The sequence below is a fragment of the Hyperolius riggenbachi genome, chromosome 1, assembly GCF_040937935.1.
Source record: "Hyperolius riggenbachi isolate aHypRig1 chromosome 1, aHypRig1.pri, whole genome shotgun sequence".
NCBI lineage: Eukaryota > Metazoa > Chordata > Amphibia > Anura > Hyperoliidae > Hyperolius > Hyperolius riggenbachi.
Genome location: NC_090646.1, coordinates 659,756,047 through 660,029,058, shown reverse-complemented (window position 1 = coordinate 660,029,058; position 273,012 = coordinate 659,756,047). Strand labels below are relative to the sequence as shown.

Below are 273,012 nucleotides of genomic sequence, written 5' to 3'. Positions count from 1 at the left end.
ATCACCGTCGAGTCTGCGCTACTGCACAGGCACAAGTCGCCTGCGCAGTAGAGCGGAACCGACTGAGATCGGGTATTTACGTCTACTTCGGAGCCGAAAGCCCGAAAAGCGCCCCCGCTGGAGCCTGGAAAGGTAAATATTGAACAAGCTGTCGGATCTGTCGGGCCGCTGTTCGGAGGGCTGCAGCGAGACCCCCTTGGGACAGAGGACGGCGTGGGAAGCCTCATTGGGACCCTGAGGCATCTCCCTCCCAAGGTGAGTACCCCCAGGGGAACTTTTTGATGTTACAGGTTTTCTTTAAGATTGGCTCTGGAAACCAGTTCCAGTCACTGGCTGCTCATAGGCAGGAAGTGGGGATATGTGAGGACTGGGACATCACAGATGCAAAGTAAAGGCAAGTAACTGGCCATGCTTCAGAGAAGATACAAATCCATACGTTGTATACAGCATAAGGCACACCTCAGGAGCAGCCAATCAGCTCCTTCCTACGTCCCTGCAATCTGTCATAGCAACAGCAGAGGCGGCAGCTGATTGGCTGGGGAGACGCTGCCCTCATGTCAGATTCCGCGCTGCGGGGAGAGCTGTGATTGGCTGCCGGGCCCGCCGCACTTTACTCACCGCCTCAGGAGGGAGTCGCGCTGCTCCCGGGCCCCTCCGTCCCCCCGGCGGCCTCTCACGTCGCCCAGCTCCACCGAGATGTCATCACCGCACTGCCGCTCCGCGCGTCACTTCCGCCGCAGAGGGAAACGGGCGGAGACAGCGCGCGTCGCGGCCAATGGGAAGGCAGGCATTGGGCGTGGCGGAGGAGCAAGCAGTATGAGGAGAGGCGTGGCGATGAAGCGAGCAGCATAGAGAGGGGGCGTGGCGGAGAGGGGTGCGGGCGTGACAGAAGAGCTAGTATCGTTTAGAGAGGCGTGGCGGAGCAGCAAACAGTACAGGAAGGGGGCGTGACTGAGAGGTTGGGCGTGGCGGAGGAGCGAGCAGCATAGAGAGAGGGCGTGGAAAAAGGGGAGTGGGCGGAGTTCCGCGTCTCTATGGTGCAGGTTGTGGAGGGAAGCCTCACGGTGACGCCTGGGAAAAAAATGGGCGCCGCCATGCTGGAGGTGGCAGGGTGACCGGAAGTGGGGCGCCCCCGGTGAGTGTGAGGAAGGGGGACGTGTGTGAATAGCGGGCAGCGGAGGGCAGAGAGGGTGGCTGTAGGCAGGGAGGCCGGATGTGAGTGATGACCAGGGAGGATGGCAGGAGGGGTGATAGACCATAGGGGTGGTGAGGGAGGGAGCTGCCATGTTGGAGGTGGCAAGAGCAGCCGGAAGTAGAGATGGGAAGTTCGGATCTTTTCAATGATCCGGATGATTCGAATCGGATCATTGAAGAGATCCGGATCTTTGATCCGAATCTCGGATCATTTTACTACAGGAAGCATTCGGGGGTGAAATGAACAGCAGGACAGGTCTGTGGGCAGGAGAAGGGGAGGGAGTGGACACACAGAGAAGGGGAGAAGATGGACAGAGGGCAGGGAGTGGACAGAGAAGGGAGGAGGGACGAGCAGAAATGTTTGCACGTAATACCCACATGCTGCAGTCATATGCTTTACATATATTTCACCTATATGTTCATCTGTACACTTTGAAAGAAAATGTCGCACAGTGAAAGAAAGCATTCCCAGAAGATAAGTGCAGCTGTTTAGTGCTGAGTGCAGGAGGATTATATTGCCTTTCAATCACACTGTCTGCAAAGTTACTGAGCTGTGCTGAGCCAAAAGCTTCCAATGTGATCACTGTGCAGCACTACAGAACAGCCAGCCTATAATGGGCAGCACATTGCAGCCAGTATGTGTGCTCTACACATATCTGGCAGTGGCACCCATGTCCCCTCTCTCTCTCATCTACCTGTCTCCCTGCAAGGCTGCCTCCCTTCTAACAGAGCGATCCATCTCTGCTCTGCTTCCAGGACCCCGCTGCCCGCTGAGAGGGGGCGTGTCGCTCCTGGCCCCGCCCCTTTTGCGATCCGAATCGTTCATTTTGATGATTCGGATGATCGACTCATAAAATAGATTCGGATCAAAGATCCGAATCGTTCATGATCCGGACAACACTAGCCGGAAGTGAAGTCCAGGTGAGCGAGGGGGACAGGGGTGTCAGTGGCAGAGCTGGTGTCAGGCGCCCTCCCCAAGGCCCCAGCCAGGGGCAGATAGGGGAATAGAGTGCTGCTGTAACACATCAGCTCCATTCCCTCTGCCATGCTGGATCCTGATTGGTTGCCTCAGGAGCTTGGGGGATGGTAATGTGTGCCATGCTAGTAGCTACAGAGACTATGTACAAATATGCTAACCCTGGTTTCCATCAGAAATGGGACTGTATTGGAGAACCCAATAGTCAAAAATAGTGTATTATTATAATTTTCTTATTTATAAAATACCAACATCTTCTGCGGGGCTGTGGAGTCTAGGAGTCTGTGTCGGAGCAATTTTGGGGGCCTGAAGTCGGAGTCGGATGATTTTTGTACAGATTCCATAACCCTGATAGGGTACATGAAGTTGGAGTTGGTGGTTTCATAATCTGATGAGTCAGATGATTTTGTATTCTCTTTCCCTGAAATTAAGACATCCCCAGAAAGTAAGCCCTAGCATGAATTTCAGGCATGCTCGAAAATAAGCCCTACTCCGAAAGTAAGCCCTAGCGGCAGTAAGTGGAAAAAGTATGGCAACTTGTGTTACTGGAGCCCATGGTCTTGCAGGTGGTACCATGGCTCCATTGTGCCAATCACTGCACTCACTGCTACTCAGCAAGATTGGCCCAATAACGGGCCTGTGAGACCATCAGTTTCAGTAGAAACACAAGTTGCCATAATTCTTCCCCATAGGCTGAAGCTCGGGGACACAGTGGCATGGAGCTGGGGGAAAGAAGAGGCTGCAATGAGATACCAGAAAGACATGAGGGACAGTGGGAGACACGGCAAAGGACACAGGACAAGGGATACAGGTACAGAGAGGTACACCTGGAGGACACTAAAGGTACAAGAGCACACAGGAGGAGGAAGAGGCGGCACAGTGGAGAAGGCAGGAGGACACCGCACAGGAACTTGTGTGTTCATAGAAATATAAGACACCCCCTGAAAAGCCCTAGCACATCTTTTGGTTTTATAGAGATGAAAATAAGTAAAGATTTGATAGTTACCCGGGGATTCCTCCAGCCCCATAAGCTCGTCTGAGTCCTCCCACAGTCTGCCGTTTAGCCGTGATCTGCCCCGGTAACAGCACAATCGCGACCAGTCTGGGTCTTCTGCGCATGCGTGGGAGGTACACTTTAAAAAAAAAATAGCTGGGAGCGTAGATACATGAGAAGTTAAAAACAATTACGACATCAGGCAATACAATTACATGCATAGTTGATAAGGAGACACAGGTTAGCAGATAATGCAGTAAAACTCCAGTGCTACTTATGGCAAATCATAAGTTTAGCTCAACAGGTGTGTTTTGAGAGACTGAAGGTTTCCAGGCTCGCAGCAAGATGACTGGCTCTGGAGACCCAACAGGAAAACTCACAGGGAAATTCTGATAACGTGATTGGGTGGATAGCACCCTCTCTAATGCTGGGAATACACGGCTCGATTTTGAGCCATTTAGATGGCTCGATTGATCATTTCTGACATGTCCGATCTCCCGCACGATTGATTCCGTGCTCGGTTTTGCATAGGGAACAATGGGAAAAGATAAGAAAAACAAATGGAAGATAAGAAAATCGCCCGCATAATCGAGCGCGGAAAACGATCAGGCGTGAAATAGTGCGGCAAAATCGACTTGTGTATTCCCAACATAAGGCCCAGTGTACTACAGAAACCTCTAGCAGATCTGCAAAAAGCTAGAGGTTTTTGAAGCAGATTTCAGAGCGATTCTAGGCATGTTTTTTGGAGCGTTTGTGTAGTACATTTCAAATATTGTTACTGAACAGCTTCTGTAACAAAAACGCCTGGAAAACCGCTCTGATCTAGCATTTTTCAGAGCTGTTTTCCACTTTCCTATACTTTAACATTGAGGCAGAAACGCATCAGAAATCTCAAAAATGCTGCAGCCCCCGAGTTTGCGTTTGTGGAAAAAACGAGCCGCTCTGGTGTGCACCATCCCATTCACTTTCATTAGCCAAGCGGTTTCCCCCCTGCAAGAGTTTTAAAAAAACGCTCCAGAACCGCTCTGGTGTGCACCAGCCTTAACTGCTAGGTTTCAGATTGGCTGTAGTAAACTACGCCCACGGTATTCAGCCAATTACAACACATTCCTGCTGTAGAGGGTGCTGTGATCGGAGAACTGTTTATACAACAACCAATCAGATTAGCTGAATTTCCCCTATGCGGCTTTCTACCATGTCACCTCAACCATACTACTGCTCAGTTCTGCACTTCTCAGCACTTGTTCTGATAAATCTTTTCTGTTTGTGCGAACTAAATGACCTCCGTGGATAGAGTCATGTAAGCAGAAAATAAGCAATGCAAAAGGACAGGCTACTAACAATATTCTCCTGTCTTCCTTTCTGGTTGCCTTTTCACTCCTGCTTACAAGACTTCTCTCCATCCTCTCCCCTTCTCTGGAACTCCCTGCCTCAACACATCCGTCACTCACCCACACTTATTTTTTTTTTTTTTTTAGGTGCAACCTAAAAACTCACCTCTTCAGGCAAGCATACTCTCTCTCTTAGGACACCCTGGTAACTTACCAGCATTTTACCATCTCATACACGGGGGGAAGGGGAAGTTGGGAAAATGGCCCGGCATACAACAGGGCAGCTTCAAATGGGAAGGGCACAGAGGACAACAATGTGCTGGGCTGAGACGATCTGGCACTCCAGATCTGATAGCAACACATCAGGGCCGCTGTACACGAACTAGATTATTGTCAGGAATGGTCCAGACCGGGACCCATCTAGCCTGTACAAAGCTTTGGTTGACATCATTGTTGTTTAACGTAACCCTGAATCTTGTGAAATCCTATTACACAAATCGTATGGTGGGCTAGATTACCTGTTTAGAAGTGTCCTGACACTGCCCTTTGTCTTCAGAGTCCCTCCCATTCTTCATTTCTGGTCTTTGTAACTCCCACACCTTCCGACAGGTCCTCCGAGCGATGCACAGCTATACTGAACTGCACAGGCGTGAGTTTCAGGTCTCTTGCACACTACATGCAATTCCGATTTTTTTTATTTTTTTATTTTTTTTTTTTTTAATATTTTTTATATACGATATGATCTTTAATTCCGATTAAAAAACATAGCAGGATGCACTGCTTTTTTTTCATCTGAATCAAAAATCGGATCGTATAAAAAAATCGGAATTGCATGTAGTGTGCAAGAGGTATCAGGCTCCACCTACACCGTGAAAGATGTTGCTCATAGAGAAGTGCTGGCTTTTGCTGTGCCCTCGCACTTTGGAACTTGCGCCTGCACAGTTCACTATCGCATGGTGCTGCTTGGGGAAACTTCCTGCTTTTAGCATTTGACTGGAGGATCCCATTGAATAGGATTGGGAGAGACCCCAAAGACAACAAGCAGCGCCAGGACTCTTCTGAAAAGGTGATCTAGCCCAGCATGCATTTCACTTTATTTTGTCCCTTGGCCAGGGGTACTTTAAAATGGCCCGTGTGGTTAGGAGGGGCTCTAGGCCACAATGATTAGATTTCAAGGCATCTAGCTAGAGGGTCCACATTACTCTTCTTTAGGTCCTTTGCAGGACAAACTGTATTTACCGTATTTTTCAAAGAATAAGACGCTGTGAAATATAAGATGCACCCAGGTTTAGAAGGCAAAAACTAGGGGAAAAAAACATACTGGCCTCAATTCACTAAGATCATGCTGGAGATAAGGCAAGAGATAACTTACCTCCACACAGTGAGAGAGTTATTTTATCTCTTCATTCCTTAAGTTACCTCTCCTGTAGTTAATTTACCTCCTCTGTAGTTAATTTACCTCCTCTGTAGTTAATTTACCTCCTCTGTAGTTAATTTACCTCCTCTGTAGTTATTTTACCTCCTCTGTAGTTATTTTCACACGCAGTTAATAAACAGCCTGTCTTTAACTCTGGAGTTATTTTAAGGATTGAAGAGTTAACTTAAAGACAGAAGAGTTAACTTTAGGTTTGCCTGAGGTAAAATGTTTCCTGAATACGACATGCCTTATCACCATGGTGATAACTCTAGAAGAGTTATTAAAGACAGGAGATAAGCTTAGTGAATTGAGGCCACTGTGTACTAAACCTGGTGCGCCCATGGTCCAGGAGCATCTTGTAGATGTTCTCCCCCAATTATTGTGTCCCTTTCTGTCCCCTGTGTGTCTCCCCTCCCCCCCCCCCCCCAGGGAGTCTGCCCGCTCCACCCCCTTGTGTTTCCCTCCCGCATATAATTAGCAGAACGAGCAGCATGGCTCACCTCATCCAGTGGCAATCACAGACCTCTCCTTCACTGCGCCTCTAGTGCCGGTTTCTGCAGATGACACGATCGTAAGTCTAGAGGTGCGTACACACATGCGACTATAGTCGTTTGTAACGATCATTCCCCGATCTTTACCAACGACGATCGTTACAAAAAACGAACCACCGACTATTAAGGCAAACGACGAACGAGCCAAATCGCTACAAAAGAAAGTTCTGTCTCCGCGGATTTTAACCAACGACGATCGTTTGCAAAAGTAGAACATCGTTGGAAACGGTCGTTCGTACTAGGCTTGACATGCGCATTTCACTATTTCTCTGTGAAACTTCTCATTTTTATGCGCAGGCGCAATAGTTGCTTTACGTGATGTAACGTTCGTTCTAACGATCAGATCGTTACACACATTTTAAAACTATCTTTACTTAGGTCGTTCTTTCATCAATTAAAAGTTCGTTCGTCGTTCTCAACGAACGATCGTTGTCGCATGTGTGTACGTAGCATCGGACTCCCTGTATTTGGCATGTAGTATGCAGGGACTTATTCTCCCATTTTTGGGAGGAAAAAGCGCATCTTATATGCCAACAAATACGGTATGCGAGCAACAATATTTTTATGCTTTTATGTGGCGTAATGTCATGTTCACTAACCACAGGCGTCACTTTAGGATGTGAAGACTTGCGTTTGTTTCCACAGGTTATCGTTTTTTAGGAGCTGCATATTTAGGAAAAGGTCACAGAAGGGGCAGCACAGCTCAGGGTAAGTCCTGGCTTCTGATGGCCTTGTCTCTGGTGAGAAGAGGCCTCAGGACCGGAGGTTTGGGAACTTGGTCCTTCCGTAAAGTCATCTTCTCCAGGATATCACAGATACCAGCAGGACTGGGACAGCACAGGGTGGAAACACTGCAGACCCCCAGCGATGAGCTTAGATGTAGAACCTTCAACACTACAGGTAGGCGGATGGATTGGAACACAAAATTGCTGCAGTGTGTGTGTGTGTGTGTGTGTGTGTGTGTGTGTGTGTGTGTGTGTGTGTGTGTTATATAGCTAATCTGGACTGAGAAGCATATGGAGGCTGACATATTTAACCACTGTCTGCCCAATGACGTGAAAATAAGTCACTGCACTCTCTTCTGTACAAATGGCTGATATTGTGGTGAAACCCCTCCCACAGTGTGATGTCATGACCATGATCCTGACTGTTTCCTGTCTGTGAACCTCATTGCATTGTGGGAAATAACTTTTTCCAACTGCCAAGCAAGTGATATCTCCCTGTAAGCATTGAACTCTCAGTAACGAACATTCCGTACAGATCAGAGTACAGAACTAAAGATGTCACCACCAGTGATATATTTCAGAATGTGAACCAGGGAGAGGAAATATTTTACAATGGGCAAATAATACATAAATGAATATTGTAAACCATGAGAAAATGTATTCATTATAATATTTTCTCTACAGTTCCAATACCAGTTGCCCGGCTGTCCTGCTGATCCTTTGCCGTTTATACTTTTATCCATAAACCCTGAAAAAGTACGCAGATCAGATGTTTGACTTAAAGGGAACCTTAACTGAGAGGGATATGGATGTTTCCTTTTAAACAATACCAGTTGCCCGGCAGTCCTGCTGATCTCTTTGGCTGCAGTAGTGGCTGAATCACACACCTGAAACGAGCGTGCAGCTATTCCAGTCTGACTTCAGTCAGAGCACCTGATCTGCATGCTTGTTCAGGGGCTGCGGCTGAAAGTATTAGAGACACAGGATCAGCAGGAGAGTCAGGCAACTGGTATTATTTTAAAAGGAAAAATCCATATCCTTCTCAGTTTAGGTTCACTTTAAACAGGAGCTGAACTCTTGCACAAAACAGAAGGACAACAGAGAGAAATTCACCCTGTATGTATTTAGAGGGTTTAGCTTGTCCAATTCCCCCTTATCTGTGACAAAGCAGAACTGTAATTTGATCTTTCAGCTGTGGCAGCAGCCTGCCTTGGCAGAGCAGCTAATTTGTAAACACAGGATTTCAACCCTATGTCTGCTTCCATGAAAGCAGGAAGTAGAAACATTGCAGATTTATTGCAGGATTTGTATTCGCTGTAACTAATGTTTTTCTTTAAAGTGACACTGAAGAAAAATAAAAACTTATGAGATAATACATTGTATGTGTAGTACAGATTTTTTTGTTTTATAACATTTCATTATTCTTTCATATTTGCAATTACAACCCTCACTCTGTATTGTAAACTATGAAACAGAGCAGAGCTAATGACCCATTGAACTCCCCGGCAGTAAAACCTCATCTGAAGCTGACTCACTGTTTCTTTCATGTATAAATGCTTCAGAAAATAGGACCGTCTCTGACCCAAGTTGGGCCGGAGAGCTCAGAGAAGCTCTTTTGCATAGAAAACAACTAAAGTTTCTTCCTGTACTGGAAACCATATGAGACTCATTTCTTTGCTACTTTTCTCTTTCTTAGCTGTACTACACATACAATTCATTCTATCATAAGTTTATTTTTGCTTAAAGGGGAACTGAAGTAAGAGGTATACGGAGGCTATCATATTTATTTCCTTTTAATCAATACCAGTTGCGTGGCAGCCCTGCTGGTCCATTTCTCTGGAGTAGTATCTGAATAACACCAGAAACAAGCATGAAGCTAATCTTGTCAGATCTGACAATAATGTCAGAAACACCTTATCTGCTGCATGCTTGTTCAGGGGCTATGGCTAATAGTATTAGAGGCAGAGGATCAGCAGGGCTGCCAGGCAACTGGCATTGCTTAGATGGAAATAAATATGGCAGCCTCCATATCCCTCTCACTTCAGTTGTCCTTTAAGATTCCCTGTAAAGGTTATTATACTGTTGCTTATCTCTTAGAGCAGAAAGGAAGTTCTGAGTTCAGGTCTTTCCCGATCCACAGAGTTCTGCTGCTGTCAGCCCTGGTAAAGTACCCCACTAAGCCAGTTAGGGACTACTGCGCATGCACGACCCTGGCCACAAGCCTTCTGATTGTGCTTCCTTGGCCGCATGCGTTCTGTGCCTGCGCAGTTGTGCTTCTGTGGCTGGGAGTGCTCTGTGCCTGCGCAGTTGTGCTCCTGTGACTGGGAGTGCTCTGTGCCTGCGCAGTTGTGCTCCTGTGGCTGGGAGTGCTCTGTGCCTGCGCAGTTGTGCTCCTGTGTCTGGGAGCGCTCTGTGCCTGCGCAGTTGTGCTCCTGTGGCTGGGAGTGCTCTGTGCCTCCTCAGTTGTGCTCCTGTGTCTGGGAGCGCTCTGTGCCTGCGCAGTTGTGCTCCTGTGTCTGGGAGCGCTCTGTGCCTGCGCAGTTGTGCTCCTGTGTCTGGGAGCGCTCTGTGCCTGCGCAGTTCTGCTCCTGTGGCTGGGAGCGCTCTGTACCTGCGCAGTTGTGCTCCTGTGGCTGGGAGTGCTCTGTGCCTGCGCAGTTCTGCTCCTGTGTCTGGGAGCGCTCTGTGCCTGTGCAGTTGTGCTCCTGTGGCTGGGAGCGCACTGTGCCTCCTCAGTTGTGCTCCTGTGGCTGGGAGCGCTCTGTGCCTGCGCAGTTGTGCTCCTGTGGCTGGGAGTGCTCTGTGCCTGCGCAGTTGTGCTCCTGTGGCTGGGAGTGCTCTGTGCCTGCGCAGTTGTGCTCCTGTGTCTGGGAGCGCTCTGTGCCTGCGCAGTTCTGCTCCTGTGGCTGGGAGCGCTCTGTGCCTGCGCAGTTGTGCTCCTGTGGCTGGGAGCGCTCTGTGCCTGCGCAGTTCTGCTCCTGTGTCTGGGAGCGCTCTGTGCCTGCGCAGTTGTACTCCTGTGGCTGGGAGTGCTCTGTGCCTGCGCAGTTGTGCTCCTGTGTCTGGGAGCGCTCTGTGCCTGCGCAGTTGTGCTCCTGTGTCTGGGAGCGCTCTGTGCCTGCGCAGTTCTGCTCCTGTGGCTGGGAGCGCTCTGTACCTGCGCAGTTGTGCTCCTGTGGCTGGGAGTGCTCTGTGCCTGCGCAGTTCTGCTCCTGTGTCTGGGAGCGCTCTGTGCCTGCGCAGTTGTGCTCCTGTGGCTGGGAGTGCTCTGTGCCTCCTCAGTTGTGCTCCTGTGTCTGGGAGCGCTCTGTGCCTGCGCAGTTGTGCTCCTGTGTCTGGGAGCGCTCTGTGCCTGCGCAGTTGTGCTCCTGTGTCTGGGAGCGCTCTGTGCCTGCGCAGTTCTGCTCCTGTGGCTGGGAGCGCTCTGTACCTGCGCAGTTGTGCTCCTGTGGCTGGGAGTGCTCTGTGCCTGCGCAGTTCTGCTCCTGTGTCTGGGAGCGCTCTGTGCCTGTGCAGTTGTGCTCCTGTGGCTGGGAGCGCACTGTGCCTCCTCAGTTGTGCTCCTGTGGCTGGGAGTGCTTTGTGCCTGCGCAGTTGTGCTCCTGTGTCTGGGAGCGCTCTGTGCCTGCGCAGTTCTGCTCCTGTGGCTGGGAGCGCTCTGTGCCTGCGCAGTTGTGCTCCTGTGGCTGGGAGTGCTCTGTGCCTGTGCAGTTGTGCTCCTGTGGCTGGGAGCGCTCTGTGCCTGCGCAGTTGTGCTCCTGTGGCTGGGAGTGCTCTGTGCCTGTGCAGTTGTGCTCCTGTGGCTGGGAGCGCTCTGTGCCTGCGCAGTTGTGCTCCTGTGTCTGGGAGCGCTCTGTGCCTGCGCAGTTCTGCTCCTGTGGCTGGGAGCGCTCTGTGCCTGCGCAGTTGTGCTCCTGTGGCTGGGAGTGCTCTGTGCCTGTGCAGTTGTGCTCCTGTGGCTGGGAGCGCTCTGTGCCTGTGCAGTTGTGCTCCTGTGGCTGGGAGCGCTCTGTACCTGCGCAGTTCTGCTCCTGTGTCTGGGAGCGCTCTGTGCCTGCGCAGTTCTGCTCCTGTGTCTGGGAGCGCTCTGTGCCTGCGCAGTTGTGCTCCTGTGGCTGGGAGTGCTCTGTGCCTGCGCAGTTCTGCTCCTGTGTCTGGGAGTGCTCTGTGCCTGTGCAGTTGTGCTCCTGTGGCTGGGAGCGCTCTGTGCCTGCGCAGTTGTGCTCCTGTGGCTGGGAGTGCTCTGTGCCTGCGCAGTTGTGCTCCTGTGGCTGGGAGTGCTCTGCACCTGCGCAGTTCTGCTCCTGTGTCTGGGAGCGCTCTGTGCCTGCGCAGTTTTGCTCCTGTGGCTGGGAGCGCTCTGTGCCTGCGCAGTTGTGCTCCTGTGTCTGGGAGCGCTCTGTGCTTGCGCAGTTGTGCTCCTGTGGCTGGGAGCGCTCTGTGCCTGCGCAGTTGTGCTCCTGTGGCTGGGAGTGCTCTGTGCCTGCGCAGTTGTGCTCCTGTGGCTGGGAGTGCTCTGTGCCTGCGCAGTTGTGCTCCTGTGTCTGGGAGTGCTCTGTGCCTCCTCAGTTGTGCTCCTGTGTCTGGGAGTGCTCTGTGCCTCCTCAGTTGTGCTCCTGTGTCTGGGAGTGCTCTGTGCCTGCGCAGTTCTGCTCCTGTGGCTGGGAGTGCTCTGTGCCTGCGCAGTTGTGCTCCTGTGTCTGGGAGCGCTCTGTGCTTGCGCAGTTGTGCTCCTGTGGCTGGGAGTGCTCTGTGCCTGCGCAGTTGTGCTCCTGTGGCTGGGAGTGCTCTGTGCCTGCGCAGTTGTGCTCCTGTGTCTGGGAGCGCTCTGTGCCTGCACAGTTAGCCCGTAAAACTTGCACCTGTGCAGGTGCTGGACACTCCTGGCCAGTACTTCTTGACTGACAGTAGTCCCTGACAGTGAATGGGGCGACATCGACACAGTGGTGCAGACTGGGAGGACTCCCGAATATGTAGCAGGTATGCCTCCCCTCCAGTATAATGTGCCCCCAATATTGGGTAGACCCCCAGCCTAGGCGGTGATGTGCCTGTCCCCCCCCCCCCCCCCCCCAAAGTACAGGTAGCCAGACTCACCCCCAGTATTCCCCTCCAGTAGCCAGATGTGCCCCCAGTATTCACTATGCCCCGAGTATTCCCCCTAGTGTACGTAGCTAGACGCACCTCCAGTATTCCCCTCCAGTATAGGTAGCCAGATGTGCCCCCAGTATTCACTATGCCCCCAGTATTCCCCCTAGTGTACGTAGCCAGACGCACCTTTAGTATAGGTAGCCAGATGTGCCCCCAGTATTCCCCCTAGTGTAGGTAGCCAGACGCACCTCCAGTATTCCCCTCCAGTATACGTAGCCAGATGTGCCCCCAGTATTCCCCCTAGTGTAGGTAGTGCATGTACGAGGCTGAAAAAGGGTTGGAACCTGAGTACGGTAATAGGATTTTTCTGGACTGGACAAAAGCTGACCCTTCCCTTCTAATGTCTTTGATATCTTGTGAATTTCTTGGTCTGTGTTTCCCACACTGATTGTTTTGTGTTTAGCTGCTGCACAGTCGGAGGGTGGCGGTACTGTGGGGGAGCCGAGTGAAGACACGTAAGTCCCAGTCTCTCTCTCTCTCTGTATTTTGTATTACAGTGTGTGATTACATCAGTATAATGTCATACTAGTGACATATTGCTGACAGAGCTGTAGTGTATGATTCATGTTGTCATGTCTCTAAAGGACAAGGGGGGAAAAGGGAGGGTGGGGGGCACACTCAATAGACAATTAGAGAAAACAGGTTAGCCAACCCTGGAATAATCTCACCTGACATTCTTGCCGATTAGCCCATATGGGTTGGTCTGCTGAAGGATTTTGTCCCACTCAGAACCGGGGACCAGGTCTTTCCAGTCAAAAGGAAGAGGAGGAATATATTATAGATAAAAAGAACCCCAGCATGCAACTGAATGGCAATGGCAATTAAAGGGCCAGTGCTCCTAAAGTATGTGATAACACCAAACCATAACAGCAGAGAAAGTTTGGAATGCAAGATTAATATCTTTATCACTTAATTGTTGCTGTTGAAATTTGATTTTTATGGTGGCAATCCGGCTTTGAAGGAGCAGCACTAGCTAGCACACTTTGCCTATACTTTAAATCTGTATTGATCTGTGACCAATAGAGGCGCTGAGAATTCGGGCATGTCTGTAGATTTCATGCACATGGTGTGTCGCTTGGAAATGGGCCAATCAGCGGCACTTCCTGTCTGTTTGGATTGGCCTCATTGCCCTAACATCTGATCGGAGAGGGATCTATTGTTGCCACACCCTGCACATCCATTTTTGAAAGATTTCAGCATGAAATCCATTAAAAACCAATTACTGCCGCTCCACCAGGTGTCCACCCTGCTAATGCAGCTCTCCCTGGGGCCCCTGCAGAGTATTAGCGCAGCAAAGCGCTCTGACCCGGCGGTATGTGTGGACTCGTGCACACCGCTGGTTCATGGGGTCACTAAGGGCACCAGGTGATGACGAAAGCAGAGAGGAGGAAGTGTGGCCAGCTGGAGAGGTGAGTGTTGGAGCACTTTGCTGCGCTGATACTCTGCATAGGGCCTGGGAGAGCAGCGTTAGCAGTGATAAGTACACTACAGGAATATATTTTTATATAAAACGATTCTGGTCTGAGTATTGTAATTATTTTAATAAGGGATACATTTAACAAATCTGTATTGTGGCTAACAGTGGTCTTATAACCCACATAACTGACTCTAGGTGTTGTAATCAGGGCTGAATTTGCCATAAGGCTCTGTAGGCACGTGCCTACAGGCGCCTGATAATGGAAAGGCGGCCCACTCCTCTCCCCATGTGCCTCCCTTCTGCCTTCCCTATTAAAGGACAACTGAAGTGAGAAGAATATAGAAGCTGCCATATTTATTTCCTTTTAAATAATACCAATTGCCGGGTAGACCAGACACAAGCATGCCGCTAATCTTGTCAGATCTGACAATGTCAGAAATTCCTGATCTGCTGCATGCTTGTTCAGGGGCTATGGCTTAAAGTATTTGAGGCAGAGGATCAGCAGGATATTGGTATGGTATTGCTTAAAAAGAAATAAATATGGCAGCATCCATATCTCTCACTTCAGTTGTCCTTTAAGAGTTGTGAGTGGAGAGTAAATGGGAGGTTACTCACCTGGGTCTCAGCATTCCACAGCCCAGATCTCCCTTCATTCGGATGCACCTGTAGATACTTAATACTGAGGATAGCTCTAGATAAATAATAGTAAGGGGCACCTGTAGCTACCTATAACAGGCAAGGGAACTAAAAAAGAAGTGACAGCTGGGTCAGCCAGTACACTTGCAGTGCAGTTTGGTGGGGTTTTGTAGGTTCAAGGAGGGCGGAGTCTAAGGTACCAGGACATCTGAGCCTATAGGCTCCTGTGATGTAAATTCGGGCCTGGTTGTAATACTTTTGAGTTAAAAGTGAGTCAGAAGTTAAAGAAAAAACAAAAACAAAAAAACAGATACTTACCTATAGAGCCTTCTCATTCCTCCTACGTTCCCCGTGTTCCACTGATGTGTCGGAGGCTGCTCTCTCTGCCGTTGCGGGAGGCTTTGGCAGTCTTCAGGGGCCCAAGTGCTTGCGCCGTACAGAGTGGCCCGCCTTCGGGAGCAGCGGCAGAGAGAGCAGTCTCCAACCCAACGCAGGGACCATAGGAGGAATGGGAAGGCTGTAGGACCCAGAGCCTTCCCTCTCCTTAGGTATCTGTGTTTTTTTTTATTTAACGTCAGACTCCCTTTAAGGATACCAGAGGTGAAAATAAAAGAATGAAATAAACAATTGTATCGGTTTCCTTTTCCTAAAAATAACTTTTAATGATATTCCACAGTTTAATTTTATATTTAAATCTACTTTTTAAGTTTTAACTGTTTTATTGTTTTTGCTCAATTACACATTCATTGACGTATGCCAAAGCTAAAATCTATGAACTATTGACCCTTTTTATATCTTTCCTGCTCTCAGAAGCCATTTTTTGCTAGGAAAGTGTTTTATAGTTGGAATTTCTTATCAGTGAGGGTCACACTGTAGCACTTCCTGTCTGAGTCAGGACTGAGTCAGCCACTTACATAACTGATGTTTAACTCTTTCAGGCAGTGAAAGAAAAAAAGGAACACAGCCTAGTTATTAGTGTGCTAGGCACTGTACATATACATGTCTATCTCATCATGTCACATGTCACTTCCAGTATCCTTTAATCTTCCTATAAAAGTCCTTTATATAGTATAGGAGCTATTAGCCTGACCTCTGACCACGAAAAAATGTTGGGTGTCGTGTTGGGCAAATTTGATCAGAGTGATCAAATCTGACAAGTAAATGTCTCTGACTGTAAGGGCACCGTAAATAAATATTAGGGTTGATAATGGGTAACTAGTATCTGACTGCCTCTGTTTATCTCATGCAGGGTAGAGGTTGTGTTTATAGACCGGGAGGGCAAGCGCATCCCTGCCAGAGGGAAGGTTGGGGAGAGCGTCCTGTTCCTGGCTCATCGGTACAATATTGAACTGGAAGGTGAGTGACATTCGACTTTTAGCAGGCACAGTCTAGCTGGTTAAACAACGCCTATCAAAGAAAAAGTTTTATATATATATATATATATATGTATGTATGTATGTATGTATGTATGTATGTATGTATGTATGTATGTATGTATGTATGTATATATATATATATATATATATATATATATATATATATATATATATATATATATATAATGTTATGGCCAAAACCAGAAATCAGCCAATTCTAGAATTGGCCGACCGTTTCTAGAACTGGCCGATTTGACGTCGGCCAAAGTCCAAAATGCTGGGAATTTCTGACATTGGCCGGCCAGTGCTAGAACCGGCCAAAGTCAGTCGGCCAAAGTCCAAAAACGCAAAAATCCCAGAACATCCCGGGTCCTGTCCAGCACCATGAATGGCACTGGGAACTTCTTTCTATTTGTTACTTACAGCTGATACAAATCCTGCAATAAATCTGCAGTGTGTCTACATCCTGCTTTCTTGGGAGCAGACATATTGTTAACATCCTGTGCTTTTAAATTAGCTGCTCTGTTGTGGCAGTCAGGTGACACAGGGGAGAGGGGGATGCATGGCTGGGGGGTGCTTTGCTAGGCGCTATGCGTGGCTGGAGAGGGGGGGCTTTGCTGAGGGGGGGGCGTTTGCATGGCGGGGGGCCTTTGCTGGGCGCTTTGCATGGCGGGGGGGATTTGCTGGGCGCTTTGCATGGCGGGGGGGATTTGCTGGGCGCTTTGCATGGCGGGGGGGATTTGCTGGGCGCTTTGCATGGCGGGGGGGATTTGCTGGGCGCTTTGCATGGCTGGGGGGATTTGCTGAGCGCTTTGCATGGCGGGGGGGGGGGGGGGTTGCTGGGCGCTTTGCATGGCTGGGGGGATTTGCTGGGCGCTTTGCATGGCTGGGGGGGGGGGGGGGAGTTGCTGGGTTTTTGCATGGCTGGGGTTTGATATGCTGGACACTGTGCATTGCTGGGGTAGTTTCGCATGGCTGTTTGGGGGTTGGGGGCTTTTCTGGCTGCTTTGCATGGCGGGGGGGCTTTTCTGGCTGCTTTGCATGGCTGGGGGGAAGGATTTGCTGGTCGCTTTGCATGGCTGGGGAAGGGGGATTTGCTGGCCGTTTTGCATGGCTGGGGGGGGGGGGGGTGTATGTTGGGCGCTTTGCTGGGCACTGTGCATGCTGGGGTAGTTTTGCATGGCTGTGGGGGCTTTTCTGGCTGCTTTGCCTTGCATGACTGGGGGGGCAGCCGGCGCTATTTCCAGACCCCAGATCAGAGCGGCGGAGAGAAACAGAGCAGCGCGCACGCTACTCGCCCTGACCCATACACTTCACATGCGGAAGTGAGCAATGACGTCACTTCTGCATGGAAGTGTAAGCGTCTTGCGGGTCGCGTGTGCGGCGCTGCTCTGCCTCTCTTTACCTCTCTGGTCCGGGTCGTCCTGATGTGAGGTCTGGCTAGCGGCAGCGGGGGAGGAGAGGTGAGCGGCAGTTCGGGACTTGGCCGGCCACACTTAGCCAGAACGCGTTCTGGCCGGCCAAAGTCCGGAGGTACAGTTTATTTCTGACATTGGCCGCATCAGCTGGCCACTTCTAGATTTGACCGGCCAGAACCCGAAGTGGCCAGACTTCGGGTTCTGGCCGTAACATATATATACATTACAGACCAAAAGTTTGGACACCTTCTCATTCAAAGAGTTTTCTTTTATTTTGATGACTATGAAAATTGTAGATTCACACTGAAGGCATCCAAACTATGAATTAACGCATGTGGAAGTATAGTACATAACCAAAAGTGTGAAACAACTGAAAATATGTCATATTCTAGGTTCTTCCAAGTAGCCACCTTTTGCTGTGATTACTGCTTTGCACACTCTTGGCATTCTCTTGATGAGCTTCAAGAGGTAGTCACCTGAAATGGTTTTCACTTCACAGGTGTGCCCTGTCAGGTTTAATAAGTGGAATTTCTTGCCTTATAATTGGGTTGGGACCATCAGTTGCGTTGCGGAGAAGTCAGGTGGATACACAGCTGATAGTCCTACTGAATAGACTGTTAGAATTTGTATTATGGCAAGAAAAAAGCAGCTAAGTAAAGAAAAACGAGTGGCCATCATTACTTTAAGAAATGAAGGTCAGTCAGTCTGAAAAATTGGGAAAACTTTGAAAGTGTCCCCAAGTGCAGTCTCAAAATCCATCAAACGCTACAAAGAAACTGGCTCACATGCGGACCGCCCCAGGAAAGGAAGACCAAGAGTCACCTCTGCTGCGGAGGATAAGTTCATCCGAGTCACCAGCCTCAGAAATCGCAGGTTAACAGCAGCTCAGATTAGAGACCAGGTCAATGCCACACAGAGTTCTAGAAGCAGACATCTCTAGAACAACTGTTAAGAGGAGACTGTGTAAATCAGGCCTTCATGGTAGAATATCTGCTAGGAAACCACTGCTAAGGACAGGCAACAAGCAGAAGAGACTTGTCTGGGCTAAAGAACACAAGGAATGGACATTAGACCAGTGGAAATCTGTGCTTTGGTCTGATGAGTCCAAATTTGAGATTTTTGGTTCCAACCACCATGTCTTTGTGCGACACAGAAAAGGTGAACGGATGGTTCTCTACATGCCTGGTTCCCACCGTGAAGCATGGAGGAGGAGGTGTGATGGTGTGGGGGTGCTTTGCTGGTGACACTGTTGGGGATTTATTCAAAATTGAAGGCATACTGAACCAGCATGGCTACCACAGCATCTTGCAGCGGCATGCTATTCCATTCTGTTTGCGTTTAGTTGGACCATTTATTTTTCAACAGGACAATGACCCCAAACACACCTCCAGGCTGTGTAAGGGCTATTTGACCAGGAAGGAGAGTTATGGGGTGCTGCACCAGATGACCTGGCTTCCACAGTCACCAGACCCGAACCCAATCAACATGGTTTGGGGTAACCTGGACCGCAGAGTGAAGGCAAAAGGGCCAACAAGTGCTAAGCATCTCTGGGAACTCCTTCAAGACCATTTCAGGTGACTACCTCTTGAAGCTCATCAAGAGAATGCCAAGAGTGTGCAAAGCAGTACTCAAAGCAAAAGGTGGCTACTTTGAAGAACCTAGAATATGACATATTTTCAGTTGTTTCACACTTTTTGGTTATGTACTATACTTCCACATGTGTTCATTCATCGTTTGGATTCCTTCAGTGTGAATCTAAAATGTTCATAGTCATGAACATGACTTCATGATTTCAATTAATGTTATCATGGGAAGGAATTTGCATTCTAAAATATTCCCCTGTGCTCCTCAGAATCATTGTCACTTGTCCTATGGAAGAAGTACTTGGTCTAGTTCCACTTCCAGGTGCAAAATTACACTGAAACGAAAAAGGTTATGAATGGAAAAAGAATTCAACAACTTGGTTAATACAAATATGTTATCAGTTAGCTTTAGTGAGGTGCAAATATGCAATCAAAAGACATCAGATGAGTCTCAGTGTTTCATGTTCATTTTGTCAGTGTTTAAAGCAGACCTAAACTCTTGCACAGGAGAGAAGAACGCAGAGAACAGCCTGTCTAATTCTCCCTTCTCAGCAAGTGATGAGCTAGTGTAATTTGAGCTCCCAGTATCATTGGAGACCTGGGAGTGAGTCCTCCTGGAGAGGTGAGTATCATAGACCAGCGACTAGACTGGAGAGGTGAGAATCATGGACTGAGGAAAATAGTTTTCTTAGGCGGTTGATATCATGGTAGGACCAGGGACCAATTTAAAGGAGTGAGAGGCAGCCATATGTATCACCTTTTAACCAATACCAGTTGCTTGGCAGCCCTGCAGCTCTATCTAGCTGCAGTAGTGTCTGAATCACACCAGAAACAAGCATGCAGCTAATCAGAATCAGTTTATTCGCCGAGTACGACAGGCATCGCACCCGGAATTTTTTGTGGTACACACGGCATAGAAAAAAAAAAAAAACTTTGTTACATGTGGAAGGGGCATTTAGACAATAGACAGACAGAGATATAGAGAATGCAAGATAAAACTAATAATAACAACTATATTGTTTGAGCAGCAGCAAGATTATATAACAGGCATAACTTGATAAAGGGTGCCACTTGATTTGGGCCGCAGTGCGAGACTATCATGTTTCGCGAGGGTGGGAGCTCGAGTTCAGCAGGCGGATGGCCTGGGGGAAGAAAGTATTTAAATGTCTGGTGGTCTTGGTGGGGATGGATCTGTAGCTGCGACCCAAAGGCAGGCGGTTAAAGTAGCGACTGCCGGGGTGGGAGGGGTCGTTCCGTATTTTATTTGCTCTCGACCACAGTCTGGAGGTGTGTAGGAGGTCCAGAGGTGGAAGGGATGACCCAATGATTCTCTCTGCGGTATTTATTACTCTCTGGAGCTTGAGTCTGTCACTCGCAGTGGCGCCTGCATACCATACGACTATGGAGGAGCAAAGTATAGACTCAATGGTGGCAGTGTAAAAAGCTGTCATCAGTTCTCGCGGCATCCCAAATTTCCTCAGCTGCCTCAGGAAGAATAGCCTCTGCTGGGCCTTCTTCTGAACCTTGGTGGTGTTCTCAGACCAATTCAAGTCATTGGTGATAGTGGCACCTAGAAAGCGGACACTTGACACCCTGGAGACGTCGGTGCCTTCAATGGAGACTGGGTCGAGTGTGTGGGGGAGCCTTCTGAAATCCACTATCAGCTCAACTGTCTTTGCCGCGTTAAGTACAAGCTGGTTGTCTTTGCATCTTGTGAGACCTGACAATAATGTCAGAAACCCCTGACCTGCTGCATGCTTGTTCAAGGCCTGTACCTAAAAGCATTAGAGGCAGAGGACCAGCTGCATTGCCAGGCAACTGGTATTGTATTAAAGGAAATGGATATGGTAGCCTCCATATCCCTCTCACTTCAGTTGTCCTTTAAAGAAAACCTGTAACAACAAAAAGATCCCCTGGGGGGTACTCACCTCGGGTGGGAGAAGCCTCCGGATCCTGTCGAGGCTTCCCCCGTCCTCCTGTGTCCCACGGCGGTCTCGCTCTGGCCCTCTGAACGGCGGGGATGTAAATATTTACCTTCCCAGCTCCAGCGCAGTATCGGCTCTCCGCTCGGAGATAGGCAGAAATAGCAGATCGCTGTCGGGCAGCTCTACTGTGCAGGTGCAAGTCTCCTGCACCTGCGTAGTAGAGTGGACCCGACACAGATCGGCCATTTCTGCTCCTCTACGAGCTGAGAGCCACAACAGCGCCCCCACTGGAGCCAGGAAATGTAACTAAATGTAGCTTGCCGAGCCAGGATTGCCGGAGACTTCGGGTGAGCCAGCGCTGGATTGCCTGCAGCTACAGGAGAGGGGGAAGCCTCATTGGGACCCTGAGGCTTCCCCCTACCGAGGTGAGTACCCCCCAGGGGAACTTTTTTTTGTTACAGGTTCTCTTTAAGCATTTCTTCCTGGGGAGGATAGTATCATGAGAAGACTGGGGACTAAAGGGAGCCTGTCTGTCCCACCAGATAATTTTATTTTATTTTTTTCACCCCAGTTAAAGTGAACCTTAACTGAGCAACAACAACAAAAAGTTTCACTTATCTGGAGCTCCCACCAGCCCCCTGCAGATGTTCTGTGCCCGTGCCGGTACAAACTGATCCTCTGGCCCCTCGCAGGCAGACAGTTTCGTTTTCGGCGGCCAGATCGCCTGCGCAGCCCTGTCCGTGTGCGTCCCTCGATCGCACTCCCATCGCCGTGGATATCCTGCGCACGCGCTGTCATACTACGTATGCGCAGTACGCCCTTGGCAACGGGAGCGTGATCGAGAGGCATGTGTGACCAGCGCTATGCAGTCGCACTGGCCTGGCCAGTCGCCGGAAATGAAACTGTCTGCCTGCGGGGACCGAAGGATTGGTTTGTCCCAGCGCAGGCACAGGGTGGCTGCAGGGGGGATGGGGGGGGGGGTTGGCTGGTGGAAGCTCCAGATATGTGTAACTTTTCTTTGTTGCTCAGTTAAGCTTCACTTTAAGCTGTAATGATCCATTTCTTGATGTCTTTATAAAAATATTGTGCTGCTTTTTACACTCAGGGGCCTGCGAATCGTCCCTTGCCTGCTCCACATGCCACGTCTACGTCAGCCCTGAGTGCTTTGAGAAGCTTCCTGAGCCGGATGAGAGGTAATCCCGACATTATTCCACAAACATTATGCCATTATTGTGTGAGCAATGTGTTCTCAACAAACAACAACAACAAACACAGAACATTTATATCGCGCTTTTCTCCTGGCGGACTCAAAGCGCCAGAGCTGCAGCCACTAGGTCACGCTCTATAGGCAGTAGCAGTGTTAGGGAGACTTGCCTAAGGTCTCCTGCTGAATAGGTGCTGGCTTACTGAGCAGGCAGAGCTGGGATTCGAACCCAGGTCTCCTGTGTCAGAGGCAGAGCCCTTAACCATTACACAGCCATTACACAATCCATCAACAAGACCTCATATGCCTTTCACTGGAGAAACCAGAGCCCCTATTACTGTGTATTGTGTAAGAGAAATACATTTATAAAGAAGCACGTTATGGAGAAAGAGGCGCCCTGGTGTATGTATAAAACCATTTAAAAACAGAATAAAATAGAAAAAAGTTGAGGTGGCTTACCTCAGTGACGAAAACTTTTGTGTAAACAAAAAGTTTTATTTAGCACAGGCAATGCGTATCGCTGGTCTGAGCCCGCTTCATCAGGCCAATAAAAGTGCTTAAAATGGCAATTGACAGTCATTATACATATGTTCATTTTCTAGAAAACAGTATGGCCTCGATTCATAAAGCATTACCTCATGCGGTAATGCTGAAAACAGCAGATTTTCCCGACCACTTAGAAATGTGTCAATTCATAAAGGCTGTTACCGCATGAAAAGCTGACATTACCGACCAGGGAGATAAATTACCGACTTGGCTGTAGTTACCTCCAACACATGTCAGTAAATTGTCAGCAAATGTCAATTCATAAAGCCTGCAACAAGCGGTAAGCCTAACGGTAGTTACCGACAGCTCTGACAGCTCTGATGAATGCAAAAGTGCAGAGAGCCAAAGTCTGTTTGAGTCATCTGGAGAGAGCCAGAGAGCAGTCTGTGTGAGTCATTTGTGCAGGCAGGGTAAGTCTGTGCGAGTCATCTGTCTGAGTCATTTGTGCAGGGCAAAAGAGAGAATCGCCACACTTCTCTACTCTACCGCTCAATGGGCTGCGGTAATTTACCGACCTTCAAAGGCAGCTGGGGAAATCTAGTCTATATGCGGGCCACTGATAGTTAAGGGGACACTGTAGGGGGTCGGGGGAAAATGAGTTGAAGTTACCCGGGGCTTCTAATGGTCCCCCGCAGACATCCTGTGCCCGCGCAGCCACTCACCGATGCTCCGGCCCCGCCTCTGGTTCACTTCTGGAATTTCAGCCTTTAAAGTCTGAAAACCCCTGCGCCTGCGTTGCTGTGTCCTCGCTTCCCCTGATGTCACCAGGAGCATACTACGCAGGCCCAGACCATACTGCACAGGAGCATACTGCACAGGCCGTGCAGTATGCTCCTGGTGCCATCAGCGGGAGTGAGGACACAGCAACGCAGGCGCAGTGGTTTTCAGACTTTAAAGTCTGAAATTCCAGAAGTGAACCAGAGGCGGGGCCGGAGCATCGGTGAGTGGCTGCGCAGGTACAGGATGTCTGCGGGGGACCATTAGAAGCCCCGGGTAACTTTAACTCCTTTTCCCCCGACCCCCCCTCCCCCCTACAGTGTCCCTTTAAGGGTGCAGTGGGCCATACCTTTTGGTTTGTGGGGCCAGTGAAAAAGCCTCGGGGGGCTTGTATGTATATGTATATAATAAACACGCCAACGCATGTTGCCATTAGACAAACATGCATGGGAACACTCTTGCAAACTACAATGAGTAGAAATGATCAATGAGATGCAAATTTCGCGTTGATGCAGGATTATGCAAATTTATGCAGCTTGAAAATAGACTAATCAAATTTTAGCTCAGCAATATCTGATTGGTTCATTTCAAGCTGCATAAATTTGCATACAAAACTTGCATAATGCTGCATAAACTCAAAATAATTTGTACATCAATGACCATCCCTACTGCAAAAATGTGCAAATCTCTACTGACATGGGAGAGGAAGACACAAAAGGCAAGACCTGCTGATCAGTAACCTGGCAACCGATGTATTTACTCTCCTGCTGGGTAAATTATCAAATTTATCCCGGTGCATCTGATGATGGTTGTGTGTTAACCATTTCAGCCCGCGGGGATTTTTCACCTTCTGCATTGGAGCAATTTTCACCTCCCATTCATTCGCTAATAACTTTATCACTACTTATCACAATTTATTGATCTATATCTTGTTTTTTCCGCCACTAATTAGGCTTTCTTTGGGTGGTACATTTTGCTAAGAATAATTTTTTTATAAATGCATTTTAAGAGGATTAATAAGAAAAAAATGGAAAAAATTCATTATTTTTCAGTTTTCAGCCATTATAGCTTTAAAATAATCCACGCTACCATAATTAAAACCTATGTATTTTATTTGCCAGTTTGTCTCGGTTATGACACCATTTAAATTTTGTCCCTATCACAATGTATGGCGCCAATATTTTATTTGGAAATAAAAGTGCATTTTTTCCGTTTTGCGTCCATCACTATTTACAATCTTATAATTTAAAAAATGTTTGTAGTATACGCCCTTCAAATGCATATTTAAAAAGTTCAGACCCTTAGGTAACTATTTATCTTTTTTTTTATTATTATTTATTTATTTTCCCATTAAAAATTTTATTTGGGTAATATTTTGGTGTGGGAAATAAAGAGTTAATTTTTAATGTTATTATATGTGTACATTGTAATGTAAAAAATATGTAGATGTAGTTTTACTATTTGGCCACAAGATGGCCACCTTTGAGGGGTTTTTTTTCCCTCCTTGTGCTTCTCGCTAAGCGGAAGCACAAGGGGGATGCGGAAATTTTTGCGTGCAGAAAGACTGAAGCCTCTTGTAAGAGCGCTTCGGTTTTTCTGCTGGGGACACGGATCGGTGATTGGGAATCATGTTCCCGTTCACTGATCCCAGGGCTACCGGGGGACACCACGGGGGCACACCCGAAGCGCAGCAGAGCAGCCGCCCGGAAGTGAGCTTCACTTCCGGGCGGCAGAAATGGTTAAACAAGGTGTGTATGAGAGCGCCAGATAGCTCTTTACGTTATTGTACATAGTGCGTGCATGAAGGAGAAGGACGTTTATAGACAACACACACAAGCATTACTTGGGTCATCAGCAAGAACGGATCGAGTACAACATCGTTAGAAAGATCTATTTTTCAAACCTATGCGGCAGATTGATTATTCGGTTTGCAAAGACTTTTATCTCGTGTGTGCCTAGCTTTATTCTCGAGTTATGTACTGCTTGTTATGAGTGAAAACTTTTTATGAATCAGGCATGTGTAATGATAACTAGCTGAAAGCACCCCTGAACTGAGAGGGTTGTGGAGCCTGACACTTACCTCCTTTTAAACTATTATTGAAACTACGCAGATTTACCACATGCTTGTTTCAGGTGTGTGATTCAGACATAAGATCAGCAGGACAGCCAGGCAACTGGTATTGTTTAAAAGGAAATAAATATGGCAGCCTCCATATCACTCCCCCTTCAGGTGTCCTTTAAGGCTTCCTGTAATCTCATCAGATTGCTGCAGTAGAATTGAAGTACAGGCAGTCCCCGGTTAATGAACGAGATAGGGACTGTAACTTCGTCCTGAATCTGTTCTTAAGTCAGAACACTGTGCCATCTCTGCCCCCTGTGCCTCCAGTGTCCCCCTCTGTGTCACCTCTGCCCTCTATACCTGCTAATACAAGTTTAAAAGCCATTTTTTCTTTGAATTTTTCAAAATTGATTTTTCTTAAAAACTACAAGTCCAATTTGAAAAACGTGTCGGCGGGTCATTCATAAGTCGGGCGTTCGTAAGTCGGGGACTACCTGCACAACTGAAGTGAGAGGGATATGAAAGCTGCCATATTTATTTACCAGTTGCCTGGCGGCACTGCTGATCCTCTGGCTCATACTTTTAGCCATAGACCCTGAACAAGCATGCAGCAGATCAGGTGTTTCTGACATTATTGTGAGATCTGACAGGGTTAGCTGCATGCTTGTTTCTGGTGTTATTCAGACACTACTGCAGCCAAATAGAACAGCTGGGCTGCCAGGCAACTGGTATTGTTTAAAAGGAAATTAATATTGCAGCCTTCATTTCCCCCTCACTACAGTTATCCTTTAGGCTGGTTTCACAGTGGGACGTTACAGGCGCACGTTAGAGCAGCCTGTAACGCACCCCACCGCACAGCAATGAAAAATCAATGGGCTGTTCACAGTGCCCACGTTGCGTTACACAGTAACGCTGCGCCATTAGACAACGTACTGCATGCAGTACTTTGTAAGCGGCATAGCCGCGTTAGACTGCTTGCACATGCTCAGTAACATTGGGGAGGAGCGGAGAGCGGCCAGGCACATGGCTAATTAATATTCACTGCACTCAGTGACGTGCAGTGTTTACTTCTTGGAACGGCCGCTCTGTGCGGCGATTGGCCGGCGGGACCACGTGATGCTGCATGCGTCCAAGAGTGCGCATCACGGCATCACGGACGCCAGAGTGAGCTGCACAACGCGGCTCACTCTGACGTCCAAAGCAGGGAGCACCAGGCGTTGCGTTAGGGGCACGTTATGCGACCTTAACGTCCCCTAAAACGCAACGTCCTGGTGTGAAACCAGCCTTAAGGCATCCACTGCCTCTGGCATGTTCTTTAAAGAGGAGCTGTCAGCCATACTATCTCAGAAAAAAAGCACACATATGTAGGTAGAAAAATCCTTGCTCTTCTTACATAACTGCACTGTCCACATTTTGATTTAAGTGATTTTTCTACAGTAAAAAAAATCCTTCTTAGCATTTCCCATTTTAACTGTGGCTATTTTGAAGACAATCCTGATGTAATTTCCTCCCTTAGTCTCCTCTGCCTGATTGTGTATGCATTTCCCTGCCCTCCACTATAGAAAGTGCATTGTCTCAGCATGAGAAATATTGGCCAATCAGAGAGGAACAGAGGTGTGGGAGGGGAAAACAGGAGGGAAAGAGGCCTCAGCCAATCAGGCTGCATTAGTTAAGTATGAAGAGAAGTAAAAAGGACAACCCAGCATGCCCTGCAACTTCCTTTTTGTGTACCAAATAAGAGCCAGGTAAACTGGGGAATGATCTTTTATCAACAAGAAAAGCAATAGTGATTTTACCGTTTTGAATTGCCTGGTTAGCATCCTTCGTACTTGTTTACCAGATAAAAATAAAGAATTGATTTTTGATTTTATGCCCGACAGTTACACTTTATGCTGTCACACTGATTTCTCCTCTCTTCTTCTTCTGCAGGGAAGACGACATGCTGGACATGGCTCCCTTGTTACAGGAGAACTCTAGACTCGGATGTCAGATCATTCTCACTAAAGAACTGGAGGGGGCAGAGTTCACGCTGCCCAAAATCACCAGAAACTTTTACGTGGACGGACATGTTCCCAAACCCCACTGAGGGCCGACATAGACTTAGCCTATGCTTAATTTATAATGGAACGCACAAAGTATCGTAGGAGCTACAGCAGGGAGCCAGTCATTCCTGAAGCACTGAAGACACACAGGAGAAGCCAAAGACTGACGACGCACATAGGAAGCTTTACAGCGCACACACTGAGGAGGGATGCCCAGTCATGTGACTGACCATGTAATCCCTCCCCCCACACAGAGGAGGGATGCCCAGTCATGTGACTGACCATGTAATCCCTCCCCCCACACAGAGGAGGGATGCCCAGTCATGTGACTGACCATGTAATCCCTCCCCCCACACAGAGGAGGGATGCCCAGTCATGTGACTGACCATGTAATCCCTCCCCCCACACAGAGGAGGGATGCCCAGTCATGTGGCCAACCATGGACTCTGAGGGGCGGGAGGGAATCCTTTGAAACAATACCGGTTGCCTGGCAGCCCTGCTGGTCTATTTGGCTGCAGTAGTGTCTGAATCACACCAGAAACAAGCATGCAGCCAATCTTGTCAGATCTGACAATAATGTCAGAAACACCTGATCTGCTGCGTGCTTGTTTAGGGGCTATGGCTAAAAGTATTAGAGGCAGATGATCAGCAGGACAGCCAGGCAACTGGTATTGTTTCAAGTGAACCTTAACTGAGCTGGAAAAAAAAATGAAGTTTCACTTACCTGAGGCTTCCACCAGCCCCCTGCAAATGTCCTGTGCCCACTCAGGTATTCAACGGTCCTCCGCCGCGGCTCAGTTTCGGGCCAGCGCGGCCCTGGCCACGTTCGTCAGTATGCGTCAGGGCTGTGGAGTTGGTACAGAAATCATCTGACTCCTCCGTTTATGAAACCACCGACTCCGGGTACCCAAAATGGCTCAGACTCCTTAGTCTAATTTTTACAAAGGCTTTGGATTTGGTACAAAAATTATCCGACTCCTTACTTTATTGAAACCACTGACTCCAGGTGCCCAAAACTGCTCCACAGCCCTGGTGTGCGTACTACGTACGTACATTCAGGTTCACTTTAAAAGGAAATAAATATGGCAGCCTCCATACCACTCTCACCTCGGGTTCACTTTAAGGGTATGCATATGGGACTGTAGACTAAATTCACTGCGGTTTTTGACTGACCCATTCCAAGCTGCACACGGTTTTCCAACAAATAAAATTTCATTGACCAGCCCCACTGATAATTTCTAAGGTACTTTTATGCAGATTTATCCTTCTTAACATGGACCAAATGCAGCAGCTAATGTATTTGATCCTTTTCAGGCTGTAGAAGATGCTATAATGCAAGCACACAGCTCACTAGTAGGGAGCAGGGATAGTCACTCCCTATTAGTGCGCTGTGTGGTTGCATTATTGTCCCCTTAGCTTTCTGATCCCTGCAGAGGAAGTTCCCACCTCTTGCACCTCTCTCCCCCTGTAGAGCAATACACGACGCTCACCCAGGAGGATGTCTGTACAGTGATCAGCTTGGGGGATCGTTTTGGAACAAGTTCTAAAGGCCTGCACACATGCCTAAGGCGGACAAACCACCTGAGCTGATAGGCTTGTGTAAAATGACTGCCGACGCCCAAACCCGCGAGCGATTTGCCTGGTGGATCAACTCAACCCTGCGACAGCCAATCACATTGTCTGCGCTGCTCCCCCGCATGACATCACGCAATCACCGCTCACTCATCCCTCCGCATAGCAACAAAACGCATATCCCTCCGCATAGCAACAAAACACAGTCTGCTACATAGCTGACGTGTCTGTAAAGGCCGGCCAGCGATGTCGCCCTAAGGTGTGCTCAAACCCCCTAGCAGCCTTTTGTAAGCGCTGGTGATTTGATAAGCTCTTGCTAATGCAATGCTATGGAGGATTGTTATACAATCACATCGCTCAGGTGGGATCACACCCATAGCATTACATTAGCAAGTTTTTCACATCACAAAGCCCTCCTAGTGGGTTTCAGGCTAGAGTCACAGTGGGACGTTGCGTTTTGATGCAACGTTAATGTCACAACGCAAACTAACAACGCAACATGCCAAAAAAGTCGCAACGCAGTGTTACCATCGCATACAACATATACGGTAGAGCATACAGGCAATGAAAAGTATGCTTCCAAGTCATTACTGAGCACGTGCAAACAGTCCAACACAGCTAATAATGTGTATAACGACCCTGCATGCAGTACTTAACGTGCAGCGTTGTCACCAACACAACGTATGCACTGTGAACAGGGCATTGATTTTTCATTGCAGTGCGCTATTCTGCGTTAAATGTTTTAACGTGCGACTTTAACATCCCGCTGTGAACTTAGCCTCAGGCCTAAAGATCATTTGACAAGAGATCTGAGGTGTGTACATAGCAGTACTAACCCAATAGGCAGCAGTCACGTCTCTGGAGACAAGCAGTCATACTGTCCTTTCACTTGCAAACTACTACTGTACTGTCCCATTAGAAAAGCTTGCAAATCTTCCATGACACTCAAGAGCTTCATTACTGCCCATCTTCATATCTGTGTGTGAATGCTAAAGTCTGAGTATTATTTAAACTGATGCCTTAATTGTTGTCTGACAGAGTCTGGTATATTTCATTGAGCTTCTTGGAACGTGGTTCTCTACAATCTCCACAAATAAATTCATGTTTGGTCAGTGTTTAGTGGGGGCCACACAATCTCTGTGCTGCTTTCGTTGAAGATAGCACCCCCCACCCCACCCCCTACAATAGGCCAAAGCCATGAAACCGGTATGGTGGGGTAGTGCTGTATTTGACAATTTGTGTTTTAAAAATAATCATCCCATCCTTATAGTTTGAGATATTCACTTTTTATAAACAAGAAAACATTTGTAAAGTGCTTTTTTTCCTGTAGGGCCCAAAGCACATAAGCTTGTCTCAGATCAGATACATAGAGATGTGTACAGGGGGAATAGTTATATGATCATAAATGCCAGACTAAACAGGTGGATTTTCTGTCTTGATTTAAATGTCCAGGGTTGGAGCTGTCTTAAGTTTGGCAAGGCATTCCAAAGGGTAGGGACAGCATGACAGAAAGCTCTGGCTCCAGAGGTTTTTAGTTGGACTCTGGGGGTGGTCAAGTTATTGGATCCTTTTGATCTGAGGTTGTGGAAGGTGTGATGCAGTTGCAACAAATCCTTCAGGTATCCGGGGCCTAGGTCGTCTAGGGAATTGAATTGAGGTGCTCTGCTTGCTATAACTGAATTGCTGCTGTTTATCCCCTTCTTATTGCCTGAAGAAGTGGGCTGTGCCCGCGAAACGCGTTGCATCTTTTGGGTATTTTCAAATAAATGTGTATATCTATACATTTACAGTCCTTGGTGTCTGCTTTAACGGAGGCGAGTCCACCACTTCCTCCCAGCAATTTTTTAAAAATTTTATGTACTTTTATCCTTCTGGCACCTCTGTTCACCTACCAATATGCTGTGATGAAGGCGTGAACTAGGGTTGGAAGACCCTCTGTAGGAAAGAGGAGCTTAATTTTTGCAATATTCCTTATATATAGCTGAGATTTGATTCCTAAAGTTTAATTGCGCACAGTGTTTGAGCTAGTAAGGTCCGAGCTCCCTACCCGCACTGGTGGTGACTGACAGAGATGAGCTCCGGATGAATTCCAAATAAGTTTCATTTGGAATTTCTCCAGATAATTAGTGCAGGTGAGCGGGGGTTAACTTAACCAGGCTGCAGTCTTCTTCAGGGCTCTTCCACACCAGAGCCCTTTACTGCGTTGTAACGCAAAGGCAGTTTTTTGCGTTAACCAAGGTAAGATGAAAGTCCATAGACTTTCATTTTACCTTTCACACCCGATGCTGCGGTACGGTGCGTTGCAGTTCCGACGGACCCGGGAGCGCCGATCCGCCGGGAGCCGGCGTTTTCCGTCGGGTTCAATTAATAGCTACCACCGCTGATTGCGTCGCACCGCAGATTCCTGACGACACACCGCAGGGCATAGAACGCGTGCAGGAAACGGCTCCTGCACGCATTGATATATGAGGAGGCCTGAATCTGTTCCAAGTCATGTCACATGACTAACACGCTTCCTCCTTCAACCCGGGAGGAAGCAGTGGTAGTCACATGACCATGAATTGGAATGGATTAAAGAAGACTGCAGCCTGGGTAAGTTAAAGGGACACTTAAGTCAAACAAAAAAAATGAGTTTTACTCACCTAGGGCTTCCAATAGCCCCCCGCAGCTGTCTGGTGCCCTTGCCGTCTCCCTCCGAGCCTCCTGGCCCCGCCGGCAGCCACTTCCTGTTCCGGTGACAGGAGCTGACAGGCTGGAGACGCGAGTGATTCTTTGCGTTCCCAGACACATTAGCACCCTCTATGCTGCTATATGGTGTATATAGCAGCATAGATGGCGCTATTGTGGCCAGGAACGCGAAGAATCACTCGCATCCCCAGCCTGTCAGCTCCTGTCACCGAAACAGGAAGTGGCTGCCGGCGGGGCCAGGAGGATCGGAGGGAGACGGCGAGGGCACCGGACAGCTGCAGGGGGCTATTGGATGCCCCAGGTGAGTAAAACTCATTATTTTTTTTTTACTTAAGTGTCCCTTTAACCCCTGCTCACCTGCACTAATTATCTGGAGGAATTTCAAATGAAACCCAATCGGAATTCATCAGGAGCTCATCTCTGGTGACTGAATCTGGAGCTGCTTTGCTGCTAGGCACTGACCTTCGATGACAAGAACCTCCCTTCTGTCAGCATTTAGGTCACTCCACCACCTACAGTAGTATACAGCTGCGTGAACTTTTTACCTTTTTTAAAAAAAAAAAAAGTTAATATTTCAAACTATATAAGATAGAATGATGTTTTTTTTTTTTTTTTGCAACATAAACTGGTAGCATTGGCACCACCATACTAGCGTCACATCTGTGAACTTTTGTTTAAAGAAAAATAAGTTCCTATCAACACAAAAGCAGCACAAACCTTAATTTTTGCAGCCCAAATGTAGCACTAACCAAACATGATGGGATATTTATTTATGCTGATGGTAGGAGGGGCCAGCTACATAGAGCCATTTTATAGGCAATGGCTGCTACAGGGAAGGCAAAGTAAATGTTTATTAGGTCACATTGTTCTGTAATATGGGTGATAATAAAATGATGTAATTCAAGGTGTTCCTTCATTTCTATTGGCTCAAAGTGTGAAGAGAGCAAATAAGCGGAAAATGAGGGCTGGATAGAATTCATTATTAGGGCTGGAACCCTCTAGAGCGATTTTTTGAGCGTTTGGGGAGCCCTTTGAATAGCTAGCGCTTTCCCTAAACGCACTGCCAATGTAAATAAATGTAACAAATTCCACAGTAGCGATTGCGATTAGTAAAATCGCAAATCGCAGGACATGCAGCATTTTGAAAGCATTTGCGCTTCAATGTAATGTACTAAAGCGCTGGCAAATCGCTACACATAGCGATTTGTGTGCGATTGCAAACTGTAAATAAAATTGATACATTGAAAGGACCAATCAGAATTAAAATCGCAAATCGCTACACAATCGCTGGCAGAAAGCTTACACTTTTTAAAATCGATCCCAAAAGCGCCGGAAACCGCTCATGAAATCGCTTATTAAAAATTCCAGCGATTTGTAGTGGGTTCCAGGCCTTAAGGCTCTTAGGCCACATACACACATCAGACCATAGTCTTTTGAAAATGAAAGATCAGACCAATGTTACCCCCTTCCATGTAGTATGAGAGCCACACTCTACACAGTCTTTTCTATGGAGCTGAACTCCACATCAGACAGAAATCTTTGCAAGATGCTGCACACACAGATGCTGTACAGACACAAAAGATCAGTATCTGCAAAAGATCTGTTCCTGCCAAAAATCCATTCCTGCAAATTGCAATGATAGTCTATGAGATCTGCAGATCATCATACACACATGATTTAACTGACATTCATCTGCATATCTGGCAATCATCTGCAGATCAGATCCACCAGGATGGATTTTCAGATCTGCGGATGATTGCTTGATCTGCAGATGAATGTCAGTTAAATCATGTGTGTATGATGATCTGCAGATCTCATAGACTATCATTGCAATTTGCAGGAATGGATTTTTGGCAGGAACAGATCTTTTGTAAAAAGAAGGAACATGCGCTTCTAAAATATCAACTCCTTTTAATCAGATACTCAGATAAATCGATAAAAAATGTATCTAAAAGGATCCTATACTCATAAAAGCAATCCACAATCATACCTCCATACCATCCACACAGTCATACACAGTGCGTGACCTGCCGCATATAGCCTTCCAGCACCAGGAAAACTTTGGTTATTTTCCAAGATGCAGTTCACTTTTGTTTGAAAGAAACTCAGGTTGCAACGTTACAACGACCATAAGCATTCAGGTCCTTCAGACAAAAAGATTCAATGTGTCCATAGGAGAGTTTTATATGCTCTCCACTGTTATAATAGAACTCTAGGATTAGTCCTCCCCAGGTTGTACTGATGATCTATTTTATGCCTCTTGACTATGTACAAGATTGCTCATAACATTGATCCACTCAAGGTACCTTAAGTTAGATGATCGAGTCCTTTTCTTCTGCTACCTGCGTAGCTGGGAACTCCAAAGCTCTCTGTCTAGATTGCGGTGATACCCGGCGGCCTACGTCACTTCCTTCTGGCAATCCCAGTGGTGACGCTCGCTCTTCCGGGGTTTCCGCTTGTAGTGTCTTTGTTGTCGGTGACATCACCTTAAAGATATAGGAGCTCTTTTTCAAAGTGCAGCCGCTGATCGCTTCCACGGTTCACAGCTCTTGAATATCTTGACACACGGAAGACAGTGTCGGTATCTTCACCTCAGGCTCCTATATCTTTAAGGTGACGTCACCGACAACAAAGACACTACAAGCGGAAACCCCGGAAGAGCGAGCGTCACCACTGGGATTGCCAGAAGGAAGTGACGTAGGCCGCCGGGTATCACCGCAATCTAGACAGAGAGCTTTGGAGTTCCCAGCTACGCAGGTAGCAGAAGAAAAGGACTCGATCATCTAACTTAAGGTACCTTGAGTGGATCAATGTTATGAGCAATCTTGTACATAGCCAAGAGGCATAAAATAGATCATCAGTACAACCTTGGGAGGACTAATCCTAGAGTTCTATTTATAACAGTGGACAGCATATAAAACTCTCCTATGGACACATTGAATCTTTTTGTCTGAAGGACCTGAATGCTTATGGTCGTTGTAACGTTGCAACCTGAGTTTCTTTCAAACAAAAGTGAACTGCATCTTGGAAAATAACCAAAGTTTTCCTGGTGCTGGAAGGCTATATGCGGCAGGTCACGCACTGTGTATGACTGTGTGGATGGTATGGAGGTATGATTGTGGATTGCTTTTATGAGTATAGGATCCTTTTAGATACATTTTTATCGATTTATCTGAGTATCTGATTAAAAGTAGTTGATATTTTAGAAGCGCATGTTCCTTCTTTTTACATTTATTCAATTAAAAGGTTTGTGGAATCCCCTTTTGGAATATTGCAGCTTAGAAAACCCACTAGCGCCGCTTCCCACTTAGCCTAGGAACAGATCTTTTGCAGATATTGATCTTTTGCATGTGTACAGCATCTGTGTGTGCAGCATCTTGCAAAGACTTTTTTCTGATGGGGAGTTCAGCTCCATAGAAAAGACTGTGTAGAGTATGGCTCTCATACTACATGAAGGGTGGTAAGATTGGTCTGTGATCTTTCATTTTTCAAAGACTATAGTCTGATGTGTGTATGTGGCCTTACACACATCAGACCATTGTCTTTGGAAAATGAAAGATCAGACCAATGTTACCCCCTTCCATGTAGTATGAGAGCCATACTCTACACAGTCTATTCTATGGAGCTGAACTCCCCATCAGACAGAAATCTTTGCAAGATGCTGCACACAAAGATGCTGTAGACATTCAAAAGATCAGTATCTGCAAAAGATCTGTTCCTGCAAAAGATCTGTTCCAGAAAAATGCACATAGTCTATGAGATCTGCAGATCATCATACACACCTTGTTTAACAGACATTTATCTGCAGATCAGATCCACCAGGATGGATTTTCAGATCTGCAGATGATTGTCTGATCTGCAGATGAATGTCTGTTAAACAAGGTGTGTATGAGGATCTGCAGATCTCATAGACTATGAATGCAGTTTGCAGGAACAGATCTTTTGCAGATACTGATCTTTTGAATGTCTACAGCATCTTTGTGTGCAGCATCTTGCAAAGATTTCTGTCTGATGGGGAGTTCAGCTCCATAGAATAGACTGTGTAGGTATGGCTCTCATACTACATGGAAGGGGGTAAAATTGGTCTGTGATCTTTCATTTTCCAAAGACTTTTATCTGACGTGTGTATGCAGCATTAGGTATGGTCAATAAGATGCTAATCATTCTGAACTGATTAAAGGGACTCAGAGCTCAGCCAAAAAAGAAAGTTGTACTCACCTGGGGCTTTCTCCAGCCCAGTGCTGGTCAGGAGGTCCCACGACGGCATCCTGGCTCCTCTCCAAGTCCCCGCTCCGGAATGGTTGACTGGCCGCAGCCCGGACGACACTCGGCCGAGTGTCGGGCTGCTCCTTCCGCGTATGACGCGGCTGACGTCACTCGCCGGCCACCTCGCGTCATCACGGCGGCCGGCGTGGCAGTACGGCGCATGTGCGCTTTAAATGCGCATGCGCAGTACTGCCACGCCGGCCGCCGTGATGATGCGAGGCGGCCGGCGTGTGACGTCAGCCGCGTCATACGCGGAAGGAGCAGCCCGACACTCGGCCGAGTGTCGTCCGGGCTGCGGCCAGTCAACCATTCCGGAGCGGGGACTTGGAGAGGAGCCAGGACGCCGTCGTGGGACCTCCTGACCAGCACTGGGCTGGAGAAAGCCCCAGGTGAGTACAACTTTCTTTTTTGGCTGAGCTCTGAGTCCCTTTAAGTTTCATGAAGCTTGAGAATTGGACTAAATTCAGGCTAGGAACACACTAGGCAGTGCGGGAAACATAGCGTTTTGCTACATATGCGTTTGTGCGTCTTCTTCTGTATGCATTTTTCTTCCGTTTTGCGTGCATTAGTGGTTTGCATATAGAAATCATGTATTTTGTATGTTTTTTTATGCAAATCACAAGTCAGCAGGAAGCGGAAATACATGAAACTTGTTTAAAAAAAAAGTAAAATGCAATTCTGTCACCATTCACTTTCACTATGTGTGTTTTTAAAAAATATGCAACAAAGTAATCGACCAGCAGTGAAGATGTTATGTTTAATTCACAAAGACAGTGAATATACAACCATCACCCAGTGCCAGTATCAGGTGTAAGCAGTCTCGGACAGGCCCACCGAACCACCGATGGTCCCATCGGTGGGCCCCGGCCGTCCCGCCTCCTGGGGGCCCCAGTGCTAAAAAGGAGGGGGGCTAAGCGCAGGAAGGGGGGACATTGTGCACAGATCGGCGGGGAGGGGCGGAAGCCTCCCCCCCCCTCCCTCACCTAGGGGCCCCCCCTTCCACGCTCCCCCCCCCCCTCCAGAATTGCAGCCAGCGGCAGCACCGGGGAAGAATCACTTAACGGTATGACGGAGAGATCCGTAGCTCTGCGTGCCGCTGGCTGGTCTCTCTGTCTCCTGAACTGACTGTCCAATCACGCTCTCGCAGGAAGTACTGCGAGAGCGTGATTGGACAGTCAGTTCAGGAGACAGAGACCAGCCAGCGGCACGCAGAGCTACGGATCTCTGTCATGCTGGTAAGTGATTCTGCCCCGGTGCTGCCGCTGGCTGCAATTCTGGAGGGGGGGCCCCTAGGTGAGGGAGGGGGGTGGCTTCCGCCCCACCCCGCCGATCTTTGCCCGCTGCCAACCTGATTGCATTTTGAGGGGGGGGGGGGGGGGGGGGTATCTGCCACCAACCTGCCCACATTACGATTTTCTGGTCACTGCTGCCCACATTACGATTTTCAGGTGTCTGCTGCCCACATTACGATTTTCTGGTCACTGCTACCCACATTACGATTTTCAGGTGTCTGCTGCCCACATTACGATTTTCAGGTGTCTGCTGCCCACATTGCGATTTTCAGGTGTCTGCTGCCCACATTACGATTTTCTGGTGACTGCTGCCCACATTACGATTTTCTGGTGACTGCTGCCCACATTACGATTTTCAGGTGTCTGCTGCCCACATTACGATTTTCAGGTGTCTGCTGCCCACATTGTGATTTTCAGGTGTCTGCTGCCCACATTACGATTTTCTGGTCACTGCTGCCCACTTTTGGGGGGGGGGGGGGGTATCTGCCACCAACCTGATTGCATTTTGGGGGGGTATCTGCTGCCAACCTGATTGCATTTTGTGGGGGTATCTGCCGCCAACCTGATTGCATGTTGTGGGGGTATCTGCCGCCAACCTGATTGCATTTTGTCGGAAAATCTGCTGCGATTTGACTACTTGATGAATTATCATGAGGCATGTAACTACTTGAATATTTTATCTAAAATGTATCTGGTCGGACCTAATCTCTGTGAATAACACCGCTACTTATGTTGTGTTTGTTTGTTTTTTTAAGTCTGCCCATGACTCATCATGACTACGCCGATGTTCCAGTGCGTAGTGACACCCATTTACTTTCGCTGCGTCGCGCTGCGCGCGCCGCATGTGGACATATCCCTATTGGAGGCTGTCTTCAGAAGTGCTCACGATCTTTTCCCTACCATAAACTCATGCAAAATTTCTAGAGTACATGTGTATGTGAGCCCAAAATGGGGGGGGAGCAGGGGATCGGGGGGGGGGGGGGGGGGGGCTGAAACTTCCTTGGTGGGCCCTTAGTGTCCCAGTCCGACCCTGGGTGTAAGTATAGCTCTCAGGTATAAGTGCAGTTAATGCAAATTAATGCAGCTTGAAAATGGACAAATCGAATTTTACCTCAGCAGAATTGGATTGGTTCATTTTCAAGCTGCATAAATTTGCATAATGTTGCAGCAAACCAAAATTTGCATCTTGTTGACCATCCCTAGCCAGCACATTGGATTGGTTAATTTCCAAGCTGTATACATTTGAATAAAATCATCAACTTACAATTTGCATCTCATTCACCTATTAAAAAGTATGCTTAATCTAGGAATTAAAAAAAATCGGTTTTACTTGCCTGCAGACCGGAAGCCCCGTGAGTGACTGATGGCACAGGATGGCTGCAGGGGGCTGGTAGCTGGCGGCGGACTGGAAGCTCAGTGAGTGACTGATGGCACAGGACGGCTGCAGGGGGCTGGTAGCTGGCGGCGGACTGGAAGCTCAGTGACTGAGGGCACAGGACGGCTGCAGGGGACTGGTAGCTGGCGGTGGACTGGAAGCTCCGTGAGTGACTGAGGGCACAGGACGGCTGGAGGGGGCTGGTAGCTGGCGGCGGACTGGAAGCTCTGTGAGTGACTGATGGCACAGGACGGCTGCAGGGGGCTGGTAGCTGGCGGCGGACTGGAAGCTCAGTGAGTGAGTGAGGGCACAGGACGGCTGCAGGGGGCTGGTAGCTGGCGGCGGACTGGAAGCTCAGTGAGTGAGTGAGGGCACAGGACGGCTGCAGGGGGCTGGTAGCTGGCGGCGGACTGGAAGCTCCGTGAGTGACTGAGGGCACAGGACGGCTGCAGGGGGCTGGTAGCTGGCGGCGGACTGGAAGCTCCGTGAGTGACTGAGGGCACAGGACGGCTGCAGGGGGCTGGTAGCTGGCGGCGGACTGGAAGCTCCGTGACTGAGGGCACAGGATGGCTGCAGGGGGCTGGTAGCCAGCGGCGGACTGGAAGCTCAGTGAGTGACTGATGGCACAGGACGGCTGCAGGGGGCTGGTAGCTGGCGGCAGACTGGAAGCTCCGTGAGTGACTGATGGCACAGGACGGCTGCAGGGGGCTGGTAGCTGGCGGCGGACTGGAATCTCCGTGAGTGACTGAGGGCACAGGATGGCTGCAGGGGGCTGGTAGCTGGCGGCGGACTGGAAGCTCCGTGAGTGACTGAGGGCACAGGACGGCTGCAGGGGGCTGGTAGCTGGCGGCGGACTGGAAGCTCCGTGAGTGAGTGCCGGCTGCAGGGGGCTGGAAGCTCCGTGAGTGACTGAGGGCACAGGACGGCTGCAGGGGGCTGGTAGCTGGCGGCGGACTGGAAGCTCCGTGACTGAGGGCACAGGATGGCTGCAGGGGGCTGGTAGCCGGCGGCGAACTGGAAGCTCAGTGAGTGACTGAGGGCACAGGACGGCTGCAGGGGGCTGGTAGCTGGCGGCGGACTGGAAGCTCAGTGAGTGACTGAGGGCACAGGACGGCTGCAGGGGGCTGGTAGCTGGCGGCGGACTGGAAGCTCCGTGAGTGACTGAGGGCACAGGACGGCTGCAGGGGGCTGGTAGCTGGCGGCGGACTGGAAGCTCCGTGAGTGACTGAGGGCACAGGATGGCTGCAGGGGGCTGGTAGCTGGCGGCGGACTGGAAGCTCCGTGACTGAGGGCACAGGATGGCTGCAGGGGGCTGGTAGCCGGCGGCGGACTGGAAGCTCAGTGAGTGACTGATGGCACAGGACGGCTGCAGGGGGCTGGTAGCTGGCGGCGGACTGGAAGCTCCGTGAGTGACTGATGGCACAGGACGGCTGCAGGGGGCTGGTAGCTGGCGGCGGACTGGAAGCTCCGTGAGTGATTGAGGGCACAGGACGGCTGCAGGGGGCTGGTAGCTGGCGGCGGACTGGAAGCTCCGTGAGTGATTGAGGGCACAGGACGGCTGCAGGGGGCTGGTAGCTGGCGGCGGACTGGAAGCTCCGTGAGTGACTGATGGCACAGGATGGCTGCAGGGGGCTGGTAGCTGGCGGCGGACTGGAAGCTCAGTGAGTGACTGATGGCACAGGATGGCTGCAGGGGGCTGGTAGCTGGCGGCAGACTGGAAGCTCCGTGAGTGACTGAGGGCACAGGACGGCTGCAGGGGGCTGGTAGCTGGCGGCGGACTGGAAGCTCCGTGAGTGACTGAGGGCACAGGATGGCTGCAGGGGGCTGGTAGCTGGCGGCGGACTGGAAGCTCCGTGAGTGACTGAGGGCACAGGACGGCTGCAGGGGGCTGGTAGCTGGCGGCGGACTGGAAGCTCCGTGAGTGATTGAGGGCACAGGACGGCTGCAGGGGGCTGGTAGCTGGCGGCGGACTGGAAGCTCCGTGAGTGACTGAGGGCACAGGACGGCTGCAGGGGGCTGGTAGCTGGCGGTGGACTGGAAGCTCCGTGAGTGACTGAGGGCACAGGACGGCTGCAGGGGGCTGGTAGCTGGCGGCGGACTGGAAGCTCAGTGACTGAGGGCACAGGACGGCTGCAGGGGGCTGGTAGCTGGCGGCGGACTGGAAGCTCCGTGAGTGACTGAGCGCACAGGACGGCTGCAGGGGGCTGGTAGCTGGCGGCGGACTGGAAGCTCCGTGAGTGACTGAGGGCACAGGACGGCTGCAGGGGGCTGGTAGCCGGCGGCGGACTGGAAGCTCAGTGAGTGACTGAGGGCACAGGACGGCTGCAGGGGGCTGGTAGCCGGCGGCGGACTGGAAGCTCAGTGAGTGACTGAGGGCACAGGACGGCTGCAGGGGGCTGGTAGCCGGCGGCGGACTGGAAGCTCAGTGAGTGACTGAGGGCACAGGACGGCTGCAGGGGGCTGGTAGCCGGCGGCGGACTGGAAGCTCAGTGAGTGACTGATGGCACAGGATGGCTTCAGGGCGTCGATAGATACCCGAAGAAAGTAAAACTTTTTTTTTTTTCTTTATTACTGGCTTAAGTGTCCCAGAGATCTTTAAAGCTATAGAACCGATACCGTACTTACCCGGGGCTTCCTCCACAAACACGTCTGAGTCCCACGCCGTACTCCCACGGTCTGCCGTTCAGCCCCAGTAATTGCTACAGTTTCAGTCTTCTGCATCCAGTATCGGTTCTTTCGATTTAAAGATCTCTGGTACACTTTAAAGCAAACACAAACCAAAGCCTTCAGACCTTCCCACAGTCCTCAGCCGCTGTCTGGAACACAGGGCCACACATCTTCCGGCACTAGCATGGCCATGCCCAGTGGCGTAGCTAAAGAGCTGTGGGCCCCGATGCAAGTTTTACAATTGCCCCCCCAGTACTCTATACATAACAACTGATACGGCGCACCAAAACCTGCCAATGGCATTGGCAGTGTCAGACGTGCAAAAAGGGGATGGGGAGCAGTTTGTTAATGATTACCACTATTCAAAGTATCTATAGAAGTTATTATTAAAAACACAGGACCAATAGAGAGCTAATACTATAGTTGAGGTGGGCTCTTCGGGGCCCCTCTAGCCCAAGGGCCCCGATGCCGTGGCAACCTCTGCAACCCCTATTGCTACTCCCCTGGCCACACCTACTCTGTAGCATGGAGTAGCTCCATCTTAGGCCCAGTGCACACTGGGCGGATCCGCCGGCCGCATCCGCTTGAAAATCCACATGGCTGATGTATCTCTATGGGCTGGTGCACACCGGTGGTTTGAGGTTTTTAGCAAGCCGCAAACGTGCTTCTTGCTGCACATTTGCGGTTTGCTTAAAACCTCAAACCACCGGTGTGCACCAGCCCATAGAGATACATTAGCCATGCGGATGCTGATGCGGCCGGCGGATCGCATCAAGATCCCGGTGTGCTCTGGGACTAAACTCATCCGCACCCAAAACCACTAGCGGTTTGTGGATCTGCTGGCGGTTTTGGTGTGCACTCGGCCTTATTGTGCAGATCTGTAGATTCTGGTAGTGAAGTTTATCAGAGAGCAATCTGCAGGTCCCCTTGTATCACAGGTGCTGCTACTACCTGTATAGAAAAGTGCTGGATGTGGAGACATTCCCTTAGGACTAGTGTTGGAAGAGGAGCACAGCCCAATCAAATTTTCAACAGGGGTGGGGGGGGGGGGGAGGTCAATAAAACAGACAACGTTAATTGCCAGCTGTGCAAAGTATCACCGTTTTCTTTTTTAATAAAGACTCCTTTTTTCCACCTAAGCGAGTCTTTGGAGGTAAAAGACCTTTATTACATTTGTTTATATTGCTATAATATACTTTTGGGCGCCTCCACTGACATGCTTCTACTTGTGGTTTAACACATGATCATGACCAGCAAATCAGAACCTTACAAATCAGCTGATCAAACCCGTCACATGCATCTCTGCGAGTTCTCAGCCGGGCCATCCCTATGTGAACACACAGGCTACTTGCACACTGGTGTGTCACTCAGATCACAATGGAAGGGGAAGTTACATCATGCACTACAACGCATACAGTGAAGTAGGACTATACATAAAAATAATGCTTCACAACTGTAAACATGCAGTTTGTGCAGTACTGCGCAGCATGCCTTGCATTATTTCGATGGATTCTGCTGCAGTAACGTGATTATTGTAATGGTACATTCACATCACAGATGCCAAGCGATTAGAATATCCATTGCAACGAGGCGAGTAAAGACTGCCAGCAATACGGGGGACACCTGGCAACCCAGGGGGGGGGGGGGGGAAACCATACCTACGTGCCCACAGTAGGGATCCAGCTGCCCGACACCCCCTCCCCCCCCCCCCCAAACACGCCCTCCCGCATGTGAAATGTTTGGTCCTTAACGGAGGTAGGCGAGTAAAGACTGCCAGCAATACGGGGGACACCTGGCAACCCAGGGGGGGGGGGGGGGGAAACCATACCTACGTGCCCACAGTAGGGATCCAGCTGCCCGACACCCCCTCCCCCCCCCCCCAAACACGCCCTCCCGCATGTGAAATGTTTGGTCCTTAACGGAGGTAGGCAGCCGGTCTTGAAGGGGTTAAAAAGCAATCTTAATTTGTTAAGAAATATTGTGTCACAAAAGCATACAGAGCAGTTGTTGCATAACTGTTTATTTACATTAAATATATATATTACTACAAATATTACAAAAACCATCATTAAGAACAAAGGCATTTTTGTTTTTAATAGTCCATTTCAGCTAACAGTTAAAGGCCACATACATTTAAGGCTAATCATATTTTAGGTTAGTACAGCAAGGCCCTCAGTTGTGTCAAGTGTCTAAGAGAACAGAAAGGTCGAGGCCTCGCTCCTGACCATGGAAGAATCCAGGTCCAAGAAAGAAGACATAACTGCCTAAGAGGGATGTTTTAAGAAGCTTCCCATGTCCTCCTGGCCCCCACCATTGCCGCACAGGCCCCCCCTTGAAGATTATGTTCTCCTCTTCATGCAGGAGCGTTGCCATGCTGCACGTGAGAGTACGGTTTCACTGGTGTATGAAGAAGCGGGCGGCCACTAACATATCCGAGGACACATTGCAGGAGGACATCCGCCATAAGATAAGAGCTCTGATAAAGATGCATAGGCTACCTGCTCAGGAGGAGGACTTGGGGGAGACTGAAACCAACCTGAGAAGGTACAACACTTAACCAAAACCAACAGCTGTCCAACCCATTCCTCAGCAGGAACGGCAATATATGGACAGCGGAACAGATGAAGAGATGGAGTAGACATGGAACAGATTGATGGACTCGTGCTGCAGAGCACCACAAGGTAAGCCATTTGACTTGAAGGGATTCTATGCTCAGAAGACTTACAATTTCCAGCAGGATATAGGTTTTGCACATTGCTCTGACCAGCTTGTAATCGATACATTGGGCGCTGGAGGACATCATTATGGTTTTGGGTTAATTAGCCATTGTCTCTTCAGCTGTGGCATGGCCAGTGAGAGGATTGCCTTTGCAGGGCAGAGTATAGTACTTCTATAAAAGCACACCCCGCTTGGACCTCATATTCTGTAGGTGATGAACTCTAGACAGTCCACATTTAGGCCCAGACAGAAGGGCTGTTCGGGTCTTATAAGTTGATTCGTCTTTTCTGCTCCGGCAGCACAAACTCCATCATGTCCACCTTCGTGTTCAGTTCAGCCTCTGTTGCTTTCTACAGAATAAAAGACATTGATTAAACAGGCAAGCTCGAAATCAAAACCCACATAATGTCCTGGGGAGGGGGGGTTGTTTAAATATGTTTAGTTTTACTTGTAATGCATATAGTACAACATCAAAAAAATGCTGCATACAATGTGTCGGTTCTCACTTCTTCCTCCTTAGGGTGGCCATACACAGGTTTTCCCTGTCTATAGCCGGCAGATTCAAATCTGCTTGAAAAGCGATCTTCAGCCACAGGTGGGTTGTCCGTGGGGCAATTGTGCCGGCGTTTGATTTGGGGACAATTGACCCCATCCCTGCCTGTTTGCCGGCGTGCCTCTTCCTGAGTATGTTTGGCGTCTAGCATTTGCCACGTGACACAGGCACCTCAGCAGGAGTGAAGACACAGGAGGAGGCATGCCTGCAGGAAGGGGGGGGGGGGGGGGGGGAAGACCTGGGGGCCCATCAGATTTTCAACTTTATTTTATGCTGAAATCTATTTAAAAAAAATAAATAAATCTAAATCAAATCTGTGGGCTAATAGATTCTTCTCTGAACAAAGTCGATCAGAGAGGGATCTATCTGCTGGTTGATCAGTTGGCCACTGATTAGGGTTTAGCTTACCAGTAGGATAACAATTGTAATCTTATACCTAAGTAAAATTGCAGTGAAATTTGTCACAAAATCATAACACGTTTGCCCCAGATACTTTGTTCACTTAACCTCCCTGGCGGTAAGCCCATGCTGAGCACGGGGTAAGCCGCGCAGGAGGATTTCTCAGGCCCTGCTGGGCCGATTTGCATATTTTTTTTTTGCAACACCCAGCTAGCACTTTGCTATCTGCGTGTGCACTCCAATCGCTGCCGCTCCACGCCGATTAGCCGCCGCGCCGTTCACCCCCCCCCCCCCCCCCAGACCACGTGCGCTGTCTGGCCAATCAGTGCCAGGCAGCGCTGAGGGGTGCATCGGGACTCCCAATGACATCACGTCGGTGCCGTTAATCCCTCTAGGAAATCACGTTCTTTGAACGAGATTTCCTGATCGCAGATCGCCGGAGGTGATCGAAGCGTGTGGGGGGATGCCGCTGCACAGCGGCCATCATGTAGCGAGCCCTGGGCTCGCTACAGGATTTAAAAAAAACAAAAAAAACTGCTGCGCTGCCCCCTGGCGGTTTTTAATAGACCGCCAGGAGGGTTAAGCTATGATACACACACTTTTAATTGCCGACGCCTGCAGAGATCAGATGCCTTGGCGACAGTTTGATGCCAACCTCTGTACAGCAGTGATAATCCACAGTGCGAAGTGCAGCCCCAAGAACATATCTGACCACCTCTTGTCAGATATATTTAGAAGGGCAGTGAGACAGAGGATCAGCAGGACAGCCAGGCTATGTGCATTATTTAACTACTTCAGGACTGCTCACAGTAAACTCTGCACTGCACCTGTGGCTGCTTAAAGAGACACTGAAGCAAGAATAAATCTCGCTTCTTGTCTCATAGTCAGCAGGGACATGTGTGCCCCTGCTAAACCGCCGCTATCCCGTGGCTAAACGAGGGTCCCTGACCCCCCCGAACCCCCTATAAAGTAGGTGAAAAGTGCTGTCACAATTATTCTGAGTATTTTCTTGCTAGCTGGTGAGTTGCATACGGGCCACATGTCTACATTGACCTTCACAATCAATCACTGATCTAGGCAGCTTCTTACCAGTTCCCTCTTTGCTTCTTCTATCTTCAGCTTCACCAGAGATGGATTCTGAGGAGGGAAAATATGCAGGATGAGAATTCTAGGATCACAAGCACTTCCTGTAATAATAATAACAGGAACATTTTTAGGCCAATCAGAAGTCTTTTGAATCGCCTAGAATTACAGCAGCAGTCCAATTTCAGTTTGAAAAATTCTGCATTCTCCAACCGGTTGCATGCTTACGAGGCCTGTGATTGGCCTAAAATTACCGATTTGAAGTAAATCTGATTTCCGCAGATCTTTCTGATGCCGATCTGAAAAATCCAATTTACTGCAACTTGATAATTTCCGACCATCCCTTATTGTGTACATTACAAAACTATTTGGGGGGTGGGGCCGATTGGGGGGGGTTTAAGACATCCCACTGTGGGAGGGGTTTCACCACAATATCAGCCATGCAGACCCCGCTGATGATCTATAAGAGAAAAGGTGAAGATTTCACATGGGAAAGGGTATCAACTACTGATTGGTACAGATTGTAAAATTTGCATTAGTTCCTCTTTAAGTTATAGAACATTATAGAACACATGACGGCTGGTTCATTGGGTGCTTTTTTTTAATACAAATTCTGAATGGCCCTGTGAATTGGGCCGGCCTGGTGACTGAAGCACTCCCCCCTTCCCTAGACTCTGCAGATCTAGTGACTTACAGGAGCCAAGTCCAGGTAAGATTTCAGCTTCTCCTTTGTGGCCAAGGACTGCGCTTTCAGGTCGGTCAATGTCTGGAAAACAGATATGGAGGTAATAAGATGTAAAGAAAGAACACAGCAACCAGGGAACATACCTGATCACTGGGATTAATACACTTCATGGCTTTCAAATAATCAGAATCAGCTTAGTTCGCAAAGTACGATAGTTGTCGCATTTTGATTTATTATGGTAAACGTGCAATAGAAGCCAAGGACAGGTATAAAGACATTACAGACATTACAGGAAGGAGGATTGGGGTGGGGCTTAGAGTTCTGGAGAAGGACAGGCATACAGGAAGAAGGATTGGGGTGGGGCTTAGAGTTCTGGAGAAGGACAGGCATACAGGAAGGATTGGGGTGGGGCTTAGAGTTCTGGAGAAGGACAGGCATACAGGAAGAAGGATTGGGGTGGGGCTTAGAGTTCTGGAGAAGGACAGGCATACAGGAAGAAGGATTGGGGTGGGGCTTAGAGTTCTGGAGAAGGACAGCCTGAGGGGAGGGGATTCCTGTGCCTGGAGGTTTTGGTTGGGATGTTTCTGTGGGGAGATTCCAATAATCCAACATCTCTTTGTTTGTATACAATCTAATAATGATAAAAAGATCTTTACTTCCGATTATAAACTAAAGAGACCCTAATGCTGGGAATACACGGTGGATAGATGGTTAGATAGATAATTTCCGACATGTCCAATCTCCCGTTCAATCGTTTTGACGCTCGATTCCTGATAGAGCTGAATGGAAAAAGAAAAACGAGTGGAAGAGAATAGAGTGGGGAAAAAACCGACCCGTGTATCCCAAGCAACACACTGGTCTATGTCAGTAATAGATCCACGGCCGATTCCACCACTCTGATCGAATTGGCTAGAAATCGATGCAGCAGGAAGCATGATCAATCGGTCCGGATGGAAAATCTAGGCTGATCGGCTGCTGGCAGCAGATGGATGGCCCATAGAGTTGCATTGGATCTAATGGTGCAATAATGCATTTCAATCGATTTTCAATAGATTTCAAGTGTATGGCCACCTGTAGGCTGTGTTCCCACTTGAGCAAAGACGTGACTTTTGTTCCCATTCTCCACTCATTGTTACAATGAACAACTCCTATTTTATCACTTGTCACTCTGCAGTGCATCCGCGGGATCTGATGCAGTAAGCAGACCATACTTCTGTGCAATCTGTGATAATCCCGGGCAGGCGGATGCATTCCCCCCCTTCAGCCTATAGGGGGAGCGCATCTGCCCTGGGCTACACCCAGACATTACACTGTCTGCTCCCGTTGGCCGCACGTGGTCTGGCAGCAGGCAGGAACAGAGCCTAAACGAGAGAAGGGAGTAGTTGCTACGACTGCTGAGTGTGGGAAATCAGCAGTTTTACTTTTTTGCTCAGTAAGTCTTAAAGAAACAAACTCAGAATATTCTACATTAGTGGCAGGCACCTTGCTATATAGGACTCAACTGTGGGTCCCGGATACTGCCAAAGGGCCCCGCACCGGAGCAGATTTTACAAAGCCATAGCAAATAAAAATCAAACACCACTGGGCGAGATACAGCATTCCGATTGGTTGCTTTGAGCAGCTGATCATGGTTTGCACGAGTTCTCACTATTCTTACGCTGGTTTTGATAATTTTCTGCACTGTCCACTCAGCAAGCAATGCTTCTATCCAACAATCAGCCTTAAGCTCAACACACACCATACAATCTTGGTTGTACAGATTTACCAAATCTATGTAGTATAAGGGCCAACAGATTGAAAATAACCTGAATGATTGATTGGATAAGCTCTTATACTACATGAAAGTGGTAAGATTGAACAACCAAGATTGTATGGTGTGTGTTGAGCCTTAGGGCTGGTTCACAATGCAAGAGCTTTTTCTAAGTACTTGTGACATTAAACGCTCTTGCTTTTAATTTGATTCCACATCACAGTATAGTACTGAGTTGCTGTGCTCCTGGAGGTAGAATTTATGCCCACAACTGAAAACCACCAACAGTTGCTGTGCATGCACACTCCCTGCATACTCTTTCTTCCGCTTAGTTAGGGCCTGTATCCACTACACGCAGATTGGATGCAGAATGGATGCAGAAAAACTGACTCCACTAAACACAGTTTTTTTGATGCAGATTTTCCCATAGGCATTCATTGGAGTCAGTTTTTCTGCATCCAATCTGCGTGTAGTGGATACAGGCCCTAAATCCCTGTAATACACCCTAAAAGGTAACCTGAGAAGTTCTAAATATTTGATCCTTACCTGGGGCTTCCCAGAGTCCAGCCCCATAAGTCTCTCGCCGTCCTCCCACAGTAATTGCTTGAGCCGCATCAGTCTGGGTCTTCTGCGCATGCACAGGAGGTCCAAGCATGCACAGAAGACCCAGACTGCACCTAACTGAGGATGTTACTGGGGCTGATCGGGAGAACAGCAGGGGACTCAGATGAGCTTATGGGGCTGGAGGAAGTCCCGGGTAAGTATCAAATCTTTAGAACTTAACGTCTCTGGTACAGTTTAATGATGGCAATCGCTAGGGTTCCGGAACCCAATGCTCTCACACACACTGTACACACACACTGTACACACACACTGTACACACACACTGTACACACACACTGTACACACACACTGTACACACACACTGTACACACACACACACACACTGTACACACACACACACACACACTGTACACACACACACACACACACACACACACACACAGTACACACACACACACACACACACACACACACACTGTACACACACACACTGTACACACACACACACACACACACACACACACACACACACACACACACACACACACACACACACACACACACACACACACACACACACACACTACTGACCTCAGAGAGGGACACCAGAGAGCGGTGTGACAGCGAGTCTTCCATCCCTGCAGCAGACAGCTGATCCTGCATTACAAGGAGGAAAATAGTCTGTGAAAATGCAAATCCATTTGCTTCAACTTTACTCTGAGCTTTTAAAGGGGAACTGAAGAGAGAGGTATATGGAGGCTGTCATGTTTATTTCCTTTTAATCAATACCAGTTGCCTGGCAGCCCTGCTGGTCTATTTCTCTGCAGTAGTATCTGAGTAAAACCAGAAACAAGCATGCAGCTAGTCTTGTCAGATCAGACTTATAAGTCTGAACCACTGAAACACCTGATCTGCTGCATGCTTGTTCAGGGGCTATGGCTAATAGTATTAGAGGCAGAGGATCAGCAGGGGTGCCAGGCAACTGGTATTTTCTAAAAGGAAATAAACATGACAGCCTCCATATACCTCTCTTCAGTTCCCCTTTAAGCAAAAGAAATAACAAAACACTAACACTTTTTCTAAGTTTAAAGTGTACTTTGCTAGCTGCGTGTGCATTCCGATCGCCGCCGCTCCGAGCAAAGTCGCCGCTGATCCCCGCGCCGTGCCGCCCCCCCCCCCCCCGACCCTGTGCGCTGCCTGGCCAATCAGGACTCCCTTAGACGTCATCCCGCCCCGTCGCCATGGCGACAGGGGAAGCCCTTCAGGAAATCCAGTCAGGAAATCCCGTTCTTTGAACGGGATTTCCTGATCAAAGATCACCGGAGGCGATCGAAGCAGGCGGGGGGGATGCTGCTGTACAGCGGCTATCATGTATTTCAAAAATACATGATTTAAAAAAAATACAATTTAAAAAAAAAAAAATTTAAATAGTGCGGCGCTGCCCCCTGGCGGTAGACCGCCAGGAGGGTTAATAACAGTCAGATTCCACAGTGATGCACCCGCCAGCAGTAAAGAGGTCGCCTCCTGTGATACATTTCAGGATGTGAGATTTTACAATGGGCAAACATTGAGCAGAAAAAAGTTCACTGTAATTTTTTTTTATTTTATTTTTTTAAGGAATTTTATCCAGCGAGTTATATCCTCTTTAAATCCAAAAACATAAAGGAACTCTAAGATCTGGCAGCAATACTGTACATTAAAGTTTTACGTAACAGACATTTGTCTGCAGGATACCAGATTGCCACTCCTCCAGGGATTCTGAGCTACAGCGAATAGTGGCTAGGATAGCAATCCTACTGCTACTGATCAGTATTACAACTGCAGTCACATGCTAAAATTGTTAATTCAATAAAGCCATCGAAAAAACGAGTGCCTTGTAAAGGTGGTCATGCATCAGGCGACTTGGCGGACGATCGACCATCCGATTTAATTATAATCGAATTGGATGGGAAAAAAAAAAAAAAAACCGGTGCCGCCAACTGCATACCCAACCATTTCAGGACGAAAATTCGACCGCGCTGCAAGATGTTGAGTCGACTTGCTCGATCGGGTTCGCGGCGGGAACGGCGAGCAATTTCGCGACGACCGAGGAAACCCCTGTGACCAATTTCAGGCCATCGTGGTCAATCGGGTGCGTGACTGTAATAGTGTGCGATATCTGGACTAGCAACTGAACCCTGGACGAGCGACAGAACACCTTTGTCCAATCAGCACACATGCACGCACGCACACACACTACCTTGGCAGCTTGGATCATGCATTTATACTCCTGCGACTTGTCCTTCAGCTTCTTCATGTTCTGTGTTCGGACTTCTACTTTAGCCTTCTCCAGACTGCACTGCTCCTCCGCCTTCTTCAGATCCCTACAGCAGAGCATTAAACTTTACAAAGTGTTAACATATTACGCAGCGCTGTACAATAGATAGAGGAGACATTACAGCATCAAACAATGTCACACAGGGATATTATAGCGGCCAACAATGGTACATAAAAAAATATCAATATAAACAGCGGCCTTCATTCTCATTAACTACCTGCAAACCGCCGCAGTATAAATCTACGGCGGGCAGGGGGCGCTGCGGATCTGACCGGACGTAAATTCTACATCCCATTCACCGCCCGTCCCCGCCGCTGGATCTCCGTCGCAATGTGCTACCCTGCCGCCTCTATGATGGCAGAGCACTGTGAGCCAGGCAGGAGCAGTTTTCATTGGCTCCTGGCCCTGTCATTCCTGTAAGCCGTTCCCATTGGCTTACATGGAGTGACAGGGTCAGGAGCCAATGAAATGGCTCCTGACCAGCGACGTGTGTGTGTGTGTGTGTGTGTGTGTGTGTGTGTGTGTGTGTGTGTGTGTGTGTGTGTGTGTGTGTGTGTGTGTGTGTGTGTGTGTGTGTGTGTGTGTGTGTGTGTGTGTGTGTGTGTGTGTGTGTGTGTGTGTGTGTGTGTGTGTGTGTGTGTGTGTGTGTGTGTGTGTGTGTGTGTGTGTGTGTGTGTAAAACGCCTTGACCGATTTCAGATCCCTTCGTTTCATACACTACCTGGGATGATATGTTCTGGGGGTCTCGTGGCCCCCCCTGCACACATGGGCGGAGCTACAAACAGCAAATCAGATTTCCCCCATTCAGTTCAATGAAAAAAAATGTAAAAGGCTGCCATTCTCACAGTAATAAAGCCAGAGTCCCCACACTTGGCACAGTTGGTCACTTGGTGACCGAGGTTACACATCCAGGAAAAGTGGGCGGAGCATAAAACAGCCAATAAAATTTCAGCCATTCATTTTAAATGGGAAAATGTAAACTGCAGCCATTCTTACACTGTTAATCGCAGGGTTTTTCAAACTTTGCACACTTGGTCACTGCGTGAATGGGATTATTATTCTGGAAAGTGGGTGGAGCTTACAACAGCCAATCAAAATTCACCTACTGATTTTCAAGGGGAATATTTAAACTGCTGCCATTCTTACACTGTTAATGGCAGATGCCTCAAACTTGCTACAGTGGGTCATTGGGTGACTGGGGTCCAAATTCACTAAAGGGGCGGTGCCACAAACAGCCAATCAGATTTCCTTGGTGGATAAACTGCTTCCATTCACACATTTTTGATGCCAGGAACCTGAAAGCTCACAAACTTGCTCATTGAGTGACTGTGTGTCCAGGTTACAAAAAGTGGGCGGAGCCAAAAACAACTTTTACTGGGAAAATATAAACTGCAGCCATTCTTACACCGTTAATGGCAGGGTTCTCAAACTTTGCACAGTTGGTCACTGGGTGAATGAGATTAAGATTTTGGAAGGTGGGTGGAGCCTACAACAGCCAAGTAAAAAATAAATAAATAAATCACCTTTTGATTTTCAAAGGGAACATTTAAGCCGCTACCATTCCTATACGGTTAATAGCAGATGCCTCAAACCTGGTACAGTTGGTCACTGGGCGATTAGGGTTCAAATTCAGAAAGGGGGCGGAGCCACAAACAGCCAATCAGATTTGTTTATTTTCCAATGGGAATATACAAAGTATTGATTCCAAGGACCCCAAAGCTGATAAACTTGATGATTGAGTGACTGTATGTCAAGGTTAGAAAAAGTGTGCAGTGCCAACTGCATTTTTTTACATGGCAGGGTTCCCAAACTTGACAATTGGCCACTGGGTGACTGGGATGAATATTCAGAAATGTGGGTGGAGCCTACAACAGCCAATCAAAATAAACCTACTGATTTTCAAGGGGAATATTCGCATTGCTACCATTCTTACACTGTTAAAGGCAGAGGCCTTAAACCTGATACAGTCAGTCATTGGGTGACTGGGGTCCAAATTCAGTAAAGAGGGTGGAGCCACAAACAGCCAATCAGATTTGTTAGATGGATTTCAGCCAGCCATTCTGTTATTGGCAGGGTTCTCAAACTTGACACCGTTGGCCGCTGGGTGACTGGGACTAATATTCAGGGAAGTGGGTGGAGCCTACAACAGCCAATCAAAATGAACCTATTGATTTTCAAGAGGAATATTTACATTGCTGCCATTCATACACTCTTAATGGCAGAGGCCTCAAATCTGGTACAGTCAGTCACTGGTAGACTGGTGTTTAAATTCTGAAAAGGAGGCGGGCCACAAGCAGCCAATCATTTGTTTAATTTCAATTGTAAAATGCAACTTATTGATGCCAAAGACCCCAAAGCTCATAAACTTGGTCATTGAGCGACTGTGTGTCAATATTAGAAATAGTGGGCAGAGCCAAAAACAACTAACTTTTTACTTGGGAAAATATAAACTGCAGCTTTCTTACACTGTTAATGGCAGGGTTCCCAAACTTGACACAGTTGGTCATTGGGTGACTGGGATTAATATTCGGAAAAGTAGGTGAAGCCTACAAGAGCCAATCAAAATTCACCTATTGATTTTCCATGGGAATATTGAAACTGCAACCATTCTTACACTGTTAATAGCAGAGGCCTCAAACCTGCTACAGTCGGTCTGGGGTTCAAATTCACTAAAGGGGCAGAGCCAAAAACAGACAGATTTCTTTGCTGGATAAACTGCTTCCATTAGCACAATTTTGATGCCAGGAACCCAAAAGCTCACAAACTTGGTCATTGAGTAGTGTGTGAGGCTAAGTTCACAGTGGGACGTTAAAGTCGCACATAACACAACATTTAACACAGAATAACTCACTGCAATGAAAAATCAATGCCCCATTCACAGTACACACGTTGCATTGGTGTCGAACGCTGCACGTTAAGTAAAAATACTGCATGCTGTGCGTCATACACGTTATTAGCTGCGGACTGTTTGCACGTGCTCAGTAATGACTTGGAAGCATACTTTTCATTGCCTGTATTTTGTACTGTATGCAACGGTAACGCTGCGTTGCAACTTTTTGGGTGCGTTGCATTGTAAGTTTGCGGTGCGACTTTAATGTCGCATCAAAACGCAACGTCCCACTGAATGTAGCCTCAAGGTTACAAAAAGTGGGTGTAGTCAAAAACAGATTTTTCAGGGAAATTGTAAACTGCAGAGCCCTTCTTCACTGTTAATGGCAGGGTTCTCAAACATTGCACAGCTGGTTACTGGGTGACTAGGATTAAAGAGACTCTGAAGTGAGAATAAATCTCGCTTCAGACCTCATAGTTAGCAGGGGCATGCATGTGTGCCCCTGCTAAACCGCCGCTATCCCGCGGGCTAAACGAGGGTCCCTGACCCCCCAAATCCCCTCCGTGCAGCGGGGGATTACTTCCTGTTTGAGGCAGGGCTAACCGCCGCAGCCCTGCCCCACGCGCGTCTGTCACCGCGTATCTCTGCCTCTCCCCCGCCCCTCTCAGTCTTCCTTCGCTGAGAGGGGCGGGGGAGAGGCGGCGATGCGCCGCTGATAGACGCGACTAGAAGCAGGGCTGCAGCCGTTATCCCTGCCTCTAGGAGCAGCAAAATCTACGACCAACTTGGTCGGAGATTTTGCGGGGGGGGGGCGCGGTTGGGGGTGAAGGGACCCCCGTTTAGCCGCGGGATAGCGGCGTTTTAGCAGGGGCACAACAACTACTATGAGCTCTGAAGCGAGAATTATTCTCGCTTCAGAGTCTCTTTAATATTCAGGAAAGTGGGTGGAGCCCAAAAAAAAAAAAAAGCCAAAATTAACCTGTTGATTTTCCAGGGGAATATTAAAATAGCTGCCATTCTTGCACTGTTAATTGTACAGTTTGTCTTTGGGTCACTGGGGTTCAAACTCAGAAAAGGGGACAAAGCCACAAACAGTCAGATTTGTTTCATTTCATGGGAAAATACAAATTGATTCCAAGGACCCCAGAGCTCACAAACTTGGTCATTGAGTGACTGTGTCCAGGATACAAAAAGTGGGCGGGGCCAAAACCAAATTTCACTGGGAAAATGTAAACTGCAGCCCTTCTTACACGGTTTATGGCAGGGTTCCCCAACTTTGCCCAGATGGTCACTGGGTAATATTCAGGGAAGTGGGTGGAGCTTATAATAGCCAATCAAAATTCACCTGTTGCTTTTCAAGGGGAATATTTAAATTGCTGCCATTTTTACACGGTTAATAGCAGATGCCTCAAACCTGCTACAGTTGGTCATTGGGTGACTGGGGTTCAAATGCTAGAGAGGGGCGGAGCCACAAACAGCCTATCTGATTTGTTTAATTTCTATGGGAATATACAAATTATTGATACCCAAGGACCCCAAAGCTCACAAACTTGGTCATTGAGTGTTTGCGTGTTAGGGTTAGAAAAAGTGGGCGGAGCCAACACCAGTCAAATGCATACCCGGGCAACGCCGGGTCATCAGTGGGCGGAGACAAATACAAATTTCACTGTGAAAATGTAAACTGCAGCCATTCTTTCACTGTTGGGAGGGTTCTCAAACTCTGCACAGTTGGTCACTGGGTGACTGGGATTATTATTTAGAAAAGTGGGTGGAGCCTACAAAAGTGAATCAAACTTCACCTATCTCTTTTCAAGGGGAATATTTAATTTCTGCCATTCTTGCACTGTTAATGACACAGGCCTCAAACCTGGTACAGTTGCTCATTGGGTGACTGGGGTTCAAATTCAGAAAAAGGGGGTGGAGCCACCAGCCAATCAGATTTTTTCATTTTAATGCAAATTATTGATGCTAAAGACCGCAAAGCTCACAAACTTGGTCATTGAGTCAGACCCAGTGCACACTGAGTGGTTTTAGGTGCGATCCGCCTGTAAATACGCTTGGCTAATGTATGTCAATGGGATGGTGCAAGCCATGGGTTTGAGTTATTTGCAAACCGCAAACGTGCTGCACGTTTGCGGTTTTCTGAAGCGTTTCGTCCTCAATGTAAAGTATAGGAAAAAGGCAAACCGCTCTGAAAAACGCCAGATCAGAGCGATTTGCCAGTCGTTTTTGTTACAGAAGCTGTTCAGTAACAGCTTTTACTGTAACAATATGTGTAATCTGCTACACAAAAACGCACCCAAAACAGTTAGGTATGTTTAGAAAACCTCTCTATACATGCATAGAATCGCTCTGAAATCTGCCCCCAAAACCGCTAGCCTTTTGTGGATCTGATAGCGGTTTTGGTGTGCACTGGGCCTAATTGTGTGTTAAAATTAGAAAAAGTGGGCGGAGCCAATACCAGTTAAATACATACCCGGGCAATCAACTAGTTCTTTATAAAGACATTCCCTGAAAAAGATTTATACAATGATGGCCAGCCTCCCTGCTCACTGTAGACTTATTTAGCAGTTGGACTCAGCAACTGCCATTCACTAAGTGCTTTTAAAAATAAAGAAAACCCTGAGAACCCCCATGAGAAGATGGGCTAGTCCAAAATCTGTTGGTAATGTCAGATTTCTACTACTTACTGTAAGTGACAGCAACATAGGAGAAAAGTAATTTATGGCTTATTTTACTCTGAAAGAAATGTACCGGTACATCTTAATTGTATATGTTTACATGTATTTTAAATTTGAACATTTTCACGACAGAGGTCCTTTAAACAATACCAGTTGCCTGGCAGAGCTTCTGATCTTTCTGGTTAGTAGATCTAATTGCTAAATTACTATGTCACATACCTGAAACAAGCATGCAGCTAATCTTGTCAGATTGGTCATAGATATCGGATCTGCTTGCTAGTTCAGGGTCCTATTAGAAGCAGAAGATCAGCAGGACAGCCAGGCAATGTGCATTGTTTAAAATGAAACAAACATGTCAGCGTCCATCCATATCCCTCTCACCTCGCGATCCCTTTTGAGACATGCTTGAGCTGAACGTGGGTGTGAACCCCTGATTTGAAGGTGGGGGGTTCCATAGCATAAGACTATGTCTAATATCTGCAGTTTTCTGCTTTACCGAATGCGCTAAGGCTTTGTGAATGGGGGCCACTGTAGGGGTAAAAGGATCTCTCACTCACTGTTCCAAGGATTTCTCCATCACCAGAGCATTAGTCAGCTTCTTCCGCAGATTGATGAGCTCCAGTTCCAACTCCTGATTCCCGGCCTCTATAGTCACCAGATCAGAGCTCAGCTCATTCACCGCCGGGATGTAGCTGGGAAGACAACAGTCATTCGCTAGATCAGTAACAAGGTATAGAAGGCCAATACACAGTATGTGTACATTCATAGAGGGGTCAAATCTGCACAATAGTCACTGCTTTATTAGAGACAAGCTCTTACACAAGAGGACTATAGACCGTAATTGAGCTACCAATGATTCCGGCTTGTATTGCAACTTTATGCAACTTCACACTGGGACAAAACATTCACTTTCTACTTATATTGACTTGCTTAAAGGGGCACTACGGCGAATAATTGTAACATTTAACATTTAAAATATGTGCAAACAGACAAATGAGAAGTAGGTTTTTCCAGAGTAAAATGAGCCATAAATTACTTTTTCTCCTATGTTGCTGTCACTTACAGTAGGTAGAAGAATTCTGACAGAAGCGATAGGTTTTGGACTAGTCCATCTCTTCATAGGGGATTCTCAGCAAGGCTTTTATTCTTTATAAAGATATTACCTAAAAAGGATTTAAACAATGATGCTGGCCAGCTTCCCTGCTCGCTACACAGTTCTATGGCAGTTGGACAGAGCAACTGCCATTCACTAAGTGCGTTTGAAAATAAATCCCTGAGAATCCACCTATGAAGAGATGGACTAGTCCAAAACCTGTCGCTTCTGTCAGATTTCTACTACCTACTGTAAGTGGCAGCCACATAGGAGGAAAGTTATTTATGGCTCATTTTACTCTGGAAAAAAAAAAAACTTCTCATTTTTATATGTTTGCACATATTTTAAATTTTAAAATTTTTCGCCATAATGTCCCTTTAACCTTCTGAGTGTTTCGCTGCTCAGGAGGTTTTGCTGCCTCAGAGTCCCAGGACAAAACTATTAGATCTATTGGCTTCAAAAGATTTAGCTAGCACTAGGCTAGCTAGTACAGGTGGCCGGCACCCCCCAATCACCCCCGATCCCCCCGCTTATACATTACCCAGCCTGGCTCCAGCGATCGCTGCAGCCTCCCCGCACAGCTCTGCTCTCTGTATGGGGAGGATTGTACATGACGTCATGCACAGACCCGATCCTCCCTATAGAGAGACCGGAGCTCTGCAGGGAGGCTGCACAATCGCTGGGTAGGCTAGGTAATGTATGCGTGGCTGGATCGGGAGTGAGAGGGGGCAGTTCTGGACACCAATACTAGCTAGCCTAGGCGTAGCTAAAGCTTATTCAGCCAATAGATCTAAAATGATTCCTGGGGGACTCCTGAGGCCAGCGAGCGATATGCCCGACACAGTGTCGTGAAGAAGTTAAAGGACAACTGTAATGAGAGGGATATGGAGGCTGCCATATTTATTTCCTTTTAAACAACAGTTGCCTGGTAGGCCTGAACAATTTTAGGAAAAGATTGAATTGCACGATTTCTATCAGAAATTGGGGTTTCGATTCACCATTTTCTTCAAATCAATCTTTAGTACTGAATTTACAATGTACAGTAACGTTTACAAACATGCATTGTCATAAAATGCCATAATGTGCAGTAATAAACTGCTATGTAAGACAACGGTGACCATTCGTTTTACCACCTCTGGTAGGGGCAGATAACGAGTCAGTACAGCGACAGTGCTTCTCCTGCAGCAACAGCTCGCTGCTTCGTGCACAGGAGTCAGTGCCACGGCTCTCACCACACCCGGCGGGGGCTCACTCTCTCCTTCCGCCTACTACGTCATCAGCTGGGCCCCAGGCCAGCGCAAGAATCAGTGTGTGAGTCCTTCCTCAGCTCTCAGAGTCTGCAGGCCGGTCAGTCAAGCTACAGCCAGTTATAAAGCCTGGCCCTAGAAACACATTTTTTTGATTAATCACAGCTCCTTTGTACAGTGCCCAGTAGCAGCAGGCTAACACACAACAGCTTTGCAGATCACTACATCAAGCTGTGCCCTCATTCACACTGTGTTATGGGAGGCTGTGATTAATCCTAACAAAATTGTGCTTAGTTTCAGGCTTGATGACTAGCTGGTTGGCTGAAGCTTGACTGAAAGGCCAGTGCAAAGTCTCAGAGAGCTTAAAGGAGTGGTCCAAGCATAAAAAAAAAAAAAAAAGTTGAGAGAAATCCACTTACCTAGGGCTTCCTCCAGCCCCTGGCAGCCGTCCTGTGCCATCACGCAGCTCCAGCAGGTCCCGGTCTCCTCTTCTGCGCGCCACAGCGCGGGTCACGTGGTTTCCCCGACGTCATTAGGACGGTACTGCGACAGCGGAGGAGACCGGGACTCAGGAGCCACCAGAGCTGCGGCGAGGGCACAAGATGGCTGCCAGGGGCTGGAGTGTATGGTGGGGGGCGGAGCCTAGTACTGGCAGGGTCAGTGTGCTCTGTGCGAGACAGTGGAGCTTCGCAGAGCAATGCAAGTATGAATGCTGTGAAGCCTTATGTGATGACGCTGGGGACAGTGAACGGTGACACTGTGCCGACTCAGCCAGTGGACTGTGGTGGAGTGAGAGTCTCATCAGGTATGAGATGCGGCGGGGGGCGGCTCCAGAGTGGCTTCACCAATCACCGGATCTAATTGGTGTGACGGCAGTGGCAGGCGGAGCTAGAGAGCAGCCCAGCTCCTCCTATTCCCTGGATCTTCTCATCACGTCTGAGGGCGGCGGGGGGCGGATCCAGAGCGGCACACAACTTTGCCAATCGCTGGATCTATGTGGCATGACGGCGCAGCGGTAGGTAGAGCCGCACGGACCAGCATAGCAGGGAAAGGGAAAACCGCAGCTATTGACGATCACTAGATCGTCTTAACAGGAACTGCGGTTTCGGTTTAAAACCACAAAATCTTTCAGCCCTATTGCCTGGCTATCCCGCTGATCCTCTACCTCTAATATTTTTAGCTATAGCCCCTGAACATGCATGCAGCAGATCAGGTGTTTCTGACATTATTGTCAGATCTGACAGCATTAGCTGCATGCTTGTATCTGGTGTACTTCAGACACTGCTGACCAGAAAGATCAACAGGACTGCCAGGCAACTGGTACTGTTAAAAGTGAACCCGAGGTGAGAGGTATATGGAGGCTGCCATATTTTTTCCCTTTTCAACAATACCAGTTGCCGGGCAGCCCTGCTGATCTATTTGGCTGCAGTAGTGTCTGAATCACACCAGAAACAAGCATGCAGCTAATCCTGTCAGGTCTGACAATAATGTCAGAAACACCTGATCTGCTGCAAGCTTGTTCAGGGGCTATGTCTAAAAGTATTATAGGATCAGCGGGATAGCCAGGCAACTGGTATTGCTTAAAAGAAAATAAATATGGCAGCCTCCATTTAACTCTCACCTTGGGTTCACTTTAAAAAGGAAATAAATATGGAACCCCTCTATATACCTCTTATTACAGTTGTTCTTTAAGCCATATCCCCAATGTGCTACTAGACCCTGGTGGTCACCACATCTGGCGAGTGGCTTCTGATTGGGTGTGGTGGAGGTATAGTGTGATATGCAGGAAGAGGGGCCTTCAAACATTTGCAAAGGAGGAAAAAAAAAAAAAAAAAGACTTCATGATGTGGAACTTTTTTTTGCCATTACATATAATTTGAGGGGCGCCTGTACTGAGACTGAGTATTAAACTGCACGAAAAAGAAAACAAAACAAACAAAACAAAACAAAAAACAAAACAAAACAAAAAGCAGGAGGCACCCTGGACAGCAAGCTGACTAGGGTGCAAACAGAAACAGCTAGTGTGCACTACATGTTGTGTATTGCAGGCCTTACATTTATATTGTATATCAGTTATGTACCCATGTCCTTTTGTGCTATGGAATCTATAGAAGATAGAGCTTTACAAACGTTTATGAGTGGATACATATTTTACCTGTCCCCCCAGTGGTTTCAGAATGGGGAAGTACAGATCTTTAGATGTGTGACCAGACAAAATAAATGTAACCACGTATGTACATCAACGATTGGTATATGAATGTAGACACCAGTCTTACCTTGCCAGCGAGGAGTCCTTTATCTCCAGTGCCAGGCAGCTGTCCACCAGCTGGGTGAGGTAGGTGTTCCCCATACGAGACAGGTTGGTGTAGGACGGACCCAGGCTATCAGTGAGCACCTCCTGTAGGTAAGTGGCTGCAAGGACAGGTTAGCTTCAGATTTGCAGCATTGTAATGACACACAATTTAATACGCAGACATGAGTTTTAAAGGTTACCTGAACCAAGTAAAATTAATTAAAATAAACATGATGTACCTATGAATTAATATTACATACTTACCTTCCTTTAAGTTCCTCTCACCATTTTATCACTATTTTCCTCTAAAAACAATTCCTTCCAGTTCTCACTAGATCTTTTTCCACTAGATCAGATGCTGGCAGTTATAACTGAATGGACAATTGCTGTGCAAGGTAATGTCCATGTTTCCCTATGGCTCAAGTGGGCGACTTTACAGGTGAGTGAAGTGCTGACCCGGAAGCCGTTATGGGGTCATTGCCATTTTTAAAACAGAGGACAGAGAATTTCATCAATCACAGTGGGCAGACAGGCCACGGGAGAGGAGAGAGAGATTGAGGAGTAGACTACGCGGGAGGTAAGTATGACGGGTGTGTGTTTATTCTGACTTTTTAGATTCAGGTTTGCTTTAAAGGGCAACTGAAGCAAGGAGGTATATGGAGGCTGCCATATTTATTTCCTTTTAAGCAATACCAATTACCTGGCTATCCTGCTAATCCTCTACCTATAATACTTTTAGGGCTCGTTCCCACTATCGCGAATCTGCATGCGTCCAACGCATGCAGATCCGCACATGTAATGCAAGTGGATGGGCCTGTTTCCACTGTAGCGTTGTTGAGGTGCGTTTTTTTCAGCGGTAAAAAAACGCACAAAAGAGCCAACGATTTCGCCTGCGTCAGGAATCCGTGCGAATCGCCGCTAATGTATTTAATAGTAAAAACGCATGCGTTTGTTACATGCGTTTTTACCCGCGATTTCGCGTGCGATTTCGCACCTTTTTTAATTTTATTTTGCCCTGGCAGTGTCATGGTTAATTTCGCATGGCACCCTGCCATGCGAAATCGCATGCGAAACCGCGGGTAAAAACGCATGCGGAAACGCATCCGCATGCGTTTTTACAAGCGTCGGAATGCGGCCGAAATCGCGTCGCAACAGTGGGAACGAGCCCTGAGCTTTAGCCCCTGAACAAGCATGCAGCAGATCAGGTGTTTCTGATATTGTCAGATCTGAAAGTTTAGTTTCATGCTTGTTCCTGGCATTATTCAGACACAACTGCATCCTAATAGACCAGAGGACTGCCAGGCAACTGGTATTGTACAAAAGGAAATAAATATGGCAGCCTCCATATATTTCTCACTTCAGTTGTCCTTTAAGAAATGAAGGCCATCCTGCTCTCACCTTCAGCTTTGATCTCTGCAGTCTTCAGCTTCTGGTCTTCCAGAACAATTGTTAAATCTTTATCCCGCGCCTCGTTCCACTCCGCCAGCTGGTACAGGAGCTCCACTGTCCGCGTGTTCACCTCGTACGGAGGCAGCACCTTGTCCCCAAACATCTTCTTCAGCCATGTGTAAATCTATATAAAGAAGAAAGAATAGCACACGTGTGACAACAGCTAGTGATGTCACTTCCTGAACAGTTATCAAAGCTAGTGTCAAACAGCTCTTAGTGTAAGCAATGACCGTTCTCATAGGCCATTAAAGAGACACTGAAGCGAAGAAAAAAAAAATGATGAAATAATGAATTGGTTGTGTAGTACGGATAACTACTGGAACATTAGTAGCAATTATTATAAATATTTTTATTTTCAGCTATATAGTGTTTTTATAACATTGCATCGTTCTCTAATATTTGCAGTTTACACACTACTCAGCATTCTAAATGATTTTACAGAGCAGGCCAGTGAACTTTTGACCTGTCCTCTGCAGAGAAAAACACACTACAGTGACAGACACTTAAGATAATAAGCTTCAGAAGACAGAGCTCTCTGCGACTTTGAAAGTCGTGGAGCTCCATGGCTCTTTTGTCTAGATAACAACTGGAGTTTCTTAACTCTTCCTGTACTGGAAACAATATTAGACTTATGTCTCTGCTCCTAATGTTGTATTTCTTAGCTGTACCACACATACAAATCATATCATAATTTGTTTTTTGTGTCAGGCTCTCTTTAACGTAGAGCATTTGAACAAGACCATAACATCAACCGCCTCATACTCAACTGCCTAACTGCTCTGTCTCTTAGGGCTGGTTCACAAGGGCGTTAAACACCAGGGCTGTGGAGTCGGAGCTGGAGTCGGGGCAATTTTGGGCACCCGGAGTCGGAGTTGGAGTCGTGGTTTCAGAAACTCAGGAGTTAGAGTCGCATGATTTTTGTACAAAATCCACAGCCCGGAGTCGGAGTCGGAGTCTGAGCAATTTTGGGTACCCGGAGTCGGAGTTGGAGTCATGGTTTCAGAAACTGATGAGTCGGAGTCGGAAGATTTTTGTACCGACTCCACAGCCCTGTTAAACACGGCGGTCAATCAAGCACTGTCCAGTCAAATTAATGGAGGTGCTTTTCAAACCACCGTAAAGCTTTTCCTGTCGTACATGTAAATGGCATGCTTGATTCAGTCGTCTCATCCTGGACATTATATGTGTCCAGGGTCGTAGCAGCATTCTGGCTGCCGGGCACAAGTGCCATTCGGGTAAAATTACATGCAGCGTTTGCGTTACACCATGTGTCGCGTTTGATATGCAGCGGTATTGCCCAGCAGCTAAAATCAATCTCATGACACTTTTCCAAACAACGACTGCCATGCTCAGATGCAAATTCGTGGGGAGGCCATTTGTCCATCTCCTGTGCCAAGGACCTGCCGGTGGATGGGAGGGTCTGACAGGCAGTGAATTCACTGCCTTCGCTGTTTGTGGAAAACAGGCACGATACTGTAAACCAATCTTCATCAACCTTTTTACCCTGGAGGTACCTTGAAAATAGCTTGTGGGTCTCAAGGAACCCATGCAAACAATGTTTTGATCCCAAAGAACCCCTGCATTAATTTTGTAGGCGGTATGGTCTTTAAAAGTAGGTGAGGCTGTTTATTTCACTATTCCTCATTACACTGCCACTCATTATACGGTCTCCTAATCCTGGTGATTTTATTATTGTGCTCATTATTATTCTGACCCTCAATTTAGTGCTTCTTTTTATAGTACCCCATTATAGTGTGCTTTCTACCATACTTCCACCCATGATGGGGGAAAATGCCAAGGAACCCCTGCAGAGTACTGAAGGTACCCTCGGGCTCCAGGGTGAGCGCTGTAACAACAGTGCAGGAGACTTGGGCACAGACGGCGCCACCATAGACCATAATAGGAATTACAGCTATAGCTGCGCACAGCGAGTAACTTCAATGCCGTCAGAAGACGGGAGCTCAAGTTGCTTTTAAAACACTGTAATTCAGCCGCCAGCAATAGCTGAATTACCTCATTCCCCACCATCCACGTGGACCTGGAGGGGGAATAGTAATGAACGCCCCCGGGACTTGTGCAGCAGCAGGATAAGCCATTTATATCGGCTGTATCCTGCGCCCAAGTCTCCCGGCGGCGATTTCATATGTATGCCTCAAGGGAGCCCTGGTTGAGAAAGCCTCCTGTAAACATTGCTCTGTGTATCGTATTAGAGTGACCAGACGTCCCGGATTGCCCGGGACGCGTCCCGGATTCGGGGTCCGCTGTCCCAGGCAGCATGAGGTCCCGGGAAACGTCCTGCTTTCAGCAGCGGGACGTCCCGGCCTCGGGACTCTGGTCACTCTCCTCATGAACTGGCAGCGGCGTCTATAGACGTCATGCCAGTTCATTGCCCGCAGCCCCGCTCCAGCCTCGTCTTCCGGTGTCAGTTCCGACACCGGCAGGCGAGCAGGGCTACAGCAAGATGGCTGCCGAAGCCCTGTACTGGAGACTATTTGTGTCTCCAGTACAGGGCTTCGGGCGCCATCTTGCCGTAGCCCTGTCAGCGCGGAACTTTGCAGGAGGAAGGTGGTCCCGGGAGCAACGCGCCAGAGGCCGGAGACTTCTGCCAGGTGAGTAAATGCTTTTTCCAGGTGAAACGTTTGCCCGCACTGTGTTTTTTTTCTGGTGAAATGTTTGCCAGCATTGCGTTTACTTTCTAGTGAAATGTTTGCCCGCATTGCATTTCTTTTCTGGTGAAATGTTTGCCCGCATTGCGTTTCTTTTCTAGTGAAATGTTTGCCCGCATTGCGTTTCTTTTCTGGGGAAATGTTTGCCCGCATTGCGTTTCTTTCCAGGTGAAATGTTTGCCCGCATTGCTTTTTTTTTTCCAGGTGAAATGTTTGCCCGCATTGCGTTTCTTTTCTGGGGAAAGGTTTGCCCGCATTGCGTTTACTTTCTAGTGAAATGTTTGCCCGCATTGCATTTATTTTGTACTGACAGGTTGCACGCATCGCATTTTTATTTTGTACTGACATGTTTGCCCGCATTGCGTTTATTTTGTACTGACATGTTTGCCCGCATTGCGTTTATTTTGTACTGACATGTTTGCCCGCATTGCGTTTATTTTGTACTGACATGTTTGCCCGCATTGCGTTTATTTTGTACTGACATGTTTGCCCGCATTGCGTTTATTTTGTACTGACATGTTTGCCCGCATTGCGTTTATTTTGTACTGACATGTTTGCCCGCATTGCGTTTATTTTGTACTGACATGTTTGCCCGCATTGCGTTTATTTTGTACTGACATGTTTGCCCGCATTGCGTTTATTTTGTACTGACATGTTTGCCCGCATTGCGTTTATTTTGTACTGACATGTTTGCCCGCATTGCGTTTATTTTGTAATGACATGTTTGCCCGCATTGCGTTTATTTTGTACTGACATGTTTGTCCGCATTGCGTTTATTTTGTACTGACATGTTTGTCCGCATTGCGTTTATTTTGTACTGACATGTTGCCCGCATTGCGTTTATTTTGTACTGACATGTTGCCCGCATTGCATTTATTTTGTACTGACATGTTTCCCATTGCGTTTATTTTCTGGTGTCCGGGGTAACTGTTACTGCATTTATTATTTAATGGTCATAGATGGCTATGTTTGCTGCTTTGTGGTTACGGTATACTATTAGCATCACACAGCTTATGCACACCCATGATGCAAAGTCTCGTCTGTCCACATCATGGCGTAAACACTGCTTTCTTATGCCTCGCTGTTACATCATTACGTTAGCTCCGCCCATACAATGGCATGGCCACGCCCATTTTACACACACACACACACACACACACACACACACACACCCCGGTCTTCGTCGCTGCGCGCTCCTCAGTCCTCCCCACTTTCCGCCGCGGCGCGCCGCCCCCCTCCCAGGTTGGACCCACAAAAATCTGGTCACTCTAATTGTATGCCATGTTCCCTTCATCTCCTGCAGATTAGACCTCTCCAAGTTCATTCTAGTTATAGATTCTTTTTTGCCATCTTTTCCTCCTTATTAATAAGTAATGCTGTACACATTAGATACTATGTAAGATCTTTATTAAGGTGGCCACTAACGGTCCAATTTCTAGCGAAAAATCGTTCGAGCGATCAGAAATTCTGATCGGATTGGTTGTAAATTTCCATTGGTGGACACAATCGATTATGAACGAGTGAAAAAAATGTCATCCGAATTAATTTTCGTCGGACCAAAATTTGGATTTTCTTGTTGGTTGTGATAGATAGGAAGCAAAGATTAGTTTGTTGATGGTGTAGTGAACGATGTATTACAATATTTCACTTCCGATCAGAATTTCTAATCGCTCAAATTATTTTTTTCAATAGAAATTGGACATTTAGTGGCCAGCTTAACCTATTTTGGTTCCTGGACGTAGAAACTACGTCCAGGAACCATGCGCGCTGCCGCGCGCTCCCGGCCGCGGATTCGGTAGCCAGGGAATCAGTGTATCGGGCTATGGTGCCCGATCACTGATTCCTCTCCCCCGCTGAAAAAGCGACAGCTTCTCTCGGAAGCTGCGCCTTTTCTGGCTGTTCCCTCCCCGATGTGTCACTCTAAGCGTGTTACGCTTAGAGTGACGTCATGTAAACAAACTCATGGCCGCCATCTTGTGGCCAAAAAGTAATACTACAACTAAAAATAAAAAAAAAATGAAAATCAACACACATTTACATTACCTCCTTTACATTTACCTCCCACCCTCCCAAAACTACCCAAATAAAATGTTTACTATATAAAAAAAAAAAAAAAAACATGTAAATATTTACCTAAGGGTCTAAACTTTTTAAATATCAATGTAAAGATGAAATATTTCTATATTTTTTTTTAGGTACTTATCTGTTAGCCGGGCGCATCCTCTAGGTGGCGACAAAACTCCACCAGATTTACATCTTTCCCTACTATCCATGTCGGCCTGGAGGGGGAATAGTAATTAGCGCCACCTGCCGGATGCGCCCGGCTAACGGATAAGTACCTTTTTTTATTTTAAACTTGTAAATAGTGATAGATGCAAAATGGAAAAAATGCACCTTTATTTCCAAATAAAATATTGTCGCCATACATTGTGACAGTAAAGTGGCTCTTAGCAAAATGTACCCCCCAAAGAAAGCCTAATTGGTGGCGGAAAAAACAAGATATAGATCAGTTCATTGTGATAAGTAGTGATAAAGTTATAGGCTAATGAATGGGAGGTGAACATTTCTCACGTGAAAACGACAGAACCTGATTGGGTTAACTGAGATTCAGCTGACCACTTGTATTTCTTATGTTGCTTTTAAAATATGGGCATACCTCCCAACTTTTTAAGATGAGAAAAAGGGACACTTAACCCTCCTGGCGGTTTGGCACAATCCGCCAGGGGGCAGCAAATACGGTTTTTTTTGTTTTCTTCATGTAGCGAGACGAGGTCTCGCTACATGATAGCCGCTGCTCAGCGGCATCCCCCCAGCCCCTCTGATCGCCGCCGGCGATCGGGAGATCCCGTTCAAAGAACGGGATCTCCTGGAGGGCTTCCCCCGTCGCCATGGCGACGGGGCGGGATGACGTCACCGACGTCGTGACGTCAAAGGGGACTCCGATCCACTCCACGGCGCTGCCTGGCACTGATTGGCCAGGCAGCGCACGGGGTCTGGGGGGGGGGGCTGGCGGCTGCGGCGACGCGTATAGCGGCGGATCGGCGGCGATCGGGCACTGCACGCAGCTAGCAAAGTGCTAGCTGCATGCAGCAAAAAAAAAAAATATGCAAATCGGCCCAGCGGGGCCTGAGCGGTGCTTCCCGGCGGCATGAGCACGGGCTATGCCGCCAGGGAGGTTAAGCCATGCCCCTGCCACATCCCTGGCCACGCATACCATAAAGATTTCATAAGAAACATATGTTGTTTTATAATTCAAACCACACTGGTCCTTTCTATCCTGGTTCATTTTCCTTCATAGTAACATTTTAAAATTAGTAATATATCAATTTAAAGGTTGGGAATACAGTTTAGAGCCAAACACATTTTTAGTATATATATATATATATATATATATATATATATATATATATATATATATATATATATATATATATATATAGAAAGAGAGACCTGAGAGACCTGAAAGAGGAACAAATGAGGGTGAGAGGGACAGTCCCTCCGAAAAAGGGACAGTTGGGAGCTATGATATGGGGTGGGGGCTACATACATCAGAACAAGCCTGGGGCCCTTTCCTATTACAAAGTGAAGCAAAGCATTCTGGGCCTTATAGTTTCACCAGTGAGCACATAAGACGGACACGCCCGACATGCAGCAATGAACCACAAGTCCCAGCAGCAGACAGAGGGCGGGGAAATCACGTGATCCACCCCAAAGTTTACCTTCGTGCTCCTCTCATCCATCTCTGCCCAGCTGCTAGCGCGCGCCTCTGGTTTGTATGTCAGCTGACGCCTCTCCGCCAATCAGCGGCGGCCACAGTCACTGGGCGGAAGGAAGTCACCGGAGGCAGACTCAGCGCCTTTCTATAATTCTATAATAACTATATAATAATAATATAATGTGACAATTAATAAAAACAAACGGAAGGAACAGACACAGCACTTGTCTTGAAGAAAAATACGCGGTTTAACAGTGTACATGAGCTCTACAGGCGACGTGTCTGCAGAATTCCGGCGCGTCCGCCATTTTACCGAAGACCAAATGTAACGCGAGTGAGCGGAAACCGCCACCAACATGGACGTCCGTGCTGGGGACAACCCTGAGCAGAAAGCCACCGGTCTCTAGCAGATGGCTGGATGTAGAGGTCAAACCCACACGCTGACGCTGAGCCTCAAGGATACGTCCTCCCTTATCATTGCCATAGCAACCAGTGCCCTATAGCCTGCTATAAGCATACGGAACAGATTACTGGATAGATATGAACTATGGATGCATTATTACCCATTACTGTATATACTGCACTCTGTATAGGGGTGAAGAATATGATGGTGCCTTAATAATCTGCAATAATCTACATGTGACACTTTGGTCCGACGGTTGGTAACCACCAAGGCCAGAAATCCATAGCTCCCAAGTCCCTCTTTGGCAACCCAATCGGAGCAGTGCTTTTCAGCGCTGCTAGCTTTGGGCGCAGCCAGCGCCGCCATAGACTGTAATGGGAATCAGTCTATAGCGGCGCTCAGTGAGGAAGGTCGGCTCCGTCAGAAGACGGAGCCGAAGTTGTTTAAAAAACACAATAATTCGGCCTCCAGCAATCGCTGGAAGCCGAATTATTTCATTCCCCCACTATCCATGTCGGCCTGGAGGGGGAATAGTAATTAAAACGCCCCGGACTTGTGCAGAAGCAGGACCAGCCATTTAACAGCTGGATCCTGCGCCCAAGTCTACCAGCGCCGTATTCAAATGTACGCAACCCAATCCCCCTGTCCCTCTTTTTCCCTCATTTGTTGCTCTTTCAGAACTCCTGTACAGATCTATGTAAATATGTGTATTTTATCGAATGAAAAATATGTTTAATTGACTCTAAACCTTATCCCCATCCACTTAACAACCGCCTAACGCCGATAGGCGTCGGCAGGTCAAAGTGGTGTTTCCATGGGAGCGGCCGTTCCATGTCAGTCCACAGAGGGTGTCTCAGTGAACAGTCTGTGAGCCGCCGATCGCGGCTCGCAGGCTAAATGTAAACGCGCGGGGAAGACATCAATACGGCGCTGCTGCGCAGCAGCACCGTAAAGGAGATCGGCGATCCCCGGCCTCTGATTGGCCGGGGATCGCCGGCATCTGATAGGCTGAAGCATATCCTAAGTGGCGCAGGACGGATTTCCGTCCTGCGCAGCCCATAGAGAGGAGCAGACGGAGGGAAGGAGAGGGAGGTAGGAAAATCGCTGCGGAGGGGGGCTTTGAGGAGCCCCCCGCAAGGCCACACGGAGCGGTGGCAATCAGACCCCCCAAGCAGGACATCCCCCTAGTGTGGAAAAAAGGGGGGGAAGTCTGATCGCCCTGCCTTTTACCCGATCGGTGCTGTGGGCTGGAGAGCCCGCGCAGCACCGATCATTCAAAAATCCCGTGGCTAAATCTCGCTTCAGGTCTTATATATAGCAGGGGCACGTGTGCCCCTGCTAAAACGCCGCTATCCCGCGGCTTAACGGGGGTCCCTTCACCCCCAACCCACCCCCCGCAAATGTTGGTCGGAAAATGGTCGCTGGAGATATCCTTCCTGGAGGCAAGGGCTAACGGCTGCAGCCCTGCCTCCCAGCGCGTCTATCAGACGCGCATCGCCGCCTCTCCCCCGCCCCTCTCAGTGAAGGAAGACTGAGAGGGGCGGGGGAGAGGCGGAGATACGCGTCTGACAGACGCGCATGGGGCAGGGCTGCGGCGGTTAGCCCTGCCCCAACCAGGAAGCGCTCCCCCGCTGCACGGAGGTGGTTTGGGGGGACAGGGACCCCCGTTAAGCCGCGCTATAGCGGCGTTTTAGCAGGAGCACGCATGCCCCTGCTAGCTATGAGGTCTGAAGCGAGATCTATTCTCGCTTCAGACTCTCTTTAAGAGGTTTTTAACATCCGAGCTGAAAAGAAACTGATAAGAAAAACAATTATATCCATCCTCCTCCTAAAAATGACTTTTTTTTAAGATATACCATAGTTTTATTTTATATTTAAATCTATTTTTTTAAGTTTTTACTGTTTCATTGTCTGTGATCAATGACACTTTCATTGACGTAAGCTAGAGCTCAAATCTATGAATTATTGACCCTTATCATCTCTTTCCTGCTCTCAGAAGCTATTTACTGGTAGGAAAGTATTTTATGGCTGTAATTACTAATCAGCGAAGGTTATGCTATAGTCTGAGCCAGTCCCGACCCAGACCAAAACTGTCTCTTGCATACCTGATTTTTAACTCTTTCAGGCAGAGAAAGAACAAAAGGAACACAGCATAGTTATTTGTGTGCTTGGCACTATACATACACTTGTCTCTCTCATCATGTCAAATGTCACCTCGGGTTGTCCTTTAACCTCCTTGGCGGTAACGTTCGGGGTAAGCCGCGCAGGAGGTTTTCTCCGGCCCTGCTGGGCCGATTTGTTTAATTTTTTTTTTTTTTTGCTGCACGCAGCTAGCACTTTGCTAGCTGCGTCAGCACACCGATCGCCGCCGCCCCGCGCTTCATCACCGCAATCCGTCGCGCCGCACGCCCCCCCCCCAGACCCCTTGCGCTGCCTGGCCAATCAGTGCCAGGCAGCGCTGAGGGGTGGATCGGGACTCCCAATGACGTCCCGACGTCGGTGACGTCATCCCGCCCCGTCGCCATGGCGACGGGGGAAGCCCTCCAGGAAATCCCGTTCTTTGAATGGGATTTCCTGATCGGAGATCGCCGAAGGCAATCGAAGCGGGCGGGGGGATGCCGCTGAGTAGCGGCTATCATGTAGCGAGCCCTGGGCTCGCTACATGATATAAGATAAAAAAAAAAACTGCTGCGCTGCCTCCTGGCGGATTTTTTTATACCGCCAGGGGGGTTAAATTGATATAGTACTTATTTTCAAATGTTAATATGAAGGCTAATGGATCAGAAAAAAAAGGACCAGTGTGGTTTGAATTACAAAAAAACATATTTTTCTTAGGAAATTTTTATGGTATGCGTAACTAGGGGTGTGTTGGGGGCGTAATTAGGGGTGTGGCAGAGGAGTATGACTGCACCTGCACAGAAATCCAAAGCGGCTTGTCCACGAGTGGCTCCGTGCTACTCGTGCAGAAAGGGAAGTGCGGCTGCGCGAGAGGGTCTCAGCCTGCAGTGGTGGGCTCAAACAGGACGTAAGAAGCCTCTGGTAGATTCAGAGAAAGCTCTGGAGGATTTCCTCTTCATGGGTAAGTTACTTTTTTGGTTTCTGCATCCTGGGTAACGAGAAAACGTTCCCCTGGGGGGTACTCACCTCGAGTGGGGGAAGCCTCCGGATCCAATCACGGCTTCCCCTGTGTACCATGGCGGCGGCAAAAAAGCACCCGGAACGGCGGGGATGTAAATATTTACCTTCCCTGCTCCAGCGCAGGCGCAGTATCGGCTCTCCGCTCGGAGATAGGCGGAAATAGCTGATCTACAAGTCTCCTGCGTCTGCGCAGTACAGTGGATCCGACAGATCCGCTGTGCTGAGAGCCGCAACAGCGCCCCCGCTCTAGCCAGAGACGGTAAATATATCAAGCCATGTCAGGCTTGTCGAGCCAGGATTGCCGGAGACTTCGGGGGAACCAGCACTGGATTGCCTGCAGCTACAGGGGAGGCAGAAGCCTCATTGGGACCCTGAGGCTTCCCCCTCCCAAGGTGAGTACCCCCCGGGGGAACTTTTTTTTAGTTACAGAGTCTCTTTAAAGGGCTTCTGAGGCGAGGACATCAATCTACGTTTACTCACCTGGGCCTTCTTCCAGCCCCTAGCAGCCGATTCAGTCCCTCGCCACAGACCTGGGCCTCCTTGGTGTCCCGCTGGCCGCCCATAATGATCAGTAACCCACTGGCGGGACGTCTCTTCTGCGTGGGCAGACATGAACGCATGGGCAGGCGCAGAAGAGATGACCCATCGCCGATCATTACGGGCGGCCAGCGGGACACCGAGGAGACCCAGGTCTGCGGCGAGGGACTGAAGCGGCTGGTAGGGCCTGGAAGAAGCCCCAGGTGAGTAAACGTAGATTGTTGTCCTCGCCTCGGAAGTTCTTTAGAGAACCTGAGGCAGAATATTGAAATCCTAATAGGATCCAGGGGCATGTCATGTGCACAATGACATGCCTCTGTGTCATTCTATTGCCGCTGCCAGTCCCCCCGTGCTCTGCTGTCCCCCCTGAAAATATCGCCAGGCTAGTCACAATCTGCTTGTCGCTAACCTGCTTTGTTTATCAGGTGACAATAGCCGAGCCCAATCAGGTCCACTCTACTGCCTGCGCAGAATCATGGTAGGTAAATATTGCAGGCTGGCAGCTGTGTTTTCGGGGGAGACAGTGCTGGGTTCCCGAGGCTTAGGAGGATCTGGAAAGCCTCAATAGAATCCAGAGGCTTCCCCCTCCTGAGGCAATTACTCACCATGGCCTAGTGCACCACTAAGCAAGGGGCGGGCAGCAGACTGGCACTGCCAAACATGTTAACTGCAGACCTGGTCCATGGTCACCCTGCAGTGGTGTGCAGCACAGGCAGAGCGGGGACAAGGTCTTTCAGCACCCAAGGCTGAGACATCAAAGTGCGCCCCTCCATCCCTCACACCCCTGCTGTCACACACTGATTGAAATTAGACTAAGAGGCTCCCCAGGGCCCCCAACACCTTAATCTCTAGTTCTGGCATGAAGTCAGTGCTATGTATCCACTTTTCTTATTTCTCTCTGCTTCAAACACAGTAGGGGAATGATAGCTGAGTGAGTAGTGCGTCCCCTCCTACACTGCGCCCTGAGGCTGGAGCCTCTTTCGCCTCTGCCTCAGCCCGGCCCTGAGCACAGGATGAGGCGAGCACAGCACAGGAGTGGGGGAGCACAAGACCAGGGGAGCACATCATAGGGGTGACAGTGGGCCTTGAGTGATAAAATGTAGAAATCCATCCCTGCAGGAAACTGGTATTGTTTAAAAGGAAATAAATATGGTTTCCTTTAGTGACAGAAATGAAAATGATGATCCCTGTGTTGTGTACTTTGCAGGGAAATATAGAAGGTGTCAGCACTGAGGGGAGTGAGGAGACAGTCAGTCACAGGATAGGAGGAGGAGAATGAATGATGACAGACAAGAATGGGCGGAGCTGCACCCAGAATAGAGCTGGGTGCACGTGGTTCTATCAATTGGTGACGTCACGCCCGCTCTGACAGCTGTGCGGCCTCTCTTTGCTCTCCTGCTCGCGTGTGAATAAAGCTTGTTGTGAAAGAAGCGCTGTAGGGCGGCGCTTGTCGGTAGGCGGGAGTGACCTTCCTTCAGGAGCGCCTCGCCGGTCCGCCATCTTCTCAGTGTGCAGACAGGCGGACACGGGACAGCCGCTCAGCACCGCTCTCCTTCTCCAGCCCCGGAACCATGCTGTCAGTCCGAATCGCCGCCTCCCTGGCCCGCTGTCTGCCGCGGCAGGCCGGTCTGGTATGTCCGGGGATGTGGAGGGAGGGGGTGGGGTGTATTCCTCCTCTCATGCGTGCTGCGGCCTGCCTGTCACCCTGCGCCCCTCTCCTGCCTGCCTGGGCGGCCTGTGCGGAGACACGGGGGTGCGGGGAGGCCTCCTCTGTCCTGTGAAGGTCACTGAGAGGGGGTGAGGCTGCTGCTGTGTCCCCTGCCCGCTGACCTTCCCTGCAGGGTGACACGTCCTGCAATACTGATGTATTATACTCATCACCTGCCCTGCATTACAGGCAGTGCTTCTGATGGAAGCCTGAGCTTAACAAGCACCCCCTTATATTACCTTGCAACTATCCCATGCTGCATGTACTTTATATGCATTAACAGTGCAACTGTAGGAGCTCTACCTTACCATGAGCTTGCTGGCTACTCTGTAACAGAGCTAATGATTTCCAAGCATTCCCTGAATCATCTATACTGCATATTCAGATTTTTAGCAACCCATGCCTGATCACTTCCTAAATCACAAAATGTTATGTCCTTATATTTAAAAGTCCAAGTACTCCCTGGAGTAGGTGTACCACATGTTCAGGACCTGGGGGCTGTAATAAAATACTAATTCTTACTGGAGCTCTTACATTTACATTATGCGTAGTTTGGGGCAGTTCCTAGATGTTATGTTGTACTTGCATGCTGGAAGGCCTCAGGGCAACTCCTAATTGTGAAATAAGTTAGTAATTGTTTTCAGAACCCCTTTACTTAAATGCTGCAGAATTTGACCCAGGTTCTTGAAATTTTCATCTTTTAGTATTATGAAGTAATTACTTGCATTACTGTCCTTGTTGCACATCTTGGGGGTGGGAAGGGGCAGTTCCTTTTAAATATATTCAACTAACTTATTAGCAACTTCTCTGTCCTTGCTTTATTTTCAATACTAGGTCATGGTTAGCCGTTACCAGGACATTTGCCCTTTTCTATAATTCTGCATGTCCTGAAGACACTTCTTTTAGATACTCTTGTGATTATTTCTGAGACTACACTTTCTACAGACACTGTGACCTTCTCTACATTGTATTTCCTGGGAGTAGTTTACCTGATACACTTGGTTTATATATTAAGCTAAAGTTTAGTTGTCCACAGGACAGATTGCCCTTGTCTGCATGGGGAATGGGTTGAGGTCATCTCTATAGATTCCTACTTTTTTTTTTCTGCTAGTTGTTGCACAGAAAGTTCACATGGCATCTGTCCTTCCGTGTACAAGATATGTCCTGAGGTCACTTCCTCCCTCTTCTCTATAGGAATAGAGACCTTGTCAGGACATTGGGGCAGATTTATCTAAAACTCTGCAAGGAAAGTTCGAACAAAACTTTAAAAGTTGTGACCTTGGAACAGTTATTCACAGCAGACAATCAAAATGATTTAGATGGGTGTTCCAGTTTTTAGACACTGTTTTTGAGAAGTCTGCTCCTGTGGTCTTCCCTGCATGAAGGTAGACTATGGGTAGTTCCTCCTTTATTGAAATAGAAATATATGGTACACTCAAAACAGAATAAACTTTGACACCATTTCTTGCGTTTTTCCTTGTCCTTGTTCTGATTTATCATTATGCCAGAACTCCCTGCTCATCCTGTGAGATAGATTTGCTTCTATGGTGGAAGCTACTCAGTAAACCAGTTGTAATCCAACAAATATTTACACTTTTATCCCAGGACATTAGCACTGCTACACCTGAGCAAAGCAGTACAAAGAATAGCTACTGAATCTCATTGTGGTAGTGATTTAGCATTAGTTCTTCCCAATATTTCAGTGCCAGGGATGACTTAATTTGGCCTCAGATCATTTTTATATGGCTTCACAGCAGTTGGAGTTCACTTGGGCTAAACATGGCTAGAATTGATTACCTGACAGCTTATTAATCAGTTTGACAGATGTCAGTACATTTTCTGCAAGTTTTCACAAGGCAAACTGTTTTGTTCAACCTGTGGGTGCTCAGACTTGGTCAAGAAGAGAAATAACTGCCTGAAGCAGGGCTGTGGAGTTGGTACAAAAATCTTTTGACTCAGTTTATGAAACCACCGACTCCAGGGTACCCAAAAATGGCTCCGACTCCTTAGTCTAATACTTACCAGTGCTGTGGATTTTGTACAAAAATCATCCGATGCCTCAGTTCATAAAATCTCCGACTCCAGGTACCCAAAATTGCTCCGACTCCTCAGCCCTGGCCTGAAGTTCACATCCTAATTTCTATATATAGATAGTACAAAATCTGTCACTAGTCTAAGGGATCTACGTCTGCTTCCTGGATGTGACCACTGGGTTGTTAGACATAGTGGACACAGCTACTAACAAAATAGTTCTAGTAAAATTATGTGAGTGGCGCGGCAGTAGCCAAAAGGCCATCTTCGAGTGCCCTGGTGTGCAACTTTAGCGCCTAGTCCCCCCCCAATATCCCCTTTCTCTACAAACTAGTAGATACCACTAGATTGCCGCGCACAGAAAGTAGCTGTTGGTCAATGAAGTTTCCCACTGGGTCCCCTCAACCAGCACCCATAATCCTACTGCCCTCCTTACTTATTCTAGTGCCTGAGCTCTGCCAGTTCCTATTTAGTATTTATATGGCGCTGACCTCTTCTGCAGTGGTTTCACAAACTACATTCTTAAAGAAAATCTAACGAAAAACGTCCCCTAGGGGGTACTCACCTCGGGTGGGGGAAGCCTCCGGATCCTATTGAGGCTTCCCCTGTCCTCCTCGGTCCCACGGTGGCGGTGACAATCCTCCCGGAGCGGCGGCAATGTAAACTTACCTTTCGTGGCTCCAGCGCAGGCGCAGTATCCGCTCTTCCCACGGAGATAGGCGGAAATAGCAGATCTCCGTCGGGCCGCTCTACTGCGCATGTGCAAGTCTCCTGCGCAGTAGAGCGGACCTGACGGAGCTGGGCTGTTTCCGCCTATCTGCGTCAGAAGAGCCAAAACGGCGCCCCCCGCTGGAGCCTGGAAAGGTAAATATTGAACAGGCTGTTGGATTTGTCGGGCCGGCTTTGAAGGGCTGTGGCGAGACCCCCGTGGGACAGAGGACGACTGGGGAAGCCTCATTAGGGTCCTGAGGCTTCCCCCTCCCGAGGTGAGTACCCCCAGGGGATGTTTTTCTCATTACAGTGTCTCTTTAAGGTGGCCACTAGAGCGATCAGATAATTCTGATCGGAAGAAAAATCTTTCACTAAACCATCAACGAACCAATCTTTGCTTCCTATCAATCACAATCAACAAGAAAAACCAACTTTTTCGGACAAGTATTTTACTAATTGTTCGTAATTGATTGGCACAAGTCTGAGTCATCAACAGACATTTACAACTAATCTGATCAGAATTTCTGTTCGCTCAATTTTTCACTAGGAGTTGGACCGTTAGTGGCCACCTTTAGAGATCTCTGTAGAATAATCCCATATCGGGACACTTGCTGTGCCCTTCCTGCTTCACACATGGCTGCGCGGAGGTGGGTAGTTCCTCCTGATTCTAGTATTAGATATTGAGTATTTTTAGGCTATCCCAGATTACCTGCATGTTCTGCTCTAAAGAATATTTTATTCTATTTAAGTGGACCTGAACTCTTCCACCAAACAGAAGGAAAACCGAGAAATGCACCCTGGATGTTTTTACAGTTTAGCCTGTCTCTTGCTCCTCATCTGTTTGATCACAAGATAAGCAACAGCATAATAACGTTTATAGAAAAACATTTTAGTTACAGTGGATACAAATCCTGCAATAAATCTGCAGTGTTTCTACTTCCCGCCTTCATGGTAGCAGACATTAACATCCTGTGCTTTCCCCAGCTGATACAGGGGAGAGATCAAACCTCAAGGTCTCTCCCCTGTATCAGCTGACTGCCATGGCAGATAAGCTCATTTGAAAGTGCAGGCTGTTAACAACAATGTCTGCTTCCATGAAGGCAGTAAGTAGAAACACTGCACATTTATTGCAGGATTTGTATCAACTAAAATGTTCTTCTTTAAAGGATACCCGAAGTGACATGAGACATAGGTATGTACAGTGCCTAGCACACAAATAACTATGCAGTGTTCCTTTTTTTCTTTCTTTGCCTGAAAGAGTTAAATATCAGGTATGTAAGTGGCTGACTCAGACAGGAAGTGACTACAGTGTGAGCCTCACTGATCTGAAATTCCAACTATAAAACACTTTCCTAGCCGAAAATTGCTTCTGAGAGCAAGAAAGAGATAAAAAGGGAAATTATCAGTGAGGGTCAAACTGTAGTCACTTCCTGTCTGAGTCAGCCACTTGCATAACTGACATTTAACTCTTTCAGGCAGAGAAAGAAAAAAGGAACACAGCATAGTTATTTGTGTGCTAGGCGCTGTACATACCTATGTCTATCTCATCATGTCACTTCGGGGATCCTTTAAAGATTATGCGGTTGCCTATCTTTTAGAGCAGAGGATGTTCTGAGTTCAGGTCCATTTGAATGACCCCAGAACTCTGCCCTTCTTGCATGCTATCAGGACACTTCTATACTGGTGTGGGTCTTTCTCATATTGTATGCAGATAAGCATTATACAGTTTTCTGTGAGCAATGGGGATCCACGGCTTTTTAAGCACCTTCGACAATGGGGGAACTTTCATATTTTAAATATTTTGTATAGTAAACTCCATAGTGATCCAAGGACACCTTGCCCTTCTTTGCATGCTCTGAAGACTTTTCTGTTTATTTCCACAGTGGGGAAAACACCTTTTAAAAACTGCTTTATGCTGAAGCTTTTGTAGAATGATCATTTTTGTCAGGGCTGTGGAGTTGGAATTGGAGTTGGGAGTCGGGGCAATGTTGGGCACCCGGAGTTGGAGTCTGAGTCGTGGTTTCAGAAACTGAGTCGGAAGATTTTTGTACCGCCTCCACAGCCCTGATTTTTGTAGCAGGGGGATATTGGGATAGTGACACTTTACTAAGCATGTCATAATAGCATTACTGTTATGTCTGCAGGTTGGAACTTTGTGTTCAGTAACTGCAACTGTCACAGTGAAATAGACAAATGTGTCTCTGAATGGATCCTATTTTAACATGGGACTCAATGCAGTGTTCTCCCCAGAATTTTTTTCCAGCCGGGTGGCATAAAACAGTAGCCGGGTGGCATGAAAAAGTAGCCGGGTGGGGCGAGTTGAAAATGCAGGGCAACTGTGCTTACAGCATAGGAGGTGGTGGAGGTGAGCCGATGACAGCCGGGTGGTCACCAAATCTAGCCGGGTGGAGCACCCGGCTAAAAGAGCCTGGGGAGAACACTGCAATGGCATGTCTGTCAGTCTGTTGTGATCAGTTTTGTGAATCGGACAGATTTGGAATTTGAAACTAGGTTAAGGCTAGTGCTTGACACCATTTGGAAAATAGTGTTTCTTTTTGCCTGTACGTTCTGTAGCAGGTGTAATGTCATTAATCACATCTGAATTGAGGGATATGGAAGATGCCATATTTCCTTTTTAAACTAAACCTGTGGCGTAGCTGTTCTACTGATCCTAATACTTTTAGCTATAGACGCTGAAAAGCATGAAGATCAGATGTTAGAATGGCATGTTTCACGTGTGTGATCCAGACACTACTGCAGCCAAAGAGATCAACAGGAGGCCAGGCAACTGGTATTGTTTATAAGGAATTAAACTTGGCAGCCACCATATCCCTCTTAGTTTAGGTGTCTTTAAAGAGACTGTGTAACATCAAAAAGATCCCCTGGGGGGTACTCACCTCAGGTGGGGGAAGCCTCCGGATCCTAATGAGGCTTCCCACGCCGTCCTCTGTCCCACGGGGGTCTCGCTGTAGCCCTCTGAACAGCCGGCGACAGGCCCGACTGTAATTTCAATATTTACCTTTGCTGGCTCCAGCGGGGGCGCTGTGGCTGCTTTCCGCTCCGAACTACACGGAAATACCCGATCTCAGTCTGGTCCGCTCTACTGCGCAGGCGCCGGAAACTTGCGCCTGCGCAGTAGAGCAGACCCGACGGCGATCGGGTATTTCCGTGTAGTTCGGAGCTGACAGCCATCAGAGCGCCTGCGCAGGAGCCGGGAAGGTAAATATTACGTCACGGCTGTACGGAGGGCTGCAGCGAGACCCCGTGGGACAGAGGACGGCGTGGGAAGCCTCATTAGGATCCGGAGGCTTCCCCCACCCGAGGTGAGTACCCCCCAGGGGATCTTTTGATGTTACAGATCCTCTTTAATGGTGATCCCTGACTTCCAACAGGTCAGGGTCACTTTAGGTGTGCTTTGAGTTTTAATTTTAGATACTGCATTGCCTTTTGTATACTCTGCGTATTATTCAGTTGTATTTATACACCTGTTTATAAATCCTGGAGTAGGAATGTTTGTGCTTTATTCAACACAAAAACATGGCAGAGGGCAAAGCAACCTCCCCTTAGCTTATTAGCAAAAAAAAATCAGATTATGGTGCTGAATAAATTTGTAACAAAATCTTTGACCAACAACCACTGGTTAAAAACAATTAAAACAATGATGCATGGCTCCCAGGCTCCAGCTATCCCTAATACCAAATGTATGAATAAGCACTGCAAGTATAAAATATGCCCCCTATTGGACCAATTAAATATGGTGTCACGCCATAAACTTTGCAGACATGCAAACCAATGTGCATGTGTGCAAGCTTGTAAGCAATTGGTGTGGCACTGGTCCAGCAGACAAATTCATTAAATCAATTTGTTCGACCTGATCCCAAAATGATTCTCATTGACTCTGGTATTGCACCACAAGTATCGCAGAAAAACATCTATATGCATGTATGCTACATAAGGTACAGTGCAATATGGAGTCAATGAAACTGCGCTAATCAGTCATGGTATTTTGTGACCTTTGTCCCTTTTATCTCTACCTGTTGACTGTTTTATGCCTAAAGAACCTTTTAATTTACTAACAGGAACTTTATGTATGTTTCAGGTCTCCAAGAAAGCCCTTGGAGCAGCTTTTGTTGCCTCTAGGAATATCCATGCATCCGGGTCATGGCTTCAGAAGACTGGTAAGTGTTCCCCTGTTCTGTGCTTATCTGTGAAGGGACAGGTGGTATGTCCTCCGTGTCTCTTCCACGCATAGCAGCTCAGGGACCTCCTTACAGACATGCTTGCCAGTGACTTGTGCTCACATGCAGCCCAATGCTGCTTCAGGAGTAACCTGGGGACATATTGCATAATCCTGTCATAGTATTCCATACTACGTTACGTTGACAGTATTTTTTTTTTCCATTATGTAAAATACTGCAAAAGGTTGCTATCAAAATTAGCCAAAATATTATTATTCTGGATAGTGGGAGAGAATTAGAACTTGTCAGGGTTTTATTTCTTTGATCTCTGGAAAAGCAAAATGCACTTCCGCACACTCATGCAAATCCATTCACAAAGATCATGCAGCAATCAATGCTGTCCCTACAGCTAAATTAAAAGCTGGGATCTTCGTTACAAGAATAAAATCTCTTGCGTAGTCACATACACCGCGTAGAGGTAGCCCAGTGTCGTATGTGTCCTAACTCTGGCCCTGTAACATGCATAGCACAAACATGCACGCATTCAGCGCATCAAAACCTATCTAAGGAATAGGGGCACCTTACCGTCCTCCCTGGGACAGACAGTGCAGCTAACTAATCCTGCAAGGCAGCTGCTAGTACCTACGTATGTACTATGCGAGAACACCAGCAAGCTGTGTGTGCTAAGATCACGAATAGGGGAAGAGGGAGAGCACTAGATAAAATACAAATGCAATGAAAAAAAAAAAACACAAAATCCAGGCTCCTCACCTTGAGTCAGGACAATGTAATGGGGAGGTGCTAGAAGGGGTGTGGCAAGCAAAACCGCAAAGTCAAAATGAACTTCTGCAAAATGATCTCTCTGGTTCAGGCACCAAATCTTCCAAATGTGCACTTGAACCGTAACTTTTTAAATTTTCTTAGTGTACCAGAAATGGTACACTGGCTACTAGTTATACTTAACTGGGGCTTCCCCCAGCCCCATGAGCACCAGAGGCTTCCCTCGCCGTACTTCTCCCGTCTCCCCTTCTGGTGCTATGATTTCCAGTAATCTGGTCAGTCTTTGCCAGCCGTTGCCTTTTGCAACCCTGCCGTGATTCCGTCCTGTGGAGTGCCTTGCGCAATACTATTGGGCAGGCACAGAAAGCTCTAAGGGAGGGGAGCGCAACGAGGGGTACGTGAGCTGCCCCAAATGCACAGTATGCTGCGACTGCCCGGCTTACCTGGAGTTATAGCGGCAGCAATGGGGACCCGCAGATGGCAAGGGAAGCCCTGGTGCTCATGGGGATGGAGGAAGCTGCTGGTAAGTATAAATAAGGGCTTGGAAAGCATTTCTTGTTTGCTTCAAGATGTCCATGCAGGGGTTGAGTGCCTGGAACAGGAAGAAGTATCTGTCCAGGTCTAAGAATGGCATTGTGCCTCACTTGTAGTGAATGTTTCTGATTACTTCTATTACTTATTGTATTTATAAAGCACCAACATTTTCAGGACAGTTAATACATACACACAATGATACAAAGGATAACCGACGTAATGTAACAAGGCTATACAACATAGGACAAAGCTATACAAGGCAAACGGGATACAAAATACATGATCATGTGACTTGGGGCTGGTTAGGTAGGCTAAGTATTATAAGTACGAGGGTCTCATAGGAAAGGAGCACATGATCATGTAGAATACACTAGGAAGGGGGGGGGGGGGGGGGGGCTGCCAATGGCTTACTATCGGAGGGGAGATGGAAATACTAGGTAGGGCTGTAGAATAAGTATTCAGTATAGTTACTGTGTTGCAGGAGGTGGGTAGGCCACATTGAAGAGGTGGGTTTTGAGGGCCTGCTTAAGTATATGTTAAGAGGGGGCAAGTCTGAAGGACGGTGGCATTAAAGACTGACAGAAGCCAATCTCCCACAGGCACAGCCGAGGTATCTTCCATCCTGGAGGAGCGTATCCTTGGTGCAGACACCAGCGCCGACCTGGAAGAGACTGGCCGTGTGCTTTCCATTGGTGACGGTATTGCCCGTGTGTACGGTCTCAGAAATGTACAGGCTGAAGAGATGGTGGAATTTTCCTCAGGACTGAAGGTTTGTCTTAGTTTAGAGACATTCCTAATTTTTCTGAATGATTTATGGAGTTAAAAATGAATGTGCTCTGCTAAGTAAAGAGAGCCAATACACTACCTTAGAGGGTGGTGGTACACTGATATGCTGGAGCATGAAGTGTCCTAACATTCAGTAGCCCTGTGCATCTTCCTTATGGCTGTCTCTAACTGCCAAAGTTCAGGCAGACTCTACAGATCAACTTCCTTCCTGTAAAACCATGCCTCGTTTAAAGGGGCACTACAGCGAAAAAGTGTAAAATTTAAAATATGTGCAAACATATACAAATGAGTATATATTTTTTCCAGAGTAAAATGAGCCGTAAATTAATTTTCTCCTATAATGCTGTGACTTACAGTAGGTAGTAGAAATCTGACAGAAGTGACAGGTTTTGGACTAGTCCCTCTCTTCATAGGGAATTCTCAGCAAGGCTTTTTATTCTTTAAAAAGACATTCCTGAAAAAGGATTTAAACAATGATGCTGGCCAGCTTCCCTGCTCCCTACATAGTTTTTTGGCAGTTGGACAGAGCAACTGCCATTCACCAAGTGCTTTTGAAATTAAATATATCCCTGAGAATCCCCTATAAAGAGCTGGACTTGTCCAAAACCTGTCACTTCTGTCAGATTTTTACTACCTACTGTAAGAGACAGCAACATAGGAGAAAAGTAATTTATGGCTCATTTTACTCTGGAAAATATGTGCTACTTATTTGTATGTATGCACAGATTTAAAATTTTAGTTTTTCGCTGCAGTACCCCTTTAACTGTTTGGATCTGATTCCACATGTTGATACTGGTAGAGGGGTGACTTCTTACATGAGTGACCCTGCTTTGAAGTACCTGTAAGTCCCTCTAATCTTCAGATTTCTGAGTTGGGTCCTGGCTTCTCTACAGGACTGAAATGGCTGTTTCAATATTGCGCTACACCCAGTTCCTTCATGCCTTACAATTTGTAAGTGTGTGCAGATTGTTGGTATTTGTTAAACTACTTTTTCAAGGTAAAGTGATGGTCAGCACTGAGGTTGGCTCTAATTCTGTAAAATCTGCCTGCTGATATAGTGACGTACTAAAACTCCCCCTCCCCCACCAGGGCATGTCCTTGAATTTGGAGCCAGACAACGTTGGTGTTGTGGTGTTCGGTAACGACAAACTCATCAAGGAAGGAGACATTGTGAAGAGAACCGGTGCTATTGTGGATGTACCTGTTGGCGAGGAGCTGCTTGGACGTGTTGTGGATGCCCTGGGTAACGCCATTGATGGCAAGGTAAATTTTACTTAGCCTGTTTTGTAGATGTGCTGATGTTGTCTGGAGATAAATAGTACAGTGCTTTTCCCCCTTATAACCTGGTGTGAATCAGCCTGTAGGCGACAGGCACACTACAGTAAAATATCCCATCTTTCCCACGTGAAATGGTTTTGTGGTTATTGAAAAGTGCCTTTATCTTTTTTTCCTACAGGGTCCACTGGGAAACAAGCTGCGCAGGAGAGTGGGTCTGAAGGCCCCTGGAATCATCCCCCGTATATCTGTAAGAGAGCCCATGCAGACCGGAATCAAGGCTGTGGACAGTCTGGTGCCCATTGGCCGTGGCCAGCGTGAGCTGATCATTGGGGACAGACAGACTGGGTAAGAAAAAGGAAAATGTGGGAAGGGGATTGAAGCGGAGTCTCTGGTTACCCAAGGAAGGGCTTGCTTGGACTCTCTAAACATGCGTACCCGTACCCAATCTGAAAGGACCACTATTGCAAAAAATTGTAATTTAATTTGCACAGTTACGTTCAATTGAAAAACCTTAAACCCGATCCCCATTGGGGGCCCTTGATTACGGAGAGCGCTCTCCCACTTCGCTAAGACCGGACCACACTGCACCATGTATATACCACACCATGCACATCCTGTCAGTCTACAGCTTTCACAACCTGTGACCAACAACTTGAGTGCTTGCGTATTAGGATTGGTCGCTGTAATTAAGAGTGCAGTTCCATATGCCTCTTCACAAGTTCTTTGCTGGTTGAGTAACCACAAGAGTCCACCACCTAGGGCTTTGGAGTCTGAGCTGTTTTGGGTACCTTGAGTCATTGGTTTCCTAAACGGAGTTGGGTGATTTTTGTACAGACTCTACAGCCCTGCCACCGCCTATTTATGCAATGGGTTTGGTGGCAGGATTGTAGGATGTATCAGAGATGGCAGTGACCGAGGCCTATGCTCAGACATTAGGGAGCAAGGACTGATTAAAGCAGTATGATGCACTTGGAAAAGAATGGTGGGGATATGTTAGTAGTGTAAGACACCCTAGCTCAATTTCAGCAGCCACCCAACCCCGCCCCGTGTTTATTTCTTTTTTCTCCTCTGCATGGCTATTGCAGTTTTGGAACAGAAAATTCCTCTTCATAAGTCTCAGAAAACTGTCCCTTCTCCTGAGTCCTGTGCTTTCGCAGTTATAAAATTCTAGATCCAGTTTTTTTTTTTGTTTTTTTTGCCAGAATGTTTTTCTTTCCAGCCGAATGGCATGAAACAGTAGCCGGGTGGGGTGTGATGAGTATGCAGGGCATGTCCTTCTCTGCTTACAGCATAGGTGGAGGTGAGCCGATGACAGCTGGTTAAGCCAGGTGGGGCACTCTGCTAAAAGAGCCTGGCTAGAACGCTGGATCAATCACTTTTTTTTTTCTGTTAGGAAATGAAGTGATGGGAAATCTTTGGGGGACTGTACAGCAGTGAAATCTGCCTGTGGCTGTAATATTTACCTGTAATGAGAAAGTACTGTAGTGCTGTGCATCTCTCTGAAGTGATTTGTGAGAGTGATCTTCTCTTCCTCTGACCTGTGATCTCTATCTCAGGAAAACCTCCATTGCTATTGATACCATTATCAACCAGAAGAGGTTCAATGATGCAACAGACGAGAAGAAGAAGCTGTACTGTATCTATGTGGCCATCGGGCAGAAAAGATCCACTGTGGCCCAGCTGGTCAAGAGGCTGACTGACGCAGGTACAGTTCCCATTGTAAAGGAATTGATAACCTAGGAGCTCCTGTGGTTTGGAGCCTAAATTAATTGATCTTAAAGTCTGAAGCGAAAATGTTTTGCTATATTTACCTTTTTAATTCACTTCAGTACTCTCATTAGCGGTAAACTGCCGCAGAACTCCCAAATCCCGGGGGGGGGGAGGAATCTGGCCGGCCCTTCCTAGAAGAGGAAGAGCTACAGCTCATAGCTCTGCTTCTCAAGGCAGCACATGTTTGGGGGGGGTATGCAGCCCTCGTTTTTTGGTGGGCTGCCGCTGAGACTTCTGAAGCCAATTAAAAGGTAAATATAGCAAAAATGTTTTGCTTCAGTCTCTAAGGGCTAAAGCCTCTTCAGCTAAATGTCACATACTATATATTTGACACACATTGGATTTCTGTCTGGTCTTAAGTCCCCCTTCTTTAAATGAGCCCCCTAATCTCCATCTGCACTGTTGTCTCACTCAAACTATTATACAGAGGCTGCATTCCATTAGATGGTGCTACAGGCAGAGTCCAGCAATGGCATGTGCTACGCTTAGTAATAAGTGTGCAGTAGCAGATACAAGATTAAGTGGTTTCTGGTTTGTGTAAGGATGTGCTCCCACTTCAGCTGAGGATGTGCATTCTCTGCTCATCAGAAAAATTGAGTTCTCTCTCTCTCTCTCTCTCTCTCTCTCTCTCTCTCTCTCTCTCTCTAGTCTGAAACGGATCCATTGCTCTAAGGGCCTGTTTCCACTGCACGCAGATTGATAAGCTGGCCACACTATTTTGTGCAATCAGCGATAATCGCAGACAGTCAAAGGCATTCCCCATATAGCATATGGTGGTAACACATCTGCCCTGGTCTCCAGCCGGTTCATCGGAGTGGGTACTACATTGTCCACTCCCACTGACCACATGTGATCAGTCTACAGATGGGAGCTGAGCCTAAATATGTCCATTAATGATAAATAAAATGTATGAATGATTCTTTATTTCGATTAGAAAAAATAAAACTAAATGGCAGTTCCTATCAATGGATGAAAAAAAAATTTCTAGTTGATAGTAAATGGCCAGTTTATTGATCTGCCTGGCTAACTTGAATGATTGTATTTGATTTTTATCTTGATCATTTCCATTTGATGACTTCCAGTTGACTAAACTTATTGTACCATTTAATGGGCACCTTTTTAAAGTTCTCGTGTCTATGGCTGTGCACACTGGTTCTTTGCACTGCCTGTAGAATTGATGGAAAACTTGGACTCCTATGTAAACCTGTCAGAACTGCGAAAGGATGGCCAGACCAAAGAAACCTTAAAGGGACTCCGAGCGCCTCTCATGGGCATGCCTTTAAGCCTGACTACTTCCAACAAAGTTGTGCTATGACCCCTCTGGGGGAGCCTCTTGCAATGGCCATGTATGTCACTTCCTCTTCCTGCTTCATTCATTGATGCACTTCTCTAACTGAGAAGACAGGGGTGACCCAGAAGTTATAACATAGCCTAGATGGCAGCTGCGATTTTTAAATTGAATGAAAATTATTGTGTAGAGTGGCGATTCAGGCATCAAATGAAAGAGCACAAGCTACAGAAAGGTATGCAATCTTTAAATACTTTGCAGTACTGGTCGGAGTCTCAAAAGGCATGCCCATGAGGTGCTCGGAGTCCCTTTAAAACAATTGAAGCAAGAGGTGTATATGCAGGCTGCCATACTTATTTCCTTTCCAGCAATACTAGTTGTCTGGCTATCCTGCTGATAATTTGCCTCCCAATGCTTTTAGCCATAGATCCTGAACACTCATGCAGCATATCAGAGGTTTCTGACATTGGCCTCAATTCACTAAGCTTATCTCCTGTCTTTAATGACGTTTCTATAGTTCTCACCATGGTGATGAGGCATATAGTATTCAGGAAACATTTTAGGTCAGGCAAACCTAAAGTTAATTCTTCTGTCTTTAAGTTAACTCTTCAATCCTTAACCCTCTTATGTTAGGGTCAGAACCGACCCGTTTTCAGGTTTTGAATGTCTAAGTATCACATAAATTTGTTTATTGCATCAATATTTTTTTACTTTGTCAGGAACCTCTATTTAAACAATGTAATAGAAAAATAATCCTTTTCACTAAATTAGAAAATACTGTGGTGAAAATTATGACGTTTATGGTGTTAGGGTCAATTCTGACCCAGTTATGATATAGGATTATAGAATACTAATAAGTGCCAAAACAGAGATACTAGAGCAAAATCTGACAAGCTTGCTCCCATAAGGGATGTCTGGGAGAAATGGGTTCAGCTCCTTCCACTAATGTTTCACCCTGGGCCTTAGGTAACAGTAGATGAACTTTTGATCCCTTTCTGTGGAAATTGCCCCTTCCGGCAGTATATGCCCAGTAAGCCAGGCAAATACAGCATAAAAATCTGGGCAGCCTGTGATGCAAAAACAAGCTATGCATGGAACCTACAGGTTTACACCGGCAAACCTGAAAGTGGCATCCCTGAGAAAAAACAAGGACAACGTGTAATCCTTGATATGACTACTGGACTGCGGGGTCACAATATCACATGTGACAATTTTTTTTACCAGCTATGACCTTGGACAAGAACTTCTCAGAAGGAAACTTACCATGGTAGGCACAATAAAAAAAAAAATAAACCTGAGCTGCACACTGACATTTTGCAAGTGAAGGACAGAGCTCCACTTTCTTCAAAATTTGCTTTTACAGACACCACCACCGTTGTTTCATATTGTCCCAAAAAAAAAAAAAAATGTGATACTTATGTCCACTTTTCACAAAGATGCAGCTGTGTCATCAAGAAGTGACAAAAAAGCCCACAATTATCCTGGATTACAATAAAAACAAAGGGGGAGTGGACAACCTGGACAAGCTGACTGCTACCTATACTTGTCAGCGAATGACCAGGAGATGGCCGATGGTTGTGTTTTATAACATCCTAGATGTGTCTGCATACAATGCATTTGTGTTATGGACCCACATCCACCCAGGTTGGAACACAAAAAAGAATAACAAGCGGAGAATATTTCTCGAAGAGCTAGGAAGTTCCCTTGTCAAGGCACGCATTGAGCAAAGGAAACTGGTGTCTCTAGATCCAATCGCTGCAGCCATGATCAGACAGATGCAGAGTTCATCAAGCACTCCATCCACACCATCAACACAAAGAGAATCAGTGCCAGCATCCTCATCATCATCTAGCCTTGCCACAACATCAACCAGCACAGCCACAACTCCAGTGATGCCATCTGATTCTAAAAGAAAGAGGTGTCAGGTCTGCCCCAGCAATAAGGACAGAAAGACACACACATTATGCTTCCACTGTAAAAAATATATCTGCAAAGAACATGCTAAGTGTCAGCTTTTGCCACACATGCATCTAAAAACACCCACACAAACATGCAAGTTCTTGCACAAAGATGCTTTGAAACTAGTACTTGATTTCTATTGGTTTGCCTTGCTTGCTTGTGTGTTGTTGTTTGACCTTGCAAGTCTACATTTTGTATTACTTGCTTTTCATTGTTTATAAATGCTTTATGTTAAAAAAAAAGACTTTTGGCTATATCCATGAAGTAAATATATATGGGTCAAAATTGACCCGAACACCATCAATGTTATTATAGTTAATGTTATTAAAATAAAAATATAAATATAAAAACAATTATTTAAGAGATGTGTTCAAATACTCCTCAGTAACATTCTGGTGACATAACAACCTTTTATTTACAATATTCTATCTAGGTTTATTTTACCATTTTTTTTAAATTTGAAAATGAGAAGTATGCTATCAAAAGAAAGGTTAAAGGGGTCACACCAAAAATATTAAAACCAATCTTTTCAAGGATAAAGAAGCCTAAGGTAACCAAGAGGTAAAGAAACAAATTGGATGATAAATATTTGTTCGGAGGTATTTTATGGCTGATTTAAGACACGGGTCAAAACCGACCCGTTAACATCATGGATAGTAACAGAAAGCTAACATAAGAGGAGGGTTAAAATAACTCCAGAATTCTGAAGTTAGACAGGCTGTTAGCTGCAAATAACTACAGTGGAGGTAACTTGACGAATGAAGAGAACTCTCAAGGTGTGTACACACGCACTACTGCCAGCAACGACTGGTCCGCCGGACCCTCCTGCTGGGCGAACGACAGCATGTACACGTGCTACTGTCGGCTGAACATCCGCCCAGCGGGAGGGTCCGGCGGACCTGTCGTTGCTGGCGGTAGTGCGTGTGTCCGCACCTTTACTGTTTGGTGGTACAGTTTCTCTTGCTTTAACTCCAGCATGATCTTAGTGAATTGAGGCCATTGTCAGCATCTGACAAGATTAGCTGCATGCTTGTTTCTGGTGTGGTTGACACTACTGCAGCCAAATAAAGCAGATCTGCCAGGGAACTGGTATTGTTTAAAAGGAAATAAATATGGCAGCCTCCATATTTCTCCTCACTACAGTTGAGGGTGAACAGGTTAATGGGTTACTCCCACTTTAGTACAAAATAAAGTCCAATTTGTAACTGAATACCATTTATTCTTATTGGCTCATACATTTACAAAGGGGGGGGGGGGGGGGTAATTAAGTTTAATATAGAATATATGAAATGTGTATGCATTAAAACAATGGTATTGGGAAATGTGTAAATTTGCTTTGCTGTAGAGAAACCACCTTTAAATGCCCTTCTCCTACAGATGCCATGAAATACACCATTGTGGTGTCTGCCACCGCCTCTGATGCTGCTCCCCTGCAGTACCTGGCTCCATACTCTGGCTGCTCTATGGGAGAATACTTCAGAGACAACGGAAAGCACGCTCTGATCATCTATGACGATTTATCCAAACAGGTAGGCAAAATATCCAACCTTGTGTGAAGGGCTACTGAGGTATCGCGTAATGCTGGGGCTCCATCACTACTTCAGGAATTGTAATAGACAGTTAATGCAGCTTTGGTGATCAGCGTTATGCCATTGGAGGGGTGACCATCTTATGTTATGCTGACAGGAAGTTGGCTTTCTCAAAGCTGGTAAACTTGACGTTCTTTTTGGAGATGGCTGTTTGAAGCCTACCACTCTTATTTCTATATGCACAGTTAAAGGGACACTATGGCGAAAAATTGTAAAATTTAAAATGTTCAAACATATACAAAGAAGTCCTCTTTTTTTTTTTTTTTTTTTTTTTTTTCTTCAGAGTAAAATGATCCATAAATTACTTTTCTCCTATGTTGCTGTCACTTACAGTAGGTAGTAGAAATCTGACAAGCGACAGGTTTTGGACTAGTCCATCTCCTCATAGGGGATTCTCAGGGATTTATTTTCAAAAGCACTTGAGTGGTAGTTGCTCTGTCCAACTGCCAAAAAACTGGGTAGTGATCAGGGAAGCTGGCCAGCATCATTGTTTAAATCCCTTGAGGGAATTTTTCTATAAAGAATAAAAGCCTTGTTGAGAATCCCCTATGGAGAGATGGACTAGCCTGTCGCTTCTGTTAGATTTCTACTACCTACTGTAAGTGACTGCAACATAGGAGAAAAGTAATTTATGGCTCATTTTACTCTGGGGAAAAAAGTACTTATTTGTATGTTTGCACATATTTTAATTTTGACAATTTTTCGCCGTAGTGCCGCTTAGAGAACATTTGGATGGGTGAATTCAGGTGACCTTGCTGAAGCTGTGGTCCCTTGTACACAAGTATGAGGTGTGGATAGTCAGGATCATCTGAGTGTTTGTGACAGGCAGGAAAGGGGAAATGCTCATCACCTTGGTTACGCATACCATGTGCTGAGGACCTAGGTACCACATTATGGGTTCAGTGTCTGTACATTTGGGCAGTTGTTTAAAGTAGTGTTCCCCAACCCTATCCTCAAGGCCCACCAACAGTGCATGTTTTGTGGAAATCCACATAGGTAGGTAATCAGCTCTGCTGAGACACTAATTATCTCACCTGTGCATATTTGTGGTTTTCTGTATAACATGTACTGTTGGTGGGCCTTGAGGACAGGGTTGGGGAACTCTGGTTTAAAGAACAAGCAACACCCATGCCAACCTAGAAATATAGAAGTAAATACTAGCTCTACTTAATAGATGTATTGTGCTATTCACATAAATGATTCCTGTGAATTTTATAAAGGAAAAGCAGAAAATCCTATTCTAGGCAGTGGCCATCTTGCTAAGCTAATGCTGACATCATATCCTCCCTGACTCTTGGTTCCCGCTTCTTCCCTACTCTTGCTCATTGTGTATTAATTTGCTGCCCTCCTCCCAGTCTTCAGACACTCCCACTGAGGTGTATACTAGGAACTGCACTGTCTTTTTTTTTTTTTTTTTTTTTTTTTGTTTCTTTTCTCCTCCTTGCTTGTAAACACAAGTGAGCAGGGGATTGAATTTCAGATAAGCAGCTAGGCAGGGAAATAAATGGAAGAGGAATATATTATAGATAAAAAAAAAAAACCAGCATGCAACTGTTTGGCACTGACTACTAAAGGGCCAGTGCTCAAGTATGTGATGACTCCAAATCATAACAGCAGAATTTTATTTATTTATTTTTTTTATTTTTTTTTTGCTAGTTTTGAATGCAGGATTAGCATCTTTATCACTTAATACACTCAGCCCAGTTGCTGTTGAAATTTGATTTTTATGGTGACAATCCCGCTTTAAGTTGTCTCTTTCCTGTGCAGGCCGTGGCCTACCGTCAGATGTCTCTGCTGCTGCGTCGTCCCCCTGGCCGTGAGGCTTACCCCGGTGATGTGTTCTACCTTCACTCCCGTCTGCTGGAAAGAGCCGCCAAGATGAATGACCAGTTCGGAGGTGGATCCTTGACTGCTCTCCCCGTCATCGAGACACAGGCTGGTGATGTGTCTGCTTACATCCCGACAAATGTCATCTCCATTACTGATGGACAGGTCAGTGACCACTGCTGCTCATTCTGATGGGATGAAGCTCAAAAATAACATTAAATAAAAATGGGCTTTCTTTATTGTATTTATAAAGCGCCAACATACTGTGCAGCGCTGTACATTAATTACGTTTACAGACAATATTTAGGAGTGACATACAGCAATATGGCAATACAGGAAAACAAGAAAAACCAGTTCACGCAGCACAGTATGAGTACAAGGTAATGCTTAGTCAGTCACTGGATGGAGCAAGTCAAGTTCACTCAAACGTTCACTCAGATCCATAGGATGGTATCACCATAATGGAGGTGCATGAGGAGTACCCTGTCTGAAGGCTTACAATCTAGAGGGAGAGGTGGGGACAGGAAAGGTAGGGGACCAGAGTTCAGCTACGGGTTTAGAGCACTTGTGAGGGGGGTTGGACAGAGTGAAAAGGTGACTTTTGAGGGCCTTCTTGAAGATGTTGGAGGGGACTGCCCTAATGGGTGGAGGTAGGGAGTTCTATAGTGTTGGAGCAGCTCTTGAGAAGTCCTGGAGGTGTGCATGGGACTGGGTGATGCAGGGGGGGGGGGGGTGGTCAGGAGAAGTTCATTGAAGGAGCGGAGTGAGCGGTTAGGTGTGTACCTCTGAGTGAGATCAGAAATGTAGGTTGGACAGGTTTTGTGGACAGATTTGTAGGTCAGACACAGTATCTTGAATCTGATTCTGGACTGGATAGGAAGCCAGTGGAGGGATTCACAGAGGGGATCTGCCCTGGTGGAGCGATGGGAGGAGTGGATAATTCTGGCTGCCACATTCATGGACTGCAGCTGGGCAATTCTGGTCATAGGGAGACCAGACAAAAGGACATTGCAGTAGTCAAGGCGGGAAATTATGAGGGCATGGATGAGGAGTTTGGTGGCAGAAGTCAGGAAAGGGCGGATCTTGCAGATGTTACGGAGGTGGAAGTTGCAGGACTTTGTGAGGTTTTGGATGTGGGGAGTTTTATTACCCATAGTTACTTGCTTTTGTGCACAAGTAATTTCCTCTGTTTAAAAGTTCACAAAGTACAGTTTATCTTCTCTGAAAGCTGGCGTGCGTGTGTGTTCGTGCTGAGACAAAGCACTGAGCAATGTTTTAATAGTGGCTGATAAGGCAACATAAACAAGACAATGTAATCCCTTTCTCAGCATAGGTTGCTAAGCCTCCTGCTGAAGGTGCTGTTTAACTGAATGCTGTACTGATCCCAGTTTTGTCTTGGTTTTGCTTAGATTTTATGCTGTAATTTTTTTTTCTTGAAGAAATGCTGAATTTCATACCACTTGAATGAAGTTAATTCAAGTATGTGTACTTCTCTCTTACAGATCTTCTTGGAGACTGAGCTCTTCTACAAGGGTATCCGACCAGCCATCAACGTCGGTCTGTCTGTGTCCCGTGTAGGCTCTGCTGCCCAGACCAGAGCTATGAAGCAGGTGAAGTACATGAACTGGTTTAGTACCTGTTTGAGTAGGCCAGTGGTTCTTAGTGTTTTGGGTCAGGGTACCCTTGATGGCATTGACATTTTTTTTCAAGGCACCCCTTGACAAAAACTACCAAAATGCCATTATGACCCATATTAAGCCACATCCCTCCTCCAACTAATCAATGACTGATTCCTCCCCCAAGAAAAACACTCTCACATTAAGCAGTATTACCTTCTCCAAATCAGTGATTAGGCAGCATCTCCCACTCCAGTTAATCAGTGAGGCAGCATTACCTCCATAATTCAGCATTCGAATATGGCAGAACTGACAGGTTTTAGGCAGTCTATCTCCTCATGGGGATTCTCATGGTTTTCCTTTGTTTTCAGCAGCATTTTCGGGACAGCAGTTGTAAAGTCTAACTGACTACATGGGGTGCAAGTGAGTAGGGAAGCTGGCTGGTATCTTACTATTTTGACAGTTAAACTGCTGTTCAGGAAATGCTGTTGAAAACAACTCTTGAGAATCCCCCATGAGGAGGATCCCCCCATGATCCCCCATGATACCTGTCAGTTCTGTCAGATTTTTAACTGCCTACCTTTTTTTTTTTTTTTTTTTTTTTTTTTTTTCCCTAGTGGTCCTTTAAGGATAGTCAATCTTGTAGAGAACATAGACATTGCCCCACATGGGGGACTGCAGTTAGTAACACCCCCTTTATGGCCCATTTCCACTAGACACTAGGCCTCAACTACTTTAGGAAAAATAGAATTTCTGTCAAATCACGATATTTTGATTCGATTTACGATTTCCTTCAAATCAGGCTTTGTTCCCCTTTGTGCCTCTGTCCCCCTCTTTGTGCACCCTCTGGGTCTCTTTCTGTGCCCCATGTCCCTCAAGCTGCAGCTGTGCTTGGGCATACCTTCCAGCACGAGTCCAGCGATGCCTGTCTATCCACTTAGCCTCCTGCAGGCTCTAATGCACGGCATACTTCCTGTATGTCATGTGACACACAGGAACCAGGAAGTATGCGTGCACAAGAGTCAGCAGATGGCAAGAGAGGATGGAAAGTGAAGGTATGTCCAACACTGCTGATGCTGCGGGCTGCACACGCTGAGACATGGGGAAAGTTTGAAGTCGCTTATTCAACTTCCCTATGTGGAAATAACGTCCTCTCAGAAATTGCCACTTTGAAATTCCGAAATTCTATTTCTTTCAGGCCTACTAGACGCGTTGCAATGCGGAAACCGCTTCGCAATGCAAGGAAACTGCAACCAATTCATGTCAATGGAGTACTTTCAATTGTCTTGAATTTACTTGCGCGATGTAACGCGGATGAAATTATGGATAGCATGCTGCAGTTTCTTTGCAGTACGCATCAGTCACTATAGCCGGTGACAGGAAGCAGCATGACTCCTAGCGCTAGCTACATGATAGCCGCTGTGTAGCGGCATCCCCCCCCCCCCCCCCCCCCCTCTGATCGCCTCCGGTGTTTAGAGCAAACAGGAAATCCCGTTCAGAATGGGATTTCCAGTTTGGGCTTCCCCGTTGCCATGGCGACGATCGGGATGACGTCATGTCGTCTGGGGGAATCCCGATCCACCCCTTAGCGCAGCCTGGCGGTGGTTGGCCAGGCTGCGCTCGGGTGGGGGGGGGGGTGGTTGAATGGGCTACCTCTACGGCGCGGCGGCGATGGGCTTGTACACGCAGCTAGCAAAGTGCTAGCTGCGTGTAACAAAGTGTGCAAATTGGCACACCAGGGGCTGAGAAATCCTCCGGCAGCTTACCCCAAGCTCTGCTCGAGATTATCGCCCAGGAGGTTAAGAAAAGAGTAGGGTGAAAAGCATGCACTGAAATGCTTGAAGGAGTGTTTCTTTGTATGTGTCAGAGTGGTGCAACTAAATGTTTTGATTTTAAAGTTTGGTTTGGGTCCACATTAACAAACTGGTAGTGCAGCCGCATTGTGTATGAAAGTGCGGTTGCATCACCAGATGGCACTGCGCAAAGGATGGGAATGGATGCTGAGGCACCCCGGGGGGGGGGGGGGGGGAGGGGGGGTTTAAGGTGCACCATTGTGCTGCAGCACCCAGTTTGAGAATCCAAGGAGTAGGGGCTGTTGGCAGGTTTTGTAAATGAGACTGCTGTTGTTGCTGGTATCTCTTGTGGAGACAATTTGCACAAGTTGACAATCTTTCTCAACCTCCCCAGGTGGCCGGTACCATGAAGCTGGAGCTGGCTCAGTACCGTGAGGTCGCAGCTTTTGCCCAGTTCGGTTCTGATTTGGATGCTGCTACCCAACAGCTGTTGAACCGTGGTGTGCGTCTGACTGAGCTGCTGAAGCAAGGACAGTATGGTAAGTGTCGCTCCATGTAACTGGAGCTTTCATAGTTGTCTAGGGAATGGGTCACCTGCTCCTAGCATGGTGTACAGTAATGTCTACTTGTCTCTTACAGTACCCATGGCCATTGAGGAACAGGTAGCGGTTATTTATGCAGGTGTAAGAGGCCATCTGGACAAAATGGAACCATCAAAGATCACAAGGTTTGAGAATGCTTTCCTGACCCACGTCAAAAGCCAGCACCTGGAACTTCTAGCCACCATTAGGTAAGGGGTTTGGTCATCAAGCTTGTCTATTTCAGTAGTTGCTAACACCAATTGTGCTGTGGAAGTGTCAGGAGGATAAATCCAACAAGTGAAGGCCTATTTAGTATTTATATAGTTTTGACAACTTCCGCAGGCTGTACAGAGTAAATATTGTCTTGTCACTTAACTGTGCCACAGTTTATAACGCCTCAGAGGCGCTTTGAAGTTTTATAAACTGCAGCACTTTTGTTAGCCTGATGAAGTGGATGTGTACTCACGAAACTCAATGCATTTGCAAATTTCACCCTGTGATCTTCATATGTTCATTGTTAAAAATCTGTTAGTTCTGATACATGGACGTGTTAAAATTGAACTGGCAAAATTGGATGTATGTACATGCTCTTGGGCTGCTCAGACCAATCAAATGCAGCTGTTAATAATTTGGATTGATTTTGGTCCAAGCTGCTTATGAATTGCGTTAAGAAATTACATTTTAGTGGTTGTGTGCTACCGCACAGAGGTTATCACCCATAAACCTGGTCCAGATTGTGCATGAAGAATGTGTAATGGAGGAAGAATCCCCTCATTCCCCTGCAGAGCACCTGCACATCACTCTTACATGTACCCACAGTCACATTGCCTAGGGCCTGCTAGATGTTCCTGTCTGTACCTTCTACAAGTACTCTTACCAAGGACTAGTTTTAGGCCTCGTTCACATCTCTGCAGCGAAGATGGCCATGCGATCGCAACGCGTACGATCACACGCCATCTGCGCTGCTGATCCCATCCAGTGACAGTGAATGGGTCAGCTCTGGGCTTGTGGGCAGAATGCATGCAGCAGTACACAGGCGCATCAGCGCATCGTACTGCTGCGCAGTGCGTTTTTTGTTGTGAGCGGCAGAAGGGCTGTCTATACCCTTCTGCTGTTCTTGCATGTTATCACGTCATGCGTGCTTCCAAATGCACACGGAAGAGCGTATGATGTGAACGAGGCCTAAGTCTATGACTAAGTATTAGAGGCAGAGAATCGGGTAATAAGGATTATATACGCGTTCTCTGTCTCAAAAACACAGGCGTATACAGTCCCAACCTAGTAGCCAATAAAGTCCTCAGACTGGTTCCTCAGGTTCAACTGTAGTCCAGAATATCCGGCTCCTTAGTTCAGGACAATCATCTTAACATGTAAAGAATAAAAAAAGCTCATAGCATAATACTGCTTGCATCTGGTCACTCCCTCACCAGGATATTATCACAGTGTGTCTTTAAGGATCACCTTTCAATCACCTGTGCCAAGACACAACCCCCTATGTGCCCGCACTCACCCCAACTTTCCTCCCAAACGGGATCACATATGGGGGTACACACCAAAGAACTCCCTGTTCCAGTCAATGGCGAAGTTTCCACTGTTACTGCAACTCAAAGCACACTAATATAGTGTAAAACTGTATATTATAAAAGATAAAAAGTTGTGCACTCACAAGCATAAGGGCAAATCGGGCATGTAATGCTAACAGCGCTGGTCCCCGGGTAACCACTCTGCGGATGCCGCATCAGATTCCCCCTCTGCCCGATCAGAGCTGCACTCGCGTCACCAACGTCCACTTCCGGTCTCCTGTACTACTGCTCCGCCCCAAGCAGTAGTACAGGAGACCGGAAGTGGACGTTGGAGACGCGAGTGCAGCTCTGATCGAGCCGGATATTCTGGACTACAGTTGAACCTGAGGAACCAGTCTGAGGACTTTATTGGCTACTAGGTTGGGACTGTATACTCCTGTGTTTTTGAGACAGAGTGCGTATATAATCCTTTTAATTCATTGTACTGTATCACACTACTTTTATTACGCGAACCATCAAGTGTAAATTCTGTATCCTGAGCGCATACTTTTTTTTGAGGTAACTGGTATTGTTTAAAAGAATAAATATGGCAGCCTCCATATCTCTCTCACTTCAGTTGTTTAAAATTCCTAAGCATTGGCAGTTAAAGACTCTGAAGCGAGTCTAAATTTACTTCAACAGGCAGTCATGTTAAGCAGTATAACCCATGCTAAAACGCCATTATCCCGCAACAAAACGAGGGGTTTATACCCCCAAATCCCCTCTCCTACCTCCATGAAGCGCTTCCTGATGAGGCAGAGCTTATGGCTGCAGCTCTGCCTCCATGCACGTCAATCCCCACTGATCGCCGCCTCTCCCTGCCCCGCTCAATCTGCCTTCAGAGAGGCGGCGGTTGATGGAGGCAGAGCTGCAGCCGTAAGCTCTGCCTCCATGAGCAGCATAATCCACGACCAAGAAAGTCGTGGATTTTGAAGGAGGGATTTGGGGGTATAAACCCCTCGTTTTGCCTCAGAATGGCGGCGTTTTAGCAGCAGTTATACTGATTAACATGACTGCATGTTAAAGTAAATTTATACTCCAGTCTCTCTTTGAGAGGCATTTTGTTACATACTTTCAATCAACAAGATTGTAATATGCAAATTAGAGGAGTCGGTGGAATCCTAAACTGAGTTGGAGGATTTTTGTACCGACTCCACAGTCCTGCTAAGGACACAATTTAAATGTTGGATTAGCTGGGACAAATGGGCAAATGTGTCATCAATGGCAGATTTTATTTTTTAAACTACAATGGTTGAAAAATGAGAAATGTGTTTTTTTTCCTGCAAAATGCATATAACCTAAATCCTAGGTTCTCAACATGTGGTACGCGTACCCCAGGGGGTTCTTCTGTTGGTTCCACGGGGTACTCGAGCTTGATATACTTAAACACTTAACATCTGTCGTTTTCAGCTTATGCATCCGAGCAATGTTCACCTCCCATTCATTAGCCTATAACTTTATCACTACTTATCACAATGAACTGATCTATAGCTTGTTTTTTCCGCCACCAATTAGGCTTTCTTTGGGGGGTACATTTTGCTAAGAGCCACTTTATTGTAAATGCATTTTAACAGGAAAAATAAGAAAAAAAATGAAAAAATTCATCATTTGTCAGTTTTCGGCCATTATAGTTTTAAAATAATACATGCCTCCATAATTAAAACCCACGTATTGTTATTGCCCATTTGTCACGGTTATTTCACCATTTAAATTATGTCCCTATCACAATGTATCGCGACAATATTTTATTTGGAAATAAAAGAGCATTTTTTCCGTTTTGCATACATCACTATTTACAAGCTTATAAAAAAAAAATAGAGAGAAATATTTCATCTTTACATAGATATTTAAAAAGTTTAGACCCTTAGGTAAATATTTATGTGTTTTTTTTTTTTTTTTTTTTTTTTTTATAGTAATGTTTGTTTGTTTTTTTGTTTTTTTATTAAACATTTTATGTGGGAATTTTTGGGAGGGTGGGATATAAAAGTGTTTGGGGAAATATTGGTGTAGTGTAATCTTTTTGGGTATTTACGTATATACTCGCATATAAGCCGACCCGCATATAAGCCGACCCCCAACTTTTCCCTGAAAAAACAGGGAAAAATGATTGACCCCCATATAAGCCGGGGGTAGGAAATGCTGGCCGCCTTATTCCCTGAGTGTGTCCCAGTATAGCTAGTAAAGTGTCCAGTATGGGTAGGTAGTGCCCCAGTATAGCTAGTATAGTGCCCAGTATAGCTAGTATAGTGCCCAGTATAGCTAGTATAGTGCTCAGTATAGCTAGTATAGTGCTCAGTATAGCTAGTATAGTGCTCAGTATAGCTAGTATAGTGCTCAGTATAGCTAGTATAGTGCTCAGTATAGCTAGTATAGTGCTCAGTATAGCTAGTATAGTGCTCAGTATAGCTAGTATAGTGCTCAGTATAGCTAGTATAGTGCTCAGTATAGCTAGTATAGTGCTCAGTATAGCTAGTATAGTGCTCAGTATAGCTAGTATAGTGCTCAGTATAGCTAGTATAGTGCTCAGTATAGCTAGTAAAGTGCCCCAGTACAGCTAGTATAGTGCTCAGTATAGCTAGTAAAGTGCCCCAGTTTAGCTAGTATAGTGCTCAGTATAGTGCTCAGTATAGCTAGTATAGTGCTCAGTATAGCTAGTATAGTGCTCAGTATAGCTAGTATAGTGCTCAGTATAGCTAGTATAGTGCTCAGTATAGCTAGTATAGTGCCCCAGTTTAGCTAGTATAGTGCCCCAGTTTAGCTGTAGTGCTCAGTATAGCTAGTATAGTGCTCAGTAAAGCTAGTAAAGTGCCCCAGTGTATACTGAGTACTAGTATAGTACTCAGTATAGCTAGGATAGAGCCCCAGTTTAGCTAGTATAGTGCTCAGTATAGCTAGTATAGTGCACCAGTTTAGCTAGTATAGTGCACCAGTTTAGCTAGTATAGTGCACCAGTTTAGCTAGTATAGTGCCCCAGTTTAGCTAGTATAGTGCTCAGTATAGCGCTCAGTATAGCTAGTATAGCGCCCCAGTTTAGCTAGTATAGCGCTCAGTATAGCTAGTATAGTGCTCAGTATAGCGCTCAGTTTAGCTAGTATAGTGCCCCAGTTTTGCTAGTATAGTGCTCAGTATAGCTAGTATAGTGCTCAGTATAGCTAGTATAGTGCTCAGTATAGCTAGTATAGTGCCCCAGTTTAGCTAGTATAGCGCTCAGTATAGCGCTCAGTATAGCTAGTATAGCGCTCAGTAAAGCTAGTATAGCGCTCAGTAAAGCTAGTAAAGTGCCCCAGTTTATCCAGTACAGTCCCCGCTCCCCCCATGGCCGCCGCCGCTATTACCTGGCTGCATCTTCTATTTCAGTCTCCGTGCTTGTAAACATTCAGAGCAGCACGTCCGGCGCTGCTACTGTGACGAGCGGCGAGCCAGGAAAGAGCGGTTCCCATAGTAACAGGAAGCCGCGCTCTTTCCTGCCTCCTGCCTCGTCACAGTAGCAGCGCCGGGCGCGCTGCTCTGAATGTTTACAAGCACGGAGACTGAAATAGAAGATGCGGACAGGTAATAGCAGCGGCGGCAGCCATGGGGGGAGCGGGGGACCCGCGGACCAGCGGAGGGGGAGACCCGCGGACCACCATGACTCGCATACAAGCCGAACCCCCAACTTTTGGCCCCCTTTTTGGGGGTCAAAAATTCGGCTTGTATGCGAGTATATACGGTACTTGTAGTTTTACTTTTTGGCCACAAGATGGCAATCTCGATTTTTTTTTTTTTTTTTTTTTTTTTTTTTTTTTTTTTTTTTTTACATGTCACTCTAAGCGTACAATGTACGCTTAGAGGGACACAGCTTCAGAAAGAGCGAAGCTTCCGAGAGAAGCTGTCGCTTTTTCAGCGGTGGAGAGGAATCAATGATCGGGCTCCATAGCCCGACACATTGATTCCGTGGCTACCGACTCCGCGGCCGGGAGTGCGCGTGCGCGCGATCGGCCGCGGGAGCGCGCCTGTCCTCCACGTTTTTTATACGTCAAGGAGGACAAAGTGGTTAATCATGAATAACAAATAGTAAATGCTTGAAAATTGTTTAGAACCAATTATCATGCGAATCGGTTCATCTCGGCGCGTGGCTCTGAGAGCTGAGCGCTGAAGCTGGGCACCGTAATAGCAGCAAAACTATGATGCACGCCCCGCGTACCAGTAATTCGGGGCTACGGCAGCTGCCAGACCCCGAATTACATCTCTCTGCCAAACTGAGCAGTGCCAAAATGAAGTGCACTCTTATGTACTACGGGTAAATATTAATTTGTCAAGGGGTACTTGTGATATTTAATATACTCGGGGGTACTTGGTGCGTACAGGGTTTTAAAAGGGGTACATGTCAATAAAATGTTGAGAAACACAGACCTAAATTCTTAGCAAAAGTACTGCCCAAAGAGCCTAGTTTATCTGGCAACTAATACATAGATCATTTCAGTGTAATAAGTAGCAATAGTTATTGGTGAATGAATGGCAGCAGCGTGATGTGAAAATTGCTCTGGTTTTGAAGGGGGGGGGGGGACCGCTGGTGCTGAAGTGGTTAAAGTGAACTTGGGGTGAGAGCAATATGGAGGCTGCCATGTTTACTTTTAAACCATGCTTGGCAGCCCTGTTAAATTTTCTGGCATTAGTGTCGGAGTCAAAACCCTGGAACAAGCATATGGCTAATACAGTAAAACCTGTGTCAGCTGAGTTAGAGTACCTGATCTGCTGCATGAATGTTCAGGGCCTATGGCTAAAAGTATTGAACAAAGGATCGGCAGGACTACCGGGCAACAAGTATTGTTTAAAAAGATAAATATGGCAGCCTTAATAGCCCTCAACTTGGGTTCCCTTTTTAAAGGAATACTGGGGGAGGGTGGTATTGGGATCTGGTAGACTGTAGGGGGGGCTGGGAGAGGCCTAAGTAAATCAGCTAATCTTCCTCCAATTGGCAGCATGTTAGTAACATGATTGGGTACAAGCTACATCTTAGAAGGCCAAGTCTTTTCAGAAGGAAATGGTCAGATGTGAAGAATTGAGTTGATGCAGAATTTAAAATTCTTAGCATTTGAACGATCAAAATGATTAGCTACTGCCTTTGCGGATAGAAGTTTCTCGAACGCTGTAGCTTCAATACAACTTGCTAACCGCATGTTTACTACTTTTCTCCTCAGGGCTGATGGTAAGATCTCCGAGCAGACAGACGCCAAGCTGAAAGAAATCGTAGTGAATTTCCTGTCCTCATTTGAGTAAACTTCTCTTGCCTGTTTCCTGTCAATCTGTGGCTTTTGCTGTTCCCATTCTTACCTGGATCCAGTCTCACTAAACTTATTTTGAAGCACTTGTGCTTTTAATGTACAGAAATTTCTCAATTGGAGAGTAAAATGTTCCATGAAAACTTTACTATTGTCTCCTTGTCATTTGCTGATGGTTTTTGTAACTGAAGTCTTATGGTCTTTGATGTGGATTACAGGCCCTGTGCGAGCTATGCTGGTATATCTGTATCACACAGGGACCAGAAAGTATAAATAAAAAAAAAAAAAAAAAATTGGCCCAGAGCCTGCCATACCCAATAAGTTATAGGATGGTCAATGAGATTCTGAGCCGTTGCAGTTTTGAAATTGCTGCTGTATATGGTCTTTCTTTCCAGGATACCTTGTGGTTGTCAAATAACATGAGGGGGGGGGGGGAGATGGAGAAACTGGTCTCTTGATCTACATTTTCACCTCTGCTGTTTCGGCTATATACTGCTAAGATGGCCTGACCCCTTACCAGCCACCGTCATGACTCATAAAGGCAAATGCATTGTGGGATTTGTAGTTCCTTAATAGCTGGACTGCCAAGTTTGCCCATGCCTGCCAGTGCCATGAAGGTAATGGGTCATTGTAAAGGTGAAAGACACTACGGCCTCAATTCATCAAGCATTACCGCATTTGGTAATGCAAAAAACAGGTGATTTTTTTTCCGAGCACTTTGGGAAAAAGTCAATTCATCAAGGCTGTTACTGCATGGAAAGCTCTGATTACCGAGCAGTGAGGTCAATTACCGACTTGTGCGGTAATTACTGCAACACATGTCAGTAAATGTCAATTCATCAAGGTTACAGCATGCGGTAAAGCCCAGCATCATGTTTGATCGTTACTGGCTGCCCTGAGGTTGCTAAAACAATCTTCGAATGCCTTCTGTGTGGATATCCCAATGATTGACTGGAGCAGAGAGCCAATAGAAAACAGCCTCTGTCTCCTGCAAGTCCCACTGATCGCTTGAGAAGGCTTCTCAGGAGGGTCTAGCTTTTATACTCGCCAGGCAGCAAGCAGAGGGATACGGAACTAAATAGGCTTCCCCTGCGGCAGTTTAACCTCTTAGGTTCCTTTTTTTTTTTTTTTAATTTATTTATTTTTTTTAATATGTGGATATGCTAGTGGGGATATCACCTAAGCAGGGTAACGTCTAAAATACCGAATGTGGTATTTTAAGGCAGTAGGATTAGCCATACTATGTCCGGGGGAAAAAACACAAGTAGATAAATACTTGGTCTACTTAACACATGTATTGTACTGTCCACGTTTTGATTTCATTTAACTGTTATATAGTAAATAGAATCCTGTTCCTGGTGGGAATTATGTCTTTTGCCCAGTTTGAGGCTAAATCCTGATGTCATTTCTGCTCCTTTACTTTTTTTTTTTCCTCTTCCAATCGAGTCGCCTTGCTTGTAAACACAAGTGAGCAGGGAATTGAGTTTCAGAGAGGCCGCTAGGCAGGTAAATGGAAGAGGACTATATTGTAGATAAAAAGAACCCCCAGCATGCAACTGTTTGGCACTGACTATTAAAGGGCCAGTGCTCCTAAAGTATGTGATGACTCCAAATCAAAACAGCAGAAGTTTGAATGCGGGACTAGCATTTTTATTACTTAAACCAGTTACTGTTGAAATTTGATTTTTATGGTGACAAACCAGTTTAAGGACTTTATTTAAATTTTTAGTTTATCGAATGGCCTTTGATGAATTGAAGCCTTTGTAGATGGAAGGGGTGGCTTGTGAGAGTAGATCACCTGAGATGCGCATTGGGACACCAGACACTGGCAGCTCACCATCTCCATCAGCAAGTACTTTAACCACTTGCCGACCGCCCACTACCAATAGGTGGCGGCAAAGTGGCACCCCCAGGACCACGTAACGCAGATTGGGGGCACCTGGAGGACTAATTAGCCGGGGATTGCACGCAGGGGTGCACGCATCTGCTGGCATTGGGCTCCGCCCACCCGCGCTGTGAACCCGCCGACCATTTAGCAGCGCCAGCGGGTTGTAAACAGCCAGATCTCCCCGTACAAAGGCAGCAGTGTATGAAAGTACCCAAGCACACTGATCCTACCCCCTGATTGCCCACAGCACCCCTCAGACCACTGTTTGCACCAATTCACCCCCTAATCACGCATCAAGCACCCCCTGTCACTATCTGTCTGCTATATTTTAGATCTGGTCCTAAACTGTCCCCTGGGGGCTCCTGATCACCCCCACACACACCCTCAGATCCTCCCCAGACCCCCCCCCCTGTGTACTGTATACATCTATTCTCCCCTGAAATCACCCATCAATCGCCACCTGTCACTGCTACCGATCAGACCCTAATCTGCCCCTTGCGGGCACCCAATTACCCGCCCACACCCTCAGATCGCCCTCAGACCCCCCCCGATCACCTCCCCAGTGCATTGCTTGCACTACCCCCCCCCCCCTCTAATGACACCCATCAATCACCACCTGTCACCCCCTAGCACTCTTATCCATCAGATCAGGCCCTAATCTGCCCCTGCAGGCTTCTGATCACCTGGCCAAACTGATCACTGCTGGTCTCTACGACTTAATTGTGGCGGAGACCAACCGTGTTATTCCACACAATACGTAACCTCCAATCTAAGAAGCTACCATGCCCAGCCTTTTCGGTGGAAACCACTCTTTCCAAACGTAACATTTTTGGGGCCTTCTCCTTAACATGGGTCTAGTCAAACAGAATGTATTGTGGTCTTATTGGTCTATGCACCCAATACATCACATGCCCATGTTCTCAAATCATGACCTGGACATGGCAGCAGAGAACATTCTGCACTTCAGTGCCAATACAACCTGTGATCTCAGAGGCCACCCTGCTTATGACCGGTTCCACAAAATCCGGCCCCTCATAGACCACCTGTCATCAAAATTTGCAGATGCTTATACCCCTGAACAGTCATTTTGAGGCATTTGGTTTCCAGACTACTCACAGTTTAGGGCCCCTAAAATGCCAGGGCAGTATAGGAACCCCACAAGTGACCCCATTTTAGAAAGACACCCCAAAGTATTCCGTTAGGTGCATAAGTTCATAGATTTTTGTATTTTTTATTTTTTTTTTGGTCACAAGTTAGTGGAAAATGGCACTTTGTGAAAAAAAAAACCAATAAAAATCAATTTCCGCTAACTTGTGAAAAAAAATTAAATCTATGAACTCTCCATACTCCTAATGGAATACCTTGGGGTGTCTTCTTTCTAAAATGGGGTCACTTGTGGGGTTCCTATACTGCCCTGGCATTTTAGGGGCCCTAAACCATGAGCAGTCTAGGAACCAAATGCCTCAAAATGACCTGTAAAATCCTAAAGGTACTCATAGGACGTTGGGCCCCTTGGGGCACCTAGGCTTGAAACAGTGCCACACGTGGTATCGCCGTCCTCGGGAGAAGTAGTATGTGTTTTGGGGTATATTTGTACACATACCCATGCAGGGTGGAAGAAATATCTCTGTAAATGGACAATTGTGTGTTAAAAAAAAAACTTTTACAGTGATTTTTCCCACCCAGCATGGGTATGTGTAAAAATACACCCCAAAACACATTATACTACTGAGTACGGCGATACCACGTGTGACACTGTTTTGCAGCCTAGGTGCGCTAAGGGGCCCAAATTCCTATGAGCACCTTTAGGCTTTATAGGGGTGCTTACAATTTAGCACCCCCAAAATGCCAGGACAGTACACACCCCACAAGTGACCCCATTTTGGAAAGTAGACGCCCCAAAGTATTCAGAGATGTGCATGGTGAGTCCGTGGCAGATTGAATTTTTTTTTTTTTTTAGGTCACAAGTTAGCAGAAATGGAAACTTTTTTTTTTTCAGTGTCCTTTTCCACTAACTTGTGACAAAAAATAAAATCTTCTATGAACTCACTATGCCTCTTAGTGAATACTTTTGGATGTCTTCATTCCAAAATGGGGTAATTTGGGGGGTATTTATACTATCCTGGAATTCTAGCCCCTCATGAAACCTGACAGGTGCTCAGAAAAGTCAGAGATGCTTGAAAATGGGAAAATTCACTTTTGGCACCATAGTTTGTAAACGCTATAACTTTTACCCAAACCAATATACACTGGGTTTTTATCAGACATGTAGCACAATAAATTTGGACAAATGTATACAGAAATTTTACTTTATTTGAAAAATGTCAGCACAGAAAGTTAAAAACATTTTTTGACAATTCATGTCCTTTTTTTTGATGAATATAATAACTCAATCACAGCAGCAATCAAATAGCACAAAAAGAAAGCTGTATTAGTGACAAGAAAAGGAGGTAAAATTCATTTAGATAGTAGGTTGTATGACTGAGCAATAAACCGTTAAAGCTGCAGTGGTCTGAATGGAAAAAGTGTCTGGTCCTTAAGGGGTTTTAAGACTGCAGTCCTTAAGGGGTTAGACAATGAAGCGAAAAATGATTTGTATGTGTAGTACAGCTAAAGCATACACCATACAATTTTTTTTTTTTTGTTCTGACATTGTCCGATCAGGATTCGATTCAATTTGCCCTTGTTTTGCAATGGCAAATTGAATAAAATCTGATTGGACATATCGAATCAGACAAAAAAATTGTATGGTGTAGATACATTAGGAGCAGAGACCTAAGTAATGCTTCCAGTACAGGAAGAGTTAAGAGACTCCAGTTGTATCTATGCAAAAAAGCCATGGAGCTCTAATGCTGGGCATACACGGCTCGATTTTTGCAGCTCGATTCTTCCGCTCGATTGATTCCCTACTCTATTCTGCAGGCGATTCTCTTATCTTCCGCTTGTTTTTCTTATCTTTTACCATTGTCCTCAATGAAGAATCGAGCTGTGAAAAGGGCGGGAGATCGAACATGTTGGAAATTATCGAGCCATCCTGATGAGGATAATGCCATTTCTTGGATGACTGCAATATATACCATGAACCAACGTGTACACCAACGAATCCTGGAGGCAAATGTGAGACTATCTGTGCCACAGCTTATGCCTAGCCTAAATTGGGTCATACAACAGGACAGTGAGCCTAAACACTCCACAAATCTACAGCAGAATGATTTATAAAGTGAAGCCTCAACATGTTGTAATGGCCCAGTCAAAGTCCAGACCCCAACCCACAAGAACTGTGATAGGACCTCAACTGGAGGGTGCATCAAAGATTGCAGCGCTGTAAAAAAAAAAAGCGCCAGAGATTTCGGTGCTGCCATAAGCTGTTATGGGTATTGAGTATTGCCTAGTGAGTAATTTGGGCTCTATCAAGACTGCGCAAATTACTTAAAAATCCACTGTAAATGGGCTGCCAGCAGTAGCTGGAAGCCAAAATAAATCTTTCCCCGGTGTTCATGGCGGCCTGGAGGGGGAATAGAATTTAACGCTGCCGGGACTTCTGCAGGAGCAGGGTGAGCCATTTTTGGCAAACCTCAAACCGAGGTAAAGAATGGTCTTAAATTCTACAACCACCTGAATTTTTTTGTAACAATACATCCTCTTATGTAAAACTTTAGAATTGAGAAAGGGTGTACCATTTTTTTAAAGCATACCCGAGGTTACATGAGATAGACATGGGTATGTACACTGCCTAGCACACTAATAACTAGGTTGTGCGCTTTTTTTTTTCTTTCTCTGCCTGAAAGAGTTAAATATCAGGTATGTAAGTGGCTGACTCAGTCCTGACTCAGACAGGAAGTGATTACAGTGTGACCCTCACTGATAAAAAAATTCCCTTTATCTCTTGCTCTCAGAAGCCATTTTCTGATAGGAAAGTGTTTTATAGTTGGAATTTCTCATCAGTGAGGGTCACACTGTAGTCACTTCCTGTCTGAGTCAGGACTGAGTCAGCCACTTGCATACCTGATATTTAACTCTTTCAGACAGAGAAAGAAACAAAGGAACACAGCATAGTTATTTGCAGTCATGCGCAAATCCGACCCGGGAGACATCCGTATAGTTGCTATCCGGATATCACCCAGGAATTCTGTGCGGGGGGGGGGGGGGGTCAATCTTACCTGAATGACATCTTCATCGGGTCCGTAAGCGTCGCCTCCCACTATGCGTTCCAAGCGCCGCATTTGCCGGTCACGTAACTACAAACACTTCCTCCTTCCGGGTTGAAGGAGGAAGCGTGTGTCACGTGACCGGCGAATGCGGCGCTTGGAACGCATAGTGGGAGGCGACGCTTACGGACCAGAGGAAATCGACATTCACGTAAGAATGACCCCCCCCGCACAGAATTCCTGGGAGAAATCCGGATAGTTTCTATCTATATATCTCCCGGGTCGGATTTGAGCATGCCTGGTTATTTGTGTGCTAGCCACTTTGCATACATGTGTCTCTCATCATGTCACTTTGGGTATCTTTTAAGCAGGTGCAGGGTAAGCAGTTTATCGGCTTTATCCTGGAGCCAAATCTCCCGACAGCATATTCATAGGTATGACTCCATGCAAACTAAAGATGTGGCTTATTGCTAAAAAATCCAGTCTACCTCTTATTACATTTAAATGTTTGTTAGAGGCTTTATATTGCCCCACTTCTGCCTTCTGCAGAAAGACCAGGCAGATGATTGCTGTAATAAGCAGTAGCAGTGAGCAAACGAAAGCAGCGGGAAATATAGGACACTACTGCAAACCGTTAATACGAGAGTCCACTATAGTTCAGTAGGTTCTGGTGAATGGATGGTGTAAAGAGAGTAAATTTATACTCGCAAACCAGGGTTACCATCAGGCAACCACTGTAAATGCAAGGGAGGAGATTAGACCTGTCCCCACTCCGGATTAAGACGTCGCTCTCTGTAGATATGAAGAAAAAGGGGTAACACCCCTCCCCCAAGGGTGGATCCACCTCCTGAGGTATATTGCTATAGTATTACAATGTATCAAGTGTGACACTTTCAACTGTTTGAAGTGTTGTGTAAGGAGAACAGAGGCGCCAAAAGAATAAAATTAGATAAAATGGTTACTCTGAAGCCAATTTAAAAACCGGTTTTTACCTTTTTTATGTTAAGCATGTTTGCCTCTGTTAAAACGCTGCCATCCCGCGGCAGAACAAGGGTTTGTTACCCCCCCCAAATCCCCTGGGGCACATTGCAGGGCTCCTTCTGCATAGAGGCAGAGCTTTTGGCTGCAGCTCTGCCTCTGCACGCGTCCATCAGCGCGGATCGCCGCCTCTCCCCGCCCCTCTCAGTCTTCTTTCACTGAGGGGCGGAGGAAAGGTGGCGATCAGCGCTGATTGAAGCGCATGACTCAGAGCTACAACTGAAAGCTCTGCCTCCCTGGGCAGCAAAATCCAAGAAAGTCGTGGATTTTGCACAGGGAATTTGGGGGGTAAAAAACCCTCGTTCTGTGGTGGCGTTTTAACAGGGGCAAACATGCTTAACATAAAAGGTAAAAACGTTTTTTAAGTGGCTTCAGAGTCTCTTTAAAAGTTGCTGAGGAGGTAGTGGTGGACTTACCTCCTATAGTCACTGTGCAAATTCAATGTCAAAGAAAATGTATTGATCTACCCCAAAAACAGTGCAATGCGTTTCACAGACATAATCCTGCTTCATCAGGCAATAAAACGTGGAGCAAATAACAGCAATCAGTCACAGAGGCGCCTGGCTTTTACACGACTGATTGCTGGTGGTTGCTCCACTTTTTATTGCCTGATGAAGCATGATTATGCCTGTGAAACGCGTTGCACTGGTTTTGGAGTAGATCAATACATGTTCTTCGACATTGAATTTGCACAGTGACTGTTTGTCTACCTATAATGTAATGGTATGGGTGTGATCTCACTTGAGTGATTTGATTTTATGAAAATCCCCCATAGCATTGCATTAGCAAGAGCTTATCAAATCACTAGCGATTAGAAAAGGCTGCTAGTGGGTTTCTGGCCTAATTCTGATAAACTCTGTTCCCAGCGCAAGCAAGTGCCCAGGAGAAGCTGTGGGAATATATGTTTCAGCTAGTGGTTTTTCTACTTACAAATGATCTTCCTTCTAAAACCATGGTTGTATCACCTATATTGAGGCTTCCCCTCATCTGTACCTTCCTCTGAGCCACATGTCTGTTGTGACTCGGGGATAAACAGATATGGCCACCTCTGCTTGTGTGTTGTGCGTGTCACATTGCAGTTTTGAGAGATTTCGCAGAGAAGTGTTTGCGTGGTCAGGATCTGCAGAAAGTGAAGTGTTTCATGCAATGCAGAACTGCATCTGCCCAGGGCCGGCCCGCTCATGAGGCGGGGTGAAACTTTTGCCTCAGGCGGCAAATTTCTAGGGGCGGCATCCGCCCGTCGGAGGGTACGAGGAGCCGGCCGCCCAGCTGGAGGGGTAGCGGGCAGGACGGGGGTATTGGGCCTAGCGGCGGGGAGGGGGGTCGGACCCCCCCCTCCCTCGCCTGGGTCCCCCGTCCTCCGCTCCCCTCCAGCCTTAAATCCATCAGAAGCGCAACTCTCGTAAGAGGCAGTGGGCGGGGAAGACTCACCTCTTCCTCGCTCGATCCAGTGTGCGCTCCACTGACGTCACTTCCTGCAACGCCGCCCACTGTATTGTAAATGGACGGCGCTGCAGGAAGGGACGTCAGTGGAGCGCACGCTGGATCAAGCGAGGAAGAGGTTAGTCTTCCCCGCCCACTGCCTCTTACGAGAGTTGCGCTTCTGATGGATTTAAGGCTGGAGGGGAGCGCAGGACGGGGGACCCAGGCGAGGGAGGGGGGGGTCCGACCCCCCTCCCCGCCGCTAGGCCCAATACCCCCGCCCTGCCCGCTACCCCTCCAGCGCGGCGGTGGCGGCCCCCCCCCTCCCCCACGGGGGGGGGCGGCGGCAGCAATAATTTTTTCAAAATTTGCCTCAGGCGGCAAAAAGTCTAGGGCCGGCCCTGCATCTGCCTGTTAGAGAAGTGATTAACTACTTGACGACCGCCCCACGCCAATGGGCGTGACCGCGGCGGCTGTCCCAGAACCGCCTAACGCCAATTGGCGTCAAGTCCTGGGGCTCTAATTTACATGCGATCGCGTGCACATCTCATGCTCGGGGGGGCGGAGCTCCGCCCCCTCTTCAGTCTCTGAGCGGCTATTGCCGCTCGGGAGACAGTTAGACGGCGAGATCGCCGTCTATTTACACCGTGCAGCGCTGCGATCAGCAGCAGCGCTGCACTGGGGACAGCCGTGTGACATGTCTGTCCCCCTGGGGGACAAGAGAGCGATCGGCAGTGATAGGCTGGCTTTAGGGAGGCAGAGGAAAGGGTTTTTCTTTAAAAAAAATAAAAAAAAAATGTATTTAAAAAAAAAGACAACTGGGGGGCGATCAGACCCCACCAACAGAGAGCTCTGTTGGTGGGGGAAAAAGGGGGAGGGGGGGAATCACTCCTGTGCTGTGTTGTGCGGCCCTGCAGCTGTGCCTTAAAGCTGCAGTGGCCATTTTAGCCAAAATGTGCCTGGTCTTTAGGGGGTTTACCACTGGGGTCCTCAAGTGCTTAATGTGCATCTTCGGCCACAGGGATAGCACCCTCCTGCTTTCCTTGGGAAATCCAATAGCCTGTCATTACTTTGTATTAAAGTGAAACAAATGTTTGCCTTCTTTAAGGGGTTCTGTGGAGGAGCTCAAAAGACACAAAATCCGACACTTGGGGCTTTTATCGGCCCCCTGCAGCTGTCATGTCCTGCGCCATCCTCCTACAATCCTCCGTTCCCCGCCGCCGGTCCCGATCTAATAATCATCTAAATAGATGAATAGTGCTCACTTACCCGTGCGTCATCGGGAGGTTACTGCGCAGTCGCAGTACGAAGTTTTCTTGTACTGCGCATTAAGCTCCCGATGTCGGGTGTGGGTGTCTATGTAGACCCAAGATTAGACCGGGACCGGCTGGCTGGGAACGTAGGATCAGAGGAGGACGGTGCGGGACATGACAGCTGCAGGGGGCTGATAGAAGCGCCAGGTAAGTGTCAGATTTTGTCTTTTTAACCCCCTCCACAGAACCCCTTTAAAACAGAAGGTATTTGTGATGATTCAGGTTGTAGTGAGCTCTGAGGTGTCCCACAATGCATCACTGCTGAATATGCAAATGATCTTTTGCGGCCCCTGTAAGCTAGCCACACCTCCAGAACCGCTGGAATGCAATGATGTGTCAGCCTGTTAATTTAAGAAGACAAACTTTTGTTTTGCATAACATTTTAGTAAGAAGGCTTTCTGTCCTTAGTAGTGCCTTACACACTCCTAGGAGTTCTGGGTCACCATGAGCTTGCTGGGTAATCTGTAACTGGGTGCTTCAAGTCCTACCCCATAGAGCCACAATAATCCATGCCATGCACTGATGAGGCTCAACCAATCCGAAACAGTTTGTATGCATGTTGGATTATTGTGGCTCTCTGCAATTAATAAGCTGACACGTCATTGCATTCCAGCGGATCTGGAGGTGTGGCTAGCTTACAGGGACAACCGAGTATGATTTGCCTATTCGGCAGTGATGCATCATGGGACACATCATAAACTCACTCCAACCTGAATAATCACAAATACCTTCAAGATTAAATACCTGTATTTGTGAAAAGGTAATGATTTCTCGTGGGAAAGGGGGTATCAGCTACTGATTGGGATGAAGTTCAATTCTTGGTCACAGTTTCTCTTTAAAGGGAACCAGAGACGCTGGCCATAGAAAAAGAAAAAATATTTCATACATACCTGGGGCTTCTTCCAGCCCCATAAGCCTGGATCGCTCCCACGCCGCCATCCTCCGCTTCCTGGATCGGCCGGTACCGGGTCCCGTCACTTCCGGCGGACACGGCCAATTGTCCGCATGATCAGGGGCTCCCTCCATATCCTTACGCGTGCGGCTGCGTAGTATGCAGCCGCACGCGTAAGGGTATGTCGGGAGCCTCTGTGATGCGGACAATTGGCCACATGCTGCCGCCGACTGGCCGACACTACGGGACCTGGAACTGGCTTATACAGGAAGCGGAGGACGGCGGCGTGGGAGCGATCCGTGCGTATGGGGCTGGAGGAAGCCCCAGGTATGTATAACTTCTTTTTGCTGGCGTCTCTGGTTCCCTTTAACAGCTGAGGCTAAGCATCACTGGGAGGGCTGGGTTACATATGAATATACAGAATCAGAATAGTTTTATTTCGCCAAGCATGACTGGGTCGTGCCCGGAATTGGGTTTGGCACAATACATAGCTCCTGAGAGGTACATAGGCAAAAGGCAGGGAAAGCATCACAAATACAACAAATACAATAAGGACATGACAGTAAAAACATCCTACTCAAAAACATATTGTGCTCAAGAAAGAGGAAATATATGTACACAAATATACATTCAGCGGCCGTATGCATTCTTTCAAAACACTGCTGAAGTCTAACCAGGGTGCAGCCAGAACAAAGTCCAATCAGTTAAAAGTGATGGCAGGTTGTTTCGAAAAGCGTATTATTTTTGCAGTCCGCTACTATGCAGGTGGTAAGGCACAGATAGAGGGTGGGAGAATGTTACGGGAGTTCAGGAGGCTGACGGCCGCAGGGAAGAAAGAGTTCTTGTGTCTGGTGGTCTTGGTGGGGATGGCCCGAAGTCTCCGGCCCAATGGTAGTGGGATGAAAAAACAGTGGCCTGGGTGTAAGGGGTCACTTGCGATCTTCAGTGCCCTGGCATGCAGCCTTGTGTTAAGCAGTAGGTCAAGTGGAGGCAGAGGTCTCCCAATGATCCTCTCCGCCGAGCTGATGATCCTCTGTAGTTTGTGTCTGTCACTGGTTGTGGCTCCCGCATACCAGACCAAGATGGAGGAGCAGAGGATTGATTCAATGGTGGCGGAATAGAAACATGTTAGAATCTCCTGCGCCCATGCCGAACTTCCGCAGTTGGCGGAGGATGACCAGCCTCTGCTGGGCCTTCCGCTGGGTTGCTATGATGTTGGCCTTCCAACTGAGATCACTGGAGATGGTAGTGCCCAGAAGGCAAGCACAGGGCACTCTGGCCATCTCGGCGCCGTCAGTGTGGATGGAAGGCGGAGTGGGAGTAGACTTCCTAAAGTCAATTATTAGCTCGACAGTTTTGGCTGTGTTGAGTACCAGACTGTTCTATATGCACCAGTGGCATAGTCTCTCCACCTGTTACTGATACTCCTGGATATAGTCTCTGGTGACGAGACCAACAATGGTGGTGTCATCAGCAAATTTTATGACTTTGACAGAGTCCGCTATGGATCTACAGTTATTTGTGTAGAGGGAGAACAGCAGCGGGGACAGGACGCAGCCCTGGGGTGCCCCTGTGTTGGTTGTCATTTCTCGCGAGTAGATGTCCCCCAGCCTGACAACTTGGGATCTCTTAGCGAGAAAGTCCGTGATCCATAAGCGTAGGGTGGGGTGGACCCCAAGTGTGGCCAGCAGGCCAGGACATTCTGAAGGATGCGTGGGCATATAGTGTTAAATGCTGAGCTGAAGTCCAGTAGCAGTACTCTGGCATACGCTTCCTTCCTGTCTAGATGGTTGTAGATGTATTCCAGCAGGGGCGTAACTAGGCCCCACCGGGCCCCCCTGCAGATTTTCTGAGCGGGCCCCCCCACCCCCCCCCCCCCCCCCCCGGGGCCCGCTCGCGGCCGTTTTGTGGGTGCTGGAGGGGTGGCAGCATGAGGGGAAAGCCTTGCCCACAGTCGGCGGGGAGAGGGGTAGTTCCCCCCTCTCCCTCACCTCGGGGCTCTCCCCTCTGCGCTCCCCTCCAGCTCGTAAGTGTCTGTGGGGCTGTGGTGGGCAGCGAGCGGCGGGCAGATACATACCTGCTTCCGTGCGTTCCATCGGAGACTTCTCCCTCTTCGTGACGTCAGCCGCTAGAGGGAAAAGTCTCCGATGGAACGCACGGAAGCGGGTATGTATCTGCCCGCCGCTCGCTGCCCACCACAGCCCCACAGACACTTACGAGCTGGAGGGGAGCGCAGAGGGGAGAGCCCCGAGGTGAGGGAGAAGGGGGAACTACCCCTCTCCCCGCCGACTGTGGGCAAGGCTTTCCCCTCATGCTGCCACCCCTCCAGCACCCACAAAACGGCCCCAAGCGGGCCCCAGGGGGGGGGGCCGGGCCCCCCCGCGGGCGCAGGGGCTGCAGGGGCTATTCCTACGCCCCTGTATTCCAGACAGACGTTTAGGGCGTCGTCAGTAGACCTATTTGCCCTGTAGGCGAACTGGAGTGGTTTCAGTAGGGGCAGGGTGGATAGCTTGATGATGGATAAGACCACTCTCTTGTAACTCAATGATGACAGACGTCAGGGCCACAGGCCTGAATTTGTTGAGGTCGGAGATGCCTTGTTTCTTAGGAACAGGAATGATGGTGGACCTCTTGAAGCATGCAGGGACTCTGCCCTCTGTCAGTGACTTACTGAAGATTGCAGAGGATGGGAGCAAGTTGCCACGAACAGGTCTTGAGGCAGGCTGGAGACACACCGTCGGGGCCTGAGGTTTTCCTGGCATTTAGCTTGGGCAGGAGGCCGGGCCGGTTTAAGCAACAATGGGGCCCCAGAGCAAAATAAACCTGGGGGTGCCCCAACAGATACCCCGGAACTAAAATCGGCATTAAGGGACCTTTTTTGCAGCTGGTATAGTCAGGGTGTGAAGCCCCAATCGGTCGCAGCTCTACATTCTGGCTACCCCAGCCTGCATGGGGGACAAGGGGTTAAAAAGTTTCAGGAGGGGGGACGCCACATAATTAAAAAAAAAAAAATTCTCACACTCTAAACATACATTTTTTGGGGTGAAAATAGGAAAAAATGCCAGGGATCTTCATACAGCTATTTTGCGGCTGTATAGCGATCCCTGGCCAAAGCGCTGCGGCTGTATATGGACCCCCTGGAAACCCCATCAGGAAATTCATTGCTTTTTCTTTTGATACACGTAAAATTACACTACCGTTAGGTTTGCTACTAAAAGTGAAATTTACCGCATTTAAAAGTATACTTTTTTCCTTCAAAACTTTAAAATCGATTTTCTCAAAAACTATAAGGTCTTTTTGAAAAATTGTTTTTTCCTCTTATTCCCAATGATCTCCTTAACATATCCTGCAAATTTAGGGTTTCTAGCATTTAAGGTGGATTTGCTATTAACCGTTAAAGTCAGCGGGTTTTTTAATGTGTATTTTTTTTCCTTTGAACCTTTAAAATCGATTGTCTCAAAAACTATAAGGTCTTTTAGAAAAAAAATGTTTTCCTCTTGTAGCCACTGGGGGCCCCTACAAGCTCTGTGGCCCTGGGGCAATTGCCCCCTTTGCCTCTATGGCAACGCCGGCCCTGGCAGGAGGCGCCGAACGTCCGCCTCACCCACCTCCAGAGAGAGTGAGTCCTCACTACTTGGGTCGCTATTCGCTTGGACTGGGGAGAGGGTAGGAGGTGGTAGCCTGGTAGGTGTCCCGCGTACGTTAAAAAAGGGCGCCGGGAAAAAAGGGCGCAGGGTTTTAAACGATAATCATGAATAACGTTTAAAAAAAATTGTGCTATATTTCGTTTAAAAATAATGTTTTATAAAGTTATAAATCATTAAATAATGTGTATGAAATCGGCAATTTTAAAAACGTTAATCTTCCCTGTTTAAAAAGTGAAATTTATAATGTTTTATAAAACATTAATAAGAATTTTACTAAAGCTATACCTAACCCTACTCTCACACAGAACCCTCCCTGTACCTATCCCTAACCCCTAGACCCCCCTGTTGGTGCCTAAACCTAAGACCCCCCTGGTGGTGCCTAAACCTAAGACCCCCCTGGTGGTGCCTAAACCTAAGACCCCCCAGTGATAAGCATTAATAACGTTTTTAAAAAAATATGGTGCGGTTTTTCGTTTAAAAATGTTTAAAAAAAAAAAATAAAAAAATTATTGTACGGTTTTTCGTTTAAAAGTAATGTTTTAAAAAATATTGTACTGTTTTTCGTTTAAAAATAATGTTTAAAAAATTATAAATCATTAAATAATGGGTAATCATGAGAAGCAGTTATAAAACATTAAAAGTCTCCGGGCGCCGCTTTTAAAACGTTATTTTTCTCCGGCGCCCTTTTTTCCTGTTGGGCGCCCATTAAACGATATTTATTATGGGAGTGAATGGTGGCGCCCTTTTTGTCCACCTGCCTCATGCGCCCAAATGTCCTGCTTCCGGTGTCCCCCGGGCTCAGCTTGACTCTGGAACCTGCAGTAGAATTTGCTTAGTTCTGCTAACTCAGAGCTGGGTGATGCATGTTGCGGTGGGGGCTTGTAGTTGGTCTCATTAATATACAACAATATATAGATAAAGGACGAGTTCCTGATGCTGAAACCAGGGTAATTTATGTAAAGCTGGGTATCCCGAATAATACATTGCATTCTAATACATGTCTTTGCACAGTGCCTTATTATTCCATCTCAGCTTCTTACTGTATCCTCTGAAGATAAAGATTTTTTAGTTTGGTTGCGGTGTAATTTCTCTAGGAAGCAGCAGGGGTCGCTGTGGTCCTGCAGGTCGCTGGCTTGCACTTGTTGCAGTCAGCTCAGTACTCTGAACTGCTGGAATTTTATGCATATTTGGGGCTGGGCATCACAAAGAGGGAAGGACAATAGAGGAAGTGATGGGTTACATTATTCTTGACAGATAGTGAAGTTGCGTTTTCTGCAAGCCTGTACTGATTTCTTACTTCCCTGTTGGACGCTGCAGCAGCTGCTGGCCCCCCATTCAGCCACTATGAGAGGCATCTATTACAAGGACAGCTTCTGGGTGAGTCACTTTATGAACAGAGGTACAGTCTGGGGACTATTGGATGGGACAGATCAATGTGTACAGATGACATTACCCCAGTCACAGGCTCTTTGCTGTATCCACATCCCAGCACGTCACGCTTTTTAATGGACAGTCCTTATTTTTTAAAGGGAACCTGTAGGGAAAAAAGTGCCCAATTTGGGTACTTACCTCAATAGAGTGACTTCCACAGTCCTCCTCCACTAATGCTCAGAGGTGTATTTAGAGGGGTGCAGGCTTGGCTCATGCCATGCCTGCCCCTGTGCTGCGCCGCCATGCCTGCCCCTGTGCTGCGCCCCCATGCCTGCCCCTGTGCTGCGCTGTAATGCCTGCCCCTGTGCTGCCCTGCCATGTCTGCCCCTGTGCTGCGCCGCCATGCCTGCCCCTGTGCTGCGCTGCCATGCCTGCCCCTGTGCTGCGCTGCCATGCCTGCCCCTGTGCTGCGCTGCCATGCCTGCCCCTGTGCTGCGCCCCCATGCCTGCCCCTGTGCTGCGCTGTAATGCCTGCCCCTGTGCTGCCCTGCCATGTCTGCCCCTGTGCTGCGCCGCCATGCCTGCCCCTGTGCTGCGCCCCCATGCCTGCCCCTGTGCTGCGCTGTAATGCCTGCCCCTGTGCTGCGCCCCCATGCCTGCCCCTGTGCTGTGCTGCCATGCCTGCCCCTGGGCTGCGCCGCCATGCCTGTGCTGTGCTGCCATGCCTGCCCTTGTGCTGCGCTGCCATGCCTGCCCCTGTACTGCGCTGCCATGCCTGCCCCTGTGCTGCGCTGCCATGCCTGCCCCTGTACTGCACTGCCATGCCTGCCCCTGTACTGCGCTGCCATGCCTGCCCCTGTGCTGCGCCGCCATGCCTGCCCCTGTGCTGCGCCGCCATGCCTGCCCCTGTGCTGCGCTGCCATGCCTGCCCCTGTACTGCACTGCCATGCCTGCCCCTGTGCTGCGCCGCCATGCCTGCCCCTGTGCTGCGCCGCCATGCCTGTGCTGTGCTGCCATGCCTCTCCCTGTGCTGCGCCGCCATGCCTCTCCCTGTGCTGCGCCGCCATGCCTGCCCCTGTGCTGTGCTGCCATGCCTGCCCCTGTGCTGTGCTGCCATGCCTGCCCCTGTGCTGCGCTGCCATGCCTGCCCCTGTGCTGCGCTGCCATGCCTGCCCCTGTGCTGCGCCGCCATGCCTGTGCTGTGCTGCCATGCCTCTCCCTGTGCTGCGCCGCCATGCCTGCCCCTGTGCTGTGCTGCCATGCCTGCCCTTGTACTGCGCTGCCATGCCTGCCCCTGTACTGCGCTGCCATGCCTGCCCCTGTGCTGTGCCGCCATGCCTGCCCCTGTGCTGCGCCGCCATGCCTGCCCCTGTACTGCGCTGCCATGCCTGCCCCTGTGCTGCGCCGCCATGCCTGCCCCTGTGCTGCGCCGCCATGCCTGCCCCTGTGCTGCGCTGCCATGCCTTCTCCTGTGAGAGCCCCTGTGCTGTGAGAGATCGAGTTCCGAACCGTGCAGGCGATAATATCTGTATGTGTGTATGGACTTTAGAACATGCTCATGTGAAGCACAGCTGTTCCACAGAAATCCTAAAGGACACACATATTATATTCAGTTTGTTTAGGGCACTATCCTGACTGTAAACACTTCACTGACTTCTGGCTGATTTCAGGTTACTGAGTCACTAATTACAAAAGTCGCAGACTGGCATTACTATTCCTGGGCCAGTATTAGCATTAGCATTCATGGTGTCCTGCGCCAAAACTTTAAATTACGCCACCGCTAGGTACATAATAATGTTTTAATTAAATAAATGGATAAAACAGTAAACAATGGAAAGCATTTGGGGAGTTATAAGTCTCACATAAGCATGAATTTGTGAATTGTAAGTGTTCCACTGTGTTACCACAATGTAGATGTAGACAGAGGAGCTGACACTCTAATTCCTACCTTAGTCATTGTCTAATGTCCTACCATATTATTATTATTATGTATTTATAAAGCACTGACCGTTTCTGCAGCACATTACAGAGTACATAGTCATGTCACTGACTGTTCTCAGAGAAGCTCACAATCTAATCCTACCATAGTCCTAGCCTAATGTCCTACCATATTCCTATTATGTATTTATATAGCACTGACATCTTCTGCAGGACATTACAGAGTACATAGTCATGTCACTGACTGTCCTCTGAGGATCTCACAATTTAATCCTACCGTAGTCCTAGTCTAATGTCCTACCATATTATTATTATTATTATTATTATTATTATTATTATTATTATTATGTATTTATATAGCACTGACATCTCCTGCAGCACTTTACAGAGTACCTAGTCATGTCACTGACTGTCCTCAGAGGAGCTCACAATCTAATCCTACCATAGTCATAGTCTAATCGTCCTCCCATGTAATTATTATGTATTTATATAGCACTTACATCTTCTGCAGCACATTACAGAGTACATAGTCATGTCACTGACTGGCCTCAGATGAGCTCACAGTCTAATCCCTACCATAGTCATAGTGTAATGTCCTACCATATTATTATTATGTATTTATATAGCACTGACGTCTTCTGCAGCACATTACAGAGTACATAGTCATGTCACTGACTGTCCTCAGAGGAGCTCACACTCTAATCCTACCATAGTCATAGTCTAATGTCCTACCATATTATTATTATTATTATGTATTTATATAGCACTGACATCACCTGCAGCACTGTACAGAGCACATAGTCATGTCACTGACTGTCCTCAGAGGAGCTCACAATCTAAGCCTACCATAGTCATAGCCTAATGGCCTCGCATGTTATTATTATGTATTTATATAGCACTGACATCTTCTGCAGCACTTTACAGAGTACATAGTCATGTCACTGGCTGTCCTCAGAGGAGCTCACAATCTAATTCCTACCATAGTCATAGTCTAATGTCCTACCATATTATTATTATGTATTTATATAGCACTAACATCTTCTGCAGCACATTACAGAGTACATAGTCATGTCACTGACTGTCCTCAGAGGAGCTCACAATCTAATCCTACCATAGCCATAGTCTAATGTCCTACCATATTATTATTATGTATTTATATAGCACTGACATCTCCTGCAGCACTTTACAGAGTACATAGTCATGTCACTGACTGTCCTCAGAGGAGCTCACAATCTAATTCCTACCATAGTCATAGTCTAATGTCCTACCATATTATTATTATGTATTTATATAGCAGTGACATCTTCTGTAGCACATTACAGAGTACATAGTCATGTCACTGACTGTCCTCAGAGGAGCTCACAATCTAATTCCTACCATAGTCATAGTCTAATGTCCTACCATAGTATTATTATTATGTATTTATTTAGCACTGACATCTCCTGCAGCACATTACAGCCCCCATAACCTGAGACCTGTCTGTAGCTGAGTTACATAGTTACATAGTTATTTTGGTTGAAAAAAGACATACGTCCATCGAGTTCAACCAGTATAAAGTACAACACCAGCCTGCTCCCTCACATATCCCTGTTGATCCAGAGGAAGGCGAAAAAACCCTTACAAGGCATGGTCCAATTAGCCCCTAAAGGGAAAAATTCCTTCCCGACTCCAGATGGCAATCAGATAAAATCCCTGGATCAACATCATTAGGCATTACCTAGTAATTGTAGCCATGGATGTCTTTCAACGCAAGGAAAGCATCTAAGCCCCCTTTAAATGCAGGTATAGAGTTTGCCATAACGACTTCCTGTGGCAATGCATTCCACATCTTAATCACTCTTACTGTAAAGAACCCTTTCCTAAATAAATGGCTAAAACATTTTTCCTCCATGCGCAGATCATGTCCTCTAGTCCTTTGAGAAGGCCTAGGGACAAAAAGCTCATCCGCCAAGGTATTATATTGCCCTCTGATGTATTTATACATGTTAATTAGATCCCCTCTAAGGCGTCTTTTCTCTAGACTAAATAAACCCAGTTTATCTAACCTTTCTCGATAAGTGAGACCTTCCATCCCACACATCAATTTTGTTGCTCGTCTCTGCACCTGCTCTAAAACTGCAATATCTTTTTTGTAATGTGGTGCCCAGAACTGAATTCCATATTCCAGATGTGGCCTTACTAGAGAGTTAAACAGGGGCAATATTATGCTAGCATCTCGAGTTTTTATGTGGTATCTGCCCCTGTAGCTACGTCTCTGTGTGCTTTGCAGGGATCAGACTTGATGATAGTTTTGTCTCAGTGCACAGTTTGGTTATACCCACAACGAGCGACAGGCAAGGGAAGTGTATTATTATATTGCAGTAGCTGGTGATAGAGATCGGCAAACTTTATCTACGCTCACCTCTTCCTCTTTTTTTTCTGAACATTGTGTTTCGTGTTATCCAGTTTTCACAATCTCTGCAAACCGGAGATTCATGGTTTATTATCATCCTGTGACAATATTGTGTCACTGACTGGAGCAGTGTTAAGTTTTCTGTGTCACTTTAACAGGGATATACGGTTCTCCACATCAGCCCACCTGTAGGAATGTATATTGATGGCAGTAAGATAAGCTAAGGCACTATGGGCCTCGGTGGGAATTCCATATTAGGGCCCCTCAAGCATTCTATACATAAGTTGATATGGTGCACCAAAACCTGCCAAGGTCAGCTGCAGTGTCAGAGAGGTGTAAGCAGGGGAGGAGACAGATGCAGTGTCAGGTGTAAGCAGGGGAGGAGACAGATGCAGTGTCAGGTGTAAGCAGGGGAGGAGACAGATGCAGTGTCAAGTGTAAGCAGGGGAGGAGACAGATGCAGTGTCAAGTGTAAGCAGGGGAGGAGACAGATGCAGTGTCAAGTGTAAGCAGGGGAGGAGACAGATGCAGTGTCAGGTGTAAGCAGGGGAGCAGACAGATGCAGTGTCAGATGTAAGCAGTGAAGGGGGCAGCTGCAGTGTCAGAGAGGTGTAAGCAGAAAGGAGACAGATGCAGTGTCAGATGTAAGCAGGGGAGGGGACAGCTGCAGTGTCAGAGAGGTGTAAGCAGGGGAGGAGACAGATGCAGTGTCAGGTGTAAGCAGGGGAGGAGACAGATGCAGTGTCAAGTGTAAGCAGAGCCGGGACATGGTCCTCTAGCACCCAAGGCTGAGAAACCAAAGTGCGCCCCTCCATCCCTCCACCCCAGCCGTCACACACTGATTGCTATTACACTAAGAGGCCCCTCCCCCATCCCTCCCACCCCAGCCGTCACACACTGATTGCTATTAGACTAAGAGGCACCCCAGGACCCTCAACAACTTTATCTCTAGTTATCTGGCTTGTAGTCACTTCCATGTATCTCCTTTTCTTATTACTTTCTGCTTCAAACACAATTAGGAATGACAGCTAAATGAATTCTGCACCCCTCCTACACTGCGCCCTGAGGCTGGAGCCTCTCCAGCCTATGCCTCGGCCCGGCCCTGAGTGTAAGCAGGGAAGGGGACAGCTACAGTGTCAGAGAGGTGTAAGCAGGGAAGGGGACCGATGCAGTGTCAGGTGTAAGCAGGGGAGGGGACAGCTGCAGTGTCATAGAGGTATAAGCGGGGAGGAGACAGCTGCAGTGTCAGAGAGGTGTAAGCAGGGGAGGGGACAGATGCAGTGTTAGGTGTAAGCAGGGGAGGAGACAGATGCAATGTCAGGTGTAAGCAGGGGAGGAGACAGATACAGTGTCAGCAGGTGTAAGCAGGGAAGGGGACAGCTGCAGTGTCAGAGAGGTGTAAGCAGGGGAGGAGACAGATGCAGTGTCAGATGTAAGCAGGGGAGGGGACAGCTGCAGTGTCAGAGAGGTCTAAGCAGAGGAGGAGACAGACGCAGTGTCAGGTGTAAGCAGGGGAGGAGACAGACGCAGTGTCAGGTGTAAGCAGGGGAGGAGACAGACGCAGTGTCAGGTGTAAGCAGGGGAGGAGACAGATGCAGTGTCAGGTGTAAGCAGGGGAGGGGACAGCTGCAGTGTCAGAGAGATGTAAGCAGGGAGGAAACGGCGGCAGTGTCAGAGAGGTGTAAGCAGGGGAGGGGACAGCTGCAGTGTCAGAGAGGTGTAAGCAGGGGAGGAGACAGATGCAGTGTCAGGTGTAAGCAGGGTTTGGAACAGCTGCAGTGTCAGAGAGATGTAAGCAGGGAGGAAACGGCGGCAGTGTCAGAGAGGTGTAAGCAGGGAGGAAACGGCGGCAGTGTCAGAGAGGTGTAAGCAGGGAGGAAACGGCGGCAGTGTCAGAGAGGTGTAAGCAGTAGAGATGCTCGTTAGGATTTTGTGGAAATGCAATTTCCGCATTTCCAATCGAAAATTGCATTTCTGCATCGGAATTCAAAAATCGGTAATAAAAGTGCGGTAGGCAGATTTTCGCAGAAATTTTCGTGGACATTTCTGCCGACTTTAACATTCATTTTCTCAAAAAGTACATGGTCTTTCTGAAAGATTTTTTTTCCTCTTGTTCCCACTCTTTTGCTTAACTAACCCTGAAAATGTGGTATTTCTAGAACCTACAGGGGCTTTGCTATTAACCTCTAAAGTCTGCGGCCATTAACTGTAATGTAAAATGCAGAAAATGTGCATTACCGATATGCCGCCAACTTTAGAGGTATATAGCAAATCCCCCATAGGTGCTGGAAACACCAGATTTTCAGGGTTTGTTAAGCAGAAAAGTGGGAACAAGAGGAAAAAAAAATCAGAAAATCCATGTACTTTTTAGAAAATTAATGTTAAATTCAGCGGAAATGTAAAATGCAGAAATCCGCATTACCGATATGCGATATGCCGCTGACTTTAGAGATTAAAGGGATACTGTAGGGGGGTCGGGGGAAAATGAGTTGAAGTTACCCGGGGCTTCTAATGGTCCCCCGCAGACATCCTGTGCCCGCACAGCCACTCCCCAACGCTCCAGCCCCGCCTCCGGTTCACTTCTGGAATTTCAGACTTTAAAGTCAGAAAACCATTGCGCCTGCACGCCCGTGTCCTCGATCCCGCTGATGTCATCAGGAACGCACGGCGCAGGTACAGACCATACTGGGACTGCACAATACACTCCTGGTACCATCAGCAGGAGTGAGGACACGGCAATGCAGGCGCAGTGATTTTCTGACTTTAAAGTCTGAAATTACAGAAGTGAACCGGAGGCGGGGCCGGAGCATCGGTGAGTGGTTGCGCGGGTACAGGATGTCTGTGGGGGACCATTAGAAGCCCCGGATAACTTCAACTCATTTACCCCCGACCCCCCTACAGTGTCCCTTTAAAGGGAACCAGAGAGGATCAAAAAAGGTTTTATACATACCTGGGGCTTCCTCCAGCCCCATACGCACGGATCGCTCCCACGCCGCCGTCCTCTGCTGCCTGGTTCCGCCGGTACCGGGTCCTGTCATTGCCGTGAGTCAGCCAGTTGGCCGGCGGACGCGGCCGATTCTCCGCATCACACGGAGCTCCCTCTATACAAGTACGCATGAGGCTGCCTACTGCGCATGGGTATGGAGGGAGCCCCTGTGGTGTGGACAATTGGCCGTGTCCGCTGGAAGTGACGGGACCCGGTACCGGCGGTTCCAGGAAGCGGAGGATGGCGGCGTGGGAGCGATCCAGGCTTATGGGGCTGGAGGAAGCCCCAGGTATGTATAAAAGCTTGTTCTATTTTTACAACCCATTCCTCTCTGGTTCCCTTTAATAGCAAAGCCCCCGTAGGAGCCAGAAACACCAAATCTTTAAATATACAATAAAATCCTGGGATGACTAAAACTGTTGTTTTTAGGAGTAGGAGGATAAATACAATTGTTTATCTCATTAGTTTATTTTCACCTCGGGTTCACTTTAAAGGACAATTGAAGTGAGAAGAATATGGAGGCTGCCATATTTATTTCCTTTTAAACAATACAGGGTGCCTGGCAGTCCTGCTGATCTATTTGGCTGCGTTAGTGTCTGAATCACTCCAGGATCAAGCATGCAGGTAATCTTGTCAGATCTGATAATAATGTCAGAAACACCTGATTTGCTGCATGCTTGTTCAGGGGCTATGGCTAAAAGGCAGAGGATTGGCAGGACAGCCAGGCAACTGGTATTGCCTGAAAGGAAATATATATGGCAGCCTCCATACCCCTACTTCAGTTGTCCTTTAAGCGCGTTGCTTGCGGTAATGCACTGTTGCCCTTGTGTCGGCTCCTATACTTCTGGTGCACCGCAATAAGTGTGAAAGTCTCCATAGAGTTTCATTGCTTTGCTGCCCCTTGCTGCAGAATAGGGTAATGCGACGCAGGTCTGCCCTGCTAGTGTAAAAGGGGCCTAAAGCGTTCAGTAAAACAAGTGAGATGTTTGGTATTTTAAGACCAGCCTGGAGCTGTCGGTAACTAACAATGAGGCATTCGGTAAAATAAATAGGCAAAGCAGGCAGCAAATAGGAGGGGCCACTGTCCTATTCCTCACTTTATTGGTGCAGATGTACTGCTGGGCGGGACATTAGAAAGTAAAAAAAAAACACAATGCAGGAGCAAGGCACATTCATAGAGGTTTCCTTGTATCCCTTTAGATGTGAACATTCATAGACTGATACCGTGAATCAGAGGGACCAAAGCAGCCATGCAGTCTAAAGGGACGCCGGGGAGGCCTTGTTGTACTATTGCAGCTATCAGAAGCAGCAACTTGCAAATGAACGGCTCATAGCAGACCACTTATACCAGAAGCTCCTCAACAAGGGCTTGTCGACGGGAGCTCCGCTGCACTGCCCAGGTGCAGGACCTGCTTGCACCTGCGCAGCAGCATAGAGAGACTTGGGGTCGGGTTTTTGTGCTGAGCCCTAACACCTCTGTGCTACTGTGCAGACGCAAGAGGCTGTCCTGCACAGTGTGGCTGCACTTGTTCATAGACAGGAGCGCACCTGTACATTTCCAGAGGATCTTGGCGTCCAGCGGCAGAGGCGTATCTAGAGGGGTGCAGGCACGGCTTGCTCCCCCCCCCCCCCGTACTCCACCACAATACTTAGGGATGCTTCTCAGGCATTTGTAAAGGCTCACACACCTCTCACTACCTATACTGGGGGGCTTCTTATACAGGGAGCCAGCTCTTGCTACATATACTGGGGGGGAGAAGCCGCCAGTACTGGGGGGTGGGGTAATATACTGGGGAGGGGGGCTAATATATATACTGGGGGGGCTACTTATACAGAGAGACAGCTACCACTACATACTGTATACTGGGGAGGGGGTGCTAAAACTGGGGTACGGGGTAATATACTGGGGAGGGGGCTAATACTGGGGGATGGGGTAATATACTGGGGAGGGGGCTAATACTGGGGGACGGGGTAATATACTGGGGAGGGGGCTAATACTGGGGGACGGGGTAATATACTGGGGAGGGGGGCTAATATATATACTGGGGGGGCTACTTATACAGAGAGACAGCTACCACTACATACTGTATACTGGGGAGGGGGTGCTAAAACTGGGGTACGGGGTAATATACTGGGGAGGGGGCTAATACTGGGGAACGGGGTAATATACTGGGGAGGGGGCTAATACTGGGGGATGGGGTAATATACTGGGGAGGGGGCTAATACTGGGGGACGGGGTAATATACTGGGGAGGGGGGCTAATATATATACTGGGGGGGCTACTTATACAGAGAGACAGCTACCACTACATACTGTATACTGGGGAGGGGGTGCTAAAACTGGGGTACGGGGTAATATACTGGGGAGGGGGCTAATACTGGGGAACGGGGTAATATACTGGGGAGGGGGCTAATACTGGGGGACGGGGTAATATACTGGGGAGGGGGCTAATACTGGGGGACGGGGTAATATACTGGGGAGGGGGGCTAATATATATACTGGGGGGGCTACTTATACAGAGAGACAGCTACCACTACATACTGTATACTGGGGAGGGTGTGCTAAAACTGGGGTACGGGGTAATATACTGGGGAGGGGGCTAATACTGGGGGATGGGGTAATATACTGGGGAGGGGGGCTAATACATATACTGGAGGACACCTGTCACTACCTATACTGGGGGGAGGGGCTACTTATACAGGGAGACAGCTCTTGATACATATACTGGGGGAGGGGTTGCTAATACTGGGGGCGGGGTAATATACTGGGGAGGGGGGCTAATACATATAGTTGGGTGGACACCTGTCACTACCTATATTGGGGGGGGGGGGCAACTTATACTGGGGGACACCTCTCATTACCTATACTGAGGAGATACTTGGGGGGGGGGGGTACTTATACTGGAGGACACCTGCCAAACCTGTACTGGTGGGGGGATTGTTAGTTATACGAGGGACACCTCTCATTACCTATACTGGGGGGGCTACTTATACTGGGGAGACACCTCTAACCACGTAGGAGGGCAACCTAAACTGGGAGCTACCTATACTGGGTTAACTACCTCTGGCCACTTATACTACCAGAGGGTGCTACCACTGGTCACTTATGCTTGGGAGCTAACTCTATCGATTGTTACCGGGGAGGGGGGACTCGGGTGGACACTGGGTGGACTGGTATTATTGGAAGAAAAGAAGCTGTTATTATGCAATGTCAGTGTTAGCGGTGGGCAATGCGCTATACTGTATTGCTTTCCTTTAGACAAAGTCACATGTTTGTTTTTTTCTCCTGAGATGTAACTTTGGCCCTGAATGTTTGCACTGCAGCTGTGCATTTAGGTATTTGGCTAAGGAATTACTGCAGCCTTTTTACTTTAAGGAAATGTTATGTAACTACTAACGGCTTTCTTCTCTGGAAACTTGCCAAAAGTAACTATAATTATAGCATCCAAATGATTCCCTTTTCTTATCCCCCTGTAATTCTGGTATGTGTCATGTGACATCAGAGAGGGCCTTGGAATAATGTCATGGCTGCCGTTTAAAGGAGGGCTCCGCATTCTGCTTTAGTAGGAGAGGCCAGGCAAGAAAGCAGTTCTGACTTTGTGTGGATTTTTGTATCTATTTATTTTACATTTTACTTGTGTATGAGTGATATATGCCATAGTGCTGTACTGAAAACACTGCACCAGACCATTTAGATGGAGTTAGCCATCTTCTTCTACATTGTTGTATTTGATTGGCTGGCCATACATAGAGGCAGGGATGTTGCTAGGATCCTGAAAGATCCAGGGCACCCCTGCAGCACGGTACGCATGGGCCACTGAGAAATGGATGTGGCTATGCAACAGAACATGGGTGTGGTCATGGGTGGAGCCATGTCATGAGGCAGAGACCATGCTTCTGTGTCCCATCTGCCCACATTAGGTTCTCTTTAACAGTAATGTAAGTAAAAGCTAGGGGTGCTCACTGCATTCCGCGGAATTCCGTTTTCCGCGATTCTGGTCGGAAATTGGTGATTCCGTTCCGTCGCATCGGAACGGAATTGCTATAGCGCTAAACGGAAATTCCCTAGACCAGTGATGGCTAACCTTTCAGAGGCCGAGTGCCCAAACTGCGACCTAACATCGACTTATTTATCACCAAATGCCAATGGTGGGGTTTGGCCGAAAAATTGGAGTGGCCATGACATTGTATGGGCGGAGCTTACGTAATGACGTAACAGCGAGGCATAAGAAAGCAGTGTTTCCGCCATGATGTGGTGAAACAAGGATTCGCATCATGGGTGTGCAGAAACTGTGTGATGCTATTTATTAGTATACCCGCCGTAACCCCCAAAGCAGCAAATATAGCCAACTATGACCATTAAATAATAAATGCAGCAACAGTTACCCCAGACACCAGAAAATAAACGCAATGTGGGCAACATTTTAGCAGAACATAAACACAGTGGGTCACATTTCACCAGAAAATAAACACAGTGGGCCACATTTCACCAGAAAATAACGCAATGTGGACTACATTTCACCAGAAAATAAACGCAGTGGGCAACATTTCACCAGAAAATAACGCAATGTGGGAAACATTTTAGCAGAAAATAAACGCAGTGTGTCACATTTCACCAGAAAATAAATGCAGTGGGCCACATTTCACCAGAAAATAAACGCAGTGGGCCACATTTCACCAGAAAATAAATGCAGTGGGCCACATTTCACCAGAAAATAAATGCAATGTGGGAAACATTTTAGCAGAAAATAAACGCAGTGTGTCACATTTCACCAGAAAATAAATGCAGTGGGCCACATTTCACCAGAAAATAAATGCAGTGGGCCACATTTCACCAGAAAATAAACACAGTGGGCCACATTTCACCAGAAAATAAACGCAGTGGGCAACATTTCACCAGAAAATAAATGCAGTGGGCCACATTTCACCAGAAAATAAACGCAGTGGGCCACATTTCACCAGAAAATAAATGCAGTGGGCCATATTTCACCAGAAAATAAATGCAGTGGGCAACATTTCACCAGAAAATAAACGCAGTGGGCCACATTTCACCAGAAAATAAACACAGTGGGCAACATTTCACCAGAAAATAAATGCAGTGGGCCACATTTCACCAGAAAATAAATGCAGTGGGCCATATTTCACCAGAAAATAAATGCAGTGGGCCACATTTCACCAGAAAATAAACGCAGTGGGCCACATTTCAGCAGAAAATAACGCAATGTGGGAAACATTTCACCAGAAAATAAACGCAGTGGGCCACATTTCTCCAGAAAATAAACGCAGTGGGCCACATTTCAGCAGAAAATAACGCAATGTGGGAAACATTTCACCAGAAAATAAACGCAGTGGGCCACATTTCTCCAGAAAATAACGCAATGTGGGAAACCTTTCACCAGAAAATAAACGCAGTGGGCCACATTTCAGCAGAAAATAAACGCAATGTGGGAAACATTTCAGCAGAAAATAAACGCAGTGGGCCACATTTCTCCAGAAAATAAACGCAGTGGGCCACATTTCACCAGAAAATAAACGCAGTGGGCCACATTTCTCCAGAAAATAAATGCAATGTGGGGAACATTTTAGCAGAAAATAAATGCAGAGGGCCACATTTCACCAGAAAATAAATGCAATGTGGGAAACATTTTAGCAGAAAATAAATGCAGTGGGCCACATTTCACCAGAAAATAAACGCAGTGGGCAACATTTCACCAGAAAATAAATGCAGTGGGCCATATTTCACCAGAAAATAAATGCAGTGGGCCACATTTCAGCAGAAAATAAACGCAGTGGGCCACATTTCAGCAGAAAATAACGCAACGTGGGAAACATTTCACCAGAAAATAAACGCAGTGGGCCACATTTCTCCAGAAAATAACGCAATGTGGGAAACATTTCACCAGAAAATAAACGCAGTGGGCCACATTTCACCAGAAAATAAACGCAGTGGGCCACATTTCAGCAGAAAATAACGCAATGTGGGAAACATTTCTCCAGAAAATAAACGCAGTGGGCCACATTTCACCAGAAAATAAATGCAGTGGGCAAAATTTCACCAGAAAATAAACGCAGTGGGCCACATTTCACCAGAAAATAAATGCAGTGGGCAAAATTTCACCAGAAAGTAAATGCAGTGGGCAAAATTTCACCAGAAAATAAACGCAGTGGGCCACATTTCACCAGAAAATAAACGCAGTGGGCCACATTTCACCAGAAAATAAATGCAATGTGGGGAACATTTTAGCAGAAAATACATGCAGAGGGCCACATTTCACCAGAAAATAAATGCAATGTGGGAAACATTTTAGCAGAAAATAAATGCAGAGGGCCACATTTCACCAGAAAATAAATGCAATGTGGGAAACATTTTAGCAGAAAATAACACAGTGGGCCGCATTTCACCTGCAAAAAGAGTAATGTATTCACCTGACTGAAGTCTTCTCTCTCGGCCGGCCTCTGGCGCGCATCTCCCCCGAACGATCCTGCTGCAGTCTCCCGCGCTGACAGGCAGAGAGCAGGGCTACGGGAAGATGGCGCCCAGTACAGGGCTACGGACGCCTTCCCGTAGCCCTGCTCTGCCTGCCGGGAGACTGCGGGGCTGCGGGCTATGAACTGGCACGGCGGTGTCTAGTAGACGCTGCAGCCAGTTCATAAGCAGTGTTGGCGTGCCAGCAGATTAGGCTAACCTATGGCAGGTGGGCCATAGGCTCGCCAAAGCTGCCCTAGACTGAAGCTTATAAGTGCTAACAACAGGATTTCTGCATGAAAAATGGGACTTTCTGCACCAATTAGAGTCTTAAAGGGAAGGTTCAGGGACGCCTTGAAAAAAAAAATCCATATCCACTTACCTGGGGCTTCCTCCAGCCTGTGGCAGGCAGGAGGTGCCCTTGCCGCCGCTCCAGAGGCTCCCGGTCGTCTTCGGTGGCCGACCCGACCTGGCCAGGCCAGCTGCCAGGTCGGGCTCTTCTGCGCTCCAAGGACGGGCTCTTCTGCGTCCCACGCGGGCGCGCTGACGTCATCGGACGTCCTCCGGGCTGTACTGCGCAGGCGCAGAACTACTGCGCCTGCGCAGTACAGCCCGGCGGACGTCCGATGACGTCAGCGCGCCCGCGTTGGACGCAGAAGAGCCCGTCCTTGGAGCGCAGAAGAGCTCGACCTGGCAGCCGGCCTGGCCAGGTCGGGTCGGCCACCGAAGACGACCGGGAGCCTCTGGAGCGGCGGCGAGGGCACCTCCTGCCTGCCACAGGCTGGAGGAAGCCCCAGGTAAGTGGATATGGATTTTTATTTTTTTCAAGGCGTCCCTAAACCTTCCCTTTAAGAATAACCAACCAATCCTACGTTAGCAACCAGCTCCCTAGCTACCTATCAGCAGCTATCCCACCCATTTTGTATATAAGAGAGGTGTGCAGTCACAAAGCTTGTGGGTTTCAGTCTAGAGATGCGAAGTTCGGATCTTTTCAATGATCCGGATGATTCGAATCGGATCATTGAAAAGATCCGGATCTTTGATCCGAATCACGGATCATTTTACAAGGGAAGCATTCGGGGGTGAAATGACTAGCAGGACAGGAGAAGAGGAGGGGGGTGGACACACAGAGAAGGGGAGAAGATGGACAGAGGGCAGGGAGTGGACAGAGAAGGGAGGAGGGACGAGCAGAGAGCAGAAATGTTTGTTTGCACACAATACCCACATGCTGCAATCATATGCTTTACATATATTTCACCTATATGTTCATCTGTATACTCCCAACTCCCATTCCCCAAAGCATTCCCAGAAGTGAAGTGCAGCTGTTTAGAGCAGTGCATGAGGATCATGTTGCACTGCAATTACAGTGCCTACCCTGTCCTAGCCCAGCATGCTGCCTGTAACGTTACTGAGCTGTGCCAAAAGTTTCCAATGTGTTCACTGTGCACAACTACGGAACAGACAGCCTATAATGAGCAGCACATTTCAGCCAGTATGTGTGCTCTACACATATCTGGCAGTGGCACCGATGTCCTCTCTCTCTCTCTCTCTCATCTACCTGTGGCTGTGCAAGGCTGCCTCCCCTTCAACAGAGCGATCCATCTCTGCTCTGCTTCCAGGACCCGCTGCCCGCTGAGAGGGGGCGTGTCGCTCCTGGCCCCGTCCCCTTTGCGATCCGAATCACTCATTTTGATGATTCGGATTATTTGACTCACAAAATAGATCAAAGATCCGAATCGTTCATGATCCGGACAACACTATTTCAGTCTGGTGTTGGAAAGAGAGGAGAGACAGATCCATAGTAGTTGTTTTAACATAAAACAAAAGTCTTTTTAAACACTGTATATAAACCAAAAGTCTTTTTAAAGAGAAGCTGAAGCCAAAAAATAAATGGCTTTTTACCTTATATCCATATGTGGCATGTATGCCCCAGCTAAAACGCCCCTATCGCGCTGCATAACGAGGGGTCTTTACCCTCCAAATCCCCCCCCTGCAAAATCCACGACTTTCTTTGTTGTAGATTTTGCTGCCCCTGTCTGTTTCCGTGTGAGGCAGAGCTATGAGCTGCAGCCCTGCCTCACACGCGTCTGTCAGCGCGTATCTCCGCCTCTCCCCGCCCCTCTCAGTGAAGGAAGACGTGAGAGGGGCGGGGGAGAGGTGGCGATGCGCCGCCGATAGACGCGTGTGAGGCAGGGCTGCAGCCTATAGCCCGGCCTCACACGGAAGCGCTCCCCGGGCAGCACAGGGGGGATTTGAGGGGTAAAGACCCCTCGTTATGCAGTGCTATAGCGGCGGTTTAGCAGGGGCAAACATGCCTCATATGTATATAAGCTAAAAAGCCATTTTTGGGGGGCTTCAGATTCTCTTTAAAGACTAGACTGTGAGAGAGTGTTAGAGTGTGAGCTATATTAGTAGTAGTACTAGCTAGCTGTATTTGTGAGAGAGTGACAGTAGATTGATAGTTTGAGTGATAGATTGTAGTGTAGTGTGCTAGTAGTTGCTGCAGAGCCAGCCAGGCCGCAGGCTTAGTGTTTGACAGAGTGAGTGTGAGTTAGGGGATTGATTAGTGATTGATTAGTTGAGTGAGTGTAGTGCAAGTTTTTTTGTTTTGTTTTGTTTTCTAATTTTTAGTTTTTGTTTTCTTTATTTTGTTTTTTTTTATTTTTTTGATCGCTGCTGAATCGCTAACAAAATGCTGCAGGTAAGATCGGCGCCAATCGCGGCAGTAAGAACACTGCCATAGGATAACAAAGCACTAGCGATTTAGCGATTAGCGGGAAGCGCTTGCTAATTGTATAGTTGTGAATGGGCCCTAATAAATTTATACTCACCTGGGGCTTCCTCTAGCGCCCTTCAGGCTGTGCTAGGCACGGATCATGCAGTAACGCACTGTTGACTTTAGGTCAGGATTGCAGTGATTTGAGTACTGCCGCTGCACCGCGTTGCATCGCACTAAGTAAGAAAGTCTCCACAAACTTTCATTTACTTAGCACAACTTTACCGGAATGCTATACAGTAGTGTGAACTGGGCCTAAAGGAGTCCTGAAGTGAGGTATAAGAAGGCTACCATATTTATTTCCTTTAAACAATGCACATTGCCTGGCTGTCCTGCTGATCCTGTGCCGCTAATAGTTTTTGCCATAGACCCGGAACAAGCATGCAGATCAGGTGCTCTGACCTGAAGTGTAACTGGAATAGCCCGATATAAAAGAGGGGGGGTTGTTTGGACAAGGAGAGCCAACAGTAGTGTTACATGTAAGGGTGGGTAACGTAATGAGGAAGTAACTAGTAAATACTCACAAACCAAGGCTACCATTAGGCAACCACTGTAGATGCAGGTAGGGAGATAAAACCTGTCCCCACTCAGGTTTAAGAAGTCGCTCTCCATAGATCAGAAGAGAGAGATAACACCTCTCCACCAGGGGTGGACTCTGCTATTTTGTATAAAGAAAAAAAACAGAGGCGCCAAGAGGAGTAAATAACAGCAGCAGGTCAGGATAACGCCAGGAGCCTCTGGCCTTATCATGACCCATTGCTGTTATTTACTCCGTCTACTATTGCCTGATGAAGCAGGTTTGTGCCTGTGAAACGTGTTGCATCTTCTGTGGAGTAGATCAATACATTTTTATGATATTAAATCTCACATTTTTGTGTATTCTTAAGGGGGGATGGGGGTAAGACCACCACTTCCTCCTCAGCAATTTTTAACCACTTTTGATACTTTTATCCTCTTGGTGCCTCTGTTTTGGATTAGCCCCATGCTTGTTTCAAATGTGTGATTCAGCCACTACTGCAGCCAAAGAGATCAGCAGGACTGCCAGGTAACTGGTATTGTTTAAAAGGCAATAAATGTGGCAGCCTTCACATCCCTGTCACTTCCTGGTGAACAGCAGTCTGTCAGCCTGAGTCTCCTGTCCATAGGTATCTCACAGACTGATCGTTCTCCCGGTTTAGATGAGGCTTATAATGCTGCAACGTGGTGGCTTCTACAGGAAAGCTTGTATTGTATAAGGCAGCGGACATGGCGGGGGAGGGGGACACATACAGTTTGTTTCACACCTCTGTATGAGGTATCTCACCCACGCACCACTACAGTCAGCAGCAGAGCACAGGAAGCTGACCAGAGCCACAAAACAGACGCATTACTCGGTAATCCCACGCAATTTGTTATGAAATGAATGATCGGTGGGTTTACAGTATTATGCACAGTAAGTGAAGGAGCTGAGAGCAAGCTACACAATGATAACTAGGAGTGTAAGATACAATTCACTGACAGTATGTCAATGAGTTGTAGATCATTCTGTCCGTTGTATGCAGCATGGAAATAGAAGTGCATCGATTGCAATGCAATTCCAGTTTTGCATTAAATTTGCATGCGATCCAGAAATAGCCACCAACTCACCTCCCATCATTAAACTGCAGTTATATATAGGATGAGGCCTAGGGGATATGCTGATTGGCTGTTCCCAGCTTTAATGCTGGGAATACACAATTAGATATTTCTGCAGATTTACTGTCCGATCGATTATCCAATCGATTTTTAGATCGTTTTTCTTATCAATTTCCATTTACTTCTTTGAGAAATCATATCAAATCAGAAAAATGATCGAAAATAACATCTGACCTGTCGAAAATTATCTATCGAACCATCGATCTGCCAAAATATCTCATGGTGTATTCCCAGCATAACATCAGCTACTTTAAGGGCCACTGAACTACAGCATCTCTCACACCCAGAGTGTGTTGTATAAGTTTGGCTGCCCTGACATGGGCGGGATGAGTGCTTCCCCCTATGGAAAATATTATTTTCAGCGGTATATTTGCTGTACCTCCCATTGGGCAGGAAGAATTCTAGATGGAGGGAAGCAGCTCTCTGCTGGTCCGACGTGAACTGCACCTTCCCTGTGTTATGGGTCAGCTGTGTAATGACGTTAAATTTTAGTTGTAGCGCTCTGCGTATTTTAAAACCAAGGCTGCACAGTATATAAGGGGTTACACTCCCATCCCCTTCGAAAAACAAAAGATCAACAAAAGTAATACCTGCGCCACACTACAGTAAAATACCGAAGCTTTTAATAATAGGTTAAAAATATTAAAACATCAATAATGCCAGTAATCGACTGATAGACAGGGTAGAAACAACACTTGCATGTGATTACAGCAACAACTCTCACACCACCACACTATGTATTGAGAGATCTCTTGCGTGAGATCTCTCAATACATAGTGTGGTGGTGTGAGAGTTGTTGCTGTAATCACATGCAAGTGTTGTTTCTACCCTGTCTATCAGTCGATTACTGGCATTATTGATGTTTTAATATTTTTAACCTATTATTAAAAGCTTCGGTATTTTACTGTAGTGTGGCGCAGGTATTACTTTTGTTGATCCGCTATGTAATGAACCTACACTCTTTAAAGCTGCTTTCACAGTAAGACGTTACAGGCGCATGTTAGAGCAGTCTGTACGCAGCCCAACTCACAGCAATGAAAAATCAATGGGCTGTTCACAGTGCCCACGTTGCATATGAGTGTAACGCTGCACGGTAAATGAAAGTGCAGCATGCTGTGCGTTATACTCGTATTTGGCTGCGTTCGGATGTTTGCACATGCTCAGTAATTTTTTTTTTTTAAATGTGCCGCATGCGCCGTTTTCGTTCGATCCATATGCGTCAAAAAGTACGCATCACGGACGCATCAAGGGATGCATAACGCAATGTAACGTCCAACTTCAAAGCTAACATGCGTTGCGTTAGGGGCGTGTTATGCAAACTTAACGTCGCATCTAATGCAATGTCTTGGTGTGAAAGAGCCCTTAGGGCTCAGACACACTATAAGCACTTTTTGGCCTCCAGAGCTTTCTGAGAGCTTTTTAAAAAACGGTAAAATCGCCCGATTTAACGCATTTGCGATTTTACCGCTATTTTAATGGGAGTGTTTTTTAAAAAGCTTTCAGAAAGCTCTGCTTATTTTGTGTCTGAGCCCTTAGTGGACCAGAATGCCAGGACCAGTGCCATTGCAACAAAGCCATGGGCCCCAGTGCAAATTTTTCACTGGATCGGGATCATTCACGAGGCAATTCTAGGCACTGGCCTAGGGCCTCCAGAGGGTCTAGGGGCCCTGTGGATGCTAGTCTCCACCAAACCTTACTAAAAAAGCCAGACACCCCCCACAAGTGTATGTGTCAAACTCCCTCCCTTACCAGGGCCCGTGGTGAGTGTTGCAAGCTCACCTGTCATGCTGACACCACTCCCCGTCTCTTCCTGTGTCCGCCATCTTCTTGAATTACACCAAGAGTACCTTTACCATGTGACACTGGCACATGTAGTGATATCAGTGTCACATGGTACAGATGCTTGCGGTGACAATTCAAAAAGAAGCCAGACAGAGGAGGATGCCAGGAGTCGCGCCGGCCTGGCAGGTGAGCCTGCACCACGGGCCCCAGGAAAGGGGGGGGAGGGGGAAACATAACCTTGGGGAGACTGACTGGGGGCCCGTCGGTCGTCAGGAAATCGAACGCTGCTTCCGCCATTGTGGCTGAGATTTTCCAGCATACCTGATTATTCATTTCAGCCAGAAATCGTTCTAAGTGATCGATCGGGTAGCCATGTTGCGGCATCAATATTTGCTAGATTTGTCATAATTATGATCAAATTGGGCAGATATTAACCACTTCAGCCTACAGTGTTGTTTCACCTTATGCATCCAAGCAACTTTCACCTCCCATTTATTTGCCAATAACTTTATCACTACTTATCACAATTAAATGATCTATATCTTGTTTTTTCCACCACCATTTAGGTTTTCTTTGGGTAGTACATTTTGCTAAGAATTATTTTATTCAAAATCCATTTTAACAGGGAGATTTAGGCCCGGTTCACACTTGCGGTTTTGTAAAAACCGCACCGGATATCCGGACCGCACCGCATCCGGACCGGACCTGATCCGTACGGTTCCTATCCGGATCCGGTCCGGATCCGGTCCGTTTGCATCCGGTTTCCGTGCGGTGTGAACACGGTTGCGGTCCGGATCCGGTGTCTTAAGGAGATATACATCCTGTAAATACCTGGGGTCTGGGAGGTCAGCAGAAGGGTCTGGGGTCATTGTTGGAGACAGGTGGACGTGTGGAGACCATCCGTGGATACAGAGACTGCAGTTGGGACCATGGATCCAGGCATTTTTTACTCGTAAACCTGGGAATTCTCTCCTTCCTGTTGTTCGCCTCCTGACATATCAGACATGTTGCTGCCAAAAAGAGCTCCAGCATGAAATTGCTGCTGCCCCACTAACGCTGGGCCCATGTGGTCCCCATCCAAAATGCATAGGAAGTGGGGTAGAACGTCCGGTTTTTGTAGCCAGTGTGTTGTGCGCTCTCCGGCTCTCATTGCTTTGTATTGGCCGGATGGTGCAGTCCGGCTCCGCTCCGGATACGGCTGCCGGAGGAGCCGGACCAAAAAATAGCGCATGTTGGAACGGACGCCGGAGTCCGGATCCGGTCCGGCTCCGGTCCGGCTCCGGTCCGGCAGAACGGACGCATGTGAACGGACGCATAGGCTTTCATTGCCATGCCGTGCGTCCGTTCCGTCCGTTCTGAAAGCGGTCCGGCTCCGGCACGGCGATTCCGGACGGCCACCGCTAATGTGAACCGGGCCTAAGAAAGAAATTTAAAAAAAATTATTTTTCAGATTTTGGCCATTATAGTTTGAAATTAATACATGCTACTATAATTAAAACCCATGTATTTTATTTGCCAATTTGTCCCAGTTATTGCACTGTTTAAATGATGTCCCTATCACAATTTATGGCGCCAATATTTTATTTGGAAATAAAGGTGCATTTTTTCAATTTGCGTCCATCACTATTTACCAGCTTATAATTTAAAAAATTATAGTTATATACTCTCTTGACATGCATATTCAAAAAGTTAAGACCCTTAGGTAACTATTTATGTTGTTGTTTTTTTATTGTAATTTGTTTTATTTTGTTTAATTAAAAATTTTGTTTGGTTCATTTTTGGTGTGGGAGGTAAACAGTTAATTTTAAATGTAATATTGTGGGTTTGCTTAATAAAAAATGCATGTGGGTGTAGTTTTACTATTTGGCCGAAAGATGGCCACAGTCAAAGAGTCCTGGAAGCGAACAATCTTGCTTCCAGGAACTACAAGGAGGACGGGAAACTTTTTTTTCTGCAGAAAGACCGCGGCCTCTGATAAGAGGCCATCGGTTATTCTGCTGGGGACTTAGATCGATGAATGGGAACTATGTTACCATTCATTGATCTCTGGGCTAACGGAGGGCAGCGGGAGCGCCATGGCAGCAGCACAATCTATCTGACTTAAGTGGTTAATGCCAGAAATTGAGTAATGTATGAGCACCAGGGAAAATATCCGGAAAGGCCACAAAGGCCCGTGCCTTGGGCGGCTACAAGACTGGCAGGAAATAGGGGTTGCTACATATGCGAGAGAAGGCTTACCATACATGTACGTTACACATGGAAGAGGGGGCTGCACATGGAATGGGAGGGGCTACTGTACATGGATGTTACATATGGAAGAGGGGGCTGCACATGGAATGGGAGGGGCTGCTGTACATGGATGTTACAAATGGAAGAGGGGGCTGCACATGGAATAGGAGGAGGTGCTGTACATGGATGTTACACATGGAAGAGGGGGCTGCACATAGAATGGGAGGGGGCGGCTGTACATGGATGTTACACATGGAAGGGGGGCTGCTGTACATGGAATGGGAGGGGGTTGCTGTACATGGATGTTACACAAGGAAGAGGGGGCTGCACATGGAATGGGAGGGGCTGCTGTATATGGATGTTATACATGGAAGAGGAGGATGCACATGGGATGGGAGGGGCTGCTGTACATGGATGATGCACATGGAAGAGGGGGCTGCACATGGAATGGGAGGGGCTGCTGTACATGGATGTTACACATGGAAGAGGGGGCTGCACATGGAATGGGAGGGGCTGCTGTACATGGATGTTACACATGGAAGAGGGGGCAGCACATGGAATGGGAGGGGCTGCAGTACATGGATGTTACACATGGAAGAGGGGGCTGCACATAGAATGGGGGGGCTGCTGTACATGGATGTTACACATGGAAGAGGGGGCAGCACATGGAATGGGAGGGGCTACTGTACATGGATGTTACACATGGAAGAGGGGGCTGCACATGGAATGGGAGAGGATCTGCTGTACATGGATGGTACACATGTAAGATGGGGCTGCACATAGAATGGGAGGGGGCTGCTGTACATGGATGTTACACATGGAAGATGGGGCTGCACATGGAATGGGAGGGGCTGCTGTACATGGATGTTACACATGGAAGAGGGGGCTGCACATGGAATGGGAGGGCAGCTGCTGTACATGGATGTTACACATGGAAGAGGGGGCTGCACATGGAATGGGAGGGGCTGCTGTACATGGATGATACACATGGAAGAGGGGGCTGCACATGGAATGAGAGGGGCTGCAGTACATGGATGATACACATGGAAGAGGGGGCTGCACATGGAATGGGAGGGGGCTGCTATACATGGATGATACACATGGAAGAGGGGGCTGCACATGGAATGGGAGGGGGCTGCAGTACATGGATGTTACACATGGAAGAGGGGGCTGCACATGGAATGGGAGTGGCTGCTGTACATGGATGTTACACATGGAAGATGGGGCTGCACATGGAATGGGAGGGGCTACAGTACATGGATGATACACATGGAAGAGGGGCTGCACATGGAATGGGAGGGGGCTGCTGTACATGGATGATACACATGGAGGAGGGGGCTGCACATGGAATGGGAGGGGCTGCTGTACATGGATGTTACACATGGAAGATGGGGCTGCACATGGAATGGGAGAGGCTGCTGTGGTTGATACACATGGAAGAGGGGGCTGCACATGGAATAGGAGGGGGCTGTTGTACATGGATGTTACACATAAAAGAGGGGGCTGCACATGGAATGGGAGGGGCTGCTGCACATTGTGGAGAAGCCCCACCATACTTGGCCTATAGGCAGAAAAAGTATTTATCCGGCCTTGATGAGCACCCTTAATCCTCAGGGAATGAGAAACAGCCCCCTCTTGTGTTAGGACAGAGGGCTGCATTCCCCTCCTGATTACTTGCAGGGCCTGTGTAGCCAGATCCCTTTCCCCCAGATCACACACGGAGGCCAGTGTCTCGTGTCCTCTGCAGAGAAGCTCTGTCATTTTTTATAAGAGTTTTTATGGGTCAGGTTGTATTTTGTGAAGTCTGCGCGGTGCACTCAGCTTTCATGGTGAATTTTACAGGCTGTAATATGCTCGGGTAACAGGTCAGTGTACGAGAGGAAACACACATCCTCTATGTGTTTCTTTGTGAGAATTTTTATTTGAGGTATTGTGGAGCAACAGAGTTATATGATTCGGAGGTGGAAGGGGTTCTGTAGCTCTTGTAGGGACCAAGAACACCTAAACCAGAAGTAGAGAGAGCCCAGGAGCCCAGTGGTGCAGTATCGTTAGGTATAGGGGGAGGAAAGTATATACAATTATATACTCACAAAGGTGGGTTGCAGTTCCTGCAACCACCGTATGAGCAGTGTTTCCGTATTGAGCATGAAAAGAAACAATAACTCATCTAAGCGTATCTATTTGGTGATTTTAATAGAATCCAATAAAAACAGCATATAAAACTCATCTCATCAGGGGCCCTGATGAAACTACGGCAGTGAAACTGGTCGGGTGAGGCGGACGTGTGGCTGGACGGCGTCCTATGATTGATACGTGCTGATTTTCGCTTTGGGTCCCTGTAATAAGGGCCCAGATGTGAGTAATTCATTTAAAGTTTTTATATGCTGTTTTTATTGGATTCTATTAAAATCACCAAATAGATACGCTTAGATGAGTTATTGTTTCTTTTCATGCTCAATACGGAAACACTGCTCATAAGAATTTGAGTTGCCTTGTTTGCTTGGAGTGGAGGCCAGCTGTGAAGACACCTGCCGCTGACCTCATAATGCTTTGCTGCAGACCCTGTAACTAAGGTCTGTAGCAATCTGGTAAGCGCATCTGTTTTTATGGTGTTACTGGTGGTGGATATCCATGATTTAGCGCCGAAGTTTTATATCTAATATTGACCAAGGACGCTACACTGAAGTGTTGGACTTTTTCATATATCCCAATTTTTTATATGGTTGCGCTGATATTATTTGATTTTTTACAACCACCGTATAAGCCCACGGGGAATTCACCGTTCCCTGCTCGGTACTCCAGGTCCTGCTGGATACTGGATGGTCACTCTCCTGTAGTACGATGGAAGTCCAAAGGAGGTCTGATTGATGTGCAAATCAGAGGTAATCGCTTACCTCTCCAGAAGATACAGACACCAGTTCAACTGGAAAAATATTTATTCATTAAATCTGCAACGCGTTTCGTGGGTCATGGCCTGCTTCCTCAGGTCAGCACAAAAAAAAGCCTTGGCAGCATAAGGAGTAGAGTATATGCACCTCTACTCAGAATAGAGGTGTCAGGTTTGTCTGGCTTTTGCTATAGGTCAGACTGTATGCCCATATGACTGACCTATAACCCAGCCCTAACACCTGCGTACACTCCTGCCTAACAACAAACTACACAACCCTGCAGGTAGATGTAGCATACAACCTGGCATATAGCATTCACCAAACACAGCAAGGTAATGCAGACACAGTGTACATGAATAGTCACCTGAGGCCTATGGACTGAGGCAATCCAGACGAAAGTGTAATCACAATACAGATGCGTGGTCAGACAGAGATCAGGGCAGGCAGCATTCATGCAAGGTTCTTAAACACTCCGAGGTTTGGCAACCAGGAATCCAGTAGATGCAAGGTCAAGTATGACCCGGGTCGATAACAGAAGATCAGAAGAAGCGTAGTCAGGTTCAATCCGGGTTGGCAACAAGGTATCAGATCTGCAAGAAGCTTGGTCAAGAGACGGACAGTAATCTGCAGCAAGACAAGGCACTTGGTGTGAGCGCAATCTCAGCTACAAGCCCAGCATAGGCGATCATGGGTGAAGACTGAAGGCGCTCACCAGATACAAATACATGGACTGACCAATCAGGATTCATCGTGTCAGCTGATCAGCTGACATGCAAGAAACACATGACCATAATACCTAGGCGGAGTGCACACTAAGACGCCTCCTCCGCTTGCCGCCCTGCACTGCTCGTGAGTCAGCGGCAGGGACAGCAACCATATGTGAGTCAGCGGCAGGGCTGCCGGCGGTGGCATGCCTCATCCTTACAAGAGGTGCCTACACGCTATTCCTTATGCTTCTAAGGCATTTTTTGTATTGACCTGAAGAAGCGGGCCATGACCCGCGAAACGCGATGTCATTTTTTGGAATAAATATCTTTCCAGTTGAACTGGAGTCTGTATCTTCTGGAGAGGTAAGCGATTACCTCTCATCTACACGTTATGTTGTAACATCAATATATTTTGAGCGACTCCACCCCACCCTTCTATGATTTGGAGGTGGAAGAATCAATGCCCAGTCTTTGATCTGTGATCTGCAGAGAATGCCAGTGAGGTGAGGAACGACCCGCAGAATGGTCCCAAAGTGTCATTAGACCTACTGGAGGTCTTTTCTTGCAGTGAGTCTGACACATAGGGTGTGGTGGAGACTATTCTATCAATGTCTATCAATGAAGAACTGCTACAGATAATCTGATGTGACTGTATTGTGATAAATCGGCCAAAGCATCAATCAAGACAATATCGTGCTATTTGTGGACTAATTCATTGTCAATTGGACTGGTTTAATATTGTCCGGTGCCATATCTCTCTTGCTGGTTTATAAATGATCAGACATGTTTAGAGAGGGGAAAATTAAGTACCATGTTTTTCGGACTATAAGACGCTCCTGATCATAAGACGCACCTAGGTTTAGAGGACAAAACCGGGGGAAATAATATATACTAAACCTGGTGCATGCATGGTGAAGGGGCATCGTGTGGATTATGCCCCCTTTGTACCACATGCCCCCTTGTACCTCTTGTGTCCTCCATGTGTCCCCCTCTATGCTCCTTTGTGCCCCCCTGTGTCCTCCATTTGTCCCCTGTGTCCTCCTCATCATGGGCACAGTACAGGGAGTCCCCGACATTGCGGCGGGTTGGAGGTTCGTATTGTCAGGCGTTCACAAGCCAGGAACTCTCTGCATTTGGGCTATAAGATGCAGTGTTTTTTCCCCCCACATTTGGGGGAGAAGAGTGAGTCTTATAGTCCAAAAAATACAGTGATTTTCTTTCCTTAGAAACTCTTTGATGATCACTGTCAGTGAATTTTTCCAGATATACGCTAATCTACAGCTTTCTACAAGAAAAGGTGTTAATTTCTTATCAGATCACATAGAATTCTATACTTGGCTACCTTTACTGGGGGCACCTATACCTGGCTACCTACCTGCGCATCCTCAAAAATTTGCCTCAGGCAACAAAAAGTCTAGCACCGGCCCGGTCTACATCCATCAAGAATAAAGTACTACAACCAAAGTGGTAAAGGAAAGGGGGATAATTACTTCAGGATCTGTAGAGACAAGTGGGAACCGTAAGGGGAACTGAGCCAGGGAGACCATATTATAAGGAAGGAAGGTGTAACTAGTGAGATATTCAATTTGTTCCCCATTTGGCTCCCGCTTCAATTTTCTGTTAACCATTTGGCCCCAGTGGAATCTCTAATCGCTGACATCAATTTAGTGAGTCGTTTGTTCTCTATAGAAGTAGACTCTATTTTCATTTTCTTACTTGTATTTCTCATTTCTGAATGTTACAGAGATATTGACCTTCATATTGTTTTGTAACTTTTTTTCTCTTAGCTAATAGCAAAGCTTGTTTTGAAAGTTAAAAGTATAACAGTGTTGTCCCAACAACGGCACACAGAACCCTGCGCCTCTGTGCAGGTGGGTGTCAGGCCATGGGGAGTCATAGGCCAGGGCACCGTTAATGCTTTACTAAATATTGGTCGGTACTCGGGACAGGTCAGAGTCCAAACACAAATTCCTAAATTGGAATTCCAAATTCACAGGTTGTTAATGTAACAGCTACTGCTTATGCTTACACACCACCTCTGATGTCCACTGCTTAAAGGCCCATACACACGTCGTATATTTTCAAACGACGGGTCGTTTGGACGTCCCGTCGTTCAGTCGTTCGGACGCCAAATCGGGCGTGTGTACAGTCCGTCGTTCAGGAGAGACTGGTCTTGAGCGATTCGCCAGGAGGATCGCTCAAGACCAGTCTTATCTCCTGAACGACGGACTGTACACACGCACAATTTGGCGTCTGAATGACTGAACGAATGACTGACAGCGCTTCTGGTTGAAACATGGTCAGTTTGAGCTGGGATGCAGCAACAACACATGGGATCCCCCCCCCCCCCCCCCCCAACGCCAGCTCCCCACATTGCATAATAGTGAACTAGAGCAGTGTAATACCTGCTCCAGTGCTGCAGAGTGTCTCTTCTGTTCTTCCCAGCAGCTGCACGCTCTGATTCCACACCTCCAGCTCCCGATCACATGACAAGCATTGGTAGCCAGAGGTATGCAGCACAGAGCGTGTGGCTGCCAGGAAGATCAAAGCAGCAATGGAGCAGGAAAATATTAAACTGCTCCACTGTGCTACTCTGCAGAAGGGGGAGGAGCGCTTCTCTCCCCACAGTTGCTATAGTTATGCCCAGGCCTGGGACAAGGTCCTCCAAACCTGTGCACCTCCATCTGTTCCACTCCAGCCGTCACACACTGATTGCTACTAGACTAAAGCAGGCCATACACTGGTCAATTTTAGCCATCGATGGACGGCCGATTCAACTGTTTTGATCGAATCGGCTAGAAATCGATCCCACACCGCCATCCTCCTCTGCTCGCAGCTACGAGAACCGGCTCCACGCTGTTCCGTCAATTGGAGCCAGTCTAGCGTAGCAGAAGTGTGCCGTTTGCGTATCTCTGCAGCAGTGAATGGAGAGATACGTAGAGGGCGCACTTCTCCTGCGTAGCCCGGCTCCGATGACGTCACTGACGGGAGCTGGTTCTCGTAGATGCAGACAGCGGAGGACGGCGGCGTGGGATCGATCAGCGCGTATGGGGCTGGAGGAAGCCCCAGGTATGTATAAAAGCTTTTTCATTTTTTCAGCTAGGGAACATCTCTGATTCCCTTTAATCTCTAGTTATCTGGCTTGCAGTCACTGCCATGTATCCCCTTTTCTTATTTCTCTCTGCTTCAAACACAATAGGTGAATGATAGCTGAGCGAGTTGTGCGCCCCCCTCCTACGCTGCGCCCTGAGGCTGGAGCCTCTCGCCTCTGCCTTGGCCCGGCCCTGGTTATGCCACTTTGCCCCTTTTGATTTTTGCCCCTTATGTGATTGAGTTTGACACCCCTGCTTTAGACTGACAGAATCACAGCTGACAGGTTGTGTCAGAGTTGCGTCCTGTATGTGATTTTGCAAAACCACACAGATCTTTGTGATTAGATTATGGTTTGTATATATTAGAACAGTCAATTACCATATCTAATTAGTTACTGAAAATATATGCCTGGAGTCCTGCTGTTTTAAAGAGACACTGAAGCGAAAAAAAAATGATGATATTATGATTTGTATGTGTAGCACAGCTAAGAAATAAAACATTAAGATCAGATACATCAGTCTAATTGTTTCCAGTACAGGAAAAGTTGAGAAACTCCAGTTGTTATCTCTATGCAAAAAAGCCATTAAGCTCTCCGACTAAGTTAGTCGTGGAGAGGGCTGTTATCTGACTTTTATTATCTCAACTGTTCCTGGACTATTTACTTTTCCTCTGCTAGAGGAGAGGTCATTACTTCACAGACTGCTCTGAAAGACTCATTTTGAATGCTGAGTGTTGTGTAATCTGCACATATTATAGAATGATGCAATGTTAGAAAAAACACTATATACCTGAAAAGTATGAGAATATTTTCTTTGCTGCTAATCTTCTAGTAATTATTCATAGTAATGAACCAATTCACTATATCATATTTTTTTTTTCGCTTCAGTGTCTCTTTAAGAGTAATGCTGGGAACTCACAATGCAATTTCCTGTTTGATCGACGGGTGATCAGACAGGAAGTTGTACCGTGTGTACATGTACAAACTGCTCCCGATCGATAAAGGGATCAATTTTCCGATGATCACTTTGCAAAAACGATTCCTTTCTCGATCGAAAACGGTTTGGACATGTCAGAAATAATGCTTGCTCCTACACACTAGGAGAACACTGACAAAGGCGTTGGAGAAATGCCGGTTCTGTCTTAAAAATGTAAATCAAATCACCAGAGGTGGTGCTCACAGCAATGTCACATCTATATTACAGCTCAGATGCCTCAGATGAATCGTTCTGTTTGTATTTGTCTTTGGCATCTGAACTGTAATATAGATGTGACATTGCTGTGAGCGCCACCTCTGGTGATTTGATGTCAGATATAATGGCCCGATTTGTGTCGATGGGGCTGGAAATTGCATCATGTGTTCCCAACATTAAAAGGAGTACATAGCTCAACAACTGCAAATGGATGAAACAGATTACAGGGAATCTGAAGTGAAAATAAGGCCCGGTTCACACTTGCGTTATTTTTCGGACCACAGCCGGACCGCAAAGTCCGCAAACAGAATGGACAATTAAGGGTCCATTGTTAATCAATGGACCCGTGCGCACTTGTCCGTTCCTCCGGATCCGGATGCGGTCTGCGGTCCGGCCTGTGGTCCGGAATTTTCCAACATGCTCCAATTTTCCGGACTGGTCCTCCGTCCGCCAACAGACTGGATCCGGACAAGAAATCCAGCACAAGAGGAACTGATGAGAAACGGAAGTGCACAACACACTTCCGGATGAAAGCCGGACGTCCTACCCCACTTTCTGTGGGGTTCTCTATGGTGGTACAGGCGGCCATGTGGATGTACCCAGTGCCAGACAGCCCCCAGCCTCTCCACAGCCACCCCAGAACACAGCGGAGGACGGAAGGACCTGACCATCCAGATGCAGGGCCCGCGGGACGAGGAGGATGATGTCCGCACAGCAGGCTCTCCCCAAGAAGGACTTCAGCGCTTTTCCAGACCTTCCAGGCCCCTCTTTGAAAACAGAAATGGATCCAGGACGCATGAAGAACGGAAGAAGATCCGGATGAAAACTGAACGTGTTCTGACTGGATCCTGATGGCCTCCTGATGGTGAACGGATGTTCTCAGACCGGAACGGACCCGTGCCACTGGTAAGTATTTGATCAAAAAGCAAGTGTGAACCGGGCCTAAACGTATGATATAATGAATTGTATGTGTAGTACAGCCAATGCTGGGTACACACGATACGATTTTTCCGCTCGATTGATGGATTCGACAGATAACTCCTGTCATGTCCGATATTCCTTCTGATCAATTCTGCGCTCGATTTCTCATAGAAGTGAATGAAAAAAAGAAAAAGGAGCGGAAGATACGAGAATCGAGCGGAAAAACAATCGGGTAAACCCAGCATAAGGGATAGAACATTAGTAGAACAGATATGAGTCTGATATTGTTTCCAGTACAGGAAGAGTTAAGAAACTTCAGTTGTTATCTATGCAAAAGAGCTTCTCTGAGCTCCTCATGGACAGCACTGTCTTTTGAAGCTCTTATCTCTACTGTCTCATTGTTTCTTGTTTGTTTATGGTTTTCCTGCAGAGGAAAGTTCAAAAGGTCATTATCTCTGCGAAATCATTTAAAATGCTGAGTGTAGTTTGTAAACTGCACATATTAGAGAATGGCCTCAATTCACTAAGATCATGCTTGAGATAAGGCAAGATAAAACTTGCCATCGCACAGTGAGAGAGTTATCTTATCTCTTCTTTCCTTAACCTATTTTGGTTCCTGGACGTAGAAACTACATCCAGGAACCATGCACGCTACCGCGCGCCCCCGCGGCCGATTGCGCGCGTGCACTCCCGGCCGCGGATTCGGTAGCCAGGGAATCAATGTATCGGGCTATGGTGCCCGATCACTGATTCCTCTCCCCCGCTGAAAAAGCGACAGCTTCTCTCGGAAGCTGCGCCTTTTCTGGCAGTTCCCTCCCCGATGCGCCACTCTAAGCGTGTGTTACGCTTAGAGTGACATCATGTAAACAAACTCATGGCCGCCATCTTGTGGCCAAAAAGTAATACTACAACTGAAAATAAAAATAAAATGAACACACATTTACAATTTAAATGTATTGTTTACCCCCCACCCTCCCAAAACTACCCAAATAAAATGTTTACTATAAAAAAACAACATTACAATAAAAAAAAAAAAAAATGTAAATATTTACCTAAGGGTCTAAACTTTTAAATATCAATGTAAAGATGAAATATTCCTATATTTTTTTTATTTTAAACTTGTTAATAGTGATAGATGCAAAATGGAAAAAATGCACCTTTATTTCCAAATAAAATATTGTCGCCATACATTGTGATAGGGACATAATTTTAACAGTGTAATAACCGGGACATATGGGCAAATACATTACGTGAGTTTTAATTATGGAGGCATTTATTATTTTAAAACTATAATGGCTGAAAACTGAGAAATAATGAATTTTTCCATTTTTTTCTTATTCTTCCTGTTAAAATGCGTTTACAGTAAAGTGGCTCTTAGCAAAATGTACCCCCCAAAGAAAGCCCTAATTGGTGGCGGAAAAAACAAGATATAGATCAGTTCATTGTAATAAGTAGTGATAAAGTTATAGGCTAATGAATGGGAGGTGAACATTTCTCACGTGAAAACCACGGAACCTGAATGGGTTAATTTACCTCCTCTGTAGTTATTTTCACACGCAGTTAATTAACAGCCTGTCTTTTAACTTTAGAATTCTGGAGTTATTTTAAGGATTGAAGAGTTAACTTAAAGAGGAACTCCAGCCGAAACAAACATACTGTCATTAAGTTACATTAGTTATGTTAATTAAAATAGATAGGTAATATAATCTCTTACCCATCCTATTTTAAAAGAACAGGCAAATGTTTGATTCCATGACGGCAGCCATGTCTTTGATTGAAAGGAGGTGACAGGGAACATGAGACACAGTTCCAACTGTCCTGTGTCCTGATCACCCCTCCCAGTTGCTAGGCAACGTTAACAACAACTTAGGAAATCCCATCATGCTTTGCACAGCATCAGGGGAAAAAAAGCCCGGGCAGTTTTCTTTGATGGGTGGAGCTTAGCTAAAAATGCAGCTAAAAATTATGCTTTGGTAAGAAAAACAAAGTTCTGATGCTGTGAAACTGTTAAAGAAACACCAAGCCTTTTCAGTTCTGCTGAGTAGATTTTTAGTCCGGAGGTTCACTTTAAAGACAGAAGAGTTAACGTTAGGTTTGCCTGAGGTAAAATGTTTCCTGAATACGACATGCCTCATCACCATGGTGATAACTCTAGAAACGTTATTAAAGACAGGAGATAAGCTTAGTGAATTAAGGCCAATGTTATAAGCAAAAAGCTATATAACTGAAAATAAAAATATGAGACTCTTTTCTTTGCTACTAATCTTCTAGTAATTATTCGTACTACACATAGAATTCATAAGGTTTTTTTTTCGCTTCAATGTCACTTTAATAATCTCTTACAAAGGTGACAAGTCCTTGCCATAAACATGTATTATCGTTACCCAATATTTATAAAATGCCAGCATGTTACACAGTGCTGTACTGTAAATAAACAGTGCAGATGACAAACCCGCATACATAATAAGTAAGAACTGAGACACAGGAAAAGAGGACCTGTCCAATCCAGTTTATCATCGTACAAGTGGGGACCACAGCACAGAATACACAAGGAATTGGGTCTGGGGTTAATAAGCCATTATGGATTAGTACAGAGGGCAAGTTGGCAGTGGCGTAGCTAAGAAGCTGTGGGCCTCGGTGCAAGTTTTACAATGGGGCCCCCAAGCACTCTATACATAACAATTGATACGGTGCACCAAACCAATCAAAGACAACCACAGTGTCTGAGGTGCAAGGAGGGGATGAGGAACAGTGTGTTAATGATCACTACTATTCATTACATCTATAGAAGTGATTATTACCAGTACAGGACCAATAAAGAGCTAATAATGTAGTTGAGGGTGGACCCCTCAGGGACCCTCTGGCCTAAGGGCCCCGATGCGATTGCAACCTCTGCACTCCCTATTTCTATATCACTGCAAGTTCGGTAGACAAGTTTGAGGAGTTGGTTACTGACAGCTTGTTTGTCAAGGGAGGGAGTTCCAGAGGGTGATGGCAGCCCTATAAAAGTCTTGGAGCTGTGCACGGATCTGATTATGGGGTGCACTGAACACTATTGGTGAGATTTGCAGAGAGGAGATGCAGGCCAAGAAAAAGATAGAGATGTCCAGCTTCAGTGTTCATGATGGATTTCAGAAGAAAGAATTTTGTTCGTTGAATACCGGAGGATGTATTTTTGAGATGTTGCACTTCAATCAAGTTTACAAGCGTCATCAAACAAATTGACAGGAAGCTTCAAGCAACTCCAAAGGAGCAATACTCCAATCAATAATAGGCTTCAGTGAAGACAACAGATCGGGATTGGGCGCTGGAAGAAGAACCCGAAAGACATCAAACAACGTAAAGTTGGATTAAAGTTATACCATATTTGGTGTTGTAAGGTTTTTTTGCTTTCTCCTCCACTGGCCAATAGGTAAGGGTTCATATAAAGACCAAACTACACTGCGGAAAGACATAGGCCTCAATTCATTAAGCTTTATCAAACACTTTATCAAACGTTTGATCATTTACCTCATGAGTAAAATCTCATTTTGAATTCACTAAGGTGTTATATATTTATCGAATGTTTTATCAATAAAACGTTTAATAAATCTATAACACCTTAGTGAATTCAAAATTTGATTTTACCCATGAGGTATATTATCAAACATTCAATAAAGTGTTTGATAAAGCTTAGTGAATTGAGGCCATAGGGTGCTGGTAAACAGGGCTTATCATTACCAGCTCCTGTGCATGGACATGGGAGTCGGTACGACCTAGGAGGGGGTCCCAACATTGTGGGTTTTTTGTTATATAAATTTAGAAGATCTCGGTATACAGCACACTTACCAAGCTATGTTTACTCTTTATATCCTACTAATGTTATAAATGGGAAAGATCGGATGTTTGGATGTTTGTAACGCGATCACGCAAAAATGGCTGAATGGATTTGAATGAAATTTGGCACACAAACGTATAGGATACTTTTTATTCCCATAACCAAAAGGTTGGTGGAGACAAATACAAATTTCACTGGGAAAATGTAAACTGCAGCCATTCTGTTAATGATAGGGTTCTCAAACTTTGCACAGTTGGTCGCTGGGTGACTGGGATTAATATTCAGAAAAGTGGGTGGAGCCTATAAAAGCCAATCAAAATTCACCTATAGATTTAGAAGGGGAATATTTACATTGCTGCCATTCTTTGCACTGTTAATGGCACAAGCCGCACACCTGGTATAGTTGGTCATTGGGTGACTGGGGTTCCAATTCAGAAAAGGGGGTGGAGCCACAGCCAATCAGATTTGTTTCGTTTCAATGCAAATTATTGATGCCAAAGACCACAAAGTTCACAAATTAGGTAATTGAGTAATTGTGTGTTAGGGTTAGAAAGAGGGTGGAGCTAAAACCAGCCAAATACATACCTGGGCAACGCCGGGCCATCAGCTAGTGTATATATATATATATATAATTCTGAATAGGAGAAAAAGTGTACTTAAATGCTACTAATAAATGATAAATTAGGGCTGGTTCTCACTAGTGAGTGTTTTGAGAGTTTTTTTGATTGTGTAATGAAATCCCATGTGAGTGTTCTCACATAAGCGATGAGCTTCTTTTTCCAATCGCAAACATGGATCCTGCACCATTTTCTGGGCGATTGCGCTTCAATGCAAGGTATAGGAAAAACCGCAAAGCGCTTTAAAAGTGCTTTGAACAACGATTTTGTGAGCATTTTTCAGGCAAATGTGCTTTAAAAGGCATTCATTTCCAGGCCAAAGAGTGCACTATCTGTTTGTCTGCACACACAAAATCGCAAATAGCAAAACAAAAAAACGTATAATAAAAATCGCTTGCAAAACACTAGGCAAAGGGCCCTCTATCTGTATATAGCAGCTGGAGGTGAGTACTCACCTGCCTATGTGCGCTTCCTCTGTGGTGAGCAGAGCTGTGAAGCCGTCACTTAGCTGTAACATGTGTGCTAATTTAGATTGTGGTAACTGTTGTGCTAAAAACTGTAAGTGTGGTTATTTTAGTCTGTTATTTTTGAGCGGTTTCCAGTACAGAGATCTTGCCGTCAGCTAAATTGTTTTGTTTGTGATGGAGGCGTTGTTAGAGGGTTTTTTGGTTTTTGGTATGGACAGCCATCATGCACTTGGGCTTGTTCACACTATCAGAGTGTTTGCTGATTTTTTTTAAAGAGAAAGTGTAACCAAGAATTGAACTTCATCCCAATCAGTAGCTGATGCCCCCTTTCCCATGAAAAATCTTTTCCTTTTCACAAACGGATCATCAGGAGGCTCTGTATGGCTGATATTGTGCTGAAACCCCTCCCACAGTGTGATGTCAGGACCATGGTGCTGACTGTTTCCTCTGTGAACCTCATTGCATTGTGGGAAATGTCACCATGTGATAAATGCCAGAATGTATCAGGGAGAGGGAAGATTTTACAATGCGCAAACACTGACTAAATAATTTATACATACGGTAATTATTGTAAAAATTAAACACTTTCTTATTACATTATTTTCACTGCAGTTCCTCTTTAAGCGCTGGGGATGTTGCCAATTGCTCTAAAAGCACTTGTGTAATGATTTCATATTAGTGTGTTTACATTTGACTGTTGCGATATTTTAAAAATTGCAAACGTGCTACCTGTACCATTTTCTGAGCGTTTTGGCTCAATGGCAGGTATAGAAAAATCGCGAAGCGCTTGAAAAAGCGCTTTGTATTGTGATTTCCCCAGCACTTTGATGAATAAATACATTGTATTTATTCATTTCTGGGTCAAAAAGTTCACTTCCTGACTGACGTCAGGAAGTGAAAAATCAATCGCTCCGCAAAAGCGCTTAGAAAATTGCTTAGAAAAGTGCTTTTCTAAGCCGAAATTGCTCTGAAAGTGCTTTCATAATCACCCCATAAATCGCCAGCGCTTGCGATAGCGCTGGTCGATTTATAATGTGAACAAGGCCAAAGAGAACCTGAGGTGGGGTTTTTAAATTAAAAACAAAACCTAGGCTACCTGATTCGGGGGGCTCTGCGGATCAGGTAACTGCCATCCCTGCCACTCCATTGGCCTGCAGAGAGTTATTTTTACTTTTGTGACCTCAGACCAATGGCAGCTGGGGAAAGCCTGCAGGGAATCCCTCTCCTCCCATTACCCTCCGCAATAGAGACAATTATTGTCGCTAATTTCAGGGGGCTATAGCGCGGCGGTGGTGGTGGGGGGGGGACACAGAAGCATGTCATGAGGCAGAGAACCTGCCTCTATGTCCCATCTGCCTCCACCGCACCGCTTCAGGTTCTCATTAAAATACAACTGAAGTGAGAGGTATAAGGAGGCTGCCATAATTATTTCCTTTTAAACAATACCAGTTGCCTGGCAGCCGTGCTGATCTTTTGAGCTGCAGTAGTGTCTGAATAACCAGAAACAAGCATGCATCTCATCTTGTCAGATCTGACAATAATGTCAGAAACACCTGATCTGCTGCATGCTTGTTCAGGGGCAATGGGTAAAAGTATTAGAGGCAGAGGATCAGCGGGACAGCCGGGCAACTGGTATTTTTAAAACGTTGCAAAAAATGGCCATGCCCCTCAGGAGTGTGGGATCCTGGGGACAGTAACCCGGTAGACAGCACCAATCAGCAAGCTCCACGACTTGTGGGACGAGTGGGAAACGGATAAACGTGGAATGCTCTATGGTGCATTAACCAAGGATTAAAAAACGCACTTGCAAGATCTACATGATTAGAAAGCATGTAACCTGATTGTGGGTAATCAGGAAGCCTTTTTGTGGTTTCCTCCCTCTGAATACCGTTGCTGTGGCCAGCAGCAGAGGCGTTCAGATGCGAATAGACTATCGGGGTGGAGTGGTGGGTCGGAGTCCCGCTTTACTGTGCCTGCAGCATCAGGACACGTTTCGCCGTACCCATTCCTTCATCAGATGAAATCTGTCTGCATAGACACACTTATAATGCAACAGAAGTTCAACTCTGCAGTGCTTTTTTATCCAGTGGCATAGCAATAGGGAATGCAGAGGTTGCGACTGCACCAGGGCCCTTGGACCAGAGGGGCCTTCCCTCAACTGCAATATTAGCTTTTCAATGGTACAATTCTGGTAATGATCACTTCTAAATATGCTTTAAATAGTTGTAATCATTAACAAACTGTTCCCTTCCTCTGCTTGCACCTCTTAGGCCCAGTGCACACCAAAAACCTCTAGCAGATCCGCAAGACGGTAGCGGTTTTTGAAGCAGATTTCAGAGCGATTCTAGGCATGTTTAGAGAGGTCTTTAGAGCGTTTTTGTGTAGCAGATGTCAGATATTGTTGCAGTGAAGCTGTTACTGAACAGCTTCTGTAACAAAAACGCCTGGAAAACCGCTCTGATCTAGTGTTTTTCAGAGCGGTTTTCCACTTTCCTATACTTTACATTGAGGCAGAAATGCCTCAGAAATCTACAAAATGCTGCAGCCCCCGAGTTTGCGTTTGTGGAAAAACGAACCGCTCTGGTGTGCACCATCCCATTGAAATACATTAGCCAATCGGTTTTCAAACCGCTAGCGTTTTCAAAAACGCTCCAGAACCGTTCTGGTGTGCACCAGCCCTTATACTGTGGATGCCCTTGTCAGGTTTTGTTGTGCAATATTAATTATTATGTATAGAGTGCTTGGGGGGCTCAATGTAAAACTTGCACTGGGGCCCAAAACTCCTTAGCTCCGTCACTGGCTTTATCACTGAACACCTGCTACACGCAGGTCCTAATTCAGTTTCTAAGCCACACATTAGCAGTGGCTGTAAATCCTACACAAATCACTCCAGGATGTTCATCTATCTACTTATTTAGCTACTGAATTATTGCTAAACACATCCTATAGCATTTTTAACTTTATAGAAGGCAGCAAAATTGTTAATATAGGAGTCACAAGTCACAAAGCGCCAATGAATACTTTGCTGATTCAAACCCTTGGTCTGAAATCTTACTTCCCCCTTTGCGTAGACTTTTGGGAAACGAGGCTTCCAGTAATAGCGTCAGGGAGATGAGAGTTCTGGGAAGTCTTGAAAGCCAAACATGCAGAAAGTTTTACGTTTTTTATCAGGCTCTCACGTCTTAAAGGAATACTTAAGTCATTTAAAAAAAATGACTTTTACTCACCTGGGGCTCCCCTCAGCCCCCTGCGGCTGAACGGTGCCCTCGCCGTGTCCCTCCGATGCGGCTGGTCTCGCCGGCGGCCACTTCCGGTTTGGCCGTCACCGGCCGACAGGCTGTGAACGCGGCTGATTATCCGGGTCCCCGGACGCAATAGCATTGTAGAAGGAGCTATTGCGTCCGGGGACGCGGATAATCAGCCGCGTTCACAGCCTGTCGGCCGGTGACGGCCAAACCGGAAGTGGCCGCCGGCGAGACCAGCCGCATCGGAGGGACACGGCGAGGGCACCGTTCAGCTGCAGGGGGCTGAGGGGAGCCCCAGGTGAGTAAAAGTCATTTTTTTTAAATGACTTAAGTAGATACAATTCTTTGTGTGGTTCGATTACAATTCTATTTACAATCCGATTAAATCCGACATGTCCGATCGGGATTCGATTAGATTCAATTTGATTTGCCATTGCAAAACAATGGCAGATCAATTTGAATCGAATCGAATCCCAAACGGACATGTCGCATTTAATCGGATCGTAAATAGGATCGTAATCGAATCGCACAAAGAATTGTATTGTGTAGATGGGGCTTTCATTTTATGAATTAACCATGATGATAGATACTACTGTACTCTGTGGTCTACCAAAATGCAGACAGGCTTTTCTTCAGCCCCTCTGAGTCAGCCCCTTTCTGTCACTGCTAACTGACCTCTACTGCCCCCTCATCCACCTCTCCTCCCGCTCCTCTGATGCTGCTCCTCTCTGCCAATCCCTACTAATCTCTGCTGCCCCCTCTCCCACCTCTGCTCCACTCCTATGAGTTAGCCCCTTTCTGTCACTGCTAACTGACCTCTACTGCCCCCTCATCCACCTCTCCTCCCGCTCCTCTGATGCTGCTCCTCTCTGCCAATCCCTACTGACCTCTGCTGCCCATCTCATCCACCTCTCCTCCCGCTCCTCTGATGCTGCTCCTCTCTGCCAATCCCTACTAATCTCTGCTGCCCCCTCTCCCACCTCTGCTCCACTCCTATGAGTTAGCCCCTTTCTGTCACTGCTAACTGACCTCTACTGCCCCCTCATACACCTCTCCTCCCGCTCCTCTGATGCTGCTCCTCTCTGCCAATCCCTACTAAACTCTGCTGCCTGCCTCACCCATCTCTCCTCCTGCTCCTCTGATGCTGCTCCTCTCTGCCAATCCCTACTGATCTCTACTGCCCCCTCACCCACCTCTCCTCCCACTCCTCTGATGCTGCTCCTCTGATGCTGCTCCTCTCTGCCAATCCCTACTAAACTCTGCTGCCTGCCTCACCCATCTCTCCTCCTGCTCCTCTGATGCTGCTCCTCTCTGCCAATCCCTACTGATCTCTGCTGCCCCCTCACCCACCTCTGCTCCCACTGCTCTGAGTCAGCCCCTTTCTGTCACTCCTTACTGACCTCTACTGCCCCCTCATCCACCTCTCCTCTCGCTCCTCTGATGCTGCTCCTCTCTGCCAATCCCTACTAAACTCTGCTGCCTGCCTCACCCATCTCTCCTCCTGCTCCTCTGATGCTGCTCCTCTCTGCCAATCCCTACTGATCTCTACTGCCCCCTCACCCACCTCTCCTCCCACTCCTCTGATGCTGCTCCTCTGATGCTGCTCCTCTCTGCCAATCCCTACTAAACTCTGCTGCCTGCCTCACCCATCTCTCCTCCTGCTCCTCTGATGCTGCTCCTCTCTGCCAATCCCTACTGATCTCTGCTGCCCCCTCACCCACCTCTGCTCCCACTCCTCTGAGTCAGCCCCTTTCTGTCACTCCTTACTGACCTCTACTGCCCCCTCATCCACCTCTCCTCTCGCTCCTCTGATGCTGCTCCTCTCTGCCAATCCCTACTAAACTCTGCTGCCTGCCTCACCCATCTCTCCTCCTGCTCCTCTGATGCTGCTCCTCTCTGCCAATCCCTACTGATCTCTACTGCCCCCTCACCCACCTCTCCTCCCACTCCTCTGATGCTGCTCCTCTGATGCTGCTCCTCTCTGCCAATCCCTACTAAACTCTGCTGCCTGCCTCACCCATCTCTCCTCCTGCTCCTCTGATGCTGCTCCTCTCTGCCAATCCCTACTGATCTCTGCTGCCCCCTCACCCACCTCTGCTCCCACTCCTCTGAGTCAGCCCCTTTCTGTCACTCCTTACTGACCTCTACTGCCCCGTCATCCACCTCTCCTCTCGCTCCTCTGATGCTGCTCCTCTCTGCCAATCCCTACTAAACTCTGCTGCCTGCCTCACCCACCTCTCCTCCCGCTCCTCTGATGCTACTCCTCTCTGCCAATCCCTACTGACCTCTGCTGCCCATCTCATCCACCTCTCCTCCCTCTCCTCTGATGCTGCTCCTCTCTAACAATCCCTACTGACCTCTGCTGCCCCCTCACCCACCTCTCCTCCCACTCCTCTGATGCTTCCCCTCTCTGCCAATCCCTACTGACCTCTGCTGCCCCCCTCACCCACCTCTCCTCCCGCTCCTCTGAGTCAGCCCCTTTCTCTCACTCGTTACTGACCTCTACTGCCCCCACATCCACCTCTCCTCCCGCTCCTCTGATGCTGCTCCTCTGATGCTGCTCCTCTCTGCCAATCCCTACTGACCTCTGCTGCCTGCCTCACCCACCTCTCCTCCCGCTCCTCTGATGCTGCTCCTCTCTGTCAATCCCTACTGACCTCTGCTGCCCATCTCATCCACCTCTCCTCCCGCTCCTCTGATGCTGCTCCTCTCTGCCAATCCCTTCTGACCTCTGCTGCCCATCTCATCCACCTCTCCTCCCTCTCCTCTGATGCTGCTCCTCTCTGCCAATCCCTACTGACCTCTGCTGCCCCCTCACCCACCTCTCCTCCCACTCCTCTGATGCTTTCCCTCTCTGCCAATCCCTACTGACCTCTGCTGCCCCCTCACCCACCTCTCCTCCTGCTCCTCTGAGTCAGCCCCTTTCTGTCACTCCTTACTGACCTCTACTGCCCCCTCATCCACCTCTCCTCCCACTCCTCTGATGCTTCCCCTCTCTGCCAATCCCTACTGACCTCTGCTGCCCCCTCACCCACCTCTCCTCCCACTCATCTGAGTCAGCCCCTTTCTGTGACTCCTTACTGACCTCTACTGCCCCCTCATCCACCTCTCCTCCCGCTCCTCTGATGCTGCTCCTCTGATGCTACTCCTCTCTGCCAATCCCTACTAAACTCTGCTGCCTGCCTCACCCACCTCTCCTCTCGCTCCTCTGATGCTGCTCCTCTCTGCCAATCCCTACTGACCTCTGCTGCCCATCTCATCCACCTCTCCTCCCGCTCCTCTGATGCTGCTCCTCTCTAACAATCCCTACTGACCTCTGCTGCCCCCTCACCCACCTCTCCTCCCACTCCTCTGATGCTTCCCCTCTCTGCCAATCCCTACTAACCTCTGCTGCCCCCTCACCCACCTCTCCTCCCTCTCCTCTGATGCTTTCCCTCTCTGCCAATCCCTACTGACCTCTGCTGCCCCCTCACCCACCTCTCCTCCTGCTCCTCTGAGTCAGCCCCTTTCTGTCACTCCTTACTGACCTCTACTGCCCCCTCATCCACCTCTCCTCCCACTCCTCTGATGCTTCCCCTCTCTGCCAATCCCTACTGACCTCTGCTGCCCCCTCACCCACCTCTCCTCCCACTCATCTGAGTCAGCCCCTTTCTGTGACTCCTTACTGACCTCTACTGCCCCCTCATCCACCTCTCCTCCCGCTCCTCTGATGCTGCTCCTCTGATGCTACTCCTCTCTGCCAATCCCTACTAAACTCTGCTGCCTGCCTCACCCACCTCTCCTCTCGCTCCTCTGATGCTGCTCCTCTCTGCCAATCCCTACTGACCTCTGCTGCCCATCTCATCCACCTCTCCTCCCGCTCCTCTGATGCTGCTCCTCTCTAACAATCCCTACTGACCTCTGCTGCCCCCTCACCCACCTCTCCTCCCACTCCTCTGATGCTTCCCCTCTCTGCCAATCCCTACTAACCTCTGCTGCCCCCTCACCCACCTCTCCTCCCTCTCCTCTGATGCTTCCCCTCTCTGCCAATCCCTACTGACCTCTGCTGCCCCCTCACCCACCTTTCCTCCCACTCCTCTGAGTCAGCCCCTTTCTGTCACTCCTTACTGACCTCTACTGCCCCCTCATCCACCTCTCCTCCCGCTCCTCTGATGCTGCTCCTCTCTGCCAATCCCTACTAAACTCTGCTGCCTGCCTCACCCACCTCTCCTCCCGCTCCTCTGATGCTGCTCCTCTCTGCCAATCCCTACTGACCTTTGCTGCCCATCTCATCCACCTCTCCTCCCGCTCCTCTGATGCTGCTCCTCTCTGCCAATCCCTACTGACCTCTGCTGCCCATCTCATCCACCTCTCCTCCCTCTCCTCTGATGCTGCTCCTCTCTAACAATCTCTACTGACCTCTGCTGCCCCCTCACCCACCTCTCCTCCCACTCCTCTGATGCTTTCCCTCTCTGCCAATCCCTACTGACCTCTGCTGCCCCCTCACCCACCTCTCCTCCCACTCCTCTGATGCTGCTCCTCTCTGCCAATCCCTACTAACCACTGCTGCCCGCCTCACCCCCCTCTCCTCCCACTCCTCTGATGCTGCTCCTCTCTGCCAATCCCTACTAACCACTGCTGCCTGCCTCACCCCCCTCTCCTCCCACTCCTCTGATGCTGCTCCTCTCTGCCAATCCCTACTGACCTCTGCTGCCTGCTTCATCCACCTCTCCTCCTGCTCCTCTGCTTCTCCTCTCTCTGCCAATCCCTACTGACCTCTGATGCCCGTCTCACCCACCTCTCCTCCTGCTCCTCTGAAGCCTCCCCTCTCTGCCATTCCCTACTGACCTCTGCTGCCCCCTCACTCACCTCTCCTCCAACTCCTCTGATGCTGCTCCTCTCTGCCAATCCCTACTGACCTCTGCTGCCTGCCTCACCCACCTCTCCTCCTGCTCCTCTGCTTCTACCCTACCTGCCAATCCCTACTGACCTCTGCTGCCTGCCTCACACACCTCTCCTCCCGCTCCTCGGAAGCCTCCCCTCTCTGCCATTCCTTACTGACCTCTGCTGCCCCCTCACCCACCTCTCCGCCCGCTCCTCTGAGGCAGTCCCTCTCTGTCAACCCCTACTGACCACTGCTGCCCCCTCATCCACCTCTCCTCCCGCTTCTCTGATGCAGCCACTCTCTGCAAATACCTACTGACCTCTCCTGCCCGTCTCATCCACCTCTCCTCCCCCTCCTCGGATGCTGCTCCTCTCTGCCAATCCCTCCATTGGCTACCAATTCCCCATCTCCGGGCTAATGAGCAGCGGCACGGGAGCACGTGGGCCTGCGCAGCAGAGCAGTAGCAGCTTTTTAGACGTAATAGTAACGCCGAAAAGTAGTTAACCAACTTCATAATGGACAATGGACTGGGTTGAACAATGGACTAAATTAAACGACTGATCAAATGAATGTATGTTTGAATATCTATTAGTTGGACGAACAACTACAAGTCGTTTGTACACATGTATGGACCTTACAGTTGTTTAAACGACAGTTGGTCAATCGGATCCCCTGAGAGGATCGGGCAAACCAGCTGTTATCAGTCGATCGACTGCGTGCACACACGTCCAACTTGTCGTTCAAGCGAAAAGTCGGGCGACACATTGGTCGAAAAAGTTGGACGTGTGTACATACCTTTAGGCCAGTGTTGAGTCCTGTTTGTCTTGCATTGAACAAGTCTATTGACCTCAGTTTAATGATCATAAGATTCCTATCTTCAGGACTGTGACCTGGCTGAATGGTTTATTCACAATGGCTATCTTCCCTGTGTTCTTTTATAGTGTTTCTATGCAGGTTAATTCTTTTTTGTCATTTCTGTGGTGTTCCCCGGTGTAATCCCTGTGGTCACATTTCCGAATATATGAGGTATCAGTGAATCGGATTGCTAGGTTTACTGTTTATGGTATTTTTAAAATCCCTTTCTTTTTCCTCTTCTCTTTCTTAGTATTCTGTAGTTTCAAATCTTGTTTCTTTTAAACCTTACTGAAAAGAGGGAGTTTCCCTACATATGTGACTCAATACGTGGTGTTGTGGTTTTGAGGAATAAATTGGTGATATTAGTTTGAGTAGCGATGTATGAGGGTGCTGTGCAGTCTGACGTACACTGACAGATATTTTTTCTTTCACTTTGCTCTTGTTTTTTTGTATTATTATTATTATTTTATTATTATTATTTAGTATTTATATAGCGCCGACATATTACGCAGCGCTGTACAGTGTATATATATATCTTGTCACTAACTGTCCCTCAAAGGAGCTCACAATCTAATCCCTACCATTGCCATATGTCTATATTATGTAGTGTAAGTACTGTAGTCTAGGGCCAATTTTAGGGGGAGCCAATTGACTTAACTGTATGTTTTTGGAATGTGGGAGGAAACCGGAGTGCCCGGAGGAAACCCACGCAGACACGGAGAGAACATACAAACTCTTTGCAGATAGTGCCCTGGCTGGGATTCGAACCAGGGACCCAGCGCTGCAAGGCGAGAGAGCTAACCACTACACCACCGTGCTTGTATGACGTGCATTGGATCAATATGAGGTTCCCGTATACAATAACACAGAATTTGGGGGGCCATCTTTGTGTGCTCGTCATTTATAGGACTTTCCATTTATGTGACATACAGTCCTGATGTGTTTCGGACGGAATTGTCAGAAAATGTTGAGTAAGTCCCATGAAAGGGTTAACAAAAAAAAATGGGGACCAAATCAAAATAACAAATTTGGCTCCCTCTGCTGGCAGTCTGGCTTATTTGATAGGGTAAAATGGAAAATGGGTGGCAGAAAAGGTGCAAGCCAGGCCCCTGGATACCCACTAGGCCCTAGGCGCCTGCCTAAGTTATCTTGTGGATGATCTGGCTCTGCCAAGTCCCATCACTTAGTTCCAAGTCCCACACCTTTTCAAACAAGTTTATAATTTGCTATATCTAGAATTTAAAGCTCACTGCCTCATCCGCTAACCCAGGCATGGGTAAACTCGGCCCTCCAGCTGTTATGGAACTACAAGTCCCATAATGCATTTGCCTTTATGAGTCATGACTGAAGCTGTCAGACTCCTGCAATGCATTGTGGGACTTGTAGTTCCTTAACAGCTGGAGGTCCAAGTTTGCCCATGCCTGCTCTAACCCCTTTGTCTACTTCTCCAGCTTTTCCACCCCACTACCCTCTAGATTGTAAATTCACCAATGTCTCCACCCCACTGCCCTCTAGATTGTAAATTCACCAATGTCTCCACCCCACTGACCTCTAGATTGTAAATTCACCAATGTCTCCACCCCACTACCCTCTAGATTGTAAATTCACCAATGTCTCCACCCCACTGCCCTCTAGATTGTAAATTCACCAATGTCTCCACCCCACTGCCCTCTAGATTGTAAATTCACCAATGTCTCCACCCCACTGCCCTCTAGATTGTAAATTCACCAATGTCTCCACCCCACTACCCTCTAGATTGTAAATTCACCAATGTCTCCACCCCACTGCCCTCTAGATTGTAAATTCACCAATGTCTCCACCCCACTGCCCTCTAGATTGTAAATTCACCAATGTCTCCACCCCACTGCCCTCTAGATTGTAAATTCACCAATGTCTCCACCCCACTACCCTCTAGATTGTAAATTCACCAATGTCTCCACCCCACTACCCTCTAGATTGTAAATTCACCAATGTCTCCACCCCACTGCCCTCTAGATTGTAAATTCACCAATGTCTCCACCCCACTACCCTCTAGATTGTAAATTCACCAATGTCTCCACCCCACTGCCCTCTAGATTGTAAATTCACCAATGTCTCCACCCCACTACCCTCTAGATTGTAAATTCACCAATGTCTCCACCCCACTGCCCTCTAGATTGTAAATTCACCAATGTCTCCACCCCACTGCCCTCTAGATTGTAAGTTCACCAATGTCTCCACCCCACTACCCTCTAGATTGTAAATTCACCAATGTCTCCACCCCACTACCCTCTAGATTGTAAATTCACCAATGTCTCCACCCCACTGCCCTCTAGATTGTAAATTCACCAATGTCTCCACCCCACTACCCTCTAGATTGTAAATTCACCAATGTCTCCACCCCACTACCCTCTAGATTGTAAATTCACCAATGTCTCCACCCCACTGCCCTCTAGATTGTAAATTCACCAATGTCTCCACCCCACTGCCCTCTAGATTGTAAATTCACCAATGTCTCCACCCCACTGCCCTCTAGATTGTAAATTCACCAATGTCTCCACCCCACTGCCCTCTAGATTGTAACTTCACCAATGTCTCCACCCCACTACCCTCTAGATTGTAAATTCACCAATGTCTCCACCCCACTGCCCTCTAGATTGTAAATTCACCAATGTCTCCACCCCACTGCCCTCTAGATTGTAAATTCACCAATGTCTCCACCCCACTGCCCTCTAGATTGTAAGTTCACCAATGTCTCCACCCCACTGCCCTCTAGATTGTAAATTCACCAATGTCTCCACCCCACTGCCCTCTAGATTTTAAAGAGAACCCGAGGTGGGTTCTAAGAATGCTATCAGCACACAGAGGCTGGGTCTGCATATAATACCCAGCCTGTGTTGCTATACTACTCTCCCCCAGGCCCCCAAAGGTTAACAGCCGGCTGCGACACACTGTGTGTCGCTAACACGGCGTTTATGGGGGGCAAGTGGAGCACAGGGGGGTCTGGGTGCTGATAGCATTCTTAGAACCCACCTTGGGTTCTCTTTAAAGAGAACCTGAGCTGAAAATAAAAAGTAAAAAAATACATATACAAGTCATACTTACCTCCCGTGTAGTCTACTCCTCAATCTCTTTCTCCTCTCCTGCGTCCCATTTGTCCACTGTGATCATTGGAATTATCTGTCCTCCATTTTAAAAATGGCCATTACCCTATAACAGCTTCCTGGTTAGCACACTGTTAAACTGTAATATCACCCACTTGAGCCATAGGGAAACATGGACATTACCTTGCACATTCAGTTGTAACTAACAGCTGCTGATATATAACTGACAGCAACTGGTATATTTCAGTTCTGACAAAATTATTGTCAGAACTGGAAGGGATCACTGTAAGAAGAATATGGTGAGCTTCTGAGAGGAACTGACGGTGAGGTTAGTATGTAATATTCATTTGCAGCTACGTCATGTGTTTATTTTAAAGAGAACCCGAGGTGGGTTCTAAGAATCCAAGTAGCATACAGAGGCTGGTTCTGCATACAATGACCAGCCTCTGTTGCTATACCGTCTCCCCCAGTCTCCCCCCTGCGCTCTGCTATGCCCCCATAAATCAATCGCCGTGCTGGTGACGGCTGTTTACATGTGAAGTGTCAGTCTGCCGCTCCATCGCCTCCTCCATAGCGCTGGTCCCCGCCCGCGTCCCTTCCCTCCCCGCTGATTGGAGGGAAGGGACGCGGGCGGGGACAGGCGCTATGGAGGAGGCGGGGGAACGGCAGACTGACACTTAACATGTAAATGGCGATTGATTTATGGGGCAAAGCAGAGCGCAGGGGGGAGACTTGGGGAGGAGGTTTAGCAACAGAGGCTGGTCATTGTATGCAGAACCAGACTCTGTGTGCTAATTGGATTCTTAGAACCCACCTCGTGTTCTCTTTAAATAATTTTACTCGCTACAGGTTCCCTTTAAGCCTGCAAGGGCAGGCTCCTCTCCCTGTGTCTCCACCCCACTACCCTCTAGATTGTAAGCCTGCAAAGGCAGGCTCCTCCCCCAGTGTCTCCACCCCACTACCCCATAGATTGTAAGCCTGCAAATGCAGGCTTCTCCCCCAGTGTCTCTACTCCACTGCCCTCTAGATTGTAAGCTCACAAGGGCAGGGACCTCCCCCATTTGTTTCCTGTTTTTGTGCAATTTATGAAATGAACATCTATCAGTATTGGTGATGTTATTCAAACAACACATCAATTGTATGTATGTGTATTTGTGTCGCTGGTTGTCCTTTTTGTACAGTATGTTGAACTGCTCAGGTATCTATGCTCCCCGTTGTTGTATGCTTCACACGTTGTACAGCGCTACGGAATATGTTGGCGCTCTAAAAATAATAATGATAATGTTATTGTCTCATTAAGAGATGATACAACATGTATGCCAACAGATAAACACCGAGAGGCCAAAAAATTAGAGACACCTCTAATTGGAAAGTAAACCAGTCCAGCAGTGACGCAGAGTGACGTAACAATGCAGAGTTAGTAAGGAACGCTCAGCTTCCGACGGCATAGTTGTCAGGGGAGTTAATGTCAAAATGGGTTAGACCAGGGGTAGGGAACCTATGGCCGGGAGCCAGATGTGGCTCTTTTGATGGCTGCATCTGTCTCACATACAAATCAGTAGGGGTTTTATTCACTAAGGGCCCTTTTCCACCTGCAGTCGCTAGCGTTCACGCTGAACGCTAGCGAATGCTGAATCGCAAAACCGGCGATTCCCCGACGTTTTGCGGCCGCGATTTTGCTATGCTATGCACTGCATAGCAAAATCGCGGCAAATATCGCTCCGCCGCGCGTTCACGTTCGGGTAAAAAACGAATCGCGGTAGTGGAAATGACCTACCGCGATTCCTATGTTAAAAAGCAAACCGTAGCGATTGTAAAATCGCTAGCGGTTTGCAACTTTGCGATTCAGCCAGCGCAAACGCGCTGGTGGAAAAGGGCCCTAAGTGACACTGCTCAAGCAGCGCAGCTTAGTGTGGCAGCGCAAGTAAAATTTTGCAGCATGCACCACTAACTTACTCACACTCCCCACAAAACTAACAGCCGCTCCAGTTGTCCCAACCTGGATCCTGTCATGTCCAGTGATTTTGTAGGACGAGATCCCTGCACATTGATTGGCCCAATAGGTTGCCTGTCACTTGACAGGCAGCCTATTGGGCCAAATTGTGGGGATCTCATCCTACAAAGTGAATAAACCCCCAAGTCAGCTAGCTAATTGTACAAGCTGTTAGTCTGTATTTCTCCTGCCTGGCTCTCAGGGAAATTGCTGATGTTGCTGAAACCCAAGAGAAGCTGAAGAGGTGCCTGACACTTCCGCTGCCTGGAGGATCAACTGTATACACATCACCATGGCAACAGGGACCGAGGGACGTGAGCCCTTTGCTGTGCATGCGCACTGTCCCAGTTTGAAACATATTGTATGGCTCTCATGGAATTACATTTTAAAATATGTGGCGTTTATGGCTCCTTCAGCCAAAATGGTTCCTGACCCCTGGGTTAGACAGAAGATTTGAGTGACTTTGAACAAGGGATGATCTGTGGTACAAGAAGAGCAGGTGCTAGCATCTCTGAAATGACGACTCTTTTAGGATCTTCTCACCCAACAGCATCTCGGGTGTTTAGAGAGTGCCAGTTGAGAACAAAAACTTCCAGTGATGAGGACAATTCTGGTCGAAAAAGGCTGATGAAAGAGAGAGGAGAAAGGCCAGTAGCATACATAAGGCTTGATGCATAAAACAGTGCTAACGCGACCGTTTAACGCGCAAACAATTTGCGTTATCGCGCAAACGCGAACTTTCAGTTGAATTCAATGCAGGTGCATCACAAAGCATCTCCTAATGCTCAACAAGATGGACTGTGCAAAGGATGGGCTTTAGCAGCAGGAGACCATCAGGAGTGCCTTTGGTATCTGCGAAAAAAAATAGGAAAAGATTCCTGTTGTCAGCTCTTGTTACCACGTTCTGTTGGCGTCCAATTGGTTTGAGGAGCATCAATCAGAGTTTACCGGCTTCCATGGACATTATCACTATGTCATCACCACATATTGGTCCCTCCACCTCTGCTGTAGGCTCACACCTTCACATTCGCGGTCTTATTTGGCTCTAGTGTGCTGAATGACGTTCTAGGGAGACGCCCCTCTGCTGGAGCTCTCTCTGGGGCTCCTAATTCATTCAGTTTATGGGCGGTGAGGTAAGGCGTCTTATAGGTGGTGATGTAAGGCGTCAAGCATCACTCCAGGTGAGGCAACACATCCTATTTTAGTAACTTTGTATTGAGGGCTAACAGTGTAGGATGCCAATGGTCTTGTACTTTATCTGTTTATTATGTTTTTAAAGAGGAACCGTACTAAAAGTAACCTGATGTATTAAATTGCTTTTTTTTTATTTATTTTGTTTACTATATTCATTTATAAATGATTTAGCCAGTGTTTGCCCATTGTAAACTCTTTCCTCTCCCGGATTTACATTCTGAAATATATCACTGGTGGTGACATCTTGAGTTCTGTCAGGTGATCTTTGTGGAATGTTTGTTTAAGGAGAGTTCTAAAGCCAGTAGAAAATATATCTGGTCTCCCAGAATGCTCTTATTTATTTATTTGTTGTATTTATAAAGCGCCAACATATTACGCAGTGCTGGACAATAAATAGGGATACATACAATATTTAGGGGTGACATACAGCAAAATGACAATACCTGAATACAAGAAAGATCAGATCATGCAGCACAGTATGAGTACCAGGTAATGCTTAGTCAGTCACTGGATGGAGCATGGAGATTAGGCAAGTTAGGTTCACTCAGATGCCTAGCATGGGTGCACAGTAATGGAGGTGCCAGATCAGGTTGGACACAAAAGGTGGAGGACCCTGCCCAAAGGCTTACAATCTAAAGGGAGAGGTAGGGACACGAGAGGTAGGAGACCAGAGTTCAGATGTGGGTTTAGAGCACTTGTGAGGGGTAGTAAGCCAGAGTGAAAAGGTGAGTTTTGAGGGCTTTCTTGAAGATGTTGAAGGAGGGGGCTGCCCTAATGGGTGGAGGTAGGGAGTATCATAGTGTTGGAGCAGCTCTTGAGAAGTCCTGGAGGCGTGCATGGGACTGCTCTGGGAGGAGAATTCCGCATAGCTAAACAGCTTAGGCTAAGCATCACTGGGAGAGAGGGGTTACATACCTGTCAGGGTCACCTGGCATCCGTTAGGGTCCGCGGGTGTCAGCGGTGTCTGGCGTCTTCAGTGTCCCTTGAGTCATGCTGTCCTGAGGCTCTGGGCGGCCGTGTCACTAGCGGTGTTTTGAGATGCACGGCTGGGGGGGGGGGGTAAGCGCGTGGATCGCAGGGTTGGACTCTGTGCATGCACGGAGTTCGGCGCTCACAAAGGACATGGCGGCACACAAATTTATGGGCCAAATTAGCCGTACCCGGCTAAGATAGGCAACTCTGGAGTGCAGCCTGGTGGGCACTGGGCAGCAAAGGGGGGGGGGGGCTTTGGTGAAGAACCGTGGTCACTTAGGGCCCGTTTCCACTAGAAGCGGTGCGATGCGGCTACATAGCACGTGCATTGTGTGCGGAGCGATCCAGGTCTGCCCTCGCTTCAGTGGAACGGTCAACAGAGTCCCTCCTTTACAATGCCATTATGCAGCAATATATAGCTAGGAAGTGTTTCTGATGCTGAAACCTGGAGAATGTATCTAATTGAATGGACCTATTTCGCAAAACTGAATTTCGAGATTTTCGCTGACCAATTGGAAGTTCAACGAAAATCGTGCTAAACTGCCAGCAACGATTTTGCTTATGCCTAATGGGGGAATGACATTTTGTGTTTGGGGAAATCATGGCTGGGGTTGGTGTCAGCTTTTGGTGGCACCGATATCTCGGCTCCAGGTCGCATGTCCAGATTTATAAAGCAAGGTTTTTAAGTGCAGAAGTCTCTTCCGACACTTACAGTAAACTTGTTAGTTTAAAAAAAGCAAAAGTTATATCCTTACCTCAATAGAGAGAAGCCAATGGATCCTCCAGAGGCTTCCCACATCCCCCTCGAGACCACCGATCCAGCGCTGGGACCCTCTAGAAATTTGGGGCTGCGCTCCCGTCAGTGATTGAATGCTGCTGCTTGGTGGAAAAAGCTCACTTGGCTCCACGCTCCTGTATAGAGGCGTCTTGCATTTGCACAGTGTGGCCATGCTTGTTCACGGATTGGAGTGTGGCTGTGCGCGATCTTCACCAAGCCCTTTTTGTGTGGGCGTCCCATCGCTGGCTTAGTGGAGACGAGGGGGTGGGGGAAGCCTTTGGCTTATCCTAATACTGAGGCAAGTACCCATTTGTGGCCTTTTTTTCACTGTAAGTAGACTTTAAAGTGCACCAGAGCTCAAAAATAAAAAGATTTGATACATACCTGGGGCTTCCTCCAGCCCCATCCGCACGGATTGCTCCCACGCCACTGTCCTCCGCTGCCAGCAGCTACGAGAACCGGGTCCCCGCACTTCCGTCAGTCGGAGCCAGTCAGGCGTAAGAGTCTAGCGTAAGAAAAGTGCGCTGTTTGCCTATCTCTTCAGCGGCTCTGAGTGCCCTTAAAGAGGAGCTTTAACCAAATTCTGAACTTCATTCCAATCAGTAGCTGATACCCCCTTTCATATTTATTTATAATTTATTGTATTTATAAAGCGCCAACATGTTACGCAGCGCTGAACATTAGTTTAGGTTACAGACAACATTTAGGGGTGACATACAGCAATATGACAATACAGGAATACAAGAAAGACCAGATCACGCAGCACAGTATGAGTACAAGGTAATGCTTAGTCACTGGATGGAGCATGGAGATCACACAGCACAGTATGAGTACAAGGTAATGCTTAGTCACTGGATGGAGCATGGAGATCACACAGCACAGTATGAGTACAAGGTAATGCTTAGTCACTGGATGGGAGCATGGAGATCACACAGCACAGTATGAGTATAAGGTAATGCTTAGTCAGTCACTGGATGGAGCATGGAGATCACACAGCACAGTATGAGTACAAGGTAATGCTTAGTCACTGGATGGGAGCATGGAGATCACACAGCACAGTATGAGTACAAGGTAATGCTTAGTCACTGGATGGAGCATGGAGATCACACAGCACAGTATGAGTACAAAGTAATGCTTAGTCACTGGATGGGAGTATGGAGATCACACAGCACAGTATGAGTACAAGGTAATGCTTAGTCACTGGATGGAGCATGGAGATCACACAGCACAGTATGAGTACAAGGTAATGCTTAGTCACTGGATGGAGCATGGAGATCACACAGCACAGTATGAGTACAAGGTAATGCTTAGTCACTGGATGGAGCATGGAGATCACACAGCACAGTATGAGTATAAGGTAATGCTTGGTAACTGGAGATTAGGCAAGTTAGGTTCACTCAAATGCATAGCATGGGTGCACAGTAATGCAGGTGCATGATCAGGTAGGACACAAAAGGAGGAGGACCCTGCCCAAAGGCTTACAATCTAGAGGGAGAAGTAGGGACACGACCAGAGTTCAGCTGCGGGTTTAGAGCACTTGAGAGGGGTGGTAGGCCAGAGTGAAAAAGTGAGTTTTGAGGGCCTTCTTAAAGATGTTGAAGGAGGGGACTGCCCTAACGGGTGGAGGTAGGGAGTACCATAGTGTTGGAGCAGCTCTTGAGAAGTCCTGGAGGCGTGCATGGGACTGGTCTTGGTGATGTGGGGGGCGGTCAGGCGAAGTTCATTGGAGGAGCGGAATGAGCTAGGTGTGTACCTCTGCGTGAGATTAGAAATGTAGGTTGGGCAGGTTTTGTGTACAGATTTGTAGGTCAGACACAGTATCTTGAATCTGATTCTGGACTGGATAGGAAGCCAGTGGAGGGATTCACAGAGGGGAGCTGCCGTGGTGGAGCGATGGGAGGAGTGGATAATTCTGGCTGCCGCATTCATGATGGACAGCAGTGGGACAATTCTGGTCATAGGGAGGACAGATAGAAGGGCATTGCAGTAGTCAAGGCGGGAAAATATGAGGGCATGGATGGGGAGTTTGGTGGTGGCAGAGGTCAGGAAAGGGTGAATCTTACAGATGTTACGAAGGTGGAAGTTGCAGGACTTTGTGAGGTTTTGGATGTGGGGAGTGAAGGAGAGTGCGGAGTCCAGGGTGACACCCAGACAGCGGGCTTGAGAGGTAGGGCGAATGGTAGTGTGGTTAACAGTGACATGCACATCTGGGAGGTTCAGGATTGGCCGGGGTGGGAAGATCATAAATTCCGTTTTGTCTAGATTTAGTTTCAGGAACCTAGTGGACATCCAGGAGGAGATGGCTGATAGGCAGGAGGAGATCTTGTCCATGGTAGTGGTGGATAGGTCAGGGGTGTGGAGGTGGATCTGGATGTCATCTGCATACAGATGATAGTTAAAACTCATGGAGGAGAGATAAACTTGTGTATAGGGAGAACAGTAGGGGGCCAAGGACCAAGCCTTGGGGGACTCCCACTGAGAGGTGGTTAGGGGTGGATGAGGACTCATTGAAGAAGGTCGTGAAGGAGCGGTTGGAGAGGTAGGATGAAAGCCAGATCAGGGCGAGGTCGTGAATGCCCATGGACTGGAGGGGTAGGGGATGGTCTACTGTGTCAAAAGTTGCTGAAAGGTCAAGGAGGAGGAGAATGGAGTATTTACCTTCAGCTTTAGCTAAGGCAAGGTCATTGACCACTTTGGTGAGTGCTGTTTCGGTTGAGTGGGCAGGCCGAAATCCAGATTGCAGTGGGTCTAGCAGTGAGTTGGCATTGAGGTACTGGGTCAGGCGTTTGTGAACCAGACGCTCAAGGAGTTTTGAGGCAAAGGGGAGGAGGGAGATAGGGCGGTATTTGGAGGGCAGTGAGGGATCGAGGGAGGGTTTCTTGAGCAGGGGTAGTACAGTGGCCTGCTTGAAGTCTGAGGGGAAGGTGCCTGTGGATAGGGAGAGGTTAAACAGGGTAGTGAGGACTGGGGCCAATTCCATGAAGTTCGGCTGGAGTAAATCAGAAGGGATGGGGTCAAGGGGGGAGGTAGTGGTATGGTAAGTCTGCAGTAGGTGGTTGACTTTCTCAATGGTAGTAGGAGTGAAGGAGGTGAGGGGAGGATAGGGTGAAGGAGGAGCTGGATGGGAGGGGGTGGGAGGTGAAGATTGAAAATTGGATATTTCCTGATGGATGGAGACTATTTTGTTGGTGAAGTGGGTGGCTAAATCTGTCGCAGAGAGAGAGGAAACAGAGAGTGGGTTTAAAGAGTGCCCAAATTTAAAAGAATACTCTTACCTGGGGCTTCTTCCAGCTCACCGTAGGCGTCGAGGTCTCCCGGCGTCCACCTGGCTCCTCTCCTTCAGCCTCCGCCGGCCCCCCTTTATCGGTGTCACGTGGCGACATCCGGCCTGGTGTCGGCCGGCTCTTCCTGGTTAATTACGCAATGCGTCATCACGCCGGCCGCTTCGCGTAATCACGGCGGCCGGCGTGACAGGTCTGCGCATGCACACCAGGCCCGGGTGTCGCCAGATGACGCCGGTAACGGGGGTCTGGCGGAGGCTGAAGGAGAGGAGCCGGGAGGACACCGTGGGACCTCGCCGCCTACGCTGAGCTGGAAGAAGCCCCATGTAAGTGTATTCTTTTCAATTCGGGCACTCCTTGGAGTCCCTTTAAGCAGGGAGCTGAAAGTGGCAAAAAGATGCCGGGGGTTGGAAGCTTGTGCTCCGATGAGCTTGTTAAAGTATTCCTGCTTTGCATGAGCAAGGACAGTGTGGAACTGCTGCAGGTTAGTCTCGTACTGTAGGAAATCCTGGTTAAGTCAAGTTTTCCTCCATTTCCGTTCAGTGGTGCGTGTTACCCTCTGGAGGTTGTGAGTATGGGTGGTGCGCCAGGGCTTGGTCCAAGAGACCTCTTCACCTTTTCTCCCATAGATCATCAGGGGTGTCTGTATGGCTAATATTGTGAGGAAACCCCTCCCACAGTGTGATGTCATGACCATGGTCCTGACAGTTTCCTGTCTGTGAACCTTGTTGCATTGTGGGAAATAACAGCATTTTTCAACTGCCAAGCAAGCAGTATCTCCTCCCTCTGTGCATAGAATTCTCAGTCACGAACATTCCGTACAGTTCACCCGGCAAAACTAAAGATGTCACCACCAGGATATACATTTCAGGACGTAAACAGGGACAGTAAAGATTTTACAACAGGCAAACTCTGACTAAATAATATATAAATGAATATTGTAAACGATAAGCAATTTTATTCATGATGTTATTTTCACTACAGGTGCTCTTTAAGGTAACACTCTGGGCCTCTGCTTACTAGGTGAACAGCCGTTATATTACGTTGTGTCCTCAGAGTTGGGCACAACTCTGAGGGAAGTGTTCTGTATTTTTTAAAAATATATAGAGAAGGCCAGGAAATGTTATCTTAATCATGAGGAAGTTAGAGAAAAACATTTGATTTGATCTCGTATAATCTAGTTGTCGCTGGTCCAAAGGTGAATTGTGGTGTCTGTGGAGGCGGAGCCACCGGAATCCCCTGCAATCTCAGCAAATTCCTGGAGTGCTCTGCAGGACAAGTTCTGTGACCTCCAGGAACACCTTGCAGCTGGATCGCCAGACTGGTTTAACTTGTACCCCCGCTCCTGTTGCTACTTTGTTTTAGATCTTCTGAAACACTTTTCCCTGATAGTACGATCATCTTTAGGCCTCTTGCACACCATGGACTTGATTCACTAAACCGTGATAACTCAAATACCACACCTTATCAAAGTTATCACACCTTATCAAAGATATCACATCTTATCAAATATATCACACCTTATCAAAGATATCACACCTTATCAAAGATATCACATCTTATGAAAGATATCACACCTTATCAAAGATATCACACCTTATCAAATATATCACATCTTATCAAAGATATCACACCTTATCAAAGAAATCACACCTTATGAAAGATATCACACCTTATGAAAGATATCACACCTTATCAAACATATCACACCTTATCAAAGATATCACATCTTATCAAAGATATCACACCTTATCAAACATATCACACCTTATCAAAGATATCACATCTTATCAAAGATATCACACCTTATCAAAGATATCACATCTTATCAAAGATATCACTCCTTATCAAAGATATCACACCTTATCAAACATATCACACCTTATCAAAGATATCACACCTTATCAAAGTTAACACGCCTTATCAGAGTAGCATAGCGAGCGCTACAAACTTAGGCCGGCTAATTTACAGTGGCACTCATCCTGCCCTTAGCCCCTGCGGGTTCGTAGCGCTCACTATGATATCTTTTCATAAAGTGTGATATCTTTTCATAAGGTGCAATATCTTTGATAAGGTGTGATATTTTAGTTAGTTAAAGGAAGTGTTTCTGATGCTGAAACCAGGAAAACTACTGTAAAAGTGGGTATCCTGAATAATTTACTGAATTCTACTATAGTCACTACAGGGCCTCTTTAAGCTGGCCATACACAGGTCAGCAATGCCTCATCCAGCAGGTGACCGATCGCTCCCTGATCAGAAATCAGTTGGACCCCAGTGATTGATGCACTGCCTTGTCATTAGATATGTGATCTGGAATATTGATGTCCTGGCAGAGGCAGTGAGCAGAGCTCCCAACTGTCCCTCTTCACTCTTTGGAAACCCAATCCCTCTGTCCCCCTGTCCCTCTGTCCTCCTGTCCCCTTGTCCCTCTGTCCCACTATCCCCCTGTCCCTCTGTCCCCCTGTCCCCCTGTCCCACTATCTCCCTGTTCCTCTGTCCCTCTGTCCCCCTGTCCCACTATCCCCCTGTTCCTCTGTCCCTCTGTCCCCCTGTCCCACTATCCCCCTGTCCCTCTGTCCCCCTATCGCCCTGTCCCTCTGTCCCCCTGTCCCACTATCCCCCTGTCCCTCTGTCCCACTTTCCTCCTGTCCCTCTGTCCCCCTGTCCTTCTGTCCCCCTGTCCCTCTGTCCCACTATCCCCCTGTCCCTCTGTCCCACTTTCCTCCGTATTTATCCCTCTCTCATGACTGATGTACAGATCTGTGTAACTATATGTATTTTTCTACTGTAACACATGTTTAACTTTATTCCCATCCTAGTTATATTTCTTATTTTCAAATGTTAATATGAACGAAAATGGACCAGTGTGGTTTGTATTATAAAACAACATATTTTTCTGATGAAATAGTTATGGTAGGCGCAGGGCCGGTTCTAGACTTTTTGCCGCCTGAGGCAAACTTGTGAGGATGCCGCCGCCCCCCCCCCCCCCCCCCCCCCCAGTTACTTTGACCCCAGTATCTCTGGAGGGGGAAGCAGCCAGGAAGGGGGAGCAGTGGGCACAGCGGCGGGGAGGGGGGTCAGACCCCACATTCCCTCACCTGGGGCTCCCCCGCCCGCGCCTTCCCTCCAGCTATATGCCGGGGATTACTGTCCGTCAGTAAGAGAGGAGCAAAGGCAATTACTCACCTTCTTCCAGTCCAGGCTGCGTTCCACCACCGCACCACTTCCTGCAACTCCGCCCACTGACAGTAATCCCGGGGAAATAGCTGGAGGTGAAGCCTGGACGGGGGAGCCCCAGGTGAGGGAGGGGGGACTCTGACCCCCCTCCCCGCCGCTCCCTCGTCCTGGCTGCTACATCCTCCAGCTCTGCGCCCTCCCCACCCACGGCCAGGCAGGTGCTGCCCCCCACTTCTGCCGCCTGAGGAACCTGCCTCACCCTGCCTTATGGGCGGCCCGGCCCTGGGTATGTGTGACTAGTGGTATGACAGTAGTGTGTGATTAGGGGTGTGGCTTAAAGGAGAACTGGAGTGAGAGGTATATGAAGGCTGCCATATTTGTTTCCATTTGTTTTCCATTTAAGCAATACCAGTTACCTGGCTATCCTGCTAATCCTCTGCATGCAGCAAATCAGGTGTTTCTGACAATTTTGACAGATATGACAAGATAAGCTGCATGCTTGTTTCTGGTGTGATTCAGCCACTACTTCAGCCAAATAGACCAGCAGGGCTGCCAGGCAACTGGTATTGTTTAAAAGGAAATAAATACAGTGGCTTGCAAAAGTATTCGGCCCCCTTGAAATTTTCCACATTTTGTCACATTACTGCCACAAACATGCATCAATTTTATTGGAATTCCACATGAAAGACCAATACAAAGTGGTGTACATGTGAGAAGTGGAAGGAAAATCATACATGATTCCAAACATTTTTTTTACAAATAAATAACTGCAAAGTGGGGTGTGCATAATTATTCGGCCCCCTTTGATCTGAGTGCAGTCAGTTGCCCATAGACATTGCCTGATGAGTGCTAATGACTAAATAGAGTGCACCTGTGTGTAATCTAATGTCAGTACAAATACAGCTGCTCTGTGAGGGCCTCAGAGGTTGTCTTAGAGAATATTGGGAGCAACAACACCGTGAAGTCAAAACTCAAAAGAACACACAAGACAGGTCAGGGATCAAGTTATTGAGAAATTTAAAGCAGGCTTAGGCTACAAAAAGATTTCCAAAGCCTTGAACATCTCACGGAGCACTGTTCAAGCGATCATTCAGAAATGGAAGGAGTATGGCACAACTGTACACCTACCAAGACAAGGCCATCCACCTAAACTCACAGGCCGAACAAGGAGAGCGCCGATCAGAAATGCAGTCAAGAGGCCCATGGTGACTCTGGACGAGCTGCAGAGATCTACAGCTCAGGTGGGAGACTCTGTCCATGGGACAACTATTAGTCATGCACTGTACAAAGTTGGCCTTTATGGAAGAGTGGCAAGAAGAAAGCCATTGTTAACAGAAAGCATAAGAAGTCCCGTTTACAGTTTGCCACAAGTCATGTGGGGGACACAGCAACCATGTGGAAGAAGGCGCTCTGGTCAGATGAGACCAAAATGGAACTCTGGCCAAAATGCAAAATGCTATGTGTGGCAGAAAACTAACACTGCACATCACTCTGAACACACCATCCCCACTGTCAAATATGGTGGTGGCAGCATCATGCTCGGGGGTGCATCTCTTCAGCAGGGACAGGGAAGCTGGTCAGAGGTGATGGGAAGATGGATGGAGCCAAATACAGGGCAAACTTGGAAGAAAACCTCTTGGAGACTGCAAAAGACTTGAGACTGGGGCGGAGGTTCACCTTCCAGCAGGACAACGACCCTAAGCATAAAGCCAGGGCATCAATGGAATGGTTTAAAACAAAACATGGCTTGTGGCAAACTGCAAACGGGACTTCTTATGCTTTCTGTTAACAATGACTTTCTTCTTGTCACCCCACTTTGTAGTTATTTATTTGTAAAAAATGTTTGGAATCATGTATGATTTTCGTTCCACTTCTCACGTGTTCACCACTTTGTATTGGTCTTTCACGTGGAATTCCAATAAAATTGATTCATGTTTGTGGCAGTAATGTGACAAAATGTGGAAAACTTCAAGGGGGCCGAATACTTTTGCAACCCACTGTATGGCAGCTTCCATATACCTCTCACTACAGTTCTCCTTTAAGTGGGTGGTATGGCAGTGAGTACCATGCTCTGCCTCTTCTGCCACCCATCTGTGGGATGAACTGTCACCCCTACCCCTAATCACCCCTTTAAATTAATAAACTGTCCAAAATCAATTGAAAGTAAATCCACTGGATATGTTGGGGTTAATAGATCCTTAGCAGATTTAATTAATGTGATCTTATCTGAAGGGGTCTATACATTGCTTAATTTGCGAGCATCCTGCGCATGTACAGTTTGCTAAGACTCGTGACGCACATGCGCACAACATTACCAGCCATTCTCATGCAGATTACCTGCACATCACTCTAATGGTGCCCATACATGGTACAATTTTTGTTTCGATTAGATAATTTAGTTTGATTATTCCGTTAGATCGAATATAATAGATTATTTTTGATTCGATTATTTTTGTCGAATAAACAGGAAAATCAAACATTTTTCTTGTACTATGTATAGGCATTATTACATGTACCCACGGTTAGATTGCCTAGGGCCTGATCTTTGTGATTCTGTGTACCTTCTATAAGTACTCTTAAAGAGACTCCGTAACAAAAATTGCATCCTGTTTTTTATCATCCTACAAGTTCCAAAAGCTATTCTAAGGTGTTCTGGCTAACTGCAGCACGTTCTACTATCACCATCTCTGTAATAAATCAATGTATCTTTCCCCTGTCAGACTTGTCAGCCTGTGTCTGGAAGGCTGCCAAGTTCTTCAGTGTTGTGGTTCTGCTATGAACTCCCCTTTCCTGGCCCCTGTATGCACACTGCCTGTGTGTTATTTAGGATTAGAGCAGCTTCTCTCTTCTCTCTCTTATCTTTTACAAGCTGGATAAATCGTCCTCTGAGCTGGCTGGGCTTTCACATACTGAGGAATTACAAACAAGGGCAAAGCTGTTTGCAGGAAGAAAAGAGCAGCCTGAAACTTCAGTGCATGGGGGAAAGAAACACACAAATGATCTCTTGAGATTCAAAAGGAAGGCTGTATACAGCCTGCTTGTGTATGGATGTATTTTCTATGTGTGGACATACTGTACATCAACCTACTTCCTGTTTTGGTGGCCATTTTGTTTGTTTACAAACAAACTTTTAAAAACTGTTTTTAACCACTTTTAATGCGGCGAGGAGCGGCGAAATTGTGACAGAGGGTAATAGGAGATGTCCCCTAACGCACTGGTATGTTTACTTTTGAGCGATTTTAACAATACAGATTCTCTTTAAGGTGGCCACTAGCGATCCAATTTCTAGCGAAAAATCGTTCGAGCGATCAGAAATTCTGATCGGATTGGTTGTAAATAATCTCCATTGGTGGACACAATCGAATATGAATGAGTGAAAAAAATGTCACCCGAATGAATTTTCGTCGAATCAAAATTTGGATTTTCTTGTTGGTTGTGATAGATAGGAAGCAAAGATTGGTTCGTTGATGGTGTAGTGAATGATTTATTACAATATTTCATTTCCGATCAGAATTTCTGATTGCTCGAACGTTTTTTTGCTAGAAATTGGACCGTTACTTTACCAAGGACTAGTTTTGATTTCTATTTAGCAGATACTGTACAGCTAAGTTTAGTTAAAATTCATCTCTGGTGTACATAAAAAACATACAGAGGTACACTAATGCTTAAGTGTTTATTCACAATTAAAAGCGCAAGTGATTTTACTGTGATTAGCACGGTAAAATCACTGTACACTTCCGTGAATCAGAACGATCGCGGTCAACTTTGTTAAGCACTGTACCACGATCGCTCCAGAATCGTGGCAAAATGCTGTAGGTAACACGTTTTGCGATTGGTGCTAATCCCCCACGATCTGCGCCAATCGCGGCAGTGAGATCACTGCCATAAGGTTAGAATAGCACTAGCCCTTTAAAAGCGCTAACGCTTTGATGAATAGTGGGAATAGCCCGCTAATCGCTGTAGTGACACCGGGCCCTTAAATTTTGAATGTCCCAACAACGCACACTTCTCGCCATATCCGAGGTAGCGGTAATCCCCGTCCGCATACCGCTTGCTCTAATTTTTATGAATTGACATTTTGTCACATTTCCGCATAGAATCGCCGCACAATGCGGGGATTTATCGCTCTGCTCGGGAAAATCCGCTTCGCATCCGGAAACAGCCTTTATGAATACACATTTTTCTATGTGGTCGATAAAGTGAGCTGTTTTTAGCATTTCCGCATGCGGGAATGCTTTATGAATCGAGGCCATTGTCTGTTTAATAAGATTCACTTGAACCCCATATCAGCTGGGTTCCGGTGCATAGATCTGCCTCCTTTGCAGAATATGGCCTTGGCATTTTCTATATCAGCTATAGAAAAGGTAGAGGCCTTTTTGTGCAAAGTAGCAGGGCTACACACTGGAACCCGGCTGGTATGGGGCTCTGGTGATTCTTATTATACAGTCGACATAATGGGGCGTTCACGTTGACAAAGACAGGCCAGGATGGCTGACAAGGTAAAGTGTCAGCTTCCTGGCCAGGAGCTTAAAATTACTAAGCATTGGCAGTGACGAGATGCCTTGTATCTTACATACTTTCAATCAACAAGATTGTTATATGCAAAGGAGAGGAGTCGGAGTTGGAGGAATCCTAAACTGAGGTGTTGGAGGATTTTTGTATCGCTCTACAGCCCTGCAGGAAATTAGGGACAGTTGGCAGCTGTGCAGGTCACGTCACTAGATCTACACGTGACAGCTTACCTAAAAAACTTGTCAGACCAGCCGGACAGATGGGTAGGGTGTTCCCGGGCCTCGGGCAAGCCAGCAACTTCCTGGCAGAGCTCACTGTGTCAGCCACAAGCTAATAACATCAGCCAGCCCCATCTGTGTGTCCTGAGTAGTTAGCTTTATATTGTGTGAGTTATAAGAACAGACTTCTGTCTCACTAGGAAGCCTGGGAGCTGCCAAGCAAAATAATTTAAAGTTACAGACAGTTGTTATTGTTTAAATTCAGCATTGCAGGATCTCAGCAAGGCTCAGCTAAACTTATGTCTGGGAGTCTCCTGAATCCTCCCAGGTTCCTCTACAACATGATCCCCCATCCCCATTGATTGAATGACGGGAGATACCAGGTAGTTAACTGAGTGGCGTCACATTGTGGGGTTTAATAACTATACCTTATGACGTTTTGCATCACATACTCTGTTTCGTTTATGTGGGAATCCTTGAGGCCTCTTGCACACTGGCGTCGCACCGCAGGACTCTTTCCTGCCGCTTCCTCGCTGCAAGGGCAGTTCACGCAGTGCGCTGGAAGTATTCAAATCACTGCAGCGCTGACGCTAAAGTCTGCAGTGCGTTACTGCATGATCCGTGCTTACCACATGGATTATGCAGTAATGCAAGTCAATGGGCGACACAGGCAGTGTGCACGATGGGAGCACGGTGCCATACTGTGCGGACCGAGGGGGATCCCAGTGATGTACTTCCTGCCCAGCACTAACCAGGCGGTGGATCTATGCATATGAACCTATCGCCGCACCGTTGCGCATCACATTGCACAAATCCAGTATAAAACCGGCCTCAGTGTTGGAGAATATGTCAGTGTTATATAAATACATAATAATAATATGGTAGGACATTAGACTATGACTATTGTAGGGATTAGATTGTGAGCTCCTCTGAGGACAGTCAGTGACATGACTATGTACTCTGTAAAGTGCTGCAGCAGATGTCAGTGCTATATAAATACATAATAATAATATGGTAGGACATTAGACTATGACTATGGTAGGATTAGAGTGTGAGCTCCTCTAAGGACAGTCAGTGACATGACTATGTACTCTGTAATGTGCTGCAGAAGATGTCAGTGCTATATAAATACATAATAATAATATGGTAGGACATTAGACTATGACTATGGTAGGATTAGATTGTGAGCTCCTCTGAGGGAAGTCAGTGACATGACTATGTACTCTGTAAAGTGCTGCAGCAGATGTCAGTGCTATATAAATACATAATAATAATATGGTAGGACATTAGACTATGACTATGGTAGGATTAGATTGTGAGCTCCTCTGAGTACAGTCAGTGACATGACTATGTACTCTGTAATGTGCTGCAGAAGCTGTCAGTGCTTTATAAATGCACAATAATAATATGGTAGGACATTAGACTATGACTATGGTAGAATTAGATTGTGAGCTTCTCTGAGGGCAGTCAGTGACATGACTATGTACTCTGTAAAGTGCTGCAGGAGATGTCAGTGCTATATAAATACATAATAATAATATGGTAGGACATTAGACTATGACTATGGTAGGATTAGAGTGTGAGCTCCTCTGAAGACAGTCAGTGACATCGCTATGTACTCTGTAATGTGCTACAGAAGATGTCAGTGCTATATAAATACATAATAATAATAATATGGTAGGACATTGGACTATGACTATGGTAGGATTAGACTGTGAGCTTCTCTGAGGACAGCCAGTGACATGACTATGTACTCTGTACAGTGCTGCAGAAGATATCAGCATGATAAAAAATATACCTAATAAAACTTGTGGCTTTTTCTGTATGAAACGTGGTGAAATAGAAAGGGAAGTGGAGGGGCAGAGACAATCCTATACAAACAAGGTAGATTATTATTAGCTGATCATGAAAGATAGAGAAAAGAGAAGAGGAAGAAACATTATATAAAGGAAAGAGGGAAGGAACGGGCGTTATTATTCAGATGATGTTGAGATGTTTATCTGGTTAAATAATACATTGTGAAATAAGAAATTGGGAAGGAATATACTGTAGGTACATTGTTTTCTTTTTATAAGACTACGGGCTCATTTCCACTATAGCGAATCTGCATGCGGATTTGCATAGGCAATACAAGTGGATGGGATTGTTTCCACTTGTGCATCGTGCGGGTGCGTTTTGGTGTGCGGGGTAATCTGCATGGCAGAGCCGTCAGATTTCGCGTGCAGCTGGAATGCGGGCGAATCGCCCGCAATGCTTTTAATAGGGAAATTGCATGCGGCTTTGTCATGCGGTTTCCCCCGCGATTTTGCGTGCGATTTCGCATGTAATGCTATGGCAATTTACACAGGCAGTGACATGGTTAAATTCGCCTGCTTCTTAGCCATGCGAAATCGCATGCGGAATCGCGGGAAAAATAGCATGCGGAAACGCATCCGCATGCGATTTCGTCCGCGGTGGAATCCAGGCGATTCCGCACCGCAACAGTGGAAACGAGCCCTAGATTGTACTTGTCTGCCTGTTGTGCCTGCCTGTTGTGCCTGCCTGTTGTGTTTGTTTATTGTGTCTTTGTGTCTGCCTGTTTTGTCTGTCTGTTGTGCCTGCCTGTTGTGCCTGCCTGTTGTGTCTGCCTGTTGTACCTGCCTGTTGTGTCTGTCTGTTGTTTCTGCCTGTTTATTGTGTCTGCCTGTTTTGTCTGTCTGTTGTGCCTGCCTGTTGTGCCTGCCTGTTGTACCTGCCTGTTGTTTCTGCCTGATGTGTCTGTTTATTGTGTCTGCCTGTTTTGTCTGTCTGTTAGGCCTGCCTGTTGTGTCTGCCTGTTGTACCTGCCTGTTGTGTCTGTCTGTTGTTTCTGCCTGATGTGTCTGTTTATTGTGTCTGCCTGTTTTGTCTGTCTGTTAGGCCTGCCTGTTGTGTCTGCCTGTTTTGTCTGTCTGTTGTGCCTGCCTGTTGTGTCTGCCTGTTGTACCTGCCTGTTGTGTCTGTCTGTTGTTTCTGCCTGTTTATTGTGTCTGCCTGTTTTGTCTGTCTGTTGTGCCTGCCTGTTGTGCCTGCCTGTTGTTTCTGCCTGATGTGTCTGTTTATTGTGTCTGCCTGTTTTGTCTGTCTGTTGGGCCTGCCTGTTGTACCTGCCTGTTGTGTCTGTCTGTTGTTTCTGCCTGATGTGTCTGTTTATTGTGTCTGCCTGTTTTGTCTGTCTGTTAGGCCTGCCTGTTGTGTCTGCCTGTTGTGTCTGCCTGTTGTACCTGCCTGTTGTACCTGCCTGTTGTACCTGCCTGTTGTTTCTGCCTGTTGTTTCTGCCTGTTGTGTCTGCCTGTTTTGTCTGTCTGTTGGGCCTGCCTATTGTGTCTGTTTGTTGCGTCTGTCTGTTGTGTCTTTCTGTTGTGTCTGCCTGTTGTGTCTGTTTATTGTGTCTGCCTGTTTTGTCTGTCTGTTGTGTCTGCCTGTTGTGTCTGTTTGTTGTGTCTGCCTGTTGTGTCGGTTTGTTGTGTCTTTCTGTTGTGTCTGTAGGCCCATACACACGGCATTCATTGGTCCGTAGTTGTGAGGCAGCGACAAACAGACAAGAGGCAACAGCATTTTTATGGCAGCGACAATTTGAGTTTTGCGACAGTTGTGCACACGAGACAACAGAAAGAGCGAAGAAACGACGGAAGCCGTCTGCCACAGACTACGTATAGTAGTAGTACTATGGTAGCGACTCCACCGTCTGTAGAAGACTTTCGTATACAAATGACAGGACACCAACAGACTAAGCGACGGTTCATGCGACAAAGGTCACAAGAGATTCACCAGTTGAATCGCTCAGACAAGATTTTGTCTGCAGACTGTCTTTGTCACTTAGCGTATACACACGTGCGAACTGTCTCACGAACTGTCACGCGACACGTGTCTGTACAGACATTTGTACGCCGTATGTATGGGCCTTATCTGTTGTGTGTGTCTGTTGTGCCTGCCTGTTGTGTCTGTCTGTTGTTGTTTGCCTGTTGTTTCTGTCTGTTGTGTAGATCTTGTAATACTTTCAGAATCACGTGCCGGCAGTAGGATCTTCTTCCCGTTGGCCCTAGATTCACTGAACTTGTAGCACAATAGATGAATGAATCATGCACTTTCTGTGGTTTTTCTGCTTGCATAGCAACTTCACTCTTTGTTGTTCAGTTGCTGTTCAGTATTGTCCACCTCTTTGCGACCACATGGACCGCAGCACTCCAGGCCTCTCTATAATCTACTGCCTCTTGAAGCTTGTCCTAGCTCATGTTTGTTGCTGCCATAATACTATCTAGTAAAATTCAGACATTCAGATATACTGCGCCAACCGCATAAAGAGTCCAGTATCAGCAACTGATAGTGGGTTCGCACGTAGATAAGGTTCCACGATAAAATACAGTCTATGAAGATACCAGTGCACACTCCATAGTGATCAATATCTGAAAAAGAAAGCACAAAGCTCCCACAGCGTAATACTGCAACTGATAAAAGGTCAGCAGCGCACAGTGACCATAACATCAGAATCCTCAATCAATCAGACAGGGGCTCACCGGATAGTTGCCACCTCATACACCACCTAGATCTAGCGCTTAGGCTGTCATCCAGCCAATAAGGATAACCCAGGAACGATTCCTCCGATAAAAGTTTATTCCAGCAAGCATCCACAAGGATCCATAAAAGTTAAGGTACACAGCACATTAGATCTCCGGGGCAGTGTAAGTTTAAACACCGCAGCGTCCTGCCAGTGAACTTTCACAGGAGCATACAAGCTACACGAGCGCTCTATTCCTCAAATGTAATGACGTCAACGCACACTGGCTCCACTGGGCACCTTACCTTTTACGCCTGAACGATTTTAGGAAAAAGTAGAATTGAGCGATTTCTGTCTGAAATTGCGATTTCGATTTGATTCACGATTTCCTTCTAATCAAGCTTTGTTTCATCTATTTGCCTGTTTGTATCCCCTCTGTCCCCGTCTCTCTTTGTGCCCCCTTTGCCTCTTTATGCCTCCTCTGGGTCTTTCTCTTGCCCCCTTTGTGTCTCTGTGCCCGCTCTGTTTCTCTCTGTTTCTCTCTGTCTCTCCTGTGTCTCTCTCTGTTCCCGCTCTTTCTCTGTGCCCACTCTGTGTATCTCTGTGCCCACTCTGTCTCGCAAGCTGCATCAGTTCTGGACATAGCTTCCAGCAGGAGTCCAGCGATGCCCATCTATCCACTTCGCCTCCTGCAGGCTCTAATGCACGGAATACTTCCTGTATGTCATGTGACATAGAGGAACCTGGAGTTCTGCGAAGCACAAGAGCCCACAGATGGCAATAGAGGACGGACAGCGTTTCGACTCGTGCGGAGGTTATGTCCAACGCTGCGGGCTGCACACGCTGGGAATTCGGGGAAGTTTGAAGCCACTTCTTCAAACTTCCCCATGTGGAAATGACGTGATCGCGATAATTGCCGCTTTGGCGATTTCAAAAATTGTGATCTTGGTGATCGCGATTTCAGTTTATCTTTTAGGCCTAGTACCTTTTATGGATCCGGTGAGCCCTTGCCTGATTGATTGAGGATTCTGATGTTATTGTCACTGTGCGCTGCTGACCTTTTATCAGTTACAGTATCACACTATGGGGGCTTTGTGCTTTCTTTTCAGATATTGATCACTTTGGAGTGCGCACTGGTATCTTTACAGACCATAATACTATCTAGCCAGGCCCGCTTCTAAAGGTGGGTGATGCAATGCATTGCCTGAGTCGCAGGGGTGGGAGGCTGGTGGGGTTACGCATGCACAGCGCTATATGTTAACTCATCTTGACGGGATCCATGCAGTTCCTGGTCTCTTGGTACTATGTTCTAGATGGCATGGTTCTGTTCCAGTGCTGGAACAAGCGCATCCAGACTGGGCATGTGCGAGTGGGGTTTGCACATGCCCAGTTGAACAAAGCCTCCTGTGCATGACTTTTTTCCTTCATGCGTGAGCGCTTCATCCTACTGGGCATGAATACACCTTACTTGTGCATGCCCAGTGCAGATGCGCTTGCCTACAGTGGCGAGTGCAACTGTAAAATAACCATTACACTGGTGTGAGGCAAGTAGGCATAGAGGGACCCTACGCTGGAACAGTTGGATGTAGGTGGATTCAAGGCTATGGAGTCGGTACAAAAACCATCCGACTCCAACTCTGACTACTCAGTTTATGAAACCATCGACTCTGACTCCAGGAGTCCAAAATGGCTCTGACTCCTCAACTTCAATTCCTTAGTATAATACTTACTAGGGATGTGGATTTGGTACAAAAATCATCCGACTCTGACTCAGACTCCTCAGTTTATGAAAGCACTAACTCCATCTCCGACTCCAGGTACCCAAAATTGCTCCGACTCCAACTCCACAGCCCTGGGTGGATCTGGGAAGCCTCTGGTCCATCGAGACACTTCCTGCTACTGATGTATCTTTTTTACATTTTTGCTTCAGGTGTGTCTTAATGAATAACTGTAAGGTTTAGCAGACAGTCAGTATTTTTGCTATGCTGCTTCTGTTGCCCTTGAGCATGTTTCCTGATGGCATTGTGTTTGGTTGCAGAGTACTGACATCACCAGCACAGCCGGCTATGACTGCCTTCTCCAGCACATGAACGATGGCCGGAAGAACTGTAAAGAATTTGAGGACTTCCTTAAAGAAAGGTTTGTGAGTAACACTATTTCAATGGGTAAGAATACACTTAACCAAAGGTGCCAATCAAAGAATAAAATACGCTTGAAACTGTATAAAAAGGGAGGTAGTGGTGGACTTAACTCCCCAAAGAAGACCCGACTTTGTTGCATTTGAGGCAAAATTTGGCTTTGACTACTCCACAGTGCAACGCGTTTTGCAGGTATAACCCGCATCATCAGGCAAAATAGGGAGTAACTGGAACAAGTGTAGTTCAAACTAAAGGCTTGGTTTGGACTACACTCATTCCAGTCACTCCCTATTTTGCCCAATGACGCAGAGTAATACCTGCGAAACGTAAGTCCACCCCTTTTTAAACTGTTTTAGTGTATTTTATCTCTGATTGGTGCTTCATATTAAGTGTTTCTTATGCAATGTTTGAGTCCACCCTTGGTGGAGGGGCCTCCTTTTTCCCTATCTACAGAGAGCGTCTTCCTCACCTGAGTGGGGTCAGGCGTAATCTCCCCACCTGTTTAATCAGTGGTTGTCTTAGCGGTAACCCTTGTCTGTGAGTATCATTTTACGTACAACATTATTTATCATTATTCTAACCTACTGCGCTACTGGCGGCTCTCGGTGTTCCATTTTTGTATCTTCTGCAAATGCTATGTCAATGCTTAGTGTAACTGAGATGGGGAATGAAAAAGAAACGATACATACCTTCCTCCAGCCCCCTCCAGGGTTATTGCTCCCTCGCGGTCCTCCGCCTCCTCGTTGCTCCACAACTTGCCACGGTAAGTTGTCCAGTAGGGGCCAGTTGGTGCAGAGCAGGCGCAGAACGTTCCCAGCGATTCGGTGCTAATGCGCAGTTGGCCCTGGACCGGAGGACTTTCTGGGTCCAGTTGCAGAAGAACAAGGAGGCGGAGGAGGATGGCGAGGGAGCAATAACCCTGGAGGGGGCTGGAGGAAGCCCCAGGTATGCATAGTTTCTTTTTCATTCCCCATTTCAGGTTCTCTTTAAACTACGAGGGTCCTGGCAGAGTTGCCTTACCTGGCTGGTGGTGTAACTATGTGCTTTCCAGGGTGTGGGAGTGACTGTTGCCACTGGTTGGCCTCACCCTGTCTTGTAGGTGGAAGTCCGCTGGGCACTCACAGGATTGTTATGTGATAACGATGATTCTGGTGCCAGCAGATAATTATCCGTGTGGGCTGGCTGCTTTCCATTGGGCAACATCGGAAGAGACTTGGATGTCATATCGTCATTTACAAACCGCAAACATGTTGATAGTACATGGCAAGCCTAACATCTGACTGGTTCAGCATTTCCTACAAAGCAAGAAAAACATGAAGTCCATTGATTTGTTGTCTCTTATTAGGGCACCAACATGTAACGCAGCACAATACATGGGTGGAGGGGGCTGATGACAAACCTGCACACGGCAAGTAGAAACTATGGCACAGGAAGCGAAGAGAACCTGCCTAATCAGGCTTACAATATAGGAGTTGGTGGAATCCGAAGCCGGTACTAACACTAGGCGCTTACTTTTAAAAACGGGGCAGGGTAAAGCCGAAAGACGGCTCACCCTGCGCCTGCTGAAAATCTGGGGTGGTGTTAGTGCTATCCCCCCTCCAAGTTGTAGCAACTCGGAAGAGGGGGGCATGTTATTCGGGGACCAGCTATTGCCGGTGGCCGAACTGCCTTGTTTTTTGCTAATTTGAGCCCTGGCAAATGCAGGCGCCCAAAATAGTCACGAGCACCGCTGCAGCCTTAATTCACATTACGGGCTGTGGTGGAGGCCAAATCATTGGCACAGCTCTGCACTGAAATTAGCTGTGTCGCACTAGACTATTCTCAACCAAACACAGCTGTTTTCATGTGCGTGACAATACCCCTTGCGACCCCTGCCATTCGGGGGGCGGTGCTTAGGGGGGCAGCTCCTGGTTAGATGCAGAGTGCGCCAGTGGAGCGATACATTACCAGTGCGAGTGACACGCCCTCCTCACTCCTCCCTTTTAGTTGATTCCCAGGCCCCCCAGCCCAAGTTACTAGAATAGGATTGCCTCTGTGCCAGGGCCGGTTCTCTCATGAAGCAAGGGGAAACACTTGCATCAGGCACAGAGATTACACAGGCAGTATGTTTGTACTGTGTTTACACTAACAGCATGCAGTCAGAGTAGGAGGAGAAGCAAGAGGAGAGCGAGGTGAAAAGGTCATCATTGGGGAAAAGCAGCTTGTTGTGCTGTGTGAGGAGTCTGACAGTGAGTGAGGAGGGGGAGGCAGGAGAGCAGCATTGGGGAAAAGCAGCTTGTTGTGCTGTGTGAGGAGTCTGACAGTGAGTGAGGAGGGGGGAGGCAGGAGAGCATCATTGGGGAAAAGCAGCTTATTGTGCAGTGTGAGGAGTCTGACAGTGAGTGAGGAGGTGGGAGGCAGGAGAGCAGCATTGGGGAAAAGCAGCTTATTGTGTTGTGTGAGGAGTCTGACAGTGAGTGAGGAGGGGGGAGGCAGGAGAGCATGATTGGGGAAAAGCAGTTTATTGTGCAGTGTGAGGAGTCTGACAGTGAGTGAGGAGGTGGGAGGCAGGAGAGCAGCATTGGGGAAAAGCAGCTTATTGTGCAGTGTGAGGAGTCTGACAGTGAGTGAGGAGGTGGGAGGCAGGAGAGCATCATTGGGGAAAGGCAGCTTATTGTGTTGTGTGAGGAGTCTGACAGTGAGTGAGGAGGTGGGAGGCAGGAGAGCAGCATTGGGGAAAAGCAGCTTGTTGTGCTGTGTGAGGAGTCTGACAGTGAGTGAGGAGGGGGGAGCCAGGAGAGCAGCATTGGGGGAAAGCAGCTTGTTGTGCTGTGTGAGGAGTCTGACAGTGAGTGAGGAGGGGGAGGCAGGAGAGCAGCATTGGGGAAAAGCAGCTTATTGTGTTGTGTGAGGAGTCTGACAGTGAGTGAGGAGGGGAGAGGCAGGAGAGCATCATTGGGGAAAAGCAGCTTGTTGTGCTGTGTGAGGAGTCTGACAGTGAGTGAGGAGGGGGGAGGCAGGAGAGCATCATTGGGGAAAAGCAGCTTGTTGTGTGGTGTGAGGAGTCTGACAGTGAGTGAGGAGGGGGAGGCAGGAGAGTATCATTGGGGAAAAGCAGCTTGTTGTGCTGTGTGAGGAGTCTGACAGTGAGTGAGGAGGGGGGAGGCAGGAGAGCATCATTGGGGAAAAGCAGCTTGTTGTGCTGTGTGAGGAGTCTGACAGTGAGTGAGGAGGGGGGAGGCAGGAGAGCATCATTGGGGAAAAGCAGCTTGTTGTGCTGTGTGAGGAGTCTGGCAGTGAGAGAGGAGGGGGGAGGCAGGAGAGTATCATTGGTGGAAAGCAGCTTGCTGTGCTGTGTGAGGAGTCTGACAGTGAGTGAGGAGGGGGGAGGCAGGAGAGCATCATTGGGGAAAAGCAGCTTGTTGTGCTGTGTGAGGAGTCTGACAGTGAGTGAGGAGGGGGGAGGCAGGAGAGCAGCAGTGTTTCATCTGACTTGCACAGCAGAAGGGAGGAGGTGGCACTACTGTCCTGACTGAGGAGGAATGGAGTGGCTAAGGGTGAGCAGTGTGTTTGTCACAGACTCTTGTCTATTATGTTATGTTGAGCTGCAGCATGTCACGTGAGAACATTAAATGAAGCAGAGTAAATTGTGAGGTGCTGTGCGAACATTCCAAATCGGAGGGGGCGCATCCTCACAAGTTTGCCTCAGGCAGCAAAAAGTCTAGAACCAGCCCTGCTCTGTGCCCCTTTGCCCCCTCAACCCCACCCCATAGAATTAGGTGGCCTTTGTGACCTCAGGATACCAGAGTAGTGCAGGAGGGGGTATATATTACCTGCATGCAGGGCGGGTCACACCCACTCTCCTCTCCTCACCTCACAGCCCGGTATGCAGCCGCAGAGTTCTGCTCCAGTCCCCGGTGTTCCTGCAGGTCACGTGACAGAACTTCTGGAAGCCGTACAGAGCTATGCGGCTGTGCAATGGGCTGTGCTCTGAAGAGAGGATCTGACCCAGGGATGGTAACAGGTAACATACACTTCTCCCTGCGCTGCTCTGCATATTCAGGATGAAAGAGTGAAGTGGGCCCCCGCAATGTCTTGGGTTGCCTGGGCTATTGCAAAGCACCATGAGCAGTGCAGAGATCTGCAGAGAGAAGCAGCAGATGAGGAGTGATGGGAGGAGCCAGTTTAGAGATTTGCAGAGAGGAGCAGCAGATGAGGAGTAGTGGGAGGAGCGAGTGAAGAGGTCTGCAGAGAGTAGCAGCCAATGAGGAGTGGTAGGAGGAGCCAGTGTAGAGATTTTCAGATGAGTAGTGGTGGGAGGAGCCAGTATAGAGATTTGCAGAGAGAAGCAGCAGATGAGGAGTGTTAGGAGGAGCCAGTGTAGAGATTTGCAGAGAGGAGCAGGAGATGAGTAGTGGTGGGAGGAGCCAAAGTAGAAATTGCTGAGTGGGGCAGCAGGAGAAGAGTGGTGGGTGGAGCCAGTGTAGAAACTTGCAGAGAAAAGCAGCAGATGAGGAGTGATGGGAGGAGCCGGTGTAGAGATTACAGAGGTGAGCAGTAGATGGGAAGTGGTGGGAGGAGCCAGTGTAGAGATTGCAGAGGGGAGCAGCAATTGCTGAGGGGGCAGCAGGAGAAGAATGGTGGGTGGAGCCAGTGTAGAAACTTGCAGAGAAAAGCAGCAGATGAGGAGTGATGGGAGGAGCCGGTGTAGAGATTACAGAGGTGAGCAGTAGATGGGAAGTGGTGGGAGGAGCCAGTGTAGAGATTGCAGAGGGGAGCAGCAATTGCTGAGGGGGCAGCAGGAGAAGAATGGTGGGTGGAGCCAGTGTAGAAACTTGCAGAGAAAAGCAGCAGATGAGGAGTGATGGGAGGAGCCGGTGTAGAGATTACAGAGGGGAGCAGCAGATGAGAAGTGGTGGGAGGAGCCAGTGTAGAGATTGCAGAGGGGAGCAGCAGATGAGCAGTGGTGGGAGGAGCCTGCTTTGTTGGTGAATATGATATCTGCAACCGACCTGCAAGCCTCTGGACCTGCAACCCGAATTAGAACCCGTTTTTTCCATTGTCTTCTAAAGTAGGCATAGGAAGTAAATGAAAAAAGTGAAGTAAATGAAAGCTATTTCTATACACAAACCAAAGCCAAAGAAAGTGTTTAGTTTTTTTGATACATTTAATTAAATCACTAAAAACGGAGAAGTAACAGTTCTGAAACAAATAGCAGAACAGAGCAGCCACATCCCTGCCCCCTTCTGCTTCAGGCTGTGCAGAGCACAATTAATGTGATATGAGCATCATAATATATAAATGTATAAACATATTTCCCAAGGTGGGTCATTGGGGGGGTGGTGATTTAACCCATTCAGGTTCCGTAGTTTTCACGTGAGAAATGTTCACCTCCCATTCATTAGCCTATAACTTTATCACTACTTATCAAAATGAACTGATCTATATCTTGTTTTTTCCGCCACCAATTAGGCTTTCTTTGGGGGGTACATTTTGCTAAGAGCCACTTTACTGTAAATGCATTTTAACAGGAAGAATAAGAAAAAAAATGGAAAAATTCATTATTTCTCAGTTTTCAGCCATTATAGTTTTAAAATAATACATGCCTCCATAATTAAAACTCACGTATTGTATATGCCCATATGTCCTGGTTATTACACCGTTAAAATTATGTCCCTATCACATTGTATGGCGACAATATTTTATTTGGAAATAAAGGTGCATTTTTTCCATTTTGCATCTATCACTATTTACAAGTTTAAAATAAAAAAAATATAGAAATATTTCATCTTTACATTGATATTTAAAAAGTTTAGACCCTTAGGTAAATATTTACATGTTTTTTTTTTTTTTATTGTAATGGGTTTTTTTTCTATATTAAACATTTTATTTGGGTAGTTTTGGGAGGGTGGGAGGTAAACAATAGATTTATAATGTAAATGTGTGTTAATTCTTTTTGTGTTTTTTTTTCAGGTGTAGTATTACTTTTTGGCCACAAGATGGCGGCCATGAGTTTGTTTACATGACGTCACTCTAAGTGTAGCACGCGCTTAGAGTGACGCATCGTGAATGAGACGCCCAGAAAAAGCACAGCTTCCGAGAGAAGCTGTCGCTTTTTCAGCTGGGGAGAGGAATCAGTGATCGGGCTCCATAGCCCGATACACTGATTGCCTGGCTAACGAACCGCAGGCCGGGAGCGCGTGTGCACACGCACGATCGGCCGCGGGGGCGTGCGGTAGCGCGCATGGTTCCTGGACGTAGAAACTACGTCCAGGAACCAAAATAGGTTAAGTATTAATTACCTTCAGGGAGCCACTCCCTAGTTCCTCCGCTAAATGTGCAGCTCCATCTTATGGAAGTGCAGCTCATATCTGCGGCGGTGCAAGTGTCGCCCTGGCCACCGCAGTGCACCATGGGAGGTGTAGTACATTAAAGGATACCCGAGGTGGCATGTGACATGATGAGATAGACATGTGTATGTACAGTGCCTAGCACACAAATAACTAGGCTGTGTTCCTTTTTTTTCTTTCTCTGCCTGAAAGAGTTAAATATCAGGTATGTAAGTGGCTGATTCAGTTCTGACTCAGACAGGAAGTGACTACAGTGTGACCCTCACTGATAAGAAATTCTAACTATAAGGGCTGGTGCACACCGAGCGGGTTTTGATGCGTTTCAAAAACCGCTAGCGTTTTGCGTATCTGCTAGTGGTTTTTGGTGTGCACCAGGCCTAAAACACTTTCCTAGCGGAAAATAGCTTCTGAGAGCAGGAAAGAGATAAAAAGGGTCAATAGTTAATAGATTTTAGCTCTGGCATACTTCAATGAATGTGTCATTGAGCAAAAACAATAAAACAGTTAAAACTTAAAAAAGTAGATTTAAACATAAAATAAAAATGTGTAATATCTTAAAAAGTCATTTTTAGGAGAAGAAAGGTAGATACAATCATTTATATCATTTGTTTACTTTTGCTTCGGGTGTCCTTTAAATGAGCATTATGAATGTAAAAAAATGTAAAATTTAAAATATGTACCAACAAATAAAAAGTATGTTTTTTTTTCCAGAGTAAAATGATCCATAAATTACTTTTCTCCTATGTTGCTGTCGCTTACAGTAGGTAGTAGAAATCACAGAAGCGACAGGTTTTGGACTAGTCCATCTGTTCATGGGGGGATTCTCATGGATTTATTTATTTTCAAAAGCACTTAGTGAATGGCAGTTGCTCTGTCCAACTGCCATAGAACTGTGTAGCGAGCAGGGAAGCTGGCCAGCATCATTGTTTAAATCCTATTTAGGGAATATCTTTATAAAAAATAAAAGCCTTGCCGAGAATCCCCCATGAAGAGATGGACTAGTCCAAAACCTATCGCTTCTGTCAGATTTCTAGTACCTCTACTACCTACTGTAAGTGACAGCAACATAGGAGAAAAGTCATTTATGGCTCATTTTACTCTGGAAAAAAAACATACTTCTTATTTGTCTATGTTTGCACATATTTTAAATTTTACAAGTTTTCGCCATAGTGCCCCTTTTTAATGTGAGCCCATCTCCTGGCTAGATGTAGTCATATTAACCTTTTGTGGAAAGCCGATATGAAATCCTGCCGCGCACTTGTGGCTGTTCTAGCCTGATGCAGTGTAGGACATACGCCGTCCGCTGTTTCCGCTCCCAATGTGATCGCGTGCACCCGAGAGGGGAGATTCAGCTGTCATATGACAGTTGACCCTCAGTGATCAGGAGCCATCATGCTTGCCGCCTGATCATGTGATCACTATGATCGCTAATTTTAGCACTTCTATGTAGTATGAGAGCTCAAGATTGCGTGTGTGTGTGTGTGTGTGTGTGTGTGTGTGTGTGTGTGTGTGTGTGTGTGTGTGTGTGTGTGTGTGTGTGTGTGTGTGTGTGTGTGTGTGTGTGTGTGTGTGTGTGCGCGCGTGCGCGCACCAATTAGAGCAATTACTTCTGCGAGAAACTTTGGGGTTGATTCACTAAAAGGGTGCTTTAAATGTAATGCGCTGCATGCTACATGTGCTGTTAGCCTCGTAGCGCGCGTATACACAGGAACACATGCTATGCTGTGGTTTTAAGCCTTCTTCCAGCAAATAAGGAGCACTACCCTCCTTCCGCCCTGAGCCCTGCGGGTCCAATCACTATATAGGATGTGATCACCACACTCTGATTAGCCCAATAAGCTGCTTGTTAAGTGACAGGCAGCCTACTGAGCCAATCAGAGGGCTAGCAGCAGCATGGCGTGCGCTCCTGAGTATATGTGCGCTACGCGGGTAATAGTGCGCATAGCGTGCAGCACATTACATTTAAAGCACGCTGTGGAAATGACGCGAGTGAATCAACCTCTTTATTTGTTAAAGGGCAACTGAAATTAGAAGAATATGGAGGCTGCCATATGTATTTCCTTTTAATCAATACCAGTTGCCTGGCAGCCCTGCTGCTCTATTTGGCTACAGTAGTGTCTAAATAACACCAGAAACAATGTAAGTCAGATCTGACAATAATGTCAGAAACACCCGATCTGCTGCATGCTTGTTCAGGGGCTATGGCTAAAAGTATTAGAGGCAGAGGATCAGCAGGACTGCCAGGCAACTCGTATTGCTTAAAGTGAACATCCGGACTAAAAATCAACTCAGCAGCGCTGAAATGGCCTGGTGTTTCTTTAACAGTATCACAGCATCAGAACTTTGTTTCTCTTATCCAAGCCTCATTTTTAGCTGCACAGAAGAAAACTGCCCGGGCTTTTTTCCCCGGATGCTGTGCAAAGCATGATGGGATTTCTGAAGTTATTGCTCTCGTTCTGCTGTTTTGGTGCACATTTTTTTTTTTTACATTTTGAATATGACATTTGAAGCCTAGCGTGTGCAGCTGGGAGGTGTTATCAGGACACAGGACAGTTGGAACTGTGTCTCCTGCTCCTTGTCACCTCCTTTCAACCAAAAAGATGGTTGCCCCCATGACAAAGATGGCAGCCCCCATGAATCACAAACATTTGCCTGTTCTTTTAAAATAGGGTGGGTAAGAGATTATATTACCTATCTATTCTAATTAACATAACTAATGTAACTTTAATGACAGTATGTTGGTTTAGGCTGAAGTTCCCCTTTAAGAGGAAATAAATATGGCAGCCTCCATATCACTCTCACTTCAGTTGTCCTTTAAAGTGGACCTGAACTCTTGCACAGCACGGAAGGAAAACATAGAGAAATGCCCCCTTTATGTATGTAGAGAGTTTAGCCTGTCTAATTCCCCCTCATCTGTGTCTAATCACAAGTTGTTATTTGATCCCTCAGCTGTGTCAGCTGACTGCCACGGCAGAGGCTAATTTGAAAGCACAGGATGTTAACAATATTTCTGCTTCCGTAAAAGCAGGAAGTAGACACACTGCAGATTTATTGCAGGATTTGTATCAGATGTAACAAAGAAACGTCTTTCTTTAAAGGTTATTATGCTGTTGTGGATTTTTTAGCGCAGAGAGGAAGTTCTGAGTTCAGGTGCGCTTTAACTAATACAATAGCTACTGGTGAGCTGAACGATGGTGCTTGGCAGAACTTTCTGTGCAAAAACTTGTAGGCTTCAGTAGATGCATTTTAATGTGCCAAAATTAGCTTATCTTTCCAACTTTGAATTACTTCTAGCTTACATACAACCAATAAAACTTTATGACCTGTGTCATCACTAGATTTTGTGATGACTAGATGCTGTGGGAGATATTGCTTGCGAGAGCAAGTGTTTGCCAAGGCACAAATGTATGAGCAGCCAGCATTAGTAAATCTGAACTTGCACACACGCAGCAAAGCTCTTAAAAAAAACACTTTATTAATACAAGTTAAGGTGTACTTTAATTAAGGGCTGGTGCTAATGGGAACCCATACTGAAAAAAAAAAGTCAGATACTCACCTAAGGAGAGGGAGGCTCTGGGTCCCATAGAGCATTCTCTCTCCTCTCCCGGTCCCCGCTGTTGCGCTGGCTCTCCCGTAGCGGTATTCGACCGTTTCGGTCAAATACTGCTGTTTCCCCACCGAAGAGAGGCTTCGGAAATGCTTCGGGAGCCTGAGTGCTCTCGAAGACGGGCCGCTCTACACTACGCACGTGCGAACGCCCTCTATGACGCACTCACGCATACGCAGCATGGAGCTGCCTGTCTTCGGGGAGGACTCAGCTCCTGAAGACTACCGAAGTCCCCTGAACGGGGGAGCCAGCGCAGCACCGGGGGCACCGGGAGAGGAGAGGGGAGGCTCATTAGGACCGAGCCTTCCCTCTCCTTAGGTGAGTATCTGACTTTTTTTTAGTAACACATGGATTCCCGTTAGCTTTAAAAAGCGCTAGCGCTTGAGCATTTTGCCGAAATTGGCAAAACACTCTAGTGTGAATGGGCCCTTAGGGCTCTTCACACCTAAAATCGATAACCACTAGCGACATTTTGTGCCTGTAGTTTGTGTTTGTCCCAGAGTACCAGACAATGATGGAGGAGCAGAGGACAGACTCAATGGTGGCCGTGTAGAAACTAGTCATTAGCTCCTGCGGCATTCCAAACTTTCTCAGCTGCCTGAGAAAGAATAGCCTCTGCTGGGCTTTCTTTTGAGTTACGGTGGAATTTACATCCCACTTCAAGTTGTTAGTGATGGTAGTTCCTAGGAACCGAGCGCTGTGTGCCCTGGAGACCTCAGTACCATTGATGGGGATCGGACTGGGAGACGGAGCATTCCTTCTAAAGTCAACAATCAGTTCCACAGTTTTCGCCGTGTTTAGTACGAGATTGTTATCCTTGCACCACCCGAGGATCCGCTCGATCTCCTTGCGGTATTCATGCTCCCCGTTCTCGCCAATGAGCCCCAGGATGGTGGTGTCATCTGCAAACTTGATGACTTTGACAGATTCGGCGGATGAGGAACAGCTGTTTGTGTACAGGGAAAAGAGTATCGGCGACAGCACACACCCTTGAGGGGCACCTGTGTTGGTGATTCTTACACTGGAGGAGCAGCCGCCAATTCTCACTAGCTGTGACCTATTGGTAAGGAAATCCTTGATCCAGGTACACAGATTGAGGTCAACACCGAGTCGTGATAAGTTTTCATACAGGATGATCGGACATATGGTGTTGAAAGCGGAGCTGAAGTCCAGGAGCAGGATTCTGGCGTAGGTGTTGGGATTATCTAGATGTCCTGTGATGTGTGCTAGGCTGATGTTAATGGCATCCTCCACAGACCGGTTGGCAATGTACGCAAACTGCAGGGGGTCCATTTTGGTGGTGGTGTGATCCTTCAGATAAGAGAGGATGAGTCTTTCGAATGTCTTCATGATGATTGGAGTTAGGGCAACAGGTCTGTAGTTGTTAAGATCTGTGACTCCTGGCTTCTTGGGGACTGGTATGATGACGGCTTTTTTGAAGCAGGAGGGGACCCTGCCCAGCGACAGGGATTTACTGAAAATGGAGGTGAGGATTGGGGCTAGCTGAATTGCACAGGTTTTCAGGCAGGTGGGGGATATGCCGTCTGGGCCTGAAGCCTTCCTGGAGTTGAGCTTGAGGGGACCCTGCCCAGCGACAGGGATTTACTGAAAATGGAGGTGAGGATTGGGGCTAGCTGAATTGCACAGGTTTTCAGGCAGGTGGGGGATATGCTGTCTGGGCCTGAAGCCTTCCTGGAGTTGAGCTTCTGGAGGTGCCGTAAGACTTCAGCCTCGTGGACTATTTCCGGTTCCAGGGGGGCAGCGACAGCTAGGCGGGATGAGGTGGGGAGAAGCTCAGTTGGTGAGGAATCAAGTGCTAGGTTCACGAGGTGGGTGGATTGGTGCTCGAACCTGCAATAGAATTTGTTGAGCTCCTCAGCTAGCGCAATGCTAGGAGGTGTGTGTTGAGGAGGGGGTCTGAAGTTGGTGGCGGCCCTGAGGCCTTTTCAGACATCCCGTGAGTTGTTGGGCTGCAGGTTCAGACTTAGTTTATCTGAATAGTCTCTCTTTGCCGCTTTTAGCTCTCGATTAAAGGTATTCCTGGCCTCCCTGAACTCCTCTGGGGTGCCAGATTTGTGTGCTTCCTCTTTGATCCTACGGAGTCGGCGTAGCCTGCCGTTAAACCAGGGTTTGTTATTTGGGAAGACTTTGATAGTTGACGTTGGGATGCATGTCTCCTCACAGAAACTGATATAGGAGGTGACGTTCTCTATCCATTCATCCAGGCAGGGAGCCTCCAAGGCTGACCAGTCAGTGCTGTCGAAGCAGGCTTGTAGTTGACTCTTGGCCTCTTCCGTCCACTTTTTCACTGTCCTGACAGTCGGCTTGGAGGTCTCAAGGTGCCTTCAGGTGGATTAGGCAGTGGTCAGAGTTACCTAGGGCAGCCCTGCGGGTAGCCTTGTACGCGTCTTTGAGGACCGTGTAGCAATGGTCCAGGGTGTTCTGATTTCTGGTGGGGCAGGTGACGTGTTGCTTGTATCGGGGCAGCTCCTGGCGAAGGTTTGCACTATTTAAAGTCCCCTAAGATGATGAAAAGGGAGTCCGGGGGGGACGTCTCCCACCGCGATATGATGTCGCTGAGTGTACGCAGGGCATTCTTGGTGTCCGCATCCGGGGGAATGTAGACACCTGCAAGGACATAGGAGGTGAACTCCCTTGGCGAGTACTGAGGCCTGCAGTTTATAAGTAGAAACTCGATGTCTGGGGAGCAGCAATTCTGCAGGATGGTTGTGTTTGAGCACCAAGTGGCATTGATATAAAAGCAGATTCCGCCGCCCTTACTTTTCCCTGAGAGAGAGTGGTTGCGGTCTGCGCGGAAAAGATTGAAGCCCGGTAGGTTGAGGGAGTTGTCGGGGATGGTCTCACTTAGCCAGGTCTCGGTGAAGCAGAGTACTGGGGAGCTGCCTTCTAGCGAGGGTTTACTACCAAGTAGTAATAGCAGTTCGTCCAGCTTGTTCGGGAGGGAGCGAACGTTCGCTAGCAGAATGGCTGGGATGGGAGACTTCAGGCCTTTCCTTTTGAGTCTTACATGAGCGCCCGCTCTCCTGCCTCTACGCCAGTGTCTACCGCTACAGGTCCATTGTTCAATGTGGGTCCAGACCTTGTCCCACAGGGGTAGTGCCTGGGCCTTGGTCTCCCATTTTGTGTAGGTGATGGTGCACTGAGAGGGTAGAGGCCCTTGGTCTCCCATATTTAAAATCTCTGCTATTGTGTAGGTGATGGTGCACTGGGAGGGTAGGGGCTTGGGATGGGGCATCACGATGTTGCAGGCCAGTATGGGCCTTGGTCTCCCATATTCAAAATCTCTGCTATTGTGTAGGTGATGGTGCACTGGGAGGGTAGGGGCTTGGGATGGGGCATCACGATGTTGCAGGCCAGTATGGGGCATCATGATGTTGCAGGCCTGTACGGTGCATCAACTGTATCGGGACAATGCAGCATCAACTGTATCGGGACAATGTAAAGCAGTGCGGGAGTTCAAAGTGACCCATAGGGCAGGTAAGAAACACTGGTATGGAGCAGTCCTAGTGGAGACAGTTACACAGTAACAGTTCGTGTGGCAAAAAGGTAGCTCTAACAGACTACACAGTAACAGTTCGTGTGGCAAAATTGTAGCTCTAACAGATTACACCGTAACAGTTCGTGTGGCAAAATGGTAGCTCTGACAGATTACACCGTAACAGTTTGTGTGGCAAAATGGTAGCTCTAACAGATTACACCGTAACAGTTCGTGTGGCAAAATGGTAGCTCTGACAGATTACACAGTAACAGTTCGTGTGGCAAAAGGTGGCTCTAATACAGATTCGAGTACTGGTGAGGAACAGTTCTGGTGGGGCAGATGTGCGGTTTACAGTGTGTAGTGGGCAATGGAGTAGCTAAGTAGCACACACAGTTCCAGTGGGGGGGGGGGGGGCACCCAGATTGGGGAGGCATCAGTCAGCAATCGTTAAAAAAATCATCTGGCTACTGATATCCCTCACCCAGTATACGCTACTGATATCGGCTTCACTCACCCAGTGTTAGCAGGACTCACAGATGTTGAGCAGGACAGAGGATGGCCGGTGATGGTCTGTGCTGTGGGGCAGCGTACCTGGTGGGCTTCCTAGCTGCTCTGTGAGTTCAGGTCCCAGATGAGCACGTGGAGAAGGCCACGTGGATGGAGTGCCGAGGGGACTTCGTCTGCCGGGGGAAGAAGTGGTGCTGCCAGGAGGAGCAGAGTGGGTGGAGGAGGCTAGTCTGACCCTGTCCAGATACCGCGGGCAGCAGGCCAGTACACGGTGGAGGGCAGCCTGTGGATGGTCTCCTAGCCGCGTCAGAACCTCTCGGCAGCAGCCGATAATGATGGAGGCAGCATGCGAGCAGTCTTCTTGGCTGAGGTGCGCTCTGCGTAGCTGCGGTGTTCACTTCAGCGGGCAGGGACTTCTCACCCGAAGGGGAGCAGAAACATTCCTGGGACGATGCGGCTGTGGCTACGAGCGGCTGTCGGACTTCGGGCTGAAGCTGGAGGCCATTTCTTTTGTGCAGCTGGCTGGATGTATGCTGGGTCTCGAAGCTGGGGACGATCTGAGAGAGCAACAATGGCTAATGTACCCGATCCGTACCGATTCGGATGGGGGCAGAGCAGGATTTCTGGTGCAGCTGCTTGGATGGATGCTCGGTCCAGGTTCTTGTGTGCAGCGGAAGATCGCGTGTGCTCTCTCCAGGGAATCAGGATACCAGGAGCGGACAAGCTTGTTGCGGAGGAATCACACCACGGATTTTCCTCCTGTAGAGTCTGTGGTACTCCTAAGTATCTAACTAGTAACAAAATAATAACAAAAAGTAACTAAAAGGTAACTAAAAATTAACTAAAACTAAAAAATGCCGGGAGCCATGTGTCCGTGGCTGCCTCTTACGGCGCCAGGAAATATTCAAAATGCAGATGTGCAGAGAGAAGACAAATAACATTTATATTGAGCTTTTCTCCTTGTGGACTCAAAGTGCTTGCACGCGTCCTATTGGTCGCGTTGCAAGCCTCACACTGGCGTACTTTCTCCTTCAAGCTGGACCAACAGGACGCGTGCAAGCTCTTTGGAACGCAGAGCGGACGGTGGAATTATGGGTAAATAACCCCTTGTATCCCCGCCGCACACCTGTGCCAATTAAACCTCATTTGAATCACTTGAGAGCATCCATTGAGCATCCGTAGATAAGTATGGCTGCGGCATTCACGGTATCTTTAGAGCTGAAACTAATTGTCAGCTTTATTAACCTCCTTAGCAGTAATCCCGTGTCAGGCTCAGGATGGAAATCTGCAGCTCAGAGCGGTAATCACGTGCCTGAGTGAGTTATATGCAGGAGCTGCTGCAGATCTCTCTGTTGTTTTCTTGTTTTTAGGGTCTAAAAGCTTGTGAAAAAATTGCACGACTTTTAGACCCTAAATCCAGAAATAATCATAATGCCCGGGAGGTTAATGTACTGGCTTCTAAACTAACCGCACAGAGAGCCAGAGCCACAGTGCAGTGCCTCCCACTCATCACCATTTTTATTCTCGCTGTTTATTCTTAGTGGACGTTGTTTTTGCGCTCTCGTGGCCATGCGGTCATTTATAACAGTGCAGCTCTCAGCAAGTCCTGCCGTGGTAGCAGGAAGTCCTTATTTCTCACACAAAACTGCATCGGGGGTTCCCAGACTCTATCAGTCTTATATTCTGCTTTGTCAATGTTGTAAAGCACCTGATTTATCACTTGTTAGTTTTTCTTTGCAAAGTGTATTTTCATTAACCGTTCACTGCTGCCGGTAATTTACATTTTAAAGAATAGGGAAAGTTTCTATCTAAAAACAAACTTCCCCTTTGATCACCAGAGATAGGGGCATGCAGGGGCGTGTCCAGGTACTGTGACCGGCGTCATGGTTACCTAGTTACTTTGGTGGGAAAACATACCTCTGTCCAAATTCAGTAAATTAAAGCAAAACTATACGTTTATTTGCTTTGCCCCTCCTCCTTCCTGCCTCATCAACACAAAGGTGGGTGCCTATCACCCCAGAATCCTCCCCCCTTCCCCAGTTTTACTCATCTGCATCCCTGAAGTTAAAGTGATGATGTCCCACTGGCAGTAATACTGAGCTGTTTGTGCACGGAGGGAAAAGTCGTTTTGCACCTACACAGTGCGGCCGCGCTCGTACAGGGATGTTAGTGTGGTCAGGGTATCTATTCGACACGTCCTGTTGAATAGGTTCAGGGGGCATACATATGAAATCACCACCGGGAGACTTGGGCACAGGATACAGCCGGTATGTGGCTTATTTTGCTGCTGCACAAGTTCCTGGCGGTGTTAATTACTATTCCCCTCCAGGTACACGTGGATGGTGGGGAATGAGGTAATTCGGCTTCCAGCTATTGCCGGCGGCTAAATTATTGTATTTTAAAAGTAACTTCAGCTCAACCTTCTGACGGCGCCGAAGTTACTCACTGTGTGTCGCTATAGCTATAATTCCTATTACAACCTATGGTGGCGCCAGCTGCACCCAAATCTCCTGCGCTGTTATTACAGCACTAGTCAAAGGGTCCCAGCGCTGGAACAGCGAGCTCGAGGTGGACCGGGAAGCCTCTCAATTATCCAGAGGCTTCCCTCTACTGAGACAAGTAGCTAACTTTTTTTACAAAATTTTCCTTCAGGTACATTTAAACCCTTTAGCAGCCAATGTATTTAGAGGCTTGCAAATACTCCAGGACAATTTATTTCAGCACTTTTTTTATTTCTTATGTGTTACATTTCCCTGCTTCTAATTAGTACTGCTGTAATGCGTATGCATGTCCTCTTGTCACTAGGGGGCAATGAAGGACAATAACAGAGATCTTTGTTATAAACTGTTCTTATCACCTTGCTTCGACACCATCGTCTCACAGACTGTGAGATCACTTGACTCTCCACACAGCAAACAGGAGATAGACTTTCTCAGGCTTCTTCAATGTTTACGTTATTTATTCAAGTCACAGAAAGACAGATAGATACAGTCATCATATCCTAGCTATGCCAATCTTCATGTTGCGTTACAAGCTCGTGATGAGACTCCCTGCTAAAGTCTATCAGGTACCTTCTTCCTAACTACGTTACACTAAACTACCTATGTACAGCATACATTATATCAGATTACAGAAAGGAAGAACATGCTTAGAAGTCGTCCCAGTCAGCCTTGCTAGCTAGTGCGGAAGGAAGAAGCAGAAGTGAGCTCTCGTAGCTCCCTCAGCCTTTTATACCGACTAGGAAAGAGTTAAATATGACATCATCTCCGCCACCCCCTAGACCAAATTATTGGTGGACCCACTCGTGGTGTCATCATACACACCTACTTGATTAATAATCAATGAGGCATTTGACCCATATGCAGGAACGTGGATGTTTAGTAAATATGGCCAATGTTTTCTGTTCCTGTGGTGTAGTGTTAAGGTCAGAGTAGTCCGATGGCCTTCTTTTAGGAACATGTTCTCAGTATCTGCGTGTATCCTCTGCTACACGGAGACCCTGAGATGCCTCTGCCTGCATCACAAAACCTCTATTTATTTTAAAGGCATACACTGCGGACAAGCCTTTTACATAAAACTCAGGCCAAGTAACTGAGGCCTACTTAAATTATAACAATCTTCTGTTCGTAGAGAGAGATCAAAGCATTCCAGGAGTTCAAGCATAACTCCCGAATGAGATCAAAAGCAGTGCACTTCTCTCAAATGAGATAACTCAATGGGTTAAAGGGGAACTGAAATGAGAAGAATATGGAGGCCGCCATATTTATTTCCTTTTAAACAATAAACATTGCCTGGCACCCCCACTGAACTATGTGGCTGCTGAAGTGTCTGAATCACACCAGAAACAAGTATGCTGTTAATCCTGTCAGATCTGACAATTATTGGCCTCAATTCACTAAACTTAACTCCTGTCTTTAATAACTCTTCTGAGCTGTTTTACAGTTATCACAATTATATCACCATGGTGATAACTGTAAAACAGCTCAGTAGAGTTATTAAAGACAGGAGTTAAGCTTAGTGAATTGAGGCCAATTGTCAAAAACACCTGATCTGCTGCACGCTTGTTCAGGGTCTATGGCTAAAAGTATTAGAGGCAGAGGATCAGTGAGACAGCCAGGCAATGTGTATTGTTAAAAAGGAAATAAATATGTCAGCCTCCATATCCCTCTTGCTTCAGTTGCCCTTTAAGGGTAGAGTCAGGTCTGTATTAGAGTATGTGCTGTGATTAGAGTTCATTCCTGTGGGGTTAATTGCAGTGGCTTTGTGGGTACATATATAATGGGAGAGTAACAAGTGGAAGATGTCACATAAGTTTTGCCATGGGCTTGTCTTTGATGACCTCTCTTTCTTGCTTGATGCCAACACTCCTTGAGCTGGTGTTGTGTAGGATCCCAGTTCTGATTCGTCAGTAATTAAAGAGAGTCTGAAGCCTTTTTTTTATCTCTTTTTATTGCGCAGATAGCTTCAGCATTGAGATCCAAGCTGATTCGCCACATCCACGCAGCAGGACGAGGGGCAAGATTCAGCGATTGCAGAATTTTGCTTCCTGGTAGAGGCAGAGCTTTGTGCAGTAGCTCTGCCTCTTCTCCAGTCAATCTCCGCCGATCTCTGCTTCTTCCGCCCCTCTCAGTCTTCTTTCACTGAGAGGGGCGGGGAGAGGAGGAGATCGGCGTAGATTGACTGGATAAATGGCTGAGCTACTGCACAAAGCTCTGCCTCTACCAGGAAGCAAAATCTGCGACTTCAAAAGTCATGTCAGTAATTCAGGCCAATCAGCACTGCACACAGCAACCTCACATCCTGCTGAATGGAGCTGGCTGGGAACCTCTTAGAATCCTGAAGTAATAGGGCGGAGAGAGACTAGGCAGGGGGAGGCTGGATCTGCCGGGGCTACTTCTACCCCAGACCTGCTAAGCAGCGTATACTCTGTCTCTGCGGATGAGGATGATGATTATGTGTGTTTGTGTTCTGCAGGGCAATCATAGAAGAAAAGTACGGGAAGGAACTGGTGGCTCTAACAAAGAAGAAACCCTGCGGACAGACAGAAATAAAGTAAGTGTGCCATTCTTATGGTGCCCATACATGGTACCATTTTTTCATCAGATGCGATCTTTTTATACAATTTTTACGATCCAGATGTATAGAAAACTGCACAGTGTGTGGCGAAAGTTTTTATTCTTTCATTTATATTGATATTCCCTTGCAGCCATTAGGTGGAGCTCCAAGAGATCTTAAAGAGACTCTGTAACATTAAAAACCTCCCCTGGGGGGTACTCACCTCGGGTGGGGGAAGCCTCCGGATCCTAATGAGGCTTCCCACGCCGTCCTCTGTCCCACGGGGGTCTCGCCGCAGCCCTCCGAACAGCCGGCGACAGAGCCGACTGTCAGTTCAATATTTACCTTTGCTGGCTCCAGCGGGGGCGCTGTGGCGACTTTCTGCACGGAAATAGACGGAAATACCCGATCTCCGTCGGGTCCGCTCTACTGCGCAGGTGCCGGAAACTTGCGCCTGCGCAGTAGAGCAGACCCGACGGCGATCGGGTATTTCCACCTACTTCGGAGCCGACAGCCGTCAGAGCGCCTGCGCAGGAGCCAGGAAGGTAAATATTGCGTCACAGCTGTACGGAGGGCTACAGCGAGACCCCCGTGGGACAGAGGACGGCGTGGGAAGCCTCATTAGGATCCGGAGGCTTCCCCCACCCCCGAGGTGAGTACCCCCCAGGGGCCGTTTTGTCGTTACAGTTCCTCTTTAAGGCCTGGAACCCACTAGAGTGGTTTTTTGAGTGTTTAGGCCTTGTTCACATTGCGCTCGGCTGGCGTGTCCGTCCGCGGTGGGCTTTTTTTCCCCGCGTTTTTTTAAATAGTTTTCTGGCGATTTTCTGCGCGTTTGCTTGTTTTTGTGGGCGTTTTTGTAAGAGCTTTTGCAGAGCGCTTCCGACTTTTGATCCGGGAAAAAAATCCGGAAAAAACAATGTATTTTTTTTTTAAAAACGCTTGCCAAAGTGATTTTGTGAGCGTCTTGTGTTTTTCCTATACCTTCCATTGAAGCAAATCGCCTCAAAAATGGCCCAAGCACCGCTTTTCGAATCGGATTGCAAACGAACCGCTCTGATATGAACTCTCTCATAGAGAACCATTGCACAAGCGCTTTCAGGGCGATTTTGAAAAATCAGTCGCACTTAAAATTTTGCAAAAATGCCTATAATGTGAACAAGGCCTTAGGGATCGCTTTAAATCGCTAGCGATTTCCCTAAATGCACTGCCAATGTAAATGGATGGGACAGATTCCACTAGAGCGATTGCGATTGGGAAAATCGCAATCGCAGGACATTTCCATTCTAATGAATTGTATAGGAGCAGGGAAATCACTCAAAAAATTGCTATCGATTGCGAAATCGCTTTTAGCTTTCTAGTTTGTCCAAGGCCTAACAGTTTGTTAAAGTGAACTAGAGGTGAACGTGATATGGTGGCTGCCATATTTATTTTCTCTTAAACAATACCAGTCGCCTGGCAGCCCTGCTGATCTATTTGGCTGCAGTGGTGTCTGAATCACACCAGAAACAAGCATGCAGCTAATCTTCTCAGATCTGACAATGTCAGAAACACCTGATATGCTGCATGCTTGTTCAGGGTCTATGGCTGAAAGTATCAGAGGCAGAGGATCTGCAGGGCAGCCAGGCAACTGGTATTGCTTAAAAGGAAATAAACATGGCAGCCTCCATATACCTCTCACCTCGACTTCACTTTAAAGTGGACCTGAACTCAGAACTTCATCTCTGCTCAATACGATAAGCAACAGCATAATAACCTTTAGGCTGCTTTCACAGTGGGACGTTACAGGCGCACTTTAGAGCAGCCTGTAACGCAGCCCAACTCACAGCAATGAAAAGTCAATGGGCTGTTCCCAGTGCCCACGTTGCGTTACATTGTAACGCTTCACGTTATTTCAAAGTGCTGCATGCTGTGCGTTCTTAGACTGTTTGCACATGCTCAGTAGTATTGGAGGAGGAGGTCTCCCCCTCCTCCTCCTCGGCCGGGCACATGGCTAATTAATATTCACTGCACGGTGAGACGTGCAGTGTTTACTTCCTGGAGCGCCGCTCTGTGCGGCGATTGGCCGGCGGGACCACGTGATGCCGCAAGAGTACGCATCACAGGACGCATGAAGAGCCGCTTAACGCGGCTCGATCTGACGTCCAGCTTCTACCCCACTATGCGTTGCGTTAGGTGCACGCTATGCGACCTTAACGTAGCATCTAATAACGCAGCAACGTCTTAGTGGGAAAGAAGCCTTAAAGATAAAACATTTCTTTGTTACAGCTGATACAAATTCTGCAGTAAATTCGCAGTGTGTCTACTTCCTGATTCATGGAAGCAGACATAGGGTTAACATCCCGTGTTTAAAATTAGCTGCTCTTCCATGGCAGCCAGCTGACAGCTGGGAGATCAAATTACACTTGTGATTAGTCACAGATGAGGGGGAATCAGACAGGCTAAACTATCTAAATACATACAGGGTGCATTTCTCAAGCTTTATGTCCTGTGCAAGAGATCAGGTCCACTTTAGAGAGACATTGCAGCAAAAAAAATAATTATGATATAATGATTTGTATGTGTAGTACAGCTAAGAGATAAAACATTAGGAGCAGAGTCATAAGTCTAATATTGTTTCCAGTTCAGGAAGAGTTAAAGAGAACCTTAAAGGGGAACTGAAGAGAGAGGTATATGGAGGCTGTCATGTTTATTTCCTTTTAGACAATACCAGTTGCCTGGCAGCCCTGCTGATCCTCTGTCTCTAATACTATTAGTCATAGCCCCTGAACAAGCATGCAGCAGATCAGGTGTTTCAGTGGTTCAGACTTATAAGTCTGATCTGACAAGACTAGCTGCATGCTTGTTTCTGGTTTTATTCAGATACTACTGCAGAGAAATAGACTAGCAGGGCTGCCAGGCAACTGGTATTGATTAAAAGGAAATAAACATGACAGCCTCCATATACCTCTCTCTTCAGTTCCCCTTTAACTGAGAGGGCTATGGATGTTTCCTTTTACACAACACCACTCCTGATGATCTACTTTGCTGCAGTAGTAGCTGAATCACACACCTGAAACAAGCATGCAGCTAATCCAGTCTGACTTCAGTCAGAGCACCTGATCTGCATGCTTGTTCAGGGGCTGTGGCTAAAAGTATTAGAGACACAGGATCAGCAGGAGAGTCAGGCAACTGGTATTATTTTTAAAGGAAAAATCCATATCCTTCTCAGTTTAGGTTCCCTTTAAAGGGAAGATCTGCGCAGACCTTAAAAAACAAACTGCACTTACCTGGGGCTTCTTCCAGCTCCTGGCAGTCGATCGGTGCCCTCGCCGCAGCTCCTCTCCCTCCCGGCGTGCAGCGGTGAAGAAGCCGACCTCACCAGGTCAGTTTCCGGGTCGGCTTCATGTGCACTCCACGGCGTGGGTCACGTGGTGTAAGTGACGTCATCTGGCAGTAGTTCTGCGCCTGCGCAGTAGAGACCCAATGATGTCCCTACACCACGTGACCCCCCCCCCCCCCGCCGTGGAGTGCACAGAAGCCGCTGGACGCCAGGAGGGAGAGGAGCTGCGGCGAGGGCACCGATCGACTGCCAGGAGCTGGAAGAAGCCCCAGGTAAGTGCAGTTTGTTTTTTATAGTCTGCGCGAACCTTTCCTTTAAGAAACTCCAGTTGTTATCTATGCAAAAGAGCCATTGAGCTCCACAACTTTCCAAGTGGCAGAGAGCTCTGTCTTCTGAAGCTTGTTATCTCAACTGTCAATCACTGTATTTTCTTTTTCTCTCCAGAGGACAGGTCAGCAGTTCACGGGGCTGTTCTGTACAATCATTTAGAATGCTGCGTAGTGTGTAAACGGCAAATATTAGAGAATGATGCAATGTTATAAAAAACACTATATAGCTGAAAATAAAAATATGAGAATATTTTCTTTGCGACTAATGTTCTAGTAATTATACGTACTACACAGCCAATTCATTATATCGTAATTTTTTTTTCGCTTCAGTGTCTCTTTACGGGGCCAGAGCTGCCCTGTTCTGAAAGGGTTAAGCTCTGTGCGTTATCTCACAAGACCTGAGCTGTTGGATAAATATGTTTACTTCTGCTTATCTACCCTCTTCGGTTTTTCTTTTCAGCACTTTGAAAAGGGCTCTGGATATCTTCAAACAACGTAAGTTCTCAATAGGAATAACCACTAATTTATTCCAAACAGGAAAGACTGTAGTTGAACTATCCTCGGGTTGCAGTTGTTAAAGCATAACTGTCGGGCATAAAATCAAAAATCGATTCTTTATTTTTATCTGGTAAACAAGTACGAAGGATGCTAACCAGGCAATCCAAACGGTAAAATCACTATTACTTTTCTTGTTGATAAAAGATCATTCCCCAGTTTACCTGGCTCTTATTTGATACACAAAAAGGAAGTTGCAGGGCATGCTGGGTTGTCCTTTTTTGCTTCTGTATTTCCCCTCAGACTTAACTAATGCAGCCTGATTGGCTGAACTCTCTTTCCCTCTTGTTTTCCCCTCCCACACCTCTGTTCTTCTCTGATTGGCCAATATTTCTCATGCTGAGACAATGCACTTTCTATACTGAAGGGCAGGCAATGCATACACAATCAGGCAGAGGAGAGTTAGGAAATGAGATCAGGATTGGCTTCAAAATAGCCACACTTAAAGAGAATCTGTACTCTAAAATTGTTACAATAAAAAGCATACCATTCTATTCATTATGTTCTCCTGGGCCTCTCTATGCTGTTTCTCTGTCCACTCCCTGCTGCAATCCTGGCTTGTAATTGCCAGTTTTAGGCAGTGTTTACAAACAAAAGACATGGCTGCTAACCAGCATGTGATAGGCTGAGAGAAGCTCAGTCTGTGATTCATACAGAGCCTGGAGAGGGTGTGTATAGCTTCTACCTATCACAGCAGAGCAGCACATTCCTGCCTCAGCCGACAAACCCGGCAAAGGAAAGAAGATTAGATCATATAACAGATATAATACAGCCACTGTGCAACTAGGAAAGGCTGCAGTAAGACAGACCACATTAGAACAGGTATAGGAACTTAAAGGATAGAAGAAATAAGCCTGAAATTTTGTTACAAAAATTGTGTCTCTTTAAAATGGGAAATGCTAAGAAGGATATTCTATATTTTTACTGTAGAATAATCACTAAGATCAAAACATGGACAGTGCAATACATGTGTTACGTAAGTAGAGCAAGTATTTATCTACTTATATGTGTGCTTTTTTTTTTTAGATAGTATGGCTGACAGGTCCTCTTTAATTGCAGGAGGTGTGTATTGGAATTTTAAAGTGTAATTCCACTCAAAGTGGAAATATCACTGCCAATAATAATGCCCCCAAATTCCTTTGCAAAAGCAGTAGAAAATGTCCTTTCCTCTGCTGTCCTGAGGGGAAATTATAGCATAACAGTGGTGTTGGTGGTGGTGGTGGGCGGTAACATAATAGTGTACTTTGATGCCCTAGGTAGACCTCCGCAGAAAGAACTGTATGGCCAGATACTGGGCAGGTCACTGGGTAGGACACGCAAGGTACTGAAGTTTAGCAGGAGGGCAGTTGACCGGGTAATCTTACTGTCTTTATGAGGGCATTTTGGGGGCCTTCACAGTGAAATTTCCACAAAGATTGTGATTTGTCGCCTTCACAATCTGCGCGATGAGTGTCAGTTAGGCCATACTCTTTGTTGCCTGGAGTAAGTCAATTAATTGTGTATGTAATGTCTAGGTATGTATTGCGGGCACTGTCTGCATGGAGTTTGTATGTTCACCCCCCGTCTGCGTGGGGTTTGTCCGGGCACTCCAGTTTCCTCCCACATCCCAGAAACGTATAGATAAGTTTACTGACTTACCCCTAAATTGGCCCTAGACTATAATGGACATATGGCTATGGCAGGATTAGATCGTGAGCCCCTTTGAGGGACAGGGACAGTTAGCAGCAAGACTCTGTACTCTATAAAGTGCTGCAGGAGATGTCAGTGCTATATAAATCTATATATATATATATATATATATATATATATATATATATATATATATATAAAATCGTGTTTGTGCGTGCGTGCGTGCGTGCGTGTGTGGTGTGTGTGTGTGTGTGTATGTATGTGCCGCGATCACGCGAAAACGGCTTGACCGATTTGAACGAAACTTGGTACACAGATCCCTTACTACCTGGGATGATATGTTCTGGGGGTCTCGCGGCCCCCCTGCACACGTGGGTGGAGCTACAAACAGCAATTCAGATTTCACCCATTCAAGTCAATGGAAAAAATGTAAAAGGCTGCCATTCTCACAGTAATCAAGCCAGAGTCCCCACACATGGCACAGTTGGTCACTTGGTGACCGAGGTTACAAATCCAGGAAAAGTGGGCGGAGCATAAAACTGCCAATCAAATTTCAGCCATTCATTGAAATGGGAAAATGTAAACTGCAGCCATTCTTAGACTGTTAAGGGTTCTCAAACTTGGTACACTTGGTCACTGGGTGAATACGATTACGATTCAAGAAAATGGGTGGAGCCTACAACAGCCAATCAAAATTCACCTATTGATTTTCAAGGGGAATATTTAAACTGCTGCTATTCTTACACTTTTAATGGCAGAGGCTTCAAACCTGCTACAGTCAGTCATTGGGTGACTGGGGTCCAAATTCACTAAAGGGGCGGGGCCACATACAGCCAATCAGATTTCCTTGGTGAATAAACTGCTTCCATTCACATATTTTTTATGCCAGGAACCTGAAAGCTCACAAACTTGGTCATTGAGTGACTGTGTGTGTCAAGGTTACAAAAAGTGGGCGGAGCCCAAAAAAACTTTTATTGGGAAAATATAAACTGCAGCCATTTTTACACCGTTAATGGCAGGGTTCTCAAACTTTGCACAGTTGGTCACTGGGTGACTGAGATTAAGATTTTGGAAGGTGGGTGGAGCCTACAACAGCCAATAAAAATTCACCTTTTGATTTTCAAAGGGAATATTTCATCTGCTACCATTCTCTTATACTGTAAAAAGCAGATTCCTCAAACCTGGTACAGTTGGTCGCTGGGTGACTGGGGTCCAAATTCCGAAAGGGGGCGGAGCCACAAACAGCCAGATTTGTTTATTTTTCAATGGGAATATACAAAGTATTGATACCAAGGACCCCAAAGCCGATAAACTTGATAACTGAGTGACTGTATGTCAAGGTTAGAAAAAGTAGGCGGTGCCAACAACTACATTTTTAACATGCCAGGGTTCCCAAACTTTACACAATTGGCCACTGGGTGACTGGGATGAATATTCAGAAATGTGGGTGGAGCCTACAACAGCCAATCAAAATGTACCTATTGATTTTCAAGGGGAATATTCCCATTGCTACCATTCTCACACTGTTAGTGGCAGAGGCCTCAAACCTGATACAGTCAGTCATTGAGTGACTAGGGTCCAAATTCACTAAAGGGGTGGAGCTACAAACAGCCAATCAGATTTGTTAGATTGATTTCAGCCATTCTGTTATTGCAGGGTTCTCAAACGTGACACAGTTGGCCACTGGGTGACTGGGACTAATATTCAGAAAAGTGGGTGGAGCCTACAGCAGCCAATCAAAATTCACCTTTTGATTTTCAAGGGGAGTATTTACATTGCTGCCATTCATGCACTCTTAATGGCAGAGGCCTAAAATCTGCTACAGTCAGTCACTGGGAGACTGGGGTTTAAATTCTGAAGGGATCAGGCCAAAAACAGCCAATTAGGTTTGTTTAATTTCAATGGTAAAATGCAAAAATGTTCAAATTCAGTAAAGGTGCGGAGCCAAAAACAGCCAGATTTCTTTGCTGGATAATCTGCTTCCATTAGCACAATTTTGATGCCACGAACCCAAAAGCTCACAAACTTGGTCATTGAGTAGTAACTGTGTGTCAAGGTTACAAAAAGTGGGTGCAGTTAAAAACAGATTTTTCTGGGAAATTGTAAACTGCAGCCCTTCTTCACTGTTAATGGCAGGGTTCTTAAACTTAACATAGCTGGTTACTGGGTGACTGGGATTAATATTCAGAACGGTGGGAGGAGCCTAAAAGTGGCAATCAAAAATCACCTGTTGATTTTCAAGGGGAATATTAAAATTGCTGCCATTCTTGCACTTATGGCACAAGCCTCAAACCTGGTACAGTTGGTCATTGGGTCACTGGGGTTCAAATTCAGAAAAGGGGACAGAGCCACAAATGGTGAATCAGATTTGTTTCATTTCATGGGAAAATACAAATTATATTGATGCCAAGGACCCCAGAGCTCACAAACTTGGTCATTGAGTAGTGACTTTGTGTCCAGGTTACAAAAAGTGGGCGGAGCCAAAAACAAATTTCACTGGTAAAGTGTAAACTGCAGCCCTTCTTACACTGTTTATTTCAGGGTTCACAAACTTTGCCCAGATCACTGAGTGACTGAGATTAATATTCAGGGAAGTGGGTGGAGCCTATAGTAGGCAATCAAAATTCACCTGTTGATTTTCAAGTGGAATATTTAAATTGCTGCCATTTTTACACTGTTAATAGCAGATGCCTCAAACCTGCTACAGTTGGTCATTGGGTGACTGGGGTTCAAATGCTGGAGAGGGGCGGAGCCACAAACGGCCTATCTGATTTGTTTCATTTCTATGGGAATATATAAATTATTGATGCCAAGGACCCCAAATCTCACAAACTTAGTCATTGAGTGTTTGTGCATTACAGTTAGAAAGTGGGCGGAGCCAACACCAGTCAAATACATACTCGGGCAACGCCGGATCATCAGTGGGTGGAGACAAATACAAATTTCACAGGGAAAATGTAAACTGCAGCCATTCTTACACTGTTAATGGCAGGGTTTTTAAACTTTGCACAGTTGGTCACTGGGTGACTGGGATTAATATTCAGAAAAGTGGGTGGAGCCTACAAAATTAGGCCCCACCTATTGCTTTTCAAGGGGAATATTTAATTGCTACCATTCTTGAACTGTTAATGGCACAGGCCTCAAACCTGGTACAGTTGGTTATTGGGTGACTGGGGCTCAAATTCAGAAAAGGGTGTGGAGCCACAAACAGCCAATCTGTTTTTTTTTTCATTTCAATGCAAATTGATACCAAAGACAGCAAAGCTCACAAACTTGGTCATTAAGTAATTGTGTGTTAGGGTTAGAAAAAGTATGCAGAGCCAACACCAGCCAAATACCTACCCGGGCAACGCCAGGCAATCAGCTAGTACATAATAATAATATGGTAGGACATTAGGTCCTGGCCCTTCACCAATGGGCATCGCCGCAGCCTATAAGGCCTATGCAGATATATTCAGCCCTGGCCCCTCTTCCATGAGCATCACCGCAGCCTATAAGGCCTATGCAGATATATTCAGCCCTGGCCCCTCTTCCATGAGCATCACCGCAGCCTATGAGGCCAGTGCAGATATATTCAGCCCTGGCCCCTTCCCTATGAGTATTGCCGCAGCCTATGAGGCCAGTGCAGATATATTCAGGACTGGCCCCTCCCCCTCTTCCATGAGCATCACCGCAGCCTATGAGGCCAGTGCAGATATATTCAGCCCTGGCCCCTCCCCCATGAGTATCGCCGCAGCCTATGAGGCCAATGCAGATATATTCAGCCCTGGCCCCTTCCCTATGAGTATTGCCGCAGCCTATGAGGCCAGTGCAGATATATTCAGTCCTGGCCCCTCCCCCACGAGCATCGCCGCAGCCTATGAGGCCAATGCAGATATATTCAGCTCTGGCTTCTCCCCCTTGGGCATCGCCGCAGCCTATGAGGCCAATGCAGATATATTCAGTCCTGGCCCCTCCCCAATGGGCATTGCTGCAGCCTATGAGGCCAGAGCAGATATATTCAGCCCTGGGCCCTCCCCCACTGGCATTGCCACAGCCTATGAGGCCAGTGCAGTTATATTCAGGGGCGAATCTGGGTAATATAGCACCCATGGCAAACACTGAAATTGAAACGCCGCCCCCCTCCCCCCCGCCCCATCAGCATACCTTGCCCAGTAATAACAGCTTCTTTTCTTGCAAAAATACAAGTCCCCCAGTAGCTCCCAGTGTAGTTTGCTGAAGTTGGTGCCCCAAATATATATAACCAGAGGTAGTACCCTAAGATAGGTAGCCTAGCCAGAGGTAGTTCACCCCGAATAGGTAGCCCCAAGTTTAAGTTGCCTTCCCAGTATATGTAGTTAGAGGTGTCTCTCTAGTATAAGTAGTCTTCAGTGGCATAAGTGGTCCCCCAGTATAAGTAGTCCCCCATTAAAGGTAATGAGAGGTGTAATGAGAGGTGTATCTCATCATAAGTAACTTACCCCCCGTATTGGTTTGGCAGGTGCACCTCGGAATAAGTACCCCCCCCCTCCCCCCCCCCCCCCCCACACACACACACAAAGTATCCACTCAGTATAGGTAGTTAGAGGGTTCCTCCCTTTATAACAGCAGGTACAAACCCCTCAGTATGGTGGTGGAGCACGAGATGAGAAGGGGGCAGCCATGGCGCCCATCGTGCTGTTGCGGCTATGGCACATGCCATGCCTGAACCTCTCTAGATACACCTCTGGATATATTCAGCCCTAGTGATATCTGTATGCAGGTTTGTGGCAGAATATACATTAAGGCCCGGTGCACACCAAAAACCGCTAGCAGATCCGCAAAATGCTAGCAGATTTTACAACGCTTTTTCTTCTTTTTCTGTAGCGTTTCAGCTAGCATTTTGCGGTTTTGTGAAGCATTTTTGGTGTAGTAGATTTCATGTATTGTTACAGTAAAGCTGTTACTGAACAGCTACTGTAACAAAAAACGCCTGGCAAACCGCTCTGAAGTGCCGTTTTTCAGAGCGGTTTGCGTTTTTCCTATACTTAACATTGAGGCAGGCCTCCGCAATCCAAAATCTGCAGCAGCCCGGGAGTATGTGTTTCTGCAAAACGCCTCCCGCTCTGGTGTGTACCAGCCCATTGAAATACATTACCCAAGCGGATCCGCACCCGCAAGCGGATCGCAAACCGCAGCAGAACCGCTCTGGTGCGCACTAGGCCAAAGAGTTGTTTCCTGTAGGTTTGCAGACATGTTCAGAGATGTGGCCAAATGTCTAAAAAAAAAAAATAAACGTAGTTCTGTTTTTTCACTGCCTGCCGGTTATTTATTTAGCTTTTGTGAGTCAGGTCATTTTCTGACAAACCACAAGGCTACAATGTGGGCCATATTAGTGACATCGATATTTTATCTTCCCCAATGTCAGGGAGTGTATGCAGAACCTTGGTAACCCCGACAGGAGCAGGTGGGCATCTGTAAGGCCTGGTACACACATCCAATTTTGATGGGCCAGTGATTGGCCAACTGTACCACTTCCCTGTAGTGTGAGAGCTAAAAGAGAACCTAAACCGAAGCTAAAAAAAATAAAAATAAAAAGAGATTCACTTACCTGGGGCTTCTACCAGCCCCCTGCAGCCTCCCTGTGCCCACGCCATCACGGAACGATCCTCCGGTACCCCGCAGCCGCTCAGTTTCGATTTGTGTGACTGCGACTGCGTGGCTCTGGCCACATGTGTCCTCATTTGCGCTTCCTTCGCCGGAGCGTCCTGCGCAGGTGCAGTATGAGGAAATCTTGGACTGCGCAAGAATGCAGGACACTACTGCATTCCTGAAGGGAAACCCCACCGTGAACTGTCAGAGGATCCCGGCCGCGGGTAGTGGGGGGATGGGGTTTCCAGGAGCTCACGGGTAGCCATGAGGCTTCCAGTATCTACCATTTTGTTCCCCGACTACTACAGAGGTGACCTACCAGTAATTATTGGTTACATAAATAAATACATCCAATACATCCAAGCACAATATAAAATCTAGGCCAATTAACCTTTTATTTGTAGGTCTGTGTAAAGGACAAGAGGGTATGAACTATGTATGGAGGAAGAGAGATTTTACCACCTTAGCAGTGGGTTCTTCACAGCAAGGGTGGTTAAGATGTGGATTATTTTACCACAGGAAGTATTTATGGTTATTTCTGCAAGGGCTTGCATGCTTTCCTTAAAGGGCATCCACAGCTGTGATTGTTAGGTATGGGAAGTAAAGGTGACCATACATTAGGCGACTCTGCGGCTGATCGACCATCCAATTCGATTATTATAATCTAATTGGATGAAAATCGGTGCCGCCATGTGCATGCCCGACCGTCAAAGAGACCAATTTCGGGCTGGAAATTGTTTGCATGGTCGATCGAGCATGCCGCAAGATGACGGGCCGAAGTTGGTTGGTCGGGTGTGCGGCAGTACAGCGGCGATTTCCGGAACAAACGACGAGATGACGAAACCCCCGCCACTACTGTCGCAATGTATAAATGTGCCCGGTGTGTGCATTTATACGTCACCTGTCCTGTAGCAGCGTCCGCGCAGTGTCCGTAACCTCCAGGTGGCTCTCTCTACACGCTACTGGCGCATAGTGTCTGACGTCGGCACATAGCGTCTGACGTCGTACACTATGCACCAGTGGCGTGTATGGAGAGCCGCCCAGAGGATTACGGACACCCCGCCCCGACGCTGCTACAGGACAGGTAATGTATAAATGCACACCCAGATGGGCATATTATACATTGGGGGCAGCGGCGGTTCCGATTCCTTGAAGATCTCATGCTGAAATCCTCCTCCATAGCGCCGCCCCCCCGCCCGCGTCCCTTCCTTTCAATCAGCAGGGAGGGAAGGGAAGTGGGCGGGGACCAGAGCTATGGAGGAGGCGGGGGAGCGGCGAGAGTGACACATGAAGAGGTAAACAGCCGGCTGCGACACGCTGCATGTTGACAGCTCGGCATATGATTTATGGGGGTCAAGCAGAGCGCAGGGGGCCTGTGGGGGGATCGGTATAGCCTCAGAGGCTGGGCATTATATGTAGACCTAGCCTCTGTGTGCAATTAGCGTTCTTAGAACCCACCTCGGGTTCTCTGTAAGTATTAGCAAGCACAGATTTGTGAGATGTGAAACCGTACCCGCTCGTGTCTGAGAAAGGAGGCCAAGGGAATTAGGGGTTAATTTACTAGAGTGTCTCCGCCTCTTGCAGCAATGCTCCATGGTGTTTTCCATCCTCCCGATACTTCCTGTTTCACAGCGGAAGTTCCGGATTATGTTTAGCTTACTCCTGAGCATTTGGAGAGTCCCAGTCTCATACAGTATGTGTAAAGGGCCCATACATCACTTTGCAGGCTGATCACTGTCTGATTTAATCATTTTAATAAATCAGCAGAAAATCAGTGCCGCAACATGGCTGCCTGATCAATTTTTTAGGAAATGCTGGTAAAATCTGGGTTGCAAGGATTTGATTGGTTGTGTGACGGTAAGGGCATTTGATATCGCAACAACTGCCGTGTCTCCCCAAGTGTGTCTGTACCTCACTATACCTGTGTGCAGTGCATAAAGTCTCACTCCTCTGCCGACACAGCTCCCAGCCTCCACTGGTGTCGCTATCACAGTGAGTACCAGTACCACCTGACACAGGTGCATATAGTGACGTCCTAAATGGCTGGTGTCATGTGGTACCAGCTCTTGTGTGTTAGGCCAGACACCAGAGGAGGCCTAGAGTTATGCTGATAGAAAGGTGACTCTTTATAGCAGTGGGGGGGGGGGAGCTGCATGACGTTGGAGGCAGCAGCCCAATTTCTGAAAGAATTCATACTGAAATCTATAGGAAGTTGGTGTGCATTGTATGGGCAGGCAACAAAACCCTCTCTGATCAGATTCTATCTGAACGGGATCTATCTCATGTTTGATCTGCTCATACATCCAGTAATGTATGGGTACCTTATGCTGGGAATACACGGTTCGTTTTTGAGTCATTTAGATGGCTCATTAGATAATTTCCCACATGTCCGATCTCCTGTTATCATTTCGCCGCTCGATATCTAATAGAAGCGAATGGAAAAAGATAAGAAAAACGGGCAGAAGATAAGAGAATCGACTGCAGAATCGAGCGGCAAAAACGGTCAAGCGGCGAATCGAGCTCCAGAAATGACCCTTGTATTCCCAGCATTACAGAGGAGCTGCAGTGAAAATAATGTAATGAAAAAAAGTGCTTAATTTTTACAATAATTATTTAAAAATGATTTAGTCAGTGTTTGCCCATTGTAAAATATTTCCTCTCCCTGATTTACATTTTGACACTTATCACATGGTGACATTTTTACTGCTGGCAGGTGATGTCTGTGTAAGGAGATAATGCATTTTTGCCAATTGGAAACAGCTGCTATTTCCCACAATGGCCTCGATTCATAAAGCATTACCGCATGCGTTATCGCCCAAGCGGTAAATTACCGCATGGTATGTTGTTGATAGTGGATTCATAAAATTTAACGCATGTGTGGTAATGAAAACGTTGTTTGTGTCGGTAAACTGAATGAAGTGTATTCATGAAAAAAAGGGGGGAGTAAGGAAGCGATAAATAACATGGTGTTATCGCCAACAAAGACCTGGCGAGTTTGCTCTACACAGTAGCAATTTAGGTGACAAATGGAGCCCTTTCAACTTAATGTAATGTAATTTTTAAGGATACAGAGGAGGAAAGGTGGTTGTAAGATCATCCAGGTTTTTAGAAATCGCAGAGTTACTGTAGATAATCTATAAGAATAATTAAAATATATGTATATCTCCAATCAGCGGGAGGGAAGTGACGCGGGCGGGTAGCGCCGATATGGAGGAGGCGAGGGAGCGGCGCTGACAGACAGGCGAGAGGTAAACATTGTGCTGGCGACACGCTGCGTGTCGCCAGCACTGCGGGGGGTATAGCGGCGCGCAGGGGGGTCTTGGAGGCACACCATGGGGCAACAGAGGCTGGTGTTAGTGTGCACAACCAGCCTCTGTGCCCCACTAACATAATTATATCCCACCTCGGTTCTCTTTAAAGGTAGCCATACATCAGGCGATGATGGGCAGATTCGACCAAGAAACAAATATTTATCTGATCCAATATGATTGGAGAGATATCTGTCGGCTGCCCCTACACCGCAGTCCAATTCCCAATCGATTTCAGCCGTCTGTCGCATCCGCCACATCCACCGCCTCTCTGCTGTTCCCCCGGTGTATAAATGTACATGTATGTGTGCATTTATACAGTACCTGTCCTGTGTCGTGGTGCCCGTCCATCTTCTGAATCCGCTGCTCTTCCATTAGCTCTATAGACATTGTGACGTCATGCCGCCTGCTATGTGCTGGAGGCGGCGGATTCCGTGGAAGAGCGGCGGATTCAGATTACGGACGGGCACCATAACACATGACAGGCAATGGATAAATGCACACATGTACATTTATACACTGGGGGAACAGCATTGGGGGGGGGGATTTTATCGATTTTTCCGATATCGCTCGCCATTACTGCCACGCACCTGATTGACCACAATGGCCTGAGATTTTCATCTAATGTAATAATAATTATTGAATCGGATAGACGATTGGCCGCCAAGTCGCTAGATGTATAGGTACCTTAAAGGAACTCCGAGCACCTCTCATGGGTATGCCTTTAAGCCAAATTACTTCCAACAAAGTCGTGCTATGACCCCTCTGGGGGAGCCTATTGCAATGGCCATGCGTGTCACTTCCTCTTTCTGCTTCACTCAGTGATGCACTTCTCTAACAGAGAAGACAGGGGTGACCCGGAAGTTATAACATAGCCAAGATGGCAGTCGCGATTTTTAAATTGAAATCGAACTAAAACTATTTGGTGTAGAATGGCATACCCATGAGAGGTGCTCGGAGTCCCTTTAAAGGGAACCTGAAGCGAATAAAATTATTTAAAATAAACACATGACGTAGCTACAAATGAATATTACATACTAACCTCACCGTCAGTTCCTCTCAGAAGCTCACCATTTTCTTCTTACAGTGATCCCTTCCAGTTCTGACAATATTTTGTCAGAACTGAAATATACCAGTTGCTGTCAGTTATATATCAGCAGCTGTCAGTTACAACTGAATGTGCAAGGTAATGTCCATGTTTCCCTATGGCTGGGTGATATTACAGTTTAACTGTGCTGACCAGAAAGCTGTTATGGGGTAATGGCCATGTTTAAAATGGAGGGAGAATTCCATTGATCACAGTGGACAAATGGGACGCAGGAGAGGAAAAAGTGGTTGAGGAGTAGACTACACGGGACGTAAGTATGACCTGTGTTTGGTTATTTTGACTTTTTATTTTCAGTCCAGGTTCTCTTTAAGAAAGCAAAAAAGAAAAAAAAAAAAAAAACCTTGTGCACTTATATGGTGAGAATGTAACCCAGGACCCTAATGTCATACGTTAATAAGTACCTTCAACTTGTGGTAAGAACAGTAGTGATTTCCCAGCAGAGCCTGTAGACTCGCTGTCAGCACTTCACAGAGGAAGTAGATCTTGTATCGCAATGCGATTGGGAAAGGCAGAAGTTTTTGGCATATAAAACTCGCCGTCATGTGACCTTGTCCTTTTGTTGCATTCCTGCCAGCGGGGTGACCTACTGATTACGTTTATTGACATTGTGTGATACGGCCGCCGAACGCCCACGGCGTACAGAGAAAAGAGAAGTTCCTTTGTTTCCATAAATGGTATCATCCTGATTTAAAACTTTTTGTTTCCATTACTGATACACATATTGATAAGCCATACATTAAAGGACAACTGTAAGGAAAGGAATATGGAAGCTGCCATATTTATTTCCTTTTAAACAATACCAGTTGCCTGACAGCCCTGCTGAAGTATTTGCCTGCAGTAGTGTCTGAATCTCTCCAGAAACAACAACAACAAATAACATTTGTAAAGCGCTTTTCTCCCATGGGACTCAAAGCGCATAAGCATGGCTCCGACCATCGTGGTACAGAGGAAGAATTTTATAAGTCTGGAAATGCCAGGCTAAACAGGTGGCTTTTCAGTCTGGATTTGAATAGCTCCAGGGGTGGTGCTGTCTTTACTGGGTGTGGCAGGGAGTTCCAAAGAGTAGGAGCAGCATGACAGAAGGCTCTATCTCCAGATTTTTTGAGGTGCACTCTGGGAGTGACCAAGTTTATAGAACTTGCTGATCTGAGGTTGTGAGAGGTGTGGTGCAGCTTCAGCGAGTCCTTCATGTATCCAGGGCCCAGATTGTGCAGGGATTTGAATGTCAGCAGTCCAATCTTGAAGAGTATTCTCTATTCTACTGGTAGCCAGTGCAGTGAGCGCAGGATCGGTGTAATGCGACAGTGGCGAGGCTGGTTTGTTAGCAATCTAGCAGCACCATTCTGCACTAATTGCAGGCGACGCAGGTCCTTTTTGGGGAGGCCAGCATAAAGGGCATTGCAGTAGTCCAGCCATGATGTGATGAAGGCATGGACTAGGGTTGGAGGATCCTCTGGGGGAATCAGATGTTTAATCTTTGCAATGTTCTTCAGATGAAAGTAGGAAGGTTTAACTACAGATGAAATTTGGTTTCTGAAACTCAATTCCCCATTGATTAGTACGCCAAGGCTGCGCACAAGGTTGGAGCTGTTTATGCCTGAATTCCCAATCCTGATTGGTGTTGCTTTAGGATAGAGCTGTTTTGATGGCGAGCAATGGCTTTGGACAAACAGGACCTCAGTTTTGTCAGCATTCAGTTTCAAACCAGTTATCATTCATCCATGCCTGTAGCTCAGCTAAGCAAGAGTTTATTTTTGGGGTAGGGTCTGTTCCACCAGGTTTGAAGGACAGGTATAGCTGTGTGTCATCGGCGTAGCAGTGGTACGTCAGGCCATGACGTAGGATAAGTGTACCGAGGATAGGTAGGAGAGGATAGGATTGATCCTTGTGGCACTCCGAATTATTATTTATTTATTTATTGTATTTATAAAGCGCCAACATATTACGCAGCGCTGGACAATAAATAGGGATACATACAATATTTAGGGGTGACATACAGCAAAATGACAATACCTGAATACAAGAAAGATCAGATCATGCAGCACAGTATGAGTACAAGGTAATGCTTAGTCAGTCAATGGAGGGGAGCATGGAGATTAGGCAAGTTAGGTTCACTCAGATGCCTTGCATGGGTTCACAGTAATGGAGGTGCATGATCAGGTTGGACACAAAAGGAGGAGGACTCTGCCCAAAGGCTTGCAATCTAAAGGGAGAGGTAGGGACACGAGAGGTAGGAGACCAGAGTTCAGCTGTGGGTTTAGAGCACTTGTGAGGGGTGGTAGGCCAGAGTGAAAAGGTGAGTTTTGAGGGCTTTCTTGAAGATGTTGAAGGAGGGAGCTGCCCTAATGGGTGGAGGTAGGGAGTTTCCATAGTGTTGGGGCAGCTCTTGAGAAGTCCTGGAGGCGTGCATGGGACTGGGTGATGCGGGGGGCGGTTAGGCGAAGTTCATTGGAAGAGCGGAGTGAGTGGCTAGGTGTGTACCTCTGAGTAAGATCGGAAATGTAGGTTGGACAGGTTTTGTGGACAGATTTGTAGGTCAGACACAGCATCTTGAATCTGATTCTGGACTGGATAGGAAGCCAGTGGAGGGATTCAAGGAGGGGATCCGCCATGGTGGAGCGATGGGAGCAGTGGATAATTCTGGCTGCTGCATCCATGATGGACTGCAGTGGGGCTGTTCGGGTCATAGGGAGACCAGACAGCAGGGCATTGCAGTAGTAAAGGTGGGAAATTATGAGGGCATGGATGAGGAGTTTGGTGGTGGCAGAGGTCAGGAAAGGGCGAATCTTACAGATGTTACGAAGGTGGAAGTTGCAGGACTTTGTGAGGTTTTGAATGTGGGGAGTGAAGGAGTGACACCCAGACAGCGGGCTTGAGAGGTAAGGTGAATGATAGTGTGGTTAACAGTGACATGCACATCTGGGAGGTTTATGGATGTCCGGGGTGGGAAGATCATAAATTCCGTTTTGTCTAGGTTTAGTTTCAGGAACCTAGCGGACATCCAGGAGGAGATGGCTGATAGACAGGAGGAGAGAATTGTAGAGGTGCAGGTTTTGACATTATAGGACCTTTGGATACTCTCTGTGTTCGGTCAGTCAGGAATGATCTGAACCACTGGAGGACTGATCCACTGATGCCACAGTACTCCTGCAGTCTGTTAAGCAGGATTTCATGGTCAACTGTATCAAAAGCCGCTGAGAGATCCAACAGGATTAGGATGGAGCATTCCCCTCTGTCCCTTGCCATGAGCAGATCGTTGCAGACTTGCATGAGGGCTGTTTCACAGCTGTGGTGTTTCTTAAGATTGTAGAGGGTCCAGGATGTTGTTTACTGACAGCCTGGTTTCAAATTGCCGATAGACCTCCTTTTCAATAACTTTACCTAAGAAGGGGAGGTTGGAGACAGGTCTGTAGCTGCTCATAGCCAGGGCCGGTTTAAGCAACAATGGGGCCCCAGGGCAAAATAAACCTGGGGGGCCCCCCAACATATACCCCGGAACAAAAATCGGCATTAGGGGACCTTTTTTGCAGCTGGTATAGTCAGGGTGTGAAGTCCCAATCGGTCAGAGCTCCACATTCTGGCTATCCCAGCCTGCCTGGGGGACAAGGGGTTAAAAAGTTTCAGGAGGGGGGACCCCACATAATTTTTTAAAAAAAAATTCCCACACTCTAAACATAAACAAAAAATTGGGAAAATAGGAAAAAATGCCAGGGATCTTCATACAGCCATATTGCGGCTGTATATTGATCCCTGGCCAAAGCGCTGCGGCTGCGTATAGACCCCCTGGAAACCCCGTCAGGAAATTTATTGCGCTTTCGTTTGATGCATGTAAAATTACACTACCGTTAGGTTTGCTACTAAAAGTGACATTTACCCAATTTAAAACTATACTTTTTTCCTTCTAAACTTTAAAATCGATTTTCTCAAAAACTATAAGGTCTTTTTGAAAAATTGTTTTTTCCTCTTATTCCTAATGATCTCCTTAACATATCCTGCAAATTTAGGGTTTCTAGCATTTAAGGTGGATTTGCTATTAACCATTAAAGTCGACAGGTTTTTAAATGTGTTTTTTTTTTTCCTTTGAAACTTTAAAATCGATTTTCTCAAAAACTATAAGGCCGATTTGAAATTTTGTTTCCCTCTTGTAGCCACTGGGGGCCCCTACAAGCTCTGGGGCCCTGGGGCAGCTGCCTCCTTTGCCTTAATGGTAGCGCCGGCCCTGCTCATAGCATCTGGATCAATGGAAGGTTTTTTAAGAAGGGGCTTGATGATTCCTTCTTTTAGGCCTGGAACCCACTGCAAACCGCAAACGCTAAACGCAACCGCTAGCGTTTTGCCTGAGCGGTTTGCAAGCTGATTCATGCGAGTTTTCGGTCGCGTTTTGCAACAGTGTATTTTTTTCCCCAGCGGGTGCCTAGCGTTTTGCGTTTTGCGTTTTTATCCTGATTGGTCCTGTGAATTATTTTTCATTTTGTTACAGTGTGCTGAACCGCAAAACGCTAGCAGAACCGCTCAGTTTAGGTTTTGCTGAGCGTTTCTGCTAGCGTTTCAATACTTTACATTGAAGCGCTAACGCTCCCAAAATGCTGCATGTCCTGCGTTTGCGTTTCTGGGAAACGCAAACGCTCCTGTGGAAGTTGCCCCATCCATTAACATCAGCTGAGCGTTTTGGCAAAACGCTAGCGTATCGCAGCGCTGCCAAAACGCTGCCAAAAGCGCTCCTGTGGGTTCCAGCCCTTAGAGAGGTAGGAAACCTCACTGCTTGTAGAGAGCAATATACTATTTTGTGAAATGCTGGGCCAAGCAGGTCAGGGCATTTCACCATATGTTTAGTTGGTCCTGGGTCCAGGTCGCAGGTTGTCTGGCGGGGGGGGCCGGAGGATGTCTGAGATCTCTTCCTCATTAATACTTTTGAAGTCAGTCCAGGGTGTTAGGTTGTTTTTGCCACTATTTCCAGGAGTTGAATAAAAAACAAGCATGCAGATAATCTTGTCAGATCTGACAATAATGTCAGAAAGTCCTGATATGCTCCATGCTTGTTCAGGGTCTGTGGCTAAAAGTATTAACGGCAGAGGAGCAGCAGGGAAGCCAGGCAACTAGTATTTCTTAAAAGGAAGTAAATAGGGCAGCCTCCATATTCCTTTCCGTACAGTTGTCCTTTAACTTTATACCCACAGGACACTAAGAAATAAAGCCTGGCACTCATTGGAAGCGATTTTGCAGTGCTTGCTGTTTGCCCGCGATCTGCAAAGCGATGCAACATAGGGACCCTTTGCAGGTGGTCTCACTTGCAGCGCTGCAATGGAGAACAATCGTAAATCACTGCATGCAGCATTTTGGAAGCGATCCCGGAGCCATGGCATCAGTGGCTGCAGAGCCAAAATGCGATCGCTCCGGAAATCACGGCGAAAGTGCAGCACTACAGCGATTCCGGAAATCTCGGGTTCTTTACGATTATTTTTTTTTAAATAGAGCGGCAACATATTCTGTAGCGGTGTACAACATGCAAAACATACAACAATGAGGAGCATAGATACATGAGCAGCTCAACATACTGTACAATCAGGACAATCAGTGTCACAAATACTGATACTTACAACTGATGCATAGTTTGACTAAAGTCACTAATTCCGATATATATGTTACTGCCAGAACCCGAAGTGTGGCCACTTCAGGTTCTGGCCGGCCAATGTGCGAAGTGGCCGCAGCGCAGCGCAGCGGCCAATGTTAGAAATGTAATGTTAACACTAAGCACAATGGCCTCAATTCACTAAGCTTATCTCCTGTCTTTAATAACTCTTCTAGAGTTGTTACCACGGTGATAAGGCATGTAGTATTCAGGAAACATTTTACCTCAGGCAAACCTAAAGTTACCTCTTCTGTCTTTAAGTTAACTCTTTAATCCTTAAAATAACTCCAGAGTTAAAGACAGGCTGTTTATTAACTGCATGTGAAAATAACTACAGAGGAGGTAAATTAACTACAGAGGAGGTAAATTAACTACAGAGGAGGTAAATTAACTACAGAGGAGGTAACTTAAGGAATGAAGAGATAAGATTACTCTCTTACTGTGCGGAGGTAAGTTTTCTCTTGCCTTATTATCTCCAACATGATCTTAGTGAATTGAGGCCATTGTGCTTAGTGTTAACATTACATTTCTAACATTGGCCGCTGCGCTGTGGCCACTTCGCACATTGGCCGGCCAGAACCCGAAGTGGCCACACTTTGGGTTCTTGCCGCAACATATAGATGTTCATTTGATAAATTGCACAGAAACAGGAAACAAAAGGGGGAGGTCCCTGCCCTTGTGAGCTTACAATCTAGAGGGTATTGGGGTGATACACTGAGGGAATAGACAAAGGGGTTAGCGGATGAGGCAAATTATAACCTTCCAGGGCATGAGGGATAAGCTGTGGTAGAGGGTTCTAAAGGAGAGGCAGCACTCTTGAGAAGTCCTGGATGCAAGAGTAAAGGCTAGTAAACACTAGCAATTTTGATTGGCCAATGATTGGTCAATTTTACCACCTCCATGTAGTATGAGGGCCAAACAGATTTTCTATTCTATGCAGATTATATAGGTAAATGGTCATACTACATGGAGGTGGTAAAATTGACCAATGATTGGCCCATCAAAATTGCTAGTGTGTACTAGGCTTAAGAGGAGGCAACCAAGCTGGATAATAAGAGAGTCTCTTCGGAGGAGCGAAGGTTCTTGGACTCCCTAACACTGCTACTGCCTATAGAGCCCCTCCTAGTGGCTGCAGCTCTGGCGCTTTGAGTCCGCCAGGAGCAAAGTGCAATATAAATTTTCTGGGTCTTGCCTTGTCTAAAATATAATATGAAAATATAAAAAAAATCTAAAGTATAAAAAAAATTATATCCTGTGCAAAAAGACCATACAAAAATATATATAGATTGGTGGTGTCCCTAATTCAGTTCAAGAATATTCTGTTATAGTAATGCAAATGCAAGAAAGCTGACACTGTAGGTTAGTATAGTGAGTCAATCAGTTAGTTTAGCATAGTGTAGTTAGTATAGTGTGCTGCACTCAAAAAGGAACCAAAAGGCATGGCAAACTGCAATAGAAGCTTATCCGTTCAGCTGCCGGTGCGAAAGCGAAAGTAGTGACCACCTTGGCCTGACACGTATCACAGTACTGTGACTGCTTCATCAGAAGCCTTGATGTTGTATTGGGGAGCCCATTATTTATTAGGAAAAAGTATAGTGGTGTGGGGGATCAATCAATATGTCTATGTAGTGGCATTTACATATGAGTTGAGCTGCAGGGACTGGTGTGCTGATGTCACTGAAGTGTCTCTTATTCCCTGCAGAAGTTGATAACGTAGGCCAGAGTCACATTCAGTTGGCCCAGCAACTACGAGATGAGGCGAGGAAGATGGAGGAGTTCAGAGAGCGGCAGAAAGCTGAACGGAAGAAGGTAAGATCAGTTTTAAAAATAAAGGGGGTGGAATTGGAGAAATAGTGTATTTTTTCATGTTTTCCCATATAAAATGCATAGAAAATAATTGCTGAAAACAAATATCACCCCCCCCTCCCCCCCCCCCCCCCCCCCCCAAAAAAGAACCTAATTTCTGGTGTAAAAAGATATCGATCATTTAGGTGTGATAAAAGTGATAAAGTTATTGGCAAATGAAAGGGAGGAGCGCTGAAATGTGAAAATTGCTGTGGTCCATAAGGAAAAAAACCTTTAGTGGTGAAGTGGCTAAGGGAGCACTCTGTATGATTAGATGGGGCACTCTGCCTGATTAGTGGGGGCACTCTGCCTGATTAGTGGGGGGCACTCTGCCTGATTAGGGGGCACTCTGATTAGGGGGGGCACTCTGTCTGATTAGGGGGGGCACTCTGTCTGATTAGGGGGGCACTCTGTCTGATTAAATGGGAACTGAAGAGAGAGGTATATGGAGGCTGCCATGTTTATTTCCTTTTAAGCAATACCAGTTGCCTGGCAGCCCTGCTGATCCTCTGCCTCTAATACTATTAGCCATAGCCCCTGAACAAGCATGAAGCAGATCAGGTGTTTCAGACTTTAAAGTCAGATCTGACAAGACTAGCTGCATGCTTGTTTCTGGTGTTATTCAGATACTACTGCAGAGAAATAGACCAGCAGGGCTGCCAGGCAACTAGTATTGATTAAAAGGAAATAAATATGGCAGCCTCTGTATACCTCTTACTTCAGTTCCCCTTTTTAACGGGGCACTCCGCCTTTTTGGTTAACCTCACCAAGATTCCTGTTGCAGGAAAGGACTCTGTGCAGATTCAGCATGTCATATGCAACTGACCACATGCCGATTGGCCGTTTATACCCCTCTATCATATAGGATTATAGCAAGGGTGTCAAACACAATCACGTAAGGGGCAAAAATCTACAACATAGTCTAAGTTGTGGGCCAAATTGTTTATTGAACAATCTCAAATGAAGTGACTTAACCACTTAGGTCTATTCGGATGGATATATCCGTCCAGATAGCCTGCCCTGCTGCAGCTGAGCCAGGCGCGCAGTTGCGCGCGCGTGCTCCAGCCGCCTTCTGTTAGCCCGGAGATCAATGAATGGGAACACAGTTTCCATTCATTGATCTATGTCTCTGTATGAAAAACCGACGTGTTCTCTGAAAAGCCGCGATTTTTCTAAGTTTCACGTCATCCCTTCAGCTCCTGTAAGCGAGAGCTCTCTCTTACAGGATGAAAACAAATGACTGTGGCCATCTTGTGTATCTACATACATTTTTTTTAAAAATAGACATAATCAATGACATTTAAAATTATCTGTTTACCTCCCCACTCCAAAAAAACCCCAAATAAAATGAAATTAAAAAAAAAAATTACAATAATAAAAAACAACAGCATAAATAGTTACCTAAGGGTCTGAACTTTTTTTTTTTAATATGCATGTCAAGAGAGTATATTACTATCATTTTTTAAATTATAAGCTTGTAAACAGTGATGGATGCAAAATGAAAAAATGCACCTTTATTTCCAAATAAAATATTGAAGCCATACATTGTTATAGGGACATAATTTAAATGGTGTAATAACCTAGACATATGGGCAAATAAAATACGTGGGTTTTAATTATGGTAGAATGTATTATTTTAAAGCTATAATGGCTGAAAACTGAGAAATAAATAATTTTTCCCATTTTTTTCCCTAATATTCCCATTAAAATGCAGTTAGAGAAAAAATACTTCGTTGCAAAATGTACCACCCAAAGAAAGCCTAATTGGTGGCAGAAATAGATATAGATCAATTCATTGTGATAAGTAGTGATAAAGTTATTGGCGAATGAATGGGAGGTGAAAGTTGCTCGGATGCATAGGGTGAAACGACACAGAAGGCTAAAGTGGTGTAACTATAGTGACCGTGGCTGGTCTGCCCCCCTTCTGCAGAGCAGCACAGTGGAGCAGTTTAATATTTACCTGCTCCAGTGCTGCTTCAAGTCTCCTCTGATCTTCCTGGCAGCCGCATGCTCTATGCTACATACTTCTGCCCCCTGAGTCATGTCACGTGATCGGGAGTTGGAGGTATGGAAGCACAGAGCGTGCAGCTGCCAGGAAGAACAGAAGAGACCATATCGCTGGAGCAGGCAAACAGTACACTGCTCCACTGCGCTACTCTGCTATGTGTGGAGATAGTGTCCAGGGGGGAAGGTGTGAAGATGGTGTATTTGATTTCCCAGGTACCAGGAGAGAGGGGGGGCTTGGTTGCAACAAGTAGGGGGGGCCCTTGATAATTTCGCTGGGGGGGTTCCCGCGGATTATTGCTGCATATCGTTTAAAACTGAGCACCGGTGTGTTCCTCTGGAGGGGAGGGCAGTGTGCTGTTTTTCTTTTGCTGCTTACGAGGCACATTTGAACCTCTCGAGGGTCACATAAAATGACCAGGAGGGCGGCAATCGGCCTGCGGGCCTTGAGTTTGACACCTGGGATTTATAGTGTGACATTTCTGTACTTTGTCACCACTCAGCAAACATGCATTTTACTTTCCAGCCCCGAGGCAAATCTGGAGGCATGTTCTAGTCTACAGTCTATGTTGTCATCTTTTAGTCCAGTCCGACCAGTCAGGTTTTGCTAGTTTATATGACAGGTGTGTCACTGGGACAGATGTCGCCACGAGGAAAGACATCTGCCAAGGACATTCTTCATAAAGGGCCCTGCAGTGAAAGAAAATGAACCACTTAAGTCTATCTGGAGGGATATATCTGTCCAGATAGCCTGCACTGCTGCTCAGCCCTGGTGCCCCCACTGCTGCTCAGCTCCCGCCGCCCCAAAAGGCCCGGAGATCAATGAATGGGAACACAGTCCCTGTATGAAAGACCGACACGGTCAATGAGGCAGTCCCGTCTTTCACAAATCCCCTTTTGCCCCATCCACTCATTACTTCCACTTTGCGGAGGAACTTTCTGCATGCAGAAGTGAACTGCGAGGGCATCTTGTGGCCAAATAGTAAAATTACATCTGGAAATAAAAGTTTCCAGATAATGACATTTTTATACTTTTAAAATTGACCCACACTCTCCAATAGGTACACATAATTTTTTTTCTACAAAATATACAATAAACAAATGTACATAAATAGTTACCTTAGGGACTGGAATTTTTTAATATGTATATAGTAAAGTATACTACTGTTATTTTTTTAAATTATGGGCTTGTAATAAGTGATGGATGCAAAACTGAAAAAATGCACCTTTATTTCGAAATAAAATATCGGCGCCATACAATGTGATAGGGACATAATTTAAATAGTGTAATAACCGGGACAAATGGGAAAATAAAAAATACATGGGTTTTAATTATGGTAGCATGTATTTTTTTTAAAACTATAATGGCCAAAAACTGAGAAATAATGAATTGTTTCCATTTTTTTCTTAATCTTCCTGTTAAAATGGATTTATAATAAAATAATTCTTAGCAAAATGTGCCACCCAAAGAAACCCTATATGGTGCCAGAAAAAACAAGATAGAGATCATTTCATTGTGATAAGTAGTGATAAAGATATTGGCGAATGAATGGGAGGTGAAAGTTGCACAAGGTGAGACGACATTGAAGGCTGAAGTGGTTAAATGAAGTAAACACAGTCACATGTAGGGTGTTGACTATACTAAGGGTGCATACACACATCAGACTATAGTGTTTGGAAAATGAAAGATCACAGACCAATCTTACCACCCTTCATGTAGTATGAGAGCCGTACCTACACAGTCTATTCTATGGAGCTGAACTCCACATCAGAAAAAAATCTTTGCAAGATGCTGCACACACAGATGCTGTACAGACACAAAAGATCAGTATCTGCAAAAGGTCTGTTCCTGCCAAAAATCCATTCCTGCAAATTGCAATGATAGTCTATGAGATCTGCAGATCATCATACACACATGATTTAACTGACATTCATCTGCAGATCAAGCAATCATCCGCAGATCTGAAAATCCATCCTGGTGGATCTGATCTGCAGATGAATGTCAGTTAAATCATGTGTGTAAGTTACCTGATCCAGATGCCAAGCTCTGTACAAAATCACTTACTGACATAGTTGCACAAAGCTTGACTTGTATGCCTTCACCGACTCCGCTCCACTCTGCCCTTGACATCGGGTCCTGCCCGTCTTGTCCTAGTTAGCTTGACTTGTATGCCTTCACCGACTCCTCCCCACTCTGCCTTTGACATCAGTTCCCGCCCGTCTTGTCCTAGTTAGCTTGACTTGTATGCCTTCACCGACTCCGCCCCACTCTGCCTTTGACATCAGGTCCTGCCCGTCTTGTCCTAGTTAGCTTGACTTGTATGCCTTCACCGATTCCGCCCCACTCTGCCTTTGACATCAGTTCCCGCCCGTCTTGTCCTAGTTAACTTGACTTGTATGCCTTCACCGACTCCGCCCCACTTTGCCTTTGACATCAGTTCCCGCCCGTCTTGTCCTAGTTAGCTTGACTTGTATGCCTTCACCGACTCCGCCCCACTCTGCCTTTGACATCAGTTCCCGCCCGTCTTGTCCTATCTGCGCATAGTATTCAATATCTGTTGACCCTCACACTACATGGAGGTGGTAAAATTGGCCAGTGATTGGCTAATCATAAATGAAAGTGTGAACCAGGCTTAAAGGGAAGGTTCAGGGAAACGTTTAAAAAAATAAAAATCCATATCCACTTACCTGGGGCTTCCTCCAGCCCGTGGCAGGCAGGAGGTGCCCTCGCCGCTGCTCCAGAGGCTTCCGGTCGTCTTCGGTGGCCGACCCGACCTGGCCAGGCCGGCTGCCAGGTCGGGCTCTTCTGCGCTCCAAGGACGGGCTCTTCTGCGTCCCACGCGGGCGCGCTGACGTCATCGGACGTCAGTAGTTCTGCGCCTGCGCAGTAAAGCCCGGAGGACGTCCGATGACGTCAGCGCGCCCGCGTGGGACGCAGAAGAGCCCGTCCTTGGAGCGCAGAAGAGCCCGACCTGGAAGCCGGCCTGGCCAGGTCGGGTCGGCCACCGAAGACGACCGGAAGCCTCTGGAGCGGCGGCGAGGGCACCTCCTGCCTGCCACGGGCTGGAGGAAGCCCCAGGTAAGTGGATATGGATTTTTATTTTTTTAAACGTTTCCCTGAACCTTACCTTTAAAGAGACACTGAAGCGAAAAAAAAATGATATTATGATTTGTATGTGTAGTACAGCTAAGAAATAAAACATTAAGATCAGATACATCAGTGTAATTGTTTCCAGTACAGGAAGAGTTAAGAAACTCCAGTTGTTATCTCTATGCAAAAAAGCCATTAATCTCTACGACTTTCAAAGTCGTGGAGAGGGCTGTTTTCTGACTTTTATTATCTCAACTGTAAGTGAACTGTTTTCTTTTTCTCTGCCAGAGGAGAGGTCATTAGTTCACAGACTGCTCTGAAAGACTCATTTTGAATGCTGAGTGTTGTGTAATCTGCACATATTATAGAATGATGCAATGTTAGAAAAAACACTATATACCTGAAAATAAAACTATGAGAATATTTTCTTTGCTGCTAATCTTCTAGTAATTATTCATAGTACACAACCAATTCACTATATCATATATTTTTTTTCGCTTCAGTGTCTCTTTAACCTCCTTGCCGTTATAAAAAATTAGGCAAGGAGGCAGCGCTGCACTTTTTTTTTTTTTTTTTTTTTTTTAAATCATGTAGCGAGCCCAGGGCTCGCTACATGATAGCCGCTGAGCGGCGGCATCCCCCCCCCCCCACTCCGATCGCCTTCGGCGATCAGAGTATGCAGGAAATCCCGTTGATGGGGCGACCGGGCGGGATGACGTCACCGACGTCATGGACGTCGTGACGTCAGAGGGAATCCCGATCCGCCCCTTAGCGCTGCCTGGCACTGATTGGCCAGGCTGTGCAGGGGTCTGGGGCGGGGGGGGGGGGGCGGCTCGGCGCGCCGGGTAGCGGCGAATTGGCGGCGAGCGGCGGCGATCGCGTACTACACGCAGCTAGCAAAGTGCTAGCTGCGTGTAGGAAAAAAAAATTATGCAAATCGGCCCAGCGGGGCCTGAGAAATCCTCCTGCGCAGGTTACCCCGAACTGTGTTCGGGATAACCGGCAAGGAGGTTAAGGGTGCTGTATGTACCCAATTTTGAGTGGCCAATTACCACCTCTATGTAGCCGGAGGGTCTGCAGATTTTGAATACTATGAACAGATTGTGCAAGTAAACTCTCCTACCTCATGAAAGTGGTTAAATTGGCCAATCATGGGCCAATCAAAATGAATGTGCGTACCAGGCTAAAGGGTGCATACACACTTCCAATTTTGATTGGCCAATAAATGGCCAATTTTACCACCTCCATGTAGTATTAATGTTTACATAGGTAAACATTAATACTTTAATTTATGGGCCTCAATTCACTAAGCATAACTCCTGTCTTTAATAACTCTTCTGAACTCTTTTTTTACAGTTATCACCATGGTGATATAATTGTGATAACTGTAAAACAGCTCAGAAGAGTTATTAAAGACTGGAGATAAGCCTAGTGAACTGAGGCCAATTGCTCATCGGATTCAAAATCTTTTGGACATGAGTTGTGGCTCTCCTCCACCTGCATTGTAAAGTCACACCACACCCAGCTTCCCCTCAGTGTGCAAAAGGACAAGCTAACTAGGACACGATGGGAGGGAACTGATGTCAAGGGCGGAGGGGGCGGAGTCGGTCAAGCTTTGTGCAACCGTGTCAATAAGTGGATTTGCACAAAACTTGGCATCAGGATCAGGTAACTGACACCACTGACTATAAGTACAGTCAACTGTTTACTTCATTTCAAGGAACACTATCAAACCAAATGTTCTAAAATGGCCATGTACAAATAATGTCTAAGTAGCTGTGTAAACATTTTCCTACTTTTCATGTTAAATATCAGAGGCAGAAGCTTTAATTTATTGCGTGTAGATGTTAGCTACGTTTGGAATGTCTCATTTGCATAGGTGAATCCCTGCAGTCTGACATGCTAAGAACAGTGTAATATTAAAACAGAGTTATATGAAAAGCCTGTCAGGTGTCGGGTTTCACACACACAATTACAAATGTTTATGTTGCACATAAGATACATTTCCTCTGCTCTCTGCAGAGAGCTCAGTCAGAGACGGGCAAAGCTTTCTCTCACACACACAGGATTAACAGATGCACTGTGTGGGAATCTCCCCCTCCCCTCATGGTTCACTCTGCCGTCAGATTTGTTGTCAGAAAAGTGTGAAAGGAATTAGATAACAGAAAAAAAAGAGATAAGTATTCAAATGTATACACAAATTTGGATAAAGATAAAAACTTTAAAAGAGTGAAAGCATTTCAAGAAAGATTCGTGCCACCAGAAAAACCTCATGAATCATAGCTTGTGCACAATCTGCACGGAGTTTGTAAGTTTTCCCTGTGTCTGTACGGGTTTACTCCGGGCACTACTGTTTCCTCCCACATCCCTAAAACATACAGATAAGTTAATTGGCTTGCCCCCAAATTGGCCCTAGACTATGATACATGCACTACACGATACATACATGATATATACAGGATACATACATATCACTATGGCAGGGATTACATTATGAACCCCTCTGAGGGACAGTCAGTGACATGAAAATATACTCTGTACAGCGCTGCTGAAGATGTCAGCGCTATATAAATTCTAAATAATAATAGTACTGTAATTTACCTTTGCCATGCGCCTCCCAGTTTGCATATTCAGTACAGGGTAGCCCAGCTTATAGCTGTTGCACTTTGTTCCAACTTGTAAAAAAACTCTATAAAAACATTTGAAGGCAAATCAGAAGTGATGGGATTACCGTAAATCTTGAAGGTTTTGAATTTATGGTGCAGCGCTCATTTGCATTCAGGCTTTGCAGATCAGCCTTATCGTGTTTTGAGGTTTTATATACGTCATGGAAGCAGAATTACTACAGAGCTGCATTATTCCAGAGATTCGGTAACACTTCACTATTATCTTCTGTTATAATTAAAAGAATAGGCCATAATCTAATGCAGCATTGTCTATAGCATTGTTTTCACTGTGGACATCTCAGCGGAAGGGGATTTTACTGAGCTCTAAGGTTAGGCCCAGTCTTGTAGGCCTGGAAATCAGACATGGATTGAGGTGAATAACGCAACCACCAATCATGAAGCCAAAAATACTAGTTGAGCTCCTGTGAAGGCTTTTATTGGCTACTGTTGACATTGACATGTTGACCCTTTCACTGATGGTAGGCACAGGGTCTAGCCAGCGACAGGGGTGCAGCTAGGCTTAGGTGAAGCAAGTGGGTGCTTGGGACCTCACTCACAGCAGGGCCCTCCCATGCTGAAAGGATGCCCTATCTGTGACATTTACGACCATCCCTGCCTCCCTGTCACTCACACACAGACCTCAGATCTGTGGCAACATGAACAGAGGGCAGTGACCACGTAGTACACTTCAGATGAGGAAGTGAGGTCATTTCTCATTTCCTGTTCTATTTGCTGCTCTCCTCTTTTCAGGTCACTGCCGACCTTCAGGTCTGTGAGTTTAGGGCATAGGGAGCCAGAAGGACGCTACATACCTCACCTGACACCAATGCCCTTTAGTGGAGGGACACTTTGGTTAACTATATGGGAGGTGGTTATCTATACTGGGGGACACCTGGGGGTGGCTATTTATACTGAGGGGATACCTGGGCTACCTATACTGGGAGTGTCTACCTATACTGGGAGGGGGGGTGCAACTTTGGTTACTTACCTATACTGGAGGACTACCTCTGGGGGGGGGGGGGAACCTTTGCCTTCCTATTATAATGGGAGAAGGAGTTTGGGGAGGGCCACAATTGATTTGCCACAGGAACCTTAGCAGCACTCCTAGCTAGTGACAGACTCTTTGCTGCCTATTGACCAACAAGTCACAGTTGCGGCATTAGGACAAGGCTCTATGATGGCAGCAAGCTGTTGTCTTGGAGGCATGGCAAAAATCAAGGGCAAAAACAAACTAGTGGTCTGGTCGTGCGTTGCCTTTAATACCAGTAAAACTGCCGTGCGCTGCTTAGTTAATTTTACTGCTGCTTCATACATCAGGCCCTATCTTTTATTATTATGTCGTGATAAAATGACCCTTGGTGGCCTTGCAATATTGGCATTCAGTCTTTACATATCCAATAAGATCCTCTGTAGGACTGCCAACCCAACTAGGATTTTAACTTGAACTGGAAACCTGGGGCTTCTAGGAAATCAACCCATTCCTGACCCGCCCATCATAAGGATCAGCTTCAAAGTTTATTTAAAAAAATAAATTAATAAAGTTTGCAGGTACCTTAAAGGGGCACTATAACGAAAAATTTTCAAATTTAACTTATCTTCAAACATACACAGATAAGAAGTACGTTTTTTTCCAGAGTAATATGAGCCATAAATTACTTTTGTCCGATGTTGCTGTCACTTACAGTAGGCAGTAGAAATCTGACAGAAGCGACAAGTTTTGGACTAGTCCATCTCGTCATAGGGGATTCTCAGCAAGGCTTTTATTCTTTATAAAGATATTCCCTAAAAAGGATTTAAACAATGAAGCTGGCCAGCTTCCCTGCTCGCTGCACAGTTTTTTGGCAGTTGGACAGAGCAACTGCCATTCACTAAGTGCTTTTGAAAATAAATACATCTCTGAGAATCCCCCATGAAGAGATGGACTAGTCCAAAACCTGTCACCTCTGTCAGATTTCTACTACCTACTGTAAGTGACAGCAACATAGGAGACAAGTCATTTATGGCTCATTTTACTCTGGAAAAAATGTACTTCTTATTTGTATAATATTGCACATATTTAAAAATTTACAATTTTTCACCATAGTGCCCCTTTAAAATAGCTGTGAATATCCTGATGACATCATTGTGGTCTCCTAGCAGCGAGGCTACAGGCAGGGCTAGATAGTGCCACCTCTGCTAATGGCAAGAACCAGTGGCCTAGCTAAGGAGCTATGGGCCCCAGTGCTAGTTTTACATTGACATATCATGTGCCAGTATAATCCTGCAGCCCGTGTGTCTTTGCTTTCTCTAGATAGAAGCCGCAATGGACGCCATTCACAAGCAGAGGCTGATGCAGTATAAGAAGACGATGGATGTAAGTACCCGCTACACTGTCACAGCGCTGCTATTTGTAGGTAGGAACTCCAGTGATGGTAGTCCAGTGTCGATAATGGCTGGTTTTACAACTCGCTGCAGGGCCTTGGTGCAGCTGTTGTAGCAGTCCTTTAAGCAGTTGGTCAAGATGCTTTCTATAGATAAGTACAGAGCAGGAGCATCCACAAGGCAACCTAAGCAGGTGCCTGGGGCCTATTGCGTGTTAAGGGGCCCAGCTGACACTTTCTTTAACCCCACTTTCATCTCAGCTTACCAGAAAGCCTATCATGAGGGGACTGCCTTGCTTTGGGCCCTGTTAAGTCTTAATCCTTTTCAGCTTAAACTGTGTAGAAGGGTAAGAAATGCAAACTATCTAGTAAATACAAAGACAACAGGAGCCCAAATGGTGCAGTATGTCACAAAGTGTATAAAAATGAAAAGTAGGTAAAATTAATACTCACAAAGGGAGGCTGCATGGGGAGCAACCAACCACTGGAAGCAGGTGGAGATGCACAAACCCCGACTCCACTCGGGTGCCCAGAGAGGGTGGTGATGGTCGCACTCTTGAAAACTGTGGCATCAGCCACGTGGTGACCAAACTTAGCCTCACAAGGAGGGAACAAGCACAAAGGGGGTTAACGCCTCTAAAATCACTAAACGCTAGCGATTAGCGTAAGCGTTTCAGCGGGTGATTTTTCCGTGATGTAACGCGGAAGAATCACTGGACAAAATAACGTTTTGGGAGCTATCGCGATTAGCGGTTCTATACACGATAATCGCGATCGCTCCATAATCGCTGCAGGTAACATGTTTGCGATTATCGCAAATCGCAAAATGCCCGCGATTCCAGCAGTGACATCACTGCCATAGGATACAATAGGACTGGCAGTTTTAAAAACCGCTAGCGGTTTGCAGGTTAGCAGGAATCGCGAGATTCCCGCATAGATGTGAACGAGCCCAGGTGCCCAGGAGTGTATAAAATTGAGATAAAAACAAACAAAAGAGAAAAGTGGGAGGGGGCTTACCTCAGTAATGACAAATTCATATATATAAATAAGATTTTTTTTCTTTCAATACTTTTATTACATTTTCCAAGCAAAAGATGAGATACAAGCATAGGTTAGCAAATCCGTATATCTCATACATGTCAAACTCCGGCCTGCGCGCCAACTCTGGCCCCCAGAGCCATCAAATGTGACTCTTAAAGGGACACTTAAGTCAAAAAGAAATTGAGTTTTACTCACCTGGGGCTTCCAATAGCCCCCTGCAGCTGTCCGGTGCCCTCGCCGTCTCCCTCCGATCCTCCTGGCCCCGCCGGCAGCCACTTCCTGTTTCGGTGACAGGAGCTGACAGGCTGGGGACGCGAGTGATTCTTCGCGTTCCCATACACCTTAGCACCCTCTATGCTGCTATATGGTATATGATATATGTTATAGCAGCATAGATGGCGCTATTGTGGCCAGGAACGCGAAGAATCACTCGCGTCCCCAGCCTGTCATCTCCTGTCACCGAAACAGTAAGGAAGACAGGCTGGGGACGCAAGTGATTCTTCGCGTTCCTGGCCACAATAGCGCCATCTATGCTGCTATAACATATATCATATACCATATAGCAGCATAGAGGGTGCTAAGGTGTCTGGGAACGCGAAGAATCACTCGCGTCCCCAGCCTGTCAGCTCCTGTCACCGAAACAGGAAGTGGCTGCCGGCGGGGCCAGGAGGATCGGAGGGAGACGGCGAGGGCACCGGACAGCTGCAGGGGGCTATTGGAAGCCCTAGGTGAGTAAAACTCTTCTTTTTTTTTTTTTGACTTAAGTGTCCCTTTAAGTGGTTTTCCACTTTGCATTATGTTTGGCCCACTCTGGACAACCAGGGAAGCTATAGTGGAGGTGGAGCTCTAAAACATCAGAGAATCCATATGTGGAGGAAGGGGGAAAGCACTAAACACCAAGGACGTGTATAGGGGAGGGTGGGTGACTCTAGACACCAAGGGACTGTATAGGGGAGAGGGGACCACTAGACATCAGGGAACTGTATAGCGGAGGGAGGACCATCAGACACCTGGGAAGTTTATGAGGGAGGAAGGTGGCCAGTAGACATTAAGGGTGGCCCGCGACTTGGTCCCAGTGTACAATTTCAGCCCACTTTGTATTTGAGTTTGACATCCCTGGTATAGCTGAACAAACAACATAAAAGATAAAACAGGATAACTAAAGAGATATTGTTATGGTGGTGAGCATAACCAGTTGCAGAACAGTATGCATATCTTGGACTGAGTGAGCCCAAGTGACATGGAGCAGGTGCAGTTTACCAACAGAGAAACTTCAGACTTCAGATAAGTGGAGTAGGCACAGGAAAACAAACATGAGTATCTGAATATAGTAACAACTAATACCTAAGGCTAGGCACACTCCCGTTCCTCAAAACAATTCTTGTCTTTGACCGGGACAGTTAGTGGTTACTAAAGGCCTGCTAGATCAGTGGGATGGGAAAGGGAGGGGAAAATAGAAGGAAGGGGGTGGGGGAAGCCTGGATCTAAACGTGTTATATGCGACCAACACTCTAGTTGAGCATTCACTTTCTTGAAGTTAAGATGAAATGTTAAGTGTCCTTTCTAAAAACGTCCCAGTCTATTTTGAGGTGGTATATAATTGATTTCTAATGAGTGCAGGCAACACATTTCGTGGGTCCCAGTCCACTTCCTCAGGCCAACTAAAGTGTCAATGGGTCTCCAAAGTCAGGTGCAGAGCATATACAGTATATATGAATTTGTAGTTATTAAGGTAAGCCACCTCCCCCTTTTTCTCTTTTATTTGCTTTTAGCTCCGTGTTATACACTCCTGGGCGCCTCTTACCCCCTCTGTTCTCTGCATAAGTGTATGACGTGATGGATCACAGTGGTGATGATATATATTCTCTATCCCTGCAGAGTAAGAAATCCTATGAGCAGAGGTGTCGGGAGAAAGAGGAAGCGGAGATGAACGTGGCTCGCTGCGGCAAGAATAACATGAACCAGAAACAACAGGACAAGGTGAGAGCGGAGCATCTCCTTCCTTCATTATTATCTCACATCTCAACTCCCTTCATACCGAGAAACAGGAACTGTAGAGAAAATAACGGCATGAATAAAACAGCTCATTGTTTTTTTTTTTTTTACAATATTCATTAACAAATGATTTTGTTTCAAACTATCTCATTGTAACCATAAGCACAAAAATAGACATCCGAAAACAGTGCAACAGTGAGATCCCAGACGGGAGGGCAAAATTAGATAATTAACAATAATAATGAAGAGCAAATAAAGTACTGTAACAATGTACAGTCTTTCCTTTATTTGGGGGGGGGGGGGGGGGGGAGGCAGGAGAGTTGTAGGTTGGATCTTTTACGCCTAAAGAGAAACTGTAACCAATGATTTGAACTTCATCCTAATCAGTAGCTGAGAGCCCCTTTCCTATGAGAAATCTTTACCTTTTCTTAAACGGATCATCAGGGGGGTCTGTATGGCTGATATTTGTGGTGAAACCCCTCCCACAGTGTGATGTCAGTACCATGGTGCTGACAGATTGCGGTCTGTGAACCTCGCTGCATTGTGGGACATAACAGCTTTTTTTCAACTGCCAAGCAGTATCTCCCTCTGTGCATAGAACTCTCAGTAACGAACATACCATACAGATCTGGAAAGACCAAAGATGTCACCACCAGTGACAAATGTCAGAATGTAAATCAGGGAGAGGACAGATCTTACAATGGGCAAACTCTGACTAAATAATCTGTAAAAGAATATTGTAAAAAATAAGCACTTTTATTCTTTATGTTATTTTCACTAGTTCCATCTTTTTGGCCGTTCTCCACTCAATCATTAAACGGACAGTGAGCGGCTCCTATCTTATACACAGGAGCCAGTCACACTTTTCACGTTAAAACAGATCCGCGGGATCCGATGCACTAAGCAGGCCACACTTCTGTGCAGTCCGCGATAATCCCAGGGCAGGCAGGTGAGTTAACCCTTATAGCCTTGTGGGGTAGCGCATCCACCCCGGGCTCCTGCTGGACCACGGCGGACCATTGGAGCCAACGGGAACCGAGCCTTAGAAATGAACCTATATCAGTCTCCCACGGTCGTTGAAAGGTGAGTTTTCGGTCAGTTAATTGTTAGACTAGAATGGCATAGACCTAGGACACTAATCCTTTATCAAGAGCAAAGTCCTTACACCAATCATCTAAAAATTGTTTTAGGGCTGGTGCACACAAAGCGTTTTTGGTAAAGTTTTCAAAACCGCTGCCACCTGTGAAAACGCTTGGCTAATGTATTGCAATTGGATGGTGCACACCTGCGGTTTGAGGTTTTTAACAAACGTGCCTCCTGCAGCATTTCTGTGGTTTGCAGATGCGTTTCTGCCTCAATGTTAAAGTATAGGAAAGTGGAAACCCGCTCTGAAAAACGCTAGATCAGAGCGGTTTTCCAGGCGTTTTTGTTACAGAAGCTGTTCAGTAACAGCTTGACTGTAACAATATATGAAATCTGCTACACAAAAACGCTCCAAAAAACGCTCGGCATGTTTAGAAAACCTCTCTAATCATGTCTAGGAACCGCTCTGAAATCTGCTCCAAAAACTTCTAGCGTTAGCAGATCTACTGGAGGTTTTTGGTGTGCACTGGGCCTCAGTCAGTGTTTGCTCATTGGAAAATCTTTCCTCTCCCCATCTACATTTTGAAATTTATCACAGATGGCGACTCTTTTAGGTTTTGTTTACATCTAAAATCAAAATCGCTGATGCCAGCGATTTTTGTTTTGTTGCACGTTTTTTCCCCTCCCAGCGATCCACTGCGCGCTACGATTTTGTACAAAGCGCTTTTGCAGAGCGATTCCATTTTTTCACTTCCTGATGTCAGTCAGTGAACTCTTTCACCTGAAAATGAATAAATACAATGTATTTATTCATAAAAGTGCGAATGCAATCGCTGGATAAAGCGATTTGTGAGCGTTTTATGCTTTTCCTACACCTTCCATTGTAGCAAAATCGCCACAAAAATGGTACATTTGCTGAGCGTAAAGCGGACGAAGCACGCTGATATGAACTGTCCCATAAGGAATCATTGCACTAGCGATTTCAGGGCGTTTTTAAAACTTACCAGCGCTAGAAAAAAAAACGCAAAACGCCCTAGGTGTAAACCAGCCCTCAGTACTGTCAGGTGCAGCTCTGCTGAATGTTTGTTTTTTGAGAATTCCGAAACCAGTGAAAAAAATGGCAGGTTTCCCGGTATGCTCTCGGAGGAGAATTCCGCCTAGGCTAAGCATCACTGGGAGGGCGGGGCTTCATGCCAATATACAGCAATATATAGATATAGGAAGTATTTCTGATGCTGAAACCAGAAAAATTACCATAAATGTGGGTACCCTGAGTAATTTACTGCATTCTGCTATATATGTCACTACAGGGCCTCTTTAAAGCGGGTCCAAGATGAAAAACTAACTATAACAAGTAACTTGTCTATATATCTTATCTAAAGTTTAGATAGTTTACACAGCAAATCTAGCTGCAAACAGCTTTAATAGAATATGATTATTTCTTCCTGTGATAGTGAAAGCAGCCATGTTGTTTGTAAACATTACACAGAGGCAGGCTTATCTGCATCTTGAGCAAAAAAACCTAATCCTCCCCTCCTCCTCCCCTCTGCCTCTGAAATCTCTGGTTAGTAATACCTCCCCCTCCTCCTGCCCAGACTGAGCTCCCATGATCCCTTTCTACTGTCTGAAAGTGCCTTGGCTCTCTGAAAACCTGTGGGCGTGGCTTGCTTAGTTTATAGGGAATTAGAGTATTAAAACAAAAACAAAAAAGTATTGGGCTTGAGGAATGCCCTATAAACAATAGGAAAGGAACACACTTATGCAATGAGTAAAAGTTCATCTCGGATCTACTTTAAATGTCACCTCTCGCTGTAGGCAAGTCAGCAGGAGAAGTAACTGTGTAGGCCATTCTCAGCCCCTGGAGAGACGGCAGGGATGTGTGATGACAAAACAGGGATTAGCTGCTCATAGGGTTCACTACAGGAAGTTCACGAGGCAATAAAAAGACTTTATTGTTATTATGCCTCAGGCATGAATAGTAGAACGAGAACAAGGTATAAGGTGGCTCCTTATTCCTCTCTGTGGCTGCACTTCTGAGATCTCCAAACCCAGCAAAGTTCTATAAAGTCCAGTGACAGGTAGATCAAACGCGAGTGCCCTTTTCAATCCACTCCAGACATCATGTGACTTGACAGGAGAAGGTCCTCACACAGAGTGAATGTCACCACCTCACCCCTAGAAAGGGACACTCCCCCTCAATGTATGGCTCTCAGTGAGATGGGTCTTCCTCTACTGTACAGTCTTTCAGTATTCTAGAAACTAAAATATATGAACTATTGACCTTTTGTATCACAGAAGCTGTTCTCCTCCAGGCAAGTGTTTTACTGCTGTAATTCCTTATCAGTGAGTGTTACACTACTGTATAGTCTGACTAAAAGCCTCTCTAAACTATCACATGCAGACCTAAATGTTAACTCTTGCAGTCAGAAAAAGAAATTAAAGAACACAGCCTAGTTATTTGTATGCTTAGAACTGTATATACACTTGTCTATCTCATGTCACATGTCATCTCAGGTATCTCTTAACATGTGCAGATCGGATGGATAATGTGAAAGAGTTGACCTCTAATACGTCTGCTTCTCCTTCTCTTCAGATATATGGCAAGCTGGCTCACTCAAAGGTGACATTAGAAGACGCAGGTGAGATTCATAAAATAAAATACAGAGTAGTTTGGAACAGAATAAACAAATAGTTGTCATAGAATACAGCTGCTACCTGTTTTATCTACATAGACAGACACAGATTGATAGTAGGAGTCTGCGCTACAGCCTTGTGCCAGGGCAGTTTCTAGGCTAAATTGCTCCCAGGGCAGGGGTGTAAAAATTGTGCGTTATTTACGATACAATATTTAGCCTCCCAGTATAGGTAGCCAGTCATAGGTGCCCCATTATAGGTTAGCCAGGTATAGGTGCTCTAGTACAGGTTAGCCAGATATAGGTGCCCCAGTATAGATTGACCAGCCATAGGTGCCCTAGTATAGGTTAGTCAGCCACAGGTACTCCAGTATAGGTTAGCCAGGTATAGGTGCCCAATTATAGGTTAGCCAGCCATAGGTGCCCCATTATAGGTTAGCCAGTCATAGGTGCCCCATTATAGGCTAGCCAGTCATAGGTGCCCCAGTATAGGTTAGCCAGCCATAGGTGCACCATTATAGGTTAGCCAGTCATAGGTGCCCCATTATAGGCTAGCCAGTCATAGGTGCCCCAGTATAGGTTATCCAGTCATAGGTGCCCCAGTATAGGTTAACCAGTTATAGGTGCCCCAGTATAGATTGACCAGCCATAGGTGCCCTAGTATAGGTTAGCCAGGTATAGGTACCCAAGTATAGGTTAGTCAGCCATTGGTGCTCTAGTATAGGTTAGCCAGGTATAGGTGCCCCAGTATAGGTTAGCCAGCTACAGGTGCCTCAGTATAGGTTAGCCAGCCATAGGAGCCCTAGTATAGGCTAACCAGCCATAGGTGCTTCGGTATAAGTTAGCTAGGTATAGGTTCCCCAGTATAGGTTAGACCCCCAGTGCCCCAGTATAAGTTAGACAGGTATAGGTTAGCCAGCCATAGGTGCCCTGTATAGGTGAGCCAGTTATAGTTGCCCCAGTATAAGTTAGACAGGTATAGGTTAGCCAGCCATAGGTGCCCTGTATAGGTGAGCCAGGTATAGGTGCCCCTGTATAGGTTAGACAGCTATAGGTGCCCCAGTAAAGGTTAGCCAGCTATAGTTGCCCCAGTATAAGTTAGACAGGTATAGGTTAGCCAGCCATAGGTGCTTCGGTATAAGTTAGCTAGGTATAGGTTCCCCAGTATAGATTAGCCAGCCATAGGTGCTTCGGTATAAGTTAGCTAGGTATAGGTTCCCCAGTATAGATTAGCCAGCCATAGGTGCTTCGGTATAGGTTAGCTAGGTATAGGTGCCCCAGTATAGGTTAGACAGCTATAGGTGCCCTAGTATAGGTTAGTTAGTCACAGGTACCCCAGTATAGGTTAGCCAGCTAGTTGCCCCAGTATAAGTTAAACAGGTATAAGTTAGCCAGCCATAGGTGCCCTGTATAGGTTAGCCAGGTATAGGTGCCCCAGTATAGGTTAGACAGCTATAGGTGCCCCAGTATAAGTTAGACAGGTATAGGTTAGCCAGCCATAGGTGCCCTGTATAGGTTAGCCAGGTATAGGTGCCCCAGCATAAGTTAGCCAGCAATAGGTGCCCCAGTATAGGTTAGCCAGTTATAGGATGGAATGATTGGATTTTAATGTTCTATTTTTCAGACAAGACTTACCAGCAGAATGTCAACCTGTTGGACAGAATTCGGGAAGACTGGCAGAATGAGCACATCACTACCTGCGTGGTAATCCGCCATTATACAAGTATTACTCACAGTAGAGTATTGCATAAAATCATATCATTTATTTTGCTTCTTCTTCAGAACCCCGTCCTGTATACTAAATTTAAAGCGGCACTATGTAAAAAATATATATAAATATATATATACATACATACTTCTATAGGATGTATGTGTATCCCAGATACACTATAAATTACTTTTGTTCTAGGTAGCTGTCACATACAGATGCTTCTAACCTCTTGCTGACAGGTTTTTGATTAGTTTATCTCCTCACGGGGGATTCTCAGGGTTTTTGTTTATGTTCAAAAGCACTGACGGAATGGCATTTGCTAAGTCCAACTGCCAGATTAGTATGCAAGCAAGTAGACTGGCAGTCCGACATATTTGTAGAGATCCTTGCAAGGGAGAGGAATCTAGGTCCCCCCCCCCCCCATGAGGAAATGGAGTGGTCAAAACCTGTTGGTTACAGGTAAGAAGCATCAGACTAAAAAAAACGCTTACTGTATGTGACAAGTGAGATCGCAAATGCTGGTCCTGCATCTTTTTGGGAGTGATTGGGCTCCAATACAAAAGATAAGAATGCTGCAAAGTCCCTTCACAAAAAAAAAAAAAAAAAAAAGATTTTGCAGCGATTTCACAACCTAAGCAAAAAAAGAAATAAAAATTGCAAATCTCAATCTCTGTGGAAATGGAAGCACAAAAAATTACTTCAAACATCAGCAAAAAATCACTGTAATGGTGCCCATGCACGATACAATAAAAACGTTTGATTTTTCCCATTTATTTGATCTAAATAATCGAATGAAAGTTAAAAATATTTTATTTTTTCAATCAAGAAATTCGAACGATTATCCCGTTTTTTCGAGAAAAATCTGATCAGACATGCTGGAAAAATCTTTATATACGATCTAACGGAATAATCGAACTAAATTATCTAATTGAAAAAAAAATGAAAAATTGTACCATGTATGGCCACCATTATTCTACATAGGAATGGTAAGATTGGATGCAAAATATTGTACCATGTATATCCACCATTAGGGATTATTTTAGATAACGCCAAATAATTTTTTTCTCTTTTGTTAGCTTGGTGGTGTTCTTTAAAAAAAATTGTTTCCATTTTTTTCTCCAGTTTTTTGAGATCCAAGAATGGGATAGGATCAACAATTTCCGGAACGCAGTGTGGACGCATGTCAACCAGCTGTCACAGCAGTGCGTCACCAGCGATGTGGTAAGTCAGCCCGAAAAATATCACAACAACTCTAAAATTTCTGTGTAGCGCATTGACCTCAAAGCTCTCTGCCGCAGCGGAAGTCACACAATGCGCTGTTGACTGTGCGGCGGAACGGCGGTGAAATGGAAGCTTCCAGCGCAACGCTATTAGTGTACAGGGCCCCATACACTTTCTTTGCTGTTGCGTTACCCTGCATGTAGGCAGGGTAATGCAACGCTAAAAAAAGCATAGCTCCCAACTGTCCCTCTTTTGGAGCCCTGTCCCACTGTCCCTTTTTCTTCCTCATTTGTCCCTCTTTCAGGACTTTGTCCCTCTTTCTATGTAAATATATATATTTCTCTACTAAAAATGTGTTTGATTGACTCTAAGCTTTATTCCCATCCTTTAAAGAGAATCTGTATTGTTAAAATAGCACAAAAGTAAACATACCAGTGCGTTAGGGGACATCTCCTATTACCCTCTGTCACAATTTCGCCGCTCCTCGCCGCATTAGAAGTGGTTAAAAACAGTTTTAAAAAGTTTGTTTATAAACAAACAAAATGGCCACCAAAACAGGAAGTAGGTTGATGTACAGTATGTCCACACATAGAAAATACAACCATACACAAGCACAGGGGTGAGCCTGGGGTGCCTGGCACCTGGGTGCAAGATTTTCTCTGGCGCCTATGGGAGTGGTTAAATTAACCACGCCCAACCACATAACCACACCCATGTCCTTCCTAATCACACCCACACCTTCCACCTCTTTACGCATGCATGTGATACCCCATTCCTACCCCTCTTCCATGGGCTTGCTCCTGGCTGGCTTTGGCTTCCTGCGAGTGACAGTCTGCTAGTCTCTGGACTGACTCAGGCTGAGAGGCTCTGCGAGTGCGACGCAGTCACACACTGCGTATTTATGGCTGCCTGCGGCCACCCTACTCTCGCTCGCTGACGTCGGCTCCTCCCCCCTGCCAAGCCCAAGGTGGGCTGCCTGTATCTTTCCCGTTGCACCACACAGCCTGCCAGTGTTGCCAACCTTTCACGTTATTTTTTACTGACAAATACCTAAAAATTTACTGACAAAAGATTTTTACTGACAAAAATTCCCCACTAAATGCACATAAGAGACAGCTTTTCCCCATGTAAATGCACATAACGAGAGACTGCTTTTCCCCATGTAAATGCACATAACGAGAGACTGCTTTTCCCCATGTAAATGCACATAACGAGAGACTGCTTTTCCCCATGTAAATGCACATAACGAGAGACTGCTTTTCACCAGCAAATGCACATAACAAGAGACTGCTTTTCACCAGCAAATGCACATAACAAGAGACTGCTTTTCACCAGCAAATGCACATAACAAGAGACTGCTTTTCACCAGCAAATGCACATAACAAGAGACTGCTTTTCACCAGCAAATGCACATAACAAGAGACTGCTTTTCACCAGCAAATGCACATAACAAGAGACTGCTTTTCACCAGCAAATGCACATAACAAGAGACTGCTTTTCACCAGCAAATTCACATAACAAGAGACTGCTTTTCACCAGCAAATGCACATAATGACAAACAGCCAGTGTCCCCAGGATATGTAGCCAGGGGGTATATGTGCCCGGGATAGGTAGCCAGGGGGTATATGTGCCCGGGATAGGTAGCCAGGGGGTATATGTGCCCGGGATAGGTAGCCAGGGGGTATATGTGCCCGGGATAGGTAGCCAGGGGGTATTATGTGCCCGGGATAGGTAGCCAGGGGGTATTATGTGCCCGGGATAGGTAGCCAGGGGGTATTATGTGCCCAGGATAGGTAGCCAGGGGGTATTATGTGCCCAGGATAGGTAGCCAGGGGGTATTATGTGCCCAGGATAGGTAGCCAGGGGGTATTATGTGCCCAGGATAGGTAGCCAGGGGGTATTATGTGCCCAGGATAGGTAGCCAGGGGGTATTATGTGCCCAGGATAGGTAGCCAGGGGGTATTATGTGCCCAGGATAGGTAGCCAGGGGGTATTATGTGCCCAGGATAGGTAGCCAGGGGGTATTATGTGCCCAGGATAGGTAGCCAGGGGGTATTATGTGCCCAGGATAGTTAGCCAGGGGGTAATATGTGCCCAGGATAGGTAGCCAGGGGGTAATATGTGCCCAGGATAGGTAGCCAGGGGGTAATATGTGCCCAGGATAGGTAGCCAGGGGGTAATATGTGCCCAGGATAGGTAGCCAGGGGGTAATATGTGCCCAGGATAGGTAGCCAGGGGGTATATGTGCCCAGGATAGGTAGCCAGGGGGTATATGTGCCCAGGATAGGTAGCCAGGGGGTATATGTGCCCAGGATAGGTAGCCAGGGGGTATATGTGCCCAGGATAGGTAGCCAGGGGGTATATGTGCCCAGGATAGGTAGCCAGGGGGTATATGTGCCCAGGATAGGTAGCCAGGGGGTATATGTGCCCAGGATAGGTAGCCAGGGGGTATATGTGCCCAGGATAGGTAGCCAGGGGGTATATGTGCCCAGGATAGGTAGCCAGGGGGTATATGTGCCCAGGATAGGTAGCCAGGGGGTATATGTGCCCAGGATAGGTAGCCAGGGGGTATATGTGCCCAGGATAGGTAGCCAGGGGGTATATGTGCCCAGGATAGGTAGCCAGAGGGTAATATGTGCCCAGGATAGGTAGCCAGGGGGTAATATGTGCCCAGGATAGGTAGCCAGGGGGTAATATGTGCCCAGGATAGGTAGCCAGGGGGTAATATGTGCCCAGGATAGGTAGCCAGGGGGTAATATGTGCCCAGGATAGGTAGCCAGGGGGTATATGTGCCCAGGATAGGTAGCCAGGGGGTATATGTGCCCAGGATAGGTAGCCAGGGGGTATGTGCCCAGGATAGGTAGCCAGGGGGTATATGTGCCCAGGATAGGTAGCCAGGGGGTATATGTGCCCAGGATAGGTAGCCAGGGGGTATATGTGCCCAGGATAGGTAGCCAGGGGGTATATGTGCCCAGGATAGGTAGCCAGGGGGTATATGTGCCCAGGATAGGTAGCCAGGGGGTATTATGTGCCCAGGATAGGTAGCCAGGGGGTAATATGTGCCCAGGATAGGTAGCCAGGGGGTAATATGTGCCCAGGATAGGTAGCCAGGGGGTATAGGGTCCCCGTTTAGGTAGTGACAGGAGCGCACCCCACCCTCCCCTCCCGCCGCTGCTGCCTCTGCCGCCGCCGCTCCCTCCTCACCTTGCAGCAGCTTCAGACCTCAATCAGCGGGCGACCCGACCAGTAAGAAGGCGCCAGGCGCACCCGCTCTATATGCGGAAGTGATGTCACTTCCGCATATCAGTGCGGCGTGCTAGGTCCTAGCGCCCGCCCGCCTGATCGAGGTCTGACGCAGCGCCGGCGGCTAGAGGGAGGAAGGGAGCGAGCGAGCGGCGGCCACAGGGGGAGAGCGGCGGCCGGGCGGCGCCTCTCAGAGGCAGGCGCCTGGGTGCCTTGCACCCGCAGCACCCGCCCAGGCTCGGCCCTGCACAAGCAGGCTGTATACACCCTTCCTTTTGAATCGCAAGAGATCATTTGTGTGTTTCTTTCTCCCTGCAGTTCTCATGCACTGAAGTTTCAGGCTGCTCTTTTTTCTCCTGCAAACAGCTTTGCCCTTGTCTGTAATTCTTCAGTATGTGAAAGCCCAGCCAGCTCAGAGGACGATTTATCCAGCTTGTAAAAGATAAGAGAGAAGAGAGAAGCTGCTCTAATCTAAATAATACACAGGCAGTGTGCAGAGAGGGGCCTGAAAGGGGGAGTTCATAGAACCACAACACTGAAGAACTTGGCAGCCTTCCAGACACAGGCTGACAAGTCTGACAAGGGAAAGATACATTGATTTATTACAGAGACTGTGATAGCAGAAAGTGCTGCAGTAAGCCAGAACACATTAGAATAGCTTTTGGAACTTGTAGGATGATAAAAAACAGGATGCAATTTTTGTTACGGAGTCTCTTTAAATTGATATATTACTAATTGTAAAATGTTAATATGAAAGAAAATGAACAAGGATAGAAAGGAACAGTGTGGTTTCAATTATAAAACAGCATATTTTTCTTATGAAATCTTTATGGTATGCGTGAGAAGGGGTGTGATGGTGGCGTGATCAGGGGTGTGGCTTAAGTGTCCCTCTTTCTCATCTCAAAAAGCTGGGAGGTATAAAAAAGTGTAAAAGGGGCCTAAATATTTTCAGGATGAAAAACATGAATGCATTATAGTTATTATTGATTACTTAGGAGTTGGGGGCAGAATTAATACTTTTCTATTTTAAGTGCAATTATATACTAACGAAGCCACTGTACAAAATGACGTTTTATCTTCTGACCTTCCAGATGTATGAAGAAGTCCGGAAGGGTCTGGAAGGCTGCATTATTGAGAAAGACATAGAATATTTCACAGAACATCACAGGACAGGAGATAAACCGCCAGGTACGTCTATTCATCACGCCCCATGGGACTGTCTGTGCACGCTGCCTAGGCACCGGCGTAACAATAGGGGATGCGACTCCTGCCCCCGCGGGGGGGCCCGCTCAGGGACTTTTTGGGGGGCAGGAGGGGTCGCAGCATAAGAGGAGAGTGTGGCAGATTGGTGGTGGTGGGGGGGGAACATTCCCGCCCCTCCCTCACCTCGGACTTTCCTCTCAGCGCGTCCCCTCCTGCAATCAATAGGGGCAGCGGGCGGGCGGTGGCAGACTGGACACATACCTCCTTAGCGCCGGAGGTCCATCAGTAAGTGATTTATGCTACTTCCTGTGTAAACAGGAAGTAACATGAAGCTCTTAGAGATTTTTTTTTTGCAGGGGGGCCCGGGGATTCCTAGTTACGCCCCTTGTGCCTAGGCAAAGATTCCAGCATTTACACGAGATGTGCAGCAAGCCACGCCTCTTATGCCGGAAAAGGGACACGCCTTAAGCATTGTAATAGGCCCTGCAAACTCTGAGATCTCCACATGAAGGCCCCGCCCCATGCTAAAGCCGTGCACACACACACACACACACACAAGATGGAATTCAGCCAATGCGGACTGACTCTGCCGCAATCATCCTGTCGGCGAGCGCTGTAATTACAGAGCAGGAGATTTGGGTGCAGCCGGCGCCACCATAGACCGTAATAGAAATTACGGCTATAGCGGCGCACAAACAGTAACTTCGGCGCCGTCAAAAGACGGAGCTGAAGTTGCTTCTAAAACACCGTAATTCAACTTTTGGCTATGGAAGCCGAATTACATCATTCTCCACTATCCACCTGGACCTAGAGGGGGAATAGTAATGAACCCCGCCGGGACTTGTGCAGCAGCAGGATAAGCCATGTACTGGCTGTACCCTGAGCCGAAGTCTCTCGGCGGCCAATTCATATGGATGCTCCTGGCGGATCAACCTTACTGAGCACTGGCTGAGAGCATTGACCTCCTCACTCACCCTGCCCGCCACATGACATCATACATGCTCAGGTCCATTGTCCCTCCCCCCCCACCTGAAAGCAACAGAATGCTGGCCTCCTGGGGTGGGTTTTGGGGGTTATTGGGACTGAGCAGCGATTAGAGTAAAGCACTTGATATTTTACTATTGGAAAGTCGGCACTGAATTTTACTGATGTTCTGCTAGCGGCTTTCTCTGGTGCCCAGACGCAGAGCGCTCCTGGCCGTGGGAGTGCGATGGGGGAGCGCGTTCTGCCGGGCCGTGCATGGGCAATGAAGTGCGGCTGGGACAGAGTACTGGCGCGGGACAGGGACGGCCCAGGGAGACGGCGAGGGACTAAGAGGCCTCAAGGGGGCTGGAGGAAGCCCCAGGTGAGTATAACACCTTGGCACTCCAGCTGTGGTGGAACTACAAGCCCAATGAGGCATTGCAATACTCTGACAGCTCTAAGCATAACTCGGAGGCAGAGGCATGATGGGATTTGTAGTTTTGTCACAGCTGGAGTGCCAAGGTTAGCCATCACTGCCTTAGACCACTTTTGTCTCAGGTACACTACCAGGATAATGTGGAAGCATGATAAACTGTATGAATAGTTATAAGCAGAATAATCTACTAAAGGCTACAACATCTATGCTTTGTCTTTCCAGCTCCTGTCCCGTATGAAAACTTCTACAACAATCAGAAGAACATGGCACCTCCTCCAGTAATAAGGTAACAACTTTATAGTGTAACTCTGCTCTCAGGAATATAACACATTCTTACTCTGAACACAATTATCCATTAGAGGTTAATTCTCAAAACTTATCTCACCAGTCATCGCTCCTTGCCTATTTCCCACCGTGTCTATCAAGTAACTTTTCAGCACTTTCATCTAAACACTGAGAGTTTATAGCCTGTGTAATTCTCATTTGTGTTTAATCACAAGTTGTAGTCTGATCTCTCCCCTGAGTCACATGACTGCCTATGGCAGAGATAGCACATAAGGCCATCTGAAAGCACAGGAGGTTAGCAATATGTCTGCTTCCATGAATCAGGAAGTAGAAACTGTGCAGATTTAGGGCCTGGTTCACAAAGCAGTGCTAACAGTTAGCACGCTGGTGAAAAGCCCTTTATCACGCCTAAACTCAGTTTAGGCATGATAAGTTTAGGTGTGATAAGTTTAGGTGTGATAAGTTTAGGCGTGATAACTATAGCACCAACTGGGTTAGCACCGCAGTGCACAGCTGATCAAAAGTTTTGCGCTAGCAAAGTCTGGTGCACTTCGCATAGAGTTTAATGGTGCTGCTTTGCGCGCGGGACTTTGTGCGAGATCTAAACTTATCTAAAATTATCATGCCTAAACTGGCTTTTCACCAGCGTGGTGCAATGGTTATCACGCCTAAAGTCTCTAAGTGGGTTAGCACTGCTTTGTGAATCGAGCCCATAGTTTAGGATTTGTATCAGGTGTAACAAAGAAATGTTTTTTTTTTTTTTGTTTAACCACCCTGGCGTTCTGATTAAATCGCCAGGGTGGCTGCGGGAGGGTTTTTTTTAAATTAAAAAAAAAACTATTTCATGCAGCCAACTGAAAGTTGGCTGCATGAAAGCCCACTAGAGGGCGCTCCGGAGGCGATCTTCCGATCGCCTCCGGCGGCAAGGAATAACACGGAAGGCCGCAATGAGCGGCCCTCCGTGTTTCGCTTCCCTCGTTGCCATGGCGACGAGCGGAGTGACGTCATGGACGTCAGCCGACGTCCTGACGTCAGCCGCCTCCGATCCAGCCCTTAGCGCTGGCCGGAACTGTTTGTTCCGGCTACGCTGGGCTCGGGCGGCTGGGGGGACCCTCTTTCGCCGCTGCACGCGGCGGATCGCCGCGCTGCAGCGGCGATCAGGCAGCACACGCGGCTGGCAAAGTGCCGGCTGCGTGTGCTGCTTTTTATTTGGTGGAAATCGGCCCAGCAGGGCCTGAGCGGCAGCCTCTGGCGGTGTTGGACGAGCTGAGCTCGTCCAGACCGCTCAGCAGGTTAAAGGGTATTATACTGTTGCGTATCTTTTAGAGCAGAGAGGACATTCTCAATTCAGGGCCACTTTAAAGCTACAATCCCTGAAAAAATGTGTAGCAGAACATCATTGAAATAGCTACACACAGCACTTTGTCCTGCTATGCAAAGGCTATTCAGCTTCAAATCCCCATCCAGACTGGAGATAACAGTATCTTTGTTTACATTCCAATGTTGTTACATTTGTGTGTTAACAACTGAAAACACTCTCTGAGAAGCTCTCTGTGCTTCAAGCACACACACAGCTCAGAATAGCTCGTTAGAAGATTTTAATATATAATAAAAAGCAGCTGGAATAAAATGCAATGGCAGCTTTCAGGGCAAGATAAACTACACTTTGGAAACTTGTATTACTTGTGCACAAAAGCAAATATGATAACTGTAGGAGTAATAAAAAGTAGGAACGAGAGAGGCTTTGATACAGCGGTGGAGGGAGTTGGGAACTATTTTAGTCTCTGCCACACTGAAGATTTTTCTAATAGGCTTCCCCTGTGACAGATAGAATCTGCTGTTGCTCGATCCGATTCTACGTCTATCAGACCTGGTTTTCATGGTACAGGAGGGGATATAGGCAAAAAAAAATTGCCAACTATTTCTCTATTCCTCTTCCCTATGTTACTCCAAGGTATTACACACCTTCTGTCTTCTGGCACCACCTTAGATAGTTATCCTTTAAAGGAAACCTGAGGTTAAAATAAACTTATAAGATAATGAACTGTATGCATAGTACCGATAGTAAATAGAACCTCCCTGCCATATTCCTATTTTTGGTACTTCGATATTAGGCCTTCTCTAGCAGACTGCCCTATCTGTTTCACATACAGAAAAAGTGTGCATTGTGTTTGGAGAGCAGCTGACTCATCAAGGACCTGCTTCACTGGCGGTGCTCTGGCGCCTCCCGGTGGATCAAATAAAAAGTACACATGGATTTACAATGACAGAATTAACACTTTTATTTACGCCATAAATAAAGACACGGGAAACATAATTTCAAATGAAATGAATGAAATAGAGAAAGTGTAACGTGGAAGTAAAACTGGTACGTACGTATTAGGCTGTTGTCCAGCGGCCACTCTGTATTTCCCCTCGTGTCAGAACATTTTTGGTACAATCTGAAATTTTAGGCCAATGACAGGACTTGGAAATGCTCGGTAGTATTGGACCAATCAGAGAATGCGGAGGTTTATCTCAGAAATCAGAATACCATAAAAATTTTAGACCAATCATAATAGTACTGAGGTTTTACCGAGTCTGGTGATTGGTTGAAAATTTCTGCAGTATTCTGATTTCCAGGAAAGAATTCTGCAGCCTGTGATTGGTCCACTGCTTCCGACTTAGAAGTATTTGGCCAGTCAGAGCATTCGGTAGGGTTCTGCAAAACAAGTTAAAAAAACAAAATTATACAACTTTATTAACAAAAATGTCCCAAAAAATGGTATGGGGAATTTGAATTTCCACGGAAATCTGCAGAATCGGTAACCAGCATTTTTGGTAACTGTAATTTAGGCGGAATAGGAAATCGGCATTTACAACCATCCCTAGTTTTTGTCATGTATGATGTAAGTAAAGGCGTGTCATTTTTTTTACATTCATTGAGAATTCAGGTGTACTTTTTGTTTGATCCACTGAGAGGCGCCAGAGACAGTGTGTGCTCTCTGGAGCCGCAGATGGCTCTGGAGCAGCTGATTCATGATGAATGAATCAGGTGCACACTTTTCTGCATGTGAAAGAGATAGGCTGGTCTGGTTGATGGCCTAATATGTAAGTACCCTATTTTCAATTGAAAAGGTTCTGTTTTAACTCTGTCATTTGCTCAGCAGCCATTTCAGTGTAACTGGCAATCTGATACCTTCAGCTGCAAGCAAACAGAAATAATGAACTTTTAAACTTTTCAGATCGCTTTTGTTATCAGTGGGGTGTGCTCATCCAGAGAGAGCTAATTAGTATCTGCTGAAACTAATATGTATGTAGCTGCTTAAAGGGACACTTAAGTCAAACAAAAAAAATGAGTTTTACTCACCTAGGGCTTCCAATAGCCCCCTGCAGCTGTCTGGTGCCCTCGCCGTCTCCCTCCGATCCTCCTGGCCCCGCCGGCAGCCACTTCCTGTTTCGGTGACAGGAGCTGACAGGCTGGGGACGCGAGTGATTCTTCGCTTTCCCAGACACATTAGCACCCTCTATGCTGCTATATGGTATATGATATATGCTATAGCAGCATAGATGGCGCTATTGTGGCCAGGAACGCAAAGAATCACTCGCGTCCCCAGCCTGTCAGCTCCTGTCACCGAAACAGGAAGTGGCTGCCGGCGGGGCCAGGAGGATCGGAGGGAGACGACGAGGGCACCGGACAGCTGCAGGGGGCTATTGGAAGCCCCAGGTGAGTAAAACTCAATTTTTTTTTTTTACTTAAGTGTCCCTTTAACGTGAACCTGATACATCACACAACTAGACCAAATTGACAGTACTGCCAATGTGAATCCTTAAGGCCTGCCCTTTCCTGTAGTATCCCTGCATCTTCCTGGAGGTTCCTGGGGTAAACCACACCCCCAGAAATGATGTAATGTAAGAACCTATGTTTGCCGCTTCGGTTTTGGTAATGGGGCGCTAGGCATTTAAATGCATGATTGAGAACAAGAAAGAGTGGAATTTAGCTTAGAGTGTACCTAAGGTGAGAAAAATCATTATATATATATATATATATATATATATATATATATATATATATATATATATATATATATATATATATATATATATATATACTCACCTCAAAGCTAGCCTCTAGCGCCTCTTCAGACCAATCCCTTCCTATCCATCTTGCCGCTTTTGTATGCCCCGTTCCTAGCTGTGGTACATGTACAGTACACGCTGTGTGACCCCACGTATTGTGCACGAGCACGTCTGTGCAGATCAACCATGGCCGAGAGCATCCTGGGAAAAATCGGAACTGCGCATGGCCAGGATCCTCCCGACGACAGTTGCTACACACAGCCGTGCGGGAGCGAGTACAAAGAGGACATCTGTATGGATAGTGCATGTGCTCTAAAATCCAGACACTAGTTCCAAATGGGATATGCAACAGCAAGATGGAGGGATGGCTGAACGCAAGGAGTAGCCTGAAGGCATCTGAAGAGCCTAATGCTACGTACACACATGCGACAACGATCGTTCGTTGAGAACGACGAACGAACTTTTAATTGATGAAAGAACGACCTATGTAAAGATAGTTTTAAAAGGTGTGTAACGATCTGATCGTTAGAACGAACGTTACATCACGTAAAGCAGAGCCGGATTAAGGCTAAATGGGGCCCTAAGCAAAGTAACTGATTTGGGCCCCCCCATCATGTCGTAAAAGAATCAGAAGATGCAGCTGCACAGCAATATGTCGCACACACCGGGCAGCCGAGCTACTGGTTGCTATGGGCAACAGCACGCTTTCCTCTGTGGGTGCACAATGCAGGGAATAGCAGCGGCAAAATGCAGAGTGAGAGATGAATGGCTGGGACATTTGCACTCAGGGGCTGGGGCACCCCTGTGAAGAGGGCGCCAGATATCACAGCAGCAGCACTTTCCCCCTGCATCTCCAGCCTGGCAATAGCAGAAAGCTCTGGACACCGCCAAACCGGAAGCCGTTCCCCAGACAGAATTACATAACCACTCCCACCACCGAACAACCAATTTCCTCCCAAACTAGACAGCCACCATGCAGCCTCCATCCAAGTGAATACGATAGTCCAGCAGAGAAGGCAGCTGCAGTGGGGGAGAATGACAGCACCAGATGAATCACATTCACCTATTGCGATCCAAGCAATAGAGGTCCCGTCATCCGGAGCCCATCTGTCTCCTCTAGAGTGCTGCCGCTCTGTTACTACTACTATTACTACTTCCTACTTCATGTCTAATCTGAGAATCAGGAAGTTCAGAGCGAGCGGCTGCACTGTAGAAGAGACAGATGGGTTTCAAATGACGGGATCTCTATTGCTTGGATCATGGATAGGTGAGTGAGCGTTTGCCATCTGCTGCTATCATTCTTGCTGCAGCTGTGGTTCTCTGTGGGAAGGGAGGGTGGAGTGGGCAGCGGCAGAGCGCACAGTAGCAGGAGGGGGACCTAGGAGGAGAGCCTGGCTCTGAAGACAATCAGCAGCGCACGGCATCATTTGACAAGACAAGACAAATAACATTTATATCGCGCTTTTCTCCTGGTGGACTCAAAGCGCCAGAGCTGCAGCCACTAGGACGCGCCCTATAGGCAGTAGCAGTGTTAGAGAGACTTGCCTACGGTCTCCTACTGAATAGGTGCTGGCTTACTGAACAGGCAGAGCTGAGATTCGAACCCTGGTCTCCTGTGTCAGCGGCAGAGACCTTAAAGGGACTCCAAGCAGTGCCTGTGGATATGCCTTTAAGCATACCCACAACTAATTCATTACATCCTCACACCTACCAGCATGATGTTTGTAATTATATCCCCCTGGGTACCTTATATTTCATTGCATTGTGCTGAATCGAGCTGCCAACTTTGGAGAAAAGTCGTCCTGTGGCCGTGATTTCGATCGTGAAAATATCAAAAACTAAAAGGCATAGAGCAGCTGTTTATATATCATTGGAAAGAGGAGAAAAAGAGCTTTAAAATGATATGCATCTTTCCATAGTTACTGCACTGCTCAGAGTCCCTTTAACTATTATACCATCCAGCCACCGCTGACTTTGGAGAAAAGTCGTCCTGTGGCCGCGATTTCGATCGCGAAAATATCGAAAACTAAAAGGCATAGAGCAGCCGTTTAGATATCATTGGAAAGAGGAGAAAGAGAGCTTTAAAATGATATGCATCTTTCCATAGTTACTGCACTGCTCAGAGTCCCTTTAACCATTATACCATCCAGCCACCGCTGACAGGATGGCAAGGGCTGGTTTATGTGCTAATGGGGCCCCTTTGTTGCCTGGTCAGTAATCCAGCCCTGACGTAAAGCATCTATTGCGCCTGCGCATAAAAATGAGAAGTTTCACAGAGAAATAGTGAAATGCGCATGTCAAGCCTAGTACGAACGACCGTTTCCAACTATGTACTACTTTTGCAAACGATCGTCGTTGGTTAAAATCCGCCGAGACAGAACTTTCTTTTGTAGCGATTTGGCTCGTTCGTTTTTTGTAACGATCGTCGTTGGTAAAGATCGGGGAACGATCGTTACAAACGACTATAGTCGCATGTGTGTACGCACCTTTAGGGACACTGAGTTAGGTATATATTAACATTTTTCACGTCATGTTTAATAATGACCTTTACAGAGTGAAACAGTGGCTTTGTAGGGGCACCAAAACATTTGGGATGGTGAAACAAGGTGTCACGAGCTAGAACAATTGGTTAATGTGATCATCCGTTATGAGGTTACAGGTCCTCTTTGAAGGTTTAACCTGTTGCTCTGCATGTTCTGCTTTACAGTGCCACCAATTTTCTCTTTCCTCTTTTGTTTTTTTAGGCGGCCCCCTCCACAAACTCCTATTACTCATCAAGGTAAGAAGCAGGAGGGTTACGTACGCTGAGGATTAAACTAATTGAGTTAAAAATAACTAGATAACCCAGTGTTCTACTGATAACCCATTATTGTGATTTATACTGATGTTTTTGAACTGCTACGGACACATTTCGAGTAGATGGATTTTTGGGCTAGGTCCACGCTTGTCCGCTTGCAGGTTCACCGCACGGTAACGTAGGTATACGCTCGCATTAGATAGGGTACTCCCAGCGCAACGCACCACAGGCAATGTGATTTCACCTACATGCAACAACAAACGACCTCAGTCTCTACATATGCTTATGAAAAATGGTAATCTATTAGTCGCATACAAAAATTCCCAGCATGTTGTGACGCGTAAACCCCCCTAAAGTCAATTAAAACCAAAGGTCAGTACACATAATTAGCATATATCCCACTGTCCCTGTGAGGGTATTGCCCGATATTGGTCGGCCAGCTCTCCCCTATGCAAACCAGATCGGTCTCCCATTCACATTTGGACATCTCCATCTGCCCTCCACCGGTGCACACCCTGAGGCCTCCACACACACACTGAGGCCTAGTGCACACCAGAGTGGTTCGGTTGCGTTTTTCGGAACGCTTGCAGCTGAGGAAACGCTTGGGTAATGTATTTCAATGGGCTGGTGCACACCAGAGCGGGTCGGTTTTAGCTGAAACGCAAACTCCCGGGCTGCAGCATTTTTTGGATTTCGGAGGCGTTTCTGCCTCCAATGTTAAGTATAGAAAAAACGCAAATGCTTGATAAAACGTCAGATCAGAACTGTTTTGCAGGCGTTTTTGTTACAGTAGCTGTTCAGTAACAGCTTTACTGTAACAATATCTGTAATCTGCTACACAAAACCGCAAAACGCTAGCAAAACGCTTCATAACAAGAAAAAACGCTTCAAAATCCACCAGCGTTTTGCGGATCTGCTAGCGGTTTTTGGTGTGCACTAGGCCTGAGCTCAGACAGATGTCAATATCATATGATCAGTACAATCAATAATCTACTGCTGGTATATAATGCCTGTGGTTTAATATAACTTCCGTTTTTACACAGTCCACTTGAGTTACCGTATATTTTCCCACAACTGCTATAATGCCATCAATCCATGTGGTCTAAACTGTTCATAACAAGATCCTCCGTGGATATCAATCTCCTCTTCTCACAGCCATGCGTATTGACACAGTCTATCAGTGAGTCTTGTATGTGTATCTCACTGACTCTGGAAGCGGTTAGTGGGAAGAAAAGGAGGTAAAATGAATTTGGGTGCTAAGTTGTATGACTGAGCAATAAACCCTTAAAGAGAACCCGAGGTGGGATTTTATTATGTTAGTGGGGCACAGAGGCTGGTTGGGCACACTAACACCAGCCTCCGTTGCCCCATGGTGTGCCTCCATGTCCCCCCTGCGCGCCGCTATACCGCAGTGCTGGCGACAATCTTTACCTATGCCGTGTCTGTCAGCGCCGCTCCCCCGCCTCCTCCTTATCGGCGCTACCCGCCTGTGTCCCTTCCCTCCCGCTGATTGGAGGGAAGTGACGCGGGCGGGTAGCGCCGATACGGAGGAGGCGGGGGAGCGGCGCTGACTGACAGACGAGAGGTAAACATTGTGCTGGCGACACGCTGCGTGTCGCCAGCACTGCGGGGGGTATAGCGGCGCACAGGGGGGTCTTGGAGGCACACCATGGGGCAACAGAGGCTGGTGTTAGTGTGCACAACAAGCCTCTGTGCCCCACTAACATAATTAAATCCCACCTCAGGTTCTCTTTAAAGCTGTGAACTCCGCAATTGTAAAAAATGGCCTGGCCACTAGGGGGGTATAAACCTCTGGTCCTCAAGAGGTTAAAGGAAACCTGTAATTAGAAAAAGTTTAACTTACCCGAGGCTTCTACGGGCCCCCCGCAGAGGTCCTGTCCCCTGCCAGTACTCAACGATCCTCTGGTCTCCCGTCACGGCTCACTTTACTTACCGCTGACTTACAAGTCGACAGCCACTGCGCCTGCTCGGCCCTGACTGCGCGTGTCCTTGCTCCCGCTCACGTCGCCGGGAGTGTCCTGCGCAGGCACGGTATGATAGAGCCTTGTACTGCGCTTGCGCAGGACACTCCCAGCAATGTGAGTAGGAGCGAGGACACGCGTGGCTATGGCCGTGCAGGCGCAGTGGCTGGTGACTGAAGGAAATGAAAGTGACCAATGGCGGGGCACTGGAGGATCGTTTTGTCCCGGAGCAGGACAGGACGTCTGCAGGGGGCCGGTAGAAGCCCCAGGCAAGTTAAACTCTTTTTTGTCTTTTCTTTTTACAGGTTTCCTTTATTTATTCGTATGTAGAATTTTCTGTTGCATTTCTCCTTTGTACTCATGAGATTGTGTTTTGTTTCAGAGGACCCGGCTTATGCATCAGTGGATGAATTCAGATATTAACGGCAGAGGTGAGTGACACATTATTACAGGCACAGATCGCTAATGGGAGGCTTAGAACTTCAAGTTGATGCAGATTTTATGGTTGTTTTTTTGCAAATGTATGCAGCTTGGAACCAGACCAATCAAATGCACTTGAGGCTAAAGGTTTTGATTGGTCCGGTTCCAGGCTGCATAAAATTAAGTTTGCATTTGCATCAACTCAACATTATTAACATCTGGCAGGGCTGGATTACACCATAAGGTGCTGTAGGCCTGTCCCCTCAGGTGCTTACCATAAGGCACTGTAGGCTTGTGCCTAAAGGCGCCGCTGCTGCACTCCTTCCTGCAATGTATATATTCCCAGGCGTTGCTCTGCTTTCTCTCACCCTCTTCCTCAGCAGTACTCACCCTCCATCCTGCTAGCGGCAGGTCTGCATTATACCACCGGCAAGGCAAAAAGGGGGTGACAAACACTGGCCTGACAGCTGTTTCATGGGTCTCCCTACTTTGTCAGGGGTCAAACTTACTTTTATCCATCATAGTCCAAGGCTAGTTTATTGGGGTTAGTTTACCCACAGTGGTGCAGCCCGTGTCATAGGGCAGAACTGACTGCAGTCTTCCCATCTTTTCATTGGCTGTCAGTCACTAGGTAGGCGTGGGTGACAGAAGGATCTACCCCTGCATAGCTGCCTCAAGGCAGGTACCAATTGACCAGCCCAGACATTGCTTCTGTTGACCAGTTGAGAATGGAAGGGAGAATACAAGCATGGTGAGGAGGCAGCTACCACCAAAAGTTTCAGCAGGAACTTCGCATTTTTATACTGCAAACAGACTTTATAATGCTTAAAGAGAACCCGAGGTGGGTTTGAAGAATATTATCTGCATACAGAGGCTGGATCTGCCTATACAGCCCAGCCTCTGTTGCTATCCCAAACCCCCCTAAGGTCCCCCTGCACTCTGCAATCCCTCATAAATCACAGCCACGCTGCTGACAAACAGCTTGTCAGAGCTGGTTGTGTTTATGTCTATAGTGTCAGTCTGCTGCTCTCCCCGCCTCCTGCAGAACTCCAGTCCCCGCCTGCATCCCTTCCCTCCCTGCTGATTGGAGGGAAGGGGCGGGGCAGGGACCGGAGCTATGCAGGAGGCCGGGGAGCAGCAGAGACTGACACTACAGATGTAAACACAGCCTCACAGCACGGCTGTGATTTACGAGGGATTGCAGAGTGCAGAGGGACCTTAGTGGGGTTTGGGATAGCAACAGAGGCAGGGCTGTATAGACAGATCCAGCCTCTGTATGCAGATAACATTCTTTAAACACACCTCGGGTTCTCTTTAAAATAAACGTATAGGAGCAAAAGCTGAACTCGGGCTTCATCAGTCACAGGACTGATGCCATGCTATCATGTAAATCCTTCCTTTACACCTTGTATATGCATCTACTTCCACTTGTGTTCAGTGGGGGTGGTCATTAAATTAAGACCCTAATATTCCAAGCTGATGCAAATTCTATGCAGTTTATAAATGGACCAATCAATTGCAGCAGCTGCTCCACTTCAAGCTACAGAAATCTTCAGAGAATTTGCATCAACTCCAGGGGCATAACTACGCCTAATGGGGCCCCCTGCAAAACTTTTAGGGGACCCTTCCTACTATCAGACACCCCCTTACCCCTGTGGTCAAGAGGGGCCTGGATTTCTTCCTTCCTCCACCAGGGCCCCGTCCTCTGCTCCCCTGGCTCAGACACCCAGGTCTACACACATAAGGGGGAAGAGGTGCCCAGGTTGGATAAAAACTTCTAAGAACAGGTAAAAAGCGAAAAAGTAATGGTGTCTTACCTCAATGATGAAATCCCTGTAGATTTACAAAATATTTTTATTTAGCACAGGCAACGCGTTTCGCGGGTCTGAGCCCGCTTCCTCAGGCCAATAAGAGTGCCAAATAATACCAATCCCACGCCGATTGGTATTTGTCTACAGGGATTTCGTCATTGAGGTAAGACACCTTTTAAACTGAAGTTTTTATCCAACCTTGGCGCCTCTTCCCCCTTACATGCATAGAATACCCCCGTACATATCCTGTACGAGGGGTGGTGACAGAATATCCGTGGGGTCTACCACGTTAGACATCTGTCTCCTCTTTTCGTCAAGAGAGCAAACACATCGAGGTCCATCGCGGACCACCCCGAGCGGAGTCGGGTTTATGGTCTCCACCTGCTTCCTGTGGTCGGTTGCCCCCATGCAACCCTCCTTTGTGAGTAGTATTTTACTTATTACTTTCCACAAAAATAACAACTGACATATTGCACTACTGGGCTCCCATTTTTGTTTCCTGTGCCTTTTTTCTACAGGGTGTCAAGCACCCCTACACACATCTCACCCAGGTCTACAGATCAACGTGGCAGCAGTGACAAAGCCTATCTCTTCCTGTTTGGTCTCTTTTGCGCTTCCACTCCAGCCACTAGGTGTCACTGTCCTCTCTGCCAAAACAAATCAGGTTGGCACCACCGTCAGTGGTGCTGACCCATTTGTTTTTGCTGGATTTGGCCCCTCACGGTACTGGGGTGCTGGTCTTGGCACACCTAGGAACATTACATGTGAGTTCTCCTACTCTCTACAGTGTGGACTGTCTTCTCTGCCTTCCTATCAGTCTGAATTTCTCTGCGACGTCAGACTGAACGGACAGTGACACCTAGTGGCTGCAGCGGGAGCGCCGTAGAGACCCAACAGGGGAATAGGTAAGCACCGTCACTGCCTCAATGCTGATCTGTAGGTCTGGGTGGCAGAACCAGGGGAGCACAGGAGATGGGTCTGGTAAAGGAGGAGGAGAAGGAGGAGGAAGGAAGAAGTCCGACCCTTTCCTCCTCACTTGGCACCTCCGCAATTGTCTGTCTGCTATCCAATAGTTACACCAGTGATCAGCTCGTATCAGCATCTCTCTTACCATCCCTAATTGGCCTAATCACTTACTTCTCCTTCTTGTCTTCCAGGAATCTGAATTGAAAGTTGCTCATCCAAACGATCCTCCCCACTCTCAGGAAGGGAAACCTAGACAGTAATGTTTTTGACGTTATATTTAAAAAATTCTTTGTACAGAAGAAGCTGGACAATCTTGCCGCAATATGTAACATGAACGATTCCTCGGCATTCTATAAATGTCAGGAAACCAGGCTAGTTTAGCTGCACATTTCTCACCAAGATCGGCCAATGACAAAGATAATGGAGTGTTTGGGTCCAGCAGATGTATACTCCATTGTCTACAAAGACTTCCAAACATGAGCCGTCTACACTGACTTGATTGGTGGCCTGCATACCCGGGTGAGACAATGGGCCAAGCACAGAAGAAAGGCTGAAAATCAGCAGCATGGGGCCTCAAGGAAAAATGACCTTCATTGCTCTCGTCAAGTCCTGGTCCTGCCATGTCACTAGACGATGCTTTGAGCTTTTCTCAGTGAAGCGATTTCTCTACAGCCCTGAAGACGATTGGTGTGACTTACTCTGCATGGACCTCATTTGTATAAGAAGCACTGAAGGCTTTTCAGGTGTTTGTAGCCATTTCATTGTCTCTTTTGGTGGAACAAAGCCTTGACTATTTCGGAGATCGGAGCATTTCTACACGAGGAAAGTTTTCAACCAACACAATGGACCACAATACTGGACCTTATTTATTGATGATGGTTTGTGGTACCCTGCAAGAACCAAATTCCAGCTATCAATTGTTCTTCGCTAGAGATTGGTCAATGAGATACTTGTGATTCTAGTTAGCATGTAAATTTAACACTGCTTGGGCCAACTGAAATCATCAGGGAGTGTATTTGATTGGCAGTCTTTATCACTGAACGAGGTCAAGACACATGGCTATATCTATGGCATTATAGGGCCAGAAAAGCACTGATACAGAAGGGTTCTCAGTCCAGTGTCGGACTTGGAGGTGGAAAAACTGAGAAAATCCACCTGCTGGCCAAGCAGCAGTAACCCTGTGTTATCACTCCCAATAGAAACCTGCAGCAAGTCTTCACAGTGAGCAGCAACACCTGATTACTGCTGCTTGGCCAGCAAGTGGATTTCCTTAGCTTTACCACCTCCCAGTCCGACACTGTCTCAGTCTGTGCCAGGGTTGTGTTCCAGGAGTGGTTTGTATAAATTAAATCTTGAATACAATTTTGAATTGAAAATGTTAGCAGTAAAATGTGTTCCATGTATCTATTTTGACCTCATTAAAGCTCTTGTTCACCTTCCTCAATTTTCCATTGTTAGTGGAGATGAACAGGCGACTACAGTAGTGTCCCAGTTATCCATGACTCCACCAGCTGGCATTCTGAACAACCGGCAGTTAAAGAGAAACTTTAGTGAAAAGGGGAAAAAAAAAAAATCAATACAAAGATATAATATAGAACAGAGAGATCAACAAATTATTACATAGCTATTTGGGTTAAAAAAAGACATACGTCCACCGCGTTCAACCAGAGAACAAAGTACAACTCCAGCCTGCTCCCTCACATATCCCTGTTGATCCAGAGGAAGGCGAAAAA

At 46.9% G+C, this 273,012-nt stretch overlaps 5 protein-coding genes across 12 annotated transcripts in view; 3 read left to right on the top strand and 2 right to left on the bottom strand.

The window, feature by feature from the left end:
- The window catches only part of ARK2N (arkadia (RNF111) N-terminal like PKA signaling regulator 2N), a 144,493-nt gene extending 143,756 nt beyond the window's left edge, over positions 1–737 (bottom strand). For all 3 annotated transcript variants that reach the window (XM_068252248.1, XM_068252258.1, XM_068252240.1), the window contains exon 1: positions 619–737. The gene's annotated coding sequence lies outside the window, so the exon portion shown is untranslated. The remainder of the gene's footprint in view (positions 1–618) is intronic.
- Positions 738–988: 251 nt separating this feature from the next.
- Positions 989–30,614, top strand: FDX2 (ferredoxin 2). Of its 5 annotated transcripts, none has more exons than XM_068252219.1 (6): positions 989–1,135; positions 7,109–7,363; positions 12,740–12,791; positions 15,639–15,745; positions 21,797–21,884; positions 27,147–30,614. In XM_068252219.1, the coding sequence occupies exons 2-6, from the start codon at positions 7,189–7,191 to the stop codon at positions 27,301–27,303; spliced, it is 579 nt and encodes a 192-aa protein (XP_068108320.1). In that variant the 5' UTR covers positions 989–1,135; positions 7,109–7,188; the 3' UTR covers positions 27,304–30,614. The 5 variants fall into 5 exon arrangements, with proteins under 5 accessions (XP_068108320.1, XP_068108311.1, XP_068108328.1 ...); XM_068252210.1 differs by lacking the exon at positions 989–1,135 and adding an exon at positions 1,420–1,450; XM_068252227.1 differs by lacking the exon at positions 989–1,135 and adding an exon at positions 2,090–2,115.
- Positions 30,615–43,123: 12,509 nt separating this feature from the next.
- On the bottom strand, positions 43,124–69,469 carry HAUS1 (HAUS augmin like complex subunit 1). The gene is made up of 9 exons (XM_068272031.1): positions 69,167–69,469; positions 62,731–62,905; positions 61,316–61,451; positions 57,257–57,391; positions 51,111–51,234; positions 49,463–49,528; positions 46,567–46,638; positions 45,879–45,926; positions 43,124–44,187 (listed from the first exon to the last, which is right to left on the bottom strand). Exons 1-9 carry the CDS (start codon positions 69,185–69,187, stop codon positions 44,104–44,106), a joined length of 861 nt encoding a protein of 286 aa, XP_068128132.1. The 5' UTR covers positions 69,188–69,469; the 3' UTR covers positions 43,124–44,103.
- A 5,217-nt stretch (positions 69,470–74,686) lies between these two features.
- ATP5F1A (ATP synthase F1 subunit alpha) lies at positions 74,687–104,640 on the top strand. The gene is made up of 12 exons (XM_068252191.1): positions 74,687–74,871; positions 81,790–81,868; positions 83,782–83,951; positions 85,058–85,231; positions 85,425–85,591; positions 86,803–86,951; positions 91,641–91,792; positions 93,620–93,844; positions 95,182–95,289; positions 97,483–97,627; positions 97,728–97,878; positions 104,412–104,640. The coding sequence occupies exons 1-12, from the start codon at positions 74,812–74,814 to the stop codon at positions 104,488–104,490; spliced, it is 1,659 nt and encodes a 552-aa protein (XP_068108292.1). The 5' UTR covers positions 74,687–74,811; the 3' UTR covers positions 104,491–104,640.
- A 15,439-nt stretch (positions 104,641–120,079) lies between these two features.
- On the top strand, positions 120,080–272,718 carry PSTPIP2 (proline-serine-threonine phosphatase interacting protein 2). 2 transcript variants are annotated; one of them, XM_068252270.1, is made up of 15 exons: positions 120,080–120,217; positions 190,881–190,981; positions 209,897–209,974; positions 214,086–214,120; positions 233,167–233,273; positions 243,361–243,423; positions 246,350–246,451; positions 250,143–250,188; positions 251,807–251,886; positions 253,016–253,114; positions 257,449–257,545; positions 259,182–259,245; positions 266,048–266,082; positions 268,465–268,513; positions 271,471–272,718. In XM_068252270.1, the coding sequence occupies exons 1-14, from the start codon at positions 120,185–120,187 to the stop codon at positions 268,503–268,505; spliced, it is 981 nt and encodes a 326-aa protein (XP_068108371.1). In that variant the 5' UTR covers positions 120,080–120,184; the 3' UTR covers positions 268,506–268,513; positions 271,471–272,718. The 2 variants fall into 2 exon arrangements, with proteins under 2 accessions (XP_068108371.1, XP_068108380.1); XM_068252279.1 differs by lacking the exon at positions 120,080–120,217 and adding an exon at positions 190,710–190,772.
- Positions 272,719–273,012: the final 294 nt, after the last annotated feature.

Excerpts from the sequence above, each read along its gene's own strand:
- FDX2 (XM_068252202.1), top strand. The coding sequence starts at position 2,915 with ATGAGATACCAGAAAGACATGAGGGACAGTGGGAGACACGGCAAAGGA. Across the intron at positions 2,982-7,108 it reads ACACAGGACAAGGGATACAG|GTTATCGTTTTTTAGGAGCT; the intron begins GTACAGAGAGGT and ends TTGTTTCCACAG. Across the intron at positions 12,792-15,638 it reads GGGGAGCCGAGTGAAGACAC|GGTAGAGGTTGTGTTTATAG; the intron begins GTAAGTCCCAGT and ends TATCTCATGCAG.
- HAUS1 (XM_068272031.1), bottom strand. The coding sequence starts at position 69,187 with ATGGATGAGAGGAGCACGAAG. Across the intron at positions 57,392-61,315 it reads AAGGACTCCTCGCTGGCAAG|CTACATCCCGGCGGTGAATG; the intron begins GTAAGACTGGTG and ends TTGTCTTCCCAG. Across the intron at positions 49,529-51,110 it reads GCATGATCCAAGCTGCCAAG|GATCAGCTGTCTGCTGCAGG; the intron begins GTAGTGTGTGTG and ends CTTGTAATGCAG.
- ATP5F1A (XM_068252191.1), top strand. The coding sequence starts at position 74,812 with ATGCTGTCAGTCCGAATCGCCGCCTCCCTGGCCCGCTGTCTGCCGCGG. Across the intron at positions 83,952-85,057 it reads AATTTTCCTCAGGACTGAAG|GGCATGTCCTTGAATTTGGA; the intron begins GTTTGTCTTAGT and ends CTCCCCCACCAG. Across the intron at positions 97,628-97,727 it reads GCTGAAGCAAGGACAGTATG|TACCCATGGCCATTGAGGAA; the intron begins GTAAGTGTCGCT and ends TGTCTCTTACAG.
- PSTPIP2 (XM_068252270.1), top strand. The coding sequence starts at position 120,185 with ATGAGAGGCATCTATTACAAGGACAGCTTCTGG. Across the intron at positions 209,975-214,085 it reads TGCGGACAGACAGAAATAAA|CACTTTGAAAAGGGCTCTGG; the intron begins GTAAGTGTGCCA and ends TTTTCTTTTCAG. Across the intron at positions 250,189-251,806 it reads GGTGACATTAGAAGACGCAG|ACAAGACTTACCAGCAGAAT; the intron begins GTGAGATTCATA and ends TCTATTTTTCAG.